Here is a 288,358-nt window from a genome sequence, read left to right on the forward strand (position 1 = left end):
GGTGGATTCCTCCTCCAGTGCTTGCTGGTTTTTGGCAGATAACCGTTCACCTATGCCATATGTTTAGGACCTGGCCGTAGTGTTTTCTTCTCCATAACTTGTGTGTCTGTGTTTTTAGTGTGAGTGTGTGCTCTGCTCAGTAGAGGAGATTTGTAGGGCCACCACTAGGTCTCCTGCTGATTAGCTGGGTGGGCTGATTTGTCCTGGGAGCTGTCCGCTGCTGGTTGGTCCCTCCGCAACATCCTGCAGTTTAAAAAGTCCGGGGTTTCCAGCAGTCCGATGACAACAACTTGACAGCAGTGGCTCGGTTCTGTCCTCGGTTTCTAAACCTGTTGTGCTATTGATTGCTTCGCGTGTTTGCCTTGTGTTTGTTACCCTAGATCTAGTTAGTAAGTATTTGTGTATATATTAAAATTAGTCCCATTCACTGTCCCACAACTTGTAGTTAGCACTGAACATAAAGTGGGGGCTCGTCCTTTCTTTTTTTTCCTATCGTGGTCGTTGGTTGGAAAATGAATTAATTCCTGTCTTTGGTTGGCAATTTTTCTTTGCGTGTGCGGGTATAAAAATGGCATTTGATATTGATAAGTTTGCACAAGATCCCACCCTTGATAAACTAGATAGAGGCACAAAAGCGGATTTGTTATTGATCGCAAATTTCTTTGATATCTCTGTCCCCTTGAATGCACGCAAGGCAGAATGTGTTTGTCAGAGAAGCTGGTGGACAGGGGTATAGTTGGGACAATAAAGTCTTAGATGGGTACTGCACCTGAGGGTTTTATATGGGGAAGTGGGAGCGGCGGCTGCCACAGCCACACAAACCCTAGGGGCTGAGGTTCCTGCTGACACTCAGGCCTCGAGCAGAGACCCGATAGCACTGATACAGGATACGGAGGATCAGGCCCTACGCCTGAGAGTGGTGTAACTCGAATAAAAACCTGCGAGGTTGAGATTATGCATCTCCGCATAAGGGCTTTGGAGATAGATAGACCTGCTCTTTTTTACCCCTGTAAGTATGCGTCTCCCCTCCGCTTTGTCTGAGCAATTTGATGTAAGCAGGCATGTCGCCTTACTGCCACAATTTAGAGAAAGTGAAGTTGATTCCAGTCGAACCTGAAAAAGATGAGGTGGATGAGGGTTATCGACCTTTCATCTTGAAAGGTTCAGTCTCTCTGACAGGAAGGGAGGAAGATTAGATGTCGATCACAGTATTGTGTGATACCGGAGCTAGTCAGTCTCTCATGTTACAAAATGTGTAGCCTGATGCCCTTCTGTGGGGCATGAAAATTACGGTATTAAGAGCACCGATACACACTCTATTCTTGCGTTCTTGTCTCGTCTTTGGAATACGAACTCGTTTTCTGGTGCGGGGTGTTGCCTTGATCCTTTTTTTCGACCCCTGAAGAGATGGAAAACCCTGTTGCTGATTCTCGTGTTTTTGCTCCCGCTGCTGTTAGCTCATCCTCCGTGTTCCCTAGCTGTGCTGTTACACGTGCACAAACGCCTAAATTTGGTGATGTGATTGATTTGTCTGACTCATTCATGTGTCCCGAAGATGGTCCTAAAAAAACAGAAACATTTTTAGGAAAATCTGAAAAATGTGTGATTGATAATGTGTTGACTTCTGAAGCTAACCTGTATTTTGAGGTTGATAGGGCTGAGCATATCCAGGCACAACAGACCCACCCAACTCTGGTTACGTGCATCTCTGTTGCCAACTCTACAGCATCAACAACAGTGTGTTAATGTGCAATCCCTCATCTGGTGATCTAGGTTGGAATTCATTTCAACAAGTAGTGGTTCCTCAGAAATTTCGCCCTCAAGTTCTCAGCCTCGCACATGAAAGTTCTGCTGGCATTTAGCAATAAAAAAGACTTACCACCTTATCTTGCTGTATTTCTTTTGGCCAGGTTTGAAAGCGGATGTGACTAAATATTGTCGTTCTTGCCATATCTGCCAGGTTAGTTGTAATCCGAACCAGGTTATTCCCCCTGCCATGCTGCAACCTATATATTAGGAGAACCTTTCAAACACATCCTCATTGATATTATCGGTCCACTCCAAAACAAAATCTGGACATCAGTACCTTTTGACATTGATGTGCGCCAATTCAATTTTATTTGTATAGCGCCAAATCATTATATACATTATGTCAAGGCACTTTACATTGACCTTAAAATGTTTATAGAGAAACCCAACAGTTCCCACAATGAGCAAGCACTTTGGCGACTGTGGAGAGAAAAAACTCCCTCATTAACTGGAAGAAACCTCTAGTAGAACCAGACTCAATGTGGTCTGCCTCGATCGGTTCGGGTGAGCAGGGAAAAATGGGGAGGAGAGGAGAGATGGGTGTGTAACAGACCTCTCTGTTGCCGTGCGTATCTCGTCATGAACTCTGAGAACCACAGGTATGATTTGAATGCCTCTTTATTCTTTTGGCTATACACATTGTTGAGGTAAAAAGATGAACTTTGTCTAAAAAACTTAAAGTCCCATAATGCACCACCAGCAGGCCAGTGCAGGCTGCTCATTACGACTTGAGTTGGAACACCTGCGAGAGGAAGGGGACTCTCAGCAAACGTCTCAGCAGAGAGAGAGAGAGAGGAGAGAGGAGAGAGGATTCAGCTCATGGTACAACCAAAGAAGCCACTGGTACCGTAGCAAGACTTTTATTTTGATGATTATTTAATATTGGAAGTGCTGCTATCATCATTAATGTTAGGATGTCTTGTTTGACGAATGGTAAAATAATAATCAAGCAGCACACAGCATAAAGGCAGCATGCATATAAGTTTGGCTTTTTGTTTAAGTGTACTTAGTTGTTTGTTCAATTTATATAGGTGTTTGAATACTGTTTACATTCATTCATTTACATACACTGTAAAAAACATATTTACTTTATTTATTGGATTGTAGTTGTTTGAAATATTTGCATATTTGTATAACTTCTTGTTCTTTTTGTGTTTTGAAGGTTTTCAACCTGATGAACCAACCAGCAAACAACTAACAAATAAGGAAAAATAAATAGAGCTGTGTTGGAAAGAGTTGTCCCATGCGTCCTTTGGGGTTCTTGTACCAAGAACCTTGCAAGTTGCAAGTTGGGCAAGAGTTGAAGGAAAAAACCTAGGAACTTGACAGTTGAAAACCACGCGAAGCAGCCTGGACCTGAGGATAAACGGCTTCAGACATCCAGAGACAAGCTGTTGACGCAGAGGGAATCAAAATGGCAGAGGATGCTCTGGGGAAGACGGTCAAGCAGCTCAAAAGAGAGAGGACCACTGCAAAAAGCAGCATCACCAGACAGGCAAACTTCATTACCAGAGGGGTAAGCAGCATGCTTGAAGCAGAGCTAAAGGATGAGTTCACTAAACTCTCAGACTGTTTGAGACAACTGCTTGATGCCAATGATGACTACAGGATGGGACTGCTGGCTGAGATTAAAAAGCCAGAGGAGGAGGAAGAAGAAGCAGTGCTTGAAAAGCAGCAAGAGGGCGACATTGAGAGGACAGAAAATGAAGCTGAAACAAAGTTTGAAGAAGTAAAAGATATTGTCCAGACGAACCTGTGGTCAAGATACGGCAAAAATGAACTCAAAACTGCGATCATAGAAGCTGAAAATGCCTGTGATCAAGCAAATAATGTAGTTGTTGAAAGTACTAATTTAGAGTGCTATGAAGTGCACCTGACCCTCTTGGAGAAGCGGATAAAGGAGCTCACCACAGTGATGTCAGCTTGGGAGCGATGGATCCCTGCGTTATTAAAGGATGAGCTAGATAACAGAGTCAAGGATCTGAGAACAGCTAGCAACAGGCTTGAACATAAAAGAGCTGAATTCGTCACTGCACGGAGGATTGCAGAACAAATGCGAGCCACAGAAGTTTCAGGAGGTTGGAGGGGGAGGGCACTGCCCACATCAGCAACACCAATCGTGAAGATCAAGCCAACCACTCTGCCCATCTTCAATGGCTGCAAAAGAGAATATCACAGATGGAGGAAAGACTGGGAGAGCCTACAACGGCAAGGAGAGCCTACAACGGCAAGGAGAGCCAACTGGATCAGCTGAAGTCAAGAAACTTCAGCTCCTGGATCGTGTGGAGGACAAGATTTCAAAGGACCTCAGACTTTCAACCTACAACACTGCTGAATATATATTCAGAGTCATGGAGAACAGGTATGGCAACAAGTCAACTATCGCCATAGAAATCCTTGAGGAGCTTGTATTGGAAAAATGACTTAGTGTAGTGGAAAATAATTAAGTGTGGTTGAAACCTATTTTATAGTTGAAGAGTAACTTTTTGCATACCTGTCTAAGACTCCATGACCTGAAATGTTTATGACCTGAAACCTGTATGACCTTTCTATATACCTGTTTGACCTTTCCATTACTTATTGACTGTTCAAGAACCCAATGGAAATGTATGCAAATCAGTTTCCTGTGCATTAATTCCTGTCTCAAACTGCGCCTACAGAACCAGTTTGAACTGGCTCAGGCAAACAGCTTTAGTTCTCCTATATAAGATCCTTGCATTTGACTGTTCTCCATCCTCACTCTGAGATCCTTGTGACTCTCTGTGTTGATCCTTTCTGCAGAAAGCCCCTATTAAAATACACGTAGATAACTTTGGTGTTTGTATTTTCAGATTTCCATCACAAGCTGGAGAAGATACCACATGTGAGGGGGAACCAGCCAAGGAGAGTCATTGACCTCATACAGTCTGTGGAGACTCTGGAGCCATAAAGAACCTACTGGTAATTAAATCTATTGAGAGCAAGTTACCTGACTTTATTAAAAGAGACTGGCTAATGTTTATGGTCAACCCTGCAAATGATGTCACTTCAGACAACCACTTAAAATTCCTAAAAAAACAGGAAGAAATCCTTGAGAGGCTTGAACAGCTAAGGATTGTGGAGAAGACGGAGAAATCAGACCGTCCAGAAAAGAAATATGAGAGGAAATATGCTTCAACAAGAACCACAAAGAAAGGAGAGCTGGAAGATGTGTGTGGTGTGTGTGGTGATAGTGGACACAATAACAACATTTTCTTCTGTAGGAAGTTCAAAGGGCTGAAGCTACCGGAAAAGAAATCTGCCTTAAAAAAGCTGGGAGCGTGCAGAAAATGTCTTGGATGCCACGATGACGACGGATATTGCAGAGACACCTTCCTATGCAGGAATAAATACTGTAAAAAGGGAGGAGACACCCCAGACCACCATTACTTTCTCTGCCCAAAAGGAGAACTAAAAAGGGGTGAGGAGGAAAAGAGTGGAAAAGGCAGCAGCGGTAAAAGCAAGCTAACAGAGGAACAAGAGGAGTTCTTGTCTGAACTCTCCCCAGAACTAGCAGAACGGTGCAAAAAAGCTTTCACCAACAAAACCGCAGTTACAAACAATGCTAAAGACCAGTCAGAGCTTTTGGAGAAAAGGGGGCTGTCTGAACCTCCTGTCATCATGATGCTGATGGAGGTCACTGCAAATGCAGGGCAGAAGATTGGGACTCTGGTTGACCTTGCATCTGACACAAACTACATTACCCATAAGGCTGCTGACAGGCTGAAGTTACAAAGTGAGAAGATAACCTTGGTTGTGCACGGGGTTGGTGGAATGACCATGAAGGTGAACACTGAAAGATATGTCCTCAAAGTCAGAGTCAAAACTCCTCAAGGAACAGAGAGGGCACATGAACTTGTCTGCTACGGCTTGTATGAAATTGCCAAAGTGCACAAAATAATTGAACCTGAGAAGTTGCAGAAATTCTTCCCGGAGGTCGAGCTTGAGGAATTGAGAAGGCCAGAAGAAGTTGAACTCCTCATTATCCACCGAGAGGGAAGACTCGCTCCGCAGAGAGTGAGAGTTGTAGGAGATCTTGTATTGTGGGAAAGTCTATTGGGTAAGACAGTGGGCGGAGCACACCCCAACTTGTTTGAGGAAGTAGAAGTGGCAACACACGAGTCCAAAACACACTTTGCTCGCTCCATGAGGACAGCTGCTGAAAAGTGTGAGGAAATCCTCAGGAGTCCAACAACTGAGGCAGCCCAGTTACAACAGGCTCAGGCCAAGTTTACAGCTGCTAGTAACCGTGACTTCCTGGAGTGGTGGCGGTGGGAAAGCATTGGAGCTGCAGGTGAACCAAGATGTGGAGGATGTCGATGCGGAAACTGCCAACCAGGAGGAAAATAATTGACCTTGGCAGAGGAGAGGGAGCTTGAGATCATAAAAGGAGGCCTCACCTACATCACAGAGGATGCTCACGCAACATCTCCACACTGGGATGCAAAATATCCATGGACTGTAGATCCCACCAACAACAAAGCTGCAGTGCCCTCATTCAGTGACAACTCCAGTGAGTATTGTATGGAATAGCAGCCAGAAATTCAAAGGTGTAAGCATGAATGATCTTCTTCTAAAGGGACCAGATGTTCTCAACCCTATCAGAGCTGTTCTGCTGAGGTTCAGAGGGGGTGTGCATGCAGCATTAGGGGACATCAGGAAAATGTACAACTCAGTATGGTTAGAGGAGCGTGAGATGCATCTGCACAGATTTCTTTGGAGGGACAGTCCAGATGAAGAGATAAGTGAATATGCCATCACAAGAGTCAACATCGGGGACAAGCCAGCCGGCTGCATTGCACAGGTAGCTATGCGGTTAACAGCAAGCCTGCCCATGTTTGCTCACTTCGACGATGAACGGCGAGTCCTTGAAGAGGACAGTTATGTGGATGACCTCTTAACCTCCCACAATGACCTGCAGGAGCTGGAAAAAATCACAGCAGGAGTTTAGGAGATTTTGAGAGCTGGAAAAAACCTAGGAACTTGACACTGTTGTGCCATAATGCATCAAACGTGATACCATAAAATGGTGTGCCTTTCGGCATTCAATAAATTTGGTTATCAAGATAAAAATATTAAATATTAATATTTTATTATTAATATTAAATAATAACTTTAATTGATTAAAGTTACCTCGGGGCACCACTCTTCAAAGGAAGGGAAAAGATTTATTGATTAAGTCTCATAAAGGTTCTAACTACAAATTTGGAACTCTGATTAACAATTAAATTAATAACTATAACCAAAATTACCATATAGATAGTTAGCTAAGTTGAAGGATATGGGGTTCTTGACAGTGTAGAGGTTGGCGAAATTCACTTATGCAACATTAATGAAAAAACATTTGTGAAAGAAAAACATTTATTATGAATATAATAAAGTATAAAAACACAAATTACTAACGGTCTAATTGCTAAACAAAGATAGGTATGTGTGTATACATGTGTGTGTGTGTCTGTGTGAGTCAGCATGCTTTCAAGATGGTGGCTGGCCAAAGAGATAACACCCGTCCCCCACCTATTGGAATGTTTACGACCTGTAGAGATAATGAGGTGAAGAGTTATGCATGTGTCTGTGTGTGTGCCAAATTAGAGGAAGTTACTAGATTGGATGCAACGAAAGACTGTGAAGAGCATAACAGACTAACATTACTTTCTCAATAACTTGTACCCAAAATATCACAACACCACAAATCAAACTTATAAACCTCACACAGAATCGAATAAACAGTCTTGCTTAGCCTAGTATAATTATTAAGCCCAGTTGTGTTACCAGTCCGTGGAAAGGGGAAAAAGGAAGTTGCTGTGCAGTTCGCAGTTTTGTGTCGTCTTGCTGGTTTCTGTTGAGTTCAGTTCAGTTGCTGGCTGAAGTTTGCAAGCAGGACATCGAGTCGCTGCTAGGACGTTGGTAGAGCTTGGAGGGCGAGGAGGTTTCCTTGGTGAGATGAGCTGGAAGCTGCACCTTTGTGCTCCTCTCGAAGAGTTGGATGGGAAGAGAACATGTGAGCTGGAGAAGAGGCTCCACAGCCTTCCCTCCTGTGGAAGGATCATAGGAAGAGGCAGGACGAGGCTCGACAGCCTTCTCTCCGTTGAGGGAGTTTAGAAAGAGAATGAAGAGTTGGATAAACCTGGCTTTATATTGGCCCGGTGACCTCACAGGTCATGGGGTCCAGAGTGACCAATGGGAGTTGAAACCTGTGTCCCTGGGGGGGGTTTCACACCTCTGATGCCCCCTGGGAGACTGAGTTCCTTGCTCTGACCTCTGATGGCCCCTGGGAGACTGAGTCTTGGAGGAACATGCGGCTTCAGGCTCTTGACTGAACATGTAGGCCGAAGTGTGGTTTCACAAAGAACCATGGCCCAACAACACACATATATACACTCTGGCAATCTCTCCAGGTGTTGTCTTCCTGCTCTGGGGGCCGACCGTCCCAGCGCGCTACTGCTGATAAAGAGGAGAGAGTCATTAGTTGACCTGGAACACCTGTGCACAATCAGACTCTCTCCCTGGCACCGATCCCAGAACCCCATCCCCACTCCCTCCCTCCTTCAGCCGACGCTGATCACGCCCCACTACCACAGGGTGGAAAAGAGGGGAGAGAAGAGAGAGAGAGATAGGGGGGAGGGGGAGGAGAGGGGGAGAGAGAGGAGAGGGAGACCAGGAACACTTGTGCAGCATCAGGTATCAGCTCTGACTAGTTATAATGAAAACAATAACAGTGTAAAGATGCTATTGATTATTAATGATAGCAGCAACAGTTCATATAGTAATTAAGTAATAATAGGTATTGTTAATAATAGTAATAATAATAATAGTTGTTATCCTGCAGCTCTGGATAACAGCTCTAAGTTGGTGACAAAGTTTTAACTCTGCTTCCAATCCCTGGTTCTAGTTTTGTGGTCCGTATGTTGTGGAAAGTAAGCTAAGTGAAACTGACTATGATGTCGGTACCCCAGACCGTAGAAGAAAGTGTTGTTTGTGCTTATTTGCTTGAAAACTGGTTAGCTGTTCCAAGTTCCAGTGTGTGGAGTTCCCTGTGTCTTCACGTGCCCAAAACTGACAAATGCCACGTTTCCAGAAAATTAATGGAGTTACAAAACCGGAGTCATATCTTCTGCCAATGGAGGATTGTGTAGACAGAGCTGGTTCTGTTAAATTTGTCACGAAGCTTGATCTGACAAAGGACTATTGACAAGTCCCTTTAACTCCCGTGAGTCTGAGATTTCCGCTTTTATCACTCCTGACAACTTTTTACATTTGGCCTCAGGAATGCATCTGCCACCTTCCAGCGTCTCATGCACATCATCCTTGTGTTACGTTCAGTCCTGCGTCCTAGTTAAGTTGGCCTGATATTTATCGTTTATTCTTCTGTTCTGTGTTGTGATTGGTTACTCATCTCTCCTCTCGTTTCAGACTCCTCACTCCCTGCCTTGTGTGTGCTCCACCTTGTTGATTGTCTGCTCCTCCCCGATTGTTTGCACCTGTTCCTCATCACCTAGTGTATTTAGTCTGTGTGTTCCTGTGTCGCGTTGCCAGTTCGTCTTTGTTTCCCCGTGTCTCAAGCGTCCCAGCGATTTCCATGATAATTAAGTCTCTAGTGATTCCGACCCCGGTCTGTGTAATCGACTCCGCTTTTGCTTCTTCCCTGTCGGTACCTCTGCCTGTTCAACATTTGTCTACCCGTGTACCGAACCTGGACTGGATCTCCTTCGACTTCTGCTGCTGCCCGACACTTATTGGAATATTGTGTTTGTTACTGGACTTCCACTCCGTGTACCGTAACCATTCAGTAAAAGTTATTCTTGATCATCTCTGTCTCCGAGTCGAGCATTTGAGTCCAACACATCTCAGTACATTACACCTTGCTGGCGTAAGAATAAAAACCCTAAAAGTAATTTTTGCAAAGTGAAAGCTAGCTTCCATCACTTTGAACCTGGCCAAATGTGACTTTGGCAGAGCCACTGTGATCTATTTAGGAAAAGTTGTGGGTCAGGGTCAGGTGCACCAAAATCCAGGCCATCCTAGATTTCCCTGTGCCTCAGACCAGACGTGAGCTTTGCCGTTTCTTAGGAATGGCTGGCTATTATCGTGGTTTCTGCAGAAACTTAGCGGATGTTGTTGCTCCCCTCACCAATTTGACTAATGTCGCTAAAACATTTGTCTGGTCCCCTGCGTGTCAAAATGTCTTTGTATTTGCCAAAGCTCTTCTTTGCAGCATACCCGTCATGGCGGCTCCGGAGGTGGAGGCCAGTGCCAGCGGTGCTGTGGCGGTGCTGCTGCAGGAGGATGACTGTGGCATTGATCACCCAATTTGCTACTTCTCCAGAAAATTCAGTAAGCATCAAGTAAAGTACAGCACCATCGAAAAAGAAGCGCACTCTCTGCTGCTTGCGCTGCAGCACTTCAAAGTTTATGTGGCCTCAAGTTCGCTTTCCCATTGCTGTGTACACGGATCATAACCCTCTGGTTTTTTGGGCACAGATGCAGAACTCTAACCAGAGACTCATGAGGTGGTCTTTGCTGGTGCAAGATTTTAATATACAGTAGAGATTCGCCATAAGAAAGGGACAGAAAATGTGTTAGCTGATACACTTTTCCATGTGTTTTCCTATTCCTAATTACCAAACATTTTGGGGTATATGTTTGATTTTTATGAAGGGGGGCTAAGTCTAAGCTGGGTTGTTCAGTAATAAACTCCATATCCTTTTTTTACTTTTTAGAAGAGCTAAAGAAAGTTTTTGATCCTCCGGTGTATACTGGGGATGCAGCCAAGCGGCTGCTTAACCTACGTCAGGGAAAGAAAAGCGTGGCAGATTACTCCATGGCGTTCCGGATTCTCGCAACCGAGTCCGGGTGAAATGGCGAAGCTCTAAGAGGGGTATTATTGAATGGTTTGTGTGAACTTATATAACACACTCTACATGACAAGTCTAATTCTCTCGACTCTCTCATCTCCCTGTCCGTAAAGATTGATAATCGCCTGCGGGAGAGACACCGGGAGAGAAAACAAACACCCCAGCTCAGGGGCGGCTCCTGGCATAGGTGACATAGGCGGTTGCCTAGGGCGCAAAATACAGAGAGGGCGCCACAAGAGGCTGATTTATCATGACGTGATACATGTAATGTTAACCCATGCAGTAACGTCAAACCATCATCCTCTAAGCCCGGGGACACACCGGTGGCAGAATGTTAATTGATCTGCGGCCGGCTCGCGATCTGCAGCGATGGTTTCGGGGTCTGTTCTATTTTGTCTGCTAGCCACGAGCGAATCGGGCCAGAAAACACACTGAAAATCGATATTAAACGATATAAGTGATATATTATATAAATGATCAAATATACATCCCATAATTTTAATTTCCCCGTTGTGTTCCTGGAGTTTCAATTTCCCAGATTTTTGCACATCGATGAGAATTGCACATCATTAATGTTTATTTTTGTCGACATGACTAGCTAGCTAGCTGTCAGTATAGCAGATTTCAGACTCTTTTTATATTTTTTATTATATATTTTTATTATTTTTTATAGCCTACATTTTTGTCTGCCTGTGTGTGCATCTGTACACAGTCCAAAAGTTCTTGGGGATGCATGACAATTTGACAGGCTATTGGAGAGCATGTGAAATAAATAATGTATAGCATTTCCTCATGTTTAACATATCCATATGTCAAACCTTGTTCATATTGCATTAAAATGCAGACACCAAATGGATTCTGATGTGCATTTTCTACACATCCAGTATTTCATTTTCAAAATATTTTTTTTGTTAACTTGTTTTATGAACGTGTGTGTGTGTGTGTGTGTGTGTGTGTGTGTGTGTGTGTGTGTGTGTGTGTGTGTGTGTGTGTGTGTGTGTGTGTGTGTGTGTGTGTGTGTGTGTGTGTGTGTGTGTGTGTGTGTGTGTGTGTGTGTGTGGCGCGCCAATCTGAAATCTCGCCTAGGGCTCCAACATTGCCAGGGCCGGCCCTGCCCCAGCTCTCTGTGAATCGCCAATCCTTGCCTCCAACTCTCGCGAGAGCGGATTCTCATTCTTCGCCTGTTCCCAGTGTTTCTTCCGTCTCTGCCCATCAGACAGAGGAACCGATGCAGCTGGGGCTCTGAGGCTGAACTTGCTTTTACTCGTTTGAAGACGTGCTTCACCACAGCTCTGGTCCTCAGGCAACTTGACCCGTCTTCCCAGTGTATCGTGGAGGTCGACGCCTCAGACACTGGGGTAGGGGCGGTTTTGTCTCAACGCTCCGGCGCAGATCTTCTGCAGTTGCCTATCACTTGCTGAGCGGAATTATGATGTGGGCAACAGGGAGTTACTAGCCGTGAAACTAGCCTTGGAAGAATGGAGACACTGGTTGGAAGGTGGAGAGCTCCCTTTTGTCGTGTGGATTGATCACAAGAATCTGGCGTACATTCAGACGACTAAGCGCCTGAACTCCCATCAGGCCCACTGGGCTCTACTCTTTGGGCGCTTTTCTTTCACCCTTCACATACCACCCAGGTTCTAAAAACATTAAACCGATGCTCTTTCCTGCCAGCTAGCGTCTTAGGAGTCTCCTACCTGCTCTGACACCATCCTGCCCCCACCCTGTGTGGTTCGAGAGGCCCAACTGATTGAGCCGGACCCTGCCCGTTCTTCAGTCGTCCAGTGGGGCCATGCCTCGCGGTTCTCCTGCCACCCTGGCATCAGTCGAACGCTCTCCCTCCTTACGCAACATTTCTGGTGGCCCACTATGGAGACCGACACCGAGCTGTTGTCTGTGCCTGTACCGCGTGTGCCAGAAGCAAGGCCTCTCACCACCCTCCTGCAAGGTTGCTCCCCCCTCTTCCCATCCCTGGATGTCCATGGTCACATATTGCACTAGACTTTGTTACTGGACTCTCTCTCTCAGAAGGTAACACAGTCATTCTAACCATTGTGGATCGGTTCTCCAAGGCTGTCCATTTTGTCCCCTTGTCTAAACTTCCCTCTGCTCTGGAAACTGCCGACCTCCTGCTCCATAATGTTTTGCGTCTCCATGGCATCCCTTCCAATATCCTCTCTGATCGGGGCCCTCAGTTCATCTCTCATGTGTGGAGAGCTTTTTGCCAGGCTTTGGGGGACAAGGTCAGTGTATCTTCTGGTTTCCATCCCAGACCAATGGGCAGACTGAGAGGTTGAACCAGGATTTGGAGGCAGCCTTTCGCTGCGTCACCTCCACCAATCCATCCTCCTTGAGCTCCCAGCTGTGGTGGATTGAGTACGCTCACAACTTCCAACCAACACTATTTCCAACTCAGAAGAGAGTTATTGCAGTACCTTCTGTCCAGTCCCATCTCCAAGTTTGGAGGGAGACCCGAGCCGCCCTGCTCAGAACCGCATCCGTAAACAGACGCATCGCATCGCTGAACTAAATCCCAGGTCAGAAAGTTTGGTTATCCTCCAAAGACGTTCCACTTAAGACAGAGTCAAACTTTCACCCTGTTACATTGGCCCGTTTGAGATTAAAAGGATCAATAACCCCAACACTGTCTGACTTGTGATTCCCACCATTATTCTCCATTTCATTAAACTGTTAAACTGCATCCTTGAGTCTGTCCTGCATTCTTGGTGGTAATCTCACAATCTGGCCTCTCAAATTGTGAGATGCCTACGTTTTTGCGAAAACATTGCCGACATTCCTTGTATTTTCAGATAAAAATGTAATTTTATAACATAGTTTGGGCATTAAAATGCATTTTGATAAGATTTCTAGCTTTCACAATCTTCACCCAGTTCATGCCTATGATCTATATTTTATTAGTTATTACGAATATTTTTTCAGATCTTGCCAGAAAATGTCAGGACTGCAACGTTGCTTATCGTTGCTATGGTGATTGCTATGGACTCTGCAATCCCGTAAACCACGTAGTCGCATGTTGTTTATATCATCACCCATGCGTTGTGTCATTTAGTGAGCATGAATGTTATTCCCGTTATTTGATATTACCATTTGATGATAGATTACACGTCTAATTCCATGGATCTAAGCATTCCCCACTTAAAAGAGCACATTCATACCGAGCCGGGCACTTGGACAAACTAAATGGGAATCAAAGATCATCAAGATGTCATCTTTTGTGTTTTATTACAGTATATAGGCCTATTGTGTTTTGGATTAATTTGATATGGACTGATGATGAAGAACATTGATTCTTTTTTCTCTTTTTACATTTTTCTTATGACTTTGTATTTGTATTTCTGCTATGTACAGTTTTGTTTGTACATACTGTTATACTTCATGTGCTCTGTAATAGCAATGAGTTAAAAAAAAACTTAAAGTTCTTATTTTATTTTGTATAACTGTATAACTGTGCAAAACAGTTAATGATAGACATACTGTTTATTGCAAGGGCTAAGGGGTAAATAAATTATATAATAAAAATAAAATTAAAGTTTTTTTTTATTGTACTATACATATATAAAACAAATGTGACTACATTCCAATAAATACTAAGTTGACAGTAAGCTTAAGAAACAGCAAGATATATTCTTTAATCAGATTAAATTATAAATACAATTATTAGTTTATATAATAATAAGTAATATTAAAGGTCCAGTGTGTAAGATTTAGGTGAAAGGGATCTATTGACAGAAATTTAATATAAAATAATCCTAGTGACGTTTTCATGAGTGTGTTTCATCAAAATTATACAAATTGTTGTTTTATTTACCCTAGAATGGGCCCTTTATATTGAAATACTTTAGATTTACATCAGGGGGGGTCCTCTCTATGGAGGCCGCCATGTTTCTTGTTGTAGCCCAGACTGGACAAACTAAACACCCTTTGAGTTTTTATGAAAACTGAAGGTTACCACAGGTTCTCTTTCATGTTTGGTAGGGGAGGATGAGGTGAGGGGTATTCAGCTGCAACATGAAACTTCGCCACTTTATGTCACTACATTCTACACACTGCAACTTTAAGTTATCAACAACTAATCCTAAAGTTTGGTTTACACTTTACACATCATTTAAAATAAAACAATTTATATATAATCTGTAGTTTCACTGTGCTATCTACAAAAAAGATACAAATTCTACATGTATCTTACATCAGGGGTTCCCAAACCTTTCCATGCCAAGGAACCCCATATAGAATAAGCCTCTGGCGGGGACCCCCCCAGTTGCAAACCTTTTTTAAATTACGTGTACAATATGATGGCAAATATCAAAAATCTATCACCTTATTTTTAATTATAACTATTAATCAGTCTTTTTTCTGTTCTAAACATTCCTTGTCATTTCTGTCTCAATATTCAACAGTAATATTAACAGTAAACATTTTTGTCTTTTTTGCATTTGTGTAATGATGATTGGATGAACAGACGTGTATGTAGAGGATTGACCAGATTGTTTAACTTTAACTTTCGGTTTACGATTATTGCTCAGGGACTTTCAATTTATGGCCTCTTGAATCCTGATGTCTATGGTGTCTCTGAGCAAATGGTTTGGATCTCACAAATGATTCACTCTAGGGGTCTGGTCCAGAAATGAAGAGAGGATGTCTCCCACCCTAATAAAACATCAAAGAGGGTAATAAGATACCCAATGTGAGGGGGCAGTGGGTTATAAGAACAAAACTCTCATGCCTATTCTTTGCTCATTGTATATGTCATTCAGGTGATGTGTACTGTGGGTCCATCTGCAGATGTTGGATTACACTTACCGAAAGACAATTGTTTGACTTTGTGCTTGATTCACAGAAATTGCCACCACAGATCCCACCGCTAGAATCGCCAGGGCTGCTGTCTCAGCCCTTCCTTTTTTGAAATATTCATTGACCTTTGGCCCAAGCTATTAGACAAAATAAAGAGCTGAAAGGAGTCAATATAGCAAAAGAGGAACATATTATAGGACTTTTTGTTGATGATATTATTACCTTTCTCCAGAATCCAGATTCAACTCTCCCCAAACTTATGACAAGATGCACTGTATGAATGTGTGTGTGAATGGCTGAATGGTAAAAAACTGTACTGTAAAGCGCTTTGAGTGGTCATCAAGACTAGAAAAGTGATATATAAATACAGACCATACAGACCATTATGGATGTCAGGTTATAAATTGAACATCACAAAAACACAAGTGCTCCCTCTTAACTACATTCCATGCAAGTCAATCAGGCAGAAGTATCATTCAAAGTAGGAGGCAAAATCTAAGAAAATACCTGGGAGTGTTTATCACTCAGGAAATAATCAAAATATATGGAAGAAACTACAATATAATAAATAACAGGTTACAGAAAGATTTAAGAAAATGGATTTTAGCTCAAGAATTGAGGTCGTGAAAATGAACGTCCTGCCGAGGTTGCTGTACCTCTTATCACTACCAGTCAGAATCCCAGAATCTCAGTTTATAGCCGGGAATAAGCAGATATTCATCATGCAGGTTCATCTGGGCAGGAGCAAGGTCAAGGGTAAACATTAAGACTCTCCAAATTGATAAGGAAAACGGAGGCCTGGCACTGCCAAACCTCAGAGAGTACTATTACGCTGCTCAACTGAAATACTTTGTCTATTCTTGCTCCACTGAGTATCAGGCTAGATGGAAACATATTGAGCCAAATATGGGACAAACAGTTCAGTTCGAACAGGAGAAAACTCCATTACTTAGAAAATGGGGACCTGTTCAGATATTTAATAATTAAATAATTAAATTAATTAAAGTACGATGTGTGTGAATCGCCAAAAATTACCACTTAATCCGAAATGGCTGACTTCCTGTTGGGTTTGGAGCATGGGTCAGTTACACTTTTTTTACATCTGGGCATGATAAATATGCATTTTGGTAAAACGTGCAGCAGGGGCTGCTATTTAGGGGATGCCATCAAGTCAGTTAGGCATACCCATGAGTGAAAACCATTTGACACGTAAATATCTCATACATCTGAATTTTAGTTTGATTAAAAGTTAAGGCCACCAAACATGTATTTCATTCGTCAGCGGGAAGACAAATAATAATTCCTTCAATCAAATTTTATTTGTATAGCCCATATTCACAAATCACAATGTGAGAAATCCTTCTCCCAGGACTGAGAGAAGTGCAATAGATGCCGCGTGTAACTGAACGCATCAACAAAATAGCAGTATTTACAACATTGATTAGAAGAAACAGTTAGTAAGATAATGTAATTTGTTCAGCTGGTTGCAGTATAAGCTTCACCACTAGAGGCTATACACACTTAAACTTCACAAGGGTTAAAATATTGAAAATGAATTCATATTTAGACAGTACTTACGTTGTTCATAAATTAAGTCATTAAAAGAGAAAAAAATATAACCATGTTTAGTGTATTATAGCAGTTTTAGGGAGAGGAAAAGTTTTGTCCTCGAAATTGCTGAGAAGGCAGCGTTTTTAAAATGTGACATACACAAAAAATAACAATGCATAAAAGTCAATGTTGTTGCTTATCAGTCACATATACCAGACTGTGTTAAGCCTCCAAAACTAATGTGGAGTAACATTTTTAAAACTGGCATTTAAAGGGTTAAAATAATGCAAATTTATATTCGGTATACAAGTCTATACAAGTCTTTTTTTTTATATATAAAGCGAAAAATAGTATTCATTTATTTAAAATTTATTTTAGGGAATAGACATATTAGTTCACAAAGGTGCAAAAAGGACGTTTTTTTTAAACATAGCCCTATGGGTTAAGTCTTGATTTTATTCATACAAGTGCATCATTATGCAAGTTTATGGGTGCAAATCTTGCCATGGGGTGTCAGGCACAGCTGGTGTTTAGGAAGAGGTGGGGGATGGAGGGATTTCAGGGAGTAACAGGTCTCTACGCAGCCAAGTGATGGATGTCTAACTACTAAGCCCCACACTACAAAGGACCCACTAGGGCAGCTGAAGACACTAATGAGCCTGTAAGTAAAACCTGGCCTGGATCCACTGGACTGCACACTATAAATACAACACAATGCTACCGGCTAATTGGTATACAAGGACATCCAGTGGATTGAGGATTCCAATGATGAATCCAATATGCTTTCAGTTAAATTAGTATGTTTAAATATACTCAAATTTGTCCTTCAAATCTTGCATGTTTTCGGACATCTCTCTGCACTGCTGTGTGCAGAATCTTGAATGTTGAGATCGTCAAGATCTAAAGAACGAAACTGCTTTGTCTCTATGAAGTAATTATTTCTCATTTCATCCATTCACAAAATATAAAATTGATGTCAATGCATCCATTTATTTTCTATGTCATTCTGTTAAAGGTCATGGGAGGGCTGGGGCAAGAGACGTGTGAGGAATACGACACCTGAACAGGGTAAACATATATAGACAGAAACAATTCACAGTTGATTTCTCAAGACCGAACAGGGAAACTGGGTTTTATTCAAGGTAGGGTTGGTAAGTTTTTATCCTTTTTATCATATTTTTATATGCGAGACCAGCAACAGTTTTGGAACTGTTATATTTAAACTCAGTCACACTGGTTGTTATAATGATAATAATAAGAGTGACATATGACAATATATTATTCTTGTTTTAAATTTGATCCTTACATAAAGGGTTTTATTATAATTTATAATACATGCTCCAATTCACAAAAATAGATATATTTGTTTTTCTTTGAAGATGAAGCTATGCAGTCTGGTAAAAGGGTGCTTCTTCTATAGATGGATCTTTTTTTGTTTTTTTTTTGCTGAAAGGACAAAAGGAATTCTGCGCGGGGGCATTCAATTGTTAGATGTGTCACTCCTTTTACACTGAAACCTAAATTATTGTCTTTGATCTCAAAATCCTTAAGTATAATTAAAGAATCTAGAAATACAATGTGAAATACATTTAAGATTTTCTTTAGCTTGTTAGTCAGTGTTTTTCTTTTAATATCTTTAATTTGTACTATGTTTCTTTTAATACTCTGTTTTGTGCAATTTCTCCTTTTACTCCTTCACTGACAATATCTAATTTCCAAATTTGGGATATATATTCCAATATAAAAGGTCTTGGTGAATGAGCATTAGTATTAGCAGGTGTTAGTCCAGCTCATGTTTTGCTGTTGACTCTCTGCTCTCATGGCTGATTACACTGGCTAAGTCAAGAGCAGGGAGGGCTGTCTGTTTGAGCCCAAGCATGGGCAGTATGTAGCATGCCAGCCTCTAACCACAGGGCAACATTAACACATAATTTTGTAGTCTTTCTTATTAAGGATCACTGGTTTTACCATGGAGCTGAATCTGAATCTAAAGACAGTGCTGCTTACGATGATGATGTTCAAATGGGGTGAGTATAATTAATTATAATTAACAGTTCAGCTATTTATGTTTGTGTTCAGGGTAGTTGAAGTTTCAATTTGGATGATCATCTCAACTGAATGAAGCACTGAAGGAAATGTCAGATTCTAATTCCTGATGGTAAACTCGTCAATTGCTTGTTGATTCAAGTTACAGTATAATCCTCATGTACAGGTTACATGCCCAAGAAACATTGTACCTCACACATCCTTACAGTATGCTTATAGATAAAACAAAACAATATGTTTTTTTAAATTTAATGGATTAGGATAAGGAGCTTTTCCAATCTGTTAATTCTAATCTTAAACAGTTAACAGGAGCATGTCTCAGGAACGTCATCAGTGCTCGCAGAGATACTGGTACTCTATGGTACTCTTTTTGCAATGTGCTTTATATGTTATTTCTCTCACTATATTCAGAAAATAGATGAAGGGGTGATTGGTGCATTTTGACACGAAGGAATCATAAGCATGTGCATTGCAGTTATTTTTATTACTGATGCTGTTGGACTTTTGGAATATTCAACAGTTGATGTTTGATTAGATTTGATTTATTATCGTGTATATGGTGTCATTTTAATTTACTTACTTATATTATTGGTTTGCATAAATATATATATGTGTATATTTACACAGGGCGGCTGTGGCTCAGCGAAGGGTTGTTGGTCCGATTGACTCTGCATGCTGCCCAAAGATGTGGCAAAAAAACTGCACTGTAAAGCGCTTTGAGTGGTCATCGAGCCTAGAAAAACACAATATAAATACAGACCATTGACTACTTTAAGTCTAGCATTATCTAACCAGGTTTTATTTTAGAATATAGGACATGATGGTGAATGTCCCTTGTACGTTTGAAGGTCTTCTGCACAATTTAAGTTACCATCTGCCAATAGATGTTCGCAGGAGTTAGCGGCCACCAGCAGATGTTAGGGACATAACCTCAGTTGTGCACCTTAGTGTCATCAAGTGTTTTGGCCTTGTAATCAATGATACAGGCCGAACTTGAGTGTAAGCTGAGGCTGAAGGCAGATCTGACTGGCAACTGGCTTGTATGGCAGTACTATGAAAGCCATGCAGCCCGCTCAGTAGATCAGACATCATTACCTCTATGCCTTTTGTAAAGTAAGCACTGTTCACAAGATGGAGAATATATCCCTTGTATGTTTTACCTCGCTAATTAATGCCTACCACCAGTTGATGATAGTTGATGGTAGTGACCATCAGCAGATGTTAGGGACATATCTTCAGTTGTGTTCCTTAAGGTCATCAGGTGTTTCAGCCTTTTAATCAAAAGACACCATCTTCTAAGGCAGGCCCACCACAGGTTGATCTGACCTGGATGCATGTCCCTAGCATCTTGGGGCCCAGTTGAGATCAACCTCCACAGGGCAAACCATCGCTTTCCAGCCACAATGCTCTACCTCAAATGCAATGTCTAAATACTTTTCCTCTCATTTGCTTCATCAACATTATCCTCCCAGGGTACTGTCAATTATACGAAGTAGATGACGCGCAGGGTGTTGGACCAGAGTATCAGGTCTGGTCTTAGGGGGTAGTGACAATATGTGATGGGACTGTTAACCCCTGACCCACGTCCACCAACATTTCCCAGTCTCTGGCTGGGAAATGTTGGTGGACCAGGAGTGGTCAGTTGGAGGAGGCCCTCTCTGTCCCTGTTCCCCCCCAAATGTTGTTTTTTAACTGCGTTTGATGTTTTGGAGGGCAAGGCATTGGTAGCAGTTCTCTTTGTTTCTATTGTTGCTGCAAGGCATTTGAGTACCTGGTTGTGTCTCCACGTATACCTACCTTGGGAGAGACTTATTTTACAACCAGTGAGGATGTGCCTGAGGGTAGCTGGAGTTGAGCATAGTGGGCAGGATGGACCTTCATTCAGCCACTGCTGTAGGTTTTGGTGTGAGTGAAGGATGTCATAGGTTGCTCTAAGCAGGAAGCTTATCCTGCTTGCTTCAAATCCCTACAGGTTGATTTTATTTAAACTGAGTGAGTGTTGATAAACTTTGGCAAAATGTCAAATGCTAAATACTGTAGGTAGCTGTGCTTGCTAGCTATTTATCTAGTAAAATAAAACAACTACCAGCAACGATACCTATTTAACACAACACTATAACAAACACTACAGCAATTTTTAACAAAACAAGATTTAATAAGAAGAAGAATACTAATAAGAATACTAATAGACTTCCACTGTCACATATGATTAGTCATATGCATATGCATGCAGAATGACAACAAGGAACAGGGTCTTTCGTAGTTATACTGTCCAACTCGGGGTCGGTATCGCCACTGATTTTCCAAATCATTTAGACTCTGATTCACAAGGTTTTGATTCAATTTCCAATTCGATTCAATATCGATTCAGTTAATTTCATTGTACAATAACACTTTTGCTTGGATATGAAAGAAATTCTCAGAGAACTAAAGATGTATATTGTTCAAAACCTCTCACTTTGTGCATTATTGAAAATATTAAGGTAGGCCTGTCAAATTTTGTTGAGAGAGAAATTATTGTGATAAATCATATTATTGTCATCACTTTGAAACCGTTTCATACCACTGATATAATGATAATATTATAGCATAATAATAATCACCCTTACAAAGAGCAAAGAGCATTTAGTTCTAAAGAATATACAGCCTGACATTTGAATTAGAATTAAACATATTATAATATCCTAAATAAATAAAATATAATTAAAACAAACCACAAACAACCAAAACAATACATAAAATGGACTCTGTTAACAAAAATTGTTTCTGAATAAATATTTAACATTTGGCTCAGGTTAGGGTTGGGCTGACAGCCTGCAATGCACAGACTAGTGCCACCGAACTTTTTAAGCCTGCAAAATATTTTTGAATGATACAGGTGTGATTAATTTAAAATATGTAAAAAAAAAAAAATTTAGGAAATGGACAAACTGTGTACACTGGGAGACTTTGGCTTGGTTGCCCTCTGTGTAGTTTTTTGGTTTTTCGCACATGAAAGTAGCACCAAAAATGAAACATACTATTGTGTGTGTATGTGTGTGTGTTTGTGTGTGACCACTCTGCCTCGCTCCAGGAAAGGAGATGAGAGAAGAGCATAGACACGACTAGCTAAAATGTTTTTGTTCGTATTATGTAAACAATGGGGTCACGCATGGGAAAAAGTTTATATTAAAAGATCGATCCACCCTTCTTATGAATCGATATAGGATAATTAAAATAAAGATACATTTTAATCAGAGAATAGTTTTTTTTAAACCCAGCCCTAAGTCCAACCAGCAATTCAGACATCAGGAAATTCCAACAGGGCGAATGAAATAAACATGATTGGCAGATTCAAATAGCACAGTATAAAGTTGACCAATTGGGTGGGCAGGGTAGAAATTTGGGGGGGCCTTGCCAACCCATGCCCACTTCTAGATCCGGGCCCGATGATCAGTGAGTAAAGGTTTAATGAAAGTTTTTTTCAGATCAGTGCGGGAGACAGGCAGGAAACAGAATGATGGGCTTCAGAAAAGGCGTATGTGCCGATGTATGAACCAATCAGACAGGAGACAGGCAGACAGGACAAACCAGCTGAAAGGATTTATGCAGGGCGAACAGGCAAACTAGCTGATTAGCATCTGAGGCAAGTAGAGACAAAGAATGTAAGAACTCACATGAAGAACAGAGAAAACCATAGAATTTGAGCAAAACTACAGACCCATTTCCAACCTGCCTTTCCTTAGTAAAATTCTGGAAAAGGCCATATCAGTTGGATGAGTTCCTACTTATGAATCATATACAGGACAGATTTCAGTCTGGTTTTAGAAAGGGACACAGCACCAAAACACTGCTGAGAATAATAAATTACCTTAGAGTGAGCGCAGATAAGAAAAATGCATCTATCCTGATGCTCCTCAACTTATCTGCCGCATTTGACACAGTAGATCACAAGATCCTTTTACACAGACTCGAAAGTTGGATTGGTATCACAGGACATATTTCATTAGCCTCGGTGAACATGTTTCACAAAAGCATGATAACCTTTTCGGCATTCCGCAGGGTTCCATTCTTGGTCCATTACTATTTTGCTTATATATGTTACCACTGGGAAAAATTATTAGTGACTATGGTGTGAACTATCATTGTTATGCTGATGATACTCAATTATATCTATCCATAGCACCAGATAACTCTGATGCTCCAAACCAAGTTATGAATTGCCTCTTCAGCGTGGGAAAATGGATGAGCAACAACTTTCTAAAATTAAACGAAGATAAAAAATAAATTCTTGTAATTGGTACTGATGATCAGAGACAAAACATTATGAGCAAACTTGGAAGTCTGGTGCATCACAACAAATCAAAAGTAAAGAACCTGGGTGTTACACTTGATTCAGAACTAGATTTTAATTCACACATAAACAATGTCACAAAGATTGCCTTTTATCATTTAAGAAACATTGCAAGAGTACCTCCCTTACCTCACTCTGGAAGATGCAAAAAGTTGACTCATGCTTTCAGGTTGCTCGCCTGGACTACTGTAATGCACTATATTTAGGATTACCGGAAAAAATCCATTGATCGACTCCAGCTTGTACAAAATTCTGCAGCCAGAGTTTTAATGAGAAATAGGAAAGGAGATCACATTACTCGTTTTAGCTTCTTTACACTGGCTTCCAGTATCACTGAGGATTGATTTTAAAATTATTTTACTTGTTTTCAAGTCTCTTAATTGTACAGCATCCTCATACATATCTGATTCTTTATCGGAATATGTTCTTTTTCGGAATATGTTCCAAACCGTTCCCTCAGGTCTCGCTTAATAACCCCAAAACAAACTATAAAACGTTTGGGGAAGCTGCATTCTGTTGCTATGCACCAAAGGTTAGACACAAACTCCCACCAAACATCAGACAAGCTTCTTCTGTTGATAGTTTTAAGAAACAACTCAAGACCCATTTCTAGGATCTTGCCTTTAATTAATCGTATCTGTTTTATTTTATTATATTACATTTTTTCTTAAGTCTTTGCTTTATGGGTTCTTATTGATCTCTTAGTTCATGTCTTTGATTTTATTGTAAAGCACTTTGAGCTGCATTTTATGTGAGAAAGGTGCTGTATGAATAAAATGTATTATAACATTTATAAGCTGGATGATGGTCCAGGAGCTTGGGGGATTTGGAGGGGTGATGTCTGGAGGGCTTTCGTGACATGTTTAATTTGTGATATGGGTAATTTGGGGAAATTTCTTCTTAAAACCAACTCACACAATTTTTACGAAGATTCTGGCCTTCGTCAGTATTTTTTTTAATCTGGGTATTAGGTAAGAATAGAATCTATGCACACTCAAGAGCACTCTTATGCACCCTTGACCACTGACATGCTTGTTCAAAATAATAATTTTATTCTACAATTGTATGATAAGATTTAAATTATCATGATATTTTAGCATTTTTATCTTACGTTGTACACACTGGTTTTTACATATTAAAAGTGTCACATGTTCCATGGTTTTACAGCTAAAGCTTTTAGTTTAAATGTTCCATACAATTGTAGCCAATTGTGCCCTCATGAGCAGTGCACCCAGGGCACCAAATTACTCTACACTGTTGCGTGGCACGCACTGTGCTTAAAGGGAAGGATAAGGGAAGTATAAAACATCATCTGGTCGGTCAAGTCTTTCCCCGCTGCTAACACACCCACTACATCTCTATCTCTCCTTGTTTCCAGATGCACCAGGCGCATTCTGTCACCAATTGGACCGAATGTGCAGAGTCATGGTCTGTGTGCCATGGTGCACGAAAATTGGTCCTTGTGTTTTTATTGATAAGTAATTGCAAACGTTTCCCCCACAGTGTGTACTCAGAGTCAGTGCAGACAGTGTTTGTCAAACTAAAGCCCATTATAGAGACTACATCATGTGATTAAGTGAAACGGACCTGGTGAAGACCTGGTGAACAAGACCTGGTGAACTGAACTGAAGATGAAAATCTTCAGTTCAGTTCACCAGGTCTTGTTAGAAAAGAACAGATTCATATCTCCTTATTTATCTCGGCCCCACGATTAAGTCAGAATATTTTTTCCCCCAAATTAGGGATGAGCGAGTACACCATTATCTGTATCTGTAACTGTATCTGTTCAACCAACTAAATTATCTGTATCCGTATCTGTACTCGGAAGTGGGCAGGGCCTAACCGAAAGTTGGTATTTTAAGCCTGACATGGATATGTGCTGATCAGACGTTGCTATTTTTATTGTTTATTAGAAAACTATTTATAGAACAGCCTTAGAATTGAGCTTCAGATCAATGTTTTTGATCACAACAGTAAGAGAACTATTCAGAACAAGTTTTTTTTATAAAACTTCAGTGAATCAATGAACACAGCACATGCAGTATTAGGAAGTATTAAGTTAAATGCAGGTTTTCATACTCAACATACTCAACTTAACAAGTTTTCATACCCAATTTGAGAGAGGAGAGGGAGACCAGGAACACTTGTGCAGCATCAGTTATCAGCTCTGAGTAGTTACAATGAAAACAATAACAGTGTTGTGTGCTTGTGGCAAATCACCATGCCACTGGGCACTCACCACAGCAGCCAGAGACAAACCATTCGGGTTTCAGGATCTTTATTTCTTTAAGCAAAACAAATAGATCCAAATAACTCAACTTAAAGAGTCCTGAGGCCTGACCTACTGTACCTGAGGTCTAGTCTGGTGAACCATGGAGGGGTTCGAACGTGGAGCTGATGAGGGGCAGTTGGAAATTATTCTTAATAGTTATGGAATTGAGGCCACGGAAATTGATGCGGGGGTGAAGTGGTTTATCACCGTTTGCTTGGGTCAATTGACTCCGACCCAGGTGCATAAGTCTCTCCGGTGTCCGAGCTGGTACTGATGGGGCACAGGGAGATGCCAAGCTGTGTGATTCTGAAGTAGCAGGGGAGATTTTGAGGAGGGAGATTCTTTGTTTTTTCTTCCTCATACTTTATTCAAGGAAGTGTATAGCATGACATACAGAGTTTAAAGATCCAATACTTCCATCTTTTTCCCACATTTTTAGTAAATCACATTGAAAAAGAAAAACAGACATAAAATGAAACAAGTACAAACAAACCACTTCTCCCACCCAGGTAGCCTAGACAATTAGGAGGGAGATTCTTAACCTAATGTCTAATTTAATGGCTAGGGAGTTCAGTTCGTTGAGCGACTTAGTTTCGGATCTGCCTGATTCACTACCTGTAAGAAGCTGTCATTCCATCCGAACTCTGCTCCCAGTGGGCAGGATTCAATGGAATATGAAGCAATGCTTAATGATCCTTGTGTGAGTCATAATAATAAACTGCTTGCTTCACTACCACTAACCATGTGATCAGAAACCCTCTTCCTCTCAGAAATAAGTCAAACCGAATTAGCTGAATATTTCAAATGGCCTCTCCCCAAGTCTCTGTCCTCCCTATGAGTAAGCCAATTATGTAGGCTATTCTAAAACTGTTGGATGATTAAGTGTCTAATACGAGTGAGCATTGGAGGAGAGAGGAGCTACACTCTCCTAAATTACAGTCGTAATGTTCCAGTGCTGAAATGTACAGTTCAAGGGACTAGGGAGAGAGAGAGATGGCTGGTGGTGAAGCATAGAAAGAAGGAGAAGGTGTGGTGGTGGATCTAAGCTGAGTTTTGATTTCCATCACGCTGAGGGCGAGTCCACGTAATGCCTCGTAGACTTCTCAGAAAGCCTGTTCGTGTTAGCCTAGCAGAGGGTTCTGACAACTTACAGGACAATCAGACGGTCCGTTTAGCCCTCAGCAGTCAGGACACTATGCTGGGTTTTCTCAGTGATGTTACAGTGGTTGGTATGTGGAAGTCTTTGGTGTGGTTATTGTGCTTGGCTTAGTAAGCAGGGTAGTGTGGATGAGCGAAGCGGCGTTGTAGGAGTTGAAACCGGTAGGGCTTCCACTGAGTGATCGGCAGGACACAGGCAGGAAACAGGATGAAGGGCATCAGACTCGACGTGCGTGCCGATGGACAAACCAATTAGGCAGGAGACAGGCAGACAGGACGAACCACAGGTAGGATTCAAGCAGTGCAGATAAGCAGGCAAACAAACTGTCTTGCCGATTAGCATCTAAGACAGGCCGAGACAAAGAATGTTAGAACCAAATGTTAGAATAAACCACAGAATGTGAGTCAATACTGTATGATACTTCCATGTTATCTGGCGATGAGTGGAGTGAAGACTAGGGTTCTTATACTTATGCAGATAATTAGTAGGGTTGAGCCGAATACTTGGATGAAACGAGTATCCGGTACGCATAATGTACTTTCACGAGCACGAGTACCATCCGAGTAAAATGTGTCAAAATCTGTACTCGTGATGAATGAAAATCATCATTGGATAGCTGTGTCCACATCATTCCTTGATAAGCCAGCCACACACAGAGCTCTTGCCTTACAGAGAGCCTATAAAAATTCACTGCTGCTACGCCAGCAGTGCCACAAAACACAATCTTGTCATTGTCACAGCCACTCTGTCCACAGGGATACTAACATGTAACATCGTTATCTATGATCATATATTCTCAGCTTCCACTGGCCGAGTCAGAGTGCTCCCAGCCTGGTCTCCACCAGCCGAGTGAGTTAGGGAGAGCCAGACGGCATGCTGGGGCTCCACTGGCTGAGTCAGAGTGCACCCAGCCCAGCTAGACGCACATGGAGCGAGCGCTCCTCTCCACCAGCCGAGTGAGTGAGGGAGAGCCAGGCGGCATGCGGGGGCCCAACTTGCTGAGTTAGAGTGCACCACGCCTGGCTAGACGCACACAGAGCGAGCACTCCTCACACATACCCACACAATTAACATTGTGTTTTACTTTGTGTAGAAATAAAAATTGGTACAGGTACACACACAAACATCTCTGTGTTTAAAGGTAATTTTTAAAAAGTAAAAAAATAAAAAACTATAAAAAAGAAAATGTTGAGTATGAAAACTCGCTGAGTTGAGTATGTTGAGTATGAAAACCTGCATTTTACTTAAAGGGCCCATATTGTGTAAAATACATTTTCTTGGCTTTTACTATCCGTGATTACTTGAGGGGGTCAGTAGGTACCCTCAAAGTATGAAAACAGTCACTCCGCGGACTTTTTCACTCAGTCCCTTCCAAGAAATATGTTATTGAAACGTCTTGCTTCGTACTTCCTCCCCCGTATGAGTCATTCAGGATCGCACTCGTCTCTCAGCCCCACCCAGCCAGTACCAATCCGGCCTCCGAACCCACCACCCCCGCTCCCCACCACCATCACCACCCCTCCACACCGAACGCGACACCAAGCAGACTTGTTGCTGAGCTAGCAGCTTGTTAGCTACCACAGGCTAACCACAACAAATAACATTGAAGAAACACTGCAGCATGGATGGATGCAAGGAAGAGAATGTGTCCGTGCACATTCCTCCCAAGAACGTTACTGTTCAAGACCACCGGTTACGCTTTATTTCTTCTGAAGTGCCGTGTCGGTGTGCTCACTACGGAGTAAAGTCTACGTTACTCCGTATTGAAACTCCATTGTGAAACTCCGTACTGTAACTCGGGACGTTAATCCTACATTGGCCGACTGTCCTGCTAAAGCTTGAACAAACATGAGGACGGTGTAACTTACCGTTCAGAAACATCCTGTTGTAACCGACTGTAAATATGTGGCTGGTCTTCTATAGCTGCAAACATAACGTGACTTTCAGCTGTGTTTACCAGAGTGAATGCGCCAGAATGAGACTGGTGATAGGCCTGGTCGCGTGTCACTCAAAGGACAGTCAGCCAATAAGAGGAGGGGCTCAAGAGGCAGGCCAAAACCTGTGTCTGCAGCTCCAGAGAGAGGCAGAAGAAAGGACACGGTAATACACATTGCAGCAGTTTTTAAGACTTTAAACCACTGATATATCATCTTAGGGGTACCAAAACCTAGAATTAAATCCCAGAAAGATGTAAAATATGGGGCCTTTTATACTTCTTAATACTGCATGTGTTGTTTTCATTGATTCATTGAAGTTTATTTACTTAAGTTTATAAAAAACTTGTTCTGAATAGTTCTCTTACTATTGTGATCAAAAACATTGATCTGAATCTCAATTCTAAGGCTGTTCTGTAAATAGTTGTAAATGTCCAAACTTGCCAAACCAATCACACACACACTCACACATACCAATCAGTGCACATTCATTCTCATTCTCTCTCATACTTACAAACACATAGAGGAGTGAGGGGCGACCACAGTGCAGACCATGACAAAAATAAACTTTTGAGTTGTGGCTCCAAAACCTTTGAACACGACTTAAGATCTGTGGATACTGTGGACACTGTTCCTGGTCTCTCTCCTCTCTCCCAACCCCCCACCACTCTCTCTCTTCTCTCCCCTCTTTGCCACCCACCTCTCCTCTCTACCCCAATTTTCTCCGCTCAATCCAACTGGTCGACTCCGATGGCCACCCACACTGAGTCTAGCTCTGCTAGAGGTTTCTTCCAGTTAATGAGGGAGTTTTTTTCTCTCCACAATCCTTGTATTTTAGAACATAGGACAAGATGGAGAATATCCCTTGTATGTTTGAAGAGATATTCTCCATTCTATTTTCTGAAATACATGTGTCCAGAGTGTAAGATCTGTGAACACATGTAGACCAACTTGTCAAGGCTTTACTTTGCATAATTGTATCCCCTTGGTGAGGCACTTTGTGATATCACTGCTCTTGGAAGGCACTGTAAATTAACCCTAATGTATGTGAGGTATCTAAATCCTGGGAATCCAGAGGGTTAGAGTGTGAAATGTTGAAGTCAAATTGACAGGAGAGTATGCTAAAAAGAGTAAAGTAGATGACAGGGTAGACACATGCTAGAAATCGAAGCTTGAATCTGTAATCTGTGCAGGTATCTGGGCACCAGGAGATTAGAGGAGCAAGGGGATTGCCCTCAAGAGGCCAGAGGGATTACAACATGGAAAGACTCTTGAGGTCAGGGAGGCCATAAAACCTGCCCAACTAAAATAGGGGGAAATAGGATGAATAGTAGAAGTTTTCGTACAGGAGTGCCTAACAATTATTTGGTGTGCCTGCATGTATTTGATCTGAAAGTGTCCTCTTAGTCTGGTAGCAGTGTTTACACTTACATAGGCCCTGTTCCCACTCACTCCAACAGGTAGAAACAGACAGTGAAGAGGAGAGAGGAGAGAGGAGAGTTCAGTAACGTGAACAGAAAAGATATGAAAACCGAAAAAAAGATTTGAAAATGTAAATTGTTTTTATCTGAAAACATAAAATCTGAATCTGAAACTGAGAAATGTATTATTTAATAAAAACATTCCAGAATTGTATTATACAAATTTAACTTTTTCAATTTCAATTTTTTTTCAAATGATCAAAACATTTGGCAAGTGCTTTGTATAGAAACATATAGGTGAATGTGACTTGAGTGGTCAATAAGACTCGAAACTGCATCATTTACACCATGTCGTTAGCCTAAATGTCCGCTGTATCCTCCTCTGGAGCCACGTTTGCGGATGTGGATCACAGCAAACATGTAAGCTAAAAACATTGTGTAAATGACCTAGTTTCGAGTCTAATTTGAATGTCGGGGCTTACAGACACTTGGATAGCACCACAGGAGCAGTATGGAGGCATTTTATGCTTTTTTCTGTTGTTTTTTTAACGTTTGAAGGAGTGGCCACCATTTACTTCAGTTGTATTGGATTTGGTTGCAACGCTGTTTACCCCTGAAACTCCAAAAGGTTTTTGTGCACTCAAATACCCACCCCTCCATCCTCATAGTGGTGAGTAGTTAATGATTGAATTTTCATTTTTAGGGTGAACTATAATAACACTACTATAACCTTTAGTTGCCCTAATCCTATTTTGTTGCTAGATTTATAGTCTGGCTAGTCCTGTTTGGAGTTTACTTGCCAAACAAGCACTGCCGGTTTACCTTCAGATGAGCAGATGAGTGTGGATACCCAACCAGAATGACATGCCAGGCCGGGTTAGGACAAAATGTTTAAATAATAATCAGGTTCTGGTCGGTCACATTGACTGGGCTGATTTTTTACACTGCACATGTCTTTCCCTGACACAAATGATTGTTTCTTGTTTTCCCAGATTAGAGAGTAACACAAACTCAGTTTACATTAACTGCAGTTGCATTTCCTGGGTCATCTACCCTCTAAGAATCAGACAGTCAGCTTGTTTTTCAGTAAACATCAGTTTGTAAAACCTACTGATGAGTATACTAGTAATGACTATTACTATAATATAAAAAATTGATAAATGTTAGAATGTTCATAAAAACTACAAAAGTGGGTTTTAAGAAGACATTTATTTATAAGAATGGTTGATAAATGAGGCCAATCTTACTTTGGCCTTACCTATCACATAATTTGGATGCACAGATCTTCTCCAAAGTCGGAATATTTGTATATTTTATTTAGGTTAATTATGTTGATAGACATGATTAAAATAAAGACAGACAAGCATGTACACAGAACAAATTGTGAACCAGGACAAACAAAACATTCTGGCAAGTAAAACATGATAATTTGATGTTTTTAATGGATATACACCAATAAAATATGGCATATGAACGTCCAGATATACACATGCAAATTCTGAACCTGAGGGGTTGAGTGTAGTGTTGATACCAAGTAGCAGCCTTAGAAGATTATGCAGACTGATTGCACATGCAGGCACAGACAAATAAATTATTTGAAATCATTTAAATCAAATAGCGTATGATTTGAAAGGTGTTGTTTCACCCACTTGCGGCACTTATGTTAGTTATCAAGCAAGCAAAGACTCACCTCCTCACTTAATTAAAATGTTTATCCTGGTCCCCTTTTTAGATCAAGAGGACTTGAACCTAATCTCAAAATCCCAGGCAGCCACCTGGTTCTCTTATAGTGTACAGGTGCCGTACAATCTCCTGCAACCCACCATAATCTGTTGGGTTCAAACAAAGTAAGTGTCTACAGTTCAGACTGAGGGGAGGATGCACCTCATGCACAATTGGTAATGACATCAACCGTCTGCTCCAAAAGGGCAATGCAGGCCCATGGTTATAGGGCTGGCCCTAACTGGCAGGTCTGAGACCTTTTTAAGGTATGAAATGTATATTAAATTAATAACCATTAAAAATGTTAAACTTTGAGGTCTATACTAATTGAAATAAATCCTACATCACACTCTCCTCTCGAAAGGGGATGGTCGGAACTGCTTCTCTTCAGCACAGTGTCTGATGTCAGATAGTGATGATGCTACTCATAGCTAGTTTCAGTCAAAACAACTTGCCCAAAAAATCCTCACCTTTGGTAGTACCATACATAAAATGTCTTTTTGGTCTGTATTTATTACATCTGTTGTTTCTCACAAGCAAGAGAGAAAAACTTGATGTTTCCTGCAGTATTTATACATATCTATAACATGTATCAGATCAGTAATCTGTTCTCTGAATCACCATAAAACTTGCCTGCATAATTGTCTCTGTCTGACTCTGGTCTTGTGAAAGCTGACACCAAACTCCACCAAAGAGTTGTATCTTTTTCCAAGGGCATTTGGGGTGGCTGTGGCTCAGGGGTTTATAGCGGTCGTCCTCTAACCATAAGGTTGGCAGTTTGATCCCAGTCTTCCCTAGTCTGCATGCCGAAGTGTCCTTGGGCAAGATACTGAACCCCAAATTGCCTCCTCTCATAGAGAAAGTGCTGCACATAGATGCACTGTATGAATGTGTGTGTGAATGGGTGTAAAGCAAGTAAACTGTACTGTAAAGTGGTCATCAGGACTAGAAAAGATAGTATATCAAACAATCAAATTTTATTTGTATAGCCCATATTTACAAATCACAATTTGTCTCATAGGGCTACTATATAAAGTATATAAATACAGACCATTTACATTTATCCTTGTAACTCGTTCAGTTTTCAGCTGTTTTCCAGCTGTAATGACACTGAAGCTTAAATATTTTTGATTACTGCAAATTTGACCTCGCAAACTAGACAGTAGCTCATCTTTAAGGTCAGAAGCCAGAAGTGAGTACCCCGGAGGACATGTTAGTTTACTGTTTTATGGTATTATGTTTTATTGCAGAAAAAAATCATTGCTGACATGAGTCTTTTTCGTATTAAAGAATTGTCTTGCTGGAAATATATATCCTGAAGGCCAGATGCTCCTCTCACTAATGGATATTACAAAAACAGTGATGGCAGAGGTTACCTTATACTTATCCAATACAGTAGCAACACCCCTGATCTCTTTTGTTGTTATAATTTTGTCAAAGGTGTCTTCTCAGTATTGCATTTTCTCATGTTGAGATAACTATATCATTATATATAATCATTAAATTGACAACATTATCTTTTTTTCCCCTAGTTATGTCTTTTGAACAGCGGCCATTGTCAAGGGTTACATCAAATTTGTTCTTATGATAAATGAATGATGTGACAAAGGTAGAGAATAAATTTACATTTAAAACACTAGAATTATAAATACAATTAATCACAAAAGATCATAGGTAACAGAGTTTGAGCATAAATAAATCTGCATTACTTAATAATACATTTTATTCATACAGCACCTTCATACATAAAATGCAGCTCAAAGGGCTTTACAATAAACAAGATGGATCAATAATAACACGTTAGCAATAAAACAAAGACTTAAAATAAAATAAAAACCATAAAACTAGCTAAAGGTTTAAAAGAAATACATTTTTAAAAAATGGTGTTAAAAAAGAAGATACAATTTATAGATCCTCCCAACAGGATGTCAGATCCTACCATTGCAATAATTTAGGTCACACAAAACCATCTCTTTTGTGTCCAGCTCCAAGGCCAACAAGGATTGACACAGTAGGCCAGTCCTCAGGAGGCAGTCCGTACAGCACCAGACAAATCAGTGGACAGCGTGAGATTGCTTTACTTGACTCAGCATGTTTTAAGGCCGTAGTTCTGTCCAGTTTGGTCCATAGGGAAAAGTGGAGTGACGATAGGTAAAGGATTAGCTGTATTCTCGGGGATGAGCATGTATACCCCACAGCTGAGGTCTATCTGACGGCAGGAGGCCAAACTTTTCTTCTGCCTGTAGCATTAGCGCCAACATTGCCATATTCTGTCATTCTAGGTAATGACCCCCCTACTCTTTATTACCTTATTTACCAGTCAGTTAGTGTGTCGGACATGAGCAGTGGTGAGGGTCAGAGTTTAGAGACTGATTTCAAGGGGCCAGCAAGTAAAGTTGAGGTGGATTCAGTCACACTGCCCATAAAACCTTTTAATGTCACCACAAGAGCGCATGTCACCAGGTAAGAGGGCCGCTGGACTATTTATATTTATTGTATTTCAATGAGGGGATATCATTTTTGGGTGAATAAACTGCAGTAGTGTATATTTATTGTAAATATGATGTTACAAGTGATTTATAAAATTGTGTCTAATAATCTAGCAGATAGTAAAATCGAATGTTTTGCTTGTATAGCCCATATTCACAAAACACGATTTATCTCATGGGGCTTAACGAAGTGAGACATCCTGTGTCCTTAACCCTCAACAAGAGTGAGGAAAAAATACAAAAAACCCTATTAACAGGGAGAAAAACGTAGAAACCTCGGAGAGAGCCACCTGTGAGGGATCCCTTTTCCAGGACGGACAGAAGTGCAATAGATGCCATGACAAGGGTGCAGCGAATCATCGGATATGCAACAATGGCATTAGGCAGGGGAGAGTACATATTAAAGCATCAAGGGTGCAGCAACTGATGATCTTTGACAATCAATGTTCCTTCTTTTGGAGCCTGACATAGTACGGTAAGCATGGATAATGGAGAGCTGCGATTGTAGCTGTGCCACTTCCTAGGGAGTGAGGGGAATAGCGTTCAGGTGTTAGGCCGCAGCTCTGGCAGAGATTGCAAAGTTTTGAGGAGATCTCGTCATGGGTTTTCAACCATTGTTGGTGAGCAGGGGTGTTGCCAGATAGGTTAGGGAGTGATGCAAATGTTTCATCATAGAGGAGAAAGAACAGAAAGATGTAGTATTCTTAGCAATGATGATTCGAATGTCTTGACAAGATCTATCAGTCTTTGAGTGCTTGGAAATGTTGTGTACATGTGTTCTTCTAAGGTTAGAGAAGGTAAGGTCATGTAGAGGATTAAATGAGAGAATGCCCTTGGCAGGATTTTAAAGACCATTGGGTTTGGTTGGCCAGACATTAATGTAGAATCCCCCAAGACCAAGAAGGGGCTGGATCAGAAAAACTGTTGGAATATTAAGACTCTCTTATAGTGAGAATGGCGGCCACAAACAAATCTGCTCTGATGTGAGACAACTTGTCTGACTATGCTTTACTATCAAGACTTATACTGAGATGTTCCAAATTGTGTAAGGGCATGGAGATTGAGGTACAAGGTTCTGCTGGCGGGGGGGGGGGGGGGTGCAAGACATGGTCATTTACTTGGAAGTCATCCAAAGAATTGAAGAGAAACTAGCTTAACACATCTGAGAGGGTGTTAAAAAAGCAAGGGCTACTTTTGCAACCATATATGAACACTACTACCAAAATATCTTTGTAAGGGGAAAGTAACATACCTTAGAACAGGTGTTCCCAAACTTTTCCATGCCAAGGACCCCCCCCCCCCCCCCCCCCCCCCCCCAATATAGAATAAGCCTCTGGCGGGAACCCCCCAGTTGCAAATTTTAAAATTACATGTACAATATGATAGCAAATATCCAAAATCAAACATGCAGCTTTTTCCCTTATTTTTTATTAATAAGTAATAATCAGTCTTTTTTCTCTTATAAACATTCCTTGTCATTTCTGTCTCAATATTCAACAGTAATATTAAAAGTAAACTTCTTTTTTCATTTTTATCTTTTGTTTTTAATTCATTACATTCAGTGTGTCTTCTGTTATAAACATTCTTAACAATATTCAACAGTAATATTAACCAATACATATATATTCTAGTCTTTCTATTTTGTTATTTATTCATTACATTCAGTGTCTTTCTTCTGTTGTTAATAGTCCTTGTTATTTCAGTATGTGTGTCTCTGTGTGTATACCTGGTCCCTCACTAGTGGGAGGGGTGGGCTTGGTGGCTCCAACACAGTTTATCAATCCTAGGTTTTAGTTTTCTCAGAACCAGTCAAATGTCATTCTCCTCTTGCAGATGTGCTCTGTGCTTTGTTTTCAATACCTCCAATGTAGAAAAGCCAGACTCGCAGAGGTAGGTGGTGGCAAATGGAAGAAGAGATTTCAGAGCCCTCTCAGCCAGTGCAGGATAGTCTTTTTTCACATACAGCCAGTAGTGTGGGAGCAAGAGAGCCTGAAATTTCTCCCTCAACTCCCATTCATTTGCCATGTCTATGAGTCTCTCCTGGGACATAAGAACCAGTCTCTCACCTACTCCTGGAGCAAATGGGTCTCTTATTTAATTTTGATTTGAGTTGTTCTCCAGTTCAGGGAAATAGTCTTTGAAATATCCCCGCAGGAGTTCCAGGTGGGACTGGATCAGTGGTGAAATGGTGCCTGAATCAACACCGGATGACAGAAGCTCTTGGTGAAGCTGTGGGAACATCTCGGTCACTCCGTCCTTGAATTTGGCCGACCAAAAGAAGAAGAAGAGATGTGCAGCAAAGTCCCTTGGCACTGTGGGTCTTCTCGGCATGGAGCACACAGGACACAGAGCTTTTGATCACAAGATCTTTATTATAACCATAAACCACATACCAGAGCACAGTGCCACAGTGCGCCTCACTGCCCAGCTGCTCTAATGCACGGCTCCTTCCCAAGTCTTTCTCTCTGCTACCTTTTATCTTGGGAGTAATCAGCTAAAATCAGCTGCCTCCACGCCCACAAGATGTTATCTAACTGCTGTCCAAGCCTTTCAACAGCAGCTGGTCCACATTGACAATCCTCTCCGCAGATATCATCAACATATTATGAAAAAATAAATATGCAAACCTGTGCTTTTATTTTCATTAAGTATAGATACTCAGTCATATTTGTTTTGTTTTCCACTCAAGATGGGTCACAATTATATGAAAAAAATATATAATTCCTCTCTCTTCCAAGGGAACGCCCCCGTCTAATAGAAAGGTTAAAGACCAGGGGCCTGTTCTACGAAGCAAGCTCAACATACTCCGGATTTCTTTCTGTTATCTGGCTGAACTTAACCTAATAAACGCAGTCAGGCTAAGCAGTCACACGACGCTGGTAATCAACTCGTTAAGTCAACCCAGGGTTTCTGGCAGTAGAGAAACCGCATATTTCACAAACGAGGAGCAAAAGTTATATTAGAAAAATACGAGGAGTGCAAACACATTATCCGGGCTAAAAGAAACACAGCTGCAGCTGCCAAATGCAGGAAGGGCAGCTGGCAAAAAATCTCTGATTGTGTCAACGTTTTTTATAGTAAAACTGTTCTATCATTAGGGCACGAGTCGGTCTAACTATAATTTGCTTTGTGTTTTCATTGTGTCAATGCTTTATTTATATATATTGTCATTGTGTATATGTATGTGTGCAAACCTGGTGGGTTCAAGTGTAACAAAATAAACCTTACCCACAGTGTATCAGTAACTCCCACAATCAAATAAACGTAGGACAATGCCGTGTTACTGTGAGCGCATTGCTCCTTCGTGTCAAGTTATGTTCGGCTCCAGCAGCTGACAAAGATAGACCACTCCCTACGATGAGGCTCCATACGTTTCATAAAGCTTGTCATCGGTGTAGGCAAAAGGATATTGCAGGTCCTCCGCAGAGATCCTCCAACAATCCACACCGAGCTCTACAGGATCCTTTGTTTTGCTCAGTGGTGTTGTGCAATAATGCATTAAACGTGATACCATAAAATGGTGTGCCTTTTGGCATTCAATAAATTTGGTTATCAAAATAAAATATTCAATATTAATATTAAAAATATTAATATGAAATAATAACTTTAATTGGTTAAAGTTACCTCGGGGCACCACCCTTCAAAGGAAGGGAAAAGATAGCCAATTTATTGGTTAAGTCTCATAAAAGTACTAACTACAAATTTGGAACTATGATTAACAATTAAATTAATAACTATAACCAAAATTACCATATAGATAGTTAGCTAAGTTGAAGGACATAGAGTTCTTGACAGTGTAGAGGTTGGCAAAATTCACTTATGCAACATTAATGAAAAAAACATTTGTGAAAGAAAAACATTTATTATGAATATAATAAAGTATAAAAACACAAATTACTAACGGTGTACTTACTAAATAAAGATATGTATGTGAGTATGCGTGTGTGTGTTTCTGTGTGAGTCAGCGTGCTTCCAAAATGGCGGCTGGCCACTCTAAAGACAACAGACATCCCCTTTGGAATGTTTACAACATGTGGTGGGGGTCAGAGAGATAGGTGCTGCGATATGCGTGTGTCTGTGTTGGTGCCAACTTAGAGAAAGAGTGTAGAGTGAAATGCAAAGAAAGACTGTGAAGAGCATAACAAACTAACATTAACTTTCAAATAACTTATAACCAAAATATCCCAACAACACAAATCAAACTTATAACATCACACAGAATCGAAAAAACAGTCTTTGCTTAGCCTAGTATAATTATTAAGCCCAGTTGTGTTACCCGTCCATGGAAAGGGAAAAAAGAGTTGCTGTGCTGTTCGAAGTTCTGTGAAGTCGTCTTGCTGGTTTGTGGCTCCTGCCTTCGTGGTTCTGTTGGGGTGTGCAGCTCAGTTGCTGTTTGAAGTTCTCCCGCAGGACATCGTGTCGCTGCTTGAAGGTTGGTAGAGCTTGGATTGCGAGGAGGTTTCCTTGGTGAGATGAGCTGGAAGCTGCAACTCTCCTCCATGAAGGTGATTTGAGGCTCTGCTTTTCTCCAGAACAAAGGACATGCGGCTTTAGGCTTTTGACTACACATGTAGGCCCGAACTGTGGTTCACAAATACCATGTCCCAACAGTGGTGTATAAAGTACTTGAAAGCCATACTTGAGTAAAAGTACAGATATCTTACCTGAAAGTTACTCCGGTAAAAGAAAAAGTCACCTGTAAGAAAATGACTTGAGTCAAAGTCTTAAAGTAGCTCATATTAAATGTACTTAAGTATCAAAAGTATCTGGTGTTGAAATGTACTTAAGTATCAAAAGTAAAAGTACAAGTACCAAAATTATAAATGCAAAGTGCTTTTTATAGTCTATACAGACACAAAACAACCCAAAATTGTTCTCTTCAGGATTTATTTCAACTGACTGAAAAATTATAACAAAAATATACATATACTGAATAATTTTACAAATTTTGAACCCCAGATGCTGAGGTTCAAATAGTATCGGACTAGTGCATCTGAACTTCTAGGGACAACAAAGAACCAACACAACAGAATAAACAAGTGCCTCTTGTGTCTGCCTAAGAACACTAATAGACCACAGTATAACCACTAAAAATTTCTGTAAATATCACTAAACATGGACCTTTCACTTTCTAATCAGTAGCAGGAATGACACACAATGCCCCTTATGATAACTCAGCAAAAGGAAACAAGTTCTAGGCACACAAAATAGGATAGTTTTCCTCCTTTGTTAACAACCTGCACAGTGCTAGTACAGAGAAGAGAAAATCACTGGACACAGTCTAGTTTTGCTGGAGGCCAAATTTCAGACAGAATAATAAAGACTGAACTGAACCGAGCTCCTGCATGAGCACCTGGATAATTCTAAAGGGAATAAATGGATGGGGAATGTGCTCACGTTGATTAAGTCCCTGCCCTTTGTACACACATCGCTACTACCCATTGGATGGTTTAGTGAGGTCCTCGGATCGGCCCCGCCGGAGTCGGTCACGGCCCTGGCGGAGCGCCGAGAAGACGATCAAACTTGACTATCTAGAGGAAGTAAAAGTCGTAACAAAGTTTCTGAAGGTGAACCTGCGGAAGGATCATTACCGGTACAGCCTGCTTGACCCCGGTCGACCAAGGCAGCCCAACCAACCTCCGGACGCTTAGGGTCTCGCGCTGCCCCCCCCCCGACGGCAAACACGCCGCCGGGCCTGCGCATCTCCCGAGGCAGGGGGCACGCGAGTGAGCGAGAGAGAGGTGCGCCGTGCATGTTGGCGCGTTGCGCCAACCTCCACTGCTCAAGTAACGAGCCAGTTTTGATAATATAAGAAGTAGAAAGTACAGAAATATGTGTTCAAATGTATCGAGTAAAAGTAAAAAGTCGTCAGGAAAATAAATACTCAAGTAAAGTACAGATATGTGAAAAATCTACTTAAGTACAGTAACGAAGTATACTTCGAAGTATTTATACTTCGTTACTTCCCACCACTGGTTTTGCTCCACAGGATCCTCTAAGAACGGTGAAGCCAAATGGAATTGATTGTTCAGTGGGCGATACTTTTTTACGGGTCAGAGCATCGCTATTTGGCTCAAAAATATTTTTTTTAAACTCAAACTCCCTTTTTGTGGTGACAAAATGCTCGATGGAGTGTTTGGCTCCTGTAATTAAGACTTTCACCTTTATAACCTTTTCACTTTTATAACTTTTAACCGTATTATTAGTACTTCCTACTAGGCCTCAATAAAGCTGCTTTCAGACATGCACTGAACTACAGAGAACGTCTGGACAATTGGAGGCTCTGGACTTTGTGCAGAGTTTCTTCAGCCAGCCCCCTGGTGAAAAGTCCATAGAATGTCTGAATGAACTGATGTGAGAAAACAGCAGGAGATCCTCTCCAGGATTCACCATGATACCATTAATACATTATGTCCTGGCTCTGCCTGCTGCACCACCCCTCACCTTAACATTTTGGAGATTTCTGTGTTATTGTAAATGCATCTAAGCCGAAAATCTCCAGCTGTGTTGTTCATGTGTAAAGAGAACCCCCAGAGAACCCAATTCTGAGTACATTCCCCAGAGTACATGTCTGAAAATGACTTAAGACTAAAAAGCTATTACATATACACATGTAATTTTGATCTTAACCCCATAGCTCTAGTACTATCCATTGCAAAAAATATCAAATTTGCCCCCTCGAATCTGGATGGAGGTATTTCTACATTGAGTGGAATAAGCATTCATTGCATTGGAGACTTGCATAAAGAATGTTTCTTTGCTTCTTTCTCACAACTTCATAGGAAATTTAGACTTTTGCCATCTATCTAAGGCAGGGGTTTTCAACGTTTTTCAGGCCAAGGACCCCCAAACTGATGGAGAGATGGAGCAGGGACCCCCTACTATATATATTGTATAAAATTGTGTTTTATATTAAACTGGGCCTAGTGCCATGTATAAACATAGCTACCCTCTTATTGTGCATTCAATACTAAGCTATTCAAATAATACACAGGTTCATATATTCATGTTTTTATTTTAAACATGTGCAAGGTACAGGGTGGCCGTGCCACTGCCATTTATAAACATACATCTTGCATACAACACTGAGCTATTAAAATAATTCACAGATTCATGTTTTTATTTTAAGGCCTGTTGAAGACCTCTGATCTAAGGGATTACACATGAAAATTTATAATAATAATTATATAATAATTTTATCAGTCTTGAGACTGAAAGAAAATCAGCAAAGGTAACTGTCACCAAATTAAACTAAGCTTTTATAACATATTTACAATATTTTATAATCAATAAGGTCCTTCTTGTCTGAAACCTATAAGTCGAGAATTAAATGAAACAATTCCAGATGACCTGTGGGAATGAGTCTCAAACGTACACATAACTTTTCCAAAAATGAAAGACATTGTCTCATAAAATGATGGTAAATGGTAAATGGTCTGTATTTATATAGTGCTTTTCTAGTCTGACCAGTCAAAGCGCTTTACCGTACAGTTTTGCCATTAACCCATTCACACACACATTCTCAGTGCATCTATGGGCAGCACTTTTTCTGTGAGGGATTCAGTATCTTGCACAAGGACGCTTCGGCATGCAGATGGGGAAGACTGGGATCGAACTGCCGACTTATAAAACTATACATTGACTCCATTATTGCAAGGGAGAACTTTGCTTTATCAGCGCTGCACAAATAAGTGCATGACTCATCACACAGGAACTAGATCAATAAAAAGTTTAATCAGTCCAGCAGCTTCGGTACATGGCAGTTCAATCACACAGGCAAAGATATCGAAATCAGAAGGCAAAAACAGAGAAGCAGGTCATACACAAGACTCACACGAGGGGTAGAATGCTGGTACGCAACGCACTGGGGATCAAGACGAACTGGTAACAGACAAGGGGAAAAGTGGAGATTAAGTACACTAATACTTTAAAGCTGTTTTCAGACATGACCTGCAGGTGAAATCGGAAGAATTGGCTATGGAGTTTACCCGCAGTTTGCCTTTCACACATGTACCACGCAGTGATGTGTTCACAACAGCAACAAATCCTCCGCATTATTCACGTGAGAGGTGGAGCAGCCGGCTGCAGCAGACAGAGGCAGGAAGTAATGTATTACCGACACCGGCACCGGCTCTTATCACCACAGGAAGTGAGGATCTGAAAAGAGACAGAGTTTGATTATACAGATTAAAATAGGAAGACATATACTGAATGATAGAAATAAATAAAACATCACCTAAACTTTAGAGCTGGGGCCTGTACTACCAAGCAGGATTTGCGGTTATCAGGGTTACTTCAGGTAACTTCAGGATTTTCACTCCTACGAAGCTTGTTCACATCTTATCGGGATAAATCACCATAACGGCTAACCTGCTCCGGAGCAGGTTAAGTTGGAGATAAGAGATCAAGCAGTATAAAAGCACTGCCCACTGACCAATCAATTCCTTTGAAACATGACATGACCGTTCTTAGAGGATCCCATGGAACAAAAAAAAAAAGGATCCTCTGGACCTCGGTTTGGATTGAGGACAAGGATCTTCAGAGACCGACAAAATCCTTTTTACGTTTATGTGTATCCTTATGAAATATATAGATTGTCTTGAAGGAATGATAAACTAAAGGAATGATAAACCTTTGTCAACTGCTGGAGCCGAACACATGACACGTAGGAGCATTGTGCTCACCACGGACTGTCTGCATCGCTCTACGTTTCCTATGTGGGAGTTACTGAAATCTATGTACTGGGTGTGTTAGCGGTGGGATAACCACACAATGTCTGGTCAGTTAAGTCCACCCCCGCCGCTAACACACCCAGTACATCACAATATCTCCCTGTTTCCAGAAGCGCCAGGCGCATCCGGCCACCATTATTCTAAATGCGCACAGTCATGTTCCGTGCGCTATGGTGCACGGAAATGGGTCCATATGTTTGTATTAATTAGTAATTGCAAATGTTTGCCGCACAGTGTGTCCTCAGAGTCAGTGCAGACAGTGTGTTTCAAACTAAAGCCCATTATAAGGGCTAATGTGATTAAGTGAAAAGTGTCTCATCCAAGAGGATTCTTCATTTCAGTTCGCCAGGTCCCGTTAGTAAAGAACAGACACATACCTCATGTCCCACAGATATTTATTTCGTTCCCATGCGTTTTTTTATTTTGTGGTCACGTAATATATTCTTTCCCAAATGTCTCCAGGGGGCTCCGTAAATAACACATTCACAAAATCAGAGATTTTTAACCAGTTGTCTTTCATGCATTTAGCAGCTGTTTGTAATTCTTGTATTTTTCTCATATAATAGTTTGCTTCTCGTTGTGAAATATACAGTTCTTCTGTCAGTTCACTTGTCCATGTCGGTGATTGGTAATACACAGTAAACACCGCCCCTTTTATGTGCATGTAGCCTGACTGCGTTTGTTACGTTGATTTCAGCCGGATAACTGAAAGATCTCCTGGGTATGTTGAACTCACTTCATAGTACAGGCCCACAGATGTGACAAATTCTTGGCATGTCTGAGACATTCAGAAGCCTAAACACAGCACAGCAGCATTTTATCTGTTATTGCCTTATAACAGCAAAGAAATACATTTTCATGGTATGGAAAAACACAACTGTTTCTTCCTTCCAAGTTAATCAAAATCCACAACAAATGTCACAATATGGCCTGCAGTTGGATGGACAGACAGACCAGCAGCAGTTTTTTTTTTTTTTTTATGTCAAATCACAGAATAGAAGTTAATACTACTTTGGTCCAAGTACTGGCTCACAGTGTAATCACTTAAAAAAAGAACTGATTGTTTTTTGGTGGCTGCTGTGTCACTAATTGCCTTTACTACTGAACTATGAGTTGATAATCTAACTTAATGAATTATTTTCATTATAATAATTATTATTGATGAGGTACATTTACGGTTAAATACATTTAACTTTGTAGTTAAACAAGAGCAAGTGACCTGAAGCTTACTTATCAATCCTTTTTCACATGAATCCTTACTCTTTCTGTCACTTATACGTACTAAAAGCACAGATGTCAGGGGCATTTTGGATTTCAGGGTTATGCCCAGTGAGAATCAAACCACCAACAAACCACTCTAACCTCTTTAAACCTATAAGGATGTTCGTGCTATATCACAGTTTGTTTTCATGTCATATTTGAACTTTATTTATGACTCAGACAGAGTTAACTGAGCCAGTTGACAACCAGCTTCCTAGAATAGGTTATCAGGATGGCCAATGTTAGGTTCAGTGAAGTGAGATAAGGTGTGTTGAACTTGCTTTGTAGTACAGGCCCAGTTCTAACACTGCTTGCCCTGCTTGGCCTCACAGCAATTTTTATTCATTCTGATGTTTGATGTGAACATTAACTGACAAAGCTCATAACCCTTATCTACAGGACTTTATCATTTCCCTGCTACCACTGAAATTAATAAGCACACGCATGAGAAGGTGCACAAGTGTTCTTAATAAAGTTCTCAGCAATATATATATAGATATACACATGTCAACAGTTAGGTACACTAAACTTGTCTGTATGTCAAAATATTGATCTCAAATAGTACCACATATTTCAGTTTGACATGATTTTTATCATGATACTCTTGATACTGCATATTAAGAAAAACAACAATGGGCCATTTATGCACTTCTCACAATGGTTATCATTGTTTTTGGGTAGCTTCCTACTTTCCGAGACCAGTTGTTCCTAAATTTAGAATTTGTATCTTCTTAAAATAAAGTGATCTATCCTTCATCAAAGCATTTTGTCTTAGTGTGCATGGGTGGTGAGCTTTTCAACAAAATATGGGTTTTCTCTAATTGATTTATATACAGGATAAAAGTACTGAGTGAGTCACACAAAAAAAGCAAAATTTTGAAAAAATATCCATTGTTTTCTAAAATTATGCTGCGGCCCATATATTTTCTAAATGCTATTATAATTATGACTTCTTTATAGAAAATGTTCTTAAAATGAATTCATTGACCTTCGCAATACATTTACTTTCTGTTTCAGGAATCCTCTGCACAGCCACGTCAGACAAATGTTTGTCTGCACCCTGCCAGAATGGAGCTACCTGTGTGGACACCATGGATGACTACGCCTGTATCTGTGCCAAAGAAGGGGTCCAATACATGGGCAAAACCTGTGATGAATTCTATGATGCCTGCTCCTTCGCACCATGTGAAGTCTGTTCCAGCACCCCTGGGACCAGAGAGTACCATTGCATCTGCCCAGAAGGACTTACGGGTGATAACTGCACAGAGGAGGTGGACGAGTGTCAGAGCAATCCCTGCTCTGAACCCCGTTCAATGTGTATAGACCAGTTGAACGGTTACTTCTGCAGATGTCCTGCTGGGTTGGGAGGACAGGTCTGCAAAACACGTGTAACTGACTGCATCGATGAACCCTGCAGGAACAATGGGACTTGTGTGTTACAAGCAGAAGGCTTCGAATGCCATTGTGCAACAGGGTTCAAGGGGAAGACTTGCGAGGAAGATGTGAATGAGTGTCTATCAGAGCCTTGTCAGAATGGAGCTATTTGTATAGACGGGGTGGCAGAGTTCCACTGCTTCTGCGTGCCTGGTTTTCAGGGCTACAAGTGTGAAATAGACATCAACGAGTGTGCTTCACGACCCTGTGAGAACAATGCCACCTGTATCAATGAGAAGGACCACTATAAATGTGATTGTCTGGCAGGCTTTGCAGGTACATCATACACACCACCATGCACAACATAAGACACAACACATGCATGATCTTTGATGTGTAAAACCTATTGTGTCATAATGAAACTTTGGCGGGACAATTATTGTGTGTATGCATATACATATGCATACACACATGGTCAATCTAACTTGCTTTTCTTACAGATAGACTGACCATCCCAGTTCTGGAAGAGATCTTAATTGTCAAATAATTGTAAAAAATATATAAAGATTTCTTTGGTTGGTAGGCAGGCAGGTTCGACAATATCGCTGGTAAGAATGAACAAATCACAAAAAGAAAAAAGAAAAATCGCAAACAAAAGGAAATACCTGTGTGTGTGAGTGTATGAGCAAACATTCAACACATATGAAAAATGAGACACAAATTAGAAAGGGTACGAAAGTGTAATAAAGGTACGAAAGTGTTTTTTAACTTTTACTTACACACATGCTTACACCATATGTCAAGGCTATTAAATTATAAATTCAATTGGGCCAGATTTCAAAACCTAATATTTAGCTGGGCCACGTTTTCGGTGGCCAATAAGCCGCAGGTCAAATTTTAAACCAACACAAATGAATGTAATAAAAAAATGCAATGTTAATTAATTGTTTACCTTTTAAATTTTGTCGCATCTGACACAGGCACATAAAAAAGTGCATAAAACAAAAGAGCTGTAATTTAACAGAACTTGAGATAGCAGCAATAGGATTTTTGCTCACATCTGACCCAGTCACCTCACAAAGTGCATTTAACAGAATAAAAAAGAACTATCAATGCTATCAAAGCTATTAGTGCACAAACCCATAACAAGTGCTAACAGTAATTAACACACATGCATATGTCTCCTATTGAAGGAACAGAAATATGTTTGTTTTTAAATCACCACATGTGTGATAAGCCTTTGTTAGCGATCACACATTATGTTCATATATAGGCTACAGTTACAATGCTGACTTTCTAAGTGGGAAAAGTGACATTTTTTGTTCTGAACGAGAGCAGTGACTTTTGGCTCGTAAGATGTCAATGCAATTCGAAGACAGGTAAGGAGTACTGTCGGTCAGGAAGCATCGAGAGTTCATGTGCGAAAAAGCTTCATTCACATGTGTATGTTTATCCAGTTATGACCAGCTCGTTTTAGGTAACAACAATTAAAGTCTATATGGTAATCTTGGGTTAAGCAACATTTTTTTAATGGACTCAAAAGAATAACAACATTTATGAAATGTCCAGTCAGTTGTCAGTGTGTGGTGGAGGTGTGGGATGTGGTGAAAGTCATGTGTGTGTAGCTTTCTCTGGAAGTTTCTTCTACTTTTTGTTCTTTATCATCAGTTATTTCAAAATGTTTTGTTTGTTCCTGATAAACTGAGCATGAGGAGTACTTTACGTGCACAGTAAGATGTTTTTAGTCAGACATCTTGACTGCAGCTAAGATAAAGTGATAAAACAATATTTTGCCTTTTTTACACTGCATTCTTTCTCAATGAGTCTGCTCTTTGTCAGAGGAGCTTTGTGTTTTGTGTCTATGAGTGGTGGGGTTAGAGCAATACTACATTGCCCTGACATTCAAAACTCACTTAGTTTGGATAATGCATATTACTGATATTTATTACTTTTTCATATTGGCAGTTCAATATGGTTGGTTTGTTGATTTTTATTTATTTATAAGTGGTAAGATATTAATTGCTTTTCATCATCATCATCATCATCATCATCATCATCATCATCATTTTGTCTCAGTGCTTTCTTCTCATCTTGACTTTCCTTCCACCAGGAGTCAACTGTGACATTGAAATAGACGAGTGTGAGTCCAGTCCCTGCCGCAATGGAGCCACCTGCCATGACCTGATCGGCATGTACTCATGTGAATGTCTGCCTGGGTTTGACGGCATCGACTGTGAGGTTGATGTGGATGAGTGTGCCAGTGATCCCTGTCAGAATGGAGCTGTCTGTCATGACATGGTGAACAGGTAGGTCAATCCTCAAGCTGAGTTTACTGTCACACTAAACACTATGATTGTGAAAATTGTGATTAGATAGATGCTTAGTAAATTTCAGTTTTGGTAATCCTATATAGCTTAGTGACACAGACCTTCTACCGACTGGGATTCACACAGGGTGCCACCAGATGGAGGGGCACAAAAAATGACAAGGAATATGTTGTAATTGTCCCGGATTCATTTTTTTAAGTCTCTCACTGATATCAAGTGTGCCCCTTACACTGTTAAAGAAAATTACTGGAGTCCTGTGGGACCACCAAGAAAGATGCCTACTAGGAGAGCTCCCTTCATCTATCAAATATTAACATAAATTTAGAAACATACACTTGATGATGACAAGAGTGTGTTTAAGGTATACAGATAATAAGTGCTACTCTGTTTGTGGCGATGGATGTGGTCACAATTAAGCAGAAAATGAAAGAGCTCAGAGTGGAAAAATAAAAACAAGGCTGGTAGAAGTAGAACAATGCATATCTGACATGGGAGAATGTATATGTACAGACTGAGAAAGACATGGAGAAGTGTAAAAAGAGATCGGAAGTATTACGGACACACATTAAAGACTTCAAAAGAAGTTAAGAACGTAATTGATAGCCTCCCCCCAATAAAGGCATCATGCAGGGATTCATAACCAATAGAATTTAACCTATATTCTGGTCACAGATTATATAATTATTTCCAAATGTTATGTATAATCATTCAATCAGTCAAAATATATTTGTATTGCTCACTTTCACTAATCGCAATTTGCTTCATAGGGCCTAACAAGGTGCACAATCCTGCGCCCTTAACCCTCTGCAAGACTAAGAAAAAACTACCAATAAAAACCTTTAAACAAAGAAAGACAATGTAGAAACCACAGATGGAGCCGCACGTGAGGGATCCACCTCCCAGGATGGAGAGAGGTGCAATAGGTGCCGAGTTTAGCAGAGCACCACAACAAAATAATATTTACAACATTTATGAGGAAAGAAAAAGTTGGTGTATCAATGTTCAAAGTATTCAAGCAAAATAAAAGATAATGCATCGAGACACCATATACTTTACAATTGTGATAATCAAATTATAAGCTAGCTCCTAAATAATCATATTGCCAAAATACTGCCAGTATGTGGTATATTGCACTCGTAAAAAAGTAAAGTACTAGCCGGAGAGACGGGCTACCTTGCACGTAACACCACTTGCTTACAGCGCCCTCTGTCTACATTAACCACTTAACGATCCGACGGCTTCGTAGAGCTAGGTACTGATGCGACATATCTTTGGAAAGCTAAGATTCTTGTGATTCGATTGATGCAAACCATTTCAAGATACGATCACCACAGCAGGTACAATCAACGCCTCTGTCAGACCACCAACAAAAAAAAAACAATAACAAAATTGAGGTCACTCACCTAAGAAGCCTCATCGTAATCCACAGATCGATAACATTCCAACAAAAATGGTCTTGATACATTGCCAAAGGTCCAGACGATCCAATCCAGTAACACGTTTAGTCCAAAACACATTATTACATCAATAAATACCCACAGACTGCTGTTGCATCATTTCAAACTAGCCGGCAGCTATGTGTAACATTTGATGTATTTTCCCTCGTAACTCCCGTTAGCATGTAAACATAGCCGATATCTTGATATCAAAATGGAGGCTGCACTCTGAACTTTAGATTGACAGCTCACTTGACCAAATAGGAGCGGGCATGTCCTGTCCACAGCCTACAATAGCCAAGGAGACTTGCCGATTGCAACCGATTGTTCTGATTACTGGCGTTTCGTATAGCCAATGAAATTTCCAACATGCAGATGTGCTGCTTCATGCAGATAAGCCTGTACTTGGAGTAAGTACAGCCCCTAGTCCATAGTCAGAGGCATCAGTAGTCACATAAGTAGGTAACTCAGGGTCATACAGCGCTAAAGCAGGGCTCTCAGCTATCAGTCTCTTAATCTCAGCAAACTTCAGGTCAGTAGATTCTTTGAGTATTGCACATAGCGGTTCAACAACAGTGGCAAAGTTTGGAATGAACATACTGTACCATAATGCAAGTCCCAGAAAGGAATGTAGGGGGGATGTGTCATGTGGGGCAGGTGCATCGGCTACTTCACTAACCCGATCTTGGACAAGGTGAAGTACACTTTTACTTTTTCAGTTTGGCTTAGCATCATGACACTGCTTGTTGTCACCATAGCATATCACATCATCAAGCTAAGCCTGTACTCCTGGTAGACCTGCCAGTATGGTTGACATAATTTTTTGAAAGGCTGATGGAGCTGAAGCGAGGCCAAATGGAACTCTGCAGAAACAGAAAAGTCCTTCATGCTATCTGGGTGTAGCAGCATCTGGTGATAAGCAGAGGCAAGGTCGATGGTAGAAAAGACAGTAGCCCCTCGCAAGTTAGTGAACAGCTCGTCCATGTGTGGAAAAGGATGACAGTAAATGACAATTTACTTGTTTGGCTCCCTGAGGTCGACACACATGCAAGTCTTTCCTCCCTCCTTTGTCTGAGTCACAACAATGGGGGAGAACCATGGGGATGCATCAATGCATTCTATGATGCCTTTTTCTCGTAGGTCTTTGGGCTCATCAGTCACAGCCTACATCACAGAGAATGGAAACCCCCTCAGTTTCTGTTGGACTGGCACAGCATCTGGTTTAAGTTGTATTTTGTGCATAAAGCATTTTGCACATCCAATCTCCAGCACCTGAGTCTCTGATGCAGCCTGTAGTATAGTGCTTGGTACTGTAGGTACACATTGCTGTTATGCAATAATGCATTAAATGTGATACCATTAAATGGTGTGCCTTTCGGCATTCAATAAATTTGGTTATCAAAATAAAATATTGAATATTAATATTAAAAATATTAATATCAAATAATAACTTTAATTGATTACAGTTACCTCGGGGCACCACCCTTCAAAGGAAGGGAAAAGATAGCCAATTTATTGATTAAGTCTCATGAAAGAACTAACTACAAATTTGGAACTCTGATTAACAATTAAATTAATAACTATAACCAAAATTACCATATAGATAGTTAGCTAAGTTGAAGGATATAGAGTTCTTGACAGTGTAGAGGTTGGCAAAATTCACACTTATGCAACATTCATTAATACAACATTTGTGAAAGAAAATCATTTATTATGAAGATAATAAAGTATAAAAACACAAATTACTAAAGATGTACTTATTATATAAATATGTGTATGTGAGTATGCGTGTGTGTATACATATAAACCACCCCCCCTAGTATGTTTACGACATGTGGCGGGGGTCAGAGAGATGGGTGAAGAGATATGCGGGTGTGTGTGTTGGTCCCAAATTAGAGAAAGTTACTAGATGCATGCAAGGAAAGACTGAAGAGCATAACTAACATTAACTTTCAAATAACTTGTAACCAAAATATCACAGCAACACAAATCAAACTTATAAATATCACACGGAATCGAATAAACAGTCTTTGCTTAGCCTAGTATAATTATTAAGCCCAGTTGTGTTACCCGTCCATGGAAAGTGAAAAAAAGGTCGCTGTGCTGTTCGAAGTCCAGTGAAGTCGTCTTGCTGGTTGTGGTTCTGCTGTGCGATGCAGCTCTTGTGCTGAGTTGTTAGGCAGGACCTCGCATCGCTGCCTTTTGGAGAATTAGCAGTCTGCTCCAGTCAGGCCTGCTTGAGGGTTGGTAGAGCTTGGATTTGGAGGAGGTTTCCCTCGCTCGGTGAGTGGAAAGCTGCACCTCTCCTCCATTGAAGTTGAGTAGACAGAGAGGTGGGCTCCTCTCGGAGAGTTGAGTTGAGTTGAAAGAGGAGTCGAGAAAGGGAGCTGGACAGCCGCACTTCTCCTCTCGGAGGGTTGCGTGGAAAGAGACAGGAGGAAGGGAGAACTGGGCTTATATTGGCCTTGTGACCTCATGGGTCATGGGGCCCAGAGTGACCAATAGTGGTTGAAACTTGTGTCCCCGGTCAATTTTCACACCTCTGTGTGAAGTTGACGCGCCCTGGGAGACTGAGTTCTGGAGGATCTGGTTTTCTCCAGAACAAAGGACATGCAGTCCATGCTTTGACTTTACATGTAGGCCGAACTGTAATTCACAAATACCCGGTCCCAACATTGCATTACCGTAGGGTCGGTGGGGCTGGTAGTAACCACTGTGTCACCCTTAAAAGAATACTTCACCCAAAAATGATAATTCACTCATTATCTAGTGTTTGAGTCCACAAAACACTGCTGGAGTTTCAGGGGTAAACAGTGTAGCAGCCAGTTAGCAGCCGTATCCAATACAACGGAAGATATTAGGGGCTTATCTTCAGACGTAAAACAACAACAGAAAAAAACATAACGTGCCTCCATACTGCTCCTGTGGTGTCATCCAAGTATCTGCAAGCCCCGACATTCATATTTGACTTGAAACGAGGTAATTTCTATTGTGTTTTACAGCTAAAAGTCCACCAGAAGTGGCTAAGCTAGCGGACGTTAACATTTCTGATGGTCCCTGAATGCACCTTGTCGGAAGATATCAGCAGACATTTAGGCTTTAAAACACAGTGTAAATGACCTTGTTTTGAGTTGAATATCAATGTCGGGGCTTGTGGACACTTGGATGACACCACAGGAGCAGTATGGCTTGTTCCTCCTCTGCTGCTTGTCTATGGCTCTCACCGATGCAGAAACAACAGTAGTAGCATCAGAGAGAACGTCAGGATTCCGTAGTCCAGCCTCGATCTTTAAAGCCAGTGTAGTAGCTTTAGCCGGTTCTAACAAGAGTCTGTCTCGTATGTGCGTGGTGGCAACACGCTCTATCAGTTTATCCCAAAGCATTTGCACCCCCATGACGCCAAATTCACAGTGCAGCTAGTTCAAGCAAGAAACTGATTAATAGTCTTGTCAGGTCTCTGTGCTCTCTAGCGTTCCGCGATCACATTGACTTTCGGAACAAAGTGTTTTTTTTCAAATCTTCCACGGCAGAAGTGCAGGTTACCTGTGTCTGGCAGTGTGTAAAATAGTCTCTGTCCTTCTGTACCAAGAGCATGGAGAAGAACGGTGCATTTTCTTTCTTCGGGCCAGCTATTACCTGTAGCAGCTATAACTAGCATCTCGTTGTCAAACATTTTCAACCAGTTAGGGAAGGAAATTGCTGGTTCACCAAGGAAAGGCAGGAACGGTGGGATCTAGACTGACTAAATGCTGGAATGCTGTACTCAAGGTCACCTGCTGTACTGGCAGAAACAGGAGGAAAACACAGAGACTAAATACTAAAAAAGAGGGTAGACAATGAAATGCAGGTGTGACAAATTAGGGCAGGTGGACGTAATCATGTGAGTGGGAAACACATGAGCATTAGAAGTAAAGTGGCCTGAAACAAAGTCAGATGTGTTTCAAAATAAAACGTGAAAAAGGACAAAAGTAAACTAAATGCTTCAAAATATTGAACTTCTCCTCCTGAAGACAAAATTTAATTCAGACAAATGAGAATTTCTTTTATTTTTATTGGGAAAAATCAACGTATTGAAATGGTCATTTCTTCACCATTAGATTTTTTTCCCATGATGTTGCCTGTAGGAATACCCCCACACTTGTTCAGGGAATATGATATACTATTCAAAGACTTAGACATGGAACAAAAAGAGACCAAGGATCGGTATTAAGAAAGTGTGAACATAAGAAATAAGATATATATTATATTTACCATCTATCTTTTAAAATGTCAAAACTGTTTTAACAATCGAGACACAAATCTGAGCTGGATAAAAATTAAGCAGTAACTAGTATGTCCTTTTACACCATGGATGTTCTTTTATATTGGTCAACTATTAACAGACATGACTTTTCCTCTAACCCACGAGCATGGGCTCATTCCAAAGCAATCTGGTGACACACCATAGAAGATGTTTGGTGTGATACAAGAAAATGTCTCTTCCTGGAACAACCATACCAAACAGATTGGTAAAATCTTTGGTGGAATCAATAGTTTATAAAAGTTGATGTAAAATAAGTGACCTGTACTTGGCAGCTTTGGCAGAGGGATACATTTTATCTGCCGAGGCAGGGAGTCTGGTGAGTAAATCCACAGAGACATTGGACCAACGCCAGGGTTAAGGGCATTGGATGCAGGAGGCTGGCTGAAGGGCGCCATAAGAACTTATTCTGAGCATATTAACATTCCTGGAGCCTGGGCAATATGAGAGGTAGGAGTTAAAATGGGTCTAAAACAGTGCCCACTTGAGTCTTTTGGAAGTACGTATGTATTCCAGGTTCTTATGGTTAGTCCAGACCAGATACGGCTGCTCCCTGCCTACCAGCCAATGTCGCCACTCCTTCAAAGCCATCTTGATGGCCAGGAGCTCACAGTTCTCAACATCATACTTCCTCTCAGCCGAGGAAAGCTTCCTGGAAAAGAATTCCCATAGGTAAAGCTTACTATCCTTGGAGGTGCGTTGCGAGAGAACTGCCCCCAGAACCACATCAGAAACGTCGACCTTGACAACAAACTGGAGTTTGGAGTCAAAAAAGGTGAGGAGCGGAGCAGAGCAGTAACATTGTTTAATGTCCCTGAACTCCACATAAGCAGTGCTGGTCCAGCTGAAACAGGTCCCTTGAGAAATGAGAGCAAGAAATGGTGCTATAATTTCTTATAAAGTGTCTCTAGAAATTTATGAAGCCCAAGAATCTCTGCAAAGGTTTATGTGAGTTTGGAGTAGGCCACTCAGACGCTGCCCTGATATTTTCAGGCTCATTCTGCATGCTGCCCTCTGCCACATTCAATCCTAGCAAGGAAACTTTAGGGCCACAAAACTTAAATTTTTCCGATTTAACAATATTATTATCCTGAAGTCTTTGGAGCACAGTCCTGCATGGGTCCAGTTTTGCAAACCCGGACCCATCCGCACCCGCACAACTCAGTACCAGAACCGACCTGTTACCGGTAGTTGCCTATAACTCAAATCCGGACCCGCCCAGACTCATCAGTATTAGATCCGTGACTCACCCGTGATTAAACACAGAGGCTAAACAGTCACTCACTTCAAAGCGCTTTATTTTTACTTGCGACATTTAAAAATGTAGAAACAAGAATTTCAGATTATAATTAACAGCAGCTAATGTGGCAGAATCAATAAACAACTTTGCTGCTCTTCACTATTCGCATGCTGACGTGTCATTACTCTTGAGAATGAGGTTGCTGTGCAGAAATAGAATATCGTTAACAGTCCCTGGTTTAAGCTGGGTTCTACGTTCTTGAATCACAAAAAGTCTCTTTCGCTGGCTGCGCTCAAAGCTGGGATGGTGAGCACATTCGATGCGAGCACTGCCAGGTTAGGAAACATTATAGAGTGCTCCTTCCACCAACACAAAACATTGAAAGGATCCTCCTTGGGTGTTTTGAATTCCATGTAGGATGCCACCTCATCCGGCGGCAGCAAACTTTCATCGCTAGAGTCCTCCACGTTGGCTAAGTCCTCACCTGTTGATAGGGGACGGGGTCTCTTCTCCGTTTGTGGTACGCTCGGGCCCGTGGTCTTTGATGATACCAAATTTGTCCCAAACGTCCGACTTGGCTCTCGACGATGTGTTGTCCACATTTGATATTCACCACTGACTATTTTTGTCTTTATGTCATCATTCTGATCTACTAGCTAGCAGCAAGCCCACACCACTGTTGCATCAGTGACGTCAAAATAAAGTCTATGTGTGTGGGTCAAGCTGTGTCACAGGCTTTCACAATAAAACATTTTTCCAGTGGCTTATAAGACTTTTCAGCACCGATATCAATTTAAAAAATAACAGCAACCACATATTTTTGTTCTCACCCGCTATCCGCCTGCATTAGTTTTACCCTTGTACCCATGAATTTACATAAAAAATTGTTTTACCCGTTACACATAGTTATTGCGGATTACCCGGCGGGTACCCTAAGGTACCCGACCCGGTGCCCGGGTCGGGTACCTGCTTTGGAGGACCTTGTTGATATGCTCATTGTACTTCTGCTCAGATTTAAGAAAAAAATCGATAGATCGCCAAGGTACAAAATCATGAAGTTGTTAAAGAGATAGTTCACCCAAAAATGAAAATGCACTCATGCCTATGGAGGGCTGGGTGAAGTGTTTGATTCCATGAAACACTTTTGGAGTTTCAGGGGTAAACAGCGTTGCAACCAAATCCAATACAACTGAAGTAAATGGTGGCCACTAAAAAAAACATAAAATGCCTCCATACTGCTACAGTGGTGTCATCCAAGTTTGTTTAAGTCGCGAGACCCCTGCCAATGAAATTAAAGTCAGCAGCAGAATTAATGAACACAAAGAGTTTGAGATTGTGGGTAGGAATGGTGATCATGGTGTGAGTCAGGAGGTCCACAACTGTTTGGCTCACCAACACCCTCCATTCTACAAGTGAGCACGGCCTTTTACAGGGCCCTGACCTTGGAAGTGGCCAATCTGACCGTAGCAGATGCATCACCCCTCTCTCATCCGTCGCTGACGCTCCTCTGGTTTGTCTCAGCTGCATCAGCTCCTCCTTGGTGCTGGGGACTACCCAGTTGCCGGGGAGACACCAACGGGAGCCTGTGCATACATTCTGTGTACAGGTGGAAACTCCTGAAGACGCAGGGTGACAGACGCACCTCGTTCCCTCCTGTGAGCCAGTCTCTTGTTGAACTTAACGGCCAGAGAGATGAGGTCGGGGTCATCTGGGAGATTAAGTGGAGCCATCCTAGATATACTAAACCATACACCATTATCAACACCTACACAGTATCTTCTTTTGAAAGGATAAACACTTTCTTTTAATTAGAGATGGGTATTGTTAGGATTTCAACGATACTGATACTATACTGTCCTTGCAATGAGTTGCTCATCTTCAAAGCTTGACAGTTAGCTAACAGTGTGAAGTCTTCCAAGGCGTAAATTTTCTTGTTTGTTTAATGAAGAACCTTTTACTGTAAAACTGTAACAAAGCACAATTTCAAACACAAACTAGGGCTGCGAGCAGCACTGTGCGGGACCGAGCACTTGCGAAATCAAGACCTGTTGCGGCCACTGGGGAGGGTGCTCGGGGACCGCCCGAAACGGCTCTGCGTTGCATGCGTTTTGCACACCGCAGGAAGGATAAACACAGGACCTGCCCTGGCAATGTTGGAGCCCTAGGCGAGATTTCAGATTGGCGCCCCCCAGGCCCCCCAACATACACACCTGCAAGCCCCACCCCATCCCTTGTATCTTGTAACACTTTAAAGGGCCCATATTGTGTAAAATAGATTTTCTGGGGTTTTACTATCCGTAATTACTTGAAGGGGGTCAGTATGGACCCATAAAGTATGAAAACAGTCACTCCGCGGACCTTTTCACTCAGTCCATTCTAAGAAATATGTTTTCGAAACATCTCGTTTCGTACTTCCTCCCCGTATGAGTCATATGGGTTTGCACTCGTCTCTCAGCCCCACCCAGCCAGTACCAGTCCCCCGGACCTGATGTGCAGGTGCAGTGTTGTTTCAAACCCCTTCCTGTTTGTTGGCGTTCCGTCGAAGTGCACGCCATCATCATCCAACGTAGAGGCATAATTTTCAAAATATCACTTCACCAATGTGTCAAGGCTTCCCTGACCTATTTTGAAATGAATCAAATGAAAAAGCTAGGCGTAGAATGTCAAAGTATAAAACATTATACTTTTAACCAAATCTGATGCGCCCACGGAATTTGGTTATTTTTCGAGTATGTTAAGGCCCCAAAAAGGCATTTCTTTCATCAGAAGAAGAATAATAATTCTAGCAAAACCAATGGGTCCTTGCACTGTCGTGCTCAGGACCTAACTAGGGCTCCACAAAGCAGCACTGAGCGGGACCTGATGCGGTCGCCTGGGCGGGCGGTCGTGGACCGGGCCAAAAAAGGATGTGTGTTGCGTGCGTTTTGTGCACCGCCGGAAGAATAAACCCTTAACTTCCTGCGTCGTTCACGTGGCACTGGACCACGCCCACTACGCATTAAGGGTTAGGGTTTCCACGTCACATCAAGTGCAGATCACACATATATAAATATAATGTAAATCGATTAAAGTTGTAAAACGAGGCTTACTTCCTGTTGTCAATAGTTGGCACCATCACTATAACTACATACAGACTAATAGATTTGTCTAGGCAGGGGCTCTGATCATCTGACAGAATTGTAGTGCTGATTGGAAAATTCTCAGTGGAGTTACAAAAACGTCCTGTTTAACAGTGAATCAGCAGGTGGCGCTATGACCCTGAGTCAATATTGACATATGGAGATGTTCATGCCGGGACTCTGATCAGGTGACAGAAGTTTTTGCGCTGATTGGACAATGTACAGTGGAGTAAAAAAAAAATCCTGTTTCATGCCAAATCAGTAGGTGGTGTTATGACCCTGAGTTAATATTGACGTATGGAGCTGTTCAGGCTGGGACTCTGATCATGTCACAGTATTTTGGTGCTGATTGGACAATGCAAATGGGTTATAATGACTTTCTTTCCGTTGGCGAAATATCAACCTTCGCCGCACCCCAATGTTTACACAGTTTGAGGAAAGGATTTTACAATCCTGTTCTCCTGACCTGGAATTTTTTTTCATCACCTGCATACCGTTTTACTCTCCCCGTGAATTCACTTCTTTTATCCTGGCCGGAGTTTACATCCCACCGCAAGCTGACGTGCGCGAGGCTCAACGTCAACTCGCTGATCAGATACTAGGAGTGGAGAGAAGGAGAGAGAACACGTATTCCCCTGTTATTGTCATTGGGGACTTTAATAAGGGCAACTTATCTCACAAACTCCCCAAATACAAACAGTTAGTCAAATGCCCGACCAGGGGGGAGAATACTCTGGACCACTGCTACAGTACCATCAGCAGGGCTTATCATGCAGTTTCCCGCGCTGCTCTGGGTCTATCCGACCACGCTCTTATTCATCTGATCCCGGCTTACAGACAGAAACTCAAACTTTCTAAACCTGCTGTGCTGAGATCTAAGAACTGGAGCAGCAGAGAAGCTGTGGAGGAGCTGCGTGACTGCCTGGACAACACAGACTGGGACATTTTTAGAACTGCTTCCAACAGCCTGGACGAATATACAGAGGCTGTGATGTCATACATCAGCTTCTGTGAGGACAGATGTATTCCAACACGCACCAGGGTGAGTTACAACAACGACAAGCCCTGGTTCACAGCAAAATTCAAACAGCTTCGTTTGGAGAAAGAGGTGGCCTTCAAGAGTGGGGACAAGGATAGGTTCAGACTGGCTAAATACTCATTTGGCAAGGAGATTAAGGAGGCCAAACGACAGTATCAAACGACCGGACCATCAGCACTGGAGCCCCACAAGGTTGTGTGCTCTCCCCTCTACTCTTCTCCCTCTACACCAACAACTGCACCTCCAGTGGAGTCTTTCAGATTCCTGGGGACTATAATTGCACAGGACCTGAGGTGGGCGGAGAACATCACCTCCACCATCAAGAAGGCCCAGCAGAGGATCTTCTTCCTGCTGCAACTGAAGAAATTCAACATGCCGCAGAAAGTGATGGTCGAGTTCTACACGGCCATCATTGAGTCCATCCTCACCTCATCAATTACCGTCTGGTTCGCTGCCTCCACTGCCAAGGACAAGGGCAGACTGCAGCGGATCATTCGGTCAGCTGAGAAGGTCATCGGCTGCGACCTGCCGGCTCTCCTACACCTGTTCCACTCCAGGACCAGTAAGAGAGCAGGCAAGATCATTGCTGATCCTTCCCATCCCGGTCACCACCTATTTCAGAGACTCCCATCTGGAAAAAGGTTCCAGGCTATCAAGACCAAAACCTTGCGCCATCTGAACAGTTTTTTCCCCATGGCAGTGGGGCTCACAAACAAGCCCCCTGCATCACACTGACTCTGGCCCCCCCCGCACATAATTTATATATTATTGGCACTATCCCGAAACCAATCACTGCACCTTAGCACCGCACGTGCCCATAACTTATTGTTCTTACTGTATATATTGTTGTTTTATGTCCGATTGTTGTTTTTATGTCCAATGCACCAACCACACCAAGGCAATTTCCTGTATGTGTAAATATACTTGGCAATTAAAATAATTCTGATTCTGATTCTGATTCTGAAATGTCACAATTCTGACCATGGTCTTATGACTTGTCTGAGCTCATTTGAGCTATATATTGTAAACCAGCCAGGAGCAGTGTTTCAAGGTGTAAAACATGTCACTTCCTGTCGCCATTAGGTGGCGCTGTGATGATGGGTCAATATTGACATAGGAAGGACTGTGAACATGTGACAGAATTTTGATACTGATTGGACAATGCACAGAGGAGTTATAATAAATCAATACCCCAGTTGAAAATGTGTAAAGGAAGCCTGAACACAGAAGTGGGTGGTGGAGAGCTTTGAGAGAAGAGGTAAAGTGTCCTTCTTATCCTACCACCAGAGGACAGGGTCTTCTGAGGTCTTCTGCGAAGAGTTCCTCTAGTGTAGAGACTCTTAGTTTCAGAAGCTGAAATATAAAATTGACCATGTTATTGTAGTCAGTCTTATTGCTTGTGATACTCACAAGTATGTCTAACTTACTGCAAACCAGACTCTTTTGATGTGGTGGTGGAGAGGAGGGCACTGGACAAATTGCTATCCATCATTGACAATCACGAGTACCCTCTCCACCACCTAGTGGACAGACAGTAGAGCACTTTCTCCAACAGACTGGTTCAGCTCCGCTGCCGCAAGGACAGATACAGAAATTCTATCCTGCCTACAGCAATAACATTGTATAACTCCTCACCTCTGTCAAAAGGTGAACTCTCACAAACCTAAGCATCTCATATTCATATATTATGTACTGTATGTCCTATTCCTACCTACCTCATTACATTTTCTTGTAAATGCAAACAACTACTGCAACTCTGCACACTTGTCTCTCGTACATAGTTTTTCAACTCTTGTATTTAGTCTCTTGTTTATGGGCATATTATACTACCCATATGTGCTCCATTAAGGCTGCAGGTAGGATTTCAAAAATATTAGAGAGAAAGAGAATGTGAGAACTTCAAGGCCCCTTCTACCCTCTCCACTGAGCGATGGTGGTGGCCACCTGATTCACATGAAATACATTTTTAGGCTGAGGGGAACTTCGTCACCATTGATATTTTTGTACATGCATTGTTTGAATTTTGATGACTGATTTTGATAAAAACCCACTTGTTTGTTACAGCTATGAATGTGACTGCAGTGATACAGGATTCCATGGTGACCACTGTGAAGTGGACATCCTTGAGTGTGCCTCTGATCCCTGCCAGCATGGTGCCACATGTCTAGAGGGAGTCAAAGGATACACATGCCTCTGCTGGTCAGGTACTGAATTACATGCTGCACACCAAACATTTATGTCCCAATACAATAACTAGCAAGGGCTGAGAACACTTGACCTGACTGGACCACTCTCCGTGTGCCTTGAAACCCAAACCACGTCTTGCTTCAGTTTAAAAAAAATAACACAAACATGGAAAAATTCCCACTGAGACACAAACACATGGAATTTAATTAATACATTGCAGTAGAAAACATTTAGTTCTGGGTGGTAGTAATATAGGCAACACATGTAATTCAACTGGCATATTTACCTATGAGTTTAATTACCTCTGGGGAGGGGCACCGCTAGGACTAGTGTGTATAGTTGTATACAAGGAAATACACTAGTCACACCAGAAACCTTACAAAGGCTTTAATCATACGCTATTAAAAGTTAACTTAATTCAGGTGATGGATAGTAGACTCTCTTTCTCTCTCTCTCTCTCTCACACACACACACACACACACACACACACACACACACACACACACACACACACACACAAACACGCAATGCGTGATGCGCAACAGGTAAAAACACTCCCCATTTCGGACCACTCGTCAAGGATTCATGACACAAAACCTATTGTGGAGACTGAAAAACACCAAAAGCTGTATGACCCACGCTGCCAGTGTAAACAACCACACAGGGTGTGACAGGGTGCTTGTTGCGCACCTGCTGGAAAGTAAGCAAGACTGAACCATGCAGTGAACAGAGAGAGGGGTGAAATATAAAGGCTATAATTGTATAACTTTTTAATAGATAAAAATATAATTTTAATTACATTAACTAACTAATAATAATAACAATAATAGTGTTCTATGAGGGCCCCTGTCTGTGCTGGCCCTTGGAATCATCCTACAATCGACAGCAGCACTCAGGTGGAACGTTGGCACCGGAGCAGTTGCACCCCGGACTGTCTCTTTGGGGGTAACTTCCGCCCACATCTCAGATGCAGTCTGGATGATGAACAGAATGCTCCGTGCCTTCATTGCTGCTGCATTAACACTGTATTTTACAGATTTTTCTTTGTTGCTGTGGTACCAATCCTGGGAGTAGCGAAGGTGGGATTCTAATTCAATTAAATTCAATTATATTTGTATCGGGTTAGGGTTAGGGTTAGGGTTAGGGTCATAATAAACATTATCTCAAGGCACTTTACATTAAAGGGTTAGACCTTAAAATGTGGGTGGCCATGTGCCTCGACCGGTTGGGGTGAGCAGGGAAAACTGAGGAGGATAGGAAAGATGGATGGAAAAGAAGGGAGAGAAGAGAGAGAGAGATGGGGGGAGGGGGAGGAGAGGTGGAGAGAGAGGAGAGGGAGACCAGGAACACTTGTGCAGCATCAGGTATCAGCTCTGAGTAGTTGATAACAATAACAGTGTAAAGATGCTATTGATTATTAATGATAGCAGAAACAGTTCATATATACATTCCCGTGACTGGAGGTTAAGATGGCGGCACGCATAGTCGCAGTGGCTCGAAGCTCTCCCTATCGGTGCTCTTTAAGTGTGTTTATGTTATTGTATGTCTGTCGTACACTTTATTTTTTGCAATGTGAATCCCACCTACAACCGCGAAGCTCTTCTGACCATTGGAATATAGCAACACCAGACAGTTACGAGTGAATTCATTCACCCATTACCACATACTGGAGGAGATGGATTGTTGTCGGCAGGCGTCGGAGGTGGCGGAGACAGGGAAAGCAAAATCCTGGATGCCGCTCCGGCCTACCTGCCAAGCTAAGAAAACAGCCACACAAACCACCGCTGCCCAGCATTCTTCTCACGCCAGATCCATCATCAACAAAATAGACAAACTGAACCTTCAGATAGCCGCACACAAACTCTTGCGTGACTGCTGCATTCTGATAATAACAGACACGTGGCTACATCCACTGATCCCAGACTCCGCTTTCGATCTAGCGGGCCGCACAGCCTTTCGCTGGGACAGGAACAAAGACTCCGGTAAGAGCAGAGGGGGGTTATGCATTTATATCCATAACAACTGGTGCGCTAATGCCACAATCAAAGACAAACACTGTTCTAGTGACTTGGAGTGCGTGACAGTTGTATTCAGGCCTATTTACCTCCCACATGAGTTTAGTGCTGTTACAGTCATGGCTGTTTATATCCCACCTGATGCTAACGCTAGCATACAATGCCTATAAAAAGTATTCACCCCCCTTGGATGTTTCACCCTTTTGTTGCTTTTATACATGAAATCATGGTCAATATAATTTGGCTTTTTTGAGAAGAATTTGCAAAAAAAGCTTCTTTCATGTCAAAATGAAAACAGATTTTGTGTCAATTAATTAAAAATATATAGTGTAAAATAAGTGTTTGCATAAATATTCACCCCCTTTAAAGTGACTGACCTAATTCAACAGAGGTCCAGCTAGTTGATGCCAGCAGTGTCACAATTAGTGAAATGGAGATCACCTGAGTGCAGTTGATGTGTGTCAAGTGACTGTAGTATAAAAACACCTGTGTCTGGGAGGTCCAGTCTCTGGTTCATCAGGATTCCTGCTGCAATTGCAACATGAAGACAAAAGAACACTCCAAGCAACTCAGAGAAAAGATCATTGAAAAGTATAAGTCAGGAGATGGCTACAAAAAGATTTCCAACTCACTGGGCATCCCACAGAGTTCAGTTAAATCCATCATTAAGAAATGGAAGGAGTATGGCACTTGTTTAAATCTGCCTAGAGCTGGTCGTCCTCACAAACTGAGTGACCGGGCAAGAAGAAGACTGGTGAGGGAGGCCACCTACGACCACTCTGAAGGAGTTCAAAGCTTCAGTGGCTCTGATGGGAGAGACTGTACATACAACAACTGTTGCCCGGGATCTTCACCAGTCGAAGCTGTATGGGAGAGTGGCAAAGAGAAAGCCACTGTTGAAAAAAGCTCATATGAAATCTCGCCTGGAATTCGCCCAAAGGCATGTGGGAGACTCCAAGGTCAATTGGAAGAAGGTTCTTTGGTCTGATGAGACAAAAATTGAGCTTTTTGGCTCAATTGACTGCACATCACCACAAACACACCATCTCCACCGTGAAGCATGGTGGTGGCAGCATCATGCTCTGGGGATGCTTCTCAGCAGCAGGCCCTGGAAGGCTTGTAAAGGTAGAGGGGAACATGAATGCAGAAAAATATCGCCAAATCCTGGAGGATAATCTGACTCATTCTGCAAGAGAACTACGACTTGGGAGAAGATTTATTTTCCAGCAAGACAACGACCCCAAGCATACAGCAAAAGCTACACAGAAATGGTTCAAAGACAACAAGGTGAATGTTCTGGAGTGGCCAAGTCAAAGCCCAGATCTCAATCCAATCGAGAATTTGTGGCTGGACTTGAAAAGAGCTGTTCAAGCCCGATCCCCGAGCAACCTGACAGAGCTTGAGCTGTTTTGCAAGGAAGAATGGAGACAAATTGCAGTGTCCAGATGTGCCAGCCTGATTGAGACATATCCACACAGACTCAGTGCTGTGATTGCAGCCAAAGGTGCATCTACCAAATACTGATCTGAAGGGGGTGAATATTTATGCAATCATTTACTTTACCTTATATATTTTTAATTAATTGACATTATTTTGTAAAACTCTGTTTTCACTTTGATATTAAAGAGTTTTTTTGTGCAAATTCTTGTCAAAAAAGCTAAATTATATTGACCATGATTTCATGTATAAAAGCAACAAAAGGGTGAAACATCCAAGGGGGTGAATACTTTTTATAGGCATTGTAGCATTAGGTTACATGCTTCGTGCTATTAACTCACAACAGAGCAAACATCCAGACGCAGCCCACATCATAGCCGGTGATTTTAATCATGCTGACTTAAAGTCTGTCCTCCCTAAATTCCATCAACACGTTAAATGTGCTACCAGGGGGGACAACACACTAGCATGGCCGTAGCTACCATTGAGGACACAGAGGTTCGGACCTCGGTATTAAAAAAAAAAAAAAAAAAAAAGGTGATTTAACTTCCTAAAAATAACTTGTACAATGCCAAAATACGATGTGCTCCTCTGTCTGATCATCACCTTCATTGCTTGTGTGTGTATGTGGGTGGTGGGTGATTGAGTAGGCGGGGGAGTGGATCATCTTCTCGTAAACATTCAATCTTTGGTCAACACTGTGTTTTTTGTTTGTTAGTTATTATTATGAGAGAGAGGAAAAAGACACATAGTTAGTGACATGTAAATAGTTGAATGTGGGCGCAGAGAGAAGGGGAGAAGTGCTCAGTGCATGATGGGAGTTTCCCCAGCAGTCTAGACCTATAGCAGCATAACTAAGTTCAGGACTCACCTGATCCAGCACTAACTATAGGCTTTATCAAAAAGGAATGTTTTAACCTCAAATGTAGAGATGCTGTCTGCCTCCTGAACCCAGAGTGGGAACTGGTTCCACAGGAGAGGAGCCTGGTAGCTGGAGGATCTACCTCCCATTTTACTCTTACAGATTCTTGGAACCACAAGGAAGCCTTATGATCTATTTTGTCAAATGCTGTACTAAGATTCAGAAGGACGAGTATAGAGTCCATTTTATGAGGCCATTAAAAGGTCATTAGTAACTTTTAATAGTGCTGTTTCTGTGTGTGATGGATTCTAAATCCTGACTGAAAGTTTTCAACAGACCATTACTATCTAAGTTGTCCCACAGTGGTTAGCAACTGCTTTTTCTAGGATTTTGGAAATGAAGGGCAGGTTTGACATGGGTCCATAATTAGCTAAAATCTCTGGGTCAAGAGTGGTCCTTTTAAGCAGAGGTTTAATTACAGCTACCTTAAAAGCTTGTGGTATGTAGCCGGTTAACAAAGACATATTAATTTGATTTAATATGGAACTGTCAATTAGGGGGAAAACTTCCTTAAAAAGTCTAGTTGGGACAGAGTCTAAAGACAAGTTTTTGGTTTAGATGATGAAACTAGTGACATCAATTCAGGAAGATCAATTAGCATATGAATCGCAGTGAAACCCCTGGCGAGAGCTTATCTCACTTCACCATTGGATGAAACCATAGACCTTTGAAACGAAAGGTCACTCGTGATTGGCTGGTACATCTGTTGCTATTGCTCACCATGGGTAATTATAATACAGACTTGAGTAAACCCCTCTTACACAATAATAATAATAATTATGATTAAAATAATAATACAATTACTATTACAAATTAATTTATTATTATGAATTAATGGTAAGCCTATACTAAAAACACTGCAGTTACCGAAGACTATACATATATTCATGTGAGACTTGATGTTATATCATTGTTATCATATTGGCTACACTATATACGTAAATGACGTCAAGATAAACTTTTTGGGGAAAGAGAGAAACATTTACGGGGCACATGTTGAATCAAAGCTTTATTTACACACAGTGTGTACATGTTGCACAAACACAACTGGCCCAGCCAGTGAAAAGAACATATAGGCCTACAGCCGGACCTGGGGTATCATGTGAGGCTTGAAATGCCTCTTTGCAGCCTCTGGGTAGTAGGTTCTAGGTGGCATTCTGCCTACACAGTGCAAATCCGGACTTGCAGCGAGAGCTTCGACATAACGCTCAGCTCAGGCTGTGAAAACAAAATGATAGATATAGATCAGACAGTTTCCTATAAAATACAACGGAACAAAAAAGTAGCTTTTGTGAACAAACTTAACAAAAACAAACTCAAGTTTAAGCAGTTCAAACACATTTAAACATACACTAGTTCTGCTCAAGCACTCATTGCTCTCTTTTTCTTTTAGCAACTTTCTCGCTTATCCCACAGTTGTTTACACGCTATTTAGATCTGCTAGTTACTTAGCTTAGCAGTTAACAATGGCTTCTCTCTTTAGTTTAGCTATTACTGCAACTTTGGGATTGTGCGCCGGTCTTTTCTGTTTCGACTCCTCCACACTGGGCCCGCAGCTTTAAACATTGTTAATCGCGTTTCTGGAGCTGTCATTGTTTTGGCTGGTATAATTTACATCTTTCAGTCATCTTGTCACACAGCACTTATCTTATGGAAATCCTTTTTGAGTTGCCTCTGCAACATTCGCCTAATTTCTGCCATTGTGGGACGATATTCTCTGACAAATCTCAGTTTCCGACTTTTGTACATTTTCTTTTGGATCACAAACATGACCCATGGCTTCAATTATATCTTGTTCTGACCAGCACTGGGCCTTCAGCACCAGCTACTTCTACCGTAGGGAAAGTACCATTCACTTGTTTACCAATCATCATGCTTCTTGTCTGCATCTTACTGCCTGTGGTGGAATCAGGGTGTAGTCCTCCTACAGCACCTCTCTCATCCGGCTCATCATAGCTTGTGTAGCGAGGTGGGAAAGCGGGGGATAGTGAGAGGTTGCCACAACGCCACCTGGGGAATTTCACCTCCAGGAAATTACTCAAATATTGTAAGTGCAGCAGCACAGGTTTGTTTAAATCACGGGGCAAGAGACGTGTTTAACTAATAAAAAAAGAACTTTAATATAACTCAAATAAATGCATAAATCAACAAGCAAAATGAAAACAAACAGAACACCAATTAACATGCAATAAAACGCTTGACAGGAGCAACACAGGGACAGGGCTGGGACTTACCGCGGCGACGACAACCAAAGAAAAAGGGGAAGGATTAACAAACTCGCCACCCGTGACACAGCAAACCAACAAAACGGGTTGTGAAGAAAACCCCGCCACCAGGAATTGGGTCGCCGCCTCAGGCCCAGAGCACCTGACCAACAATAAAAGAATAATTAAAACATGTCCGCGTGGAAACAACAAAACAAAACAGAACAACAAAACAACGAAATACCAACCAATATAAACGGGATTTAAAGGTTGCTAAAAAAACTAGGCGTCCCTTTGTGGTGATCACTCCACGCGCCGTGAAGGTGTAGCGTGGAGAGCCACAGTGCACGAGACAATACTTTAAGAACACACTTCCTTGGTCCTGAGCCTGGGCAGTCTTCAACTGTGGAGCCGTGCTCTTATCAGTTGCAACAGTTCATTAAAAGTGTGATTTAGGATAGTGCAATTTCCGGTAAAGCCAAAACAGCAGGTCCGTCTGAGACGTGGTGACCAATGACGGCCGACGAAGGAGCAGGGCCTCTAGGAGGGCGAAATAAACAAATTTAATAATTAATATGACAACATAACTGAATTGGGTGAATAATGGGGCCAGTGTAAACTCTCTAATACGCAAGTATCAATCCGTCTTTTCAACCCATGAAGGCGACTTGGGCTGCACCAACCTCCTCTCCCATGACATACCTCTGCTCGATGATGTCCCTGTCCGGCAGAGGTACCGGCGTATCCCTCCCTCAGAGTACGAAGCAGTGAAGGTTCACATTAATCAGCTGCTGGAGTCCCGGGTCATTAGGGAGAGCAGTAGTCCATATGCATCACCCATAGTATTGGTAAGGAAAAAGGATGGGAACCTGCGCTTGTGCGTGGATTATCGCCTCCTTAACAGTAAGACCAGGATGCATTTCCTCTGCCTCGCATCGAGGAGAGCTTGGATGCACTCTCTGGGGCTTGCTGGTTTTCCACCCTCGATCTGGCCAGTGGTTACAACCAGGTCCCTATGGCAGAACAGGACCGACCCAAAACTGCATTCTGTACACCATTTGGCCTTTTTGAGTTCAATCGCATGCCTTTTGGCTTGTGTAATGCCCCAAGCACTTTCCAGCGTCTGATGCAGAGGATGTTTGGTAACGAGCAGGGTCAGTCCTTGCTACTTTATCTGGATGATATTGTCTTTTCCTCCTCTGTTGAACAACATCTGCAGAGGCTGGAAATAGTGCTTGGTCGGCTCCAAAATGAAGGCCTAAAAGCAAAGCTCGAAAAGTGTGCATTCTTTCGACGGGAGGTTGGTTACTTGGGGCATGTCATCACAAGCCAGGGAGTCTCCACAGACCCCAAGAAAATCGAGGCTGTGGCTAATTGGCAGCGCCCCCGTCACCTATCGGAACTGCGCTCCTTTTTGGGTTTCGCCAGCTACTACCGTCGCTTTGTAGAGGGTTTTGCAAAGCTGGCTGGCCCGCTGCATAAACTAGTGGCCGAGCTGGCAGTTACCAAGTCCAAGAAGGGGCCAGGCCAAACTTTGGGTGCTGCATGGACACCTCAGTGTGAGGCGAGCTTTGAGGCCTTGAAATCAAGGTTGGTCTCTTGCCCCGTGATTTAAACGAACCTGTGCTGTTGCACTTACAATATTTGAGTTATTTCCTGGAGGTGAAATTCCCCAGGTGGCGTTGTGGCAACCTTTCACTATCCCCGCTTTCCCACCTCGCTACATTCGCATCAACTTCCACTTGGCGAGATGGTTGTGGAGGTGTGGGGACTGATGGCTATCCTCCTTGATCAGTTGGAGGTTGATGTTGTTATTGCACTGGTACTTCAGCGTAGGGAGGAGGAGGAGGAGCGGAGACCATATCCAAATTCACCTTATGTTTTGCTTTGTTCTTGTTCAAAAAGACAGGGATACAGTGTATTAGTAGACTGTTGTGTTTGTGTTTGTACTTGTTGACTGTCTTGTGTGCTCTGTGTTTGTTGTACTCTCAGTCTCTGTCTTTCCCTTTTCTCTGCCTCCTGTACACACATACTGTAAGCTTTCCAATCTGTTTGAAACGGTTTATATTTATTAAGTTGTCTTTTGGACAGAGTTGCAATCCGCTGTCGTTAATTTGTCCCTCTCTCTTCCTGTTTCTCTTTTAACTGCTCAAGTTGTTTTTTATTACAACTTCCTTTTTCAGGGAATTCCATTTTAACAGTGATTTGACTGAGGCTGCCTGGATAGGTTTTCATTCATTTGCTTTAATAAACATCTTTTCTTTACTCATGCCTTAACCCACCTCGAGCTCTCTGTCCTACTATGTTTCCTTTCTCATGCGACACTACTCCTGATAATGTTGCTGACAACAGTACTAGACAATACGACAAAAACGACTAAGACACGTCTGTCAACAACTCTTCCTGGTCGTGAGATATACAATCTTTATTCCTAGACTCTGCTTTTCTTCAGATTAAATTTAGATTTCTCTCACCGCGTGGTTTCTTTCCTTTTCCTTTGGATCGGCAATCCGAACTCCACTGGATGACAGCTTCTCACACGTTGGGAGGAATCAGATGTTCTATGTGGCGCCTTCTGTCCTTCTCTCGGAGTCCAGATCACGCTTCCAATCCCATCCTCGTCACCAAGTGTTTTTGTTGGAAATTCTTGGTGATGGAAAATAAATACGAATTTTCAGATCAAACTGTCTTTTGTGAATTTTTTGAAGCAGGAAATACAACAGGGAATATAACAAAAATAACTCAAGAATATAATCTGGAATTGATCAGAATCTATCAGAGTCTATATTCTGCTGAATAGGACAGAGTTTTCAATACCATAATGTGGTTCAGAAGTCCTTCGGGTATTTATGATATTCTTGTTATACAACTGTCGTCAGATAGTGGAAACACTTTGAACAAGGATTCTTCCATTAACGCAACCAGTTCTTCGATTTGCGCAATCAGTACTGGATCAAAACCCAGTTCTGTTGTTTGTGGGTTTTTATTTACTGCTATCTTAAAGGACTGTGGTACATATCCTGATGATAACGATAGATTGATTGTATTCAGTAAAGTACTATTAATTAGGGGAAGAATTTCTTTAACTAACTTTGTAGGAATGGGATCTAAGATACAAGTTGTGGGTTTAGACAATGAGATAATTTTGGTCAGCTGATCAAGGGTGATCAGAGAGAAGCTGGCTAAATAATGAATAGGATTCTCAGCTGTTCCTGAGATTTCTGTGCTTGATGATGTAATAGTTTTTCTTTCTTTTTTTTTAATTTTATCGTAAAAGAAGTGCATAAAGACATTGCTATCCAGGGATGGAGGAATACTGGGTTTGATGTAGGTGTGACTCTCTGTCAGCCTGGCTACAGTGCTGAAGAGAAACCTTGGGTTGTTTTTATTTTCTTCTATTAATGTGTGTAATGGGCAGCTCTTGCTTTGTGGAGGGCCTTCTTATATACCTTAAGACTATCTCTCCAGCTTAGGGGATTTTCAACACAATTGTTGGAGCGCCACTTCCTATACCACCTGGTATAATTCTCGTGCGTTGGAATTATACCACGGTGCTAATTTACTATGTTTTACATCCTTCTTTTTTAGAGGCGCTCTGGAGTCTAATGTTACTCATAGTGAGTCTGTGGTGCTATCGACAAGATGGTCAATCTCAGTGGGATAAAGGTTTTTAAAGAATTTGTCAGTTATATTGAGGGATGATACTGAGTTAAATGTAAACAGAACTATTTCGTTAAATGTATTTACAGCTCTATCAGATAGACATCTAGAAAATTAGTTTTTGATTAATGGCATGTAGTCTGGTAGAAATAAATCAAAGGTTATTAAAGTATGGTAGAATAGGATTATGTGCAAGTACAGATTAGATTTGTCAGAAGTGTCTGTGGTCTTGCTGCCTACAACTGGAGACAGGACGTGTTGAATCTCACAGTTCTACTGATACTCACACAGCCGTCCTCCAGAGCTTTATTTGTTGATTTACGATATGGAGACTTGCTTTTTGTCCCCATAAGTCAGACAAGTCCCCATAATGTGTCAGATTTAGGTCCCCACAACTAAGTAATACCTCGACTACACACACAGATACACACACACACACACACACACACACACACACACACACACACACACACACACACACACACACACACACACAGTGACCATGGAAACAGTTGTTGTTTGCCACAGCAGACATTACAATGTTACTGACAGACAGGTATATTTATGGAATTCCAGGACCTACTATTGTGTGTTCTGTTTCAGTAATATCTTGTACTAAATGGTAAACTTAATTTTGTTATAATTGTTACAAGTCTGTTACCTGAACACAATAAACACAGAGTCTCAGTTCATTGTTATACTATATACTGTTAATCTATTCAACTGTGTTTTTTCTCAATGCCTTATCCTTCCTCCTACTTGTTTTACATCATGACACAATGGAATTCTGAATAAACTGAGGAGAGTGGAAAATAAAAATAAACAAAACAAAACGATTTATTTATTATATATTATTCAGTGTGAAGGCCTGTTCAGAAGCATGTTTATGTGTGAGTGATTGGATTGGTAATGGACACATACACACAAACACTTGTTTTTACTAACCTCACTCTCTGATGACCATATCAACACATACACACACACACACACACACATCATTTCAGTTGCAAACATTGGATTTGAGGGAGAGGGCTTATTTTCTTCCAAACGTCCACAAAAATACACATCCTTAACAATTTTTATTCAGTATGCATTAACACAGCAAAAAGAAATCACAAAAACCGAATGAAGAGGACAACAATGTGTTATGGTGAATAAGGGTTAAAGAAACCATATGGATTATTGTTATTTCTGTAAGTAAAACCCCAAAAACCTAAATGCTGTGTTTTGTTTTCTTTAGGTTATGAAGGACCAAACTGTGAGAATGACATAGATGAGTGTACAGAGCAGCCTTGTGAGAACGGTGGAGAGTGTTTTGAGCGTTCAGATCCGTCTCACTGGGAGATGGAGTGGGAGCTCAGTTATGCAGATGCAGCTGGATATATTTGTCAGTGTCAGTCTGGGTTTGCAGGTGAGTAAAACTAAAGAAAACAATATGCTAAACTTCTCACTCTCCTTTTTAAAAATCTGACAATAATTTAGTTTCTTTCACATCACAGGAGAGAACTGCTCTGTGAACATTGATGAGTGTGAGTCTGAACCCTGTCAGAATGGAGGCACTTGTGAGGATAAGATCAATGGCTACATCTGTACGTGCTCAGCTGGATTTCTAGGTAAGTCTTGGAAAATCATCAATTGTTTCTGCCACAATCCAAGAAATTCTCTAATTTCTGAAACTTTTCTATGTCATCTGATGGTTTCTGACGCTCTCCAGACACAAACTGACTATTACAGTTATTTAGTTATTAATTGATGCTGTGTGATCATGAATCTGGATCGTTACTGTCACTTTAACCCCACGTCTTGGTGGTGCGTGTTTCGTTTTGTGTGTAGCAGGTGAACTGCATTTCTTTTTTTTATGTGTTTATGGGAACTGCCTGCCTCATGAATTCCATCAATCAATACAATCAAATTTTATTTGTATAGCCCATATTCACAAATCACAGTTTGTCTCATAGGGCTTTAACAAGGTGTGACATCCTCTGCCCTTAACCCTCAACAAGAGTAAGGAAAAACTAAAGCCACATAGCTTGACCGCAGTGACTAACATGCATCTACCCTAATACCAAATTTCCCCACTCAAATGCAAATAATCAAACCGTCATTTGTGTTTGTGAAGACCAAATTAGGTTTTTACCCATTCTGAATTTACATATTTGTCCAATGATGCTGTGTTTGTGTGTGTGGCCACTTACCCAGTTTAAACACAGTGTTACCAGGTACAGCTATTGACTTGCAACCCCAAAACAGTTAGAAAACCACCCAAAATATTCCATCAATAAGTAGATCACTACTTTAACTGCTATAATTATTAACTGTCCCATACTTAAAAGCAATGCACACTGGCAGTCAAAGCATACTGTACATACAAAATTCCAACATCAACACCGGAAGCCTACCCCACAGCAGAGGCTGAAATAAATTGTGTGAGCTAGCTGTGTCTTTTTTCGGTGCACCAGTCTGTGTGCGTGCGTGTGTGCGCATCTCCCCGTCTCTGTCGCTCTTGACACAAACTGACCATCATATTTATTTATTTATTAATCAATGATGTCAGATCATAAATCCAGATTGCGTGCGTGCGTGTGTGCGCATCTGCCTGTCTCTGTCGCACAAATCCATACACACAGTGCACTTTTACAGGGTATATTTAGATTATTGTAAATAATTAGGATAATTATTATGTTATTATGTATTATTTACATTCACAATGAACAATAAGTAATTATAATCATTATAATCAGCTTCAGGCAAGTGTGTGTGTGAGATCTTACCTGTAAATGTAGAACAGGCAGTCGGTTGCAACTTGAACATGCTGCTGAGGAACACAATTGAGCATCTGAATGAAACTTAGTTGAATTATGCACTTATGTCAAATCCTTCAAGTGGGCCTGTATGTCCGTGTTTTAGAATTTGCAGCGAGCTTTGCCATCATCTGTTTAAGATGGCAATATCCATGGTTTCTGATCTCAATCACTCTTCCACTCTTTAAGTTTAAAAATAAATATTTTGCCCTCTTGGTATCTTGACTTCCAAAAAAAAATGCCAGAAGGGTTCGTCAACAACAGAGACTGGTAGTCACTGATTGCCAATCATTGTTAATCAGTGACTACGTTGCTGTCTAGAGATGATGTAGACTGATTGGATGAAGTGCATGCACTACTCAGTTTTGTTTCAAATTAGGCCATAAAATGGATGTTTGAAAACAAACCGCCAAACTGATCCCAAACCAATTTTGACCCATACAATCAAAATCAAAACCGCTCCATTTGGCAAGAACCTTCCCAATCTGGAAACACTTTTAACGGGTAAGAGCCTCAAGGTCTCATTGGCTGCTGAGTACTAAGGTTTGAAAACTTTTGTAAACCCAGGGGGAGTTAGCACAACTTAACATAGCCAACCACAGGTCCTCTTATTTATTTGTGCTTTCTTTCCTTTAACATAACACATAAAAATGTTGAAAGCACTTTTACACAAAACACATTGACCCAAAGGGAAACATAATGGCAAATAGGGAATTGCAACGGCAAATAGCAAAACACAAGAGCAAAAAGCAAAACACAACGGCAAATAGCAAAACACATCAGCAAAAAGCAAAACACAACGGCAAATAGCAAAACACATCAGCAAAAATCAAAACACAATGGCATATAGCAAAACACAATGGCAAAGGGGAAACACAACAGCAAATAGGAAATCACAACGGCACATGGTAAAACAAAATGGCAAAAAGCTAAACACAATGGCAAATAGGGATATACAAAGGCAAATACTAAAACACAATTACTAATCACAAAACACAATGGTGTGTTTTGTGATTTGCCGTTGAAAATTTTCAATATTGTTGCCTCAAAACAGCTGTTTACCAAAAAGCCATTGTAAATGCACACAAAAACCAATGCATAAACAATACTAATTAAGTGCCACCACCTAATTTTTGGTGTCATTTTTGTGACATTGTGGCCCTCATACAAGAATTAACTGTGTCTCTTTGAGCAATACAAATGATTATAAGGTGACTGAATAAAGAAAAGATATCCAGTTAAGGCACACAAAGAGAGAAGAAGGCATGCTCACTGCCAGCCCAATTGTGTATTGATCCAGTGATGAAAGTAGTAAAACATAGTACCCAAGAAATGATCCTCCTGTCTGAGTAATGTAAACCTAAAGTGATAATCTGTTCTATGAAATAACAGAGCCTTTAAAACTTAATACAAAATTTAATTCTGGAACAGCACATTGTTAGTTTTGTTTGGTCCATGGGATCTTTTGACAGTAAGAAAAATCTCTACATGCATATACAAAAAACAAAGAGAACCATAGCATTATTCTCCTCTTTTCTTCGTTTAAATCTCAAGTGTCCACTAGTAGTCAGCAACATGTATATCTAGCTGTTATCTCTTTCCAGGTGAGCTGTGTGACATGGACATTGATGAATGTGCGAGCCAACCCTGTCAGAATGGTGGCTGGTGTGAAGATAGCAGAGCGTCCTACATCTGCCACTGTCCTGAGGCAGAGCCAGGTGAACTACCTTGGGGAGGATATCACTGCGATGTGAGACTCCACGGCTGTGTGGACCATGAATGCCAGAATGGAGCCACCTGTCATCCATGGCTGGAGAGTGGAGAACACAATCACACGTGCTTGTGTCCTCATGGCTTCTATGATGAGCAGTGCTCCACAAGTACAACATTCTCCTTCTCCACTCCAGGATTCATTCACATTCAGGTTGCTCTAAAAGAAAGGAGCCGAAGGGAAGTTGAGCACCATGTTCATAAGGGTTTCGAGGTACAGCTACGTTTTAGGACCACTATACCCAATATGTTGCTCATCTACAGAGGGGATGTGGACAACCACTTTATCCTAGAGATTGTGAATGGTGGTCTTAGTGTTAAAGCTTTTTCTGAGGAATCTAATCTTGATGTAACATTTCCAGGCTTGGTTAATGATGGGGCCTGGTGGAATGCTCATGTTCTTCTAGATAATCAAGGTCTAATTTTGATTATAAAAGGCCCTGGATGTGACGGTGATGGGTGTAGGGTTATGGATGTTAGCACAAATGAATTACCTTTCCAGCCCTCTGAAGCCTTCACTAACATTTATATAGGTGGAGCACCAAAGGAGCTTTTGGAGGGCTCTGCAAGTGAGGTGGGATTCATTGGATGTATGGAAGACTTAATGATAGACTCGAACCTTATCCTACCCCAAACACTACCAGAGGACCAAGGCCACGAGCTGGGCTGCAGTAAGAATGAATGGTGTAAGCCTGATCCCTGCTATGGGCATGGACGTTGTGTGGACCTGTGGACCAGCTACCAGTGTGAGTGTTACCGTCCCTTCCACAGTGAGAGCTGCTCTAAAGGTAAGCACTGTTACCACCAGCAAATTCTTTAAAACCTTAAAGTTACTTCAAAGTTATATATAACAGCCAAAAACTATTTTCTATGTAAACACATAGTGGCATAATGGCATCCTGAAAAGAGAATGAAGTCCCTGTGTGTGTTTTTTTGTTTTGTTCTGGTCATGTTTGTCCCTCCCTGGGAAACATTAGGTTCTTCCCACATTTATAAAGTGATAGTGCAAAGTCCAGTACAATATTCAGGGGAAAGCAAGCTCCTAGAATTTACTTGAACCTATTAGTTAGTGTGTGGACTCTATTGTACAAAGTCCACTCTAGTTGTTGACATATATTTAATCCAGTTTACCCAGATTATATTGAATTTGTCCAGTTCTAATCTGTAAGAAAAGTAAACGTTTCCATTTTATCTATGCTGTGCATTTTCTCTACTCAATCCCCTATTCCAGTTCTCTGTCTTCAAATTTTTTTTTAAATTATAGCTTTTTTTAGTTATCCATGACCCTAAATGTGTATTTGTCCCCAATGCTTAATATTCGTATGTCTAGTTTAGACAAGTATATTGCCTCAAATGTCAGTATGTCAATTTCCTCAATACTTTCTTTAAACATACATACATCCTTCTTTATACATTTGACTCTCAGAGGTTAATTGAGGAGCAATCCCAGTCCCGCGTAATCTCCAACAATTTATATCTTGCTATTTTTTCTGCAACAATGTTGCTCCATCCATATTCTTTCCAAAATAAAGGGCATTTTGATTTTCCCTGTTGTTAATTAATCTCTTTCCATTCATCTTCTGACAGTTTCATATTTGCCTCTTTCTCCCATTTTTTCAAATATATATATACAATCTGTCATTTCCTTTTAGATCTTCTACATCTGCAAATAATTTTGAAATCAACTGACTACTCAAATCTGATTCATATGCCAAAATAAATATTTGGATAACTCAATCACCTCTAAAGTCTCCCTTCTTAATAGTTGCTCTATATAATGCCTCATTTGCAAGTATCTATACAACTTTTAATTTTCTTCTCTTCAATAACCCCCAGATTATTTTCTTTCCCTTTCCCAAGATTAGAATATTTTTTTATTCATTTTATTCAGTCTGAATTCAGAATAATATGCATTCCATCTCAAGACAATGTGTTTTCAAAGAGTTCTCAGATACAATTTCAAATGTTCTTGATCAATACTTTATGGAAATTAAATCACTCCAGCACTCTATAGAAAGTTCCACCTCCACCAGAATAAAATATTCAGAATTTTTTTTTTAACACTTTATTTATGGACATTTTCCCAGACAAACATTTACATATATGGTAAAAATCAAAGCACAATGCTAAGTGTGGGGGGGGAAAAAGCCTAAAGCACAACAGCGACAACAAGACAGAAAGATGACAGGAAGAAAAAAAGTAAAAATAAATAAAAGTGCATCGCATTATGTATTCAAGCAAGTATTCAAGCACAGATAAGACACATCATTCATAAAGATGCAAGTTCATAGTTCCAGGCCAGGTAAACTATTCACATAGTTTAGAAATGGATCCCAGGTCTTTAAATAATCTCTTAAGTGGGCCATTGAGGGTGCATCTAATTTTTTTAGGCTTTATGATCTGCATCATGTCTCTGATCCATTGATTGTGTGTTGGAGGGGTTGTATCCTTCCATTTAAATAGAATTGAGCGTCTAGTTGATAAAGAAGAAAAGGCAATTACCTTTTGTAAGTGAGTTGGAGACTGAAATCAGCTGAATCATTAGCTGAGAATACACCAAATATAGCAAATAAAGAAGAAGGATGAATGTCATAGTCACATGTCTTGAAAATGAGTTCAAAAAAGTATGACCAAAAGGAAACAAGTTTTGAGCAAGACCATAACATGTGGTAGATGGTTGCCGGGGTCTGTTTGTACCTGTCACATATTGTGTTTAGATTTAGGAATTTTTTTTGCCAGTTAAGCTTAAGAAAAGTGTAGCCGAAGTAGCATTTTAAACCGTATTAAGGCATGCCATGAACATATAGAAGATGAATGAAGCCTCGCAAGGGCCATGTCCCATACCTCATCTGACAGACCCATTGTTCTCTAAAATAACCTATAAAGGTATTTATCCATAATCTCAGCATAAATCAATAACAATCTGCCCTTATTTACCATATTAACCTTTAACAAAGAATCCAGGCAGGATAAAGGAGGGGTTCTTGGAAAACTAGTAAATTTGTTATGTGCAAAATCCCTGATTTGTAAGTAGCGGAAGAAATGACTACTAGTTCAAATTATGGGGATAATTATTCAAAGCTTCAAAGTCCCCAATACTACATATACCCTTGACATGCCAACCCTGGAAGCCTTTGTCTAATAAAGATGGCTGAAAAAGGTGATTATTAATTATAGGTGAGTAAATAGAAATGTTCTGAATGCCCAGGCATTTTTTAAACTGTTTAACAATTTGCATTGACTGGGTTACGATTATATTTCCATCAATATTATTAGCCAGTGATGGCAAAGATGCACAGAGTAACGCCGGAAATTAATCCTTAATCACAGATTAGCAACCCAGTAATATGAATGGAGGTTTGGAAGGGACAGTTCACCTAAGGTTTTTGGTATTTCCATAAATTCTATCTGCTGATTTATAATTACAAACAAAGGAAGAGATCATCTCTATGTATGCCTAAAAAAAGATTGTGGTATGAAAACAGGTATTGCTTGAAATAAATATAGAAATTTGGGTACAATGCTCATCTTTACAGAATTTATTCTCCCAAGAGGCGATAACGGTGAAGTGGACCATCGCTTGATATCCTTTTTGCAATGTTCTAGAAGAGGAATAAAATTACCTTTAAACAATAATAATAATAAAAGTAGGATTCTGTGATTTTTACCACCAGGTGTATAAAGTAATCAACTGAAAGTTTAAATGGCAGAATGGGATTGTCCTTAGCCTTGTTGCTAATGGGAAAGTACTCGCTTTTGTTATAGTTAAGCCTATACATGTATCCTGATATTGTCCAAGTCTTCTGGAACTTTAAGGACAGTTATAGATGTGACGGTGTTGGTGATATATATTAATAAATCATCAGCAAATAGTGAGACAGTATGTGTTACACCACCACGTACAATACCTTGTATATTCTCATTGCTGTCATAGTGGTTCTATAGCCATGGACAAAAAGGAGTGGGCTTAATGGGTCTCCCTGTGAAAAGGAAAATAATCAGAGGAGGTAGAATTTGTAAAAACTGAAGCAGTTGGGTCAGTATAGATACATTTAATCAATTAAATAAAATTAGGGCCAAATCCAAGTTTATTCAGTGTATAGAGGAGATAATCCCACTCAACCCTATCAAATGCCTTCTCGGCATCGTTATATTATTGCTTCTGAGGATGGAGTGTCAGATTTAGTGTAGTTTACGTTAAACAGCCGTCTCAATTTATTCCTGTGTGAGAGTCTGTTCTAATTTTACTTGTGGGAAAAAAAGTGTCAAATGGGCTGTGATCTGGTGTTGGATCTGAGTAATATAGTTTGGAATAGAACTCTTTAATTGATGATTAATAGTTTGATGATCTTCAGTAAAAAAAAACATCAGATAATCTAATCTGTGAGATGATGTGAGACGCTGTTTTTTGGCGAAGTTGAAAGGTTTATCCCCTTCTTCATAAAACCTACTATGGGATTTAAATATTAGCCTCTCTGCTTGGGTGGTGGCTAATAGATCAGCTTCAGTTTGTAGACCTATTCTTTTTTTAATCAAGTCAGGGGTCGGAGAGGCTGATATATATTGGTCTAAATCCCTAATCCCTGAGGACACATTATCAACATTTTTTGATTAATTTTACTGATATATACATTGCAAGCAATGATCTGTCCCCTAAGAAATGCCTTCAGTAAATAGACTAAATAGAAGTCGCCATGTCTGTTTGTCCTCTGAGTTGGGAACTTCATATTCATACCTACTGAGGCGTGATCAGAAATCATAATTGAATTATATTCGCAATCTGTGATTGCACTCAGTAAATAATGATCAACCAGAACAAATATATCCTAGAGAACGGTTTGTGTACATTATAAAAATAAGAATATCCCTTTTAGTGGGATTTTTTTATCTCCATGGGTCTATCAGTTTATGCAAATCCATGAATGCTTGGATTATTCGTGCTGATTGGCACAGAGTTGATCACGAACCGGGTCCATAAACTAGGTTGTAATCCCCAGATAGAATCAGGTGATAGCTGCCCAGATCTTTAAAAAAAGTCTTTATCATCAAAGTTAGGGGCATAGATACTAACTAGTATTACATGAAGTTGGAACAGCTTTCAAACCACCACTACATATCTACCATTTGTACCCCTGCTTTTAAAATCAAATTTTAAATGAAAGAGCTGACCCACCCAATCTTTATGAATCCTAGAATGGTCTTTATTTTTCTAAGGTGAGTTTCCTGTATCAATGCTATGCCTAACCCAAGGTAAATTGGATAGAACTTTCTTTCTTTTGACCACATGGTTAAGACCTTTTACATTCCAACTTATTATATTCACTTCTCCATTACCTGGGATTGAATATGAATTATTAAGTGGCATTAGAACTAATCATTTCAAATATATCAGTGTCCATCCAATTTGAGTTATAAAGAATATTAATGAATGCACAAACAAAACATAAAACATACACAATATATGTACAGCTACATGTAACAAGTAATGGACAAAACATATATCCTATGCATTGAGATGGCAAACCCCCCATTAAACAGGTAAAACGTTTGCAATCTCCCATTTGCACCCTTCCTGCGGTTAAACAAATATTATTTCTAACACTGGGAACCTCTAAAAGAATGTGCTGCCTAACCGGCGTTTACTGTCACTTTTCAAACCAACAGGCTATTGTATACAAGTACTGTACAAACCAGTTGTGAGTCGGGAAAAAAGTGGGAAAAAATCAAATTTCTAGTAACTATAGCCTATTAATGACCATGAGTCACAGACAATGAAAACATACTAACCTAATTCGTAACAATAACATCACCGTCTTTTATTTTTTCACATATGCTCTATTAGCATATCAATATGGATAAACAATAGTCACTTTGCCTGGCCCGTCACCTTAGATGTCTTCTTCTGTAGCGGTAAAAGGGCGTGGAGAGGAGGGCTTCTATAGCCTCAAATTACCTGAGGCCTTTGCTAAAATATCCGTTCTTTTATCATTAGCATCAGTTTCAGAGTTAGCCATGGAGTTTGAGATGGGGTTCCTCGATGACCTACTTTCTCTTGGCTCTTTAGAAGGCTTATGTAACATCCCTAAATGAGTCCAAGTTATTACGAGGTTCACAGTATATGAATTTATTAGGATTATTAGGACTATGGTTGACGCGTCTACTGCCTATGCATACTCAAGGAGGGGAGGGAGAGAAAGAGGGGGAGGGACGCAGTACATATACTGTAGATATTTGATAATATATAAGGCCCATTCTACTGTGACAAAAACACCATTCTTTTATTGAAGGGTCCCAACAAAATTACAGTAGCTTAAATATAAGAATTATATCAAATTTTGCAGAGAGCCTTGGAATTTCTACAATCTGCCCCTTTAAGTATTATCAGAAAAATTAAAAGGTAAAAGAAGTCATTATGCAGGGTGGACCTGGTATGTGTTGTTTTTATATGCTATATATAACGCTAAATCATATTTTGATGTAACGTGACCTGTGTTGCCTAATAAGACATTTCTATTAGCTAGCTATTAACTACAGCTGTGGAATTTAATAGTGTAAAAATGTCATATTTTACCCTGGAATTTAGTGAATTTAAGGAAAGTACAGTATAAAGTAGCATAACATGGAAATAATTGAGCGTAATACTTTGCAACTCTGCTGAAGTACAAGTACTCAGTTATATTCCATAACTACACAAATATAGTGATTAAATAAATAAATTAACAAATAGAAATTAACTTGTATATTAAAGGATTAGCATTGATTTTCTTCATAATTGTTCTACCTTGACAGTTGTTTTTTATTTCAATGACTTGAAAATGTATCAATGGCAAATAAAAAAGTATGGCACTTGAATTCTTAGAGATAACAGCTCTGGTTTCTTCATCAGAGATCCCATAAATACAAACTAGATGAAACTAGAGCTCTGCACTAACAACTGTAACGACTGTCCACTACTTAAAAAAATAATGAAGTCCAATTACTATGTTCTAATTTTGTGTTTTTCATGTGATTAATCCAATCTTCCAATTCTCCCCTGACAGAATTCCCTTCATGGACATATGGCCATGAGGAAACAGTGAGTTTCAGTGCCTACAATGTGAGTAAGAGCCTTGGGAACAACTTCAATGTGTCCTTTTTCCTGAGGTCATTAAAGCCAGATGGACTGCTGTTCCAGCTGAGGAGACCTACAGAGGAAGAGGGGGAAGAGGTCTACTTCTCAATCCATCTAGGGATGGGGAGAGTTCTGGTTAGCTCTCTGCCTAACACTGTCCCACTGACAGCGCCAGTATTTGTGACCACTGGTGAGAGGCAACTTTTGCAGGTGGAAGTCCAACATAGACAAGTAATCTTTGAGCATGCAGGCCTTCGCTATGGAATAGGAGAGATTCCTGAAGTGAATATTAACAGTGGAGATCAGGCCTATGTAGGAGGGCTTCCAGGAGACTTTCACTCGGATATGTGGGGGGGCTATTACAAAGGTTGCCTGCAGGACCTTCGTTTAGCCTCAGTGTATCTCGATGGAGATGCCTGGAACATTTGGGATGAAGAGAAAGTGCTTTTACCAAGTGATGCTGAAAATGTAAAGAAGGGGTGTGTCAGTGATGATACTTGCAAGGTAAGAAATAGTTCCTCGCTCTGCTCCATGATCCATGCAGTTGTGTGGGCGACAACCTGGTTGCCTTAATGTTGTGATTCTGTATCAGAAATACAAAACATTTCTGATGGATCACGTGACTCAAAAAAAAGTCAGCAACAACCGGTGGCAAAAAATCGCTGCAACTGCACCCCGCACCTCCTCTCAAAGAACTTCGACAGGGATTTCATCATAGTGTCAAACATGATTTTTATTCCTGGTCAAATTGATACACAATAAATGGACTTATTTCATCTATGCCGTAATGTTAAACATTCTTAAGCATTTCTTGGCCACATTTTTACAAATATAAAAATAAAATTGAATTGAATTTAGAGGAGCCTTTCGAAAGGGATAACATTGGTAACTTGTCAGAAGACACAATCAAAACATTGGAACCCCGAAATGGCACACATAACCGACCCTTAGATTGACAGTTATGGATAACTATTGTCTCAACATACCAAAGTTAACACTGTAAAGTATACAGTTTAATTTGCTTTTGAGTTCTTTGTGTACAGATGATATATGTGATGTATACCACAATGCTTCACTCTGCAGATGAAGCCTTGTCAAAACGGAGGAGAATGCACCATCACATTCAATGATTTTACATGCTCCTGTCTGGCGGAATACACTGGAAAGACCTGCAAAAAACGTGTTTGGTGTATAAGCGGTCCTTGTGTCAATGGTGGCCATTGTGTGGACCTCCCTGATGGATATGAATGTAAGAACATCTGCATAATTCTAAAACTGTTATTTCTTTGATTAACAGGCCCTATGGCATATTCACTGTGTTCAGGAAGTGTTTGGACCCCTTCACTTTTTGCACACTTAATTGTGTTGTGCATTTAATTGTAAGTGAACAAAACTGAAAATTTTGCTGGTCAATCTAATCAATCAAATCAAAACTGAAAGTCTTCTTGTGACTGATTACCTTGATGAATCCTGAAGACTCAGTGGACAATTGCATTTGTTGTTCACCTCTTAACATACCTGAAATTATACATAAAACATTGCACCTTAACAAGTAATCCTTTACATATGTAGTAACTATGCTAATTAAATAATGCTGCATTCACATAACCATGACATGGGATTGCGAAAAATAGATCCCAAGTTCACAAACACTGAGCTTTACAGAGCAGTAAAGAATAGTAGCCACAGTAGTTCCTAACGCATTAACAGTGTAGGAAACATTTGTGAATGATAATTTAAGTATTTTGAATAAAGTAGAGGCCATGACAAAAAAACAAGATGAGCATAAATATATTTGTAAATTGTATAGAGGTATGCAAACTCTTCTAATCATTCAGAAAACAAAAGACACAAGTTGAAACCCCAACATAGATACATTTGAGGGAGTGTAAATCCATCCCTTCACCAAACAATTAAAATACTCACCACTATGCCGATGGAGGGGTGGGCGAATTGTTTGGGTCCACAAAACACTTTGGGAGTCTCAGGGGTCAAATTTGTTGCAGCAGAATTCAATACAATTGAAGTCATTGTTGTCCTCTTCTTCAGACTAATAAGACAACAGAGAAAAGATAAAATGCCTCCATACTGCTTGTGTGGTGTCGTCCATGTGTCTGCAAGCCCCGATATTCATATTCGACTCAAAACGGCATCATTTACACCATATACCTCCGGTGGGCTTTTAGGCTTAAAACACGGTGTAAATAACCTTGTTTCGAGTCGAATATGAATGTCGAGGCTTGCAGACACTTGGATGACAAGTGGTCCGTAAATATTTTATGGCCTCTTTTCAAGTATGTCTCTGATACTGCAACATGTGTCTTTAGAGAGTGAGAAAAATGACAGATAAAATCACTCTTGTCAGCTGCTCAGGGCCGTTTCAATATGTACCATAGGGGTCTGATTTCGAGCGATATCCATATTTATGGGTGGCTGGTTTGACCACAAAGAAGCATATGACATCTGGCATGACAGCAGTCATGTTATATCACGCTTCTTGGTACTTTTATTTTAATTAGGGCACACCACAGTTTTGCCTTTTACAAACCAGGTCTTCGTCGACTGTTGTGTAACTCGCCCTAGGTAGAATATGTAAAATAGGTGACTGCAGTTGCTCCACTATTGAGTCAGAATGGAGTTGAACACAAACTGCTTAAAGCTGAGTCAGTGTTTTAATTCTCACTCAATGGTTAGGTTAAAGTCAAAGAAACTAGACATCACTGCCCAAAAATGAACATGTGGTTATTTAACAAGGAATGTAAGGATGCCCAGTTTACTCATGGGGGATTTGCCCATCAAACAGGGGCACAGGACATTTATTGCATTAACCAAAACTTTATGCATCCACACACATACAGTTCTGGTAATACACAAACTATACAGAAAACAAGGTAGACTTTTTCCCAGGTAAGCCCATTTTGGCAGGAATTCCTGTTTAGTGTTGGAATCTCATTTAAATCATAGCAATTTTGGACATACAACCCCTGCCCTCAAATGAACTTACAATAAAATGATGCTCAATGAGTTCCAATCAGTGAAGTATAAAGATTCAATATTAGACTAGACAGTGTTTCCACTAAGATTTATTTAGCTGTAGGGGAAGCCCACAGCTAAATAAATCTCTCCTATTTATATATTACTCTCCTGAAATGCATGTAATAATTTGAATCATGTAGAGCTACTCTTTATCTATCTAACTATCTTGATAATAATCTTCTGAATTAATATGTATATGTTCCTGGATAAGCAGGGCATCGCTTGTTCTGTAACAATGAAGTTAGAAGGAACACTACGTTGTGTGATAATCTGCAGGACGGACTTCTCTCCTGTCTGCAGCCTGTGTGTCTGTGTGTGTCTCATCTCTCTCTCTTCAGACACAAACTGACAATCAGATTTATTTATTAATTAATGGAGTTGGATCAAGAATGTGTCAGACTTAATACTGAAGCAGATGCTTCAGTATTGGCATTTTGCATCGGTGGGGCCAGCGCTGCACACCTGCAATGTATGGACAGATAACCTAAATTGAGGCATTATTGGGAAGAAAAAGGTTGGTGAAAGCTAGACAGTATGGTAAAACAATGCATAATAATACAAATATTTCTCCATGTTGAAACCTAGGTCTACACAATGCCACATTTGAGAACAATCCTGTGCAATACAGCGCTGGAGGCTCCCTGGCTGAACCTGTCTCTAATATATACATAGAGCTTCGGACTCGATCAGAGAATGCTTTGCTTCTGAGGGCCTCTTGGGGCTCTGACCTGTTTATAGTGGGTCTTCTGAACTCCTCAGTACGAGTAGAAATCCACATTGGCAACAGTGTTGAGACACTGACCTTTACAGGAGTTCGCAGAGTGGCTGACGGGAGCTGGCATCGTGTTAACGTCTCAATGGCTGAGAAGGAGCGCAAACCCTCTCCCTGGGTCATCACTGTGGATGGAATTATAGACACCAGCAGCTTGCCGGAGCGCACGAAAAGTTTGCAATTTATCAATGAGAAGGGGGCCATGCTGGCGATTGCAGAGAGCTTTGCTGGCTGCTTGGGTACAGTGAGAGTTGGTGGAGTTCACCTTCCTTTTACTGATAACTATAAAGCCCCACAGCAATCCCAGTTCCATTTCATTGGGAAACCAAAGCTTAATTTAGGCTGTACTAGTACCCCTGTTTGTGATTCAGGTCCTTGTCTAAATGGAGCCACATGTGAGGACCTCTTCAATAAATTTAGCTGTGTGTGTGACTCTGGCTGGGAGGGAGATCAGTGTGAGACTGACACTGATGACTGTGCATCTCAGCCCTGTGTTCATGGAACCTGCAAGGACTACTTAACTGGTTTTGAGTGCTATTGCCACCAAGGATATACTGGCAAACTCTGTGATGAGGATCTCAATGAGTGTGAACATCACCCTTGTGAACACGGAGGCACCTGTCAGGACGGACCCAATATGTACACCTGTACATGTCCCAAAGACTACAATGGTCCTCTCTGCCAGTGAGCACGCACTCATTAATCAGTTTATATGTTTTTACAGACAGCAATATCTGCTTTAGTATACAATGCACAAAGTAATACAAAATGAATTTCCAACAGGTGGGACTATCCCCCATTACAGTGTGGTGAAGATGTCCAGTGTGCAAATGATGGGATCTGCAATGATGGGCTTTGGGGAGCTAATTGTACATGCATGCCAGGTTTTACAGGCACCAGGTAAGCTTAGTTTGTATGCTCCTTATGTGAACTTACAAAATATTGGATGATAGAATATCTTGAAAAAGTTTGTTTTTTAGGCTTTACCACCAGAAGAGTAGATACATTTTAATTTTATTTGTGAAATGTTGAGAAATATTGGTGATACTTTTGTGAGTGAGTGAGTGTGTGTGTGTGTGTGTGTGTGTGTGTGTGTGTGTAATTCTATGGATTTAGTATTCTAATTCCATTGTCTTTCTTTTCTTCAATGTTAAAATATCATGTTCTCAAACTACAATATTGAAAAACAAAACATTGACAATGTAAGAATCATAGCATGATGGAGGCATATCATGCAGCTGCAAACACATTCATCATTGTACTTATGTAATATTTAAATCATTTGAGACACACAAATAACATTCCATTTAGGGTAGAACCTTTCTAAAATTTGGAAAATAAACAGTCAAAGACTTTTTAGTTGAAAACTACTAATGGTACAGGTTCGATGTAACTGTATGTCAGCACTTTCCAAGTATGTATATGTTCTGCTAATATGTGATGTGCATTTGACATGTATTTTGTGTCTTGCAGTTGTGAAACAGAGCTCGATGAATGTGAGTCAAATCCTTGTCGAAACGGTGGATCCTGTTTGAATCGGTTCAACATGTTTGTGTGCGAGTGCCCCCCTGGCTACAGTGGTCCAGTGTGCGACACTAACGTATGTTTACAATGTTTTTTACAACATATTATTACAGTCTTATTAATCATTAATTGGTCAAGAGATTTAACTTTTTTATGTGTTGCCTAGCAATATTATCTTTTCTTTTTAATAATCAAATTTTTAAATGTCTAAGAAATTGTGAACAAGACTGTTGTCTTTTACGTCCATGTGTTTTAAGATTAAGGGCCTGTCCCAATTCCTCTCCCTCAGCCCTACCCCTAAATATAAAGTGCTCATTGCTGGGGAGTGTCCACAACAAACAAAGCTACAGGGGGTAGAGCTATAAAATCTTCCCCCTAGGAATTGGGACACTACTTGCTACGTCAGCAGCCAACCAGTGACAAACAATATCAACTAACGTTATTATATTAACAATCATTATCAACCGACATTATAATAGTGACACATCTGACCACTTTGCAGGACAGATTGATGTATTGATCAGTTAGCAATTTACATCTGCTATTTAAATGTAACGTTAGTCCTGCCCACAGAAAGTTCTGCCTGGCAGAGAAAACGGTTTAACGTGAACGAGAAGTTTGCAAAATTTGCGACTTGGCAATTTTTCAAAATTCATATACGTTACTCATTACACTCACTCAGACTGTGTACATGCTTGTTTTGAATAGCGATTTTCCTGAAACGCTTGTCAGAGTGATTCAATTACATTTTCATTTGCTACTAAATTAAAATAACATATTCCGGGGGATTGAAAACTATTTTCATGGTTATTTGGCTCAATTTCATGCTTACATTTATGAGCATTTTACTGGCAGTGGTCGCCATGTTGATTTTCTTCGTCCGTTAGTTAAGCATTGGGGAATTTTCCTCTACCCCTTTGTTTTTTTAGGGTGATCCTGAGTATACTATGGTAGAAGGGGTGTTAAAAAGACTAGAAGGCCTCTACTCCTAGATCACATTGAAATATGGGACAACACTAGGGCTATTTTGAGGGAGTTGAGACATGCCCTTAGGATGCATGAAAAGTCAAACCAAAAACGCAGCCCTCATCCCCCTCTACGTATGGGGTACAGGCTGGACACAGGTTTACACTGTGGCTTGCTGTCACTACTATTGAACATTGCACAAATGAGTTAGAGCATGCCCCAAACATGCACTTTGTTGCCATGTAAAACTTGCAGACCAGAAACGGAATGATCATTGTGACGATAATGAGTATAAAAACATGTTATTTCCTGTTGGGTGGGCTATAACTTACACAGAATATTGGCATGTAGATGTCTTCATGCCAGCACTATTATCAAGCATGCATCATTTCGAGAAGATGGGACAATTTATATGTGAGTTACAACCATTCATTGTTAATGTCGAAGCCTCGAAATCCACCATGCCACTACGAACAAATGTTTTTGATGAAAAATCCCAATTTTCACTAGAGGAAATCAACAATAGAGTAAGGATTCGAGGTGGATGTGGTCAATTTGCTTTGAGATATAAAAAATATGAGAACATATAATCCTGTTGCTAGTAGATGGCACTAAAACTGAATATTACCATTTGGATGTCTTCAAGCTAGGACAATTTATATGTGAGTTAGAGCAAAATACCTTTTTAATGGGGAAACAAAGAAATTCTCCATGCTGCCTTAATCAAGCAGTTTAATAAATGTCATTTCCTGTTGCCAGTAGATAGTGCTATGACTATTGAATATTGGTTGTCACATATCTTTGGGCGAGGACTCTTATCAAATGTTAAATTCGTGGAAGATTCGACAATTTATATGAGAATTAGAACAACTTCAACTATCATGTCCAGACATTGAAATCCACCACACTGCCACAGACACTAGAGTGTGCCTTTGAGTCATTTGTTCACACCCATGCTCAACCACATTTAATAAAATTAAGTTGAACCAATCTTGATGAATGTGCAAATTTGAGTTGTAGAATACGCTTTGCCATTGATAAATGCTAAAAGTAATAAGGGGGCACTTTGGAGTGTCTGTGCCATGCCCATGGCCAACTGTCATATTAAATCGAATAATTTATTATTTAAAACATCTATGCAAAGTTTCGTGAGTTTTCATGCAGGCTAAAGGCCTCAAAAGCATTATTGTTAAATGAAAAGTGTCCCAGGTAACTCAAAAGGCCAGACTTCCGGTCTGTCAAAAAATTCAAAATAAATATGTTTTTAAAATTTCAATGTGAGTTGAAGAATCTCACCCAATTTTATTTATATCTAGACATCTTATACTCTGCCATTTAGCTGTTTCAGGGGTGTTCTGGAGCCCCCTGACCATGCCCAAGCCTAATCACCCCACTACTTTGCAATTTTCACGTAGCCCGGTGCTCTGGCCCTAATAATAATCCCTACCAAAACTATACGTCTCTTGCACATTTGCTTGATCGGCCCGAAGCATATTAATAATATTTAATGTAAAAACAATAGGTCTCTTGCACCTTCACTGCTAGGGACTGTTTTGGATCTAGCACCATCAGTGGTTGGGCTCTAATGATGACATTAAGTCAATCTCTATCCTCTGTTTCTCTGCAGAAACAAGCTCACAAAGAAGGCATCTCCTGGCTGGTGGTAGCTATCCCGCTGCTCTGTTTCTCTGTTCTAACACTGACCATCAGCTTGACCTTCATGATGCTCACGGCCAGAAAGAAACGCCAGTCGGAGGGTGTATACAGCCCCAGTGCTCAGGAGCTGGCAGGTGCCCGGCTGGAGATGGACAGTATGCTCAAAGTGCCGCCAGAGGAAAGACTCATCTGACAAAAAGGCTGAGAAACCAAGGGTGTTAGAGGTGATACTAGCACTATGAGTTGGTGTGCAGGATACCTGGGCTGGTGTGAAGGACAGATATTGTCGGATAATGTCCCCTTTGTATGAAGAAACATTGGTAAAGATCAAGTACTGACAAGTGTTGCTCCTCTGTCATTTACTTGAAACAGACTGGCTCCAAAAAAATGTCAGACTTGACTGGACTGGTTGGAAAAATCAAACTTTTTAACATTTTGACAAATACTGTTCTACTTAGAAGACATTGGGCCTCTTTCATTCACTTAAGAGGACATTTCTTCTTTAAACCCACCTTTGCAGATTTTACAAAGATCCTGACACTCACTGTGTGTAAGTATAAGTACGATTTTAAACACATGGACGTGTTGAAGAGGAGAACATGTAAGTGCATCCCTATATATGTATCATTTTATAGCCACTGCTGACATGACTTAATATAACAGCTTTTTATGGTTTAAGACCGGTGCTCCACCGTCTTTAAATATTTGTGAATGCATTGCTGACTCTTTAAACTTTCTTTTCAGTTTGTTTGATTTTTGTGTGTGCACACAGCAGTGCAGCCTCATGCCCTTTTATGGCCATTAGCAGGGTGTTGACCTATTCTAATTGGAATTACAGGCATACGCCTTCAACTTACAAAGACAACGGCTTTCATCAATATAAGATCACAGGTGTGAAAAATTCAGCAGTTTATGAACACGTCATGAATCTGATGTAGAATTTTCTTTGAAACATTCTTAAGAACAAATGTAAGAAAAAAAAAAAACAATATCGGTAAATGAGGCCCATTGTGTCTTAAAGAGAGTTAAGAATACTTATGAGTGTACTCTAATGCAAAGCGTAGTAGACACAAACATGTACTTGAATACATAACTTTAATGCCACGTCACAAATTAGAAAATCAGATCAGAACTGGAACATTAGATGTCACATTTATATCATGGGTTTCTCATGGGGTTTTTGAACTTGCAGCTTTGACTGGAGCTCTTTTAAACACCTCATCTTGTAATGGCCTCTTCCTCTGCAGTGGATTAACAACACCAACTGGGGAACTGGCTCCGTCAAATGATTACTTTCATTAAACCAACTCCTTGTATCCACATAACAGTAATGGATGGAAAAGTGCATTAATTTGGATTTTGGTTTTCAGATTTTCTGGAAACTGGGTTAAAATTTGGAAACTTGACTATTTACCAGTGGGGTGCTGTCAAGGCACTCAAGGTAAGCAGCGCTTAACTGCTAGACATCAGTTGGAAAATTCCAAAGTGTAAGCAATACTTTATTTAATCAATAACTTATCAACAGCAATTTTTCCCATACAGAATTTCTTTTTAAATTAATGCATATTTTAAATGTAAAACAAACAACAAAAAAAATAATTTAAGAAGTAGTTGTGTTACTAGCATCAAAATCTTGAACAGCTGTTTCTCTTTGGCTCTACAGTTTGTATATTTATGTTTTTTCTGAGTTTTAACTGTTGTTGGGTTTTGAGAATTATTCTTAACAGCTCACATGCACAAAGTGAGTATCTACTAATATTTATCTCAGCCTCTTCAGTAGCAACTTCAAATTTGTTTGCAATCAATAACAAACATGTGAAACCCAGGCAAACTCAAGTTTGTTTTCTGGGTGATGAAAACACTATTTTTGTAGAAATTAAGCTTTCAGTATGATCAACATGAAGAAAAGATTTTTGAATATATGGTTGAAATATTCCAGCATAAATAATTAATGAAAGGAAATATAGAGTAATCCTCAGGTTTTGGAGGACAAAACATTTAACACAGTTTAATGTAAAAAAGTACAGTATTAGTATCAGTTGTGTTTTAGACAAACATGTTCTTATTCTAAAGAATTAAGGTCTTGGCTACACATTATGTCACTGTTTTCTGCTTTCCTTTCTCTTTGTTTTCTTTATTTGATGTACAAAATGCAGATATTTTATTCAAGTGAAATGTTCTGATTCGTCATTTCAATTTTCAAGGATTATTAAACATACAGCTTAAGGCTTGGAACTGTTGATTGGGGACTGTTAAAGTACAAGTAGCTTGATATTCAAGCAAGCTAAAAGGTTAATGGAAACGATAAAAGGGCTTAGGAAATCAAATAAGAATGCAAAAAAGTTACAATCTGATATGGGTGAATGAATCAAGTACTGTGGTGAAGCAAAATCAAAACATGAGTCATTGGTGAATTTAAAACTGCCTGAAAATGACACTGAAACACAAAATCAATGTTTTCATAATGTTTAAAGTAAATGATAAAGGTGAGATTATCTGAACTTGAAAGACAAGATCCACACGAGCAAAGTTGTTTGACATGTGATGTGTGCAATAAATCCCTGAAATCCCTTCATCCTGAAATGGCTCTCAACTTCAAGTGTTAATTAAATTAAATATTTCAGTATTTCATGGAATCACAATGCACAATATCTGAAGGCACTTTACATAATAAGGTTAAGATAATATTATAGAGAAAACAAACAGTTCACACATCAAGCAAGTATAACTGAGTGTGGAGAGAAAAAACCCTTTGACAGGAAGAGACCTCTACCAGAACCAGAATCAATGTGGGCAGCCATCTGACTCGACCGGTTAGGGTGAGTGGAGAAGAAAAAAGGGGAGAGAAGAGAGGTGGGTGGAAAGAGAGCCAGAAAGAGAGAGAGAGAAACTATTTGGATTATATAGTACAGACCAGTTACCATTTTATATGGTGAATTTGGGTAAGCTGGGACACTTAAACTCCAATCTGGGACAGTCACTTAAATTCTCTAAATGGGGAAATATACATTCAGACTTCCTGAAGTAAAAAAAAAAGATAAACTAAAGAGATGTAGCATATGGTCTGCAGCTGTCAGACACGGGTTAATGGTACATGCAGTCTCTCCCTGTCTGTTTAAACTAATTGTCTGGTTAGCTAACTAACACATAATCACTTAGCTTTCTAGGGATGATCCAAAGAAGAGCCTGCCCTGTCGTCTGCAGCCATTGGTTTCACCAAACATGTGGAGAAGACAATGGGCTGATCGATGATGATGGTCTCTCATCTGCAAAGTTTGTTTGTTCCCTGGGTAGCCCCAATAGAGTGATGAATTAGTTATGAATCATCTGTTATTTTTAATCGCTGTTGATTGAATTTTAAAAATCTATCTTTAATAGAATGTTTTTAATTAATTTTATAATTTTTTATTTAGGCTAGGGTTCTTCATGAAAAAAAAAGGACTTAACATGTTAATATGAATATATAATATCTTTGAATAATGTACATTTTCTATTTCAGCTTTCTGTAATTTTTTCACAATGCTTAAAACGTGGTAATATTGAGCTTGGCATGCATAAAGCAAAGTGAATTAGTCTTTTTTTTTCAAAGCCTGATCCAGGTGTCCCAGATTACATATTGAGCTGTCCCAGGTTATCTAATTCAGGCAGAATTTTATACACAAAGAACACTAAAAGCTGTGCCATGGCTCCTCTGGGTATGATATCTCCATTCTTTCTTCGTGTGTGGTTAGAAAACATTTAGAGGATAACAGAAAGGTATAATATGTTGATCCAATATGCAAAACAGATAGAGTAAATCACAGAAGTCAAAATTGCAAAAAATGTCACTGTCAGGGACCAAGCAGGAAGACCAGAGAGCCACAGATAGGTTCTTTGAACAACCGGTCTTTTAATCTGGGTTCCATTAACAAAACTGCCAAAAAGATAAATTTCACAACCAGTAAAAAGGTCAATTAATCAAAACTAGCCTCCAGTAACAGATGGCGACCAGTTAACAGCCTAAAGGAAACTGCCCCTCAACTGATACAGGGGAACATATATGGTGGCTGGTCAAGCCACTCAAAACAACAAAGGGGGATAGACTTAGACATCCTAACATTGAAAACAAACTACAGCCACCACATAACACTCCAGTATAAGACCATATAATATTAACTAAGGGAAATTAATTAAATATAAATAGCAAACAATAATCAAAGATTAACAACTAACAATCGAAATAAGGAAATAATGTGATTACACGAGACATGGTGCAGTCCAATTAGTGCTCAACGCCATTTAAGGTTGTCTGCTGCAGCTGGGCCTCCTTTGGATGAATGGCCAGATGACTCCAGCAGCAACCCCCAGGAACTGGTAACTCAAAGAAAACTTTTTTAATTATCAGAGAAGAAAAGATTTAATAAATAAAAGTATGTTGTATGAAACCAAAATGTGTCCAGTTATTTAATAAATGAAGTGGATGCGTGTGCAAAAAGAAACAAACTCAGCAAATTAGGAATCAAGAGAGGTTACCACCATGTTACCAAGTTTCAGTGTGTGGTTGCTGGTGCGGCCATCACAGTCACCCAAAGTCACCGTATATGATGTGACTTTATTTTTAAGGGCTTTGTATGTGAGGAGCAAGATTTTGAATTTGATTCTGAATTTTACAGGGAGCCAATGCAGGGAAGCTAAGACACGAGTAATATAATCTCTTCTTCTTGGGTTAGGGTTAGGTCTGGGGGTACATGCAGGGCCCTCTTAGTTAGCTAGTTGGATCTCAAGCCATGTAAAAAAAAAAAAACAATACTCACTAACTGCTGTTCAAAAACATTGTAAGAAATTATTGATGTGATAACACTTCAGGTATTTAGAAAAATATAAAGCTAAAAAATAGCTTTAAAACAATATGAGAAACATTTCTTTATGACCTATATTAAGAGAGATATTGCCAGTCAAAATCAAAGAGCCAAAAGAGTTGAAATGTCGTAAGCCTCCCTTAATTGCAATCCAAAACACGTGCAATTTATATTCAATGGATATCTTATATTATATTGATATCTTATATTAATGTCTGTGATTTGCAACCTAAAAGTGTGATGATTTGACACAGAATTAACCAGTTCTCATTTTGAAGATCCACTATCCACTGGAAATCAAATGCAAATGAAAATACAACTGACATTCAGTAAATTCTGACTTCTAAAATTAATCTAGTGGACAAGCTTAGCTGTCAGTTTAATACTCTAAAATGTCTGTTTCTGTAATAATATTGCTAATGTCACAGCTCAGGCCATTCCTCTAGTGTTTCCCCTTTTCTCTCTGCTCCCCTCCTATTCACCTCCTCCCCTGTGTGTGCATGTGAGTATGTGTGTGTGCATGTGAGTATGTGTGTGCGCTCGCGACAGTCCTGGCACCTGGCACGAGACCCACACCTGGTCGCAATCAACTCATCAAGAACCCAGGTCTTCTCTCCACTCATCGCCACATTGTTCCCCCACCTCAATGGTACACACTCTCTGCCGATCTCAAGTTGTCTTCTATTGGAAACTATTTCTTATGTACGTTCTGTATCCTCCTAATGCTTTTTCTCTTTTTTCCTCAGGATCGCCAGAGCCAACCTGCCTTACTTATATCCAGCTCACTGGATCACAGGCTCAGTCTCAGCCAGCACCAATCTTGTTACCTGCCTGTCTCTGCGCTTTATCCAAATACTTTTTCGCTCCAAAAAAGATTCAAAAATTGAATGGAAAGCTTCCGTTTTACCTTTAAGGATGCAAGTCATTTTCTCCAGTGAGATAGGAAGACGTCTCCTTAAGCCACTTGTCTTATTCTACGCTAGAGATATAAGGCGCTTAGCATGAAGGAAACATATATTAACTAAAGATTTCCCTTTTTCTTTAATAGTAGGGTTAGTTGGATATATTCCTAATATAAATAACTGAGGGTAAATATATGCAAATCATCCGACCTATTGCATGCAATATCTCACACCAGAACTCTCTTACATTCCCGCATTCCCACAGGCAGTGAAACAATGTCCCTTTCTCTTGTTCACTTATTACATGTATCTGGCTTATTACTGTTGAATTAATGTAATTTGACTGGGGTTATATATATATGTGCATCAGCCACTAGTTAAATTTATAATAGCTGTAATCTTGAGTTGACTGGTTTGAGTCTGGGCTTTCAGACATGCATTGCTCCACTCTTCCAAGGAGATATCTTCCTGTATGTCCTCCTTCAAAGCATTCAATCGGCCCATGGAAGATTCAGTAGATCCAGATACCAGTGAATTGTACAATAAAGAGATTTGTCCTACCATGGCAATGACTGGAGATCGCTGTCTCCAAGGTCGACGGAGGAGGGACAGTTAGTTTTTGCATTTGGCTGTTGCTATAAAACTCCTCATTTGCATACATTTTAAGAAGTGTTTATCGGGGATATTACATTTAGCTTCAAGGCTTTCAAAAGTCATCAAAGTATCACCATGACATAAATCCCCAATCTTACTCAACCCGTTAATAGCTCTGTTGTGCCATAATGCATTAAACGTGATACCATAAAATGGTGTGCCTTTCGGCATTCAATAAATTTGGTTATCAAAATAAAATATTAAATATTAATGTTTTATTATTAATATTAAATAACGAATTGATTAAAGTTACCTCGTGGCACCACCCTTCAAAGGAAGGGAAAAGATAGCCAATTTATTGATTAAGTCTCAAAGGTTCTAACTACAAATTTGGAACTCTGATTAACAATTAAATTAATAACTATAACCAAAATTACCATATAGATAGTTAGCTAAGTTGAAGGATATGGAGTTCTTGACAGTGTAGAGGTTGGCAAAATTCACTTATGCAACATTAATGAAAAAACATTTGTGAAAGAAAAACATTTATTATGAATATAATAAAGTATAAAAACACAAATTACTAACAGTCTAATTGCTAAACAAAGATAGGTGTGTGTGTGCATCTGTGTGAGTCAGCGTGCTTTCAAAATGGTGGCTGGCCAATTGAATATAACACCCTCCCCCCCTATTGGAATGTTTACGACCTGTAGAGATAATGAGGTGAAGAGTTATGCGTGTGTCTGTGTGTGTGCCAAATTAGAGAAGGTTGCTAGATGTATGCAAGGAAGGACTGAAGAGCATAACTAGCATTAACTTTCTCAACAACTTGTAACCACAATATCACAACACAAATCAAACTTATAAACATCATACAGAATCGAATAAACAGTCTTGCTTAGCCTAGTATAATTATTAAGCCCAGTTGTGTTACCCGTCCGTGGAAAGGGGAAAAAGGAAGTTGCTGTGAAGTCTTCTGGCTGGTTGTGGCTCCCGCCTTAGTGATTCTGTTGAGCTGTGCAGCTCAGTTGCTGGCTGAAGTTTGCAAGCAGGACATCGAGTCGCTGCTTGAAGGGTTGGTAGAGCTTGGAGTGCGAAGAGGTTTCCTTGGTGAGATGAGCTGGAAGCTGCACCTTGGTGCTCCTCTCGAAGAGTTGGATGGGAAGAGAAGATGTGAGCTGGAGAAGAGGCTCGACAGCCTTCCCTCCTGTAGAAGGATTGTAGGAAGAGAGAGAAGAGGGGGAGACCTGGCCTTATATTGGCCCGGTGACCTCACAGGTCATGGGGTCCAGAGTGACCAATGGGAGTTGAAACCTGTGTCCCTGGGGGGGTTTTCACACCTCTGTGTGAAGTTGATGCCCCCTGGGAGACTGAGTTCCCTGCTCTGGTTTTTGATGAGTCCTGGAGGAACATGCGGCTTCAGGCTTTTGACTGAACATGTGATACCGAAGTGTTGTCTCACAAAAACCAGGTCCCAACAGCCCATAAGGGTTACTGGATCAGCTCTCCCTGCTCTGAAATAATAATTCCCTCAGATGGGACTGAATCAGGAAAGGGAGTGTTTTTCTTGTATTACTTCACTTACCTTATACCAAACATTAATCATAAAGAGACTTTGTTGTTTGTGTCCTGTTTGAGGAGTAGATATATAAATTGATTGGTAGTTTAGATGTAGTTGATATTGCTTCAATGTCTACCCATGTGGGGGATGGAGCTGAGGAGAAATAGAACAGTAAGGTATGCAGCTGAGTGGCCCAATAGAACCATTGGAAATTTGGATACCCCCCTGTCGTAAGGCAGAGTCTATGATGTTGGTTATCCCAGACGAAGTTTGTGCAAATTTTGTTTAGATTTTTAAATATTGTTGGAGATGGGGGGCATGGGTTAATTTTGAAAATGGTCAAGTAATTTCAGAAGTACATTATTTTCAGTATACAGATTTGACCAGTAGTGGAAATAGGTAGATTGGACCATCAGTCTAGTGGTAATTGAATCTAGAATAGGATCATAATTGGTTGCTACATTTTTATCAGTCTCAGGTTAGGTACAATACGGATGGCGAGGTAGGTGAAGCAGTCTGATACATTAAAGGAAGACAAGTGCCGTAGGACTAATCCTTTTATTTTTATTTAATAGCATTATTGTGGATTTGGACTGATTTATTTTATATCCTGAGAAATTCCCTAAGATTTTGATAAGGTCCAAAAGAGCTGGGACTGTTCTTGTTAAGTCTGTTAGGAAAAGAAGTACATCATCGGCGTATAGAGCTATTCATTTGTAAATATCAATCCAAATTGTATTTGTATAGCCCATATTCACAAATCACAATTTGTCTCATAGGGCTTTAACAAGGTGTGACATCCTCTGCCCTTAACTCTCAACAAGAATAAGGAAAAACCAAACAAAAAAAACCTTTAACAGGGTAAAAAGAACGTAGAAACCTCAGAGAGAGCCACATGTGAGGGATCCCTCTCCCAGGACGGACAGAAGTGCAATAGATGTCAAGTGTAATGAGAACATCAGAAAGATAAGGGTATTTACAGCATTGATTAGAATAAACAGTTTGTAGCATAATGGAAAGTAAATGAATTGATGGATTATTGTCAGTAATGGTCGAGTATCTGAGTAGAAATATTGTATATCAAGCAGTTTTGTTGTAATCATAGTCCATGGTCAGCAGCCACCACGATCATGATCCACCATCAAGATCGGATGCCACTATAGTCCACAGTCATTGTCCACTGCCGCCATCAGGATCCACCATCAGCTGCCACCTCGATCGTGGTCCACCACCACTATCAGATGCCAACACGATACAGGATCCACCATTACGATCACGATCTCTGGATCTGCGAACGATAAGGCAAAGGGACTCCGGGGAAGAAGTCAAGTCAGTAACATGTATTGATGAGATATTAATTTCTTTGATGTGATAAGGATGGAGAAGAGGAAAGAGAAGCTGGGAAGAGAAGCTCCGTGTGTCATGTGTCCCCCGATATTCTAGACCTATAGCAGCATAACTAAGAGCAGGTCCAAGACAAGATGATTCCACAGGAGAGGAGCTTGATAGCTGAAAGCTCTGCTCCAACTCTGCTTTTAGAGACTTTAGGGACGACAAGTAAGCCTGAATTCTAGGAGCCCAGTGCTCTAGTGGGGTGATATGGTACTATGAGCTCTTTAAGGTAGGATAGTGCCATATTTTTAAGGTATAATAGCTATATCATTAGATAATGTATCTCTAAGGTGTTTAGGGTCATTCAGTTCTTTATGTCCTTGAAACATGCTTGAAGTTTAGTTAGTTGATTACACTGTTCTAGTTTTATTGATAGGTATAATTGGGTGTTGTCCGCATAGCAGTGGAAATTTACAGAGTGTGTCCTGATAATGTTGCCTAGTGGAAGCATATATAATTACATATTGATTTAATTCTGTCATTTGGCAGACGCTTTTATCAAAAGCGACTTACAATTAGTGCATTCAACCTCTATGGTGGGGAAGACTGAGGATCGAACTGCTGGCCTTTTGGTTGGAGGACGACCGCTCTACTCCTCAGCCACAGCCACGAGAATAAAACTGGGCCGAACACAGCACTGTGTGGAACACCGTGGTTAAGTTTGGTGCGCACATGACATCATTAATTTGCACAAATTGGAATCGATCTGAAAAATAGGATTTAAACCAGTTTAGGGCGGTTCCTTTAATGCCAATTAACTGTTCTAGTCTCTGTAATAAAATTTGATGATCGATAGTGTCGAATGCTGCACTAACAGGATGAGGACAGACACAAGCCCTTGGTCTGAAACTATTAGAAGGTCATTAGTTACTTTTTCCAGGGCTGTCTCCGTGCTATGATGAGCTCTAAACCCCGACTGAAAGTCTTCGTATAGATTATTTTACTGGAGAAACTCACACAGCTGATTGGCTACAACATTCTCGAAGATTTGAACCCTTTGTATATTTTCGATTCTCTTTTCTTTCTCTACAATATAAAGGTAGTGGGGCAGGGTCGTAATGGGCAGGGGGGTAGAGTGTTTGACTAACAGTGGTTAACAGAGGAGGTTAGAGGTGTAGAGGTATGAAATGAGGATGGTAAGGGCAGACAGTAGGAGGGGATGGAAGTATGCTAGAAGGGAAAATATTAGGGGAGAATATAGTTAAGACAGATTGTTTTATTTTGAATTCTACTTGTATGGTTGAAACATGGCTCTTTTGTCAGTTAGATATTGAAATTCTCAGTTAAGCCCATAGGTTATCACCCTCCCAATCAAGGAATACCTATATTATTTATAAGGGAAGGTATTCTAAGGAAAATAGTGAATAAATTAAATTAAACTCGTCCTTTTAATTTTTTTTACTCCCTACCTTTCTCTTCCCTCGTTTTCCTCTTAACTCGGGCAAAGCAGGCTCAGACTGAGAATCCCCACCTTTTATCAGGGTACTTAAGGGGTCCTAATATAATCCTTCTAACCAGTTACCTTTTACTTATGGTCCCTTGGCATACTGGCTCCTTTTTTGTTTTGTCTTGTCTTTGTGTAAATTGCTCATTTGCACGTGTTCGTATATTGTAACTCATATTGCAGGGACTTTATTTGATGTTTCATGTTTTATCTTAGTGTCTTCTTATTAGTGTACATTGCCTTTAGTACTAATGATCTATTGGCAAGTTCTCTTACCCATAATAAATTCTGGTCAGTAGATTCCAGAACAATAGGGTGGCAGCCTTCTTCTCTGCCCCAAAAAAGACCAAGCGGATGTTGATATTGGTTAGAAAGAAGTTAAATCTAACATTAAAAGCTTCTGGTAAAGATAATGAAGGCAGATTCTGTAATTGTAATTGCCGTGTTAAACGGTTCCAAAATCTGTATGGCTTCTATATATGCCCCTAATACTCTTAATAGCAACTCCTTTGATTCAATTAAGTCAACTTTGCTGGACTTTTCAGACACCACTTTTTTCTCCACACGTGATTGCTCATTCTCTTGCATTGATTAGACATTAAACACAAGAAAGAAACACAGCCACATAAACAGACAAAACAGTTCATCTCATTAAATCATTCAAGTACATATAGAAGAGAAACAAAATTATTATTATTTTTACAGATATTAGGCAAAACACAAGATATTAGATCATTTAAAATTATTTAAAAATTCATTACATACTTTCCCCTTTACCTTCACACAGTTAAGTAATAATTCTTGAAAAAAATTGATATCTCAGTTCTATGTTTAGTTTTTTACCCATTCTGCACAATTCCCACCTTAAAATTAAATTCCAAGGAAACAAGGTCAATATACAATCCATATATTATCTTTTACCAGTTTACACAAAGACACCAGTCAATTACTGTTCCAGAGTTATTTGGAGATGCTCTTTTACCAAACATTTGAACCACTTAACAATATGTAATCCCCTGTAAAACCCTTCCACCTTACCATGGCTCTATACATGACAGTTTTCTGCATCATACTTGTTTCAGCATTAGGTAGCACAAACCTTCTGTAGCATATCGTGTTGGATGAGAGAGTAACCTTTTATGTAATATGTTTAGTGATCGTGTCACAGGTGCATTTCTAACTAAATTCAACAAGGCATAGGTTAATCTCTGACTAACATTTAGCCAACTCAAATTGTCATGCATACCCATTAAATTAGTTCTATAAAAGCAATGTAGAGCAGAATGCCGCTTTATTTTGTGCTACTTGTAATTTTTGAATCTCTTTCATTGAGGCACTGGACCAAATCATGGAACAGTAATCATGCTGTGACAGAACTAAAGCATTTAGAACTTGTCTATAATGTTTTGTGGCATACCTTTTCAGACTCTTCTTACAAGACCTTTCCCCATTATGCTCAACATAAGACATTTTGGGGGGCAGGGGCTCAAATGAGAAAAAAGGGCACTTCTCATAATTATTTATAAAAAAAAAAATTGTACACAAAAAGTTAAATATACTAGCACATCTCTGACTTACTTACCAATTTATTTTAATACCCTTACACAATTGTTAAATACTCAACAGTTCACACAGAGACAATGGTCTTTAGTATTCACTAGTTTTAGCACAAGAGCAGGCAACAACAAAGGAAACTATGCCACAATATGCAGGTCTTCTATGCTTCTAGTTTCTAGTATATATTTAGAATAACTGACACCAGGGAGAGGAACAAAGTGAAGTAATAATTTGTTAATTTTTTTCACATGACAATAAATCCTTTGAATTCTTTTGGTGGGATTGAAACAAATAAATCAACAAAAAATTTCACACAAAACTGAAAAAGATAGTTCTCTACATAAATAAGCAAACCAAACTACCCTCCAAACTACTGTTTAGTTGCAGAAATTAGTGAATTCTGCTCTCCTCTCTAACTCATTTAGTTAATTTACTGGGAAAAAATACTGCAAAAAAGGTAATGACAAAATGCAAAATAAAGCAAATTTATGGAAATCATTAAAAAAAAAATTGAAATTTGAAATATATATTATAAATAAAAATATTTTGTGTTTCACAAGTAAGATAACCTTCAGATACTATAACCAAGCAACATAATACTGAATTGCCTGAATACATTAATGATCCAATACATTATTATTATTTTTGCCATTATTACTATTATTATTACACTTACTACACACACACAGTAACTGATGATTACTTAGTTCCAGTGTACCTACAATTCCATCCTTTCACATTTTAGATATATGTAAGATATATCAACAAACTAGTAGAATGAATAGTTATTAGATGAAGAGCCTACAATTCAAATTATGCAGTAACTGTTTAAAGCAGGACACTACAGGCAAAAACATAGTTTTTTCATGTACTGGTCCATTTTGAGATTTTGGTCTATTTTGCTTCCATGTCTTCTTTCACTCTAACGGAAAGAAAACTTCCAAAAATAAAAATTTAGATGGTGTTTGTTTTAACCTGGGTTAGGGTTAGGGGTCTGTCTGCATCAGTAGATTTCTCCTAAATTCACCAAACAAACTACTCTGCATATTTGAACATAACATTTCATATGTCAATACTGTCTGGATGTAAGTCATGAACTGGGGAAGTTCTAAGGTGATATGTTTTCGTTAATTTGTAATTTAAAATTTTTCTAGCTAACACCTAAATTGCATATTAATGTGGCGATTGTGATGACATTATTAGACACAAATTTGACTGTATTCACCTGTAGCGTCTACCCTTAAGTACAGTACATTAGCCTGTGTGCCCTAACGTATTATATAAGCTAGTAGCTCGTGTGTACATTGGCAAGACACAAGTTAACTATATTTGTTTTTGTGTTTTAGCTAATTAGCTCTAAACTGGAGGCACTAGTAGCTTAGACTTTGGTTAATCACCACTCAGCTCCACACAAGAGAAAAAAAAACACCACAGCCGGGACAGGAACTGGGATGTGGGAGGTCCTGCCTGTCTATGACTGGGAATATGTATGCTAATCACTGTGCAGGAGACATGGAGGGATGGTTGAGAGTAAGTCTAATCTCCCGACCTGATATTTTGATATTTTATTCAATCAATATATTTGTTTGACAGGGAAGCTGTGCACAGAACACAATTGCTCTCAAGGAAGAAAAATGGCAGAGGCTCAAGCCTCATTTGATGTGTATGTGTGCATATGCCAGTTGAGCACCAATTTATCATGGTCACCCATTCTACCACTAACTTTAAATCCTTAAGTAAAATATTATTCAAGATTCCTATTGATGATGCAGCGGCATATATTGTGGAGTCACCCGCATACATGGCAGTTTGAGCCCTTTTTAAAGCTAACGGAATATAATTTAAAAAGACAGAAAATGATAGCGGCCCTAAACAGCTCCCTTGTTGAACGCCACTCGTGACATTTCTGATCTTTATCTGCCATTGAAGAAAACTGTCTCCCACCGATTTCTTGGATAGCTCTCCATACACTTTAATGCAGTAAAGTGAAGCCATACTGTTTCATCTTATCAAACAACATAGAGTGATCAATAACATCACACACCAAAACTGAAATCAAGTAAAACTGCACCCACTAACTTGCCTCTATCTCGTTCACTTTGCCAATCATCTTTCATTTGTGTCAAGCTGTGCATGTAGAATGACTAGGCCTATAAGCGTGTTGAGTATCTGTGTAAGTTATTGAATTTTAAAATAGGTTTGTATTTAAAATAATCCTCTCCATCCTTTCCTAAAACTGGTAACAAACTTATAGGGCGGAATTTGTCCCATAAAATGGTTCGGCTGGATTCTTTGAGAGCGGAATAACTTTTGCTACCTTCCAAGCCTGTGAACAAGTACATTTCTCAATACTCAAAAAAATAATATGACATACTGGAACCCCAATTTAATTGGCTGCAATTCTAAAAAAATTTGATTCTAAATTATCTACACCATGGTGGCCTATCTGGTAGCCCCTCACATAATAACATAACAATGACTATTCGTATTGAATTCAGGTTACATTTTACAAAGCCAGATCAATTTAATCAGGGTTTATCCATATAGACAAAAATTGCAGTAATCGGATAGGAACACTGGATGGATGAATAAGAAATAAATATCTGTCAGATATCAGTGAATACTTCCATTGACGCAGGACTGATTGTTGTTTCATAATACGTCTCCGCTTCACTGCAGTCTGCCTCTGTATATGCTTCAGTGAATTCTTAACAAGAAATCTTCTACAACACTTCTTGCAAGCTTTAAGATTTTCTCTTTCGCCTGATATCTCTATTCTTACAAGCATAGGTATGGGTCTCAGCCTCTCTACAGCTGGCTCACAGGTGAGCTCCTCATTGAACACCTCCTTGAAAAGGTTTGTCATAAATGCAGTGGTCTCACTCTTTTCAATATACAGGTAGATTTAACCTTCCGCTGTGCATTTCCATCGGCTCTATTTTTTCTAGTCCTACCTTTAATTCTTCAAACTGTAGCTGAAGTTTTCTGCTATCTATTCTCTAATTATCGAGCGTATTAGAGCGGACAACTCAGCGTGGCTCACCTGCATGGATTCACTTTCCATGGCACTCTCTTTCGCTGCTTTTCTTCTTTGTGTCTCTCCATCCTCCGATAGACCACCGCCTTGGTTTAATAACTTCTCAGTCTTTTTCCTTGATTTCTTTGGCGGCATTACATTCCCGTTACTGTTATGGATGTTTTGTGGAAGCTGGTGAAAGGAGATCTCAGGCAGCAGCTGATGTCTTATGCAGAATGATGTCTTAATGTAGACTTGATGCATCAAGGAGACCAGAAGGTGGAACAATATACAAACGCTAACAGAGGAACATGAGCAATTGTCACCCCCAAGTCTGAAGATGTCTCCCACAGCATCCCCATATATCTCCCTCTACTTGCGTCACCCATTCTAATAGCACATCCATGAATGGCTAGAAGTGCTGTCACTCTCTATGTCACATGTAGGTGTTCGCATCCTATTGGATAGTTAAGCCTAAAGTATGCATTCCTAAATCACATTGTGTCCTTACGTCTTGCCACTGGTGAAATACACAAAAGAGCTGAAGTTGGTGTCTCTCTGTCTGAAGCATCTGAGTTAGATATGAAAGTCCCTAAGCATAGACACTACAATGTACTGTTGGTTGGGCCTTTATCTATAACCTGACCTTGGTACTGCTTAGAGAGAGAAGGGAGTATCTGTGGAATTCGACCGGCTCTATTCTCCTGTACAGATATAATGTGATATACAATATACATAATATATAGTGGCATATACAGTAATGTGTGAGGATGGTCCAAAATTCCTCAACACTTACTATATTATCTCCTGGTCAGTGACTGAATCATTTAATCATCTAGTTATAGCAGCCTGATTTCTTTGTTAACTTTTAGACAAGGGAGCTACACCCTCCCAACTTCACTTTTCACTTCTGTGCATGTGTGCTTTTTTCTATGATAAGAGGCCTTTCTCTTTGGAAAATTTCTTTGGTTCACCCAAAATCAATAGATGGCGATTTAATAGTACTCTCTTGCAAAGTAGGGATTTTCTAACTAACCTGACTCAAAGGGTATAAGTGAGTTCATCCACCACGATGTTCAATCAGGTGTCAACCCACACGTACTGAGGGAAGTAACTAAGTGTCACATAAGAGGAGCTTGTATTTCCTTTTCCTTGATTTGAACAGAACTCAGATTAAACTGAGGATAGGTACAAATTATTATCCAATGCAAGGTCAGCTGTTTTTTACATATAATTCCTCCATTGTGAATCCCTGGGCAATCCTATTGTAAGATGCAGAAAAGGCGCTTGATCTATTGGAATGGACCTATTTTTGCGATGCTTTGGTTTTAGGCCTTTCTTTATAAAAATGGTCTCTACACTTTATGCCTCTCCCATTGCACATGTTCAAACTGGTCACCCTGGCTCACTTTGTTCTATCAAGAGGAACTAGGCAGGCATGCCCGCCTTCCGCAGGTCTCTTTGCTTTCCCATTGGAACCAGTAGCCCAGGCCGTTAGAGAACCATGCCATATCTCCCATCATAAGTAATGGTACATCACATTATATATCTCCCTTTATGCTGGTTTAACGTTTTATCATATCTCTCAGGAGTAAATAGCTCATTGCCTCACGTTTTGAATATTTTTCACAAATTCGGCTCCTTATCCGGTTATAAAATAAACTGGTAAAATCAATACTCATGCCACTACATAAGACAAATATGAACCTAGATCATCCTCCTCTTTCTCTACAATACCATGGCTTTACTTACTTAGGTATTCAAATTAGAACTACACTCACTCAAATAGTTAAAGATAACTTTGTTTCTGCTCTAACTAAAGCAGTGGTTGCCAACCCGTCGATCGCGATCTACCGGTCGATCTCGCAGTCTTCACTGTCGATCTCCGAACTCTCTGGACTCACTGGCTGCGGCCGCGCCGCAGATCAGCTGTGTGTCGGTTGTCTGTTTTTCACACGCGCTGTGTGTCCGCTACTGGCGGCGGAGCAGCTGGTTTATCTCCTGCATTTCCTTCAAACAAGTCGGTTTATGTACTAAACTAAATGTCAGGATACAGTATGAAGACGTGCATCTTCCGGTCTGTCGATAACAATCAAAGCCCCGTTAGAACAAATTAATAAGAAAGTGAAACGCTGGAGTGCTTTTACTTTGAAATGGGTTCCGGAAGTGTTGTAAATATGTTTGTGTCATAGACATATAAACATTGTGTTTCACAGAAGAATAAACAGAAGAAATGATCTTTCACCTGAGTTTTAATGTTTATTTGTTGGAATTATGTCACAAACATGGATTTTAAAATGTTAAAACCACTTTCTGTATGTGTTTCAAAATAAAAGCACTCCAGCGTTTCTGTTGACGGAATCCATTCTTTTGTTTAAAAAGTTATTTTTATTGTGAAATATGTGCAGGAGCGGAAGACGCACGGCTTCATACTGTATAGTACTTGTATTTATTTGAGTACAAGGGACTACTTTCATACAAGGAACAGTCAATTTTATGGACATATTCAAGGCAACGCCTATGTAAAACATTGTGCTGCAGTAGCAGCTCGTCTGCCGAACATATTGTTGAACTGAAGCTAAATATTGTGCACTGAACAGATGCTGTAGATATTAATGTGAATATTGTGCATTGAATAGATAAAGTTGCACAACTGCCTTTCTTTGTGTATATTTATGCTCGTACATTCAGCCTTTAACAGAAGTTGTGTTTTTTTTGGAAGATATCAGGGTGCTAGATCTCGGCTTACGTTTGGAATTAAAAAGTGATCTTCGGCTCGAAAAGGTTGGTGATCACAGAATTCAAGATCTGCCTTTTTCCAACATAAAAAAAGAAAATGGCGGAATCATGTATGGGACCTATCATTTCTAATACACTATCCATATGGCGCAGTATAGGAAAGAATATTTATTTTGATTGTAAATATAATAAATCATTACCCATTTGGCATAATAATGCACTTTTGTCTGGGTGTAATAATAATAATAAACTGTATTTATATAGCACCTTTCCAAAACAAGGTTTACAAGGTGCTTAACATGATAAAAACAGGAATCATAAAAGTGTAATCACAATAAGAGTATCAATAGAGGAGTATAACAAGTTAAACATTTTAAGAAAGCAAAATAAATAAATACATAAATAAAATATTAAGAGAGGATCATATGAAGGCTAGTCTATAAAAGTGCATTTTAAGAAGATACTTAAACAAGGTGATACCATTCGCCATCTTGATCTCCTCAAGCAGGTTGTTCCAAAGAATGGGGGCATGGATGGCAAATGTATAAGCCTTGACTTTGGAACAGCCAGGAGGGCAGCATACGAGGATCTCAGGGCTCGTGATGGTATACATGTTGTTAAAAGGTCAGTTATGTAGCTTGGAGCAAAACCATTCAGGGCTTTAAAAGTGATAAGTAACTAATTAAAATCAACTTTAAATCTAACGGGGAGCCAGTGCAAAGATGCAAGAATGGGTGTGATGTGTTCAGGTTTTCGGGTATCTGTTAAAATCCTGGTGGCTGCATTTTGGATGAGCTGAAGTGAGGAGAGAGATTTTGTGCTGCAGACGGAGAAAAGGAAGTCGCAATAATATAACCGTGTTGATATAAATGCATGAATGACTGTTTCTAGGTTTTTGGCAGAGAGAAAGGGCTTAATTTTAGAAATCTTCAGGAGTTGAAAGAAACATGACTGTGTGATTGATTTGATGTGGCTGTTCAAAGTGAGGTTGTTGTCAAATATAACACCAATGTTTCTACACTGGGGAGTATTGAGATGTGAGTAAGGACCTAGCATGTTTGTGAGTTCGGTGTGTGCAGAGTTGGTAGCAATCAGAAGTATTTCTGTCTTTTTTGGGTTCATCTGAAGGAAATTATGTGCCACCCAATTTTGAATATCTGTGAGACAGTTTAATCGCGTTTGTATTTTGTTCAACCTTCTGGTCTCCTTGATGCATCAAGTCTACATTCAAATCTTCTGAATAAGACATTTATGTTCAACTGCTGTTCCAGTAAAGTGTTTACCACTTACAAAGCTTCTGTTGTTAGCTATCCAGACGGCAGCTGTGAGTTACGTGGATTAGTAACAATAATATAATTTCTCTTTTGTAAATTGTAATTCATCACTCTACTCGTTTAAATATTAAAATATTATACACAATACACAACAATACTGAGTAATGTTTTGTGCATAATACTGCTGAATAGTCATTTTGTGTCATTTTGTATATTAATGCATTTACATTGGGCCTCTGTTTTCCTCTGTTTTAATCATATTGTGTCTGGATTCTGGTCTATTACCCCCAACATTTTTCTTTTTCTGATTTCTAAATACATATTTTCTTTATTCCACCTTTTCCCCCCTATTTTCTTGCTTGTTTTCTCTTTCGCTCTCTCTAATTCAGCTACTTATTGTTTTCATCCCTGCTATTTAGCTCTTGTTCACAGAAGGGATTTTATTTGTATTTATTCGTGCTTTGTGATTGGTGAAAACTTAGTTTTTGCATTTTTCAATAAATTATTGATCACGAAAAAAAAAAAAGAATTGACAGTGATTAAAAAGTTATAATATTCAAGAAATATTCTGCAGGGACCATGAATATTCATATAAAATATCTTTGGAATATTAACATTTGGTAAGATACCAGTGCATCCCTACATTTTTCAGACCCTTTTAAGTTTTCCACATTTTGTTATGTTTCAGACTCATCTTAAAATAATTCAATTCATTCTTATTCTCATTATTTTTCACACAATACTCCACAATGACAAAGCCATTTTCAGGTCTCTCCAGATATGCTCTATTGGGTTCAGGTCTAGACTCTGGCTGGGCCATTCCAGGACTTTCACAGAGTTTTCCAGAAGCCACTCCTGTGTTTTCTTGGCGATACGCTTCGGGTCATTGTCTTGTTTAAATGTACAACCTCCGGCCCAGCCTGAGATCTAAAGCATTCTGGAAAAGGTTTTCACTCAGGATTGCTCTATATTTTTCTGCATCCATCTTTCCCTTTATCCTGACTAGTCTCCCAGTCCCTGTCACAGAAAAGCATCCCCACAGCATGATGCTGCCACCACTTTTGACTGTAGGTATGGTATTAATGTGGCGATGCTCAGTGTCTGGTTTCCTCCACACACGCCTTTGGGACTTGTGGTCAAGTAGTTACATTTTCATTTCCTCAGACAAGAGGATTCTGCTTCTTGTGGTCTGAGAGTCATTTAGGTGCTTTTTGGCAAACTCCCAGCGGCCATGTGCCTTTTAGTGAGGAATGGCTTCAGTCTGGCCACTCTACTATAAAGGCCTGATTGATGGAGGGCTGCACTGATGGTTGTCCTTCTGTAATGTTCTCCCATCTGCACAAAGGAACTCTGGATCTCATTCATAGTGACTATTGGGTTCTTGGTTACCCATCTGACCAAGGCCCTTCGTCCCCAATTACTCTGTTTGGCTGGGCAGCCAGATCTAGGAAGACTGTTGGTGATTCCAAATCTCTTCCATTTGAGAATGAAGGGCGGCTACCGTGCTCTTGGGCACTTTCAATGCTGCCGAAATTTCCCTGTAATTTTCCAAAGATGTGTCTTGACACAATTCTGTCTTGCAGGTCTACAGACAATTCTCTTGACCTCATGGCTTGGCTTTCACTCTGACATATACCATCAACTGTGAGACTTTATATAGACAGTTGTGTTCCTTTCCTAATTATGTCCAATGAATTAAATTACGGACAGGAGGACTCCAATCAAGATGTAGAAGCATCTCAAGAACCATTGATAGAAGTAGGATGCACCGGAGCTCAGTTGCAAGTGCAATAACAAAGGGTCTGAATACTTATGTAAATAGAATATTTCACTCTTTTATTTTTAATAAATTTACAAAACACTCCAAAAAACAGTTTTTGCGTTGTCATTGTGGAATCACAGTTGTAGATTGATGAGACAAAAAATTAAGTGAATCCATTTGAAGACGAGATTTGTGTAAGGGTTTGAAAACTTTCCGGATGCACTTCCATCTCAGGACTCAAACTTATGGGCATTGTCATTACAAGAATTAAGTATAGCAGGGAAATGATAGGCACTGTGTCAAGTCGGTTGTAAAATTTAAGCTGATATATTATGATAAAGATTTCTATTTTAAGCAACTTAGGTCTAATAGGATAGTAGTCATCACTCTTTAATCAGTCTTAGAATAGATGTCATCTGTACACTGATACAACAGCAAGTATACCTGTACAGAACCTTATAAGTGATTAAGACTTTTTGGCATTCACCACACATAGACGTCCCAAGATCATCTGGAAACCAGTAAAGGTTGACAAGGTGTGACAGCTACATGATTTCTCTTGTTAAAGTCAAAATGAGCTGAACTAGAAACTGGTGGCAAAATTGTGAGAACCGCTATTTCTACTCTATGTACAATGGACATCACAATGTGTAAGAAGTCTGTAACTCATTAACCATCATTATCAGCAAACAGAGTAAGAATTGACTAAGGCAGATATGTGCATATATTAGCAGCAACATAGGTGAAAGCATCCTTAAAGATAACACAATATACATACAAGTGTTTTGAAGTCCCCATGTATTTAATTAGAAGTAAATATTTTATAATTTGGCGGACATTACAGTCAATTGTAGGTTTGAAGATCTTCTTAAAATGTTTCTTTGTAAAAATGTAGGGAGGCCAAAAAACAACAGAATTGTGCATAAACTTACCAAAACATCAAAAGGTGATTAAATGCATAAGATGAGATGTACCACATTTTGAACCGGTATCCTAATGCCATTAAGAAGTAAAATGACTACAGCAGATTACTAAGACATGGTAATTGTACAACATCAATAAGACAAATGTTGTTGTGAGTGTATCTCAGTAGGTAATGTGTGCTATTTTGATTCACAAATCTATACTGATACTATATTAAGCACTATGCGAAAGTGGTTGCATTAAAGACAGAAGACATGGGAGGGTGCTGTGCAATGAATTGTGTTGGCATCTGAACATCTTAAAGCAAGGTTATCTTTGTGTGCAAGTTCCTTGGTAGGATGCCTGGAAAGTGAAACTACACAAAATGTCCAAATTCAGCAGTGTTCAGCAGACACACATTTCTTTTTTTTCTGTTAATGTTAGTGGAGCGGAAAGCTGTGTGTGTGTGTTGTGTTTTATCTAAGATTTTATCTATTTTAAGATTTTGGAAGAGTTTGTCAAGAATCTGATTCTGTGAATTTTCTAGATGTAAAGGTTGATTTAATGGCAAGATGTTTTAATAGTGGGGCGTATTAATCAGGGGGCAGCTGTGGCTCAGGGGGTAGAACAAGTTATCCACTAACCAGAAGGTCAGCAGTTTGATCCCTGTCTCCCCCATTCCAAATGTCCTTGGGTAAAATATTCTACCCCAAAATGCCACTGACAGCTGTGCCAGCAGTGTACAAGTGATGGGTGATAAAGAGAGCTGCACATAGATGCATTGTGTAAATTTGTGTGTGAAAAGGTGGGAAAACTGTACTGTAAATTGCTTTGAGTTCAGCAAAACTAGAAAAGAACTAAATAAATACAGACCACTTACCATAATATAGGACAAAGAGGTCTGTATGAGATTATGCCTTTATTATTCATTGGGGGCAAATTAATGTACATTATGCAACGACGGTGCTAAGACATTTCATTTTGGTATGCTATATTTAGTCATTTAACAAAGTCATTTTACACGGTAAAACTGCACTAATGAGCAACTGTTGTCATTTGCATCATGTCCAGTGGATCTATAGTTTCCCTTGAATCCCTTTTTTGTTGGTACAATATTAATTTCACATAGGTAAAGGCAGACTTCCCAATAATAAGTAAAACTTCTACATTAAGAGATAATTAAAGAATCCAAATTCAAAGGCTGTTGCTTAAATATTGCTGATATACTTCAGATGGATTGCACCAAGGTGTTGCTCTGACACAGCATCTACTGACTGACTGCAAACAGAGATCGCATTTAGACCTGGAATTAACATCTGTCCTGAGTGATCTGATCACAATGGAGAGCTCTAAGTACAGGCAAACATACCCAAGATGTACTGAGGACAAGTATATGCTCACATACACAACGGAAACAAGATCCTATCATTCAGACCATTTTGAGGTGGACTGGGACATAAGTGTCCACATTTCTTTAGCAGTGTCAACGTGAACGTGTCTTGGACGACATTGAATGACCATGTATTGACCGTGTTTGACCCGCTACAGTTTCATTATGAACCCTGAGAATTTTTACACTTCTTCAGTAACTCAGATATTAAAATTAACATAGTTTTCCTGTGTTGCTTCTCTGGTTGCCATGGCCAAATGGACAGCATCAGAAGAAAGATGTTCAGGCACCATCAACTCAGATTGCACTGGAAAAAAAACATACATGTTCATAAGAGCCATATACACCCTGTCTCCCCTTGCCACAGCAGTCTAATAAAGTTGGCAACAGCAACTACTTACTACCTGAATTTCCCTTCAATGTTACAGTTACCTTAATTAATCCTGACTAGTTTCATATAGCTTTTGATGCCTATAAGTATTGTATTTACCATCTCTGGTAGACACTACTTTACAATTCATAAACAATGTTTTCTGACTTGCTGAAGTACATAAATTGTGAATTAACCTGAAGTTAAACTGGCATAACGCACATATGATGTCATCTACTCTTTTTTTCTTTACCCAGCATGAGTTCACATTGAATACAAAACAAACATTTAAGAATTGAGGATTAGGACAATTCTTACAGAACTTTAAAGTTGCATTCCACAGCAAGTGTTACATGCCAGGTAAAGCTATAACTCTTCTATGATAGTGAGTTGCGTAAGCAGAACAGAGTGTATTATGGCTAATGTGTCAGTAAATGCAATAGAAGGTCTGGATCCAATAGTGAGGGAAGTTTGTGTAGTGACAGAGAGGGCACCTTAAACATTAGTCAAACGTTTCCCACCTCCTCCGAAGGTCCTCCACCTTCTTTTTTGGGGGTGTAGCTGGCTTGACCATAGTCATCAGGTCTCCAAAAGGATCCTGAGTCTTCTGGCTGTCTGCCTCTGCAGAAAGAGGCTTTACCACCAAGTTCCTAGCTGTACTGGGGACAGACATTGAGTCTGCCAGGCTGGAAAGGGCATGATTGCTGGCAGAGGAGTGAAGCAGTGAGGTTTCTGAGGAGGAGAAGGTTGACTGGAGCGGTCCATAGCTGTGTGGCAGAGTTGAACTGCCTGGTGAATGCTGTCTGTAAAGCCCTGATAGTGAGGAAATGGACTGTGGCTGGGTTGGAGAGTGTAAGTAAGAGCCTACTGGAGGCCCACACACTGTACTGAAGGGATTCCTTCTTGCAGTCAGTGAATAATGCATTTGAGGGGAGGTAGGTTGCAGAGACTGGACAAAAGGGTTAAGTGACATGTGAGGATGCATTGGGAAAATAGGTAAGCCCTGTGGGTAAGTGTACCTTGGTGGAAGTGTTGGTTTGCAGGAAGATGGCGAAATGCCAATGCATCCCCCATCATTTAGTGAAGTGGAGTCAATATTTGCTGAGCTATTAAGGGGGTCGAGCAGGCTTATCAGATCTATACTGCCCTCAGCTATGTTGGTGGATTTCAGCAGTTCTCCATCTGTGGTCATGCTCAGAGCTTGCCTAAACTCTTTCCCCCCAAATGCAGTCCTTCCTTCACCAGTTTCTGCTGCTTTAGAGCGTGACTGGGCCATGGGGGGTGCAAGGACAGTACCAAGCTCCGGTGTCTTTCTTCCATGGGGACGTGGGATGGTAATGTTGCCAGGGGTGGAAGGCGTGAAAGGGTCAGAACCCAGGGCAGAGCTTTCATGGCTTGGGGAGTGGGCTTCTGTCTGCACAGGAAGTTGTATAAATGCACCTGCATCACAGGTAGGAGGTGCACAAATGGGCAAGGCCGATTCATACGGCCCTATACTCCATAGCTTATTATAAGGCTTAGAGAGCTTGAGGCCTGGAAATGTTTGAGAGTTTTCATCGACACACAGGTCCATCCGCTGCAAACAGACAACGTAATTCAGACAATAATTGCTAATGAAGGAAAAGTAAAACTTGCAGAAATAAAGTGGCAAAGCGCACTACTAATGCTGATTGATGAAAACAGAATTTCAGAATTCATTCAGATTTCAAGATCATACTTGGTTATAAATTTACATTGCAGTGATGTTGGATGAACGCTTTTTGGTCAACAACAAACATAAGGAATCATCCTCTCTGGGCCATGAAACATCCAACACAAATTGTATAGACATCCAGGAGGAGGTGGAATAGATGACAAGGTTCATGGTTTGATTCTAGCCATGGACCTTTGTTATCATACCCCTTCTCTATACTCCTATCTCTCCACGTTTCCTGTCTGCCTTATCACTGTTGAGAAAAATGCCCCAAGAATTGACATGTGGACATTAGTTGGTATTTTGCTCTTGGCAATAAGAAAGATGTTTTATCTGAAAGCTCTCATTGTTCTTTTAGGAAATAACATAACAAAATTATGTTAAGCCATTCTTCGCTGCAGAACACACTGGCCACTGACCTGGTAAGTAAATGTAGCTTGTAGCTCCCCAGGGTCTTTGGGAGTCCTCAGGTCCTCAAGACTTTTAGCCAAGGTAATTGGTTGGATGTCAGGCTCATCTTGGCAGCTGAAAATATCCCCAAGCAAGTTGACATTGGAGAACTTCTCATTGACTGGGCTGGGAGGAGCAGTGTGACTCTCTGCCCCAATACTAGGATCACCACCTTCTCTCAACTCTACGTCCTTCAGGGAGTGGTATGGCTGTGGCCTGCAGGGACAGTGTTTGAATTATGGTTACACACACTAGAGGCTTCATGGGTCGAAAAACTCAAGCCAAAAAAGATCAGAGAACCATTGATCGTTTTCTAGGAATAACCAGGCCCTAATTTTGGCAAAATATACTACACTACACACACTGCACAAAAGCTCTTGCCCAAGGGTATGTTCATGGTGCGAGGTAGCATCGTTAATTTAGCTAGCATTGCTACTTCGGGTAGCAGACATTTGGGCTAAAAACATGGTGTAAATGATGTTGCTTCTAGTCAAATTTGAATGTAAGGGCTTACGGACACTTGGATGACACCAAAGGAGCAGTATGAAGGCATTACATTTTTTTTTTCTGTTTGTTTTTTTCTATCTATATACCTTTAAAGGCATAGCTAGACAAAACAATTTATGTCTTTATCAATCTCTAGTGTTTAACAGAGCTAAATAATCTCATGGTATATGTGTTTCCTCATTCACACAACTCTACTGTCAGTTCCATACAAAAGACACTGGCTTTCATGCACAATTGAGAGATCGACTGAGATATCAACTACACAAGGCGAAAAATGTGCTTTGTGAGGTCACCTTGACCTTGACCTTTGACCACCACAATTCGAATCAGTTCATCCTAGAGTACAAGTGAATATTTGTGTGAGACCCTAAGCGTCCGGAGGTTAGCCGGGTTTCCGTGGTCGACCGAGGTCGAGCGGCTGTACCGGTAATGATCCTTCCGCAGGTTCACCTACGGAAACCTTGTCACGATTTTTACTTCCTATAGAATAAGTTTGATCGTCTTCTCGGCGCTCCGCCAGGGCCGTTACCGACTCCAGTGGAGCCGATCCGAGGACCTCATTAAACCATCCAATCGGTAGTAGCTAGCGGCGGTGTATAAAAAGGGCAGGGACTTAATCAAAGCGAGGACATTCCCCATCCATTTATTCCCTTCAAAAATTATCCAGGTGCTCATGCAGGACCTCGGTACAGTTCCGCCTATATTATTCTGTCTGAAATTTGACTTGCAGCCAAACTAGACTTTTTCTCTGTACCATCACTGTGCAGGTTGTTAAAATGTTTTTGTTTTGCCAAGTTATCAAATGAGGCATCGTGTATCATTGAAGTTGAAAATATTTTTTTACTTTTGAGTTGAATCAGTATTTCTACTTTTACCAGTCTTTTTTTTAGACAAGGATCTGTGCTTCTACTTAAGTAAATAATGTGAGTACTTCTGCCACCTCTGGCCTTCATACACAATTGAGAGATTGACTGTCAGGTTGGGTTTTTGACCTTATTAAGACCTTTATCATAATCACACAAATTAACAAAAAATAACAGATATGAATGAGTTCTACTCTTAACCCTATAATCAAAACCTGATGCAAGGTTTTCCCAAAACCATGACCATAATACCTCCTTGTGAAGCTTTTAAACACATACATACATGCACATATCAATAGAAAAGAGAGATTATTTGAGAAAAGCTTATTCATCAGATAACAGTGCAAAGCCAAACAGAAAGATGCGTACAGAGGTGACCACTCAAAAGGGACAGAGAAGAGAAAGCTGTCAGGAAACCCAGAGATGGAGTCATTGTCGTACTGGAGCTCATCTCCAGATGAATCTTCAGAGAGAAACACTGTGTAGTGACGAGTAGGACGGATAGAGCTATGGTGAGAAGAGGAAAGAAAACAGGAAAGTCATATTTCATTAAATGTATATTAATTAAATACATAAAAAAAGAACACTTAAGAAGAGGAAAATTAGGACTAGAAATACCACACTGTGGTAGGATGCCTCCACCAACCAGTTCAGTTTTTTTTTTCCAGATTCATATAAGGTCACTGTAATCTTTGACCACAGAAATCTAATCAATTTCTCTTTGAGTCTAAGCGACACCTGATCAAAAGTTGAAGAAACTCCCTCGAGGCGGTCTTGAGATATCACATTTAAGAGGCTAAAAACGTATTTTGTGACGCCAAATTTCAAGACGTTCCTTCAACCTCAGCTTAAGATATCATGTTAAAGAAAAACATAAACAAACTTTGTAAGGCCACTGTGACCTTGATGTGTGAAATGTGAAAAGATTCCGTCGAGGTATTTTCAAGCTATCGTGTTCATGATAATGGGACGAACGGACAACCCCAAAACATAACGTTTCTGACCACTGGCTGTAGCCAAGCTAGAATTGTGGTTGTACGCCTCAGTAAATCTTTGAGTCTAAGTTTGTGCCACATTTAAAATGATTCTCTTGAGGCATTCTTAAAATAACAATGTTCATAAGGCAAAAAGGGTTTTTGACCTTTGGCCACCCAAATTCTAATGAAGTTATCCTTGAGTTGCACTGAATGTTTGTGCCAAATGTAATGAAATTCCCTATGGATGTTTCTAATATATTGCGCTCACAAAAACAGTGTGAGTGTAACTGATGTGTTAGACCAGGGGTCGGCAACCCCCGGCTCTGGAGCCGCATGCGGCTCTTCAGCCCCTCTGCAGTGGCTCTGTACAGTGTTGTGCATGTTGCGCATATTTTTCGCGAACGGTGAACTTAACAAATCAGTTTTCATATGATGAACGTGAATGTGAGTGAACGTCACGATAAACGTGAGTGAACGTCATGTTCACTCACGTTTATTTTTTAAATTATCATCCTATCAGGCCATCATGAAATACCAGGAGCGGGTGAATGTGTGTGTGCGCTCCCAGACAGCGGACACACACACACAGGCCCCGGAGCTCCGCCCTCCACCCCCGCTCACTCACTCACTCAGAGAGACACACAGTGAGATTAGAGCTCGTTCACGTGAAGCATCCGGTCAGCGACTTACCGGCTGCTTCTTAACAGTGGAAACCGTGAAAACACAGAGTTTCTCTGGTCACAGCTGCTCAGAGATCAGTGCTTCTTGATCAGAGCAGAAGCTGCAGTTGGTTTGTACCGAGCTTCAGTTTCTGTGTCCACTTCCAGTCTGACCTGCTCTCACTTTTTGTTTTAATATTTCATCAACTAAAATATGCGTCACATCCTATTACCCGACGGTTGATTGCTGTACGTGGGAAAAAACAGAAGAGGATGACAGCACACTGAAACGGACTTTAGTCATAATTGAATACAAACTGGCCTATTTTTTATGTTTACTCTTTTTAAGCTATTAGGCTGCAGCTATATATTGCGGCTCCAAAAATATTATTTGGGGGAAAGAGGGGACAAAATGGCTCTTTTGATAGTAAAGGTTGCCTACCCCTGTGTTAGACTAATGGTTTTATATTTCACCAAAAGTCAGTTTTTGTTCACATTTAGTTATTTTTCTGTTATGTGAATGTTTGTTTGGGGAGCTATGATTTTTTTAATGGATTCTTGTTTGACATTTTGGTGATGTCACTACCTTTGACTTCAAGGAGTTTTCCTCAGGTGGCTTGGCTATAATGAGGAGAGGTACGAATATACAGATGCTCTTGGTAAAGTGTTGTCTACTGGTAAAAAAAGTGGTCAAACCGTTAGATGGAACCACAAATGTTACACTGTACAGGTGACAAATACTGTTTCTTGTTGCTATGATGATAATTTCAGTCGGTATATATGATTTTTTTTTCTGTACAGCACTGTATTATAGTGACGCTAACAGAGCACAGAGATGGTTCCTCATGCAGTGCCCTGTTCTCTCTCTGGCTTCAGAGGTGTGCATGTGGGAATCCTGGTTTTGAGATTTTGCGGTACTGATATTATTCTGTTATAGGTGGGTATTAGGTTATGTCAAATGTTTTGTTTTGAAAATTAATAATTTATACACAGTAAATATGTTTAAAATTTTAAAGTTACATCAAATTTTCTGCCAGCGGTTGGGAAAATTGGTCTTAAATTGTCACAATTGTAACTAAGTGATCAAAAAGAGATGTATCATATTGAATGTGATACATGTAAATGGTCTGTATTTAAATAGCACTTTTCTAGTCTTGATGACCACTCAGAGGCTTTACAGTACAGTTGGGATTCGTTTGCCGGTCGTTGAAGTTTGTATTGTACAGTTGACTTTCATCCCCAGGAAGTTTCACTACAAATGGGTCCAGACTCGCAGGTAACCTCAAAGACTTCTAACAACCCTACAGGTTAAATACCTTGGACTCCCAGCAGTCAGTTAGAACTGAAGAAACCTCTTGGATGAGAGGTGAAACGTCTTCAAGAAACTCAACCATGTCCAGTTGACCTGTTTTTTAGCACTTGGATATACCATGACCTGGATGACTGAGAATCTCCACAGACACAATCGGCAGCATGTTTCCTATGAGGCAATTTGGGGTTTAGTATCTTGCCCACTTGAAATGAAGATTAAGTCAGCCTGGCTATATGAGCTACAAAAGTATTTTTTGAGCATTTCAAGGTTACATTTATCAATGGCATGTTTTACACTGAATATTTTAAACAGTAAAAAATAGTTTAATCCAAGCATAAAAAAAGAAACAGGCAAAGGCAGCACTCCAGCATTTTAAAATTGTGGGCCACATTCAACAAGGAGGAGGGGGCTAGGCGTAGGTCAGAGCCGAACTTTGTGGAACAAGGCAACCCTATCATAACAGTAGAAATTTGGTAGTCCTGGAAGTCTGGTGTCAGGAGGAGGCAGCAAGATGTTCTAAAGCTGTCACTTGGGCAAAACAGGGGCAGTAGATGAAATGAGAGAGCATAGAGAAAAGGAAGTTTAACAGGAAGGTCCTGTGGAAAATGGAAGCAAGCAGAATTAGCTACCTGATTAGAGCAGACTCAGAGACAGTTTCATCCCCCAGGCCATAAGACTTTTAAACTCCTCCAATCTGTCATAACTCTGCACCTTAGCATATTTGCACTATTGCACACACTTGCACTATTGTTTTTCTTTTTCTTTAGGTGTATATATATATTTTAGATATGTATATTTTATTTTAAATTTTAAATTTTGATTGAGCATTGTTATAAGAGAGCCTGTGACCCAAGCATTTCATTGCAAGCGACTGCTTAATGTTATCGTTGTGCATATGACAATAAACTCTTGAATCTTGAATCAACCTACTACATCCTTCCTTCACCCAAAACCTCCAGCTGTGGCTGAATGACGATCCATACTGTCCACTATGCTCAACTCCAGCTACCCTCAGACACATCCTTACTGGTTGTAAAGTAAGTCTCTCCCAAGGTAGGTCATGTGGAGACACAACCAAGTACTAAAATGCTTGGCAGCAACAATTGAAACAAAGAGAACCACTATCAATGCCTTGCCATCCAAAACAGGGGAGCAGGGACAGAGAGGGCCTTCTTCACTGACCAGGAGTGGTCACTCGGTGCAAGCCCAAGACTTGGAAATGCTGCCAGGGGCTTATAGTCCTATCACACATTGTCACCACCACCCTAAGACCAGCCCTGGTACTCTGTTTTAACACCCTGCGCAAGTTTACTGCATAGAATCAACAGTGCCCTAGGAGGATGCTGTTTATGAAGTAAATGAGAGGAAGAGGAGAGTATGCAGAGATGGCACCTGAAGCAGAACAATGTTGCTGGAAAATAATAGTTTGCCCTGTGGAAGTTGGCTGCAAGGGTTTGATTGCAACATCCACCATCAGGTTGCTCAGAGTTCAAGGAATCCACGGGCAAGCCCTGCACCAGACCTAAAAAAACATCATGGACTGCAGAATGGAGGAAAGATCCCAACTGGGCCCCAAGATTTTAGGGACATACACCTAATCTAATCAGCCTCTGCTGGGCCTGCCTTAGAGGAGAGTGTCCAGTAGGTACACACGGAAGACATGTCGCTAACATCCGCTGCTGGTCGCTTATATCTGCTAACATCTACTAGCAGTTGGGAACTTAAATAGTGCGGAAGACCTTCAACATACAAGGGATATCCATCATCTTGTCCTATGTACAAAAGATCTTATAAGGAACAAGTATAAAAAAAACTTAAATTGAAAATAAAAAGACCACAAAAGTGTGAATATTGAATCAGCATTCAAAAAAGTTATTGATCCTCAGTAAACCAAGCTTAAATTAAGCAACTACAGATATTCTATAAAAATGTGAACATCCGTGGTGAATTTTCATACGAGGCTTACTTACCTCTGGTTACCAGAACGTGATGCAATGACTATGACTTTCTTGGGGCTGATATGCCATGCCACGCCACTGACGTTCAACGAAAACTCTGTTTTCACAAGACTTCATCATCAATGTCTTGAGGACCTTCTCACAAAAATCTGACTTGGTTATGGTCAACTGAATAGGAGGACTAAATCAAAGTGTAAGACATGTAAAAAACAAGACTTTTCCTGTTGCCGCTAGGGGGGACTGTGATTGTAAGTCAAGATTTATGTGTAGTCAGGCGGGGAATCTTGTCACGTGAATTTTGAAGTAGATTGGACCTTGTATGTATGAGATACAAAAACTTCCTGTTTTCATGGAAAGTCATTAAACTTTGATGCATACAGGTTTTTAAAGTTCAAGAGCTAGCGAATCCCAAAAATTTGCCAGGTTGCGAAATTAACAATGTAAACCAAACACTGGATAGAGATCATTTTCATAAAATCAAAGAATCTTAAAATCTACGTCTAGGTGCAATGAAGCTGTTCTGGTGGCACATGGCTGCTCAACACCTTCTACTTTGTCACATTTCTGTATTTCTTCACGGTCTTTGGGACTATAGATTTACTGGCATTTAGGTAAACATATTTGCTTGATAACACATTTCTCTCTCATTAAACTGAAGACAACCTTTTACATTTTTTTTCTTGGTATGTGTTTGTATAAAAGCTCAATATAATATACCATCATATATTTATATTTTGCATAATAAAAGTAGTTTTTTTTTCAAAATCTATGCACTGGCTTTCCAAATATGTAAATGTGATTTCTTAGCTACATCATGATCAGGGGGACAAAATGGATGTAGGCTTACTGTTCAAGGCTGGTTTCCAGACTCAGATTGCTTTTTGGTCTTTTCAACAACACAGGTGGTCGAGCCTGTGGAGGCAAATAAATGATGTAAAAAACAGGGAGCAAAGAACAGTACACATACTAACTCATCAGAGAGACCCATTTATATATTAATACTGTAACAATGTGAAAGTGTTTATGCATTATTTCAACATCTGACAAATCAGGAAAGATCCTCATTCATACAAAAACCTCTTTTCAATATTGAAATTTTGGTGGGAGAGACATGAGGTCAAAGATTCAGGTGCATGCTGGTTTTACAGAACAACAAGTTTTTAGTTTATTTTTTCTAATTTTAGTTTGGCTGTTTATTCTGCCAACATATCTACACTACCGTTCAAAAGTTTGGGGTCACCCAGACAATTTCGTGTTTTCCATGAAAACTCAAACTTTTATTTATCAAATGAGTTGCAAAATGAATAAAAAATATAGTCAAGACATTGACAAGGTTAGAAATAATGATTTTTATTAGAAATGTTAATTTTGTTCTTCAAACTTTGCTTTCGTCAAAGAATGCTCCATTTGCAGCAATTACAGCATTGCAGACCTTTGGCATTCTAGCTGTTAATTTGTTGAGGTAATCTGTAGAAATTTCACCCCACGCTTCCTGAAGCACCTCCCACAAGTTGGATTGGCTTGATGGGCACTTCTTGCGTACCATACGGTCAAGCTGCTCCCACAACAGCTCAATGGGGTTGAGATCTGGTGACTGCGCTGGCCACTCCATTACAGACAGCGTACCAGCTGCCTGCTTCTTCCCTAAATAGTTCTTGCATAATTTGGAGGTGTGCTTTGGGTCATTGTCCTGTTGTAGGAGGAAATTGGCTCCAATCAAGCGCTGTCCACAGGGTATGGCATGGCGTTGCAAAATGGAGTGATAGCCTTCCTTATTTAAAATCCCTTTTACCTTGTACAAATCTCCCACTTTACCAGCACCAAAGCAGCCCCAGACCATCACATTACCTCCACCATGCTTGACAGATGGCGTCAGGCACTCTTCCAGCATCTTTTCACCTGTTCTGCGTCTCACAAATGTTCTTCTGTGTGATCCAAACACCTCAAACTTTGATTCGTCTGTCCATAACACTTTTTTCCAATCTTCCTCTGTCCAATGTCTGTGTTCTTTTGCCCATATCAATCTTTTCTTTTTATTGGCCAGTCTCAGATATGGCTTTTTCTTTGCCACTCTGCCTAGAAGGCCAGCATCCCGGAGTCGCCTCTTCACTGTAGACGTTGACACTGGCGTTTTGCGGGTACCATTTAAAGAAGCTGCCAGTTGAGGACCTGTGAGGCGTCTATTTCTCAAACTAGAAACTCTAATATACTTGTCTTCTTGCTGAGTTGTGCACCGGGGCCTCCCACTTCTCTTTCTACTCTGGTTAGAGCCCGTTTGTGCTGTTCTCTGAAGGGAGTAGTACACACCGTTGTAGGAAATTTTCAGTTTCTTCGCAATTTCTCGCATGGAATAGCCTTCATTTCTAAGAACAAGAATAGACTGGCGAGTTTCACATGAAAGTTCTCTTTTTCTGGCCATTTTGAGAGTATAATCGAACCCACAAATGTGATGCTCCAGATACTCAACTAGCTCAAAGGAAGGCCAGTTTTATAGCTTCTCTCACCAGCAAAACAGTTTTCAGCTGTGCTAACATAATTGCACAAGGGTTTTCAAGGGTTTTCTAATCATCCATTAGTCTTCTAAGGCGATTAGCAAACACAATGTACCATTAGAACACTGGAGTGATAGTTGCTGGAAATGGGCCTCTATACACCTATGTAGATATTTCATTAAAAACCAGACATTTCCACCTAGAATAGTCATTTACCACATTAACAATGTATAGAGTGTATTTCTGATTAATTTAATGTTATCTTCATTGAAAAAAACTGTGCTTTTCTTTGAAAAATAAGGAAATTTCTAAGTGACCCCAAACTTTTGAACGGTAGTGTACATAGTCAGCATTTAGAGCAGTGGCTCTAAGATCATGGAGGTATAGATTATTTATTTGTGTAATGTAGTTATATTTTAGGAAAAAAGAGAAACTCAAACTAAAATCAAACTTTAAGATGCCTTTTTCAAAAGCTCTTTAATTTGTTTTTAAATGCAAACCTTATTTTACTTGAAACGAGAAAGAACATTTATTTAATTATTATTTTATTATTAGAGTACCCTCCAGTTCAGTTTGAAAATGAATAATAAACATTGTTGAAATACTATAGAATTTTACTTACTTCATTTTATTTGACAGTCAGTTTTTGACTTCATACAGACATTGATACAACTGCTAGGCTACTTCAAGAATTTTTTTTTGATAGACTGCTAAACATAAATTTACACAGTGTTTTGATATTCCACCAGAAAGTTACTTGAATTTTAGTTTGGTTTTCATTTACTTTGTTGTTGGACAGCTTAATGTAGATTTATATATTCATTTTACTTTAATGTAACAAGCTCTTGCACTAGTTGTATTTTGGAGAGATTGTGTATGGGACTTTAAAAGGCTGATTAGCAGTTCAGACTGGGCTATTTTTTGTTGTGGAATAATGCCTTACAGTGCATAGTTTGTTTGTTGTCAGATTTGTTTGTTTTTAAGAGAAGATGATTAAATCAATTTAAATGCAAATTCATTATTAGATTTAACAAGTACTAAAAAATAATCGTTAGATTAATCAATAAAAAATTAATCAATAAATGCAGCCCTATTGTAATACATTGACAGGTCAATCCCTGTCAGATTTTGAATACTCCTGGTCTATAATACCACTATAGTTGTTAAAGGGTGTTTTAATGGTACAGATAAACTGGAGAAAACTTGGTATTAGGTATTATAGGTATCATGGTATTATACTGATTATATTCCCAAACTTTGTTCAAACAACTGATTCATATATTGCAGCTCTTTGAAATTCTTTCTCTCCAGATTTTCACTTTACCACATTCCTCCTAAATTCTGCCAACCTGTCCAAAGTGCACAGTGATTTCTCTCTGGTCATCCCAGGTTCGCTGTGCACCCTCCGTCCTGACTCCACTCGGGGAGGAGACAATGCTTGTTGAGCTTTCATCATTGATGACTGATGGCACTCCTGTAGAGAACCCATTTTCTGCCTGCTCCTAAAGAGGGGGAACACAGGGAGGTGGAAGTTGAAATGGGTGAAAGTAGTGATGGCAATGCAAGAGATGGAGGAGGGAGGCGGCACGCTGTGGCTTGGGTGATGAGATTCAGTTAAGGTAGTTAAGGTGAGTTAGGGTGGTGATAAAAGTTATTTTTTGTGAGGCAAAGATCAAGCACTGTCACCACCTTTGCTGCTGTCAAACCAATGTTACAGTGTATACAAAAACAAAACGTGATCTAGAGTAGTGCAAAGCTACTTACTTTCTGCTTTAGCCGGCTCTTGACTTCTTTAATACGCATTTTTGCATGGTCTTTGGCCTGTCAAACAAACATAAATAAAGCCAGATCACTGCCATTTGTATTTCTACCAAACAACACATTTTTAGGCTTTAAACAGAATCCAGGGATATGCTTACAAACTTGTAAACAGTCCTCATGGCTGGGTTTGCCTTTGTCTTCACTGTATTGAAGATAGCACCACCCCCTCTCTGTAAGAAAAACATTCACCAAAAATTGAATGACTAAGACATAATAAATGATATGCCTGATATGTATTACATTGTGATTGAGTATGATGAAAAGTCTGTTTTCAAATGGCAAATAGACATACTGTATGAGCAATAGTAAAGGTCTTAAGATCAACAAGCAGCAGCTAGAGTCTGTGGTATTCCTTATAGACAAAACAACACTTGAATGGAATGAACTACATCTACAATAGGTTGCCAGAGTATTTAGGTACATCTAGCTAAAACTAAAGAAGTCTAATACAACAGTTATCTGAACTTCATGAGGTTTTAATGTTAAATTTTATGTTAACTGTTGTTGGAGAGAAGTTTAAAATGTATAATCATTCTGAACGATGTAGTTTGTTTTGCTGTTGAATTCTATTCCATTTTACAGCTTTTACTATTATTTGAACTACCTTCATTGAGATCTGGTGGACAAAATAATAGAAACATCTGCCTGTATACATTCAATTAACTTCTTTGTTTAAAGACTGGAGTGCTGTTCAGCAGTGGTACACTCTTAAAAAAGGAGAATATTACATGTATTAGTAGTATTACAACAAGAATACTCTAATGACCTATTTCATAGGTACAACTGTAAAATGTGATTGACAATCCCAGAGAGGTATTCATTTATTATTATGGTTCATAATGGCGGATCCTGTATCGTGTTGGCATCTGATAGTGGTGATGGACCACGATTGAGGTGGCAGCTGATGGTGGATCCTAATGGCGGCAGTGGACCATGACTGTGGACTATAGTGGCATCCGATCTTGATGGTGGATCATGATCGTGGTGGCTGCTGACCATAGACTATGATAACAACAAAACTGCTTGATATACAATATTTCTACTCAGATACTCGACCATTACTGACAATAATCCATCAATTATTTTACCTTCCATTATGCTACAAAGTGTTTATTCTAATCAATGCTGCAAATACCCTTATCTTTCTAATGTTCTCCATTACACGTGGCATTTATTGCACTTCTGTCCGTCCTGGGAGAGGGATCCCTCACATGTGGCTCTCTCTGAGGTTTCTACGTTCTTTTTACCCTGTTAAAAGGTTTTTTTTTGTCGTTTTTCCTTCCTCTTGTTGAGGGTTAAGGGCAGAGGATGTCACACCTTGTTAAAGCCCTATGAGACAAATTGTGATTTGTGAATACATATAAAATTTGATTTATTGATTGATTCGAGGCCCAAAGGGCCACAACCCTATTGTTTTTACTACAGTTTGTTGTTTTTTTCCTATTACTCTGTGTTAAGGCCTGAAGGGCCAGAACCATAGTATTTTTACTCCAGTTTGTTATTATTAGAGTTTGAGGCCTGAAGGGCCAGAACCCTATTGTTTTTATTCCGATTTGTTAAGGTTTGGAATTGATGTGCATCAACTTTCTGTAAAACATGAGCTCAATCAACCCCATGGTGGCACTGTAATTAGGCCTCAAAAAGACAAATTTTGACAAGCCACGCCCTCACACCCTTAGTCTGATTAACTTAAAGGGGACATAGCATGCAAATTCCACTTTGTTAGTGCTTCTACAGGTTAATGTGGGTATCTGGCATGTCTACCAACCCAAAAACTCTGGGGAAAAAACACTTGCGCGTTTTGTTATGGTTCCTCTAAGTCAGAAACGTCATGCTTGAGCGACTCGATTGAGCTTCCTGGGTTTTGTGTCGTAACAAGGCACTGGAAGTTTCCCTACATGGCCTTGGCCCACCCCCCCCCCCCCCCGTCCCCCCACACTCGTTACGCCGGGTTTACACCGGAGGCAGCGAGGTGGCAAGGCAGCGCAGCGCCGTTCCCAAGCACGCAGCCGCCTGGCTGTTCACACAGGACGAGCATTTCTCCGCGCTGGTCAGCCCGCGATTCACTCACATGTGGCATTTGTCTGGATCGTTGGGACTGGGAGGCTGCAGCAGCTGCTCGGGAGCGACCGCTCGCTCTCCCATGCGTGAGCTGGAATTTGTGTCAATGCCACACAGCCAGCAGTGTGGAAGACTTCCGCAGTGTTCAGCACTACTGTAACACCGGCACACACACAGAGCCCCCCCACTCGTTACGCCGGGTTTACCCCGGACGCGGAAGCGCCGCTGCGAGGCTGCGAGGCAGCGCAGCGCCAATTATCCGCATTGGTGGCGCTATTACATTTGACAGGTCACGCCCCTCACACAATTTGTCCGATTGACTTAAAATTTCACACACAAGTCCAGCTCAATGTGTTTTAGAAAAAAAGCCTCTTGGAACATAACTGTCCGCTATGATGGATTTTTGCTAATCTATTAGCATAAATTTTAAACAGTAATGTCTCATCTACTTTTTGATTTTTTTTATCCAATCAACACCAAATTCCGTATAAAGCATTGTGAGACTGAGATACACATTTCTATTGTAAATCATCAGGATTGGTCAGAAACACGGCCGTTATTAACCATAAACTTTTGTCAAGGGCGGAGGCTTAGAGGGAAATTGGCCATAACTCTTAAAATATTTGTCAAATCATCATGAAACTTTTCAAATATGTTTATATCGTATTGTAAAATAGGGCTGCTAAAGCATTTTGCATTTCACATAAAGGGTGCACCAAAAATACCCAAAACATTCCTTTTGAACTGCTTCCTCTTATTGAGCGAATTAAGGCTGGAACCCGCTCATTGCCGCTTGCGGCTATATTTGAATTTGTCATTTGCAGAGTGCGTTAAACTGCACTGCATTATAGCGTGAGGTGTATCTTATGTTTTGCCCAATCCAATTACAAACATGAAAGGGGGATTATTTGAAACACAGATCAATCAATCAAACAATCAAATTTTATTGGTATAGCCCATATTCACAAATCAAAATTTGCCTCATAGGGCTTTAACAAGATGTGACATCCTCTGCCCTTAACCCTCAACAAGAGTAAGGAAAAACTACTTTAAAAATCCTTTTAACAGGGTAAAAAGAACGTAGAAACCTCAGAGAGAGCCACTTGTGAGGGATCCCTCTCCCAGGACGGACAGAAGTGCAATAGATGCCACGTGTAATGGAGAACATCAGAAAGATAAGGGTATTTGCAGCATTGATTTGAGTAAACACTGGAAGGTCAATGAATTGATGGATTATTGTCAGTAATGGTCGAGTATCTGAGGAGAAATATTGTAATGCAGTCTCCAACAAACCTATTTTAATTAACATTTCTCACAAAATTTTAACAAAAACTGGACATTACAAGCTTTGTCAAAGTAGAGTAAGAGGCAGAGTTATTATATTGGAATTCATTAGATTAAATGGGTGTACGCAATTAAGTAGACAGAGAGTGAAGGTTCCAGGCCACTGTTCTTACTGTATATGTTGATTTTTTTTTTTATACTTAACACTCCCATGACTTTGTGTTTGCCTGTAAAGTCACAAAGACCATCTACTTTCAAACAATTTGTATTTCTAACATTAAACCTGCAACAAAATTATGAAACGCCAGAGTGAAGGTTGCATTGTAGTACAGTTTTGACCCAATAATTATATTTAGTGTGCTTTTCTGAAACCTATGATCATGATATAATCAATTAAGGTAATCCTTTTCATTTTTTTTTTTTTTATAAATGACAAATCCTGCAAATTGGGTTGACAGGTTTGGAATTAGAAAGCGAAAAAAGAGAATCAGTTTGGTAACAACACCATTATTATTCTAGGAGAGGAAAGTAAGTTTTTCTTTCTTTTGACTATTTTTGGGTTCAATACATTGTAAGTGATTAAACTGAGAAAGGATCTCGTGATTATTTCTTTTAAATATATGAGTCCCCAACGACCTTTATAATATGCAACTAAAGAGATGGAAAAAAAGTCAAGATGCCACTATAACAGACTCATAGTAGTAATAATATCATGTGGATGAAAACGGAGTTAAAATTCCACTTAGTGATAGTGGTCAAGGTCAGTAAGTCAACAAAATCATTAGGAATAATTTCCTGAGGAGCAAACAAATATGTCCATTGTGAAATTTGTGGGAATCTGACCAGTAGATGTTGGCATTGTTTTTCTGGAAATAAGTGTTGGGTAGATAGATGACTGACATACAGTATGCCCTCACATCCTTATTCCTTGCTTTCACAAAGGGCAAACTAAATGGCAGAAATGGGTGTAATGATGTGCTGTCTGTGTGGGTAAAAGCTATCAGACTAGCTCACCTTTACAGTGAACAGCCACTGGTGGTAGGTCTTGTCACTTCCTGTAGGAGAAAGAAGAAATAACTTAACATTGACTAGTGAGCATGCTGGGCACAAACTGAGAAGGTCTAGCAATCAAAACAGGAATCTGTTGGAAAGCCACTGCCATACTAGCAGTCAGCCACTGAGTTGGTTGCAGTTTTGTTCTTTTGATCTTACTAGTGCAGTGCCTGTTCTAAACCTGCCTATTTGGAATGTGTTGTTTTCTTGGCCATTCCTGCTTTCTGGGAAATTCTCATAGCCCTTGTTTGAAGTGTGGGTCTGAAAAATCTCTGTTTCGAGGGCTGCACAGCCCTAACACATGGCCTTCCCCCTCCATCCCAACAAGGATCAGGACAGCCTTTCCCTACACACGACGGGGAAGGGCTAAGGGGTAGGGAGAAGGGGTGAAATGGGATTGGGCCATGGTCTGCAGAACCCTGAAGCTGCGCAACCACTGCTGCACAAAAAGCTGTTCAACTGTTTATTCAAAGTTGAGTGAAGCTCAACACAGTGCACAGAACCCCAAACTGAAGAATAAGTTGTTGTTGCTGCTGTTGTGAACGCACCTGAGATTTCTGAGATGATTTCTAATCTCCAATTTATCTCCTTTTTCCATATTGTGAATAATATGTGTGTATTATAATTTTAAGAATGACTGTTTCCTTGATATGCTACATAACCTTCTTCAGAATTATTTCGTCATTAGTGAGCGAAACAGGCCAACAATATACTGTCACTTTTTTATTGTTTGTGTGGTGGAAGTTGACATATCTGGTGTTTTTTTTTTCCTCCATTGCAAATTTTATTAATATTAAACATATTGCATGTTCAAACTGCCCCAAATTCCACACTGCATTTCCTTGGGTCCTTTACAATGTGTATTCTATAAATATGCGTTCCACAGAACGTCGTACTGTAAACTAGGTATAGCAGATCACTGCTACTGATCAGTAGATATATTGTATTCTATTTTAATGTTGTTATTACTGTTTTCAGACTTAAGTGGTTAAAGTTGCAGTGTGTAGAATTTAGTGACATAAAGTGGTGAAGTTGCATGTTGCAGCTGAATACCCCTCACCTCACCCTCCCCTTCCAAACATGAAAGAGAATCTGTGGTAACCTTCAGTTTTCATAAAAACTCAAAGGGTGTTTAGTTTGTCCAGTCTGGGCTACTACAAGAAACATGGCGGTCTATAAAAGGGCCCATTGTAGGGTTAATAAAACAACAATTTCTATAATTTAGATGAAACACACTAGTGAAAACATCACTAGGATTATTTTATATAAAATTTCTGTCAATAGATCCCTTTCACCTAAATCTTACACACTGAACCTTTAAGTCATATTTTCAACATGGGAATGCATCAATGATAATATACTTTGAAGTGTTAATTACACAAGATTGCATACACACAGGCTAGGCAACATAAAACAAACTGAATGCAGACGTAGTTCTATTTTCCCAAATTTCAGGGTTCTTGAATAGAAAACGTACCAACAACACTAACTACCTAATACACTAAGACAGAAGAAGTCAAAAGTAACTTGTATGAGCTACTACATTTTAAACGAATGCAGCTGGTGAGGGGGCGGACTTCTCTGCATATGTACAGAATGAGCAGTAAATGCTACTGTGAGTTTACTGCAGATTACAATTCATAATCGGCTTTTCACATTTGTACTGGAATTGTTTAAATTTAAGGAATAAAATGTGATATATTTTAACACACAGCTTCAAGTTATTTATGAGCTACAATTTTTACATAACTTATGAACATAACTTATGAACATGAACATGAAAAGTAGCTATATTCATAACCTATTTTACCTACAGAACCTGCTCAGATGTTACCTTTCAGACTCAGATTTCGAATACCTTAACTTCATGTTCACTCATGAATGAATCCTGATTGGCAGAGCAGATAGAGTTGACAGTGAATGTACACTGCTCAAAAATGAAGGGAACACTTAATCGTCACAGTATAACACCAAATCAGTTAAACTATCAATCTGTTCATTTAGGAAGCACAAGTGATTGTGAATCAATTTCACCTGCTTTGGTGCAAATGAAAGTGACAACAGGTGCAATAGAGAGGCAAATGCAAGACCACCCCCAAAAAGGGAATGTTATTTCAAGAGGTGGCAACAGACAATTGCTCTCTCCTTATCCTTCCTGACTGATTCTTCTCTAATTTTGTGTTCTGATAGTGTCCTGGTAGCATGAGGCGGTACCTGCAGCCTTATCAAGTTGCACAGGTAGTCCAGGTCCTCCAGGAAGGCACATCCATACATACAGTCGCAAAAAGGTTTGCTGTGTGTCCTAGCACAGTTTTAAGAGCATGGAGGAGACACCAGGAGACCGGCTGTTACACAAGGAGAGCTGGACAGGGCCGTAGAAGGGCATCAACCCAGCAGCAGGACATCTGCTCCTTTGTGTGAGGAGGAACAGGAGGAGCACTGCCAGAGCACTACATAATGACCTCCAGCATGCTACTGGTGTGCATGTTTCTGACCAAACCGTCAGAAACAGATTCCAGCACCGTTCAGCTCGATTGGCATTTGCCAGAGAACACCAGAATTGGCAGGGCCGCCACCAGCACCCCATTCTCTTCACAGATGAGAGCAGGTCCACACTGAGCACATATGACATGTGTGAAAGAGTCTGGAGATGACGTGGTAAACGTTATGCTGCCTGTAACATTATCCAGCATGACCGGTTTGGAGGTGGGTCATTGATGGTCTGGGGAGGCATATCCTTGGAGGATCGCATAGACCTTAATGTCATAGCTAAGGGTACCCTGACTGCTGATTTTACTTAGATTTTTGGTGTGGTCATTGGATGTAATTTTGTTCTCAACAAATTATACAATGTACATCAGTAAAGACTTTCAACTTGAATAATTTGTTCATCAAGACCTGATGTGTCATTTAAGTTTCCCTTAATTATTTTTGAGCAGTCCAATTCCTCTCCCTTGGCCATACCCCTACATATGAAGTGCCCTTCAATGGGAGTGTCCCCCTCCAAAAGGGGCTAGAATGTTTACTTAGGTGGAAAGGTGGTATCCCCTCTTTCATTTGTTAAAATGGTAAATTGTTTGTATTTATATAGTGCTTTTCTAGTCATGATGACCCCTCAACGCGCTTTGCAGTACAGTTTGCCATTCACCCATTCACACACACATTCATACAGTGCATCTATTAACGCCACCTTTTTTCTATGAGGGGCAATTTGGGGTTCAGCATCTTGCCCAAGGACACTTCGGCATGCAGATGGGGGAGACTGGGATCGAACTGCTGACCTTCTGATTGAAGGACGACCGATCCATCCCTCAGCCACAGACATTTTTCTCTCCCACCTATCGACCACTGTGAATTCTATTATTCTAGCCAACAATCTGAAAATGTCCATGTGGATGCAGTTTCTTCTTTTGTCACATGTGAGCAGTGTTTTCAGATGTCTCTCATTATTTAACCCCTTTCCACCTAAGTGAACTGAGTGCTAGTGTAGGGCTGCTGCTAGTGCTTTTTTCGGTGCTGGTTCAAATTGCAAATCTTTTAGGAACCAGTTTGCTTTTCCATGGGCTAGAGCTGTCTTAGAGCCACGTCATTATGTCACCATATACGTCACTGTATATGTCTCTATGCCTCAGATCTAAGCGATATCCTTGAAAAGATAAAGGGCACAGTTGAGATGAAGATTGAGAGGATGGGTAACATGTACAACTACGGAGCGTAACATTTTGGAGTGACGCAGAAAGAAGGGATAACACCCACAATGCAAACCAAGTCCAGAAGGCAGCTGGAAATAGAATGCTTGGGAAAAGAGAAAAAGCAGGGGAATCTTTGATTACAAAGCCAAACCAGTTGTTGACGCTAGGACGCATAACCGAGGTTATGTCCCTAAGATCCACTGGTGGCCGCTAACACCTGCTAACATCTATGGTAGTTGGTAACATAAATTGTGCAGAAGACCCTCAAACGTAGAAGGGACATTCACCATCTTGTCCTATATTCTCAAATATATTGGTCAATTATTATCCATTTTTCATAACAGAAACATCGACTTAAACATATATTAAGCTGGCTGAGCTAGTTAACGATGTACATAATTTTGCTTCAAACAAGGTATTTTTAATCTGATAGTAGATAGTGGTTGTGGTGGTATCAGGTCACATTAGCTCATAAACTTTGAGTGTACAGACTTTGTGAATTGATCAGGATAGATATTTTACTTATATTTACTCTTGCCAATAAGAATTACCAGTGGTTAAAAGATGACCCGAAAATGGATGGATTTGCATGGTCTGTTAGTTTTAATGCCAAAAATCTCATTAACAAATAACAAGTATTAATCATGTCTCTGTCATTTAAGTGCTCCTTCCTTAAATTAATAAACACAAATTATGGGTGCACTCAGTGCTCTATTGTCAGTAGGCCTGTTTGAGACGTTTCACACAAACACTTCATAACTGGCTCACCTGCATATTCGCCCAAGTTGATCTCCTCCTCAAAGATGTCACTGAAACCCTCTCCTGAGTTCAACAAGTCTAGACGCCCATCAATGAACTGCAGAGGAACAATAACATTGAAGGGTGTAAAACAAATGGTGAAATAAAAGTGTTTGTGTGTGTGTCTTTATGATGATTGATTTTAGGTTTAACTCAGTTTTATATAGTGAGAATATTTCTTTACTTTAAGGAGATTTTGCCTGGACCTGAATTCATCTAAGACTTTGTTTTAGGGTTTAGGTTAGGGTAAGATTTGGATTGGGCAAGTTGTGCACATCTTCAAAGATAAAAAATGCAAGATAATAACTGAAACCAGAGAACCTGGTACAGAATACATGCTAAGTAAACCAACAAGTATGTGAACAATGATGCTGGTATTGCACCCATTGTATATGCATAGATATTGGTATCAATTCAATTTCACTAGTGACCTTAGAGAATGGGGAATGTATTACATCAATGAAGGCCCTCATGAGTATAAAAGATGACAGGTGTGTGTATACCTGTTTGAAGAGCTGCAGCTGAATAGCGTTCTGAAGGAACTGTCTCATGGCACTGGTACGATGATTCACAAATGTTTCTTCATTGAAAGTTATTGGCTCTCCCTAAAAATAAACAAAGTCACATCTCTGGAGAGGAGGACAATGAACAAACATATCATGGATGAACCCAACCACCCTCTTTACCAAATACTGGACAGACAGTGGAGCACCTTCTCCAAGAGACTCCTCAGCTTTACTGTCACAAAGACAGTTACAGGAAATCTTTCTTGCCATAAACCATTGGATTGTACAACACTTCTCCTCTGTCTGTCACAGAACATTCTGAAATCTACGTTCAACTTTAATTCTTTCTCCCAATACCAGCACTTTGACATCATCACTCAAAATATTTCATCACAGATAATGAAACAGCACTAGGATGGTTTAAGTCATACTTATCAGACAATTGTTAATGTTAACAGAGACTCTTCCATGCACATAAGCCAGTCATGGAGGTTGTCAAGGTTCTGTACTTGGACAGATACTTTTCATTATAATGTATATATGCTTATAAGCAATGTTATCAGAATACAGATACAGATAAAACTCTTTAGGACTTCAGGAATGTTTTCCTAAGTCGCTTTATACCTTCACATTACATCTTCAAAATCACTTTGATGGTAAATAAACTTATAATAGGTAAAAAGGCATGTCTGTCATTGCTGCATTGCTCCCTGGAACTGCACTTTGTGAATTTAAGAAGCATACATCACATACCAAAAATCAGAGCAGGAATTGCATTACCTTGGCCTCTAGTTCCACTGTAACAAACATTGGGGTTTTTCATTTTTGACCAGGACACATTGCTCCTGTGTTAGCTTCTTCACAACGCTCAATCCAGAATATAATTGAAAACAATTATCCTTATATAAAAAGCTCAATGGTATATTCAAGAACTCAGAGAATAGAATATTAGGAATAGCCATCAGCTACCAGGCCCCTCTCCTGTGGAATCAAATCCCAGTTTGGATTGAGAAAGCCTCTCTTCATTTAGGTTTTGATCTAAATGTTTCCTCTTTGATAAAACTTTTAGTTAGTGGTGGCTCTGGTGAGCCTTAAACCATCCCTTTGTTATGCTGCTACAAATCTAGACTGCTCTCTGATGATCTGCTGAATGATCTAGATCAGAATAATCAACTATTATTATTATTATCATTTGCCTATAATCAGCATTGTTATTGTGCCTGTAATACATTAGATAATGTATATTATGATTTTATATTATACAAATAAAGCTGAATTGAATTAGGCATGTCAATTTGGCATAAAGTTTCCCGTTATACCCAAACCCACATGAAAGAACCAATGTCATCATGACTATGAACATGCATCACTCATGTTACTTGTTTACACCATGTACCGACCAACTCAATGTGCAGAGCGTTTCTGTAGCTGCCAAACAGAGCTGCCTGACTCTTGAGGAAGGCTAGAGCCACTCCATCCCCTGTTGTTGTTGAAACCTTCTTCAAACGACTTTTTAAAGACACAACCTGTGGGGCAATAACTCACAGACATTAGAATACAGTATTATATGAGAAAGTTTATATCCCCATTGAAAAACCTTGTTTCTTATTTTTGAAATAAGTTGTGTACTTTGCAGCAGTTCCTCACCACATCATTGGGCAGGCTTTCCAGGTCATTATAGGGAGTTTCCAATGTGTTTGTGTCTACATTTAGGATCACCACATCATCCAGAGCCAACCCTCGAACTCTCTATAAGAAGGCAGGACATATTTCGTATTGACAGATTCAACTGAAGATTTGTCATTTTCCTTGTAATACAGATGGATAGATGCAGTTACCTCCATCATGCTGGAATGCACTCCAATGAGGTATGGCATTGGGGCACTAAAAAAAGAGCCAGAGACATTGTTACAACATGAATGACAAATATAACAAATGGAAGTCCTACAAAGTGTGTCATGATTTGCCTGGTTGATATTAAATCAAGCATTGATGTTCATTCCCTTTCAATGCTCCCTGAAATCTCCCAGATCTGTCTGATCACCTCCCATGCCTAAACTGAAAGCCCGAAATCCATAATGTAAAATAGTTTTTTCATTATTGTTTATTGGCAATGGACCAACTAATTATTCTTGAGTCATAGCCAAACATGTGTTTTTGAGTTCATAGTGACTGTGACGAGCAAATGCTAATCTTCATCAGTTCATCCTTGAGTCCAAGTGAACATTGGTGCCAAATTTGAATAAATAGCTCAAGGATGAACTAATTTAACAGTCAGAGTTTTAAAGACCTTTTGTCAGGTCACAGAAAAATATAGAAAAAGGAATATAAATGAATAAACAGAATAGGAACTTCTCTGTCATACCATTCTCAGAGCAATCAAATTCACCACCCATCGGGGGCCAGGCGGCCCCAGAAGTAAATGGTCTACAGGTGCATCTCAATAAATTAGAATATCATGGAAACGTTAGTTTATTTGCGATAATTAAATTCAAAAAGTGAAACTCATATATTATATAGATTCATTACACACAGAGTGAAATATTTCAAGCATTTACTTATTTTAATTTTGATGATTATGGCTTACAGCTTATGAAAACCCCAAATTCAGTATCTCAGAAAATTTGAATATTGTGAAAAAGTTCAATATTGTAGACTCACGATGTCCCACTCCAATCAGATAATTAACTCAAAACACCTGCAAAGGTTTCCTGAGCCTTTAAATGGTCTCTAAGGCTGGTTCAGTAGGCTACACAATCATGGGGAAGACTGCTGACTTGACAGTTGTCCAGAAGACAGTCATTGACACCCTCCACAAGGAGGGTAAGCCACAAAAGGTCATTGCTAAAGACACTGGCTGTTCACAGAGTGCTGTATCCAAGCATATTCATAGAAAGTTGAGTGGAAGGAAAAAGTGTGGTAGAAAAAGGTGCACAAGCAACAGGGATAACCGCAGCCTTGAGAGGATTGTGAAGCAACGGCCATTCAAGAATTTGGGGGAGATTCACAAGGAGTGGACTGAGGCTGGAGTCAGTGCATCAAGAGCCACCACGCACAGACGTATCCAGAACATGGGCTACAACTGTCGCATTCCTCGTGTCAAGCCACTCCTGAACCAGAGACAACGTCGGAAGCGTTTGTTACCTGGGCTAAGGAGAAAAAGGACTGGACTGTTGCTCAGTAGTCCAAAGTCGTCTTTCCCGATAAAAGTAAATTTTGCATTTCATTTGGAAATCAAGGTCCCAGAGTCTGGAGGAAGAGTGGAGAGGCACAGAATCCAAGTTGCTCCAAGTTGCCAAGTCCAGTGTGAAGTTTCCACAGTCAGTGATGATTTGGGGAGCCATGTCATCTGCTGGTGTTGGTCCACTGTGTGGTCCAACAGTGTGAGCACTTGATGCTTCCTTCCGCTGACGAGGTTTATGGAGATGCTGATTTCATTTTCCAGCAGGACTTGGCACTTGCCCACACTACCAAAAGTACCAATACCTGGTTTAATGGCCATGGTATCACTGTGCTTGATTGGCCAGCAAACTCGCCTGACCTGAACCCCATAGAGAATCTATGGGGTATTGTTAAGAGGAAGATGAGAGACACCAGACCCAACAATGCAGACAAGCTGAAGGCCGCTATCAAAGCAACCTGGGATTCCATAACACCTCAGCAGTGCCACAGGCTGATCGCCTCCATGCCACGCTGCATTGATGCAGTAGTTCATGCAAAAGGAGCCCCGACCAAGTATTGAGTGCATATATATATGAACATACTTTTCATTAGGCTGACATTTCTGTATTAAAAATCCTTTGTTTTATTGGTCTTTTGTAATATTCTAATTTTCGAAGATACTGAATTTGGGGTTTTCATTAGCTGTAAGTCATAATCATCAAAATTAAAAGAAATAAACACTTGAAATATTTCACTCTGTGTGTAATGAATCTATATAATATATGAGTTTCACTTTTTTAATTGAATTATCGAAATAAATGGACTTTTCCATGATATTCTAATTCATTGAGATGCACCTGTATATACAGTATATAAAGCGCTTACCACTCAAAGTGCTTTACAGTACAGGTTATTGCCATTCACCCACTCACACATTCATACAGTGCATCTATGGGCAGCACTTTTTTCTATAAGGGGCAATTCAGGGTTCAGTATCTTGCCCAAGGACACTTTGGCATGCAGATGGAGCAGACTGGAATTGAACCGCTGACCTTCTCGAGGACAACCGCTCTACCCCCTCAGCCACAGCCAGAAGTTAACAAACTTGCTGACAGGCAAACAACACTAGTCAGAGAAGTCGTGTAAAGTTGACAAAACGATCATCTTTGGAGAGGCAGCCGTGAAGATCATGACATGAAATGACCCCGGACATTTTCCTCGGTTTGCAGCTCACTAAAGATAGTGTTAATGCTGGGGGATCAACTGGGTTATGCCACAAGGTCTGGATGCCTGTTTACATTTAGCTAGTCGTTTTTGTTTGTTTTTTAGGTCTCAAATATGACCATGCCTATCTAAAAGCGTATGAATGGTGTTGAACTGTTAGTTGGTTAGTTATTGTTGCATGTGGTTCAGTGTAATATATAGCGCAGTAACCACTGAACCAAATTTCTCTGGGGCAACTAAAAACTAACATCTAAAGTGCATATTTTGCGGGATTTCTTCGACATATTTTAAGCTAGAAACATAAAAATTTGTATATTCATTGGGAATGATGTAAAGTAATGCCCAAGAAACTTGAACCCAATCTGTCACATGATGGCGCATTTGACAAGCCATGCCCCTCACATAGTGAAATTTCACACACAAGTCCAGCTCAATGTAAAGCCTCTTGGACCATAACTGTCCGCCATGATGGATTTTTGCTAATTTTCATAAATTAAAAAAACAGTAATATCACATCTACTTTTTGATTTTGATTACTAACACTAACCCAAATAGTGCCCCCTAAAGTGCAGCCCCGGCACCCCGATTGACCGAAATGTACAAAAATCGGTAGGGACATGTGTCTTTTTATAACAAATAAAACACCCTCAAGGATCAATATGCTAGACCTAACAGGAAGTTGGCCATTTTGAATTAAGTGGCCATTTTTGACCATTTGCCCATGTTGTATTCGAACAAACTCCTCCTAGAGCTTTCATCTGATCAACTTTAAATACAGTGAGTGTCATCTCAACAACATGGAGATTAAAACTACTTCTATTTTTTAGTGTAAGTCACACGGTGTGACCGTGGCGTGGCGTAGAATTTTGATGAATCACCAAAAAAGAGGGATTTATTATAACTCATCTCTTCATTGTCAGTCAGCCTCAAAACTGTATCACACGATCACAGTCCCGGGCCGCTCAAGCTAGACGCAAGGCTAGTCAAAGGTTTTAGGTGGCACCCCAACCCAGGCCACTGACAACTGGGCCACCAGATCTGTTGGGGGACCATAGACAATACCTACCACTGAGAGGCATGCAAAAAACAATTTCTCATAGGGAGAGGGTGCAACCACATTCGGTTGGTAGAACCAGCTGAATGTAGATGAAGTTGACCAAGTCACAGCTGTGCAGATCTCTGCAAGAGAGGCCTCAGTATGATCGCACTACCAGTGACACTGATACCTCTTTGCTGTCGTATATCTGCAGGATCACCTCTGTCTACCTAGACACTCCAGTTTGTAGCATATGTGAAGTTGGTTGTTTATCTTGTGGGCTTGTGTTGCTCTGATGTACAACTGCAGAGCCTGACGGTGCAAAGTGGGGACCGACTGTCTCTCCTCTGCTTGTCTGGAAAAGAGGGTATAAAGCTTGATCACCTGACCAAGTTGTGACTCTAGGAGAACTTTGGGGAGGAAAGCCGGGTTGGGATGCAGCACAACTCTCCCATCATGCGGCCTAAAGTTGCCGAGCTTGCATGTCTCCAACTCTCCTAGCAGATGTCACTGCCAACAGAAATGGCTGTCTTGAGGGACAGCCATTTCAGGCTTGAGGGGGTCAAGAAGGTTCTGCTGCAGAGTCTGCAGGATCAATGCCAGATTGCAGGGTGGACCTGCTGGGGTTCTAACCCAAGCTCTTGAGTTACTGGGCGCACCTCAGAAATTCTGCACCACTCCACACAGGCTGGTTCGATCAGAGCCACAATGCCTTTAAGGGTCAGTAAAGCCTTCCCCATGTTCAGCTACACCTGCAGGAACATAAGGATCTACTGAGACCCACATGTGAGCAGATCTGCCTGGTTTTTAACCACACCACCGCTCAAAACATACTCCAATAGTAGGAGTATGCTGCCCTAGTGGATGGAGCCTGTTCTTCCTGGAAGGTCTGCACCACAGCCTGTGGCAGATCCATTCCGATGAGACTGGTTGTTTCAGTGGCCAAGCACAAAACCGAAGCCCCTGAGGAAACGAGTGCAACAGAGCCCCCTGGGACTGTGAAAGTAGATCTCTCCATAATCAGAGCTCCCATGGCACCATGCATCAATGGGGGGATATCTGAGAACCAGACCATCTCAGCCCAGTTTGGGGCTATCAGGACTAGCGGCTGTCCCTCTACCCAAACCCTCTTCAGGAGGAGAGGGAGGAGACCGAAGGGGGAAAACACATACTGATGGGCCATGGCGTCTGCAGGATCGTCTTTCCTCAGGATGAAGAATAGAGCACAGTGAGTCAACTCCCTGGAGGCGAAAAGATCTACAACTGCTGTGGTTGCAGATGCCGGACCTCTGCCACCACTTCTGGGTGGGGCCATTCTCCGAGCTTGGGCCTCATCTGGAGAAGCGATCCGATGCCTGATTTTGGATGCCAGGCACTTGTAGAGCTTGGGGGATAGGAAGCATGGTGATGCCCATACCCCCAGCTTGTGCGCCAGTCTGCCAAGGCGAGGGAATCCTAACCATAAGAAAGAAAAGGGGGGGTTCCAACAAACTGTAGTCGGCAGCCCCTGGTCATGGTTGAAATCACCCATGGGTTCGCGCCCAGCTCTGCTCAGGCCAAGCAATGGGCTTCATGTCAGCAAATGCCCCGCCTAGATGTCTCCCAGGACGACCTCTGGTCCTCAGGGTGTTGATAGGTGCATTCCGCCTGGGTGGCCTCCCTTGAGGGAGCTCCAAGCTCGGTGGCGGCCAAAGCTACCGGACACTACCAAAGTGCAACGATGGGCCTCCTGCGCACACTGTAGTAAGGCCCCAGCCTCCTGGCCAAACATTGCGGATGGCTCTATAGGTAGCTTCATTAGACAGGCTTGGTCCTCCTGCTGCAGACTGGACTGGCACAACCACAAATAGCGTCTCACCAGCCACAGTACAGCCATAGCCTTGCCAGCCGGTTTTGCCTGCTTCTGTATCAGCCTAGGGAGCAGGTAAGCAATTTGCCTCAGCTCCTCGCTACGCTGGGGGCTGTAGCCTTCACCCATGTCCTGCATCAGCTAACACTGATACAGTGAGAGGATCTTGCCTGTGTTTTCTAGCAGCACCTGGACAGCCAAGACCCTGTGCATTTTGGCTGGCAGGGAAGTCATCATCCTGCATTCATCTTTCTTTTATTTATTTGGTTTTAAATTACAGGGACACGGTTCATTAATAAACAATTGTGTGAGCCAGTTTAGCAATCTTGGCATATTTTCAACTGTAGTCCCTGGGCAGTTGTGAAAAAATTAACAGAGGACAAAGTCAGTGCTGCTTTTGCCTGATCCACCTGAGGCAGCTGACCACAGCAGATGGTCTACCGATTTCTAGTGTCGGAAAGCATCCTGCCATCTTGCGTGAGGCGAGTGGCCTGGGAGGGATTTTGTAGCCGTCCCTGGACCACCTTCTCAAAATCAGGGAGGAGGGGCACGGAAAGGGGGGCTGGTCCAAGCTCCCCAGCCTCATAAAAAATGGGCGAATGTGCAGACACAGCACGCCCCGCTGCATCACACCGACCACGCTGGTTTCCACAACGGAGATACAGTGCGTAAGCGGGCAGAGCCACGCGATACAACTGTATGATGCGCTTGCTGTACTTTTCTACTTTTCTACTTTTTCCCGCCAATGACCCACACCCGAGAGGTGACAGCAGCCCTGAGAGGAGCCGAAGTCCAGCTCTCATCCGCACCAGGCAGCGGATTTAGATGCTTCTCTGTCTTGTGATTGGTCTCTAAATTGTATCTTCAATCTCTGCTGAAACCCAAGTCTGAACTGCTCAGTGGAGATTGGGAAATTAGATTGATCACACACACACCTGGGGCTTATATACTGGTGCTTTCCAGTACTACTGGTGTGTCTTGAATAATTAACCAGGTCATCTGGGGTCATTAACCATACATATGGAATATGTATCTGGGTGGAGAGATATGATAGAGAACTGATGGGGCTCACTGACAATGAAACCAAAGACCTGAACAGCCTCCTACAGAGCTATCCGCTACCACAACCATTAAAATTGTATTTTATAGGTGTATAATGTCACCTTACAGGCTACCATAAAATGTTATATTTTTCATAAAGCCATTGATGGAGGAAGTGTCTGATTGGTAGTAGATGGTGGATATAGAATGAGGTACACAAAAATCACGGTTCGCTACTCGGTTTTGAGGGTTCGTTTTGGGTACGGTACAGAAAATGAACTGTACTTAAACTGCACCCATTATTGTATTGTATGATTATCATTATTAAATATATGTATTTCCATTTTTATGGATTTAAAGATCCACACTGTTTGGAGAGAGGGTTCTATGCCCTGCTGGCACTAACAGTGTCTCCCGCTGAGAACACTCACTCTTGGGACAGAGAAGCTGGGTTTGCACTAAACTCGTTTTTTTCCTTGTCCCACTAATGTAGGTGTTATTCCCAATGTTAGTGGGACATCACTCTGGTGATGCCGTTTCAAACAAGTCGGCATGTGTCTTGTTACATTACATGTTACATTACAGTACATGTCATTTGGCTTTTATCCAAAGCGACTTACAATTAGTGCACTCAACATCTATGAGGGGCCATTTAGGGGTTCAGTATCTTGCCCAAGGACACTTCGGCATGCAGTTGGGGATTGAACCGCCAACCTTCTTGTTGGAGGACGACCACTCTACCCCTAAGCCACAGCTGCCCATTTTTGCCCATCTTGTCTTTGTCTGTCGTCATTAAAGTGACTGTGAGGGTGAAGTGTTTCCACACAGCGGAATAAGATGATGAGGGAGGGTCTTCACTCTCCTGTATGTCTGAGCCTACAGCCTACAGCACATCCGGTCCTTTGCTTAAGTTGTCCCTGGGAATTTGAGACCCGCACACACACACACACATAAGTTCCCAGGTGCGTACCAAACCGAGAGGCCTGTACCTTTTCAGTTTTGATACATGTACCGTTACACCCCTAATTTACACAGAAGAAGAGTTGACTTCACATTAACAGCAAAAAAATAAACAAATCATAAAACAAGAAGATGTCTTACCATCTGTGTAAGAAAGAGGCTTTATTGGTGTGTGTGCTGATGAGTACGGTCTTGTTTTTGTTGACAATGTGAGTTCATCTTTGAAAGTACACTACGGTAAACACACTCCAACAGTTTTGGAGAGATGATAAGCAGTATACTCACCAGCAGTAGTCTAAGAGATGTTGAGGCAGGACAGGAATGTAAACATGTTGCCAGTGCATGGGATATAGCATGGCTGCAGACCCATGGACACAAGCTGTTAACTGTAGCCAAGAACAGATTCAATTTATGATAGGTTACGTTAAATTGCTGCTCTATATATACAGTTATTTTACAGTGAACTGTTTAAATAAAATGGTCAAAATAATAAAAACTAAATTAAAATTGATTATATCAGCCTTAATGTAATGTAGTGTCAACACTACTTGCCAGCTTTTTCTGCTATTAAGTGCACATGGACCAACATGCAGACATAGCGTGAAAATCCAACATTCACTTATGTTTCTATGTCTGAGTAGGATCTGAATAAATTATTATGAGAGCAGGGACATTGAACCACAACAGTAGGGTTGCGGTAGGGACAGATGCCCAATGAGCTCAGCATCAGTACGATCATACTGTTGTTTTAATCACTGCGATATAAAAATATAAAGTATAGCTACTGTACTTGTCTTAAATCAATAGCACTGGGATAAATCCCACCACATCACTGGGCCAGTGGATTGTAAAGACATCAGCCCATCTCCTATTTCTTTACTCATTATTTCCTATGAACTGTCAGAATGGTAAAATACTATCCTATTTTGTACTGAGCATGACCATTGGTTGTGGTGATAGAGAAATTGTAATGTCATATCACATAATCACAATTTGTCTTTGTTGTTTGTTGCAGAATTACGCAAAAACTATGTTAGATTTCCACAGAGCTTGTTGGAAGGATGGGACATTGGCCAAGAAAACTAAGGGGCAGTTTGAGGATGTCTTTGTTAAAATTTCTTTTACACTGCAAGCATTCTTTTTTACATTTTCGCCAATTTCCCAGGAAATAATGCATGGATCCTGATAGAAAAAGCACATTTAGGGGACTGATATCTAAGACAAGAGACAGAAACATGAATTTTACATCACTTTCCCTAACATTGTGAGGTAGGTTACTAGTTAGTAATGAAACCTTAAAATCTGCACTAATTTTGGGGAATATTTGTCTTAGGTATCAACTGATGTACTGTATGGAAAGGCTTGATTTCAACAGCTAACCAAAGTGGTTGCTGCCAACTTGCTTTGAATAAGGATCACATTTCCAACCCCATACCCTGACCTAACAGTCTCAAAATCCCAGTTCAAGTAAATCTTGAAGCCCTTTCAGAAAGGTAACAATGTAAATGCAATCTATAGATTCTAATAGACCTTAGAAATAGAAATAGTCAAAGTTGTAAAAGAGAGAGGAAACAGGAAGTTGACTCTACTTACAGTGCTTAGTTTGCTACAGCAGATGAGGATTCGACGTTCATAAAGCATACTAGCGTACAGATGAAGCATGTTATTGACATCTACTGCTACAAAGTACTCAGTTAGGTTTCTCTGCAAGGAGAGAAAAACAAACATATTGATAGTTAGTTATGAAGGTAAAGACCAACAAATTGATGATTCAGTATGTACAGTATGAACTGTGTTCAAGTCCTAAAACTCAACATTGCACAAAAAGTATCCAGTAACTATTTTAATTGATGCAGTGATGACTAATTTGTTATAACTAATTATGGCTTAAAGTTAAGAAAAGTGAAATTATAGTTGTTTTTCCAAATAACTATAGCAAAAGTGTCAAATGTTATAAGTCTTATCATCTCATTATTAACATTAAACAGTTCCACAATGAAAACTTTATGGATCAGATGTATCATTGTAAAAAGTCACTGTTGTTTGAATTAATTTAAAGGGATAGTTCATCCAAAAACAAAAATTCACTCATCTACTCAACACTATGCTGACAAAACACTTTTGGAGTTTCAGGGGTAAACAGCGTTCTAGCCAAATCCAATACAATTGAAGTAAATGGTGGCATTTAAATTCGACTTGAAACGGTGTCATTTACACCATGTTTTTAGCCTGAATGTCCACTGTGATCCACGCACGAATGCAGCTCCAGACGATATCAGAAGACATTTAGGCTAAAAACATGGTGTAAATGACACAGTTTCGATTGAATTTGAATGTCGGGGCTTACGGACACTTGGATGACACCAAAGGAGCAGTATGGAAGCATTTTAAGTATTTTTTACGTTTGGTCACGTGTATTGTTTTACTGTTCTTTATCTGACTCTCCACTGACTTTTGCAAGGTTGTAAGCTGTCGTGGTCATACTAACCATCGATCAGATTATCCGGTGTGTGCGTTTGGGCTGCCATTACCTGTTGCGTGTCGGCTCCCACTCCAAACCTGGCTGCTTCCGCCGCCCAGGGCCCCCCTCCGGTCTATCTCCAGCAATAATGAGGATTAATAAAATGTTTGTATGGTTTTTGCTCGCCTGGACTGCCCTGTCTCATACTCATCCATCGACAGTAGTACTCCAATTAGGGCTGGGCGATAAAACGATAGCAATAATTATCGCGATATAACTTTTCCTCGATAAATATAAGACATGTTCGATATAACATCGATAGAACTCATTCCATCCATGTTTGACAGACAACAGGAACAGCGCCGCGAATAGCTTACCTTTTTTAATTTATTTGCTGCTTCTAACCCATTTATGCTGACTCTCCCCCAACATAATATTGCTGGGAGATTTTAATATACATATGGACAATATCAACAAAGCTCTAACTAGGGACTTTACATTTTGCCTTGACAGCTTTGGATTACAGCAACATGTTTTTTCCCCACTCAGTCCAAAGGACATATTCTGGACTTGATTTGCTGTTCAGATCTCCCCATCTCTGATCATATGTTGATATATTTTAATGTCAACCAATTAATATCCAAAACAAATCTCTTGTGTGATTCACAATTATTAAGGAAATAAATTCAAATTCTTTCTCCAGTGGAATTGATAGCCTCCCCAGCACAAACTGTTGATCCACCACTGATGAATTTGTCTCTCACTACAATGGTGGTTTTCATAGTCTTTTAAATACCCTGGCTCCTTTAAAAACCCTGTCTGTCTCCTTCTCCCATTCTGCCCCATGGTTTACACCTGTACTACGCCAACTCAACACGAAAGGCTGTCGCTTGGAATGCCTCTACAAGAAAACTGGAGTTGTTCTGCACAAAGAAATGTACAATGATCATATTCTTCACAACAAGGATGCTCTATCTACAGCAAAATCCACTTATTACTCAGGTTAAATCAGCTCAAGTGGAGGGTACACAAGGGCCCTGTTATCCTTGGTTATATACTTCGACCACCACTCTCTTGCTCCTCAAATGTACTGGGTTCTCCTGCAACTTCCTCAACAGTGATAAAATCGAGGTTCTCCTCATCGGCACCAAATCCACCTTATCAAAACCAGACAATTTTTCCTTCACCATTGATAATTCCTTAGTTTCTCCCTCCCCTCAGGTTAAGAGTCTGGGTGTCATCCTTGACAGCACACTATCTTTCCAAGCTCACATCAATAATGTTACTTGATCCACATACTTCCATCTACGTAAGAATAAATGCCTCCGCCCGTCCCTTACACCCAACAGCGCCGCCATTCTTGTTCACACCCTGGTTACATCCCACATTAATTACTGTAACTCCCTTCTTTTTGGTCTCCCTCACAAATTCGTTCATGACCTTCAACTAGTTCAGAACTCTGCCGCATTGTTTTTAAGATTCTGCTCCATACCTTTCAGGCCATCCATAATCTCACTCCCCTTTATCTTTCCTAACTCCTGCAAATCGACACACACTCCCGCACTCTCAGCTCTTCTTCTTCCATCCACCTCACTGTACCACCTGTCCGCTTGACCACCATTGGATGTAGAGCCTTTAGCCACTCTTCTCCCCGTGTCTGGAGCTCCCTCCCACGAGACATCGGTAACATTGACTCTCTCTCCATTTTCAAATCCCGTATCAAAAAACATCTTTTAAAACTGGCATATTCAGTCTGATTGTTTTCCATTTGGCCAACCTACATAATGTTTCATTCACTGTTTATTTCATTGATCTTTTTAATACATTGTTTTTTTTTTGTTCTGTTTTTATCTCTGACCTTTAAAAAGACCCTGAGTGCTATGAAAGGCGTCTATAAATAAAATAAATTATTGTTATTATTACTTCAATTGTATTGGATTCGGCTGCAACACTGTTTACCCCTTAAACTCAAAAAGGTTTTTGTGGACTCAAACACTTCACCCACCACTCCATTGGCATAGTGGTGAGTAGATAATGGGTAAATTAAAAATTTTGGGTGAACTATCCCTTTAATGTAATATTGTCATGGATTTTCACAGTGGGAATGGGCTTCCAAAAATGTATGTGTCAGTTTTATTAATATTCATTTTAATAATTAATATTGTAGGTGTTCATCATACAGGTTTATTGACAATCTACACTATATCATGGTATACTACCATTCCAACAGGATGAAGACCAACACTGTGCCATTTGACATTTGTCACATCCATTCCTCTTCCTCCAACATGTCCTAGAATGTGGGTTTTATGTAGAAAATATTTAGTTGTATTTGATCTTAAAAGGACAGTGGTATTTGATGTAGCACAGCACTAATTACTCTTTAAAATATCTAAAATATAAAAAATGAATTAAAAAAAAATTGTTTTATCTTGTCTGTGTGTAACCACCACATAGGCATGTGAAAGCATCACAACCATGGATGGTAAAGCCATGAAACTTTACAGGTGTGTAATTTATATAGAAATGATGGGTGTGTGCCAACCTGCAAATAAGATTCATCCCATGGTCAGATAGTGTCAGGCTATATTATCCGGCACAATAACATTTTCTAGGAATGATTCAACAAGCAGAGATCTGGACATCGTAAATGGCTACCACTTATCTTCAGAAGTTGTACAAGTGTACAAAGGCAACTGGACTCTAACTGACTAATGGAAGGTTTCAGGCATTTAGGTCTGTGCCTGTGTTGAGTCGTTATGTTAAACAGGCAGGTCATCTGTGCAATCCTAGTTGTATTGGACTGCATGAACCACATTGTTCTGTTAGTGCCTGGGTGTTTTGTCCTTAGGGTGAACATGCGTTTGTTGCTGGGCTTGAAATGTACACGTTAGTGGTGATGTTCTACTAATGTACTCCTCTTCCAATTGTTTTGTTGTTGTAATTATAAAAATACTTATTTTGAAATGGTAATTTATGTTGACATGAGATTTTAATTTTGAGCTATTATTCATTTGCAATAAATAAGTGTGTGAGTAATTCATGAGCCTTTGTTTGACTAGTTTTAAGTGAACTCGCACATCACACACTGCACTACACGATCCCCCACCACAAGTAAAATCTCAACCTGTTGGAAACACTGCACAGAAACAAATCAATGAGTTTATCTTTTATCAAATGTAAGGCAGCTTATAGGTTTGATTGTGATGTCCCTAAGGATCTAATGAATGACCTGAAATTAGTTAGGCTAAATCCATACTACTATGCATTATTTTGAAAACTAAAATATTATCTGTCCACCAAAGCGTTTGGCTCCATATTAGTTTTAATGCCCGTCCATACACGCCTGAAAATACATATTATGTGACGATTCACGTACACTGGGCATGCACATGCCGGTGTTAAGAGAGAAGCATTTAGTTGTTGGTTGTAGATTGCTAAATGATAGCTCATCTCCAAGTTTTGTAAGCAGTCGTGTCATTATAAAATGCAGAATTTAACTGCACAACAATTCTGGCAATTGATTATCCAAAACTGGTAGCCAAGGCTTTAGCCGGTTGTTTTCTTCCAGAAATGGATCATGTGATAGGAACCTGAATCAGCAAAGGATACGCAGTGACTGAAAAGACCCAATCTGTAGGAAGTTGTAAGTGTATACGTTATCGTTTCCAAACATCTCTGTTTCTGTCCGTCTAGACAAACTTAGCCCAGGAGTTTTCGGGGCCAGCAGCACTTCCAAACTTGTCAGTTTTAGCAGCTCTAAAACTCCACAGGAGTGTGGATGCCAGGGTTATCCACAGCAGCATTGATGTTTTTTCAAATGAAAATGTAATAGTATGGATTTAGCCTCACAAAGAAACAAAATTCAAACAAAAAGAAAACAACAACACTTACATTCTCAGGTATGCTGGGGAGTTCCCTCGTGTCAGGCACAGTAAAGAAGGAATGCTGGAGAAAAATTAATACAAGTGTAAACAGTATTAATACCTTCCAGTAGAAACTGTCTGGAAATATGCAGGTATACACTCCACCTTAAAATCTGGCCATCTATCTACTTATTGTCTGTCTGTGGAAGTCATATCTCAAGAATCGCTCATCTTTTCTGCTTCACACTTGACATGTGTATTGCTAAGGGTCCAAGGAAGTGCAGTGTTAAATTTGGTGATTTGGACACATGATACGTTCATGATTCATAAACTTTGAATAAACAGGCAAATAGGACACTGGCAGCTGCTGTGGTTCTGCTTCTGTCAGCGCTATGTTTTTCATAGGGTTTGCATTGAAAATGGCTATTAAGTACCAAAGGCTGTAGTTATTTTAAAAGTTAAGTTAAAAACTTTATGTGATGGGCAGTATGCAGGCAGGCAGGCAGTCGCTCTCTGCTAGATTTGAAGTCAAGTCCAACATCTTCTTTAGTGTTGTTCTCTTTACTGCTCCAAATGTTGGTGATTTAATAAAACCCCAGAATTTGATGTTTTTAGAGATGTAAACAGGAAGCATAATATAGAAATATTATGTGCAGACCCACCTATGCACAGCTGGCGAGGAGTAAATGGTCTGTATTTATATAGCACTTTTCTAGTCTCAAAGCGCTTTATAGTACAGTTTTTATAGCCCTTTCTCTATCATACATCAGGCACATGCTGCTAGCATAGCTGCGGAGACGGGGATCGAACAGCCAACCTTCAGGTTACCGCTGAGTTTTACCTAACAGTTAATTAAAACTCTTCTATGTAAAGTGTCAACTAGGGGGTGCGCAATATCCAATATACTCGATGTATCGCGGCTTTTACCACTTGCTATGTATAAAATGACTATATCGTGACCATCAAGTATAAATTGTCACGTGAATGTTTTAAGTAGCAAAAAATTATCTTTGAGTTTGAGCTTAATGTCCGCTGATATCTTCCGACGAGGTGCATTCAGGGACCATCGAAAATTCTAACGTCCGCTAGCTTAGCCACTTTTTGTGGACTTTTAATGAATTTCAAAATATCGAGATATATCGTGTATCGCGATATTTGTTTTAGGCCATCCCTGAAGGTTCTTAAGCCGAAGTATTAGTAGAATTGTTTTTCTTTGGGAAAATTAAGAGAAATACCTGCAGTGTTTGTAGTTTTAAATGAGCCAGACTCACCACACCGAGATGAACAGGGACCCCTGGCTCAGGAATGGGTAGCACATGAAGTGATACCAGGAGCTCTTGCCATTGGCTTTCCTGAAACATATTGTAGATCCACAATCCATGCATGGTCACATTCTCATTCAAGACACAATAACCCAACTTCAACATCAAGTAAATAACTAAGAACACAAGTTACAAAGTATGCACAGATCCACATTATAATTCATACCAAATCTCTTGGTCATGCTATCATCAGACAAAAGTGTGATTGATTATAATGCTGGGTCACTTTATTATGTTAACTTCCATAGATACATTCAAAGACTGATAGGAGTTAGTGTTGTTTGTTCAATGTTATACAAAATTAGAAAATCTATTATCAAGTTTTCCATATCTTAAGCCAACATGACAAATCAGGGCAAATACTGGAGCTAATCAGAATAACGAAACAGACTAGAAAAACAGTTCAGAACTGACCTGTTCACAATCACATGTTCTGAAATGAGTCACCTGTCACAATTTACCTGGCCTTTGATTGTGTAATCTGCAAGGATATTCAGTAGCTTGTAGAACACTTCAAACCAGGGCAGGTAGCTGAGAGAACAAAAAATGTTTTGTACATGTTACAAAGCTGATTATTACACTTCTACACTTGACTAATCACAAATCTTACAGTTTTTTAATTTGTCAATCTTAAAACTTTAAGACTCACAATCTATTTTCAAGATTAACTCAGTGAGGCAACTTCAGTTGGTTTTAATAGAGAAGGGTTTCACTGGGTTATATTTAACAACTTAAATGTAGTTACTATTTTACTTTTTAAGATCCCTGAGCTGTAATGGCTACATTTGCTAAATATAATCAAGACTATGCTTGAGATGAGTTATAGCAAATCATTAACTCTGACACAATATAATGTTGATACAGTCAGTTTTCTGCATCATTCTTAATTGTAGTTTTTTTTTTTTTACTTCATTTTATGTATTATAAGCAAACCAGTGCAGTTCCCATTTAAAACAACTTTGTGATCTCATGAATGTTATGTCCCAAAACTTGTTCTTTGCCATGTTTTCCAGCCAACCTGGAGCTCCTCCTTCCCTTGTCTGCCCTTGTTACCTGCTGACTGGCCTTTAAAAAGCCTGACAAGCTTCCAGCTCTCTCTCGCTCTCTCTCTCGCTCTCGCTCGCTCTCTCTCTGTGTAGCCAGGATCAGCAGCATTGCTATCAGCCACTACTCTATGCTTGTTGTTAACTTTAAATTACAATAAATTAGTTTTTGCATAACTTGGTTGTTGTTTGACTCCTGTATGTTGCTTCCCTTGAGCCGGGTCATAACAATGAATAAATCAGTGTTTTCAAAATGTCCATCGTCTCCATGTCACTGCTTATGATATACATTATAATATTAACAATAATAGACCATATTTGTAAGATACCTGATCAGAAAATCCTGGACCGCAAATTCAAAAGGATTGCAGTGACACATATACTAACATGCCTTCTTTCTTAGGCACACCTACATAAAACTAATGCAGTCTTACCATAATTACTCCTTCATTTGGATTCAAATGTTAGTTTTTATTGTGGCTGTTTTAATGGTAATTTGTTGTTGAACTGTTGAACTTCACATACTGAGTGACGTTTTAAATATTTTGTCAACCAAAAATACTACAATCCAGTTCAGTTCAACAGCTCCACAATTTATATCCTCCAAAATAACCACCGAATTGAAATAACATCCTCTTAAAGAGTTTTATTGCGTGTCTGTTGTATTACACTGCTGTTCAAGAATCTCAAGCCCAAATGTCTATTCTATGAGACTTGGAATGGGCGGAGAAAATTACCTGTCAGAGGGGAGGAGACTAGAGAAGGGGAGGCTATATAAGGGCTGGGTTTGTCCTCTTCAAATCCCTTTGTTTGAGACCATGCTGCCACACCAGTATTTTTGTCTGTTTGTCTTATATGATTTGAGAATGTTTAAACACATAGAACAATAAAGTACTGCTAATAGATGCACTGTATGCATGTGTGTGTGAATGGGTGAATGAATGGCAAACTGTACTGTAAAGCACTTTGAGTGGTCGTCAAGACTAGAAACATGCTATATAAACACACAATACACAAACCATTTACACTGACAAATGGACACACAGACACGCACTCACCTGAGAATGCAGTAGCAGGTGTGTGCACCTGAGGACAGTCGACAGAAGCCAAATCTCTGTTTGCTCTCAATGTCAGTCAACACAAATGTGAAGTTCTGGCCAACCTGGGTGACTGTTGGGCTGTAGAGTGACAGAGATTCAGTCGGCGGACAGAGGGAGAAAGAGAGTAAAAAAACATTTAATTAAATCAATGTAGTTGGGAGATAGTTGTGCTGTAAAACTGAATTCTTCACTCATAGATTTCATGTTTTTATAAAGGAGAACTTGCTGTTCAGTTCGATCATTGTGGTGGTCCTGGCCTCTCCCTCCAAGATATATAGGTGAAGTCTAACTATTAGAAATAAAATCAACCATCTCCTGCCCTCAATTGGCACTAATACCCCATCAGGAATAGAAATCTCAGAAACTGCTGAGAATCTTACCAATTATTTAGATAGCTTCTCTCTGATCACCCTTGATCAGCTGACCAAAATAATCTCATGTTCTAAACCAACAACTTCTATCTTAGATCCCATCCCTAAAAAATTACTTAAAGAAATTCTGCCCCTAATTGATAGTACGTTACTGTACACAATCAATCTCTGATTATCATCAGGATATGTACCACAGTCCTTTAAACTAGCTGTAATCAAACCCCTTCTCAAAAAATCCACCCTAGACCCGGAGGTTTTAGCCAACTACAGACCAATATCCAACCTCCCCTTCCTGTCTAAAATCCTTGAAAAAGTTGTAGCCAATCAGCTGTGTGAGTTTCTCCAGGAAAGTAATGTATATGAAGACTTTCAGTCGGGGTTTAGAGCCAATCACAGCACAGAGACAGCCTTGGCAAAAGTCACTAATGACCTTCTAATAGCTTCAGATCAGGGGTTTGTGTCTGTCCTCGTTCTGTTAGATCTTAGTGCAGCATTCAACACTATTGACCATCAAATTTTCTTACAGAGACTAGAACAGTTAATTAGCACAGAAGGAACCGCCCTAAACTGTTTTAAATCATATTTTTCAGATCGATTCCAATTCGTGCAAATTAATGATGAATCATGTGTGCGCACCAATGTTAACCACGGTGTTCCACAGGGCTCTGTGCTCGGCCCAATTTTATTCTCATTATATATGCTTCCACTAGGAAACATTATCAGGACATACTCCACTGCTATGCGGATGACACCCAGTTATACTTGTCAATAAAACCTGAACAATGTAATCAATTAACTAAACTCCAAGCATGTCTCAAGGACATAAAAACCTGGATGACCTGCAATTTTCTCTTATTAAACTCAGATAAAACAGAGGTTCTAATACTTGGCCCTAAACACCTTAGAGATACATTATCTAATGATATAGCTGCGCTAGACGACATTGCCCTTGCTTCCAATGAAACAGTCAGGAACTTGGGAGTGATCTTCGATCCTGATTTGTCCTTTAATTCACACTTAAAACTAATTTCTAGGACCGCCTTCTTCCACTCAGACAAAATCAGACATGTCCTTTCTCAAAAAAGATGCAGAAAAACTAGTCCACGCCTTTGTTACATCCAGACTTGATTATTGTAATTCCTTATTATCAGGCTCCAGCAGTAAGTCGTTAAAGACTCTGCAGCTTGTCCAAAATGCTGCAGCATGTGTCCTGACAAGAACCAAGAGAAGAGGCCACATTTCTCCTGTATTAGCTTCGCTACACTGGCTTCCGGTTAAATCTAGAATAGAATTTAAAATTCTCCTCCTCACCTTCAAGGCCCTTAATAATATGGCACCATTATACCTTAAAGAGCTGATAGTACCTTATCAACCCACTAGAGCACTGCGCTCCCAGAATTCAGGCTGACTTGTCGTCCTTAAAGTCTCTAAAAGTAGAGTAGGAGCCAGAGCTTTCAGCTATCAAGCTCCTCTCCTATGGAATCATCTCCCACTTTCAGTTCGGGAGGCAGACACCATCTGTACGTTTAAGAGTAGGCTTAAAACCTTCCTTTACGATAAAGCTTATAGTTAGAGCCGGTCCAGGCTTGTCTTAGATGCTGCTATAGGTCTAGAACAGGGCTATTCAACTTCAGTAGCAAGTGGGCCAAATAAGAAAATCACGGGGGGTGTGAGGGCCGCACAGAATATTGATCAATTAATGGCTAAAAATGAAAAACCGTAACGTATATTTCCACAGGTAAACAGTCACACACGCATCTCTTTTCTTTCACTATAATCAGTTACAGACTATCATTCCATTCCAAAACACAGAAAGGCTATCAAGCTTTGATACAGAAGTGCAAAAGTTACATAAAAAACATAAACAAAAAATGAGACAGTGTTTTTCTGACATGTCCATATCCACAAATGTAGAAAACAATTTGAAAATAGTATAATAGTATTCAGATATCAGATTGACAATAAATGAGCCTGTTCAGGAAACTATCAAAAACAAGAAACAAGAAACAAGAAATTAGGTAGTTACAGCAGGTCCATATCCCAAAATGCATAATGTAAACTGAACATCTTGAAACAGTATCCATCACAATAATAGTAAATAAGCCTTCAACAACATTTCCAAGCAGAAATAAGGTGCTTTGCAGGTTCATATCCATAAACACAAACAGCCAGATGAATCTGGTAAAACAGCATCCACCAGATTAACAAAAAATGGGCCGACTCTTTATATTATCATAAACAAGTCCAGACAAACCAAAAGGGAGCCTGCTGAACCTTAAAACAGATTTGTAGTCTGTGCATTTTCAGTTTGATAGCATCACATGCCTCAGTCAGGGTATTTTACTACTACACAACTACCTTACTTATCAGACCTCTGTTGTTTTGAGCCTGTTTAACTCAGTGAGAGAAATTACATTGCCTTGATTTGGCAATTTCAACATAGTTTGGCTCATAAGTAGTAAGGGCAACCCTGAGACACTCGTGTAGCTTTTCATTGGTCATGGAGCAACGTGCCCTTGTTTTAATTGCATTCATGTGAGAAAAGCTAGACTCACACGTGTAGGTGGATCCAAACATTGTTAGTATTAGCAGCACCACTTTCCTGATTGTGGGGTACTGGTATTGGCTAACATGGTTACACCAAAAGTTCACTGCACCCTCAGACAGCAAGTGCTGCTTTAAAGCAAATGAGGACTGGACATCAACCATTTCCATCTGAAGGATGCTCTCATCAATGCAAGACATTACCTCTTTTGCTTTTACACAGAAGTCTGCCTCAGGTTTGATGGAGAATGGGTCACGAGCAAACTGCAGTATCTCAATAGGAATACTGAAGCCTTGCAATCTCTCAGTGAAGTTATCAGTCAGTTTTCTCATAAAGTTTGTCATGACTGGCGTTATGTGTGCCCCAGGTGCTGCACTCATGAATGCACGGAGTTGTGAGAAGTGCAGCAACCTTTCTGCCATTAGGTCAGACGTGAAAATCGTTAACTTTGTTTTGAAGGCGCACAGCCTCTCAACCAAATCAGCGATAGACTTTTCCCGCCCCTGAACTTCCAGATTCAAAGTGTCCAAAAATGTCACACAGAAAGGGGACTTCTGCCATAAACTGTTCATCCAACATGCGCTCCAAGAAGTGTGCTGCCCATTTGTGTTTACACGTGCGAAGGAAAGACAAAATCTCCTGGCGGAGTTCACAGAAACAGTCCAAAACCTTTCCTTTGCTGAGCCACCTGACATCACTATGAACCAGCAAGTCAGTGTGCTCTGCAGATGCGTCAGCAAGCAACATACGGAAGAGGCGATGTTGAAGGCTGGAGGTTGAGCAGATGAAATTCACAATGTTCATAACAGTGTCCATGGTGTTTTTCAGATCGTCGCTGAGCTTTGCGCACAGTACAGCCTGATGAATGATGCAGTGTAAAAACTGCATATGCGGGGCTACGGCTGCCAACCTGGCCACCAGCCCTTTCACTCTACCGGTCATAGCCGGAGCTCCATCCGTAACCAACAAGCAGACTTTTTGTAAATCATCTATCATCCACAGCGATAGACATAAACTCTGCTTTTTGAAGGTTTTCCAAAAGCTTCCCTGCGACATCCGTTGCCAGTAGCTCCACTCTGCGGAGAGTTGATGTGTCCGAGAGAGGCACTTTTTTAATGGATGAAGTGACGCTTTCCTTAACTTTTTCGTCAACAATCATTTCATCAATAACTGCAAGCATGCAGTCTTTAACAGTCTCCGACTCGGTAAAGGGCCTCTTCTGTCTGGTTAATGTCCAGGCTACGCGTAGAGATGCTATCATGCCTCTCTCTTGTTCCGTGCAAAAGCGACTAAGGGCACACTGACCTCGTTGAAAAGATGCTACCAGTCCGTTTACTTTCCTCCTCCGTTCATCCGAGCCCTCGGGAAAACTGTTCGAAAATGAGCCATGATTCGACTTGTAGTGCCTCTTCACATTGTATTCTTTCATCACAGCAATGGATTCGCTGCACAATAAACACATTGGTTTATTGCTTATTACGGCTGGCAAAGTAAATAAATACTTTTCAGTCCATTCACTTTGGAATTGGCGGTTTTCACAGTCAACTTTACGACGCTTCGGCTTTGAGAGACATTTCGCAGCTTATTGGTAGCGTCAGCTAGCGCAGGTGTTTCAGTGAGCAGCCAGACCAAAGCGCAAGTGAGGAGTGGGTTGCGGCAACCAACACAGGTGCGTAACATAAAGACGTAACCATACAGGTTTGGTTGAGGCAACAGTGAAACTCAATGGCTCTGGGTTAGATGTCTCAAAGTATATAAGAGGCATGTCCGTTAGTTTTATTTTTTCTTACCAAGCTATACTGATTTGCAGGCAGTCTTGCGGGCCATAGTTAAATTTAAACGGGCCGCTAGTTGAATAGGCCTGGTCTAGAAGGTCGGGGGACACATGACACACGGAGCTTCTCTTCCCAGCTTCTCCTTCCTCTTCTCCATCCTTATCACATCAAAGAAATTAATATCTCATCAATACATGTTACTGACTTCACTTCTTCCCCGGAGTCCCTTTGCCTTATCGTCCGCAGATCCAGGGCCGCGGCTGCGGCCACATCGTGGATTATAATGGTGGATCGCGTATCAGAGATCGTGATCGTAATGGTGGTTCCTGTATGGCGGATTCTGTATCGTGCTGGCTGATCGTGATAATGATGGCAGATCCTGTATCGTGTTGGCATCTGATAATGGTGGTGGATCATGATCGTGCTGGCTGCTGACCATGGTAACAACAAGACTGCTTGATATATAATATTTCTCCTCAGATACTCGACCATTACTGACAATAATCCATCAATTCATTGACCTTCAGTTATGCTTCAAAATATTTATTCTAATCAATGCTGCAAATACTCTTATCTTGCTGATGTTCTCCTTTACACTTGACATCTATTGCACTTCTGTCCGTCCTGGGAGAGGGATCCCTCACATGTGGCTCTCTCTGAGGTTTCTACGTTCTTTTTACCCTTTTAAAAGGTTTTTTTAGTAGTTTGTCCTTACTCTTGTTGAGGGTTAAGGGCAGAGGATGTCACACCTTGTTAAAGCCCTATGAGGCAAATTGTGATTTGTGAATATGGGCTATACAAATAAAATTTGATTGATTGATTGAAATCTCTGTTATATTTTCATGATCTTGTTCTACTTTTTCCTTCCTTGTGCTAAATTAAAGTATTTGGATCTACTCCTCCCAATATTTTGCGCACTCGGGTAGAAACGCCCATTATTGTATATTCATTAAGGCAAACGTACTAAATGAACAGCGCGTCTTATTCTGCACGCAATCCTCAGTGCACACCATTAGTAGATCAGGCCCTTAGAGTTTTCTCCCTTTAAGAGCCAACATTGTGTGAAATGTTTCCTTGGTAATTCACTTTCTGTACTGCACCTTGATCTGGTCAATTTGCATTGATTTTGAGTTCCACCTCGAGGTCGAGGCAGATGGCCCCCCACATTGAGTCTGGTTCTGCTAGACGTTTCTTCCAGTTAATGAGGGAGTTTTTTTTCTCTCCACAGTCGCCAAAGTGCTTACTCATTGTGGGAACTGTTGGGTTTCTCTATAAAACATTTTAAGGTCTTGACTTTCAATGTAAAGTGCCTTGAGATAATGTATATTATGATTGGGCGCTATACAAATAAAATTGAATTGAACAGGGGGGTTCCAATTTTGACACAGTAGCGTGGGTTTTTAACTGTTCAACTGTGTTGGCTCCCTCTGTTGGCTATGATAATCACGCACGTTAAATAAGAACAAAATAAATTCAGCTTTCTCATAGCCTTGCTAAATAAGCGAAGAAAAACATAGTTAAGCACACAGGTCTCATACAGTTGTCCACAGAACAACTTAAGAGTCAGACAGAAATAATAAATGCTTTCACATTAAAATTCTTGTTTGCTATTTTCTTTGAAAGAAAGTTGAAAAACTCTCAGTATAAATCTAACAAAAACGGAGGTAAGTATAAAACATCTGGCTTTACCCCAAAATTCCTCGAACCTATAAGGTGCCTCATTAAAGAGATGACTGAACCCGATAACAACAAAGCAGATTTTCTGCCAATGACCTCAAGAGCACCTGAAGTCTTCAATAAGGGAAGCTGAAAAGTCATGCATATTCAAGGTCATTCCATATAAGAGCCTGACTTTAGCTGGGTGAACCAATGACATGTGAAACAAATCACAATAAGGGGGTAAGAAATCAGTTCCTCCGAATGAAGTCTTAATGGTGAAACTAAACTAAAATGACAGGTCACCCAGCAAGGACGCTACCATCACTCAGATTACACCACCCAACCAACAATTCCTATGTCACCTTAAGGAAAAGGGTGCTTCACATAAATTCTATATTCCCCTGATGATTGAGGGTGCACTTACATATGATGCACTCCTTGACACGGCCTTTGACATCACCTTGATGTCATCAGCACTTTTCAATAAGTTGCAAGCGACATTACATCAGAAAAACAAAGACTTGAATCTCAAATCCTCTTCTCTTTAGATCCAAACATATGCTCCTTCAGGTCACACTTTGAGTACAATGTTCCTGATGCAGTTGATGATTAGACCCATGACAGTGATCCACCTAGTGAATGTGTCCTTTCGATTGTAATTCTCATTGACAAAGACTTCCTTAATTGATTTGAACCCCTGAAAAATATTTTGTCAACAGTAGCAAGCCTGACATCCTGATTCCCAGTTCTCCAACCAGACATAACGAGGGTTGGCGACAGCCCTGAGTTGACATCTCTATAAGACAGCTGTTGTCGCCAAAAGAACTCACTGAGATGACTAATGCATTAGCAAAACTCCAGCCGGACTTTGAGTCTTTTCCCACAAAGCTCACCCACGCTTTCCATGCTATCACTCCATGTCAAGCTGCGACTATGACCCCAGAGTACCAGGCAGAATCGCCTGGCCCATCAGTCGTGCCTGCTTTCTCAGATTTTGTAACTTTTGTCCCTTCGACCACCTGATACAGCCAGTCAAAATATGATAATTTCTCTGGCAGACCCTTCAGTGAATACCGTATCTGACTCTGACTTTGGTTTGGTCTCTGGCTTAAACCACTGTTGTGTCAGTCAAATTTAATGCTTTTTAAGACCTTTTATAGGCCTCAATAAATGTAATTCAAGAACCCCAAAATTTCGAAGATAATTCATTTAAACCTATAAATTAGCTTAATAAGGTATCAGAATAATAACATTGAGTGAGGGTTACAGCTATTTGTTTTCTTAAGTGTCTAATAGTTAACATTTGTTCTTTTAGTTTTTAGTTTTGTTTAACATAACTTGTTAGATTATGTATTTAGAAAAATAATAATACACCAAAAACAATATTGTGTCATATTGTTTTAGTTATTTTCAGTTAGGCACCGGGGAGAGTTCACGATTTTTTACCACGGCAAGAGAGACAGCAGAGATTCAAGATTCAAGAGTTTATTGTCATGTGCACACCAATTACATTTAGCAGTCGCTGCCAATGAAATGCTTGGGTCACAGGCTCTCTTCTAGCAATGCTCAAAATATTACACAAGCAAAAAAATGAGAATAAAAATAAATCTATCTATATATATATATATATATTAAAAAAATATACACCTAAAAAATGTAGTGCAATATGGTAAGGCAAATATGGTAAGGTGCAGAGTTTAGAGAACTTTATGGCAAATTGGAAGAGTTTAAAAGTCTTATGTCCTTGGGGATGAAACTGTCTCTGAGCCTGGTGGTGCGGGCCCGGATGCCGCGGTAGCGTCAGCCAGATGGCAGCAGGCTGAACAGTGTATGGCTGATGGACATGATATGGGTCTTTAATGATCAGGTTGTTCTTTTTACACCGCTGGGTGTAGAGGTCCTCCATGGATGGCAACTCCGTCCTCGTGATGTGCTGAGCAGACTTCACCACCCTCTGTAAAGCCTTACGGTTCAGGGCGGTGCAGCTGCTATACCAGGCTGTGATGCAGCCAGTCAGGATACTCTCTATGGTGCACCTGTAGAAGTTGCAGAGAATCCTGGCATCCATATTGAGCCTTCTCAGCCTGCGGAGGAAGAAGAGCCGCTGTCTTGCCGTCTTCGTGATGGAGTCTGTGTGGTGATCAGGTCATCACTGATGTGAACCCAGAGGAACCTGAAGCTGCTGACTCTCTCCACCGTAGTCCCATTGATGGAGAGGGGGGCGTGTTCTACTCCTTGTCTCTTCCTGTAGTCCACGATCAGCTCCTTCGTTTTGCTGATGTTGAGATGGACGTTGTTGTCCTGACACCAAGATGTCAGGGCTCTGACCTCCTCTCTGTAGGCCATCTCATCGTCGCCAGTGATCAGGCCTATGACGATGGTGTTGGAGCTGGGGGTGGCCACGCAGTCATGCTTGAACAGGGAGTACAGGAGAGGACTGAGCACGCAGCCCTGGGGGGCACCGGTGTTTAGAGTCAGGGTGGAGGATGTGGTGTTGCCTAACGGCACAGCCTGGGGTCTGCCTGTCAGGAAGTTCAGGATCCAATCACAGAGGGCGATGTTGAGACCAAAGTCTCTGAGCTTGGTAACGAGCTTCAGGGGCACGATGGTATTGAACGCTGAACTGTAGTCAATGAACAGCATTCTCACATATGTGTCCATCTGGTCCAGGTGGGAGAGGGCAGTGTGTAGGGTGAGGGAGATGGCATCTGCAGTCAACCTATTTGGCCTGTAGGCAAACTGAAGTGGGTCCAGTGAGTCAGGGAGGGAGGAGGTGATGAAGGATTTGACTAACCGCTCAAAACACTTCATGATGGTGGAGGTGAGTGTTACTGGGCGGTAGTCGTTCAGGCAGAGGGTTTTCGTTTTCTTAGGAACAGGGACAATGATGGTCTCCTTGAAGCATGCAGGGACTACACACTGGAGCAGTGACAGGTTGAAAATGTCTGTGAACAAATCTGTCAGCTGATCTGCACACACCTTGAGAGCTTGGCTAGGGATGCCATCAGGTCCAGGTGCCTTGCGTGTGTTAATCCACTTAAGTGATCTCCACACATCTGCCCTGGATATTACAGGGGGGCAGCGGTCCTCCTGGGCCTCTTGTATCTCCACAGCCGGGGAGTTGCTCTCAAAGCGAGCATAAAAGGTGTTCAGTTCATCTGGGAAAAATGCAGACACCACCTCAGCACTGCTGGTCTTTCTTTTGCAGTCTGTGATGGTTTTTAGTCCAGCCCACATGTTCCTCATGTTGGAGCCCTGGTAGTGAGACTCCACTTTGTCCCTGCACTGCTAATAGCACTCGGGAGCGCGTACCTGGACTTCCTGTACTCTTCCAGATCACCTGAGTTGTAGGCATTGGTCCGTGCTTGAAGTTTGGCATGGACGTTACCATTATTCCAGGGCTTCTGGTTTGGGAATGTTCGTACAGTATCCTCGGTACGACGTCATCGATGCATTTGCTGATGTAGCAGATGACCATGTCTGTGTATATGTTGATGTTGTTGTCCTGGAACACACACCACTCTGTAGTGCTGAAGCAGTCCCGTAGAGCCAGGTCTGATTGGTCAGACCCACGCTGAATGGTCCGAGTCACCGGTCTGTCACGTTTGAGTTTCTGCCTATAGGAAGGCAACAGCAGAACTGAGACATGATCTGATTTGCCGAATGGGGGGCGAGGGAGGGCCTTATATGCATCCCGGAAGGGAGTGTAAACATGTTCGAGTGTGTTGTCACCACGCGTAGGACAGCTGATGTGTTGAAGGTATCTTGGCAGGACTTTCCTAATCTTGGCGTTGTTAAAATCCCCGGCCACAATGAACGCAGCCTCCGGCCATGAGGTCTCTGTCCTGTCGATAACCGCATGCAGCTCATCCAGGGCCTGATTTTTGTCGGCATGTGACGGAATTTACACCGCTGTTAAAACGACCGATGTAAACTCCCTCGGGATGTAATAAGGTCGGCATCTGATCATGAGGTGCTCCAGGCTCGGAGAACAGCCCGAAGAAATAATCTCAACATCTGAGCACCACAGATTGTTCACCATGCAGCAGACACCTCCTCCCTTGCTCTTCCCTAAGTTTATTGTCCGGTCCTGGCGGTGAATAGAGACCCCTCGAGAACAATGGTGGAGTCCGGGATCGAGGGGTCGAGCCAAGTCTCCATGAAAACCATAACGTTACAAAACTCATTGTCCCGTTGAAAAACCATCCTGCTCCGAAGTTGGTCCAGCTTATTACCCAGAGACTGAACATTAGCCAGAAGAATAGTCGGTAGTGGAGGCCGGTTCTCACGTTTCCTCAGCCGGACTAGGACGCCGGCCAGTGACCCTCATTTCCTTCGCCGCCTCCGTGCTCCAGGTGCAACAGGTAAACAGCGCCATGGGTATTCCCCTTTGTTTGCTGGTGGCGGTGAAAAAGTGTTTTCCACCGTCGACCTGATGTGAAGAAGTTGTCATTGTGCACAATGCAGAATAAATAACAAAAAAACTGAAAAAAGAGCAGAGCTGTGGGGGAGCTTGAGACACGGCAGCTGTCGTCGGCGCCATCATATGCCATTGCCTTCTGTTTGTTTACAAACATTTTAAAAAGAACGTGACGTCTGCCTGGACAATGGATTTATTCCCTGCGTAAGATTTAATTCTCTTTCATTGTGTTAAGATAAGATAAGAGTGTGGGCATGGAGGTGGCTCAGAGAGAACTTCCACCTATCAGAAGATTAATCAGCGCAGCTGAGGGCTGTTAGCTAATCCAGGTGGCATCATCGATTGCCACAATAAGATAATCCTTTAATAGTCCCACAATGGGGAAATTTGCAACTACGCTGTTTAATGGTACACACTTTCCGACATTACAGGCCTCATTACAGTTCCAAAGCTGACCACTGATTTGCAAGACTGGGAATTGTGTGGCGCTGTCTCGTGCTCTTCCCACAGGAATACTTAACATTCAGCTTAGAAGAAATCAACACCCATCGATGCTATGCTATTAAAAACATAAAACTGGCAGTGTCTCAGTACTATAGTTTTAAAGACATGTATCAGCATGTCAGCTGCTCAGAAACCGAAAGTAAACAAGGATTTCTCCTATCGCGGTGATGTTCTCCAGTGGAGTTTTTTGGCCAGCATTGGTGGAAATAGAGGCAGGACACCATAGTAAGATATTGTAGTTTTAACAATTCTTACAGTTATGAAAACGTGATGTTATGAAATTGCAGTTATGGTAAAATTGGTTAACACCCAACTGTCTTACAAAATTTGGCTTACAATATTGGACAGTATAATCCTGAATGTTTTGCTGTATGGTCATGGGGTGTGTGTTTGTATGTGTGTGCATACCTGTCCATGCTGAAGGGGAAGCAGAACTTGGGCAAGGTCTGAAGAGTTTCCTGTGACATACAGATGAAAGAAGTTAAATGTATTTATTACTAATGTAAGATTTTTTTCAAAATTCATATAAGGTCACTGTGACCTTTTCTTTTTACCACTGACATGTAATCATTTCATCTTTGAGTCCAAGTGACAACTGATGTAAAGTTGAAGAAATTCCCACAAGTCGGTGTTTCAAGAACGTGTTTTTGAGGCCACCATGACATTGACCTTTGACCACCGAAATCTAATCTGCATGAGTCCAAGTGAATTGTGTCAGATTTAATGAAATCCCTTATGGGCAGTCTTGATATATCAATTTCACAGAAACAAACGTGAGGTCAGTGTGAGCTTGATCCTTGACCCCCAGGCACCTAAATCCAATCCAGGTTCAAGTGAATGTTTGTGACAAATGTGAAAGGTATATATATCAGGTGAGATATCAGCTTCAGTAGGCAAAAATGTGCTATGTGAGCCTAATTTGTGAGGCTACCATGACCTTGAGTTCATCCTTGAGTCCAAGTGAATATTTGTACAAAATTTGAAGAAATTCCCTGGTGGCATTCTTGAGATATCGCATTCACGACAATGGGACAGAAACAATCCAAAAACATAATGGCTCTGGCCACTGGCTGTCCCCGGTGTGGAGGCATACACTTACAGGGTGAAAGGTAAATGGTGTGTGTGAGGCTTTACAGTAAAGCTTTTGCCATTCACCTATTCACACACACATTCATTCGGTCATCCTCCAACCAGAAGGTCACCGTTTGATCCCAGTCTTCCCCATCTGCATGAGGAAGGGTCCTTGGGCAAGATGCTTAACCCCTCATAGAAAAAGAAAAGTGCTGCCCATAGATGCACTGTATGAGTGTGTGTGATGAGATAATGGAAACTGTATTGTAAAGTGCTTTGAGTGGTCATCAAGACTAGAAAAGCGATATATATTTACAGACCATTTACCATTTACTTATGAGAAGGGGCAATTTTGGAGTTCAGTATCCTGCAAAGGACATTCGGCATGCGGAATGGGGTAGACTGGGACCCTCTGGTTAGAGGACAACCACTCTTCCCCCTCAGCCACAGCTGCCCCAGGTATCAGCTATTGTAATAACTGTTGTGATGTAGATTGAAGTTATGGATAAGACAAACAAAGAAAAAATTATATATATAATTTAATGGAATCACATCCAGGTTGCTTAGGTTTTCCATATGTGTAAATCAAACACTGCAAACAACAGTGCTTTGGTGTACATAGAAATAACTACAGTAGGGAAAGATAGTTGTGAAGAGGGCAAGAAAAATAACTTCTTTCAAACCTGGTCTGTGTAGACCTCAGGGAACTGCCTTCGCACTTTTGGCCCTGTTGTAAAAACATGAAAAGGTTATGTAGCAGTGATCAGCACAGAATGGAGCACATTTATTTAAACTTTGACAAATAGATACAAAATTCATATCTAGACAAGCAGGTTGGAAGTTCTAACCATTAATAAACGAGCCTGATATAGCCTCAATTCACTATCAGGCTGTAATGCTCTGGGAAACATCTGTGGACAAATCAGGACTACCTGGCAATTTAAATGAAATATAATATGCCCCTTTTCCACATTTTGACATTGTTTCTTGAGGTCCTAATAAAACATCTGTGACATACAAGATACCAAAAAGATGAAGTACTACAACATCTTACTACAACTTCACATATGTCACTTCTCGCGTGTTTTTCATGATAAAATGTTGTTTGTAGACCAGACATACTAGTCAGGGGTTTATCCTGCTGAAAAGGTGTGTAGTGTGGGACCCTGTAACGACGGGATCGCCGTTACTAAATACTTGTTTACCTATATTAAAACATTTCTCTTGATATGCATACTTAGATAAATTGGTGAACAGTAAATTAACACACACACAGTAATTAGGAAAGGAATATATATTTATTGTTTGTTTAATCATTTACTGCAGGTCGCGGACTTTTGAAGAGTTCCTTTTGTATGATATGTAATAGTATTTAATCGGGATGGTTTGGTGGATAGATATTTATTAATTGTATATGTATATTTTGGTAATGGTTTTATGTAAATATTTATTATACATTTAAACTGGGGGTTATGTGCGGGGTTCTTGGAGATGGTATGTGCTGGCTGAATTAATTGACAGCCATCTGTATATAAGGCAGTCAGTCTGAGGATGTGTGTCGATGCTGTATCACCTGTGCACCAGGGTGAATAAAATAGCTTCAAGCCTGAAATGAACCTGTATCGTGTGTTTTTCCTCTCTGGACCCCCCGACCGCTTGGGCATTCTAACAGACCCCATTTGCCTGTCAGTCATGTTGTATGAACTCTACCTATGGCACAAAATAAGGCATTCACGCATGTTGGGGTTTTTCACTTATGATTAGTAAAACCATGTGACAGATAATCCTGAAAAATAAGACAAAGTGAATACATACATACAGTGCAACGAATAAAAAAGCATAATAGATAATGTTGATGTTTTTTGTTTTTCCTTTTCCCTCCTTCCCTTTTTTGTGGAGTAGTTATAAGTTTTGTGAAGGTCTTGCTATGTTGGAGGGTTCTGTCTGCTGAGGTCATTCTTTCCTTATATATTAGGGCTGGGTATTGCCACTGATTTCCCAAATCGATTCGATTCCGATTCGAAAGGTTTTGATTCTATTGTAGATTCTTAAAGGGGACATAGCATGCCCATTTTACCACAAGTTGATATGGTTCCTTGGGGTCTTAATGAAATGTCTGTAACATACTTTGGTCAAAATACCACAAGGATCATTTAAAACAGCACCCTTTTTACCCTGTATAAAACAGCCCTCCACAGAGTGACCTGTTTTGAGTGCCTGTTCCTTTAAATGCTAATGCGCCAGCCCCCCCCTCCCCCCTCATGATTTTAAATGATATAAATTACATATTTTATATGATATAAATTATCAAATATGCATCCCATACTTTGTATTCCCCTTCTGTTGTCCTGGAGTTTTAATTTTCCCAATCACATAATGAAATGTCCCCCTCTGCCCATCCACTACCAGCACACAAGCAGACAGACAGAGAGAGAAAGAGAGGGGTGGGGGGGGGGGGGGGCTATGAAGACCATCATTTACCCCCGAACCCCGACATTCAACGGGTACAACAAGAAGCGGAGAAAGCAGAATCGCGGGCTGACCTTATATATACAGTCTATGGGGCTGACCAGCGGAGAAATGCTCGTCCCGTGTGAACAGCCAGGCGGCTGCGCGCTTGAGAACGGCGCTGCGCTGCCTCGCAGCGGCGCTTCCGCGTCCGGTGTTAACCCGGCGTAACTACTGTAACCCGGCGTACAGTAGTGCTGAACACTGCGGAAGTGTTACAGTAGTGCTGAACACTGCGGAAGTCCTCCACACTGCTGGCTGTGTGGCGCTGACACAAATTCCAGCTCACGCATGGGAGAGCGAGCGGTCGCGCCCGAGCAACTGCTGCAGCCTCCCAGTCCCAACGATCCAGACAAATGCCACATGTGAGTGAATCGCGGGCTGACCAGCGGAGAAATGCTCGTCCTGTGTGAACAGCCAGGCGGCTGCGTGCTTGGGAACGGCGCTGCGCTGCCTCGCAGCCTCCGGTGTAAACCCGGCGTGACGGGGGGGGGGCCAAGACCATGTAGGGAGACTTCCAGTACCTTGTTACGACACAAAACCCAGGAAGCTCAATCGAGTCGCTCAAGCATGACGTTTCTGACTTAGAGGAACCATAACAAAACGCGCGAGTGTTTTTTTCCCAGAGTTTTTGGGTTGGTAGACATGCCAGATACCCACATTAACCTGTAGAAGCACTAACAAAGTGGAATTTGCATGCTATGTCCCCTTTAAGCATATTTTGTAGTCTAACCAGGAGGACACCATTTATGTGTGTATTGGTTTTGGTGACCTAGTTATTAATTATTATTAATATATATTTTTTTTAAATCCTCAAAATTATGCATGAATATATTTTTCTAAAACGAGGGTTGTAGTCTGCCCATTATCAATCAATCAATCAAATTTTATTTATCAAGCAGTCTTGTTGTAATCATAGTCCATGGTCAGCAGCCACCACGATCATGATCCACCATCAAGATCGGATGCCACTATAGTCCACAGTCATTGTCCACTGCCGCTATCAGGATCCACCATCAGCTGCCACCTCGATCGTGGTCCACCACCACTATCAGATGCCAACACGATACAGGATCCGCCGTTATTATCACGATCAGCCAGCACGATACAAAATCTGCATAAAGACCATTTATATGTGAAGGGATTTTGGTGACTCTACATCAGTGGTCACCACCCTTTTCAAACCAAAGATCACTTTTACATTCTAATATAAATGACTATTTCCTTGTATAAAAGTAGTCTGTGTACTATAAACACAAGTACTATACAGTATGAAGCTGTGCATCTTCCGCTCCTGCAAATATTTCACAATTAAACACCTTTTTGTTACCACATTACTTTTAAACAGGGAGTGTTGCAACCATTTATGTTTGTGACATAAATTCAACAGATATACATTAAAACTGAGGTGAAAGATCACTTTCTTTGTTTATTCTGCGGTGACCCACAATTGTATCTGTCTATGTCACAAACATACGTATTTCCAACACTTCCTGAACCCGTTTCAAAGTAAAAGCACACAAGTGTTTCACTTTCTGAATCCATTCATCTGTTCTAACGGGGCTTTGATTGTTTTCGCAAGACCGGAAGATGCAGGTCTTCATACTGTCGAGTGCTGGGGCCTCATTTATAAAACACTGCATGGGATTCATACTAAAAGTGTACGTGCGCACAAAAGCCGCAATGTTCAGTTTATAAATCACAGTCCACCTGGAAAACTTTGTACTTGGATCTGCCTCATATTTTGCCCTTTACACACCTACATTCAACCATAAATGGTCAGTGCAAAGCACCTCATGAATATTAAATTATGCTGCTGACCAATGTGTTTCCACGGTGAGTCATGACAGAGTCAAGGCATCAAGCGATGAGAAGCAGAAGCGAAACTTTCTGACACTGACATCGAGGTGATGTTACTGAGGTGGAGGTGAAAAGCGATTTTATGGGACAGCAGTGATGTCATTAATAAAGAAAATAAAGAGGCGCTGCTGTTAATACAGTGAGTGAAAGTAAGTGCGATAGAGAGAATGGAGCCTGAAATAAAAAAAAATCCAATTGAAAGGTGGAGGCTTCACACTGTATAATCCCTTCACACTGTCTGAATGTGAGGTAACTTGTTCTATCACTTGTTCGTATTTTAATCCTCCAAACTGCAGGATTATTAAATTCAGAGCAGCTGTAATGTCCCCAATCTATAAAATTTAACAGAATTAAATTGAAATGCTTGTGTTTGTACTGGGATTGTTCAGTTCCGTCGGTCAATCTGTGTGATACTGGACTCAGAATCTATATCAGCTGGTCATCGTCATAGGTCAAAAAATCTTTGTGATCGCTGAATCCTCCTTTCCTCCTCATCCTTCCATTGGCGTGCATCCATCACACAGCATTATGCACGAGTGTCACGGCAGAATTTAGCGATAGGACAGATTACTTCACACGTCGGGGGATCTTAACCTCCACCCACAGTGCGAAGGCCCTATTGCTTTTCGTTTGATTATTTCGGAAAACTAATCGAGTCAGGCCTGGTGAAAATTTGCGTATTCTTAAAAGATTTGAAATGGGCGTGGTAAAATGGCTTAACAGCGCCTTTTAAAACGCAATTCCATCTGGTTTAACCGATCTTCACGAAATTTGGTACACACGTGTATTATGACCGGACAATACTGTTTACGATAGAACAAGAGTCCCGGCGTGATGACATCTACACAGAAATCATGACCTAAAATCACACCGCCCCCTGGTGGCAACAGTAAATGTCTTGTTTTTTTTCACGTCTTACACTTTTGAGGTACTCCTCCTCGTCCATTGACCACCACCATGTCAAACTTTGCCAGAAGGGCCTCAAGACATTGATGATGAAGTCTTATCGAAACTGTGTTTTCATCGAACACCATGTTAGTGGTGTAGCATAAATTTTCAACGTGTCGCCATTACACACAAAATTGCTGTAACTTCAGTGTATTTTGTTCAATGTCCCTCAAACAATATGTTTGTAACATTGAGTGTCATCTGTACTCCATGGAGATTAAAACTAACTCAAAGTTTTAATGTACGTCAGCTGGTATGACCGTGGCGTGGCATCTAAGTTTGATGATTTGCCTAAAAAGAGGGATTTATTATCACTCTTCTGTGCATTGTCCAATCAGCCTCAAAACTCTTTCACACGATCACATTCCTGCCCTGAACAGATCCATATGTAAATATTGACTCATTACAGCGCCACCTGCTGGCGAAAGGAAGTTACATGTTTTATACTTTGATGCTCTGCTCCTGGCTGCTTTACAATATACAACTCAAATGAGCTCAGACAAGTCATATGACCATGGTCAGAATTGTGACCTTTCCTCAGACCATGTAAACATTGAGGTGCAGCGAAGGTTGATCCGTCGCCAAAGGAGACAAGGTTGTCATAACTCCATAACAGCTCCATTTGTCAATATTGAGTCAGGGTCATAGCGCCATCTACTGATTCAATGTGAAAAGGAGTTTTTTTTTAACGCCACTGTGCATTGTCCACTGACATACTGAAGACAATCTGCACCCAGAAGCAAGCAGAGGAAAATAAAGGAAACAGCAAAAAGTACAAATGGGTTGAGCTTGAAGTTGAGGAATTGCACAAAGTCTAGAGATGCACGATATGGATTTTTCCGGCAGGTAACGATAACCGATAATTACATGCTTCACATAGCCGATACCAATAATAATTTCACGTTTCTTAAAAACAAGTTCATAGCCTCTAGTTTATGCACAGCTCAGGGTAAAATTGCTAAATATAGTAAGCAAATATGGATGAATTAATATTCCATTGTCAATGTATTAAAACAGTTATTCAGATAAAATAATGTGCATTCAAAAATAAAGGCTATATATGTGAAAGCCTGATAAAAACTGGTGTTTGAGGTCCATATGTCCGTGGATAAGCTTACGTCGGCATCGATCAGACTATGAATGTGTGCGGCGATCATATAGGGCAGCCAGGGACAGATCTGAAAAGTAGTAGCGACTTGGCAGAGTGTAGCAGGGCTCGAAATGTGCCATTAGCCGGCGAAATCCTTGTCTTCTATCACAGAAAACGGCTGGTCATCAAGAGCGATGAATTCCGTGATTCTGCTATTAATTGCTTTAGCCTGTGGACTGTATCTATCAAACTTCCTGCACTTCTCAGATGCCTACTGATAGGCACTGCTGCACCAGCACTCGCTAATATTTAATTGCACTCCTCAGATTTTAGTCGCACTGTGCGACTCTGGAGCCTTGGAATGGATTGGGGTGGCTGTGGCTGAGGGGTAGAGTGGTCATCCTCCAAACAGAAGGTCGGCAGTCTTCCCATCTGCATGCCCAAGTGTCCTTGGGCAAGATTGTGAAAAAGTGCTGCCCATAGATGCACTGAATGAATGTGTGTGTCAATGGTTGAATTGCAAACTAAACCACTGGAGTGCCTATATTTTCAAACGGGTAGATTACAGGAAGTGTTGAAACCATTTATGCTTATGACATATTCGACAGTTAAACATTGAAACTGTGCTGAAAGAACATTTTCTCGGTCTGTTCTCGCAGAAAACAATGGCGAGATCTCAAATCTCTACAAAAGCAGCACCACTTCTGCAGCCAGTGGGCCAGCTCTAATCTGTTAACATGGGCGCGAAAATCAAAAGTAAGCTGTTCCACACTCGGTTTGCCCCGAGCTTAACGTCGTGCATATGGTGAGCTTGAGGCATATTATAGGTTTGGGGTACTGATAATTACCACATAATATATTTTATCATATTAATGGGGTTTGCTATATGTTCGATTATGCACTCACTCCACTCCGGTGTAAGCCCCGCCCACTTCAAAGTACAGATACAGATAATTTAGTTGTTTGAACAGATACAGATAATGGTGTACTCACTCATCCCTACTGGAAACACAACCACATCTTTTCTTTGCAGTTTCCAGCCACAGTCATTTCAAGTAGGGCTGCTCAATTATGGCAAAAATCATAATGACAGCTATTTTAGTCAATATTGTTATCACAATTGTTTAACATGATTACTCATTGACTTTGGAAACATTACGCATTTATTGATACACTGATGTCTTGGCTGTGCGTGTCACGTTACGTCTCGTGTTGTCTGTAGTAGGTGAACTGCGTGCGTGCAAACTGTTGGACTTTTTTTCAATGTGATTAAAGAGGTGCCTTATAAACTCTTATAAATCAAACAAACACAAAGTAAACTTCAGTACTGTTCAGATCCTAATAACTTAGTATTAGTTTTGGTGTTTTTATGGTTCAAAGTGTAAATTGAGCACAGGTCAGCAAGGAAGTGAGGAGGGAGGACATGCGGAAGTGTAATACAGCATGGTACATTGATACCATGCATATAATGTGCGTCTGCTGCAATCCTGAATCAGCAGGGGCGCCAATAATTTTGCAATGACTTTGAGGTGGATCAGTGCGGGTCCTCTGGTCTTTGTGAAGTGGATGGACATGCAGGAGGTGTCAATGTGCTCCACAATCCATCCAGCAATTTGTGCGGAGGCAGTGAAAAGGAGAATGAAGGATGTGAATGGAAACTGGGTAATGAAAAACATCCCCTGTCCCCCCGACCTCCAACATTGCCTTCAACAAACAAATGGGTGGGGTCGACCCATCAGACCAACAAATTGGATACCATTCAACCCACCGCAGTACAGCTCACTTGTACCGCTGTTCCTTCATTTTGTGGACATTGCCACAACAAATATCTACATACTGCAGTCTGAAATCTGCAAAACACAAAAGGTACAGCACATGACAAACAAGGACTTCTCAGATAAGCTTGTGTGCTAACTGTGTAGAGTGAATGAGACAGGTGTCCCCACCAACAGGAGCACTGGCCATCTCCCTGTTGCTACCGCCACAGTTAGAAGTGTGAGAGGCCACAAAAGACTAGAAGATGTGCCAATACTGCCATCAAGTGGAAAAAAAGAGAAACCTCACACCATAAAAATGTAAATCCTGTGATTTTCAGCCCTCTGCCTCACTGTAGTCGGAAACTGTTTTGAGAAGTGGCATTGCTAAAAAGAAAAAAAACAAAAAAACAAAACACGGCCATTTTAGATTTGATCATAAATAGTTGTAGTTTGAATTTGTGTCAGTTTGAACTTTGTTATGTTTGCACTTGTTTGGGTATATAAAGCCAGAAATATAGCACTTTGGGCATTATCTACAAAGATCCCAAATAAAGAGTGCTAAATTGCATGTGCATTATAAGAGATTTCACTTTTGGTTGATGGGCGTTTTGCGGGTGATCTAGTAAAAATAATTGCATAAATGATAACAGGTGCAAACATGGTAGAGGCAGTAGTATTTAAATGAGTGTTTTGCAAGAGTTACTGGTTTCCGCCATAGAGCATTACGGAGAGCAGAGTGACCGCAAGCACAAAGCGGAATTTAATGTTATAGAATTGGAGGTGTTAGTGGTAGAGGCAAACAAACATGTTGTTGAGCTACAGCAAAGAAGTATTAATATAACTCAAAGAAACGCGATATGAGAGAGTATCCGCGAGAAACAAAATGCTGTGGGTAAAACAAAAAGAACAACCGATGAAATTAAGAGGAGATGGCAGTACATAAGAAAAACAAATGAAAAAATTGATCATAATAAAACTGGGGGGGCCGGTGGAAGAGATGTCTCTGACCAATATTGAGCAGCAGGTGCAGTTCACTTTCTGAAAAAAAACATTCTCTCCGTCTTCTTCCATACCCTCTCTTCCTAATCACAATAACTGCAGCCATCTGTGTGCAACGCTGTGCTGATTAGCACCTAGCTTTCAAACGTATTAAATATATAGACGCAGTCACAACCACCGCAATTATGTTCAGGCTTTGTAAATCACATTGCGTGTGCGACATTAAAGTATTTGCATCTACGCCTCCTAATATTTTTTGCACTCGGGAAACGCCCGATATTGCATATTCATTAAGGCAAACATACTAAATAGACAGTGCATGTTATTCTGCACACAATCCTCAGTGCGCACTGTTAGTAGATCAGCTTGCATGTTTTGTTGCGGGTGAAATCAAGTTTACAAACGTTTTTACAGGCATAAACCTTTAGTAGATCAGGCCCTGAGAGTAATAAACTTTTATGAAGTACTTTGAAACGTTTGTGGCCTGAAAATGCCTGTGGCCATACTTTTTTCTATTGTCAATTCAGTAGTTTTACATAGTTTTACTAGGTCTCAGTGTGACCTTTTTATGTTGCATTTGCACTATTTGGGAGTTCACATGAGCTTTTCTGAATAGTTTCACGGCTGCAAATTAAAAAAACACCCCTGATAACAGCTACATTTAATTTCTTTACAATTGAGTCTTCCCATTTGCAACCTGTATTTTTATTTTGACCTTTGAAAAAAATGCTATGTTAAGCATGTTTGTGTTTTTTAAATAAAAAATACTACTTTCTATTTAATGATCTCGTGTTTTTTGTGTAGTTTTGGGTCCAATATGCTGATATACTATGTCAAAGTGAAAAATGTATTGTGAATGTAGGCAATAGGCAATGTTGTACAGGAATTAATATTTTTTAAGGAAAAATCTAAAACATAAAAAAATTGCTAAATTGCCCAGGACTTCTAAAAGGTTTAAGATAATATAGGCAAGAGAAAACGATTTGAAACTAACCAAATTTAGTTAAATTATACCTTTGTGGTATGTTTTTTGCATGTACATAAACAAACACGTCATGTAAATATGTTTGTATATTAACTGATGGACAGACTAAATGCCAGTCATTAATATACAAGCTGAACAAGAGAGAGCCCAGTTTTGACCCTTGAGGGACATCACTATTGGAGTTAAGACTTGTTGAGTATTGCTAAACTTACTTTCCTGTTTGTAAGATGGCGTTCAACTACTTGGTGGAGTGGCTTGGCCATTGGTTGGAAGTTGTATGCTGACTCCATTTAGGAGTATTTAAGAGTGGTAGATTATTTAAAATCTTCATTGTTGGTTTGATTTGTATAAGAGCATTGCACAGTGAGTCAGGGTAATGCAAACACATGGTAATGTGCTCCAGCAGCACCTGCGTGACTGGAGGTGACTAAGGGGTTAATTTATACATATGCTTATAGTAGCATAAAATATAGAATATGAGGTTTCACACGTCATCATAGCTGCTGTGAACAAAATAAAATCGGCCTACATAGTCTCAGTTGTCCCACCAGTTTAATATTTTACACATCTTTTTGTGTTTTATGCAAATGCCTAATTATAGAACTGTGTGCAGCACATAGGATTTTACTTAATTACTAATAATCTGTATCAGCCCTGAAAAAAAAAACTAAGATTGGATTTCTTCAAGAGTCTGGATGTGTGTGTGTGTGCGTGCGTGCGTGCGTGTGTGTGAGAGAGAAGTGTATATTTGATGGTGCTTGCTCATTGTGGGAACTGTGGGGTTTCTCTATAAATTTTAGGTCTTGTCTTTAATTTGTAACTTTTTTTTTTGCCATGTATTTTGTGAAGCACTTTGTAACCTTGTCTAGATAAGTGCTATACAAATAAAGTTATTATAATGGTCGGCCTAACCCTAACCCCCCTAACCCTCACAGACAAGGTTTTTAATGGCAAACACTGATCATCAGGTACACAAACCTACTGTCAACTTACATCATTGTTCAATTGTTTTTTATGGTACATAAAGACTGAAAGTTGAAATGTGGCATGATACATAAGCTAATCCTTGACTGTATTTTGAGACTTGTTTAAAATATGCATATGTTTCAGGATTAGCTGAGGCTCAAGCCTTAATAAAACTTACCTGAGCTGTGTGAGCCTGGATGGGCTACCTCTAGATACACCTCAAAGGTGGACTCTGGGCTCTCCCTGGAATAGAGGAACACATTTCATCAATATGTTGTTTGCAAATTATAGACAAATTTATTGTTTAGTAAAGTCTTCCATTTAAAAAAAAATGTTTGTGATTTTATTTAGCCGATTTCTCTAATGGGCAACAGGAACTCTACACAACCAGTTCGTTGTCAGGTGTCCTAATATATGGCAGCCAGATTTCAACCCGATGCTGCCTTCTGCCAATCAATGACCAGTTTTGGGTGCATGCCGAAGTGTCCTTGGGCAAGATACTGAACCCCAAAGTTACCCCTTCTCATAGAGAAAGTGATGTACTTAATGTGTGAATGGCAAAAACTGTACTGTAAAGCTTTGAGTGGTCATCAAGACTTGAAAAGCGCTATATTAATACAGACCATTTACCATTAGCATCAGTTTTACAAACATCTGTTATTAAAGTGATTTTATGTTCCCAGTTCTTGAGTCACTTAGTCTGCAAAGAACCTTCAACATCTGTTGAATTAAATCTGACTCAATTAATTTCCAAACAGAATGAAGGCTCACATCAGGCCAGGTGAATATTTGACACAGTTCAAAGCTTGTTTTACTCCACACTTGCTGATTTAGACTTAGATTTTCTTACTTGTGCACACTATAGCCTTACATTGCTTTGATCTGTCATAAATTATAGAAATATACCTAAACTTCTGGCACTTAATGATATTTCTCTATTCTCTTCTTATTCTCTTACTCCGACAATGATTCACTGACGAAAAAACCTGTCAATGATCTGAGGATCTTTAGTTTATTATCTAGGGCTGCAGGGCTCATCCAGAGCATTAATGTGTGGTGCATGGAACACCATTTATAGCAGTTAAACAATCAAACATAAACATAACCTTACAGCATTTCCAACAGAATGAATCCAATCTATGATGGTAGCCGAGGTACATGCACACGCCCTCACACAACAGTTTCCAAGTGACAGGTACACACAGATTGAAGAATGAGGGCACGGTCACACATATGCAAATACAAAGAGAATATCAAAGTTAATTTAAGTTGAACCTTGACAGTCTGCGTGCACGGTAACAACTTAATATATTAAAATATATTATGTGGTAATTATCAGTACCCCAAACCTATAATATGCCTCCAGCTCACCTTTTGCACCACGTTACGCTCGGGGCAAACAGAGTGCGCTTTTTAAGAGGTCTCCTTCAATGCGGGAAAGCTGAAGAATAGGTCCTAATTTCATCCTGGAATATGCTAATTGACAAGTTTGTTAACAGCATTGGGGACAGGTTTAAGGATGCGAGTACTGGTGCTCTGCTGGCTGCAAAGTTAGCCTGCTTCAAAAATTGACAACAATCAGCACAGGAGCGAGCAGGTCAGTACAGATTCAGAAGAAGCTCAATGTGTATGACACAGATGGGCATAGATGAGTCAGAGCAACGTTCATGAAAAGATTGTGTTATATTCCATAAGGATATAACAAGTGCTGAGACATGTCCAATGCAGTAGGCTGTACAGTAAATAAATGAATAAATATGCTGTTAAATTGAAATGTCTAGCTGGATGACATGCATTGGTAATATAATGGGCAACAAATGTGAAACAACATCATCCATGATGTCCTGTGCTGCTCGATTCCCATCTGAATTAATAAATCTGAGGAAATTTTCAGAAAACTCTAAACTGCGAAATAAACAAAAATCACGGTTCGGTACGTAACTCGGTTTTTAAGTTCACGGTTTGGTACGTTTTTGCTACAGTAGACACAAGGAACTAGAGCTTTCATGCTGACGGCTTAAAACATTCATGCTGACAATTTATACTTGATGGTCGCGTCATTTTATAGATTGCACGTGGTAAAAGCCGTGATACATCAAGTGTATTTGATATAACGCCCACTAGGGATGAGCGAGTACACTATTATCAGTATCTCTTCAACCAACTAAATTATCTGTATCCGTACTCAGAAGTGGGCGGGGCCTAACCAAATTGGATATGGGTTGATCAAAAGTTGCTATATTTATTGTTTATTAGAAAACTATTTACAGAACAGCCTTTGAATTGAGCTTCAGGTCAATGTTTTTGATCACAAGAGTAACAAGTTTTTTTACTTCAATGAATAAACTTCACTGAATCTATGAATACAACACATGCAGTATTAAGAAGTATAAAGTAAAATGCAGGTTTTCATACTAAACATTTTCTTTTTTTATTGATTTTTTATTTTTTTTTACTTATTAAAAATTACATTTAAACAGTGTGATGTTTGTATTTGTGACTGATCACAGGGCTTTTTTACTACCTGATTTTTGTTTTTGAGGGGGGTGCTGTATTTTATATTTCTAGGACAATGTAAAACACAGTGTTAATTATGTTGTGTAGGTGTTTGTGAGTGAGGGAGAGAGACGAGCGTTCGCACGTCGGCGTCTAGCCGGGCATGGCGCACTCTGACTCGGCCAGTGGAACTCGTGCGAGCCGCCTGGCTGTCACTCACTCACTCACTCACTCGGCTGGTGGAGAGGAGTGCTCGCTCCGTGTGCGTCTAGCCGGGCTGGGTGCACTCGGCCAGTGGCCGCTGAGAATATATCATCATAGATAACAATGTTACACCTTAGTATCCCTGTGGACAGAGTGGCTGATTGTGTTTCGTGGCACTGCTGGCCCAGCAGCAATGAACTTTTTATAGGCTCTGTGTAGGGGAAGAGCTCTGTGTGTGGCTGGCCTATCAAGGAATGATGTGGAAACAGCTATCCAATGAGGATTTTCATTCATCACGAATACAGATATTGACACATTTTACGTGGATGGTACTTGTGCTCGTAAAAGTACATTATCCGTACCGGATGCTCATTTCATCCGAGTATTCGGCTCAACCCTATCGCCCACCCCTACAAGGAAGAGAAAACATTAAACAGATTTTTTTTTTTTTATTCAACCATGGTTAATTATGGCTGTGTCATTTACCAAAGTAAATTTCACATAAGAAAAATAACAAAATAAACATTCTCTCTAATAACTAAATAAATAGAAATAGTCAAATAAATATCCCGGTGAAGCAATTCAATTAAACTGTACTTAAACTACACCATTATTGTATTGTATGCTTATCATTATTAAATATATGTATTTTCAATTTTTCTTTTCTTAAAAAAAAATATTTACTTGTCCACATTGTTTGCCAAGAGGGTTTGATGCCCTGCTGGTACTAACATGTCTCTGCTGTGGAGAACACTCTCACTCGAGGGACAGAGGTTTCTAAAGGGCTGGTGTGACTTAAAGGCTGAAATGCAGATGAGAGTAAACTTTGTAACGGGGTTTGATTACTTTCAGTGTGTGTTTGAACCCTGTGTTCTCAACAACAGAAAGCGGTCGCATGTCTGCTGTTATAAAAACACCTATATCGCTCGTTATTGCTTTGGCACAGTCAGAATTATTTGCAAGTGGCAGCTTTAATGTCGCGTGGAGCTGGGTTTGCAGGGAACTCATTTTTTCCTTGTCCAACTAATGTTATTGTTATTCCCAATGTTAGTGGACATCACTCTGGTGATGCTGTTTCAAACGAGTCGGGATGTTTGATATGCTACCAGCTACATATCCGATAGAAGTTGCGCAATGTCGTCTTTTGTACGATTCGCTTGTCTTTGTCCGTCGTCATTACAGTGGCTGTGAAACTGAAGTGGTCCCACACAGTGGACGTTAATGATGAGGGAGGGTCTTCACACTCCTGTTTGTCTGCGGCCTCCATAACCAAGAGCCTTCAGCACATCCGGTCCTTTCGTAAAGTTATCCCTCGGAATTAGAGACACACACAAATAAATTCCGCACGTGGACTCGCTGCATTCGTTAAACGTGTGTAACGAACCGAAAGGCCCGTACCTGAAATCTGCGGTTCAGTTACACCCCTACAAGGCCCTGATACATTACAAACAATTTCCTGCTCCATTCTTGATATGTCTATTGGTCCATCAAAGCCCACACCCCAAAATTCAGTTGCCTCTAGTTTTTCACTAAATTCTGAGCTGATTGTGCGATGATATGTGGCCCTGACATTAACTCTTTAATAGCATAATATTGTGGCGGCTTTGGCTGGGGGTAGAGCTGTCATCCTCTTTTTCCTTTACATGACCCTGGCTGCACTTGTTATCACTTTGCACTATGGTCATGTGGTGTTTACTCTTGTACTTTACAAAAGCTGAATGACGGTCTTCGTATAAAATGCGCTGCTTTTATCCATGAGATTTTCACGACATATTTTGCACCACATCTGTCCAGTCATCTGGAGCCATGTTATCTACTGCAGCCACTTTTCTGCAAATGCACAACTTTCACTTAGGGGTTCAGTCTGGTATTTCTTTGTAAGTGGTTAAAACCAAATTAATGAACCTGGACCTGATGGTGCTGCGGCCAGGCTGTGCGCCTTCTCCCAGCTGTGGAGCTGTCCGTGGTCTCTGCGTATCGAATGATACAGGGATTAGTCAGTAGCTTCCGGGACAAACAAATCATACAAATTAAATATCAAAATCAAATTCGGCCCGCAATACATGTATCATTCGCTCTTTTCATATTCAATTAGAAAACCAAAATCGGAAACTTAAGTCATTATTTCGTTATTCATTTTGAATCTGATACCAAAAAAAGAATAATGACTTTGAGTGTTCAGTGATCACAAAGATTTCCTGTCCCATGATGATGACTTATAGATTCTATAGATCTGTGATCTTGGATCTTTTTGCTGAACAGAGTCCAGTATTAAACAGATTGACCCGACGGAACCTTATCATCGCATAGACGTTCTGTGTGTGGTATGATTAACACTGTATAATACTTACCTTTCTATGTAAAGTCTCTTTTAATCATTTTAAAAATATTCTGTAAAATGTTATAGATTTCAGGCACAGTTCTATCGTACTCACTCTCACTCACTGTAGCAGCAGGAGTAGTGTACACTGTAAACACAGGCGTGCTGTGTTTATCGGACGTTGTATTGGATATAATTTCCGATTCCGATAAATAGAAAAAATAAAAAATTCCCATTATTGAGCCGATAATATATCTGACTGATATATCATGCATCCCTAGCTGCTACTATGGCAAACACTGCTTGCAATGGATAAGGTTTAGACTTGACATGTCATCATTTTGTCTGAATCCAAATAACATCCATTAATAGTTCAAAGTTGCTGACGTGTTACTGTGAGCGTGTTGCATCATTTCCTGTTTTCCTGCCACTTCTGGTGGTTATTGTCTCTGTAATTGCTCTTTTAGCATTTTCTGCTCATTCTGATAAACTTTGAATTTAAGACAGATAAAGTTACTATTGAAGGCGATATTTTTGTGGACATTGATAATGATAGCCTTTGCGCTGCATGCATTTCAATATTAGACTCAATTGATTGCAGTCAGCATTTATCAACCCACTCCTTATGTTAATCACACCCTTGACTTTAACCTAACATATGGCGTCAAAATTTTACATTTAATCGTGCTTCCACATAATCCTCTCCTATCAGACCATAATTAAATAACATATGATGTCCTATTTTCAGACTACATGCTGACCTGTGCTCACTTTAGTAGGTAACAAAAAACACCATCACTGATCAGAAGTTATTAGCACACGTACAGTACTGACGTTTACTTTGTGTTTGTTTGATCTAAATACATGTGATTATCAGTTCGTGTGTGAATAGGGACAGAGATGAGCGCGCGCGCACACACACACACACACAGAGACTGATATTAAAAGATAAGATACGATTTTTTCCATATCGCCCACCCTACTTTGTATGTTAAATTTATAACTCAAGGACCTTGGTTTTTACTTAACCCGTTCTTTACCCTGATCTTGGAAGCAATCATAGGTCTCAGCAGTGGATACAAATGGTTTCTTACAGAAAAAGATCTCTGTATTTGGTAACTGTTAATAATTAACCTACTATTGATTGTGAACATTGAAATTCCTTTGTTTGACCATCAACAAATGTGGTTTGATGAAACACATTTTTAATGATCAAAATGTCTCACACAAATTTGGGACTCTTACAGCAGGCACTCCAATATAACTGGGAAAACGTGCTGACTCTGAAAACATGTCATTGTCTTAAGTGTGTGTACATTCTTTAACTCAGTTCAGTCAGTTCTTGTGCAGTGCTTCTATCCCTCAGCAGTGAAATGAAGGAGCCAAATTCACAGCCTCATAAAGACAGAATAATCTTTTCTGTATTATATTACTGTGGTGGTACACAGGTGACATTGAAGCGGCGTAGGGGTGGCTGTGGTTGAGTGGGTAGAGCGGTCATCATCTAACCAAAAGGTTGGCAGTTTGCTTTCCGAAGTGTCCTTGGACAAGATATTGAACCCCAAATTGTCCCTCATTCTTTCATACAGTGCTTCCCATAGATGCACTGTATGAATGTGTGTGAATGGCAAAAAACTGTACTGTAAAGCACTTTGAGTGGTCATCAAGACTAGAAAAGCGCTATAGAAATATAAACCATTCACCATTTAATTTAATTTGAAAAACTCATAACGCATCGCCCATGAACAGGTACTGACTGTTAAGCCAGGGCCCTTTCATATCAACAGTCAATCAGTGGACTGACATTCGGCTACAGGCAAGCACAGATACATATAGATACATCTGTTCTGCACTTCAGCCCTGAGAAATATTAGGAGGTTCAGTATTAAAACGTGACTGTTTCCATGTTTACCCGAGCTGAATGGTCCTAACTCACGACTATCTTAACGCGTTTCTCCCTGACACGGTTCCGTTATAAACGACTAGCGGAGCTCAAACCAACGGGGACATTTCACATGCATTGTTTTTCTGATCTAGACAGGATAGGATAGTGGCACCAGCGTTTTTAGAGGGTGTCGCAACAAGTCAAGGCCTTGCATTGGACTGCATCTTCCCCACTGACGTACGACAACAAAGCTAACATAGCAGAAGGATGCTGACAACCTCGTGGAGAGTAACGGATGAACGTTCTTACTTTATTCGGGACCCCATCTTTCTGAGTCGCCCTGCAGTCGCTAGCAGCAGATATCAGTGCGCAGACGCGTCTGTCCGGAGATATTTTCTGATGCTAGCCTGTCACAGAACTGTACTACACTGTGGTTTGCCTACACGCGTAGATCACGCTCTGCTTCGCGCGGAACTCTGGGATTTGTAGTTCTATTGTAGAGTACATATGAATTTGCAATACAGTGTAAAACAATGCGAGAAACTACATATTCCACAATACATGTGACAGATGACGATCGGGTCACTTGATGGTGCGTTCGACTTGGTCTGGTGTCTGACTTTATCCGCCGACGTGATCTGCCGGCGGTTGCAGGGGTGGAAACTGGTCACATCGAGATAAATAGTGAGAACTTTTTTCTTTTCTCTTAATCGCCACAGTAGAAATACAAAATAAGGTACACATGAAATAACATAACAGAAACAAAGAGAAACCAACTGTTATGAACTTCAGTGGTTATATATTAAGTGCCTATTATATATTCACACAAACATATATGTGTATATAAAATTACATATAAAATATATAGTTTTAAAAGATAGTTATAAAAATATAGTTATATAAAGAGGCTTTGGTTTTTAACACCTTACATTTATGGATAAATATCCATCTGACCAGGTCACGTGACCTTAAACCACTGAGGGAGCATATAGATCTATGATTGTGTAATATATAACCACTAGCAGTTATCTGTTGGTGTCTTTTATGTTATTTCATATGTGCCTTATTTTTTATTTATAATGTGGTGATTACAGTGTTTACCCATTGCTTACACATGTGTTGCAGAATTTGGCTCATTTTGTTCGAAACTACACACATGCCAAATAAGTCACTTGAAGCTAAACCTCTCACGTTTATGTCAAAATTAAAGTCTGCAATCAAAACCTAACAATCCTTTTTCAAAATGGTATTTGTGCAACAAAATCATACACACATGCACCATTTGAATTAATCATTACTCATACAGGCTTCTGTGACAGATTATTCCAGTGCAATAAATCTACTCAAATAGAAAGGCTTCAGACAAAAATATATGCAGCTTTATTTTTGCCATTACAGTTTTTACACAAACATTAACATTATATTGTAGAGATGGGTGGTGGTTGAGGGATCCCACCATGTGTTTGTGTCTGGCCACATCACCTTATCCACGTCACAAGCAATAACTTACCTTGCCAGGCAATGGGAAATATCACCTTGTATCCAACCCTGGAAAGTAAAGGCAAGCTCAAATCGTGGCAGTGGCAGCTCGTAGAGGCACTTCCAGTGGCCACAGAAACTGACACTGATTTGTTAAGGCAGCTGCCGCGATCTGTTGCCACACTGTTTGGAGGCAGCTGCCCCTGTTGCCACACTGTTTGGAGACAAATGCCTCTATTACCACACTGTTTGGAGGCAACTGCCTCTGTTGCCACTCATTTATATCATATATAATATATCATTTATATCATTTAAAATCAGTTTTCAGTGTGTTTTCTGGCGCGATACGCTCGCGGCGAGTGGACAAAATAGACCAGACGCCGAAACCATCGTGACCGTCACCATGGTCTTTACCTTTAATGATGCCCTCAAGGTCGCGAGGAACAGAGGAGTCCACCGCCTCACATCCTCGCCCATCAGCTGAGAGCAGCACCGCGGAACCCAATGGTGTGGGGGATGCCACGTTGATCCTGTAGAACCTAGAGAACATACAGGGAGCACTCCATGTTGCTGCTGCACAGATTTCTGAAAGAGGAACCCCCCTGAAAGCAGCCCAGGAAGTGTCCACACTCCTGGTCGAATGAGCTACCAAGGTATCTGGGACTGGTAGGTTCTGTCCAGAATAGGTCTCAGCTATAGTGTTAACAATCCAATGGGACAAACACTGTTTAGACACAGGATGGCCGACTTTTTTACCACCAAAACAGACAAATAACTGAGAGTGTGAGCCCCTCAGAGACTATGTGCATGCAATATAAGCCCTCAGTGCCCTTACTTGGCAAAAAGTAGGCAGGCCGTCTTCCTCCTGCAGCAGAGCTGGATCAGGTTGAAAAGTGCTGATCTCAACCACCTGATTTACCGTCTGAGGGTTTATGACTTTAGGCAAAAACAAGGGGTTTGGCCAGAGAGACACGCCTGAGTCACCTGCCCTCCATCTTAAACAATCGTCACTTACAGACACAGCATGCAACTCACTCACCCTCTTGGCAGAGCATATAGCCAGGAGGTAAGCTGCTTTCCTGAATAGTTTCACGTCTAGAATCCTCCTCACCCTCTAAGAGGTGAGGGATGCAGACATCATGAGGGAATTCAAACAAAGTCCCACAAAAGTCACCTACTGCCTTGGCTCGAGGTTGCTTTTCATCACATTCACCTTGAAACCCAAGGCCTGTACATGCGAGATCACCCTCTGGGTATCCTCTACAACTTGGCCAAGAGATGGAGCACAAATCAGCCAGTCGTCCAGGTAGGGAAGGATTTTTATTCCTGACATCTGGAGAGGAGACAAGGCAGCCCCAACCACTCTAGTGAACACCCGTGGTGAGAGGGAAAGGCCAAATGGCAGGACCTTGAACTGATAGGCTTGCCCCTGGAATGAAAACCGAAGAAAGGGTCTGTGGTTTGGACAGATGGGCACATGGAAGTACGCATCTTCCAGATCTATCGAGGTGAACCACTCCCCTTTTTCGATAGATTCTAAGATCTGACCCGTGGTCAGCATCTTGAAAGGAAGTACCTTTATGTAGGCGTTTAATCGCCTTAGGTCCAAGATGGGACGTATTCCACCATCTTTTTTCAGCACGAGGAAATACGTGGAGTAGAAGCCAGCGAGCTGTTCGTCTGGATCTACTTTCATAATCGCATCCTTCTGCAGAAGGGTTAACATTTTGTGTGTCAGGATTTGTGCCTGGACTGGGTCCCTGACCATCGTCATGCGGAGCCCAGAGTAAGGGGGGAGCCACCACCGAAACTGAATTCTGTACCCCTTTGATACTGTAGCAAGTGTAGCCAGATGCGCGCTCCCTCCCTGCCGCTGCAGGGCGCTTTACCTGTCGTGATGGCGCACTGGTCGTTGGGTGACGTCATTCGCCCCGTATTTAAGGAGGCGGCCATGCTTGGCTCGCCCTCCTTCCGTTTCCGCTCCTCTCCGGTGGGTCTTTGGGTTAAGCGTGGAAGAGGTACTTTTGTTGCCGCGGCGGAGTTTGGCATTGTGTTGCAACAGCCAGCGCCTCCCTCAAATATCCCCCTCATACGCAGTGCGACTGACCTCTGGCGTGGGATCGCTCCGCCGGGGACCTTCGGGGTGCAGTTGCGGGTCTGCTGGGTAAGTAACGTAAGTAAGTAATTTTGTCCTTTGAATTACTAAATTTGTTTATTTGCCTTCCTAGAGGCCCTGCTCCTTCGTCGGCCGTCATTGGCCACCACGCCTCAGATGGACCTGCTGTTTTGGCTTTCCTGAAACTGTGTTTTGGCTTTCTGAAACTGTGTTTTGGCTTTCTGAAACTGTGTTTTGGCTTTCTGAAACTGTGTTTTGGCTTTCTGAAACTGTGTTTTGGCTTTACTGGAAATTGCACTGGCTTAAACGACACTTTTATGAACTTTTGCGGCTGATAAAGGAAGTGTGTCATTATTAAAAGTATTGTCTCGTTCACTGTGGCTCTCCACGCTACACCTTCACGGTGCATGGAGTGACCACCTCGGAGGGACGCCCTGATTTTAGTAACATTTAATCCCATTTACATTGTGTTTATATTTGTTTGTATTTGGTTTATTTTGTTGCTTTGTTTTGTTGTTTTGTTTTGTTGTTTTGTTTTGTTGTTTTCAACCCTGACATGTTTTAATTATCTTTTTATTGTTGGTCAGGTGCTGTGGGCCTGAGGCGGCGACCCAATTCCTGGTGGTGGTGTTTTCTTCACAACCCGTTTTGTTGGTTTGCAGTGTCACGGGTGGTTAGTTTATTAATCCTTCCCCTTTTTCTTTGGTTCTCGTCGCTGTGGTAAGTCCCAGCCCTGTCCCTGTGTGATCTTGTCAGAAGTGTTTTATTTCATATGTTAAGTGGTATTCTGTTTGTTTGTTTCATTGTGCTTTTGTTTGCATTTATTCTGTTATATTAAAGTTATTTTCCATTAGTACTATACGTCTCTTGCCCCGTGATTCAAACAAACCTGTGCTGTTGCACTTACAATATTTTAGTTATTTCCTGGAGGTGAAACTCCCCAGGTGGCGTTGTGGCAACTTTTCACTATCCCCGCTTTCCCTCACGCTACACAAGCACCCATGGGTCTGACACGGTTTCTTCCCAGCTGCCCAGGCATAGCTTGGAATGAAATTTGTCCCCCCACCCCTAGGCAGCACAGCCCTGAGGTCCTGAACCTCTGGGGGGGGGGGGGGGGGGGGGGGGGGGGGGGGGGGGGGGGGGGCGCTTCCTCTGGGGTGCATCAAACTCTGTTCGGAGTCACCAGAGGCTGTGAATCCTGTACCCTGTTGCCTGCCATACACCCATGGCTCCTTACGAGCCCAGGATGATGATTGGTGGGGAGGCTGGGAGCCCCTAGGTTTATACCTGGTAGTCACAGCCCATCTGAACGTGCGCTGTACACACTCTCTGGTACGCCGAGACTGTTCAGCCTTATCTAACACACCCTGGGAGTCAGGATGAAACACGTGTGCTGGCACGATTGGCATATTGGTCAGTTCTTTCCTGATATTCTCGGGCAGAGTTGTCTGTGCCAACCAAATCTACCTCCGTGACATCATGGCAAATGACATAGCTGCACCAATGTCCATTGTAAGTTGGGAATGAGTGACAAGGGCAGAGTCTATCAGACTGATGGTGTCCTGGTCCTCTGGGTTGGCTGTTCACCTAAGAGCTGCCAATAAAATGGTGAGTGCATTGCCCGAACGGGCTGCTTGTGTGGCTGCATTATAAGTCCGACACACCAGTCGGTCCGACTTATCACTCTTTCAGTGGACAGCGTGGATTGGCGGTTACCCGCCCAGAGATGTTAAGGCTGCCATCTCCCGCTCAACTGGAGGCATATCCCCCATTCCTGTTTCGGGAGCATACTGGATCTTAGCCAGTCTCCGGCAACCTGCATTAAACTGAGGTGCGCCACTAGGGATGTTCCATGCCTTCCTGAGCATGTGCAAATAGTCACCAGCCACAGGTACAGTAACTGATTGCTGTTACTGAGTGATGCCGGCCCAAATCCCATCCACTGGAGCAGGAGCCTCAGTTGGAACATTGAGCCCCACAATGTTTGCCGCACTTGAAACCTTTGAGATAACGTCCGTGGGTGAAGGCTCACTGTCAACCATGTTGCTGAGGTTGGACGCCCCCTCAAATTGTGTGGATTTTGGCTGCTCTAGCCCAGATGCCATCAGACTGCTCATGACTTTCAAAAAGGGAATTTTGAGCATAGAGAGAGAGAATGTCAGGCTGAACCACATTCTCCTCCTGATAGGAGGGTAACCTGTCCGAGGAGGATTCTTTTGAGTGCCCATGCCCCGATGCCTTAGCTGTTGTGGCCGGGTACTGGGCCTCAACTCTACCCAACCTCTCAGACCACGTATGGCATCTAGGATTTGCAGCGGATTGTCATCCTGCTGACCAGCTGGGTTCTGTGAAGATTGGGGAGCCTGTTTCTTGCCTGAGCTCCACCTGCGAACAGGGGTGTGCTCATGCCTACGTTTTCGGGGGCCTTTCCTTGAGGTGTGTCCCCTTTCACTTAGTTGGGCTGGTAGAGGCTGCACTGCCCCATCATGAACAGACTGCTCAACCCATCTGGCTCTTTGAACATGCTCCTCCACAGGCAGTTCCACAGCTGCCACACAGGGGTTCTCAATATCATCCATCAAATATGCCATGCCCAAACAAGTAGGGCATTCACGGGGGCCATCACAGGGGTCCCTGATACCCCGGCAATAACGGCACAAATGTGATGACATTTCTGTGTCACTTTTGTGATTTAAGAATAAATAAATAAATAGATAAACAACGAAAGTCCGGCTACTGCGAACAGGGTGCTAACAGGGTGTTTGTTAGGTGCTAAATAAAATTAGCACCTAACAAAAGGTGATAACTAAGAACCAACTGTTTTATATACAGGGAAAACAAGTAAACAATCCCACCTGCTGCACACAGAGGTGAAAAGGGGAAACTACCTGGCCTCCAATACTGTTTATTTATTTATTTTTAAAAGGCAAATTTAAGTGAAAGGTTAACTTAAAACTCACCTCCACTCCTCACTGTGCGCGAACGCACGACAGGGGGGGTTAAAGAAACCCCACTCACTGCGAACAGCGAGTTACGGGGTGGGGGTGGGGGGCAACCCCCGATCGAAATCAACTTGCCTTTAGGAAGAGATAATTTAGTGATCATGTTTCCAAACTCTCTTTCTACTCACTCCTGTAAGAGAAAAACTGTATGGAAACAAACAGCATGAGATAAACAACACTTACCCAAAGCTGCAAGCAAGAGTAGTTAGTACCAGGTGCAGCAAATTAAGCTGCCTGAAACAAAGAGCAGAGTTTAACACATGCAGTGTAACCCTCTGCCTCGCTATTAGAAAAGGGGGAAACCACATACAATCCTCAGGGACACAAGGCGCCTGCACAAAAGTGGCGGATTGATAAAAGTGGAGTCCCAAAATATACAACACTTACCTGCCGGCCTCGGATGAGGCGAGTGAAGCAAGGAGGAGGCGGCATGCTCACCGGGGAGCTATATGGCGGGCGAGCCCAGCCCCCTAAGGTCAGTCACATGACTTTGTTGATATATGGTCTCGGGGATAGAGAGATGAGGGCATCATTCAAGGTAAAGACCGTGGTGACGGTCTGAGTGAGGTCGAAATAGATCCAATCACTGTACGCCTGTGCACTGAACCCAGCTGAGATCTCAGCGCGAGCCGCATTCTGAAAGTGACGTCAGTCAAAATGGACCGCAGTCAGCAGTTTCGGACATGTTCGCCAGTAAGGGACCAGCAGGTCAGTCAAAAACACTTAATAAAACAGCCACACATAACATACTCAGTATGGCTAGCTAGCTATCATTAAATAAGTTCCACTTTGTGGAAGCTAGTGGGGATCCAAAAATTATTTTAAAAATAACGTTTGAAGTTTAAAAAAAGCAAAATCTTAGAATATGAGAATTTAAATAATTTAAGAAAAAAATCCTGTGCTTTTATTTTGAAGGGGATTTTTTATGCAGCGGAGTGCCGTCTATTCACACTCCTTAACAGTATTTGTTAAGGAGTGTGAATAAGATCAGTTTTGTTGGTTGTCATAGATTCAGTGAGTGAGTTTTCTCAGCTAAAGCTACATAATTTTAGTCTTTTTGAAACTACTTCTCAGTAGTTGGCCTTTTTTATTTCATGTTTGTGCATGAAATCACTGTTGAGTCTGTTAAAAAAGGCTGAAGTTACTGAATTGTTATGTATGTTGTATTACCTTGTGTCCTTAAGATGCACTTTTTGGTTTTTAATTCAAATGCAGCTAATTGAGTGTAAAAGGGAATATTTCCCTCTCTAGCATCGCCACCTGCTGGTCATTTTGGTTTATCATTAAACTTGTTTTTTTTTGTGTTGGCATACTGTGATATTCTGTACTATCTCAGGTTCAAACTGCACCATCTTTTTATTAAATAAATTTGAGAAGTTGAAAATTTTCCTCGATTTGGGTCACGGCTTGTCATTAAGGGGTGATGGTGTGTCCCGAAGCCAGACCAGTTGAGAACCACTGATCTAGTGTTTGTAGTCTTGATGATTTGACTGAACATAAGTAAAAGGCCATGGAAAGCAGTACACCTTGTACTTCATAGAACACATTGTGCTATATATTGAAAGGGTGGTCTATGTAGTTTTTTTCTGTTCTAGTAAAAGACTACTGATTATTAAGAGAGTAAAATACATAGCGCAGGCTATCACATCATCATTTCTGATTAGTAAAGGCTCATAGGAGTGAGGTAAAGACAATAGAAATAACATTGTCAGTCCAAATCAGGGGTTAAAAATGGTTTAGATTGTAAAGAAACTAAATAATAAAAAAAAAAATCTAACTGGATTTGTGCTTATGAGTGTAATGCCACCAATAAGCATTGTGGCAGAATTTTAAACAAGTCATGGGTAGTGTAATCTTTTCTACAGGCTAAAATGTCTGAATCCTTAAATGGGGAAATATGGACACGGCACGATTATTATTGTTGTAGTCTACGACTAAAGACACTTGCTAGCAAATACATTGTTTATCGGTTTGCTTAAACCACCTGCCTTAACTTTTTGTGAATAAGCTTAGAGAAGAGTCATAAGGAAAAAGAGATGATAATACTATTTTTAAATAATATATTAAGTATTTTTAACTGATATGAGAGACTGGCGGCCAAATGTTTTATGTAGTTCATTCATGTTTTATTCAATTTTCCCATTTATATTTTAAATAAATGGGAAGCCCCACACACTTTGTTAATGTCTAGTTGCACTGCTGTCAAACCCACCAACATAAATGCGCACTTGTTACTCTGTAAAACTGTTGTGTGACTACATGTCACGTACATGTCATGCTGTATAGTAAGAAGACAGTATATACCAACATAATTCATTACCATTACAATTTGCCTTTTAAAAAAGCAAAATTATATGTATCAAACTTAAATAGTGACATATTGATAACAAATTCAATGATTTTGCCATCTCAAAAGTGTGTTTTTGACTTGGGTTACGTTCACAAGTCAACTCTGATGCTATTAGCCATCTGAAATAACTAATGTGGATAATTTATCCATTTGTCTGCATTTACTGTATATGGTCTTGTTTTGAAGGCACATTGTATATTAACAAATTGTAAACCATTATAACACTTAATACACATAAATAGTTCTGGTAATAGGCCCGGAAGATTTGTTTAAAAACGTTGAAAAATCCGTTGTGCCATTGAATGCACCCCTTTCAGTTGACAAAACAGCGCAGTAGCAATAAAGTGTGAAAAAGCATTGATAAACATAAATGTGTTTGTGTTTTAATAATATATGTTTTCTCAAGATTTTAACATCTATGCTATGGTTAAGCTTATTTGGTTACATAAACGCAAATATGTTTTCTAAACCCTATTTTTACATCCCTAATCTCAACCCGAAGAACGATACAAAGAACTACAAATTGAACGGGGTTCCCGTACATAAGTGCATGGTGCTCTAATTTTTTGTAGTTCCAATGTGTTTTCACTATTATGTGAAATTGCAAACGGAAACCTTGCATGCTTCTTTCGGGTTTTTAGGTGTGAGAAAACCCCCTGTTTGGTCAGATTTAGTCTTTCTTATTGATTAAAGGGTAAAATCAAGTTTTTTCAAGGTTTTGGCCCTACTCAGTGGCGCCACCCATTGTTTTGCATTGGGTTATGATAGTGGCGATCAAGACATTTCCAAAACACTTCATCCCATGTCTGTTGCACATTTTGTTTCCATCCTGTAAGCTGTCAAAACTGACTCAGGTTCAAGGTTCAAAGGTCATCCCTGAGGAGCAGGAGCTATTCACAATTCTCACACTGATATATGTTACTCCCAAGGTCAAGACCTTTACGATGATGTCTTCGCTTTTGTCCGACGACAAAGTTAAAATTTCATCTTGCTCCAAGCACAGGTATACTTTCTGAGACCCATTTTAGGTCCAAGCTGGATCAAATCTGTCAAAAATGTTTTAAGTGATAATTAATGGCCAGACATGGTCAAAATATGTTTGCTTTATACAGAATCATATGTTTCCAAGTTACAGCCAATTTTTGACCTGTACTTGATATGACTGTTTATAGCCACTGTTTCACCTTCCCCAGGCTGACAGGGTGGTCATGTATGACCAAGATTAAAGTGTGTAATGTTCCATTAAATATCTGAGGAAAAAGTTTATTTTGCACACATATCCTTAGAAATGACCATAGCATGGCCTTTATTAAAAAAGCTTGGTAGACTTTTGCCATACAAAAAATGCTGTGCCTGGAGGTAATCTCATGACAAAGCTTTTGCACAACAGGAAATGGGGGAAACACCTGTACCTCACAGTAAGCAATTGAGATTACTGATTTGCACAATGCATATTTTGTTACGTCCAGTCCTGCTTACTAGTTAAGTTGGCCTGATATTTATCGTTTATTCTTCTGTTCTGTGTTGTGATTGTTTACTCATCTCTCCTCTCGTTTCAGACTCCTCACTCCCTGCCTTGTGTGTGCTCCACCTTGTTGATTGTCTGCTCCTCCCCGATTGTTTGCACCTGTTCCTCATCACCTAGTGTATTTAGTCTGTGTGTTCCTGTGTCGCGTTGCCAGTTCGTCTTTGTTTCCCCGTGTCTCAAGCGTCCCAGCGATTTCAATGATAATTAAGTTTCTAGTGATTCCGACCCGGCCTGTGTAATCGACTCTGCTTTTGCTTCTTCCCTGTCGGTACCTCTGTCTGTTCAACAATTGTCTACCCGTGTACCGAACCTGGACTGGATCTCCTTCGACTTCTGCTGCTGCCCGACACTTATTGGAATATTGTGTTTGTTACTGGACTGCCACTCCGTGTACCGAAACCATTCAGTAAAAGTTATTCTTTATCATCTCTGTCTCCGAGTCGAGCATTTGAGTCCAACACATCTCAGTACATTACAGTACGAACTGGCCATAAAGATGGATTCAGCCGACTCCGATTCCGTGCGCGCTGCCCTGCAGGCACAAGGCAGACGACTTCATCAGACGGAGGAACAATTTAACGCGGTTCGCCTCGAGATGCAAGGGATGTCGGAACGCCAGGAGAATGTTCACGGTCAGGTTAGTTTTCTGACTAATCGGTTCCAACAGCTCATGGATCGTCTTGACACCTTCACCGCCCCGAGTGCTGTTCTAGAGCCAGCTCCAGCTTCAGCCACAGCTCCACCTCCAGTTTCCCTTCCCACTATTGCTCCGCCTGCTATCCCACCACGTCTCTCCCGTCCCGAGAGATTTTCTGGGGATTCTGGAGACTGTCGGGCCTTTCTGGTCCAGTGTGGTCTCCACTTTGAATTAAATGCACCATCTTTCCAGACAGAACGCTCCAAAGTGGCTTACGTAATATCATATCTCTCTGGCAGGGCAGAGAAATGGGCGACTGCCGAGTGGGCAAGAAACTTGCACGTCTGCTCCTCGGTTCAGCTGTTTACGAATACACTGAGCAAGATCTTCAACACCACTAACCTAGGTCGAGAGGCAGCGAGAGCACTGATGGGATTTCGCCAGGGCAATCGGCGTGTCTCTGATTATGCCATTGGATTTCGCACATTGGCGACCGATAGTGGCTGGAATGAGGAATCCTTGTTTGACGCGTTCCTGTATGGGTTAGCGGAGCCCATAAAGGATCAGTTAATCAATCGCGAATTGCCAGAAGATGTTGACTCTTTCATAGCACTGGTCGTCAAGATTGATAAACATCTCCAGGATCGTGGGAAATCCAGGCCTCTGCACCTTTCCAGAGGGGACAGTCGACTACCACTCAACAGTCCTGGCGAGCTCCGGCTCGGTTCACACCCGCGGCCGTCGCACCAGCGCCCTCTGCGGGTACGGAGGAGCCAATGCAGCTGGGTCGAACCAAGCTCAGTCCAGAGGAGCGTCAACGTCGAGTCCGTGAGGGAAGATGCATCTATTGTGGGCAGATGGGCCACTACCTCTCAGGCTGTCCAGTGAAGGACCAGGCAACTGCAAGATATACACTGGTGAGCCACACTACTGTTTCTTCGGTTCGACCTCTCATGCAAGCAGTGCTTATCACACCATCTCAGACTGTCATTTATCCTTTCTTAGTTGACTCCGGGGCTGACGAGAGCTTTATGGACTGGAGGTTAGCTAAGAAATTAAATTTAAAATGAATTCCTCTTCCCAAGCCATTAGAGGCTCACGCTCTAGATGGACGCTTACTGTGTAAAATAACTCACCGGACTGATCCGATTCAAATGACTATCTCCAAAGAACATACTGAATCTCTGAGCTTTCACCTTTTCAACTCTCCATCACACCCTCTCATTCTGGGTTTTCCATGGCTCTCCAAACATAACCCCCACATGAACTGGGTCACAGGGGAAGTAACAGGTTGGGACAGGAGATGTTCTGTCACCTGCATTCGCGCCGTTTCTATCTCCAAAGTATCCCACTCCGCTGATGTTTCATCTCCCAGTTGTCTTGAACTTCCTGTTTCTCGTTCTGCTGTCACCTCGCCTCGCACAGCTTCTTTGGACTCCGATTTCCCAGACCTCTCCAGAGTGCCTCCATGGTACCTAGACCTCAAGGAAGTCTTCAACAAGACTCGGGCTACCTCTCTACCGCCTCATCGACCTTATGACTGTGCCATTGACCTGCTACCAGGTAGTTCACCCCCTAGGGGGCGCCTCTATTCTTTGTCTTCCCCGGAGGTAAAGACTATGACCGAATATATTGACTCTTCCCTGGCGGCGGGACTTATTCGGCCGTCCTCCTCTCCTGCCGGAGCTGGGTTCTTCTTTGTTGCCAAGAAAGATTAGACGCTCCGCCCCTGTATTGATTATCGGGGATTAAATGAGATAACCATCAAGAATCGGTATCCTCTTCCCCTCATCTCCTCTGCGTTTGAGCTACTAAAGAACACTAAGGTCTTCACCAAGCTGGACCTGAGGAACGCCTATCACTTGGTGAGGATAAGAGAAGGGGATGAATGGAAGACGGCCTTTAATACCCCCAGTGGTCACTATGAGTACCTCGTGATGCCATTCGGTTTATCTAATGCGCCAGTGGTATTTCAGGCGTTGGTTAACGACGTACTCCGCGACATGTTGAATAAATATGTCTTTGTTTATTTGGATGATATCCTCATCTTCTCCCCAGATGAGGACACTCATGTCCAGCATGTTCACCAGGTTCTCCAGCGTCTTCTCACCCACCAACTCTTTGTGAAGGCAGAGAAGTGTGAATTTCATGTGTCCTCCATCGCTTTCCTAGGGTTCATCGTCTCTCAAGACAACATCCAGATGGATCCGGCAAAGGTTAGCGCTGTGACTGAGTGGTCTACTCCTACTTCTCGCAAACATCTCCAACGCTTTCTGGGTTTTGCTAATTTTTACAGACGTTTCATTAGAAACTTCAGCACTATTGCTTCCCCATTGCATAACCTGACCTCCTCCAACATGAAGTTTCAGTGGTCACTACCGGCTGAGAGAGCTTTTCAAAGATTGAAGGAGACATTTACTACTGCCCCGGTCCTCACACTCCCGGACCCTAGTCTTCAGTTCATGGTTGAGGTTGATGCCTCTGACGTAGGAGTTGGGGCGATCCTCTCTCAAAGATCACAAGTGGACAAGAAACTCCATCCCTGCGCCTTTCTCTCTCGGAAACTCTCTTCCGCTGAACGAAATTACGATGTGGGGAATAGGGAGTTGCTGGCTATTAAAGTGGCCCTGGAGGAATGGCGTCATTGGTTGGAGGGAGCAGAGCAGCCGTTCTTGGTTTGGACTGATCACAAAAACCTTGAGTACATCCGGTCCGCCAAACGACTCAATTCCAGACAGGCCAGGTGGGCTTTGTTTTTTAATCGATTTAATTTCTCCTTGTCATATCGCCCTGGTTCCAAGAATGCTAAAGCAGATGCACTATCTCGTCTGTTTGACTAAATCTTGCCTCCATCCTGTGTGGTAGGGGCCGTTACCTGGGGAATTGAACAAAAGGTCAGACAGGCAAATATTAAATGTCAGGTGCCGGACGGCTGTCCCCCGAACCGGTTGTTTGTGTTCGTTCCACTTCGTTCCCAGGTCATCCATTGGGCTCATACCTCCCGGGTTTCTTGTCACCCTGGGATACGGCGGACTCTCTTTGTGGTCAGACAACGCTTCTGGTGGCCATCCATGGAGGGAGAGGTCAGGGAATACGTGACTGCCTGTGCCGTGTGTGCTCAGAACAAGAGCTCGCGACGTTCACCCTCTGGGCTTCTGCAGCCACTTCCTGTGCCCCATCGCCCCTGGTCTGACATCTCTTTGGACTTTGTTACCGGGTTGCCTCCCTCGAAAGGTAACACCACTATTTTAACAGTTGTTGAACGATTCTCTAAGATGGTTCATTTCATTCCCATGCCCAAGCTGCCTTCTGCCAAAGGAACTGCGGAGGCTGTCCTGTTGCATGTTTTTCACATCCATGGGTTCCCGAAGGATGTGGTGTCAGACCGGGGTCCACAGTTTGTTTCCCAGTTCTGGAAGGCGTTCTGTTCCCTCCTCTGCGCCACAGTCAGTCTCTCCTCCGGATACCATCCCCAGTCCAACGGCCAGGCGGAGCGGATGAACCAGGAACTGGAGACCGGACTGCGATGCCTTGTCTCCCAAAACCCGGCTACCTGGAGTAATCATCTCATCTGGGTAGAGTATGCACACAATACTTTACCCAGTTCATCTACCGGCCTTTCTCCATTTCAGTGTGCCTATGGCTACCAACCACCACTGTTCCCCGACCTAGAAAAGGAAGTCAACGTCCCCTCTGCCCAGAGGTTCATCCATCAGTGCCGTCGGGTCTGGAGTGGGGTCCGTGAAGTCCTCCTAAGAAGCTCAGTCCGTGCAAGAAAGATGGCGGACCGACGACGGACTCCTGCACCCACGTACCAACCTGGCAATAGAGTTTGGCTGTCCACCCGTGACATTCCCCTACGTGTGGAGTCCCGCAAGTTGGCCCCCCAGTTTATTGGTCCATTCCCCATCTCCAGGATCATCAACCCCGCTGCAGTGCGACTCAAGCTTCCCAGGTCAATGAGGGTGCATCCCACCTTCCACGTGTCCTGGATCAAGCCTGCATTGGAGAGCCCATTGGTCCCTCCCACCAAGCCCCCTCCTCCTCCCAGGATCGTCGATGGAGGTCCGGTGTACACGGTCAAACGCCTCTTGGCAGTTCGCCACCGTGGTCGCGGTCGCCAATACTTGGTAGACTGGGAGGGGTACGGTCCTGAGGAGAGGGCGTGGATGTCAACGAAGAACATTGTTGACCCGGCCCTCATTCAAGACTCTAACCGCCTTCATCCTGACCAGCCTGGGACGTCCAGTGCCGTCCCTGGGGGGGGGGGGGGGGGTACTGTTACGTCCAGTCCTGCTTACTAGTTAAGTTGGCCTGATATTAATCGTTTATTCTTCTGTTCTGTGTTGTGATTGTTTACTCATCTCTCCTCTCGTTTCAGACTCCTCACTCCCTGCCTTGTGTGTGCTCCACCTTGTTGATTGCTCCTCCCCGATTGTTTGCACCTGTTCCTCATCACCTAGTGTATTTAGTCTGTGTGTTCCTGTGTCGCGTTGCCAGTTCGTCTTTGTTTCCCCGTGTCTCAAGCGTCCCAGCGATTTCAATGATAATTAAGGTTCTAGTGATTCCGACCCCGGCCTGTGTAATCGACTCCGCTTTTGCTTCTTCCCTGTCGGTACCTCTGTCTGTTCAACAATTGTCTACCCGTGTACCGAACCTGGACTGGATCTTCACCGAACCCTGCTACTGCCTGACACTCATTGGAATTGTGTGTTTGTTATTGGACTGCCTCACCTGTGTACCGAACCTGGACTGGATCTCCTTCGACTTCTGCTGCTGCCCGACACTTATTGGAAAATTGTGTTTGTTACTGGACTGCCACTCCGTGTACCGAAACCATTCAGTAAAAGTTATTCTTTATCATCTCTGTCTCCGAGTCGAGCATTTGAGTCCAACACATCTCAGTACATTACATATTTTTGTTAGGGTTGAATAACATGGAATTCTTTAATGGATGAAAAACACTTTTCCTCCAGGCTGGGACTGAATGTTGTTTTGAGCAACAAATATCTGTCTCGTTAGGCCATATATGATCATCTCTGACCTATGTCTGACAAGGGAAAAGTCAATCATACCACTGTATATTATAGTAAGTTAAAACCTTCCTTCTCCTTCCCCTCAACCGCTGATCAAGACAGGCTTAGATGCAACTGCTTAAATATGACAGTCTAAGACAGGGGTGTCAAACTCATTTTAGTTAAGGGGCCACATACTGCCCACTTTGATCTCAAGTGGGCCAGACCAGTAAAATCATAGCATAATAACGCATACATAACGACAATATTTCTCTATATTTAAATCATTGGTGAAGGTTTTTGGATGATAAACCCTATTTTAAGGTCTTTCTACGATAAACTAGAAACATAAAGACCAAAAACTCAGACGTCAGCCCACTGTAGCAGACATCGCATTTACGCTGTTTTTGAAGCAATTACTGGATCGAAAAATTACAAAACGTTTGTACTCATAAACCTCCATATTCTTAAGAGACATGCTGATTCACTGCTGTTTAGTTCTGGTTCTCAGTGTAAATCGCTACTCTTACTCTTTACTTGTTTTACAGTCTATGGCATGCTCTTACTGATACAGTGCGACCCCCAGTGGACTGATTAGGAATAGCAGCTACTTTTATAGAAATGCAATTTATGTCTTTCTGTAATTTTCACACTTAGCAAAGTCATCCGGCGGGCCGAGCTGGACCCCCTGGCGGGCCGGATCCGGCCCGCGGGCCATATGTTTGACACCCCTGGTCTAAGACAACGATTTTTTTATATGCAGGTTAATTTATATTACCAAGTTGGTTCATTTCAGTAACATAGCCATAATAATAGTATATAATAATAGTTTCATAAGAATAATCTTAAACACATTTTATTTCACCATATTCATTTCCTTAATTGAAGTATGGAGTATTTTTTTATAGAAAACTGGTAAATCACATCCTGCCCAGTCCCAACTGTGCCTGTAACACTGCATTTAATCATGCTGCCATGTTTTGTCCTTGAACAGGACAGATGTCAGCTTGATGCCAGCTGGATGTCAAGGTCAGGTAGGAAATGGGCTCCAGTGAGGTGGACAAGATCAGATAGGGCACCTCCACCACATGATGGGTGCATTATGTTGATTAAGCCTTTTACTAAAGCAGAGAGGGCAAAAAGGGTGATTGAAGGTGTAATCGTTGGGATCTCAGTGACTGATAACAAAGGTTTAATGTGCTCTGACTTTAACCTGCTGGAAGTGGGCCTGCTTTCCCATCATCCACTGTCTTCATGCTCCATTTTAGACTGTGGAGGATGTGCAGGATGAGTCACCAAATAGTTAAAACCATTGAGCAGGAAGAAAAAAAATAACGATTTTTATGTAAATATACTGTAACATTGTTTTTATAATAAGACATAAATGAACATGTCACAGGATTGAACCTGGGAATCACAAAAATATCCAGAGGAGAGATGCAAAATTTATCCCAAAGGCACAGGCTGCAATACCACAACTGTGTATGTCAGCAGCTTCCACCCCCTTCACCTTATTAAAATCATTATTTTTCGAAAATTCAAGCACCTTCAACAAAGATGCAGAAATTAAGCTGACGTTTGTGAAATAAGGGAATAATTATAGGGATTTGAAGATATCACAACTAGGACCTAGAGTATTATAGCACCACTTAAATAAAAAAATGTATAATAAAGTCATTATTTTACAAGAATAAAGTCATAGTATATAGAGCATAAAACCTTACTTTTAGGCTGTGTCATTTTAGAAGAGCATGCCTTTCCTGCATCAAAATGGAGATGTGGAGCATCTTTTTAACTTATACTTAAGAATAGGTTTAATAAATAAGTAAATACTTATATTCATAGAAATACTTTGGCACATCTGCATCACATTATCAGAAGTATCAGAAAGAGCCACACAGACCACAAGGGCCCAACAAAAAAGTCATAGTACATATACATTTTTTTTTTACCAATGATGTCTTGTCACCTTAGGTAGTTCTTATCACACTGATGTTAATTTTGCTTGGTTTTAATAAAGTCGTTTTCAGACATGACCTGCGAGTAAAGTCCGGAGAGTCGTGTCCAGATTTAACACACAGTTTGCGGTTCACACGAGCACAACGCAGCAGGAGGTTCTCTGAACAAACGTGTTCACTACAACAACAAATGGTGGTTAAGCCAGGTGCAGCAGGCATAGGCAGGATCTGACATCTTAATTCCACTGTGAAGATCACATGATTTATTTTACAAAACACAGACAGCGGCGTCGGATCTTCAATCAATCAATCAAATTTTATTTGTATAGCCCATATTCACAAATCACAATTTGTCTCATAGGGCTTTAACAAGGTGTGACATCCTCTACCCTTAACCCTCAACAAGAGGAAGGAAAAACTACTTAAAAACCTTTTAACAGGGTAAAAAGAACGTAGAAACCTCAGAGAGAGCCACATGTGAGGGATCCCTCTCCCAGGACGGACAGAAGTGCAATAGATGTCAAGTGTAAAGGAGAACATCAGCAAGATAAGAGTATTTGCAGCATTGATAAGAATAAACATTTTGAAGCATAACTGAATGTCAATGAATTGATGGATTATTGTCAGTAATGGTCGAGTATCTGAGGAGAAATACTATATATCAAGCAGTCCTGCTGCAATCATAGTCTATGGTCAGCAGCCAGCAAGATCATGATCCACCATCAAGATCGGATGCCACTATAGTCCACAGTCATTGTCCACTGCCGCCATCAGGATCCATCATCAGCTGCTACCTCCATCGTGGTCCACCACCACTATCAGATGCCAACACGATACAGGATCCGCCATTATTATCACGATCAGCCAACACAATACAGGATCCACCATACTGGATCCACCATTACGATCTCTGATACGCGATCCACCATCATAATCCACGATGTGGCCGCAGCCACGGCCCTGGATCTGCGGACAATAAGGCAAAGGGACTCCGGGGAAGAAGTCAAGTCAGTAACATGTATTGATGAGATATTAATTTCTTTGAGGTGATAAGGATGGAGAAGAGGAAGGAGAAGCTGGAAAGAGAAGCTCTGTGTGTCATGTGTCCCCCGACATTCTAGACCTATAGCAGCCTAACTAAGAGCAGGTCTAAGACCACTAACTCTCTTGACATCTTCGTCTGTGTCTTCTACGTGTGTAGGTCAGCTTTACACCAGGAGATACTTATTTTCTTTTAGTTTTTTACATTTTGCGTCTGTTGTGTGATAGCGTCAAGCGTCATCAACCCCCCCACTCACTCGTGGTGAATCGAGCGGGGGATCGCCTGCTGTATTTACAAAGCAGAGAAAGTCTGTAGAAACTGCGGAGGCTCTCACTCTGACATTTGCATTCACACATGCACCTTCTCCAAAGACAATACTGAGGATCTACAGCATTTGGTTAATCTTTTTTTTAAAGTGCCCTTTTCTCTTTCTACAGCCTTTCTAGGTGATAGGCACAGTGGTTTTTTAGATGGGTGGGCTGCTTGATGTATAAGTTGCCCTCGACCTGTACTGTACAAGCATATGATGTGCTACAGGTTTACCTGTTGATGTTATAAACGTTATGTTTCCATACAGTGCCAAAATCGTGCCCAACTCCAAACGCATACCTACTGTAAGTATAGATGTTAAAAAATGTGGCTTTAGTTAATTTGCATGCTTCAGTTAATGCTACTTATGTAAGTTATGACTATAACTATGGATTTATGAGACCGTCACCACGGTCTTTACCTTCAATAATGCCCTCATCTCCTTATCCTCGAGACCATATATCAACAAAGTCATGCTGACTGAACTTAGGAGGCGTGCTTGCTGCCCATAAAGTTCCCGGTGAACACGCCTTCTCTTCTTGCCTGAATGCCTCAGCCTGTTCTAAGGGACAAGAGATGGTGACGGTCATCATTTGGTCTCATAGATCCATAGTTATAGTCATAAATTAAGATCTATTTCGACCTCCCTCCACTGCCTTACATCCTTGCCCAGCAGCTGAGAGTAGTACCGGGGAACCCAATGGTGTGGGGGATGCCATTTTGACTCTGTAGAACCTGGAGAATGTACAGGGAGCTATCCAAGTGGGTGCTCCACAGATTTCTGTAAGAGGAACCCCCCTTAACCTGGCTCAGGAAGTGGTCACACTTCCAAGGTATCTGGGACTGGAAGGTTCTGTCCGGAATAGGCCTCAGTGATAGTGTTAACAATCTAATGGGACAAACATTGTATAGACACAGGGAGGCCGACTTTTTCACAACCAAAACAGACACATAACTGAGAGTGTGAGCACCTTAGAGACTGTGTGTGTGCAATAGTAGCCCTCAGTGCCCTTACTGGGCACAAAGTAGGCAGGCCTGCTTTCAAAACACTTCAAAATCAACAAAAATCTTCACACTGAAAAAGGCTATTCTCTACATAAATAAGCAAACCAACCTACCTTCCAAAATACAAAGTAGGCCTGTGTTTAGTTGCAACAATTGCTTAGTAAATTCTGCTCTCCTCTGCCCTTAACCCTCAACAAGAGTAAGGAAAAACTACAAAAAAAACCTTTAACAGGGTAAAAAGAACGTAGAAACCTCAGAGAGAGCCACATGTGAGGGATCTCTCTCGCAGGACGGACAAAAGTGCAATAGATGCCACGTGTAATGGAGAACATCAGAAAGATGTTGTAATCATAGTCCATGGTCAGCAACCACCATGATCAGGATCCACCATCACGATCGGATGCCACTATAGTCCACAATCATGATCCACTGCCGCCAACAGGATCCACCATCAGCTGCCACCTCGATCGTGGTCCACCACCACTATCAGATGCCAACACGATACAGGATCCACGATTATTATCACGATCAACCAGCAAAATACAGGATCCGCCATTACGATCACGATCTCTGATTCGCGATCCACCATCATAATCCACGATGTGGCCGCAGCCGCTGCCCTGGATCTGCGGACGATAAGGCATAGGGACTCCGGGGAAGAAGTCAAGTCAGTAACACGTACTCTACTTTTAGAGACTTTAGGGACGACAAGTAAGCCTGAATTCTGGGAGCGCAGTGCTCTAGTGGGTTGATAAGGTACTATCAGCTCTTTAAGGTATAATGGTGCCATATTATTAAGGGCCTTGAAGGTGAGGAGGAGAATTTTTAATTCTATTCTTGATGTAACCGGAAGCCAGTGTAGCGAAGCTAATACTGGAGAAATGTGGTCTCTTTTCTTTGTTCTTGTCAGGACTCGTGCTGCAGCATGTTGGACAAGCTGCAGAGTCTTTAACGACTTACTGCTGGAGCCTGATAATAAGGAATTACAATAAACAAGTCTGGATGTAACAAAGGCATGGACTAGTTTTTCTGCATCTTTTTGAGAGAGGACATCATTTTTGAGATATTACGCAAGTGGAGGAAGGCGGTCCTAGAAATTTGTTTTAAGTGTGAATTAAAGGACAAATCAGGATCGAAGATCACTCCCAAGTTCCTGACTGTTTCATTGGAAGCAAGGGCAATGTCGTCTAGCGCAGCTATATCATTAGATAAAGAATCTCTAAGGTGTTTAGGGCCAAGTATTAGAACCTCTGTTTTATCTGAGTTTAATAAGAGAAAATTGCGGGTCATCCAGGTTTTTATGTCCTTGAGACATGCTTGGAGATTAGTTAATTGATTACACTGTTCTGGTTTTATTGACAAGTATAACTGGGTGTCATCCGCATAGCAGTGGAAATTTACCGGGTGTGTCCTGATAATGTTTCCTAGTGGAAGCATATATAATGAGAATAAAATTGGGCTGAGCACAGAGCCCTGTGGAACACTGTGGTTAACTTTGGTGCGCACAGGTGACTCATCAGTAATTTGCACAAATTGGAATTGATCTAAAAAATTGTATTTAAACCAGTTTAGGGCGGTTCCTTTAATGCTAATTAACTGTTCTAGTCTCTGTAATAAAATTTGATGGTCAATTGTGTTGAATGCTGCACTAAGATCTAACAGAACGAGGACAGACACAAATCCCTGATCTGAAGCTATTAGAAGGTCATTAGTGACTTTTGCCAAGGCTGTCTCCGTGCTGTGATTGGCTCTAAACCCCGACTGAAAGTCTTCATATACATTACTTTCCTGGAGAAACTTGCACAGCTGATTGGCTACAACTTTTTCAAGGATTTTAGACAGGAAGGGGAGGTTGGGTATCGGTCTGTAGTTGGCTAAAACCTCTGAAAAGTAATAACCTTTTTGCAAGAGCCACCATGCAGCCTGCGTGTGTGTAGTTAAATATTAATGTTGGTTTGATATTTTCTTATATTATCCAGGTTTGTAGTTTTAGTTTTATACAGTTAAAATATATTTTGTATAGTGTGTCTGCTATATTCAATTATATTCAGTCTATAAAATGACAACCCAGAGTTGGGACCAGGAAGCAGAGCTGCAGTGCTAAACACTTCTCTGTACTCCCTCTGGATCAGTCACGCAACCACAGACCCATAGAGATTGTCTCTGTCCACCGTCCCATTAAATTATGTAAATCAAAAGATAACAGAGGGAGAATCCTACACAAAAAACTAATACAAATTAACACAACCTCTGCAACAACTCAAGTAACAAAACTTTTAAATGTGGACTTTTAAACATAAGATCATTATCATCAAAGGCTGTTTAAGTCAATGAACTAGTCTCAGATCAAAAAATGTATTTATTGTCCCTCACTGAGACCTGGCTACATCCCGATGAATATGTCAGCCTAAATGAATCGACTCCCCCCATACATGTAAATTCAAACGTTCCCCGAGAATTTGGCTGAGGAGGTGCAGTTTATCAATTAATCCTAAACCTAAACTAAGCTACAACTCATTTGAAAGTCTTGTTCTTAGTCTTCCACACCCATCCAAGAAATACCAACAGCCAATAATATTTGCTGTAGTTTACCTAGTCCTAAAAAACGATACAATTATTATTGTCGGTGACCTTAATATTCATGTTGACAATAATAATGATAGCCTTAGCATATCATTTATTTCAGTATTAGAATCATTACATTTAAACCCGTATTATCCGTCGATATAACCAACAAATTCTTTAAAAACCCTACCTCCTCTGAGATTGACCATCTTGTCGATAGCTCTGTAAAGTCATTATGATTAACATTAGACTCAATAGCGCCTCTAAAAAAGAAACGTGTAAAACATAGTAAATTAGCTCCGTGGTATAATTCAAAGACACATGAATTAAAACAAGCGTCAAGAAAACTAGAAAGGAAGTGGCGCTCCAGCAACTGTGTTGAAAATCTCCTAGCCTGGAAGAATAGTGTTAAAGCATATAAGAAGGCCTGTTCCTGGAGGCCACTACGCCGACCCCTGTAATTGGATCCATTGGCATCTCTGGCAAAGCTTCAGAAAGATCCCGAACCTCAGGCATCTTTGTAGATTTCTGCATCAAAAGGTGTCAGAGGAAATAGCACGGTTTCACTGGTTTTACATTACGGATACTATAGAAGGAAAAAGACACACAACACGCAAAATATAGCAAATATAATACCCTAATGAACAAAAATAAAATAATTAAAACAAGTGTCAAGAAAACCAGAAAGGAAGTGGCGCTCCAACAACTGTGCTGAAAATCACTTAGCCTGGAAAGATAGTGTTAAAGCATATAAGAAGGTCCTCCACAAAGCAAGAGCTGCCTACTACTCCACATTAATAGAAGAAAATAAAAACAACCCCAGGTTTCTCTTCAGCACTGTAGCCAGGCTGACAGAGAGTCACACCTCCACCGAACCCAGTATTCCTCGATCCCTAAATAGCAATATCTTTATGAACTTCTTTAATGATAAAATTCTAACTATTAGAAATAAAATCAACCATCTCCTGCCCTCAATTGGCACTAATACCCCATCAAGAACAAAAATCTCAGAAACTGCTGAGAATCTTATCAATTATTTAGACAGCTTCTCTCTGATCACCCTTGATCAGCTGACCAAAATAATCTCATGTTCTCAACCAACAACTTGTATCTTAGATCCCATTCCTACAAAATTACTTAAAGAAATTCTGCCCCTAATTAATAGTACGTTACTGAGCACAATGAATCTCTGATTATCATCAGGATATGTACCACAGTCCTTTAAACTAGCTGTAATCAAACCCCTTCTGAAAAAATCTACCCTGGACCCGGAGGTTTTAGCCAACTACAGACCGATACCCAACCTCCCCTTCCTGTCTAAAATCCTTGAAAAAGTTGTAGCCAATCAGCTGTGTGAGTTTCTCCAGGAAAGTAATATATATGAAGACTTTCAGTCGGGGTTTAGAGCCAATCACAGCACAGAGACAGCCTTGGCAAAAGTCACTAATGACCTTCTAATAGCTTCAGATCAGGGGTTTGTGTCTGTCCTCGTTCTGTTAGATCTTAGTGCAGCATTCGACACTAATGACCATCAAATTTTCTTACAGAGACTAGAACAGTTAATTAGCATTAAAGGAACCGCCCTGAACTGGTTTAAATCATATTTTTCAGATCGCTTCCAATTTGTGCAAATTAATAATGAGTCGTCTATGTGCACCAAAGTTAACCACGGTGTTCCACAGGGCTCTGTGCTCGGCCCAATTTTATTCTTATTATATATGCTTCCACTAGGAAACATTATCAGGACACACTCGGTAAATTTCCACTGCTATGGGGATGACACCCAGTTATACTTGTCAATAAAACCTGAACAATGTAATCAATTAACTAAACTCCAAGCATGTCTCAAGGACATAAAAACCTGGATGACCCACAATTTTCTCTTATTAAACTCAGATAAAATAGAGGTTCTAATACTTGGCCCTAAACACCTTAGAGATACATTATCTAATGATATAGCTGCGCTAGACGACATTGCCCTTGCTTCCAATGAAACACCCCACTAGAGCACTGCGCTCCCAGAATTCAGGCTTACTTGTTGTCCCTAAAGTCTCTAAAAGTAGAGTAGGAGCCAGAGCTTGCAGCTATCAAGCTCCTCTCCTGTGGAATCATCTCCCACTTTCAGTTCAGGAGGCAGACACCATCTGTACGTTTAAGAGTAGGCTTAAAACCTTCCTTTACGATCAAGCTTATAGTTAGAGCCGGTCCAGGCTTGTCTTAGACCTGCTCTTAGTTATGCTGCTATAGGTCTAGAATGTCGGGGGACACATGACACACGGAGCTTCTCTTCCCAGCTTCTCCTTCCTCGTCTCACTCCTTATCACATCAAAGAAATCCCTCACATGTGGCTCTCTCTGAGGTTTCTACGTTCTTTTTACCCTGTTAAAAGATTTTTTAGTAGGTTTTCCTTCCTCTTGTTGAAGTTTAAGGGCAGAGGATGTCACACCTTGTTAAAGCCCTATGAGACAAATTGTGATTTGTGAATATGGGCTATACAAATAAAATTTGATTGATTGATTGATTGATAACTGGGGAAGTTCTGAAATCCTATTCACCTGCAGTGAGATGTAGTTAACGATCAATTTGCATTATTTTAATGTTTTTATTCAATTAATATATTTGTTTGACAGGGAAGCTGTGCACAAACAGGAATATAATATTCATTCATGTTAAAAAAGCACCTTAGAAAAAGGACACTTTCTCTCGAGGAAGAAAAGGGGCAGGGGCTCCAGTCCCTTTGGATTTGTCTAAAATTTTGAGTGGTTAGACAATCAAGGCCTATATCTGTCTTTTAGTGTAAAGAACAACAACAAAGACTCTAGGTTTCTTAGTGTTCATAAATGGTTCTAGTCTAATAAGTGATTAACTGATCATTTTGGTATTTCGCTAATATCAGTGGATAAGGTAATTTGTAACAAGAATTTTAGAATTTGACAACTTTACAAAGAAAATGTATCACACCTGAAGCATGGCAGGCTATAATATGGTAACCAGTTTTGTGTGTGAGCATAGACTGGTGGGAATTCATGAGAAGTGAAATAACTTAGAGTGGTGAGAAAAACTTGTCTTTGTAAGTTTTATTTAAAGTAACATTAAGAGTTGCAGAGGAAATCTTAATTCAGCTGAAGGACAGAGCTCATACACATAGGTGTATTCAGGAGATCTGACAAAGGACATCACAAGATGATACATATTTATACCCAGATGCAGCTGTTTGTGTCTTGTGTCCCTAAAAGGTCCCTTGAAATTAGCAACTACAGCTTTCTTAAATGGAAACAGGAAATGAAATCAGACATAGGGGATAAACACGTCTTGCACCTTAAGTAACTGAAACCACACAAAGTAGAATGTTAATGGTTTAATATTATAAGTCACATTTTCCCCTTTATAACCAATTTATGGTCCTTTATTGGTCCATATATGGTCCTCTATTTATGTCCTTTATATTATTTTTTATTGTATTGTTTATATCATTGCTAACATTCTGTCATAAGCACTGACGAATATGAAGGATAACTCATTGTACAAGACATTCATCACAACTTAATAGTAACATGTGCAGACAGTCTTCATGCCAAGCTGTGCCTCACACGGAGCATCTCAGTGAGCAGGTTGTTGCAGGGCACTTCACCAATAAGATGTCTGCAGTACAGGTAGTCTTCGGCAAGAATGCTGAGAGCGCGTAACTCAGAGAGACACAGTAGCAGATTAGTAAAGCGTCCAAGGTGCTGAGAAGAGGTGCATAGGGTATATTCCAGGAGGGCTCCTTCAGCCTGCTCCTGCACACTCTCGATGAGCTGATGTTCTTCAAGTTCTTTCACATCTGGTTAATGAGGAAAAAGGAAAAAAAGAACCAATGAATATACTGTAAACATCAACCCTTGTGTGATCAACTGGAGAATTGTAGAAGCACATCTTTTTTACATTCTTTATATTACATTTACCATTTTATAACAATATATTTGAGCTCTCTAGTAAGCTCCTTTTTGGCTACATAATTCCAGGAATTAAAGAGCTGCTAAATTTATCTCTGACCTTAGGAACTCTACATATTAGAAAAATTTGATAGAAAAGAAAACAACGGCAATGTTTCAGATGTGTATGAATGTAATGATTTTATGTGTCCTTTTGTTGAATGTTTTATTTACATAACCAGGATGAAACAAATGGTATGTTCTCTTTTTAAGTTATGTCTCTCTAACACTAGGTGCCACCACTCATGGTAAATGAGCTGTACACAATAACTACACATTCCACCTTGACAATTCCTGGGCCACTGAAATTTACTACCCAAAGAGCATGATTTTTTTAGCCTATTAACAATGATTGATAACCTATAACTAGACTTTGATTGCTTTGGACCAGATTCAGGTACAGTCCCTGAAATAGTTCCTGTGGACCTGGAAAAGTAAATTTGGAAAGTGGCTTTAATTGTGGAGATGTCTGCATTATTAGACATTAAAAGGCATTTTGGTTAAAAGTACAATTTACCAATTCAAGTGATCAAATTTGTGTGGAACACAAAAAGTCCAATCTGTCACTAACCTGGGTTAAAGAGGATGAGGAACTTAATACAGGCAAACTCTTGGCGGTCCACCTTTAGGGTATGGAGCTTCTCAATCAGCTCTTGTCCACTCTGGAGCAGGTTGGCTAAGGTAGGAGACGCTATGTCTGACAGCTGCACCTGAAACGAAGAATACACATTTTGACTTCCTTATTGAAGTGTAATCCTTCGAGTTAAAGATGAAATTAATGTTTGGACTTGCTTGGTTAGGCTTTAGACACAAGCTTGGACTCCATCTCTTCGCATGTTTTATTTATTTATTATTTTATATACTAAAGACAGGTTTCTCTGGTTTCATCACCTGTCATATCGAAAGATGCTCGGTTTCTGTCAGCTGCTGGCTGAACTTTCAAAATCTGTGTCAAGATCCATCCATTCGGTCTCAGATCTTAAGATGTATAGACTTTCTGCTGTCCTGATGTCGTTGGGGAGCTCATTCCACCATTTAGGAGCCAGGACAGCAAACAGTCATGATTTTGTTGAGTGTTTAGCTCGTAGTGAGGGAGCAACAAGCCGATTGGCAGATGCAGAGCGGAGTGAACGGGCTGGGGTGTAACATTTGACCATGTCCTGGATGTAGACTGGACCCGATCCGTTTGCAGCACGGTACGCAAGTACTAAGCGATGATGTTGGATCATGACTTCGGATCGTTGCGGTCACTTTAACCCTGATGTCCTGACTGTGGGCGTCACGTTACGACACACCACGAAGCTTCAATTCCTGTGCGAGCAGCCGCCTGGCTGTTCACACCTGAAGCACATTTATCCGTGCCAGTCAGCCCGCGATTCTGATTGGTTGTTTTATGCTAAATGATGATGGTCTTCACAAGTGACTGACCTATGCAAGCCTATAGAAAATACAGAGTTTCTTTCTGGTCCACATCTGCTCAATGATCAGCGCTGCTGCTTCATGATCAGAGCAGAAGCTGCAGTTGGTTTGTACCGAGCTGGAGTTTCTGTTTCCTCTTCTGCTCTCCTGCTGACCTGCTCGCACTTTAACTAAACTAAACACTCATCAGTTATTATCAGGGCTACTGGGCGATAGTCATTTAGACAGGCGGCAGGTGTGGTTTTCTTTGGTAAAGGAACAATAATAGGCCTTTTGAAGCATGTGGGGATTACTGCCTGTGAGAGGGAGAGGTTTAATATCTCTGTGAACACTGGCGCTAACTGGTCGGCAAAGGCTTTGAGGACCCGTCCTGGAATGCCATCTGGTCCCACTGCCACTGTGTTTACTCTCCCGAAAGCCTTCCTTACGTTGTGCTCTGTGATGATGAAGGTGCTGTGCTGTGGTCTTCTCCGCATGCATGCTGCTATTGACACTGTTAGCGCTGAGGGCCCCGATAGCACTCAAGTGCTCTGTAAGAAATTTCCACCTCGAAATCTCAGCTCAAAATCCAGTGTTCTCTTCTCTTTATCATCCTTAATGTGGCAGGTATATCATTTGTATATAAAATTTGTATAAAATGTTATGTTAAAAAATGTATTGATTAATTAAATAAATAAATTCCTTCAAGCTTTTCTTTGTTCTATGCCTCTGCTGGCATTGCCATGAGTTGTTGGGAAAGGCACAACAGTCTTGGTCTTGGGTGATTCTACATTAATGTCTGGCCAACTAAACCCAATGGCCTTAATCATCAGTGGTTCTCAACCTTTTTTCAGTGATGTACCCCCTGTGAAATATTTGGTTAAGTACCCCCTAACCAGCGCAAAGCATTTTTGGTTGAAAAAAAGATGTAATACACAGCGCTGTGCCATCAGTGTCTGATTTATTAAACTTTATAACTAGACACTTTCAAATTTCAAACATTTGAAAAAACATCAACAAAACATTAAAAATTCCATCAATGTGCATAACATTGCTCATTTGTAGTGGTCTAACTTGAAATATTTGTTTGGCTAATCTCTCCCCACAGAAAAAACACAAAGCCTTGGGTGGGTTGCAACTCGTGGACGTAAATCCCATTAAAACATATTCTTCTGAATACTGACGGAATTTTGCCGGCTCTGGTTTCGCCTTCTTTGGCACTTCTCCCTCCGTGTTTTCAGCAGCATTGCTGCTACACTTCAACCATGACTCCATTGTTTGAGTTTTCAAGGCGGCAGTGATTGACAGGTGATGACAGGTGGCGTGTGCCAGGTTGGGTCAAACCATCCTGGTATGGGGGAGACTCAGGGTTTTTAGGATAATGAAATTGAATAGCCTACTGAGTATAAAATTCAGTTTATGAACTTACACTTATATTTTATTGAATATTTATTAAATAACAATTTTTAAAGGATTTGTGAATGGATGCTAATTTTAAATATATTTAAAAAAAATCTCACGTACCCCCTGGAGTGCCCCCAGGGGTACACGTACCCCCATTTGAGAACCACTGCTCTACATGACCTTACCTTCTCTAACCTTAGAAGAACACATGTACACAACATTCTAAGCACTCAAAGACTGATAGATCTTGTCAAGACATTCAAATTATCATTGCTAAGAATAATACTTCTTTCTGTTCTTTCTCCTCTATGATGAAACACCTGCATTGCGCCCCAACCCATCTGTTGGCAACCCCGCTCACCAAGAATGGTTGAAAGCCCATGACGAGATCTCCTCAAAATTTGCAATCTATACCAGAGCTGCGGTCTAACACCTGAACGCTATTCCCCTCACTCTTGTTGAGGTTTAAGGACAGAGAATGTCGCACCTCATTAAGCCTTATGAGACGAAACGTGTTTTGTAAATATGGGCTATACAAGCGGGGGCTCACAGCGGCTAGTGCCAGGCCAACACAAAGCAGTCTCACTAGGTACTAAGTTCCCCTTTGACCGTGGAGCTATGTGAAAAGGCTCACTAGGTAGTATATTCTCCTGCAGGCAAATGCGCCTCAGAAGAATGGCCACACCGCGGCGGTGAATGGCGCAAACATAGCATTCTCAATAGGTGGTATATTATCCTGCAGGCCAATGAGCCTAAGTAGAATGGCCACACAAACATAGAAGATACTGATCCGCATCATCAGGCTCCAAATTTATGCGGTTTTGAGATGTTATAAGTATCACTACCATCCAGAGGGAGTGATTAAGTCGGAGCCTAGACGCCAAACACTAACCTGTTCTACTGTTGCAATAAACATTTGAACGTGAGTTGTCTGACTGAAATGGAGCGACGCCTGCAAGCTAGTTTAAGCAGCCAACTCGAGCTGCCCTGATCCAATCATGTGACATACATCATGTGACATACCTCACTCTCCACAATCATCTATAATACACACCCAACTTATTAGGCGGTCAGTATTGCTGTCAGTTGCTTCAGCCCCTCCATCACCCCAGAATCCACCTGTGGGCTCCGATGGGGTTTAAAGTATTTGCTCATCACTCCCATCATATCATATAGGGGGGAGTGATTAAGTCAGAGCCTAGATGCCAAACAGTTACATGTTCTACTGTTGCAATAAACTTGGTATAATCTATAATCTTTAAAAAAAATCATTGCAGATGCTGAGTTTGTTAAAGGATGTTGCATGAAGATGAAAGCCTGAGGAATCCCACTTTGCCCCTTTCCTTTTTTGTTATTTGTAATCTCTTGTTTTGATGCTGTTACAGATAAGATGTGACAAAAATGACAAATCTAACCTCCAGCCCAGTGACCAGAAGCAAGCTTCCCTCCCTGTTGTAAAGGACATGTCCGGAAATGATGTCCAGGATCAACAGTTCACTCCAGCAGTTGTGCAGTAACTTCATCTGATCACACACCTTGGATCAGAAAAAGAACAAATATTGTTTGAATACAGTTTGTATCAGTGTCATCACATATTTGAGCAGAACAGGAACACATTCTAATAAGATAATTATTCCAAGGAGTAATCCTTTAAGTTAAAAATAAAATTAATATTTGGACTTGCTATTAGTCGGTAAGGCTGTAGACACAAGCTTAGACTCGGTTTCTGTTAGCTGCTGGTATTCTGTCTCTCAAAATGCATCCAGGATCGGCCACATTGCAAATCATAGGTGTTGCTTTACCCTTTAATTGTTTAATACACATACTTTCCCTATATAGTATTCATATGATTAATCAGTGGTGTCACTGACGTTTTACAGGCGACGACTGAAGTGTATATACAAATTACACTGGCGCGTTAAGTCTGGTGAAAATTAACGTATTTTTAATGTGCTCGGCAACGTGCATCTAAAAATGCCTCAATAGCGCCCCCTACAAATTTTCAATGAATGTCTTCCTATTCATTATCTTTCGCCAAGCGTAATGAAAATTGGCACACATGACTCCATACTACTTGTGTGGTGTCATCCAAGTGTCTGCAACCCACGACATTCATATTCGACTAGAAACAAGGTCATTCACACCCTGTTTTAAACCTAGAAAAGTCCACTACTGGAAGTGACGATGCTAGCGAATGTAGCAACACGATGGTGTCCCCGAAGGTACGTGAACACACCACCAAGGAGAATAACAGTGGACATTTAGGCTAAAAACTTGATGTAAATGACCTCATTTCCAGTCGAATTTAAATGTCGGGGCTTCCGGACAATTAGATGACAAGGAGTATGGAGGCATGGAGGTATGGAGGTTTTTTCTGTTGTTTTATTAAGTCTTGTTACGACCCAGCTCGCTATGAAAAAGGTGGCAACATAAAACCAGATGTTTTTGGTATGTGAAAGTTGTTTAGTTTATTTTTAAACCTGGTTTTAAGATTGAAGGAAAATGCATGTAATATAAATTAACCAAAAAACAAGCAACAAGGTGCTATTTCAAATATGAAAACAAATATAACAAAAAGAGGACTCTTAAAAAGAGCTATCTTAAGTAAACCAAAACAAAAAACAATACTCATTAACAACACAACGGTTTTAAATCAAAAGTCATAAATTCTCTAGTAACACTGCTAGTCTGACTCTCGGACAACATCAATTCTTAATTCAAACACGATCTTAGGAGCTAGTTTGGTGAGCTGTTCACACAGGACATACAGCTGCCCCGACTGACACAGCTGGGCATAATTTATACTGTCAGCCCAAAGTGCTTCATGCTGATTGGATGCTTGGGGAGGATGCTGCTCCAATCAGGATCTCCGTCTTTGTCTCCACCACCGGCCAGGAAGAAGGAGGAGCATCTGGGGACTCCAAAGACAGGCTACAGCCATAACAGTCTGAAGAAGTGGTCGCAATTGACTTGAATTGTATTGGATTTGGTTGAAACGCTGTTTACCCCTGAAACTCCAGAAGTGTTTTGTTGACTTAAACACTTCACCCACCCCTCCATCGGCATAGTGGTGAGTGTATTTTTATTTTTCGGTGAACTATCCCTTTAAAGTAGCAGTTATTAAACATCTGCTTAAAAAGCCTTCTCTTGATCAAGATGTTTTAGCTAATAGTAGACCGATATCAAACCTTCAATTCCAAAATAGCTGAAAAAGCTGTGATTACTTAGATAGTAATGGTTTGTTAAGACTTTCAGTCAAGATTTAGAATCCATCACAGCACAGAAACAGCACTGTTAAAAGTTACTAATGACCTTTTCATGGCCTCAGATAATAGACTTGTCTCTATACTTGTCCTGCTGGATCTTAGTGCTACATTTGATACCATAGATCATAAGATTCTGTTACAGAGACTGGAACAACATGATGGGATTAAAGGAACGGCATTAGGCTGGTTTAAGTCGTATTTATCAGATAGATTCATTTGTAATTTGAATTCAGACAAAACTGAGGTCATCGTAATGGCCCTAAACATCTCAGAGAAACACTGTCTGACCAGATAGTCACCTTGGATGGTATTAGTTTGGCCCCTAGCTCCACTGTGAGGAACCTTGGAGTTATGTTTGACCAGGACATGTCATTTGACCCACACATAAACAAGTCTCTAGGACAGCTTTCTTCCACCTGCGCAATAATATGAAAATGAGGAACATCCTGTCTCAGAAGGAAGCTGAGAAACTAGTCCATGCAATTGTATTGTCAGGATGTCCCAGTAAGTCTGTGAAAAGCCTCCAGCTGGTACAAAATGCTGCTGCACAAGTGCTGACAGGAACTAGAGGAAGAGATCATATTACTCCTATCTTCTCTGCATTGGCTCCCTGTAAAATTCAATGTTAATAATAATAATATTTCAAGATCCTACTCCTCACATATAAAGCCCTTAACAATCAAGCCCCTTCATATATCAAAGAGCTCATAACCCCATATTATCCAAATAGATCACTTCGCTCCCAAAACACAGGCTCCTTTCCTGTGGTTCCTAGAATCTGTAAGAGTAGGATGGGAGGTAGAGCCTTCAGCTACCAGGCTCCTTTCCTGTGGTTCCTAGAATCTGTAAGAGTAGGATGGGAGGTAGAGCCTTCAGCTACCAGGCTCCTCTCCTGTGGAACCAGCTCCCACTCTGGGTTCTGGAGGCAGACACCATCTCTACATTTAAGGTGAGACTGAAGATGTTCCTTTTTGAGAAAGCCTATAGTTAGGGCTGGATCAGGTGAGCTTTCTGTCTCTCTACCCCCATATTTATTTGTCACTAACTTTGTGTTTTTTCCATTCCATCGTCTCTCTCTCTTCCTCTCTCTCTCTCTTTCTTTCTCTCTCTCTTTCGCTTTGTCTCTCTCCCGCTCTCTCTCTCTCTGCATGTGTCTCTGACTCGATGAATCCGGTTCTGCCAGTGGTTTCATCCAGTTAATGAGGGAGTTTTTTCTCTCCAAAGTGCTTGCTCGTTGTGGAGAACTGTTGGGTTTCTCTATAATGTTTAAGGATCCAGTCATATCACAATCTCCTTGCCAGAGAGTCGGCTTAACTTGTGGAACATCTTCATCGGTCTGATCCCCTGGATTTCCCTCACCGGACACTCAATGAGATCCCCTGGACACACCCCATTGACTCTTATATATAACGTAAAGTAAAAATATCCGTAAATTCATACCGCAATTCAGTTAATGCACTTTTCACCATTGGTAAATTAGAAAAATGTGGCATTACTGTAAAACAAAGAAAATCAAAGTAATACCAAAGTTAGTCTATTGTGGGGCAACAAAAATACATGGACATAAACAAACATATAATATCCATACATATGAATCTATTAGCTTGAAAGGAAAATTAAAGCAGGATGATATGGACTGAGCAAAAAGTTTTTTTAAATTAGCTTTGTGTGTATGTATATAACTGCAGAGACATAAGGTCGGACCTTACCTTGAGATGTTTAAAGAAGATGGATGTGCGAGCCCACTCCACAATACAGACCACCATCTGGTCAGCCATGAGGCACATCAGGGTAAAAGTAGTGGGGTTCCTGTGTTTCCTCCAGCTAGCCATCTCCTGCTGAAGAGAAGTAGTGACCTTTTTCTGGAGTTGTAGCTGATCGAGATCACAGAGCAAAAACTCTATCACGAGCTGAGGCATCCTGGGACCTTGTGGAGAGCTTGAGTATAGATTGTCTGAGTCCGTGTGGATTCCTGCAGCAGAGCCCTGTGAACTTGTACAGTTCTCTGTGTGCTCTGGTGTGATTGTCGAGTTCGAAAAGGTGAAGCACTGATACTTTGTGGCACAAGGTGAGCTGGAGGGCAGAAGTGGTGGAGACAGGTAGCTGATACAGTCATTCTGTGCTTTGGTCACCAGGGTGCTGTGAAGGACTGATTCTGGTTGGAGGCCACCAGTAAAGTTAGAGACACGCTGGGATTTTGAGAAGATCAGAGGTGCTCTGCTCTCACTTCTGAATCCACAAGCTTGGATCAAAGCCTTTCTCTGCTTGAGGGCACGATCTTGCTTGTATATAGGGCCAAACTTGTTTCTGCCACCTCGCATACGATCTGCACGAACAGCTGTTGAGAAAAGTTGATTTGTTTAGTGTAAATGTATGTATTACATTTTATTTGTAAAGCTCATATTAATAAATCTGTCACAATTCTGTCCTCTGAACTCTTGTGAACATTGAAGGACTATTAAAAGGCGTATCTGTTGTCTCTGCTGTATGGACTTTTTACATTTTGGACATTTACCTTGTTTTCCTTTTGTATGGATTAGAGGTCTGTATTTGGTTGTTTGCACTCTTAGTTCTCTGTTTCATGTTTTATTTTAAAATTAGTTTTTTGTTTGTCTCTTCTGCTTAACTTCTTGTCTCTCTCCTGTTTTCCACTTTTGTTATTGACTGCACCTGTTTTAATGTGTTTCACCTGTGTTAAAATTATCCCTGCCTACCATGTTGTGTATTTCACACCTCTAGAGGCCTTCACTGCTATCCTCCCGCAATTAAACCATACTGAATGTAACCACCCCATATTCACAGTGACAGTAACCTTTATCGAGTGGAATAAAGTGATTTAACACGAGGCTCCCCATCTTTGAGATGCTGCATCACAGATAGACATCTCATAACCCAAATCAATGTCATTACCAAAGAAACAAGAACAAACTCACAACAACTAGTCACATCTACTCATAAGACCACCCTTTCTGTGCTATGGTTCTGAAACTAAGCGATAGTCACATGGATCTCGGCCAATCATTTCATTGCTTTTGCTATTTTTCTATAGATACACAAAGCTTAAAAAGAGCGGGCAAAACATACAACCAAATACAAAAATACAAGACCCCTTGTGGCGCTGGGCCCTCTTAGTAAAGATACATCAAAATCCATCTTACCAAAGCTGCTCATCATTTGAAGACAAAGTCCATTCACCTTTCTTACTTTTTAAAGAGTTCAATGACACAATTGTACAGTAAATCGGTGCGATTCAGTTTCAAAAGTCGAGCATGCCCAGTTTTATTTCTTGAATATGTTTTAATGCGCTTTAGAGCTGAAAATGTCAACTTGACAGAGGCAGTAGATACTGGGATGTCATTCAAATTCTCCTGCATCGATCTTTCTGCTGAAGGAAAGTGAGAAGGTCAGCAGGGCTTTTTCCTTCAAAATCAGTCACGGTCATCACTTCTTTTTTAAGCCTGGGTCAAAGAGAGTTCCGTGGCTCTGAGTTAAGCTGGAGAAGGCCGCATCTGGGATTTCTTTTCCAGTACGTCTGAAACTGCTGAGGGACTTGAGAAGTAAGGAGGGATCACGAAAAATGTTGACAGGTAGGCCAGCTAGAAGGCCCCGGCGTGTCAAAAAATACACCCAACATGGCAAACTCGAAATCTGATTGGTCAAAGAACAATCTAATCCTGACAATCGCTAGGCCAAGCAGAGAAGGCCTTGCTGGCCCTGACAGCGCGCCTCTGCTGCCTCCCTTGTGACAAGCTTCCATGCTTGCATTTGGGTCCTCTCAGCCAAAACCCTGACTCCATCTACACCAGTCAATAGCCGAGCCAATATCTGCAACTGCACGTGTCCCCGGTGTCCAGTCAGCGGCCTGGCCAACACTTGTACCTGCACTTTCTGGACTCCAGCTGCCTCCTGTCCCCCACCTCAGCCCCCCCAAGAGGCCCAGCCATGCTCCCTGGCTTCACCAGTGTCTTCCGCCTCAGCCCTCTGTGTGGACTCGTCTTCACCACCATTGTCCTGCTCGACCATTGCAGAAACCCAGCTTTCACTTGTCCGCCGGGTCCCCTGTCCTCCTGAGGGCTCAGCTTATCTGCCTGGCCACTAAACCACCTTCTTGATCAACTCCAGACAGATGGGTGGAGCCATGTCCTATTTCCCACCCTTGTAATCCTATGCACCTGTCCAAATGTGTTTCATTCCTGTTCATTATTCCCGCCTCCATTGTGTAATATCTTTGTGTTGCCCTTTGTCTATGTCAGTTTTTGCATGTTTACCTAATGTTTCAGTTTCATTTGTTAGTGTGCTGATTGCCTGCCACCATAATACCATAAGACTGTTTTGTTTTTTCACAATAATTTCATGTTCACCAGCCAAGGTTCTGTGCCTGCATTTGGGTCCTTTCAGCCAAACCGTTGACAGAATCACAATTTGCCTCAAAGGGCTTAACAATCTATAAGTCTGTCCTCAACCCTCGACTAGGGGAGAAAAACATCAACAAAACACAATTTTAACAGGGGCTAAACATGCAGAAACTGCTGGTAGAACCACAAGTGAGGGATCCTTCTCGTAGGATGGACAGAAGTGCAATAGGTGTCATGTGTAATGCCCAGGTTACACCGGCTGCCGAAACGGCTGCAAAACGGCTTGCTTTTAATTTCCTAACATAACCAACCTGCCAAGTAGAAGCAATGTGCTCACAGTGACACAAACTGTCTGCATCATCCTACGTTTCTTTGCTTGTGTTACTTATATTGATGTAGTGGGTGTGTTAGCAGCAGGATAACCAGACATAGTTTTATACTTTTGTCCTTCCCTTAAAATAAAATGAAGTATTTATTTGGAATGAGGGATAGTTTACAGATTTATCTTGTGACAGCTCCCATCCCTACCTCGCCTCTCTCTCTCTGAAACTAGTGCACTGAGCCCTCATCAAAATACACATTAAAGGGAAGGATAAGTATAAAAAAATGTCTGGTTGGCTAAGTTGATCCCCACCACTAACACACCCGGGACACCCATGGCGCATGAAAAATAGGTCTAATAGGTTTTTACTGACGAGTAAATTCAAAGGTTTTCACCACAGTGTGGCCTCAGAGTCAGTGCAGACACTGTGTGTCAAACTAAAGCTCATTATATAGACTACATCAAGTGATTAAGTTAAACGTTTCATTTCTTATCTAAGAGGCTTTTTCAGAACAGCTCGACAGGTCTTGTTAGTAACAGATGACAGATGAACTGATTCATATCTTGTGGCCTCGAGTTATTTATCTCGTTCCGACCAGTCTTTACGTCCCAAATGTTACCAGGGGGGCTCCGAATTTTTACCAGCTGTTCTTCCTGCATTTAGTTTTTTAGGGGAGGCAACTTTGTCTTCAGCACTTACTATCACACATGGGCCCAAAAAGATACACAACTCCACCATGTTTTTCCACAACAATCAATTCATAGACTTCAAAGACCTTACACAAAATTATTCACAGAACACATATCACTAACTAAGAATTACTTTTTCTCATCTTCATATACTGTAATTATAATGATCACATCAGATGATAGCGGTTGGGTGTGTTGGCACGCTAGGCTGGCAGGGTGGGTGGGCGGTGGCTCCCTGCCTGTCCCTTCTGGTGGTATGGCACAGGGCTCTAGTGGTGGCATGGCGAGGATTGTGATTGGTGGGTTCTACCTCCCTGTGTTTTATATTCAGAGAAAAAACACAACCAAAAAATGCACAAAACCTAAATTGTCTGAGTATGTCCCTCCTCAATGATGATACTCCCTCCCAAGGAGTCTGGGAGTGGTATATATAGCACTCTTGGTTGCCCAAGATCCAGGATGGATCCTGTTTGGGGAGTAAAATCACACTGCACCTCTTTCTTGTCTTTCATGTCCAAAAGGGGAGGTAAGTTTTGTCCACAGCACCTATGCATGTTGTGAGTTGGTCAAAATTTTGATAGTGGCCAACATTGTTCCAGAAGGACATTACAAGAAAAACAAACAAAAGCCATGGGACATGATGAACACCACCCATGGGTCCACCTACAAAGCTGGCCAGAATGCCTGGCAACAGGGGAGGCAACTTTGCCATGCCTGTTGCAACCACTTAATCTAGGCCAAGGGTCCAATGGCAATGGCAGTAAACAGTCCTGGGGCCTCATTGCGTACGTACAAAACAGGGCCTGAAACTTGCGTAACTCACTTCTCATGCTAAATTGGGATTTATAAGAACAAACTTGTCGGGAGAATGTGCGCACTTCCACGCTAACTCTGACCCATGTGTACAAACATTTTGGAGTCGGCGAAGGCGAGGCAGACGTGAGGTGGTGAACTGAAGCAGATTATTGATCCACTACATCATTAACATTAAAACCAACAGCGCTATCTGTGCTTGCACGACATGTTCTATAGGAACCTTCATTTGAAAAAGAGATAAAACTAGACTTTGGACCAGTTGTTAAGACTTTGAGTTCATTAATTCATGTTTTACTTTGAAATTATTGTTTTTGTTTCACTTGTACCCTATAATTCCTTTGTGTATTTATTCTCTGTGCTCCCCAGACTCCTTTGTCAGTTTGTCTGTTCACATCCCTGGTTTTGTTAGCACTGTTTCCGTTCTTCTGTTCTACTCTCTGTTATTGCCTTTGTTTGTTTATTTGGAGATTCGGTCTTTATATTTGCCCACTGACCTGCTAATCTGCCTTCTGAAAAGTGTAAGACTACCTTTTTATTAAACTCTTCTTACATATAATCTGTTTTCTGCAATGTGGTGTCAAGACCCAATATTTTTAACACCTGAGGATGAGGCACATATATGTTTGTGCCTTCATCTGGAGCCTATTACATGAGAATCATTTTCTCGTAAATGTGAAATGTTTTAATAGGGTTTTTTGGGGTAGTTTTTCCTTACTCTTGTTGAGAGTAAAAGACAGAGGATGTCACACATTGTAAAGCCCTATGAGACAAATTGTGATTTGTGAATATGAGCTATACAAATAAGATTTGATTTATTGATTTAAGCCACAGTCAGATATTTGGAATATTAATGTGACTTTAAGAAACCCTATGTGTTACACGAGCAGTATGGAGGCATGTTATGTTTTTTCTGTTGTTTTATTACGTGTGAAGATAGGTCACTAATTACTTCCATTGTATTGGATTTGGCTGCAACACTGTTTACCCCTTAAACTCCAGAAGGGTTTTGTGGACTCAAACACTTCACCCACCCCTCCATCGGCACAGTGGTGAGTAGATGATGAGTGAATATTCACTTCTGGGTGAACTATCCCTTTAATGCACGATTTTCCAGATAACTGGAGTTCTGTTTCACCAAGCCTAACTGGAATAATAACATCTATGAAAAATGTCCTCCTTACCTTCCAGTCGCATGCCAACTTGAAGACACTTTTGAAATCTGCAGAATGGACACCGTTTCCTCTGAGTTTTATCAATGCTGCACGCCTGGTTTTCTGCACAGATGTACGTCTTGTTGTTTTGGACCGTTCTTTTGAAAAAACCCTGCAAGTATTTATGAAAAAGAAGGATCTCTTTCAACATTTTATAACCTTGACTTTTTTTTCATAGAAACAATTTTCTTACTTTTGTCACATTCTATTTTTGTGTTAATATCTTTCATAAATTACGTTGAACTTAAATCAGTTTTTTGTTCACAGCAATATTTAAACTCATACATACAAAACATGAAACCAGGTTTTTATTTATTTTTCTAGTCATAGCACATCCTATACTAGGCTACTTTAAAAGTAAATATAGGTTCTTCTTGTTTTTCATACTGAGATGTGGGTACTGGTGTGGATCCAGCCCCCAACTAATTCCAATACAGCAAAAATTTGAGCCAAAAGGAAACAAATACTTTTTTGTAGCATGTTAGTTATTCATGTTTAAGATTAAATATATTAAAAGACTGATGCAAATACAGTCAGACTTTGAAAAGCCAGAACCAAGCGGAAAAATCCTTGTAATAACAACTTGACAGGATAGAAAAAATATTAAATAAAAAAATAAAAAATTGGACTGGAGCTTCTTAACTGAAATTCAGCGTGAAAGCAGATCTGTCTGAACTGCATAATGTCAGGTAGGATCGTTAGGTCTGGACTGATCCTCACTCTGTGTCGGCGATCATTTATGGTTACAAATAATGAATGAATTATCGGCTATTGAGCCTCGTGCGTAAATGCGCACAGAAACTCTCTTTGAAGACGTTGACACAGCTGCTTATGAAAGCAAAAGATATTTAATAAATGTTTTACTACCAACAATAATTAAGTCAGTTCGGCCGAATCTATCATCCACTTAACGGCAAAAAGAGCAAACAATGCTCTCAATTAATTTTCTGAAATGATATATATTTAGGTTTTAAACGTAGAACTCAGCATATCCAGTTATTTTAACTTAAAACATTAACTTATAAACAACTTCTCCTAATTCAACATCCAATTGCGTCATGAAAAATATAAACTACCTTGCAGCTTTCGCAGGTCAGCAGACCGTAGTGGTATCCAGAAACTTTATCTCCACAGATTGGACAATGCTCCTCTAAATGGACAAAATGTCTAAATTCCATTCTGGAAAACTCTGAAAAGAATGCAACATTAGATTAGTGACAAAAATCTAAATAAACTTTACAAGCATCCAGCAGATGAAATTAACTGTGAAAAGCAATAAGCATATTACCGCACCACCACACCGAAGAGATTGGGCTATCAACCACCTTAACTGAAGCGCTGAGTGTTGAGTGTGATCTGAGCAACAACATCAACCTTTGTAGGAGGGGCGCTCTCCATGGTGCTGGGGTCTGCCCTAAGGGTTGTACCACGAAGCAAGCTTCAGGGGTAACTTTGTGTTGTCAGGTGTAACTTCATGATTAACGATTGACCAGATAAGCTGCCATGGCCATTTACGTTGTCAACTTGAAACTGCTTCAGGCAGGATATGTTCATGGTTAACTTGATATAACTCTATATAAGCACCGCCCTATTTGCACACCATGGGAACATTTTTGGTCTTGTTTTTTTAAATTTGGGATGTTTTAAGGCATAAACCTCGCAAAAGGTGTGTATTTTTGTGAAATTTTAAAATGTCATCCTCTGTTCCTATAATGTGGCTATTTTAAACAGTGTAAACACAAATGTCCCCATTGAAACCCATGAAACAGATTTTTTGGATCCCACTGTCCTTAGAACAGGAAATGCAATGTAACCCATAAACCTTATATTTGCATCTGAAATAATGTGTTGTGTCGATAGACATCCGAGAATTAGGTAGATAAAACTGTGTGTGTGTGTGTGTCTGTTTGTTACAATTTCTCTCTCTCTCTCTCTCTCTCTCTCTCTCTCTCTCTCTCTCTCTCTCTCTCTCATTCACTCTTAAGGGCTACTATGAAGTAAAAACTTTGAAAGGTAATAGGAATGCAACTATATTGAGTGCATACTAACACATAATAATAAATTTGTATTTAAACCATGCTTTTCCATAAGATACGATGTTACCATCATGTGAACAAACTGACATTTAAAGGGCTGAAAAACTGAAAATTATTGAAGATTTGGTATTTCAGAAAGAAATTAATATTTTAATTAATTAATTAATATATATCATTTTCATAGCAGTTTTAAGGGGGGCATTTCTTTGACACTATACAAAAACAAATGATTCAAAAACATGATCATTAATTTTTGTATTCTTTTTATACAAAAACTGGGTTCCTAAAGGTGCTAAGAGGGAAGTATTTTTAAATGTGACACTACACAATAATATGAAGGCATAAAGCTCTTATTAATGCTGCTATAGGTCTAGAATGTCTAGGGACACATGACACATGTAGCTTTTCTTTTCTCTTCTCCCTCATGATTTATGACATTAATATCTCATCAATTCATGTTCTTCCCAGCAGTCCTTGTTCTTTATCGTTTGCATATCCAGTACCGTCGCTTCTGCCACACCATGGACCACGATGGTAGATCGCGAATCAGAGATCAGTGACCTCCAGAGAGTGTTAAATTTAGTCAATTTACTGTCTTAGGTACGATATGGGGGCAGCTGTGACTCATGATCCAAGGCTTCTCCAGTCTGCAGTTTGCCCCCTGACGGCTGTGTGTGATAGAAAAAGTGAGGCATATAGGTTCGCTGTATGAAGGTGTATGTGAATGAGTGAATGTAGCTTGTACTGAAAAGCGGTTTAAGTGGTTAATAAGATTAGAAAAATGCTATATAAATGCAGTTTATTTACCATTTATCAATAATATTGTAGTGTTAAAAGATGTCAGTTATAATTTCAATTAGACTATAGCAAAGAGCTCAAGTTGCTTGATTTTCAAGGTGAAATTACAGTCTGAATTATTTTAATACAATCTGAATTTTTTTGTATTGGTTCACTTCACAATAAATAAATAAATAAATAAATAAATAAAACGATTGTTTTTGCGTTCACTTCCTACCTGAAGTCTGGAAGCCATTTCACCAAATGTGGAGTTTTCTCTCTTGAGGAAAATACTTTATCTGTGCTCATTGAATACACCAGCCATGATCGTTCTTCTCACCATCTTAAGTGCCAAATCACAACATACATTATCTCAAGGAACCTTACATAGTAAGGTCTCAGTCTTGTAAAATTATAGAGAAACCCAACAGCACAGGCATCAGTGGAGAGAACAAAAGATGAAACCTCAAGCAAAACCAGACTCAATATGGGCAGCCATCTGCCTTGACTGGTTGGGGTAAGCAGGAGAGAGAGCGCACAAACTATGAGAGGGAAAAAACTAAGTTAGTGGTATGTACTAAAATAAATGGGGCGACACAGAGAGAGGGAGACTCAGTGTATGAGGGGAGTTCCTCCAGCAGTGTAGGCTTGGAGCAACTATGCCTAGACTAAGGGATGATTCAAAACACACTTGAGCCAGCTCTAACTATATGTTTTATCGAAAAGGGAGTGGTAGCTGGTCCCATTCTACTCTTACAGACTCTAGGAACAACAAGTGAGCTTGTATTAAGGGATAAGTGATATTGGGATAATACAGTGCTATGAGCACTTAAATATATAATGGGGCATGATTATTATTAGCAATAAAAATATATTGCGGAAAGTAAACCAAATACACATTTGGCATCTTATATATTATTTTCCAAAATGGTTGCGTGCATGAAAAGGAAAAAAAGGAATATTGGGCAGAAGAAGCAAGTTTGCAACAGTTAAGAGAAGGACAAAGGGAGAAGGGAAGGGGAGTAAAACATTTAGTTTTTTCTGTAAAAGACCAAAAGTTCAGTTATGGGGTAGGAGGTTGTAAGTGTAAGATGTGTAACCTTCTTGATGGGTCTAAAAGTGTACAAACAAGTTTGATTTTGGCTTATAGTGCCATTTGCTAACAGATGTGTCCAGATGCCATATATGAGTGAAAGATTCTAGCATTCAAAAACTGAAGGATCAGATTAACATTTTTACAAGGATTTTATCAACATGTCAACAATGTTCAAATTTAAGTGTTTTCTAAGACAGATGCAGTTATTTTTTGATTTCTATGAATTCCAAGGGAATATTTAACCAGTGATAGATTTTTATGGTTTGTTTTGTGAGTTTTTGTGGTGTAGTTATAAGTTTATAGGTTTGTGAAGGTCTTGTTGTCGGCTGCCAGCCATGAGGTAGGTGTTGACTCACTGCTGGTAACAGGTACAGGAGGACATATGCTTATATGCTTCAGTTACAAGAGTGCTGTTGTTTTAAATGTGCTATATAAATAAATTGACTTGACTTGACTTGCAATGGTGTAATTTGTCCACCAGAGAGCACTGTGACAACACGCTTAAACCCTGTAAGATCAAAACACAAATGCTTAAAATAAATGTTGAATACTTCCTGTATCTTTTGTTGTTTGAGTCAAAATAAAAGAGTATTGGTAAGTGGATAAATCAGATGAATGAATAACTTCACTGAAATCAGTCAATGTGGCAGACTTGTTGACAGGTTATTTTAACTCTAAAAAATGTAAGTTTAATCCAATACCTACTATACTATTGTTTTCATGTAAAAAGGAAAACTATTTATCAGCTAAATAATAAACAAAAACGTATATATTTTGTTTTGTTCCACACAACTTAAATACATTTGTCTTCATGTCATGATGGAGTGAAAGCCTGGAGAATGCCATTGAGATCATTTTTAGGTCAGCAATGACTAACTAACTATAGTAACTAGATGGAAAACATGTTTATAAGTGACCTCTTTGAGAAGAAATCTTAGTGTTGCAGAAAATATATGTCAAGAAAACTAGAAAGGAAGTGGCGCTCCAACAACCGTGTTGAAAATCTCCTAGCCTGGAAGAATAGTGTTAAAGCATACAAGAAGGCCCTCCACAAAGCAAGAGCTGCCTACTACTCCACATTAATAGAAGAAAATAAAAACAACCCCAGGTTTCTCTTCAGCACTGTAGCCAGGCTGACAGAGAGTCACACCTCCACCGAACCCAGTATTCCTCGATCCCTAAATAGCAATATCTATATGACCTTCGTTAATGATAAAATTCTAACTATTAGAAATAAAATCAACCATCTCCTGCCCTCAGTTGACACTAATACACCATCAAGAACAGAAATCTCAGAAACTGCTGAGAATCTTATTGATTATTTAGACAGCTTCTCTCTGATCACCCTTGATCAGCTGAACAAAATAATCTCATGTTCTAAACCAACAACTTGTATCTTAGATCCCATCCCTACCAAATTACTTAAAGAAATTCTGCCCCTCATTAATAGTACGTTACTGAGCACAATCAATCTCTCATTATCATCAGGATATGTACCACAGTCCTTTAAACTAGCTGTAATCAAACCCCTTCTGAAAAAATCCACCTGGACCCGGAGGTTTTAGCCAACTACAGACCGATATCCAACCTCCCCTGTCTGTCTAAAATCCTTGAAAAAGTTGTAGCCAATCAGCTGTGTGAGTTTCTCCAGGAAAGTAATGTATATGAAGACTTTCAGTCGGGGTTTAGAGCCAATCACAGCACAGAGACAGCCTTGGCAAAAGTCACTAATGACCTTCTAATAGCTTCAGATCAGGGATTTGTGTCTGTCCTCGTTCTGTTAGATCTTAGTGCAGCATTCAACACTATTGACCATCACATTTTATTACAGAGACTAGAACAATTAGCATTAAAGGAACCGCCCTAAACTGGTTTAAATCCTATTTTTCAGATCGATTCCAATTCGTGCAAATTAATGATGAGTCATCTGTGCGCACCAAAGTTAACCACGGTGTTCCACAGGGCTCTGTGCTCGGCCCAATTTTATTCTCATTATCAGAATCAGAATCAGAATCAGAAAGTATTTATTGCCAAGTAGGTTTACACCTACCTGGAATTTGCCTTGGTATATAGGTGCATACAATGAACATAAAACATAAAAACACAATAAGTACTACACATAAGAAAAAAACAATATATAAAATAAAAATATATAAAAGATATAAAAAGTAAAGTAAAAAGTAAAATGCAAAATGCAAAAGAGGAGTGCAATGTGAATGTGCAATATGCAATGTGCAATGTGCAATGTAATGTAATGTGTGTTAATGTAAAACAGACTTGAGGCGTGGGGGCGGGATAAGAGTCCAAGTCAGGTGGGGGTCCCGGGCCTTGTTGATAAGGCCAACTGCAGCCGGGAAGAAGCTGGTCTTGTGGCGTGAGGTTTTGGTCCTGATGGACCGCAGCCTCCTGCCAGAGGGAAGTACCTCGAAGAGTTTGTGACCTGGGTGGGAAGGATTCAAGTGGGAGCTGATGTTCAGCTCCCACTTGAGGTCCTGGGAGATGATGGTGCCCAGGAAGCGGAAGGACTCCACAGTGTCGACTGGGGAGTCTCTCAGGGTGATGGGGGTGGGTGGGGCTGGGTTCCTTCTAAAGTCTACAACCACCGTTGTTCTGACCACACCAGGTCACCAGATGGTCAATCTCCCACCTGTAGGCGGACTCATCCCCACCAGAGATGAGCACAATGAGGGTGGTGTCGTCCGCGAACTTAAGGAGTTTCACGGACTGGTGACTGGAGGTGCAGCTGTTGGTATACAGGGAGAAGAGTAGAGGGGAAAGAACACAGCCTTGAGGGGAACCGGTGCTTATGGTCCTGGAATCAGAGACATGCTTCCCCAGCCTCACGTGTTGCCTCCTGTCAGACAGGAAGTCTGTGATCCACCTGCAGGTGGAGTCAGGCACACTCAGCTGGGAGAGCTTGTCCTGAAGCAGAGCCGGAATGATGGTGTTGAAGGCAGAGCTGAAGTCCACAAACAGGATCCTGGCGTAGGTTCCTGAGGAGTCCAGGTGCTGGAGGATGAAGTGAAGGGCCATGTTTACTGCATCGTCTACAGACCTGTTGGCTCTGTAGGCAAACTGCAGGGGGTCCAGGAGAGGGTCAGTGATGGCTTTGAGGTGGAACAGCACAAGGCGCTCAAATGCCTTCATCACCACAGAGGTCAGGGCGACGGGTCTGTAATCATTGAGTTCAGTGAGGCCTTCTGTCTCCTGAAGAGTCTGTTGACGTCCCTCTCCAGGATGGAGAGAGTCGTCACTGTGGTAGGGGAGGAGGGAGGGGGCTCTGAGGTGGGCAGTTGTGGAAAGGCGCAGGCCTTTGCTATGGTGGGGGAGGTGCAGTTGATGGGCTGGAGGGTGGTGTCACGGGGATGGTGTCAGGACTGTCCCATTGTCTTTCAAAGCCACAGTAAAACTCATTCAAGTCGTTGGCCAGGCGTGGGTCGTTAGTGGAGTGGGGGGCTCTAGGCTTACAATTTGTAATCTGCCTAAGCCCTTTCCAGACAGAGGCAGAGTCGTTGGCTGAGAACTGGTGTTGGAGTTTCTCAGAGTACAGACGTTTAGCTTCTCTCACCTCCTTGCTAAACCTGTATTTCGACTCTATAAACCTGTCTCTGTCCCCACTCCTGAACGCCTCTTCCTTCTCCAACCTTCTCACACCCTGGTGCGTGATGGAACACAGCTGTCCTCACAGAAGCTGATATGAGAAGTCACAGCTTCTGTGTACTCGTCCAGACTGTTTGTAGCAGTCCTGAACACCTCCCAATCTGTACAGTCCAAGCACGCCTGAAGATCCTCCACAGCTTCACTGGTCCACTGCTTTGAAGTCCTCACAACAGGTTTGCAGAGTTTTAGTTTCTGCCTGTATGCAGGAATCAAATGGACCATGACGTGGTCCGAGAGTCCCAGTGCAGCCCGGGGGACGGCGTGATAGGCATTGCCGGAGAGTTCCGTGTGGCGGTCCACTCTGAAATGTTGGAAGCCAGCCAACTGCAGCGCAGAGTCCGGTATCGAACCACACAGCCACGTCTCCGTGAAGCACAGAACGGAAGATGAGGAGAAGTCTCTGTTCTTACCAACTAGTAGCTGGAGTTCGTCCAGCTTGTTGCACAGTGAATGCACGTTGGAGAGGAATATACCTGGTAGCGGTGTGCGAAGTCCCCGCCGGCGGAGACGCACAAGCGAACCGGCACGTTTACCTCTCCTCCGTCGCTTCACTGTATGTACGAATGTGAGGGCACCTTTGACCAGAATATCCAAAATTTCGACAGATGAGGCAATGAAAGTCGGAAATAAATTCTCAGGAGTTGTGACCCTGATGTTCATGAGCATTTCTCTGGTGAAAGAGCTCCCGGTTCTTAGGCAAAACACTGAATTAACTAACAAAACAAGACAAAACATCGCGCACCAACACACCGAGGCAGCCGTCCGCGGCACCATCTTTGTGTGATCCATTATATATGCTTCCACTAGGAAACATTATCAGGACACACTCTGTAAATTTCCACTGCTATGCGGATGACACCCAGTTATACTTGTCAATAAAACCTGAACAATGTAATCAATTAACTAAACTCCAAGCATGTCTCAAGGACATAAAAACCTGGATGACCCGCAATTGTGTCTGTCCTGGGAGAGGGATCCCTCACATGTGGCTCTCTCTGAGGTTTCTACGTTCTTTTTACCCTGTTAAAAGGGTTTTTAGTAGTTTTTCCTTCCTCTTGTTGAGGGTTAAGGGCAGAGGATGTCACACCTTGTTAAAGTCCTATGAGACAAATTGTGATTTGTGAATATGGGCATTACAAATAAAATTTGATTGATTGATGTCTGTGGCTTTCAAGTTTTTTTTTTGTTTTGGGTTAGCTTTCCCATCATACTAGTACTATGCAGCTTCTACTGATTTTGAGGATTCTGCTGTGGCATAATCAATCCTTGTTGCTGAGCCTAAAAAAATCTACTGCATGGATTTAAGCACCAGATGTCAAATATAGTCTTCTTTCTCATCAGAACTATCTGTTTTTGGTCCTGTGAAGTTGTCTTAATCTTTTTAGTATTGTCTTTTCTTCTACAGGGAGTTATTTTTCAACAGGTATCTTATTTATTGTAGCAGCAGGCTTCTGTGAAGTATCATTGATCGTCATCAATGTACAACCTTCTGTTATGATTTATTTTTGATGTGGTCCCAGAAGCAGACAAAGAAACATGCAATAATAAAAGGTATAAGGGACGATGAGGAGGCAACCAGATAAATAGAGTGGCGGGGAACATGGAGGATTTGGTGTGGAATTGATGAGTGGGCTGAGGGGGATCGAGGGTGGCCTGTTGAGGCACTACTTGGCATGCCGTGGCACATGGCAATGGTGGAGGCTCAGTGGGCAGAGGACAAGTTTTACCAGGCAGGCAGGGTATAGCAAGCAAGCAAGTAGGTAGGCAGGCAGGCAGAGGTTCCGAGGCACCTGAAAGCAGGTGTTAGTATCGTCAAAACACACAAAGGATTTATCAAAAGAGTTAAAAATAGCTGGAGCCAAAAATCACGAAAACTGAGCTGGTACTTACGACATGAGCTGACTGAAAAACTGGCAATGAGTGGGAGAAGAACCAGGGTATATAGAGCTGCAGCTGAGGAGGTTGATTAGAAGCAGATGTACAAAAAAAATGTAAAAAAACTCACAACCACACAGACCATGAAGCTCTGCTGAACAAAACAAAGAATTGAGACTATGCCCATTGCATTGTGCCTTGTGTAGTTATAGGAATGCAATTATATGCAGCATTTCATCTTTCAACTTGTACTTTAGATGATAAGGAGCAGTTTATAAATGAGCAATTCCTGCCAGTCGTTTTAGTCTTTAGAGCATTCAATTCTTCAACTCACAACCTTGACTGTGATGAGGCTCGAGGTATTCGGGTATCTTTTTAGCTCTTGTCTTGCCTGATTCTTTCCTCATTTGGTATATCTGCATGAAGCATGTGAAATAGAGGAAAGTTCTTGAACTTTGAAATGTGGTATTTTGTATAAAAGTGATCCACAGTTGAGTTCACGTTGCTTTGTACTGACTGTGATAGGAATTTAGAGAAAACTGAACTCAATATTGAGCAATATGTTTAGCAATTGCAAAAAACTGTAATGGTTTGCATACTTCTCCAAACTATTTACATGAACCGGAGCATCTGGAGAGAACAGTTTTTAATTATGTGAGTAAAACCCCACAAACTCGATGGCGGGCACAGCAAAGATGCACTTATCTCCGTTCAGTGTGAGGTTGTGCAAGGACATTGAGCACCCTAGTGAGGTGCTCATCATGGATGGCCGGTGTCGCACCATGTACCACTATGTCATCCAGGTAGATGACTACTCCTGGAATGCCAGCGAAGATGGTGGCCATGATTTTCTGAAAGCAGCTGGGGGCGGAGCTGAGGCCAAAAGGCATGCGGGTGTAACGAAAAACCCCAACGTGGGACAAAAAAGCTGTAAGGTAGCGGATGCTAGGATGAAGTGGCACCTGCAGGTAGCCCTGGCGAAGGTGGAGGAGCCGTAGAACTTGGCTCCTCCACGTTCTTCCTCCACTGTTGGTAGTGGATACTTGTCCGTGATCACAGCCTTGTTCACTGACCTGAGGTCAATGCATGGGCACAGTCCTCCTGACTTTTTTCTCACCACCACCAAGATGGAAATCCAGGAGGACGCGTCCACCTGCTCGATTATACCCGCCTCCAGCAGCTTTTGTAGTTCAGCAGTCACGTCGTCGCGCGGGGCAAGGGGTAGGCGGCGCAGGGGCTGAATGACAGGACGCACCTCAGGGTTGAGAAGGGGCTGGTGATCAAAAGCAGTGAGGCAGCCCAGACCGTTGAACAGTGAAGGCCAGCGCTGCACCCAAGATTGGGTGGATGTGGCGTTGAGCTGGCAGCAGCGGGGACAGAGCGACAGGCAAAATGGTTCTGTTTGCCGCAGCGTTGACACCTCTGCCCCTTGGTAGGGCAGGTCGGAGCTCGTGTGGGGTGCCAAGAAGAGCCGCATTACCACAGATCTGGCGTGCTGCTGCCCCCCAGTGTCCGGCAAAGTTAACCTCTGAGATGTCCTGGGGAGACTTATGACTAGGATACCCAGTGGGTGTGTTAAGTGTTGAATGCTATTTCCACAGCCTTTGTCAGAGTTAATCGTCAGGGGACATCAGCAGTTTCTCCCTGAGTTTCGGGTTGTTAGTGTGTTCAGCTAACTGGTCCCTTTTCAGTTCATCCTCCAGTGCCCCAAATTTATAGAGGCTGGCCAAGCCCCTCAGATTGGCTACGTAATGGTGGCTCACCTGACTCACCTGCCTGTTGCCGGCGCTGGCGGAAAACGATCCGCTGGAGCATAATGTTCTGTGGGGCAGCGAAATGTCCAGGCCGTATGACATATTTGGCGTATGTAGTAGCGGGTCCGAGAGTCCAATAAATACACTGTCCCTCGCTGCTCAGGTTGTGGATCAGCATGGCTCTTAGCCGGACATCACTAGCATCCGTTAATCCAATAGTGGGGTGAAAGAGGAAATAGAAGGGGATGAAGATGAAGATTTGGTTGATGGAAAAGTAATTTCAGAAGGTGGGTTTGAGAATGAGTTATCTATCTTTTTTGTAAAATAGTTGACAAAGCGGCTTGGTTGAAGGGCAGAATGAGGAGGGGGACTGGAGGGGGGGGAGGAGGGGGGGTCAAGGAGGTTGGAAAAAATGAGCAATGTATTTTTGTTTGACAAAAAGAGCTTTTGGCTACAGAAATCGAGGCATAAAAGGAGGAGAGAATTTATCTGAATTATGAATTGCCTTGTGGGTTATATGGCCTGGAAGCCGGACATTCCCCACCCCTTGTTAAAATGTTTCAAACAGTGCAGAATAAAAATGTCTTTGCTAGATATAAGCAAAAGCAGTCCATTGATTGTGTATTTGTGAGCACTTCTGATTCAGTTTCATTAAGTTTTATCAAAAAAACTTACTGTAGTCACAAATGCCCCCAAGTGAAATTGAACAACACTATTCCTATTTTGAGATGAACAAAAGCTCATGTAAAAAACTGAACTGTTTTGTCAATAGTCCAAAAACAATTTGTTTTTGGACTATTCAATTCAGACATTAAGTTATAGAATGTCCCCACCTTTTCATAAGGACTTAGGAGTCAAGGTTTTTATGTATTTGTCATTATGTTATTGTCATGTTGTTGTCGTTATATATATATATATATATATATATGACTTATTTCATTTATTGTTCTAGTAACAGAGCTGCTCATCATATTATTTTTAATCAGCTAAGTGTGAAATTCCACTGCAAAAATAGATGGAGTCAAAAATGTAGCTGATCTGATGGATGGAAACATTGGAACCAATAAGAAAACAGTTTTAACCTGTGTATGTTTTCATTGTGGCAAACAGGCACCATCACATGAATTTAACAGTAGCTCAACAATGATATTTTCAGTGAATATCATTGACATTGTGAAAATTTAATTCCACACCCACTGTAAAATGTAAGAGATTAGCTATCACATTTCAGCAGATGCAGGTGGAAATTATAGTCTTTAACACTGCACAGTGAAGCTCAAATACATACGTGTTTCAAATTTAATTCAAAACCTCAAGTTTAGTCTTGCTCCGGCTTGAAGCAGTGACCTCACCAATCTGACCAAAAATAAAATTCAACACGTTTGTCACAGTTTAATAAAACTTCCTTATAATACAAAGGCATCTGATGCGGTTTTGTTCATTCTATAGTGAATAAAATCTATTTGAGGCAAAAATCTAACTTAAAACTTTTACAAAAATAACTGTCACTGAAACTTCATGCATGCAAACTAACAGACATAATCAAAAGAGAATTGTGATTTGCTGTCATTGCAGACATCATATTAGTTTGATATTAAATGTTTCTGCAGAATTGACTGGAAGTTAACACCACAGCTGACAAATGACATGTGTAGCTTATCACAGAGCAGCCAGCTCATATACAGAGAATGTTACGTAGGTATGAACTGTGTGTTTTTTTCCTCCAAACATGTCAGAACTGCCTATCGCATTGGTTACAATTCTGAAAACATTGTCACGACACTGAAATGACTAATACATTAATCAAACAAAAATATAAAGGACCTAATCCATGTTTTTATGAATGGATAATATTGCAGAGACACTTGTGGCAAAAAAGGAAAATGGTATGTTCTTGTAAACATGTCTTATGTAACAAATGGAGTGAACAAAGAAAAAATAAAACACCAGTCATTGGTGCTGCTTTGTACAATACTGTATAACCATAAAGAAAAAGTGCCACTAAAAACACAGACATGAAGTGAACTTAAGATTAATACCTGAATAAATACATGACTAGATTTTGAGATTTTTTATCAATAGTACTTAAGGTCAAGATGGACTTTTATGCGGATATGTAACAGTCAGCTTTAGCTCATCACAGATTGTGTTTTTGAACAAATTAAAAGCCTGCCAAATAATGATTCAGCAACTGACAGGTCTTACATTGAAACATCTAGAGTGTTAAAGTGATGTTTAGATTCACTGACTATAGCTTAAAAGCTATTTAAAACAACTGGGGGTTAAATTCAAGAATACGTTTGAGAAACAATGTCTTGTGCAACGTCTTAATAGAAATAGTCTATATTCTCAGTCACCAGAAGCACCAGGAGAAGCAGAGAGGACAGATGTGAAAATAGACTCCTTAAACTAAAATGATGAACTTATAAAAAAGCTGCAGGTTGAAGAGACTTATAAATGAAGCTTGTGATCCACCAATACTATTATACAGTGCTTGTGTTGTGGGATAACACTGACTGTGAACAAGTGAGAATGAAGTCTGGGTCAGTGTTCACTCAGAGCTAGCACTTGTCCCGTCAGTCTCATTTGAAATAAATTCTGGTGGTCCTGAGTGGGTAGTGGTCTTCACATGTCAAATGGGTTAAAAAAATGTACATTTCTAAAATAATTCTTGCTTATTCAGATCACAAGGAAGTTTACAAAGGTTTCGAACAAACTGAATCAAAGATCTACCACATTTTTCTTATCTAACCAGTTCAATCGAATAAGAACAGCACTTTTGCTTGATCACGTATGATGTGATGAGTCGACTACCAGTTGTAAAATCCACACTGCAAAATGTTGCCTTTTAACATTGTTCTTAAAAAGTAATGAAAAACGGGGAGGAATGTATATATATGGTTAACAGAACTTTCGGACCTTAATACTTTGTTACTGACTGAATTGTGTCCAAGGCACAGTCCATCAGTAACTGTCAAGAACCAAATGTGATCACGTTGTTTGGTAAAGAAAAGGATGGCAATTAAAAGAAAATCGTATTCACGGCTGTGAAGGATTGTCCTCTGACCAGAAGGTTGGCCGTTCGATCCCCTTCTCCCCCATTCCACATGTCAAAGTGTCCTTGGGCAAGATACTGAAACCCAAAAGTGCCCCTGATGGCTGTGCCAGCAGTCAGTTAATGATGTGTGATAGAGAAAGTGCTGCACATAGAAGCACTGTATGAATGCTTGTGAATGGGTGGATGGCAAAACTGTAATCACTTTGAGTGGTCATCAAGACTAGTAAAGCACTATATAAATACAGACCATTTATCCAATGTGGGATTTACTATTAGTTCAAGGTGATTATAGTGGGATTTTTGTATGTCCGCAAATCATTCAATCATTCAACACTGCTTTGAACATGACGGTTTCTACTTCTGATATCAAGGTATGTTGTAGACACTCAAGATTAACAGTAAACCCTTGGGACATATTTCAATCTTTGAGAGGGCGATGACAGAAACCTTTCATGATACTTATGGTTGAATAAGCTATTGAAACATCAATTAGACTGATTAATCCAGAATTCAAAGAACCCTACTTAGTTTGAAAAGAGATTAAGAGAGTGACCAACTGTAGCTGGGTCACAGTCCTTCTGCTGGTATACAAATTGTCCATAGATGACTGTGGGAAGGACATTGTGTGAACATTTTAAGGAGGGTGTTAAAGCTAAAACAGAATGTTCAAATGTTAAAACAATCATATGAATTCAAAGTAAGGTATTGGGTAAAAAGTATTGTTTTGTCACCTGCAAAAATCTTAGGTATTGAATTATCACTGATATGGAAACATTTTCAGCAACAACAGTAGACAATACATTAAATATGGTTCACAGAATCCTACTAACAGTGCAGTGTAACCTGTGTCCTGGTTTCTAACTTTTAAACACTAACAGTGGTTCTATATCCAGCCAACGTTGCCGGCTCATGTAGAGACTGAAAAGGAGTGGTTTACATAGTATCTGTGGAAACAGGAAGCACACTGAAATTTCCAAACACAAAGTGCACTCACAGTTACACAAGTATATCACAGAAACATCTATAGAACAAGGAGATCATTACCTACAAAGAAGATCAGTACAAGCATGAAAAAATCCCACAAAGATTCCTTTTATATTTCCAACAGATGAGCTGGGATGAGTCACCCTCCTGAATGCAGCAGGTCACTCTTGACTAAGGAAGGCTAACATGCCATCTGCTTTGAGAATCAGTCCATTTGGGACAGTAAAGGCCAGACAGGTGCCATCCATCATGGCAAAGTATCCTTGGATCTTCAAGAGGGCTGTGGTTATTTGTATTACATGGGACCCACAATTCACCATTCTTTTTAGAAAAAATGTATTTTAAAATCATTTAAGATTCTCAATTTCAATATCCTTCTGCAAAAACGTCCAATGGGCCATTTTAAAATCCATCTCATCAATGTTGTATATAGTTGTCTCAGGCACACCTCCAGAGCCCCTCAATGTTCTCCTCGTCTCTTTGTGTTTTCAGTTTCCTTTTCATTTCCAAGCACAACTAATACAGAAAAAACACGTCCCAGAAATCATCTTTTTTTTTCTTCTTTCTGTCTTCTCAGTACAGTTGTTTTGGACAGGTGGGATGTCACGGTTTCCTGTAGGTAGGTCAGTAGTTGTGTACAGGTCTCACTTGCTGTCATCGGGAGGGGAGAGTGTTAGTGGGGTCTCAGGCCTCAGAGCTCAGAGAGGTCCTTGTTGGACTGGGAGGGAGGCGAGCTGCTGCGCTGTGCTCTGTGCGGAAACTGTAATCATACTGACAGAGGGAGAGATGTACATTATTTTTAACATTAAACAACAAAAATCTGGCTTTTCTACTCTGGCTATGATTCACAAAAATACAGTGAATCAAACTAAAAAACCCACTGACCTCTGGTGGACACATTGTGGAACCACATTCTTCAACACAAACCAGTGGAGCATCTTATTTTCATAAACAAAAATACCTCTTACACAAGTTGGAGGATAATTCCTGTTTATTACAACTTGTGTCTTTATAGAAATACTAAAATTAAGTCCCGCTACTGCTACAACAAAGTCCAAGGAGCAATGCTGGATTATTTGACTTTCTAAATTACTGATCTGATCGTCCGACTGCTCGTGTACTTGGCATATTCCCACATCTCAGGAATCCCATTGGTGACAACAGGGTTATCATGACAAATAGAAATGATTGACAAGCTTGAATTCTGCTTAAACATTATGAGAATTGTAACCTGTACCTGACTACATCTTTCTACTCACCTCTTTCTCGATCTCAGTCAGGGACTTAATCGTGATGTTCATCAGATCCACCTGCTGCAGCTGGACATAAACAGGGTTGGTTTATTAGTTATAATCACTTATCAATCAACCACTGACTGATTATTTCCTTTCCTCGTATTCCTCTGTTACATTAAACAACATTCAGCAGTGTTAAACCTAAGACTCAACTCAGATAAGTTAAGGTAACTTACATCAGACGAGGCACAGGCAAACTTCTCAGATATCATGAAAGGCACTCCATCCATTGCTTAAAAAAGACAGTTCAAATAGAAACTGTTACATACATGTATCTTCTGCAGCAAAACCACAGAAATAACAGTAAAAACATACATTCATTCAAGTGAAAAACAAAAACAACTCAAAAATGAAATAATGCAATTGTGGATCTGGATGGATATAGAGTGGCACTATAGCAACTCAAATTCAGACTTTCACACTAACAAATTCACTCACTATCTACTCACCACTAAGCCGATGGAGGGGTGGGTGAAGTGTTTTAGTTCACAAAACACTTCAGGAGTTTCAGGGGTAAACAGCACTGCAGCCAAATCCACTACAATTAAAGTAAATGGTGAGCTATTCTTCATTCGTAAAAAAACATAAAAAAACATAAAATGCCTCCATACGGCTCCTGTGGCGTCATCCTAGTGTCTACAAGCCCCGACATTCAAATTTAACTCGAAACAGCGTCATTAACACCCTGTTTCTAGCCTAAATGTCTACTGGGATCCTCCAGTAGACACGCTGCATTTGTGTGCGAATCATACAAACATGAGGTAAATGACAGAGTTTCGAGTGGAATTTGAATGTCTGGGCTTATGGATACTTGGATGACATCACAGGAGCAGTATGGAGGCATTTTATTTATTTGTTTCTGTTCTTTCTTTACGTTTAAAAGGAAGTGGTGACCATTTATTTCAATTGTATTGAATTTGCCTGCAATCCTGTTTACCCCTCAAACTCCAGAAGTGTTTTGTGGACTCACACACTTTCCCCCACCCCTCCATCGGCATAGTGGTGAGTAGATGAATGAATTTTTATTTTTGGTTGAACTATCCCTTTAAGTAACACTAGGCAATGCCAATATTTTTCCTAATAAATTGAAATGGATGTTGGACCTCGCACCCTTCAACCCTTTGATGTAAACTGCAAATTGTGAATATGGGCTATACAAATAAAATCTGATTAGATTTTTACACAGTAACAACACTGTGTGTATTAAGTGTGATTGGAAGATTAAAACTTTGATTTTGGGAAGAGAATGTTGAGAAGAAGACAGAAGTAATTCCTGCTGACCTGAGATAGCATACAGGCTAGAGTTCTGGTGCTCATAATCTGGTCTGGTCGTGTTCTTCCCTCTGAAGCTAGCCGGTAGGGTCATGGAAATATGCCTTGGGACAAAAAAAAATAAAATTTGAGTATTAAACATATGGTTACTTCAATGGATAACTAGAAATACAGATACTGCCAAACAGTGCAGTTTCTGTCAATATAAAATATTTTCAGATGTATATAAGGTCACTGTGACATTTACCTTTCACCACTGAGATGTAATTAGTTCAGCTTTGAGACCAAGTGACAAATGATCAAAAGTTTAAGAGATTCCATGAAGGTGCTCTTGAAATATCAAATTCAAGAGGCCAAAAAACATGATTTGTGAGGCCACTGTGACCTTGGCCTAGGACCATTGATCACAAAGATCTAATCAGTTAATTTGTGAGTCCAAGTGAACATGTGTGCCAAATTTGAAAGAATTCCATTGAGGTGTTCCTGAGAGATCACATTCACAAGGCAAAACATGTGTGTGTGAGAGGTCACAGTAACCTTTATCCAAAATCTAATCAGGTCATCCATGAGTCCAAATGAATTGTGCCACACGTAATGGAATTCCCTACGGGCAGTTCTGATTAACAGGGATGCAAGGTCACCGTGACCTTGATATTTGACCTTCAGGCACCAAATTCTAATCAGTTCATCTTTGCGTGACCTTGACTTTTGACCGTTACCTACCAAAATCAAATCCATGAACAAGTAAATGTTTGTGGCAATTGAAAAGTTTCCCTCAAGGCGTTCTGGAGATATTGCATTCATAGAGCAAAATGTTGCTTTTTGAAGAGGCAGTGACCTTGAACAATGACCACAAAATTTGAATCAGGTCATCCTTGAGACAACAACATTACGCATTACAACATAAGTGCCGCAAAGCACCGCGCAGCACCAATTCTCGTGCGTGCAGCCGCCTAGCTGTTCACACCGGACGCGCATTTCCCCGCGATTCCGCCTATTCTGCTACTTTGTAATCTCATAGCTGAGATGTTGTTGTATGCTCCGTTCAATGTAGGGGTTCGGGGGTAAATGATGATGTCTTCACAAGCGACTGACCTACACAAGCCTAAAGTTGGTTACCTTTTTTTTTCTTTTTCTCAGAAATATCTTTATTAAGTTTTCACATATTAAACACATTTAACCCATATCCCTTCCCAACTTTAAACCCAAGTGCCATGCCTGAGGGAATATCACATTCTTGGAGTGGTATGTCTGGAATGTCTGGTTCAGTGTCATTACAAACATATACAAGAAAAAAATTGAAAAGACATTGAATTAGAGAATAATTATTTCATACAAAGTGTAATACTAGCAGAGGTCAACTGAGGGATAGATGATAAACAAAACAAAACCCCAAACAAACAGGCTTTAAAGTAAGAAACATTTAATAATTATTAACAATAGTAATAGCAGTAATACTTTTATAATAATACCAAAGGAACATGACAAGGGAGTGCATTGTTATCTTAACTTAAGGCTCTGAAAGTATTTCAGGAAAGGTCCCCACACCCTTTGGAACTTATTATCGGAGCTATAAACTGAGTAGAGGATCTTTTCAAGTTGAAGACATGCCATGATGTCCCTCCGTGTGGGACATCATGGCAGTGTCCCTCCACCTAAGAAGTATCGCCTGGCTGGCCAGCAGGGAGGCAAAGGACAATGTGCGAGCCTTGGTTGGAGTCAGAGGTGTCGACCTCTCCGGTGGTGCCGCAAAGTGCGACCAGAGGGTTAGGGTCCACATTGAGCTCAAGGATTAGGGACAGAGTTTGAAAAATATCCCTCCAATATTTTCCTAGACTAGGACAAGTCCAGAACATGTTTATAAGGGAGGCCTCACCTTTTTTTTTTACATCTTTCACAGTAGGGGTTCACATCAGGGTAGAAACGAGACAATTTGGCTTTGCACCACCTTAAACTGTAGTAGATAGTGGCGGGCACAGAGGGATGTTGAATTAACCAGTTTGATGATTGTGTCCCATACGTCTTTTGATATTGAGGAATTAAGGTCCTGCTCCCAGGCGGTTTCAATTTTGTTTAGAAGAGCACAGAAATTCCTAAATGTGTCATTAATTTCAGTGTGGTCAGAGGAGATTCTTCCATCCTCCAATAACAAAACGACCATTTATATCCGATATCACACTGTGATGTTCAAAGGGAACATTTTGGTTTATGAGGATTGAGACCCCCCTAGCCTTGGCCTGAAAGGTGGAGTGAAAGTGCTGCCGCGCCCAGTGCAACATGAGACGGGAGTTGTCCGAGGCACGAATAGGAGTTCCTTGTAAAAAGGCAATTGAAACTTTGAATTGCTTGATGTGCGATAGCACTTTCCTTCTCTTAATGGGGTGGTTTAAACCCTTGGTGTTCCAGCTTAAAAAATTTAGGAGGCTAACCATTCTCCTTAAATGAAAATTTAGAATGGACAAAATCAATAACAAAACTCCAGGCATAAGTCATAGAATGAAAACATAAGGCAAGTATTAAATCAGGAGCAAACCATAGAAGACCAAGGCTTGTAAAGACCCCCAGGACGGTGCAACCCTGAGAACTCTGAGTCTAAGGTGACTTATGAGATTGGTAGAGTTAAAATTTGCAAATGTTTTTATCCCTTTGCAAATTTGTTGCAAATTTCTGTCCTACAGTCACTCTCAGAAAGTGTGAAAAACTCCTACAACCGCAACGCAGTTTTTTGTGTTCTGACACGTCATGCTGGTATGGACAGGCACGGATGAATTGTCTTTATCGGACGTTTAAAATCGGCTATAATTTCCGATTCAGATAAATAAATAATAATATAAAATTCCCATTATCGGGCCAATAATATATCGGGCTGATATATATCGTGCATCCCTAGTAAGTACACAAACACAATAAGTGTGAACATACTTGGGCATAGGAGCTGCTGGGACTGGGGCTGAGCTGGAGGAGGAATTCACATTCTGGATATTGTTGGTGGTTGGTGTATGCGTTGAATCCTGGGTCCGAGGTACGTTCCCCATGCGATACCAGATTCCCATGTTGTTGAGCTCTCTGTCAAACAAGTAAATTCGCATTATTAAGCAGGAAGAACTGAAAATAACATCATAAAATAGAAGAAATCACTGGTAGAACCACACTCAATGTGGGCAGCCATCTTCCTCGACAGATTGGGTGTGATGAGAACAATAGGCCCAGTTGAATCTTCCTCTAAGTCTTTTGTAGGGATGTCACGATACCAAAAATTTACAATATACAAAAAACAACAGTGGCTATCACCATAAATAATAAGAAAAGACTATTAAAATTATAAACAGTGGAATGAAGAGAATTATGAGATTTCAGTTATCAGGTATAGCTTAATGTAAGAGCAAACGGCAGAGGCTGCACACTCAATGTACTAACACACACACTTATACACTTCAGTGCTGGTCAGCGTGTGTGTGTGTGTGTGTGTGTGTGTGTGTGTGTGTGTGTGTGTGTGTGTGTGTGTGTGTGTGTGTGTGTGTGTGTGTGTGTGTGTGTGTGTGTGTGTGTGTGTGTGTGTGTTTTATTTTTATTAGGAGTTTGTGAGAGACGTATTTAAACAAACACAATGCAAACAGACAAATCCAGTCACGGGTGTAGGGCGTGCTGAGCTCCAAAAAACAGGGATGGTAAACAGTTTTCTAACTTTACTCTGCACCATAGACTGTTTTTATAAAAACTCTGTACACAACGTCCAGCACACAAACAATAAAAAGTGCCAGTATATTGTACAGCTGTTTGAAGAGGACTCACTAATCACCAGGAATAATTCTGAAGTAGACTCCAGAGCATTAACACAGGCCAAACAAACAGCCCATTCCGAACAGGCAGGTTCATTAACGGGCACTGCATTAGGACAAATTAAATTGAATAGAGTCCAGTGTTGTTGCTGCAAAATGAGTATGTTTGACCGCTCACAATTGTGTTGAGTGCATTTATTTCCTCATAAAACATTTGCAAAGCATAGGTGCAGCCTATTGGCAGCAATTTCATAGCGCTATCAGAGATCTAAAACTCCACAGGGAGATGTACATCTACTGACTCTGTTGCCTGTGTCTGGACTGAACACAACATATTCTGTAATATCAAAGATACTCCAGCTTCTTCACGCCCTATTTGAAACATGCCTCAGTTACTGGACACCTGAAAAATAACTCTTACAAGTCTTGTGCTTTAACTTAGTGATCCATGTGATTAGTTGTCTCGAGAAAGCTATAAATACATGATCAATTATTTGCCACATCTATATATATATATAACCAAAATTAAAATGTAATCCCAAGCTACTCACCCTATAAAGGTATACTGAGGGGGGGCCTGTTTGGAGCGTCCCAGGATTCGGATGTCACAAATGGCTGCCTCTGTGGAGTCCCGCGGAATAAACTTGATGCAGAGACGCCTCTTCCTGAAAGCCTGTTCCTCTAAGGGACATACGAAAGACAGGAAGACTGAGTGTCACTTTACCCAGCTCATTTGCTACACACGATTGGAGTGCCTGTTCTAAACATGTCTGTTTGGAATGGGCAGTTTGCTTGGCCTGTGGTATTACTGGTTGCAGCTTTCTTCAGTCATTTTTAGACATGAAAATGTCCACAACAACACAGAAACCCCCAAAGCATTAAGGTGAGGAGGTGTGCTGCATGCAGGAGGCAGGATGTACTGTATTCAAAAGCTCTCAAATCTCGTCGTCTTTCTAATAGAGGTGTGGAAATGTATCGGTTTTTCGATGCATACTGATGCGGACATAGACGACTCTGCATCGACTGAGTGACCGAACATAATCGATTCAAGTTGTCTGCAATGTTTGTCGTTTTAGCAATGTCCCACAGCTGCATAATTATAACCACCGCTGCTTCAGGATCAGGACAGACCCACATTAAAAGTCTGTTGGTGTTTTTTCGTGTCAAAGTCTCTTGTCTGAGTGTCCTCCCTCCACTCTGACCAGCGCTCACTTTATACTTTAACAATAAACACCTACACTAATCCCAAGTTAATAGGACCTGGGGCCTCACTTATAAAACAGTGCGTAGGATTCATACTAAAAATGTATGTGCGCACAAAAGCCGAAATGGCATTCGCAAAAAAATGTATCTGATTTATCTGATTTGTTTATTCAAAGTTCGATGAAGCTCGACTCAGATCCCAGAACACCAAACAGAGAATCAGTTGTGGTTGCTGCTGTTGTCAATGCGCCTGTTGTCGTGAATGCACTGTTGTCGTGATAGACAAAGTCACTTATGTTGATCAGTCCCATCTGCCACTGCTAATGAGTCGCAGCAGCCACTGCTACAAAGCATTGAATACGTGTGCATTAAAATTGTATTAATATTGAGCGTTTTGTGTCCAAATCAAACGTACATACATACATACATACATACATGTGCCTACAAAGATTTCTGGAATTATTAAACAGAATAAAGTAAGTCATTAATATTATTTTCAGACATATTCTACAACACAGTCATGCTATCAGTGCTTTTATCATGACTTGATAACTTACGAGTGTCAACTGTCTCCTGGATCGGGATGAAACCCACAGGCAGAGTGTCCTTTATATCTATAAGCTTCATGTCCACAAGAACGTTGCCTAAATGGCTCTGTAGAGGATATCGGGAAGAGGGGGGCATTTGATTAAGAGAGATTATCAGGGGGAAAAGGCCCAAGTTGTACAAAGAAAATAAGAAATTGGAATAGAATAGTGAGTGAATTCAAATTCTCCACCAAATGGTTAATTCAAATGTTATATAAATGTTCAAATAGTATCACACGCATGGCTGGTGGGTGATGTGAGTTTACTTACATTTTCTTTAGAGAAGACCCTGGTAAAACAGAGGTAGCGGGTCACCTTGGATTTAAACAGGCCATCTTTCCATAGGTCAGCATCCAGGCCATCTGTTGTTGTTGAGACCTGTGAACAGTCAGGGGACAAGATGACATCGTTACATACAACATTACATCATTACATCATTAAAGTATCTCTCTCAGAGTTTTTTCCATCAACTAGAAAAATAACATCTTCAATAGACTAAAATCTTGAGAAATGTCACTGATACTTAAAAGGTAGTTTTTAATTAAGCTTAGTTTAAACCATGACAATTTTCCAATAATGGTGTTTCAACTCCTTACCTTTGGGCTGGTTTTGTCACATCTACAGGAGATTTTTATCCTGAGACATTTTTATTCTCACAACTTAATTCAGTGTTTCCCATTATTATCTAAACTCTTGCTGGCCAGCATTTTTATTTTGTCCTGCGTTGTGTGATAATCTGCGGTAGGGCTGCAGTAATCGATAATTATCGATATAACTTTTCCTCAATAGAAATGTAAGACGTGTCGATATATAAAGTCGATAGAACTCATTTCATCCATGTTTTGACGGACAACACGAACAGCCAATGATAATAAGCATAGTGCTGCACTGAACGAATCATGTGGCTGGAATAGAGTTACACCCACATCAAGTTAGGTTGATGCACACAGCACAGAGCGAGGAAGAGCAGCACACGTGTTAATGTTTGGGCTCTGTTGAGTAAAGTAAAATCTGTTTTGTTCATATGAAAAAATGTTTGTATATAAGAAGAACATTGTACATAAACACAAAGGTGCAAAAAATTAATTTTGTGGTTGTTTGATTTATATTGCGATATATATCGACTGATATGAAATAAATAAGGTGATACGATTTATTTCCATATCGCCCAGCTCTAATCTGTGTGTGTGTGTGTGTGTGTGTGTGTGTGTGTGTGTGTGTGTGTGTGTGTGTGTGTGTGTGTGTGTGTGTGTGTGTTAGGGCTGTGACGGTGACCGCATTACCGCAATACAGTGGTCATGTGATGCCTACCGCTGCACCGCGCTCATTAAAGTCATCACCGCATGTCGTACTGAGCCATCAGACGGGGGATAATGTGTATCAACCCAATTGTACCAAGTGTACCAAGGGGCAGACACCCAGGGAGCCATGCATTACACCACGGCACTATGTCGCTTAATTACCGCGATGAGAAAAAACCTATACGGTCACAACCCTAGTGTATGTCTGCTTGTCGTAATGGTGGATCCAGTATGGCAGATTCTGTATCGTGCTGGCTGATCTTGATAATAATGGCGGATCCTATATCGTGTTGGCATCTGATAAATGGTGGTGGACCACGATGGAGGTGGCAGCTGATGTTGGATCCTAATGGCGGAAGTGGACAATGACTGTGGACTATAATGGCATCTGATCTTGATGGTGGATCATGATCTTGCTGGCTGCTGACCATAGACTATGATTGCAGCAGGACTGCTTGATATATAGTATTTCTCCTCAGATACTCGACCATTACTGACAATAATCCATCAATTCATTGACCTTCAGTTATGCTACAAAGTGTTTATTCTAATCAATGCTGCTAAAACCCTTATCTTGATGATGTTCTCCTTTACACGTGACATCTATTGCACTTCTGTCCGTCCTGGGAGAGGGATCCCTCACATGTGGCTCTCTCTGAGGTTTCTACGTTCTTTTTACCCTGTTAAAAGGTTTTTAGTAGTTTTTCCTTCCTCTTGTTGAGGGTTAAGGGCAGAGGATGTCACACCTTGTTAAAGCCCTATGAGGCAAATTGTGATTTCTGAATATGGGCCCTACAAATAAAATTTGATTGATTGATTGATTGATGATTGTCTCTGTTTGTCTTCACACACAAACTGTCAATTACATTTTATACTAAGGGCCCAGATGAAAAAAGTCTGCAGAAACTCCAGAGGCTCTCACTCCTACATTTGCATTCACACATACAGACCCTGCAGAGAAAGTCAAGAGGATCTCCGGAGATCATTGCATGTCCTAAAGCTTTTAAGTGCATCAAAATGTGCAAGTGGGCATTATCATAGAATCAAGAATTATTTTGCATGGTTATTTGGTATTTAGGTGTCCAACTGTGCTGAGTTGCATTCCGTGACTTACCACATCATATCCAGTGGGTGCCCTGTTCCTGGAGGCCACTACGCCGACCCCTGTAATTGGATCCATTGGCATCTCTGGCAAAGCTTCAGAAAGATCCCGAACCTCAGGCATCTTTGTAGATTTCTGCATCAAAAGGTGTCAGAGGAAATAGCACGGTTTCACTGGTTTTACATTATGGATACTATAGAAGGAAAAAGACACACAACACGCAAAATATAGCAAATATAATACCCTAATGAACAAAAATAAAATAATTAAAACAAGTGTCAAGAAAACCAGAAAGGAAGTGGCGCTCCAACAACTGTGCTGAAAATCACTTAGCCTGGAAAGATAGTGTTAAAGCATATAAGAAGGTCCTCCACAAAGCAAGAGCTGCCTACTACTCCACATTAATAGAAGAAAATAAAAACAACAGCACTCTAGGCAAGCTAATAGAGATTTACACCTCCACCGAACCCAGTATTCCTCGATCCCTGAATAGCAATATCTTCATGAACTTCTTTAATGATAAAATTCTAACTATTAGAAATAAAATCAACCATCTCCTGCCCTCAGTTGACACTAATACACCATCAAGAACAGAAATCTCAGAATTAGCTGAAAATCCTACCAATTATTTAGACAGCTTCTCTCTGATCACCCTTGATCAGCTGACTAAAGTAATCTAATCTTCTAAAACCCACAACTTGTATCTTAGATCCCATTCCTACAACGTTGCTTCTATTAAATTCTACCCGTCCTTAAAAGTTATTCACTGAATACAATCAATCTGTCATTATCATCAGGATATGTACCACAGTCCTTTAAACTAGCTGTAATCAAACCCCTTCTCAAAAAACCCACCCTGGACCCGGAGGTTTTAGCCAACTACAGACCGATATCCAACCTCCCCTTCATGTCTAAAATCCTTGAAAAGGTTGTAGCCAATCAGCTGTGTGAGTTTCTCCAGGAAAGTAATGTATATGAAGACTTGGCAAAAGTCACTAATGACCATCAAATTTTATTACAGAGACTAGAACAGTTAATTGGCATTAAAGGAACCGCCCTAAACTGGTTTAAATCCTATTTTTCTGATCGATTCCAATTTGTTCAAATTAATAATGAGTCGTCTATGCGCACCAAAGTTAACCACGGTGTTCCACAGGGCTCTGTGCTCAGCCCATTTTTATTCTCAATATATATGCTTCCACTAGGAAAAATCATCCGGGCACACTCTGTAAATTTCCACTGCTATGCGGATGACACCCAGTTATACTCGTAAATAAAACCAGAACAGTGTAATCAATTAACTAAATTCAAAGCATGTCTCAAGGACATAAAAACCTGGATGACCCGCAATTTTCTCTGATTAAACTCAGATAAAACAGAGGTTCTAATACTTGGCCCTAAACACCTTAGAGATACATTATCTAATGATATAGCTGCGCTAGACGACATTGCCCTTGCTTCCAATGAAACAGTCAGGAACTTGGGAGTGATCTTCGATCCTGATTTGTCCTTTAATTCTCACTTAAAACAAATTTCAAGGACTGCCTTCTTTCACTTGTGAAACAGCTCAAAAATCAGACATGTAAAAAGAGGCAGACATGATTGTGGACTACGGTGGCATCCGATCATGATGGTGGATCCTGATTGCGGTGGCTGCTGACCTTGGGCTATGATTACAACAAGACTGCTTGATAATGTCTACTCAGATACTCGACCATTACTGACAATAATCCATCAATTCAAATACCTTCCATTATGCTACAAACTGTTTATTCTAATCAATGCTGCAAATACCCTTATCTTTCTGATGTTCTCCTTTACACTTGACATCTATTGCACTTCTGTCCGTCCTGGGAGAGGGATCCCTCACATGTGGCTCTCTCTGAGGTTTCTATGTTCTGGAGGATGTCACACCTTGTTCAAGCCCAATGAGACAAATTGTGATTTGGGAATATGGGCTATACAAATAAAATTTGATTGATTGATAAATTTGTGTTTCCTGTCATCATAAGCAGTGTATGTGTTTGGGACTTTTATTGTGGAAGGGTCACTTATGGGAGCGACGTGTTGACTAGTTGTAAAAACATAAACGGGCATACTGTCCTGGTTCAAGCACACATGCTTCATGTCCTTATAATACTATTACCTCTCAGTAGGGCTGCACCTATCGATTGTCTTTTTATCGATTAATCTAATGATTATTTTTTAGAATAATCGATTAATCTAACGGAAAAATTTCAAATAATCTAACGATTAATTTTTATTACTCGATTCATAAAAAAATGAATTTATCACAAATAAAATTAAAAGGAAATCTAATAAAAAAACAAAGTAAATGGCCCATGTTGTGTAAAATACATTTTCTGGGCTTTTATTATCCGTAATTACTTGAAGGGGGTCAGTAGGTACCCTCAAAGTAAGAAAACAGTCACTCCGTGGACTTTTTCACTCAGTCCATTCTAAGAAATATGTTATCGAAACGGCTCGTTTCGTACTTCTTCCCCCGTATGAGTCATTCGGGATCGCACTCGTCTCTAAGCCGCAACCAGCCGGTACCAGTCGAGCCTCCGAACCCACCACCCCCTCTCCCCGTCACCACCACCACCCCTCCACATCAAACGCGACACCAAGCAGACATGTTGCTGAGGTAGCAGCTTGTTAGCTACCACAGGCTAACCACAACGAACAACACTGAAGAAACACTGCAGCGTGGAGGGATGGATGCAAGGAAGAGAATGTGTCCGTGCACGTTTCTCCTAAGAACGTTAGTATTGAAACTCCGTACTGTAACTCGGGACGATACTCCTACATTGGCCAACTGTCCTTCTAAAACTTGAACAAACATGAGGACGGTGTAATTTACTGTTCAGAAACATCCTGTTGTAACCGACTGTGAATATTTGGCTGGTCTAATATAGCTGTATCCAAACATAACAACGTGACTTTCAGCTGTGTTTACCAGAGAAATCGTCAATGCGCCAGAATGAGACCGGTGATAGGCCTGGTCGCATGCCACTCAAAGTGCAGTCAGCCAATCAGAGGAGGGGCTCAAGAGGCAGGCGAAAACAGCCTGTTCTGTCTGCAGCTCCAGAGAGAGGCAGAAGAGAGGACATGGAAATACACATTGCAGCAGTTTTGACTTTAAACCACTGATATATCATCTTAGGGGGACCAATAGCTCAAATTAAGTCCTAGAAAGGTGTAAAATATGGGCCCTTTAAATAGTAAGTCACAAACAAATGTTATTCTTTCAGAGTAATCACCTGAACAACTGAACTCAACAGTGCAGAAAATCGAGGAAAAGACCATAATGGCACACTTTACGCCATGCCACACCGTGTGACAAAAACTCACAAACTTGATAAGATGATACTGAATTTGAAGTTGATCTGATGAAAGATCTAGGAGGAGTTTGTTAAAATGCACGGCCAAAATGGCCACAAAATCCCAAATGGCTTAATTCCTGTTGCATTAATCAAATTGGTGCCAGAGACTTTTTTTTTTGGTCCGGTCATGATACACATTTTGCAACGCCCATTTCGAATTACTCCAGAATACCTACATTTTTATTAGGCGTGCCCGCGAAGTTTAGTGAGTTTTCGAGTATGTTCAAGCCGTCAAAAATGTGATTAATTTTCCTGAATAATCAAATGAAAAGCAATAGGGCCTTCGCACTGTCGGTGCTCGGGCCCTAATAAAATAAATGTTCTTTTCTCGTTTCAAGCAAAATAAGGTTTGCATTTAAAAACAAAACAAAGAGCTTTTAAAAAAGGCTTCTTAAAATAAAGTGCTTAATTTTAGAAAATAAAAAAAAGATGTAGTTTGAGTTTCTCCTTTTCTTTTCTTAATACAGTATATAACTACACAACAATATCAACAAATATTAACAACTATACAGCTTTAACACCTTTTCTCTTTGTTCCCACGTTCTCTTGTTCATTGAAAGAACTAAACTCTACCGTGTGCTACCAGGATTTACTACTGTAAAGACAAAAAAAAGCTGCACTGGTAAAAATAAGACTACCGTAAATTGGAGAAAAGTTGCGCATGTTAAAATAGAAACACTGTCAGAATCAGGTCTGGGTCTGTACAGAAACGAGTCTGGGTCCAGTCCAGAGCAAGGTCCGCCTATTGGTGACCTATGCTAGATGATCGTGGGCGATTTATTTAGCTCCAGGTGGCTCTTCAGGTGAGTCCATGCTGCGACTGTGCGAAGCCACCTTCCTTACGACGCGCCGACACACGTTTCGCAAGCAGACATATTTATGTAATCGATGACATAATTTACATAAATGTAAACAAATTGCACCATTTAAGAAAAAATATGCACTTATCTCAGCCCTGGCTAATTGATAACATGCAAAGCAGAGCATCAGTGGAAGGCCTCTAGGCTCCATGGCCACCTTGAGAACCTAAAAAACTCTAGGCATGCCTATTCTACTAATCTAATTGAATCAAATGCTTTGGACCCGAAGGTGCTTATTAACATTGTTAGCCAGGCCAATGATGCTCCCTCTATCCCCTCTGTAGAGGCTACTCCTCAAGCCTGCAATGACTTTTTAAACTTCTTTAACCAAAAAAATCTCCATCAACCGTATTATTGCACCCGTAGATCATTCGTCAGTTACCTACACTGCTCAATACAGTCAAAAAAATTAACCCCTCATCAAGCCCCCTTGACACTCTTCCCCCTCGATTTTTTTCAATTAGTTTTTAATACAATCTGTCCTTTTATACTGAACATTTTAAATAGCTCCCTCTCCTCTGGGACTGTGCCAAATTGTTTAAAAAATGCTATTATCCAGTCCCTTTTAAAGAAACCCCAACTTAACTACAATGACTTTAACAACTTTAGACCCATCTCTAAACTATTTAGCAAACGTCCTGGAGAAGATCGATGCAAATCAACTTTTAGCTTTTATATCACAAAACTCATTGTTTGAATCCCTTCAGTCTGGTTTTAGAGCCCACCACAGCACCGAAACTGCACTCCTGAAAGTAATGAATGACTTGCTTTTAGCTGCTGATGCTGGACGCCCCTCCATTTTAATACACCTGGATCTTAGTGCGGCATTCGATACTTTCGATCACACCATCCTCTTGTCCCGTTTAGAGGAGTGGGTGGGCATCAGTGGTATGGCCCTCAAATGGCTCAAATCTTAAAGGGGACATAGCATGCCCATTTTACCACAAGTTGATATGGTTCCTTGGGGTCTTAATGAAATGTCTGTAACATACTTTGGTCAAAATACCACAAGGATCATTTAAAACAGCACCCTTTTTACCCTGTATAAAACAGCCCTCCACAGAGTGACCTGTTTTGAGTGCCTGTTCCTTTAAATGCTAATGAGCCAGCTCCACCCTCTCCCCCCATGATTTAAAACAATATAAATTACATATTTTATATGATATAAATTATCAAATATGCATCCCATACTTTGTATTCCCCTTCTGTTGTCCTGGAGTTTTAATTTTCCCAATCACATAATTAAATGTCCCCCTCTGCCCATCCACTACAAGCACACAAGCAGACAGACAGAGAGAGAACGGCGCTGCCCTGCCTCGCAGCCTCGCTGCCTCCGGTGTAAACCTGGCGTAACGAGTGTGGGGGGACGGGGGGACGGGGGGATGAGGTGGGGGGTGGACAAAAAAGACAGAAATACTTCTGATTGCTACCAACTCCGCACACACCAAACTCACAAACATGCTAGGTCCTTACTCATATCTCATTACTTCTCAGTGTAGAAACCTTGGTGTTATATTTGACAACAACCTCAATTTGAACAGCCACATCAAATTGATCACAGTCATGCTTCTTTCAACTCCGGAAGATTTGTAAAATTAAGCCCTTTCTCTCTGCCAAAAACCTAGAAACAGTCATTCATGCATTTATATCAACACGGTTATATTATTGCAACTTCCTTTTCTCCGTCTGCAGCACAAAATCTCTCTCCTCACTTCAGCTCATCCAAAATGCCGAAAGTAAACGAGCATTTTTCCTCTCGCTGTTAACTCTTTTAGTAATTTGGTTGTACGTTGGTGGAAATAGGGCTGTTATGTTAGTTCCCTCTTCTCAATTAACAGACAGACAGATAGATAGCTCTTACTGTAGTGAAGTATATTCAAATGGAGATATTGACAATATTTGATGTGAGAGAAGTAGAGTCTAAGTACTGAAACCAAATATAAACACAGATCTAAAGATAAATAAATGAAACAATTCAAAAGACTAACATAGCCTGTAAATTGTGGTACAGAAGATGTTAAGTGTATTTAATAAAAAGGGAAAACAGTTATATTGCTATCAATGACAATTATATGACATTAATTATTGATATAGTTTTATCGCCCACCCTATATTAGATTATGATACGGCCACATACTTGGTAATTAATGGGGAGCAGTAATATTAATAGGATAAGAAAATATATAACATTATATAGCTACACCTTGATGAAAGAAACCCTGCTGCCTCAACCAGTGAAACCTCACCCTTCAATTAATTTCCCTATTAACATTTTCTTTCACTTTTTAAACTGTGCAATGTTCATTTATGTCTGTGAAATTCAATGGCTTATGTGCAATCCATTTCACTGTACATATGTTGTCACTGTACATATTTTGTTTACACTGTACATATGTTGTCACTGTACATATTCTGTTTACACTGTACATATTAGTTGTTCTTGCATATATCCCAAGTATTGCATGCTACTTATTACTTTACCAATGTCTATTTTTAACTGATGGATCACACAAGCCACTTGATCACACAAAATTGTAGTCATTCAAAGTAATCTAATCTGGCAAGCAGCAAGAAAAAAAGAAAAAAGAAAGAAAACAAATATGGGCTTTCAGAGCATTCTAACACCTGAGCTTTTGTATTAGTTTTTCGATTTTTCTCATTTTGAAATGTTGGCCATTTTTATTATGGACAAACTGTGCAAAATTCTTTATACTGGTCATATTTGTAGTTAAAGTCAAAACTGAATTCAATAAAATTGTCAAATCCTTTTTAAGTTGCTTATAATGAGTTTATATTCGTTGAACAGATTTTGTAATATCTACATATAATATTGTTTCATCGATCCCAGGCAGATTTGTGATATTGACAAATATTGTATCATTGTCCAAATAGTAGATATCATATCATAATGACAATGCAGATTTACAACCTTAGCAGCAGGTTATGGTAAGGTTTGGTTTGAGAGAGAGAGAGAGAGAGAGAGAGAGAGAGAGAGAGAGAGAGAGAGAGAGAGCAATCACATCTCAAATGCATCCTCAATGTTTTTTGGGTGTTCACCTCTGTTAGACCTTGTGATCTGATCACTCAGGATGGGTGTTAATACCAGATCTAAATGGGGTTTAGGAGTCAGGACCCCTTCGAAGGATTAGTGGATGTTTTCCGGAAATCAAATAGAAATTTTAACCACGAGTGTATTTCAGCCACAATTCTTGAGATATTTATTACACTATTTAAAATAAAACCATGTAAATAAATATATGTCGACAGCCCTCTGATTTTGTATATCCTCACATGACTCATAAAGTGATTATGACAGATTAGTGACAGCATCAGTTTCAGCAGGTCACTTTGCAGCACCACAGGAAACGACTTGTGCATGAGGATGATGTTTTCGTGAAGTGCCTCATATCAATATCCTCTGACTGCTTAAACTTCCTCCAGGAAAATGGTAGTCGCAATTCTCTGTCACCTATATTTTGAGGGTTGGAGGCTGGTTTATTACAGTCCTGGTTTATTACAGCTCAGGTCTTGGCGTGCGCAATACATGATCGTTATTCACCTCATCTAGAAGTAGTCCGATGTTGAGGCTCCTTGCTGACTTTAACATGATGATTGAAAACCTTTCAAAACCAGTTTGAGCGAACACTTAACACCACACACACACAACAACACAGGGGTAAGAGCACCCACACATTACACCCCAGTACACCCCAGTACACCCCAGTAACATTGAGTTGTTATTGTTAACTAGCAATACACCAAAATCATAGCAACAATTAATATAAATGTCACATCAGCATTGACCGACAAAGCCTAATACCCTTATTACACAGAACATTGTAGCTGTCAATAAGCAGGAGCTAACTATTGCGGAGACAACAATTCTATGCGACACAGCCAACAAGCTAGTCAGCTAGCATGCTAGTAGTAGCTACACACCAGCTGTGATCGAGGCTGTCAGACCTGCCCAGGGTGCTGCAGGCCAGGCCGATGCGCAAACGTTATCCACCGTGCGATTAAAACATGTATCCTTAATATCAGAGTCATTATGCTACCATAGTGTCCAAGACAAAAACTGCCTTTTGTAACGTAGTGTTGCTTGAACACATCGAATCTGCAGTAGCTGCTAATGCTAGCTAACTTGCTAACTAGTTGAGCAGTCCACTTACCCAGCGGTGATAACAGTTGGATCCAAACGGTCTTCGTCTGTTTGTTTCTGATGTGTTAACCTCTCTAACTCCTGTTCACAGCGTCAGGGAGGTTCGCATTTCTACGAAATAACAGTAATCATCAAAGCACTCCACAGCACAAGATGATGTTTGCATAGTGGTCCTTCAGCTAGTGCTTTCAGAGGGTTCAGGAACGGGAGTGGGGGTGTGATCAGCGAACCGACAGTGGGGGCTACCACAAATTGCAGTAAGGGCAAGCCTAAATCGTGGCAGCAGCGGCTCGGAGAGGCACTTCCGGTGGCAACAGAAACTGCCACTGATATGTAAAGGCAGCTGCCGCGAACTGAAACTTGAAATCACACTGCTGCCAGGCTGCATCAGGGCACCTGCTTTTGTCTCTGTTGCCACGCTGTCTCAGAGCAACTACATCTGATTGTGATTTATTCAGGGCGATTTGGACTATTTTGTGAACGTTTACTTCCTTGTTATTGATCCGGGGCATGGATGGTTGAGACACTGCATACAGTTATGGTGTTCTCCCTTCACATCTGTTTTATTCTTTTCTACTTCTGTGCTCGTAGACTCTACGACGTAGAACATTATTTAAAAATGTCCGAATTCCCAAATACATATTTTCTCGACTAAATATCCAGATATATTGTTTTTTCTCTGAAAATAACTGTTCTAGGGGTTTGGTTAAACTTTAATGACCAAATTTATAAACCATTTTATGGGTCCATGCCATGTTCATTCTTTTATTTTTGTTTACTGATCATTTATAAGATGTGCCTGTGCCACACTTCAGACTCCTAACAGCGACACAGAACAAATAACATAATAATGTTTTCAAAGCCAAAGAAATCCAGTCTCCATTGAAAAATAAGTTGACTAGTCGGCACATCATGTAGATGAGCGCTTGGGCTACCCACACTAGGTTTCCCTAAAGATCAAGAGAACAAGGTAATTTCTCTTAAGTATTGTGTCCTCATATTGCTTCGTAATTGTGTTTTATAAACTGCAATTAAAAATAAAGTGATATTACTGTTGGATACGTGTATGCTATATTACATGTTCTGCTGTCAAAACACTTTTGAGGATACGCTATAAGGGATTGTAGCGTAGTTAAGATGATCGCTCTCTTTCCTCTTCTCCCTCTTCATCACATTAATGTCTCAAAAATACATGTTACTGACTTGACTTCTCCCATGGAGTCCTTGTGCTTTATCATTGCAAATCCAGGGTCGCAGCTACGGCCACATTGTGGATCAAGATTCTGATTGTGGATTAAATACCTGGTCTTTTTCTGCAGATATGCAAATCAGAGGATGTCACAACTTGTTAAAGCCCTATGAGACAAATTGTGATTTGTGAATATGGGCTATACAAATAAAATTTGATTGATTAATCGATTGATAAAGATAACAAAAACCTCCAGTTTCTACTGAGTGACTTCTGTGACCTTTGTAACCTACATAACTGATGTAACTGACTTAACTAACATAACTGATGTCACTGTTGTATATGCTTCCTTTACATCATCAGAAAGCACCACTTACATAGTTACTCAGATCACACCCAGCTGTACATATCTATAAAGCCTGATAAATCTAATCAGTGTGCGTTGGACGTCTGGGGGTTCCATACTACTGGACTGCTTGGATTTAGGCTGACTATATTCTTTAAATAAGCCATTACCACATGGTGCCTGATTGACTCATTAGCAGGGGGTGTGGTCAGCACAGCTGTAGCTAATCTTCGATGACTCTGGTGTAAAAAAAACAGGAATTGTTTGAAGTGTCAGCTTCAGCGTCAGTGAAGATTCGTCAGATGAAGACAAAGTTGGAGTCTTTCGGGGGAGGCTGAGTATAACGCTGCTCTGTCTCCTTTTATTTATTTGAATATGTGTATACTTTCCGACCCTGTTCTCATATCTATTCGTATATACTATAGGCCTCGCACTCGTTTACAACCTTACTGTAACCTTTCATCTATTATCTATCCCACCCGTTCCACACATACCCAACACCTTGTCACAACTGTCCAGTCAGCTACCCGCAAAAGGGACTTTATCTCTGGCTTTTCTACCCAGCAATCGCTAAACTTCCTTGCTCTCACTGAGACTTGGATGACACCGGCCAACACATCCACCCCTGCTACTATCTCCTCTGCCTTCTCTTTCATCCACACACCCAGACCCACTGGTAGGGTGGTGGTACAGGTTTACTCATCACCCCAAAATGGAGTTTTTCTCTCCACCCGCCGCCACATTTTACCCCACTGTCTTTTGAATTTCATGCTGTGACAGTTACTCATCCGGTAGATTCAACAATTGTTGTTCTCTACCGTCCACCAGATCCTTTGGGAGATTTCTTGGAAGAATTAGACATCCTCCTATCGAACATCCCAGAAAATGGCCCTCCACTTGTCCTTCTGGGTGACTTCAACATCCAGACAGAGAAGTCATCTGACCTACTACTTTTACTTTCTTCCTTTGCTCTCTCTTGCTCTCAGTCCTTCCCCTCCTACTAACAAAGCTGGTAACCACCTTGACTATATTTTCACCAGAAACTGCTCTACATCTAACCTCAATGTAACCCCACTTCATGTCTCTGACCACTTCTTTATCTCCTACTCTCTCCCAGTCTCTCAAACTGACAACCCTACCACATCCATAGACTCTGCACCTGTCCGTCGCAACTTTCGCTCCCTCTCTCCCTCCTCTCTGGCCTCCTCTGTTTTATTTATCAGCCCTCCCTTCAACTGTCTCTTTCTCACTCATGCATCCTAACTCTGCCACGGACACTCTCCTTTCTACTCTGTCCTCCTCTCTTGATTCTCTCTGTCCTCTTACTTCACGACAGGACTCCGTGGTTGTCTGACTTGGTGCGTGCCGAGAGAGACACTATGCGAGCATCAGAAAGGAAATGGCGAAAATCGAACCACCTTGATGACCTGCTCACTTATCAATCTCTTCTCTCCTCTTCCGTTGCCTCTATTTCTGCAGCCAAAAGCTCTTTTTACCAAACTAAAATTCAATCCTCTTTACAAAAAAGATAGATGACATATGCTCCTCATTTTCAAACCCACCTTCTGTAATTACATTTCCATTAACTTCATCTTCATCTCCATCCCCTTCGCTTTCCTCTTTCACTCCCGTCTCCCAATCAAGTTCTTACCTTGGTAACCCCCACCCGCCCGACCACATGCCCCCTTGACCCCATCCCTTCTCACATTCTCCAATCTATTGCTCCTGACCTTCTTCCTTTTCACACCCATCTTATCGACACTTCCCTGTCAACTGGCTGTTTCCCTAACTCTCTGAAGGAGGGAAGAGTAAAACCTCTCCTGAAGAAACCCACCCTCAACAACTACAGACCTGTCTCTCTTCTTCCCTTTCTTTCCAAAGCTCTCGAGCGAGCTGTCTTTAATCAACTCTCCTCCTATCTTCACCATAACAACCTTCTTGATCCTCAACAGTCTGGTTTCAAGGCAGGCCACTCAACTGCGACTGCCCTCCTTGCTGTCTCTGAGCAACTTCACACTGCTAGAGCAGCCTCTCTCTCCTCTGTCCTTATCCTTCTAGACCTTTCTGCTGCATTTGACACAGTGAACCACCAGATCCTTATTTCCTCCCTTCAGGACCTGGGTGTCTCAGGCTCTGCTCTCTCCCTGCTCTCATCCTACCTCAACGACCGTACTTACTGAGTAACTTGGAGATGATCTGGGTCCGAACCTTGTCCTCTCACTACTGGGGTCCCTCAATGTCCGTCCTGGGTCCCCTCCTCTTCTCTCTGTACACCAACTCTCTCGGCTCTGTCATTCTCTCACATGGCTTTTCGAACCACAGCTACGCTGATGACACCCAACTAATCCTCTCTTTTCCCCAATCTGAAACACAGGTAGCAGCACGAATCTCTGCCTGTCTGACTGACATCTCTCAGTGGATGTCTGCTCACCACCTGAAAATCAACCTTGACAAGACCGAACTACTTTTCCTTCCAGGGAAAGACTCTCCCACCCATGACCTGACTATTACCTTTGACAACTCCGTGGTAGCCCCCACCCAGACTGCTAGGATCCTGGTTGTGTCACACCGACAGTCAACTCTCCCTTACTGCCAACATTACTGCAACAACACGTTCCTGTAGATACATGCTGCACAACATCAGGAGAATACGCCCCCTTCTCACTCAGAAGGCGGCGCAGGTTCTGGTCCAGGCTCTGGTCATCTCACGCCTAGACTATTGCAAGTCTACATCCAGGACATGGTCAAACCTTACACCCCAGTCCGTTCACTCTGTTCTGCATCTGCCAATCGGCTTGTTGCACCCTCACTGCAAGCTAACCACTCAACAAAATCACGACTATTTGCTGTCCTACACATCTTCCGCCGCAGACTAAAGACACATCTCTTCCGACTTTACCTTGGATAAAAAATTATAATACATTTTTTTTAAAGTAGCACTTTAGTAGCACTTATATGGCACATACATATAGCACTTTGTAGTTTGGCTTTCTTGAAGAAAATTGTACATGCTTGACTCTTGTTGTTCTGGGTTTGTACCCTCATGGTTGAATGCACTCATTGTAAGTCGCTTTGGATAAAAGCGTCAGCTAAATGAAATGCAATGTAATGTAATCACTTCAGGAATGTCTCAAGAACATCAAAGCCTGGATGACCCAGAACTTTTTACTTCTTAATTCAGACAAAACTGAGGTCATTGTAATTGGCCCCAAACATCTCAGAGAAACACTGTCTGACCAGAGAGTCACAATGGATGGTATTAGTTTGGCCCCTAGTGAGGAACCTTGGAGTTATGTTTGACCAGGACATGTTTTGACCCACACATAAACAAGTCTCTAGGACAGCTTTCTTCCACCTGCGCAATATTCAGAAAATTAGGAACATCCTGTCTCAGAGGGTTGCTGAGAAACTAGTCTATGCATGTGTTACCTCTAGACCGGTATCTCTGACTGCAGAGCTGCAGGATTCAGACAACAAGTATTATTAATTTTACTGTTGAATTAATGTTGCTATAATTAATAACATCTTTACACTCTTATTGTTTTCATTATAACTTTTCAGAGCTGAAACCTGATGGTGCACAACGGTTCCTGAGTTCTCTCCCCTCTCTCTCCCTATATATATATATATACACTACCGTTCAAAAGTTTGGGGTCACTTAGAAATTTCCTTATTTTTCAAAGAAAAGCACTGTTTTTTTCAATGAAGATAACATTAAATTAATCAGAAATACACTCTATACATTGTTAATGTGGTAAATGACTATTCTAGGTGGAAACGTCTGGTTTTTAATGAAATATCTACATAGGTGTATAGAGGCCCATTTCCAGCAACTATCACTCCAGTGTTCTAATGGTACATTGTGTTTGCTAATCGCCTTAGAAGACTAATGGATGATTAGAAAACCCTTGAAAACCCTTGTGCAATTATGTTAGCACAGCTGAAAACTGTTTTGCTGGTGAGAGAAGCTATAAAACTGGCCTTCCTTTGAGCTAGTTGAGTATCTGGAGCATCACATTTGTGGGTTCGATTATACTCTCAAAATGGCCAGAAAAAGAGAACTTTCATGTGAAACTCGCCAGTCTATTCTTGTTCTTAGAAATGAAGGCTATTCCATGCGAGAAATTGCGAAGAAACTGAAAATTTCCTACAACGGTGTGTACTACTCCCTTCAGAGAACAGCACAAACGGGCTCTAACCAGAGTAGAAAGAGAAGTGGGAGGCCCCGGTGCACAACTCAGCAAGAAGACAAGTATATTAGAGTCTCTAGTTTGAGAAATAGACGCCTCACAGGTCCTCAACTGGCAGCTTCTTTAAATGGTACCCGCAAAACGCCAGTGTCAACGTCTACAGTGAAGAGGCGACTCCGGGATGCTGGCCTTCTAGGCAGAGTGGCAAAGAAAAAGCCATATCTGAGACTGGCCAATAAAAAGAAAAGATTGATATGGGCAAAAGAACACAGACATTGGACAGAGGAAGATTGGAAAAAAGTGTTATGGGCAGACGAATCAAAGTTTGAGGTGTTTGGATCACACAGAAGAACATTTGTGAGACGCAGAACAGGTGAAAAGATGCTGGAAGAGTGCCTGACGCCATCTGTCAAGCATGGTGGAGGTAATGTGATGGTCTGGGGCTGCTTTGGTGCTGGTAAAGTGGGAGATTTGTACAAGGTAAAAGGGATTTTAAATAAGGAAGGCTATCACTCCATTTTGCAACGCCATGCCATACCCTGTGGACAGCGCTTGATTGGAGCCAATTTCCTCCTACAACAGGACAATGACCCAAAGCACACCTCCAAATTATGCAAGAACTATTTAGGGAAGAAGCAGGCAGCTGGTATGCTGTCTGTAATGGAGCAGCCAGCGCAGTCACCAGATCTCAACCCCATTGAGCTGTTGTGGGAGCAGCTTGACCGTATGGTACGCAAGAAGTGCCCATCAAGCCAATCCAACTTGTGGGAGGGGCTTCAGGAAGCGTGGGGTGAAATTTCTACAGATTACCTCAACAAATTAACAGCTAGAATGCCAAAGGTCTGCAATGCTGTAACTGCTGCAAATGGAGCATTCTTTGACGAAAGCAAAGTTTGAAGAACAAAATTAATATTTCAAATAAAAATCATTATTTCTAACCTTGTCAATGTCTTGACTATATTTTCTATTCATTTTGCAACTCATTTGATAAATAAAAGTGTGCGTTTTCATGGAAAACACGAAATTGTCTGGGTGACCCCAAACTTTTGAACGGTAGTGTGTATATATATATATATATATATATATATATATATATATATATATATATATATTACAAGGTGAAAGGTAGATATTGTTCTGTTTTTTAGTTCACAACAGGGTTCAGCTTTTATCACCTTACATTCATGGATATACGGAGCAGAAAAATCCATCTGGATTCTTTGAACAATAACATACGTGAATTAAGAGAATTATATATTAAGATACCACAAGAAAGAATACTATGTTAAACTTCTGGAGGCATATAGAAAGACCACACAAAGGACATGGAGATTACTTAACAGGTCATAGAAAAATATCCAACTATCCAAATTATTTTGTAAAAGACAATACACTCATAAACAAAGTTTATGAAATTGCCAATGAATTAAATTACTACTTTGTAAATGTCGGATAACTTAACTTAGCAAAACAGATTGTTGACCCACAAAATAAGATTGGGATGGAAGAAAAAATTGTGCCAAGAAACATCTACTCTATTTTTATTAGAGGGGTTGAGAAACATGAGATATGACATTGTAAAATAATCGGAGAATTAAAAGTCAACAGACTGGAACGAAATTTACATGTCATTAGTAAAAGATATTAGTAAAAGATCATGTGTAGTGAAACCTCTGACTCTTATCTGCAACCAGTCCTTACAAACCGATATATTTCCCAATAAAATGAATATAGATCCCATTTAAAAAAGTGAAGATAGACATTTATTTTCCAATTAAAGACCAATTTTACTGCTTACGCAATTCTCAAAAATTCTAGAAAAAATCTTTGAGCAAAGACTTGACATTCATAGAAAAACATAACTTACTTTGTGATCATCATTATGGCTTTAGAGCAAACAGATCCACCTCAATGGCAGTGATGGAAATGGCAGAGCAGGTATCTACTGCAATGGACATTAAGGAATATACTGTGGGGGTGTTTGTATATTTAAAAAGGCTTTCGACACCATTGACCATAGCTTACTATTGAAGAAATTGGAACGATATGGCATTAGAGGAATAGCATGGTAGTCATGGTTGAACAGTTATCTTGAAGACAGATATCAATATGTACACTTAAACAGTGTTGACTCTAATTTACTGAAGGTCTCTTGTGGGGGGCCAAAGGGTTCTATCTTGGAACCCAAACTGTTTATACTGTATTAATCAGATTTGATTGAAGTTTCAATTGTTAAAATTTGTTCTGTTTGCGGATTATACTAATATAAAGTGTAAAGAGAGCTAAAAGTTATAAATTAATGGTTTGACACTAACAAGTTATCACTGAATTTAAGTAAAACTAAGATTATAATATTTGGTTTTAGGCTAATCAAAAATCAAGTCAAAATTAGGATCAATGATGTTAAAATAGAAAGCCAGAATAAATTCCAGGGTGTGATTAATAATCTTTTTATAAATTGAAAATCACACGTAAATAATTTCAAAAGAAAACTGTCTAAAAGCATTGCAATACATAAAATACTGTCTACAAAGATTTGAATTGCGACAGACCCAATATTACATAAATATACATATACAATGCCTATAAAAAGTATTCACCCCCTTGGATGTTTCACCCTTTTGTTGCTTTTATACATGAAATCATGGTCAATATAATTTGGCTTTTTTGACAAGAATTTGCACAAAAAAAACTCTTTAATATCAAAGTGAAAACAGATTTTTACAAAATGTCAATTAATTAAAAATATATAAGGTAAAGTAAATGATTGCATAAATATTCACCCCCTTCAGGTGAGTATTTGGTAGATGCACCTTTGGCTGCAATCACAGCATTTCTGTGTAGCTTTTGCTGTATGCTTGGGGTCGTTGTCTTGCTGGAAAATAAATCTTCTCCCAAGTCGTAGTTCTCTTGCAGACTGAGTCAGATTATCCTCCAGGATTTGGCGATATTTTTCTGCATTCATGTTCCCCTCTACCTTTACAAGCCTTCCAGGGCCTGCTGCTGAGAAGCATCCCCAGAGCATGATGCTGGCATCACCATGCTTCACGGTGGAGATGGTGTGTTTGTGGTGATGTGCAGTCAATTGAGCCAAAAAGCTCAATTTTTGTCTCATCAGACCAAAGAACCTTCTTCCAATTGACCTTGGAGTCTCCCACATGCCTTTGGGCGAATTCCAGGCGAGACTTCATATGAGCTTTTTTCAACAGTGGCTTTCTCTTTGCCACTCTCCCATACAGCTTCGACTGGTGAAGATCCCGGGCAACAGTTGTTGTATGTACAGTCTCTCCCATCAGAGCCACTGAAGCTTTGAACTCCTTCAGAGTGGTCGGAGGTGTCTTGGTGGCCTCCCTCACCAGTCTTCTTCTTGCCCGGTCACTCAGTTTGTGAGGACGACCAGCTCTAGGCAGACTTAAACAAGTGCCATACTCCTTCCATTTCTTAATGATGGATTTAACTGAACTCTGTGGGATGCCCAGTGAGTTGGAAATCTTTTTGTAGCCATCTCCTGACTTATACTTTTCAATGATCTTTTCTCTGAGTTGCTTGGAGTGTTCTTTTGTCTTCATGTTGCTATTGTAGCAGGAATCCTGATGAACCAGAGACTGGACCTCCCAGACACAGGTGTTTTTATACTCCAGTCACTTGACACACATCAACTGCACTCAGGTGATCTCCATTTCACTAATTGTGACACTGCTGGCATCAACTAGCTGGACCTCTGTTGAATTAGGTCAGTCACTTTAAAGGGGGTGAATATTTATGCAAACACTTATTTTACACTATATATTTTTAATTAATTGACATTAGTTTGTAAATATCTGTTTTCACTTTGACATGAAAGAAGCTTTTTTTGCAAATTCTTGTCAAAAAAGCCAAATTATATTGACCATGATTTCATGTATAAAAGCAACAAAAGGGTGAAACATCCAAGGGGGATGAATACTTTTTATAGGCATTGTATGCTATGACAGATACCGAAATAAACTAAACTGAACTGAACCACAGAGAAATGAATGACGGCTATTTTGGCCATAGTGCTCTATAGAGGGCTTATGTGTCCCTGCATACATGTAAGCAAATATCAGCTTTTGTCTGATTAACATAGAGATTTTATATAGAACATTCATCTGCATAAAAATGCAAATAATGACTTATTGAATTTTGCTAATGTAATTTTGTTAATTTCATGCTTTTTGTGCAAAAACGTAAATTGTCTCTATTACTCCTTAAAATAAATGGAAACAGAAGTGAAACCAAGCTAAATGGGAATGAAAGGGATGATAGATGAAACAACTTTTAACCTTTTTAACAGAGGGTAATATCAGTAAGTTTCGTTCCTAATGAGTTATAGCTCCAGTTATGTTGTGGAAAGTTGTATTCCGCAAGGGAGTAGTATCAGTCCAGTTCAGTCCTAATAAATAACTTTTAAAGTAGTGTATATAGGTCTATTAGTGTGACTTTATTTGCTGATGATGGAGTCATGTGAAGAAAGGGGATGGAATAGTGTTGAATACAAAATAAAAGAAGCAATATGCCAAGGAAAAACCTGGGCAATTAAGTGGGGATTTAGATTTTCTGTGTTGATTTTAAAGAGTTTGTTTTATAAAAAGGAGAATTTGGGATCAGAATTAACATTAAACTTTATGGAGAGAGCTCAGAGAAGGTGCAATGTTTTTGGGCATCTGGTTCGAGAACAATTTTGCTTTGATGATTCAAATTGAAAAAATGGTTAAAAAATGTAAAGTGTTGAATATTGAAAGATGTTTGAGAGGCAGTGTGTGGAGAGCAAGCCGACCGGCTTTAAAAACGACATATATTGGATTACTCAGGGCAGTTCTATTGTCAGCGTTTAGGGTTAAAAGTAATTCTTTAATGTCTGTTTTACAGTGACTGTTAAGATCTCAGTTGCGGACGAAGTAGTAGGCGTGGCGTGGCCCATGGTGTGGCAGAGCTCATCGGCATGGCTGTTGTTGAAGCCAGGTGGATTCCACAGAACGTTTGACGGGAAAACAGGCAGTCAGGATTCAGGCAGGATTTAGGTAGGATTCAGGCAGGATTCAAGCAGGATTCAGGTAGGGTTTCAGGTAGGATTCAGGTAGGGAGCGGACAGGCAGGCAAACCACCGGCTGACTGGTTAGTTACTTGACTCAGGCAGGGACACAGGTTAATGGATAACAAAGACAGACGCAAAACTTGAGCCAATACTTGTTGATACTAGCCAAGGCCGTAGTCATGAAGTGAACATTGATTAATTTGTATGTATTTTGTTATTTAAAACATGTTTAATACTGTATTGTAAGTCTAATTTGTGCTTCGTAATATAAACATGTTTATGTGTACTTTTAATAACTTTATATATGAATTTGTGAAATTTACTTTTATATTTATTTATATTACAATTACATAAGTATATCAAATTATATAAAATATACATAAATATCTTTAAATTAGCATGTATACATTAGACTAAAGACATAAGACAGCAAACACATTAGGGCCCACAATGTTTAATATTTTTTTGTATTCTTTTTTTATATATTTTTAACTGGTCCACCAAAAATATGCTGGACCTGTTGTGGTTGGATGTCTGTGTATTCTCGAAAACAGAACAAAATCAAAGCCCTAAGGATTTTAGTTTTAAACTCAGTTGTGAAGAAACTGATGGACTATCTACACAGTATTGGACAATATAAACACATATGAATAACGGTCAAAAGGAGCACGGATAACAAACAGTAGATGGCAGCAATACGCCCTTGCACCTTTCCGTCAAATCCAAGAAGAAGAAGAAGAAGAAGAAGAAGAAAAAAATAGAAAGAGTATAAAATTGGGTGTTTGGGGAAAATGTTTCTTCGGATGGAGCTTTTGAAGGTGGGACGCCGTCATGTACTAAGTACTCTGTCTGGTTTGGTAGTAGTTAACTACTACAGCACAGCTAACTAGAGACAGCGTCAGTGATTTTAGCCTAAACAAGCTTACAAGCTAACGAGAACAATCGATGCAGTTTTCATCGCATTTTGCGGATTAATGCTTTTGCAGTGTGAATAGTTACCACTTGTATATCTATGTTGCCACATTAACCGTGTGAAGGGCGACTTGGTTTAGGTACAGGACCTTTTTCGACTGCAAGTTTGTTAGTTTCAGTAAAGCTAGGAAACACAATAGCTTCCACAGCTTACGTCAAACTAGCTACTGGGAACAATCACTACGTATCTAGGGTATCGAGATCAAAGACTCCCCAGGTAAATACAAACCACTTCTTCCTTTTGTAACGCTGATCAGGACACTGTCAATATGCAATGGTTTGTCTCATGTGACTGCACAAACTTGTCATCACACCGCAGCTTAGCATTAGTGTAGCATTAGCTGCATATGGAGAAGCCTTTTGGTAAAGATCACCTTTTTAAATATTTAATAACGCCACGCACACATTACAAATACTGATTGCAACAATACAGTGTTGGCCATCTGGTGTTTGTTTGCTAACGTCAGAAGAAGTCCTTGCGTTAACGTGTGCTATCGTCCTGCATTTTAAACGCTAACGGTGGAACCTCAGACACCACGTACTGGTCTCGATTTGTCATTGCTCACGCTTCTCACACCTTGTTGCAACGATAAACAACCTTTTGTTCACAGTGTAAATATTCAGGACAGTAAAACAACTGCATTTTGAAATAAGGTCCTTTTTTGTTTAGTTTTTAACCCAAGCAGTCTTTGACAAAATATCAATGTTGTGTCAAAACAAACATCATTTGTTCAGAGACGCTTGTCCACATTAACCCGTATATGGCCCTTGCTAGTGACATTATCTACTATGTTGACGCAAATTGTTAAATGGCAGATGATGTATAATGCAGTCAAATGCTCTCACTAAAACACGTTATAATACATAATGGACCTGTACTATATATTCAGACTGTAGGACTGGGTCATCAGGCTCTACTTTACTTCTGTTGTTTACTACCTTAACTAACTAAGTTTTAGAACCATAGAGCAGGAAATGTAAATGCACTTACTTTGCAAACCAATTTGGTTCTGTTTCTCAAGCTTCAGCCGTGGAATAACCTTTAACTTGCTCCAAACAGGCACTGGAACCTTTCTTCCTTTTAGAGCACAGAGAATAATCAGGAGAAGGAGATGGAAAAGATGACACCCCTCCACTTGTCATCAGCCACTGCTATAACACTCTCCAAGAGACACTGAGAGGAAGTTAAAGTGATCTTCTGGGGTATCAGACAAGACAGGCAGACAAAGAGAAAACACCCAAAGCTATTAGCCACACTAAAAGCAAAGGAAATGGCTTTCTTGGACAATCCAGCCATTATTCTGGCCCACATCAGACAGTCCCATGTTACCAGTGATGATACAGGAATGTGTGAGATGGTACTAATAGACCAGGATGTGGATCTGGAGAAGTGCCAGCTGGCTCTGGTACCTGGCAGCAGCTGTGGGTCAGGCTCCCTGAGTGAAGAGGGCAGCAGTGTGACGGATAATCATGCTTGTGACCTTTCCCAGTCCATGGACATCACCTCCAGCTGGGACTTTGGTATCCGTCGGCGTTCTAACACAGGTAAGCCCATCTCCTGGCTCTTGCTGTGCAGGCGTTCGGTCAAGCACAGTTCCCTTCTGTCTTTATGAAAGGAGCAGCCTCAGAGCCTGTTTTGTTGTTTGAAGAGGGTTTGTGTGTCTAATCGGGGCTAGTGGTTTACTGAGGCTCGTGTCAAATTGTGTGTGCAATTCAAATTTCTTGTTGTGCAGGTAAAAGGCATGGGGTTACATTGCAGGTCATTGTGGGAATTCTCATTGTCGTTCATATTGATTTCAGGTCTTTATGTATGCCAGTATACTTCGTAAATCAACAGTCAATGTCAGATCGTTATTTTATGGTTGTGTCATTGAGTGAAAAAGTGAAGATCACAAGTGACCTGCAGTAACTGAAAAGTGGCAGGTAAAGACCAGCTGCGGGACTCGGGCTGCACAACCCTGAAACTGAACTATCGCTGCTGCACATAGAGCGGTTCACCTGTTTATTCAATATTCAATAAGCTGGACTCAGTATGCACAACCCTGAACTGGAGAATCAGTTGTCTTTGCCGGTTGTTTTGAATGCCCTGAATTTTTGCGTTTGTCGCATGTTAGAAGCGTCATTGCCCCCACCCCACCCCAATTGCTCATGGTGAATCCCCCGGGGGGATCCCCTGCTGTGTCTCACATCGACTTCCTCTGGATTTCTATGGACATTATACTAGGGGACCAGGCGGAGAAAGTCTGCAGACATGTCTCACTTGGACATTTGCATTCACACACGCACTTCCCCTGGAGAAAATACAGAGGAACTGTTGTATTCAGTGCATATCTGGAAGAAGCTATAGTAAGGTGGGGACACAAACCCAAACCCAGACACATCTACAGTGTATATACTCAGATTTGGTAAAACTAACAACATAATGATATTTCCAAACAAATAAGAGGAAGTGAGATCCAATCAGTGGTCACAGGAGACAAATTTAGGATGCATTTTAATGCCAGGTGTGAACAGACGAACTCAGCTGCACTTGCGATCAGATCTCTCAGGATGGATTTTAATACCAGGTCAGAGGTGGGTGTTCGACTGGGTTTACGTCTGGTGACTGGGCTTAGCCACTGAAGTTCACTGAACTTGTTTGCCCTGTTAAGACCTGGTATCAACTTCCATCTCAGGTGAATTGAAAGACTAAGGCCGGACATATACTTTTTAAACACGCATTTGCGTAGACAACCGACTGCACCGTGAACGTAGTTGTTCACATACTTGCCGATGTACTACGCGTGTTACCGGAGGATACCTCGAGAGGGCCCACCGGAGAAATCAGACCGTATAGAACTTCCGGATTTGCATGATGTAAACAATAAACATGGCAACACATGAGGAGGTTACTATTTTGTTCATTCTGAGATCACTGCAGAAAAAGAGACAGCGGTGCCATCGTAGATGGTCTGTAAGGCCCTTAAATCAATCACGGTGTGACAATGGCGAGTATGTTTCTCTCGTTCTGCCAATGCGTGAAATCGACGATGAAAAACACCACCAGTATTTTCGAATGTTCGTCAGGACCTTTGATAATTTGCTCTGACAGATTAGCCCACGGATGATACACCACACATTCCATAATACGACCGCTACACTGCCCCTAACGGTCAAGTGCATATTGCATCTGGTGTATGCATAGTGTTAATTTCTGAGGACGTGCACAAATGGATGTAGGATACGCGAGGCAGCCATCATGCGCACACGTATGCGTAGTTAACAGCAAGTATATATCCGGCCTAAGACTGTATGCAGCACAGTTGTAGCATATTTCCGAGTGCCTTTCTAGTTTGATCTGTCCTTCCCATTTTATTTGTGTTTCCCTCTAAACTTTATGATTTGGGTTTGGCTGTGACAGTTTTGGCACTTTTTTTATTGGTTATTGTCTTGTGGTGATCAGTTTTTACCACTCCTTCATCTACTTTCAGTTTAGTGGTTTTTGATGTGGCAGCAGCAGTCCTAATCATGTAGGCAGACAATTTTACACCAGAATACCAAAGGGGGTTGCCAAAAAGGCACCACATAAACAATATATAAATATTCACTACCATTCAAGTCCTGGGACATATTTACTTGTCACTTTTCTCCAGTACAAAAACACATGTTTTTATAAAGGCAACATATCTAATTACTTCAGTTCTGATTTGTCTATAACTGTTGAGCCACAGTTGTAAGTCAGCAGTAGCCACTTTATGACAGTATTGAGTTCTTTTGATTTTCAGTAACAAAGGTTTGGTGTCCTAATCAGCATTAAATCATTAAAGCAGTCATCAAATACATATAATATACTGTGTTTCTGTTGGGAAATGGGTATGTTATCTGTTGTGTTGTAAAATCTGAGTATAGTGAGTTTCAATCAACTAAAGAGTGTGAAGCTACATTCAGCTGTTTATCTGGAAAGTAAAATGTGGGTTGGGTGATAGAGGGAGTCCAAAGGTAGACACAATCTCTCCTTTTGGCTCTCTTGACTTTTCTATTCAGTTTGGTGGAGTGCTGGTAGTGGTAATGTGTTGTGGTTAGAAAGCGACAATACTTGAGACTTTCAGACTGACCTGTGGTGGCTGTCTCATCAGGACCTCAACAAGACAGCCGTGACAAACCGGGGGCTGCTGGTAAGATAAAAGGGATGAACAAAACTATAGCAAAGTATATAAGTTTTATATGCTGTTCCTCTTTATGTGTCACACAGTATTTGTGTGAGACTGTTTTTATAGCATGGGTCATGTCAGTGAGAGTATCACACTTCACACGGCAGGTGTTTAGAAATCTACCTTTTCCTCTGGTATTGCTCTCAAAATCCCAGTATAAGAAAAAACATTAAACCAAGATGTACAGATCGCTGATATTTTTATTGTGTGCTTGATCTCTATTTTTTTTATAGGTTTGTAGCAACATTGACTTGTTTGCATATAACAGGAAGGTTAAAGTTGTTCTTTCTTTTCAGCCCAAAGACTTGAAAGGCTAAGGAAAGAACGGCAGAACCAAATCAAATGTAAAAACATTCAGTGGAAAGAGAGGGCATCATCCCAGTCAGGTATGATTTTGTAAAATGTTTAAGTCCATATTAAGATTATAAAATGTCAAAGCACTCGTGGCAATTTTGTAGTAAAACACAACCTGTTACTTTGCACTTACTGATGTTTCTTTGTGGAGTGAGTTTGTAAGTGGCATACACTAAATATAAATAAAAGAAAAGTGTCCCGCCCCTGATTTCTTCTATTTTAGATTTTTTTGTAAAATTTCAATGTTTCAGATCATCCAACTCATTTTAATAAAAGATAAAGACAGTATAAGTAAACACAAAATGCAGGTTTTAAATTATCATTCAATCAATCTAACCTAAATCTAAAAATAGAAGAAAGCAGGCATGGGTCAAATACTTTTTCACAGCACTGTAATTATGTGAAATACTTTGAAACCAAATTAAACTTCTTGATCAGTACCAAATGTCAGTGGTTCCGAACCTGGGGATTGGAACCTGCTAAAGGGACCAAAAGGAGAAAAAAAAGTGATCTGCGATGATGAACTGGATTAATATGCATGCTTGTAGCAAAAGGAAAACAACTGGAAAAAAATTGGCCAAAGCCAATTGTTTTCATAAGCTAATAATAAATTTGGTTTACAGAGAAGATCAGATAATTTTACCTGTTTAAAAAAAAAAAAGAACTACAGTAGTCACAACTGCTTAACACTTGCTTGTGAAATGAAATATGCTGCACTTTCTCCAATATTCTATCCCTGGTTTTGATCAAATCAAGGTTTTACAACATTATGTTTTTTTTTTCCTTTAATGACTTGTGTCCAGTGGAAGATCTGGGGTCTGTGTTTGAAAAACGTGACTTCAAAGACAGGCCGCGGTTAACAGGTACTAAATCCACCCTTTCACTGCGATTGGAGCAGTGTCCCCAGCAGCTCAACAACCCCTTCAACGAGTACTCCAAATTTGATGGCAAGGTGAATTATTCTACATTTATACAACACTGTGCCTCAAGAATGACGTGAGGGAATTTCTTCAAATTTGGTACAAAGGTCAAGGTCACTATGACCTCACAAAGCTCTCTTTTGCCTCGGGAACACCATATCTTTAGAATGCCTCAAGAGAATACTTTCAAATTGGCAGAAACTTTCCCCTAGACCCTGTTCAGACCTGCTATTAACATGAAAACAACAAGTGGTCAATGCTAAGTCCAAGTCTGAAACGCAGCCGAATGCACCCTGAGATCAATCCCAAAAAACACATTCTGAGCTGGTCTGAGATGTGTGTCGTCACATTTTATTCACTGTGTGAACTCAAATCCATCCTGGGCCAAATATGAATGACCGCCTATTCAGTTGATGGCCTCTGACCCACCACAATTGTTTGCGTTTCTCTGAGACCATATGTTGACCATTGACCAACACATAATTATTTTAATATTCTTTGTCAAATGGCTAAAATCTTTCATCATTGTAGATCTATGCAAAGCATCAATTCAATCAGCCCCTCCTGACTCGCTTGCTCTACTTCTCTCCTGCATCACAAACACTCAAAAACACACATGCATGGCACGCACACACACACACACACACACAAACGTTGTTGGACACGTCTCTAAACTCACATTGTGTGAAAACAACTTAATTTGGTCTTTGTGAACAAAAGTGACAGTCGTGATTATTTGTATAGAGAGGAAAAGTGAGATGTGGTCACAGGAGACATATTGGGGATGTATTTTAATGCCAGGTATGAACTTAAAAAGGGAAAGTAACGCTGTCCACATGAAATTGGATATCTCAGGATGGATGTTATTCCGGGTCTGAACAGGGCCTTAGACTCAAAATGTGTTTTTGGCCGTTTGAACATGACATCTCAAGTCTGCCTTTTGGAAATTAAGTATGACTAGTTGTCACTTGGAGTCAAAGATAAATTATTGGAATTATTTTTAGAAAATTGCAGGGTCATAGCAGGTAAAGGTCTAGGTGACCTCATATAAGTCTTGGGGAAACAAATTCTGTAGACTGAAACTACACTGGTTGGCAAAGGCATTTCTAAGTATTTCCTCTTCATGATTTTCTTTCATCACTTCATGTTTTAGGGCCATATTGGCACAACAGCTACAAAAAAGATCGACGTCTACCTTTCAATGCAGATGGCTCAAGAGAAAGTACATCCAATGACCGTGGTGACCATCGCAAATGCCCGTGTCCATGACCTCATCGGGCTCATCTGTTGGCAGTACACAAGCGAGGGACGAGAACCCAAACTCAAGTGAGGGAAAACATGTTAACAGCAGTTTCATTAAATATTGCTTTCTATGTAACACTTCAGTCACTCTCTGCACTTGTTTGTCACATCTCTCCACAGTGAGAATGTGAACGCCTACTGTCTCCACATTGCAGAGGATGATGGTGAGGTGGACACTGACTTCCCTCCACTTGACTCCAATGAGCCAATCCACAAGTTTGGTTTCAGCACGTTGGCCTTGGTGGAAAAATACTCCTCTCCTGGTCTCATATCCAGACAGTCGCTGTTTGTCAGAATGTAAGGAGTACATATGTGCCATGGCTGGTTTAGAGGAGAGAGAAGAGTCCAGAACAGTTGTGTAACTGTTGTATTTAAGGGTTATTTAATGTTTAATCATCACACTCATTTGGTGAAATAGGAAGCCCATGGAACCAAAAACTCTGGTTTCTCCGATAGCAGTTAAGGGAGATTTTGGCTAACAAAGTTTAAGCTTTTTTTTTGGTTTTGGGGTTCTGTGATTTTGACTAGCCATATCTCCCTTAATTCAGGTCACAGATAAATTGTTGTCGTGTCGTATTAAAGCTATTTTCCTGCTCTATATTCAACCTATATTTTAAACACTATGCTTTCCCCGATATAAAAATAAAGAATTATGGGTGATAATAACAACTAAGGTTGAATTGCAAAAAAAAAATGTACACATTCAGAAAGTTTCCTCTTTGGTTTTTGAGTCATTGCTGAGATATCATAACTGGCATCACATCATTTGAACTGCATGATCAGGCACATGTTAAAGGCACAGTTCAACCAAAAATGAAAATTCACTATCTACGCACCACTATGCTGATGGAGGGGAGGTTGAAGTGTTTAAGTCCCTTAAAGTCCCACAGTTTCAGGGGTGGACAGCGTTGCCTCCATACTGCTCCTGTGGTGTCATCCAAGTGTCTGTAAGCCCCGGAATTCAAATTCAACTCGAAACAGTGTCATTTACACCATAGATTTAGCCTAAATGTACACTGTGATCCATGCGTGAATGTGGAGTTTTTAAACATTTTCGTCGCTTTCTCAAAAAATAATGCCTGGATGTTGAGGGGAAAAATGGCTAATTTAGGGGACTGATATTTATTGGTTTGTGCAAATCTAGTGATTTTAAATGTGGTTTCATAAGGGGACTGTTGGGCCATTCTGGTTATCATATGCAACCACGATGTAACCTTTTGATGCTGGCAAATTTGCATTTATTTCAGATAATGATATCTCAGCAACAACTTAAAGACCAAACTCTGGACGTTTTGATGACAAGTTTTATTAATGTTTGTGACAGAACAGTCAAAGTGTGATGTTTTGACAAGGAATGATTCTTCAGTGTGTTTTGTATTTGTTGAATGTATAATGGTTGAATAGTTTACATATATTTTATACATTAATCTATTATTGTTTTTAGGCTGAAATGCCCATCCACAACAAAAACACCCTTAACCTTTTCTACTATTTCCATTTTAGAAATGCTGCTCATGGTTTTTCTCTGATCCCTGTGGACAGTTTGAAGGTAACTATGAAGGAAATTCTCCAGAAAGCACTCAAGAAGAGGAAAGGCTCACAGAAAGGCTCAGGTAAATATGCATAAGATGTCCTGCCCTCTTCCTTGAATGTGACCATAATGCTAAAGCCAGAACAGTAGGGTTAAATGTTGGTTCTTCTTTTTCATTGAGTAAGTACATTGAGTAAGTCAATATATGTATTTAGTTAGTTTGGTCCTGTCTCATTTTGCACACTGGTACTTTGCATTTAGGCACAAGCATGTACACTGTGGAGCACAAATAATAATAAAAAAAGAAGTTTATCTTGGAATTAACACCTTTTTCTGTGAGATACCAAACTGAAGTTGCATTTGCTGCCATAAACCACCCAACCATCACCCTTTGCAGATATGGGGGCTTATGTCTTTGAAAATAAAGTACATGATGGCTGGCAGGGGTTAGAGGGTCCTACACCAGAAAAACTGTTATTCAAACAGCTACCTAACATTACTAAAAAAAAAAGCCCTATCACAAAGCAGAAACAACGTTTCCTCATGTAAATTATCAACTACACTAAATAGACAAATAACATTCCTAAATATATCCATCGAAACCTCTACCTCATCTTTTGAGAGAAGACTGCTCAATGTAGTCGTTGACATTTGAAGCAGGAAGGCCACCGTAGTTCTCCTTCACACTTTGAAAAGGGAGGGGATGAAGTGAGGGGTAGTAAGTTTGTTACAATATGAAACTTCAATATTAGATGTGCTACACCTTCAAACCGGCTAAGGGTGGTTCCTTCAATGCCAATTAAATGTTCCAGGATCTGTGGTAAGATGTGTCAAATGATGCACTGAAATCTAATAAGACTAGGAAAAAAGTCAAACCCTTTTATCTGTAGCAAAAAGAAGGACATTTATGATTTACAAAGCTGTCTTTGCTGTGATGAGCTCTAAAGCTTGAGTGTATATGACTGTTTCCATATACACAATTGTTTAAAAAAAAAAAAAAAAAACAAGGCCAAGGACTTAATTCCATTTTGGTTCTCTGGAACCAAATTAGTAGAGTTGTGAATTTGTGTTTAACCTGTCTACAAAGTTTTAAAGGTTTGTCTGTCAATCTGTTAAAAAAGAGCTTGACTGGTCAACAGTCAGTCAGACAGGTTGGAAACTAACTAACCATTTCGCCTAAGTACAAGAGTGCAACCTTATTATTACTGATAGCGCTGGAAAAAAGTTCAATTTTAAAAAAAGCTGAGTTCTGTTGCTGTTTTCTGACTCCATCATTGTCCAACAGGGCCCATGTATCGCCTAGAGAAGCAGACAGAGCCGAACGTCGCAGTAGACCTGGACTTGACACTGGAGAGTCAAAGCACCCTGGAGTTTTGCCTTGTCAGAGAAAACAGTACGTAATCCCAGTAGGCCAGCTGGGTTCCTCTAACACAGGGGTCGGCAACCTTTACGATCAAAAGAGCCATTTTGCCCCCTCTTCCACCCAATAAAATTTGTCTGGAGCCACAAAACATATTTGATAACAGTTTATAAAGTGTTATATATATATATATATATTAATACTCAGTGCTGTGCCAGTTCACACTTAATAAGGACGAGTTCAAAGTTCAGTTCATGCAGATGAAAAATAACTAGTTCACGTTCATAGTTCATTTTTTACAATTTTCAACTAAGTTCACGATTTCAAAATTGAACTAGTTTACGTTCATTTGTTCTATTTTTTTATTGGGATGATTTAGGTGACAAACTTACGATCATATGTTTGGTTCTGAATCGATGGTGTCGGATCATGTCTGCGTGTCGCTCCTCATTTTAACACCGAGTCCTGACTGAGCGTCACGTCTCGTATTGTACTGAGCACAAAATGTTGAAGGACTCATTTTTAATGATGTTTAAATGCAGTCTCATAAACTCCGGATCAAACATTAGCTGCAGGTTAGCTGCAGGTTGCCGACCCATGCACTAACACATCTGTCTTTTCTTCTCAGTGATGAGCTACAACTGGTTACACTTCATCAGCTTTACTTCAGCAAACAGTGGTTGTAGATGTAACTGTTTAAACAGTGGTTTTACCTCTTAGGAGAGTTTGAAGATGTGAAAGACAAAGAAAACACCCGCAGGCATGCTGTTATATGCAAAAATGGTGAAGAGGTAATGTGTTTGTGTGAAAAGCAGATGGGTGTGTGTGTGTGTCTTAAGAGGAGATAATACACAGAACAAGGGCCTCTTTCAACAGGGGCCTCTTTAAAGGTCCTTGTGGAGGAGGCTAGCACGGTTTTGTGGCTCTTTTACAGAGACTGATACCTAGTGCATCTGCTGTGAGGCAGGTCATCAAAGGTCAAGAATTGTGGCTGCAGCCACAATTCTTGATCTGCAATGATAAAGCACAAGGACTCCTGGGAAGAAGTCAAGTCAGGAAAATGTAATGAGACATTCATGTGATAAAGAGGGAGAAGAAGAAAAATAATCTCCCATGTGTCATGTGTCTTCTGACAATCTAAGACTATAGCAGCATAACTAAAAGCTGGTCCAAGGCAGACCTGCAAGAGCTCTTACTGTAAGCTTTATCAAAAAGGAAGGTTCCCCTCATTAACTGAAAGTGGGAGATGATTCCACAGGAGAGGAGCATGATAACTGAAAGCTCTGGCTCCTACTCTACTTTTTTAATTCTGGGAGTGCTGTGCTCTAGTGGGGTGATATGGTAGTATGAGCTCTTAAAGGTATGATGGTGTCATCATTAAGGGCTTTGGAGGTGAGGAGGAGAATTATAAATTCTCTTCTAAATTTAACAGCAAGCCAGTGTAGTGAAGTTAATACAATATAATTGACCATGGGTTGGCGGTTTGATCCCGGTTTGATTCCTGTCAAATGAACACCATTGATCCCCTTAAACCAGAGGTCTCAAACTCAAATAAGCTTGGGGCCACTAATGGTAGTGTCATCTCAAGGGAGGGCCACTTCAATGTTCAAGGAGTACAAGAAAGTGCAATATTTCTAAAACTGAACATTTTAATTTCCATTAAACAGAAAATTATGCAAAATTAGAACATCTGTCTTAAATAGTAAGTACAGTTCTTTTTTTCCTTACCCTTAGTAAGTGATAGAAAGTAACTTAAACTGAAACCTTGCACTTACCGAATTATTGAAATGAAATCCCTGAATAGATTTGTATTTTTTGTCTTCCAAGACACCTGACATTGCTTCTACTCATATTTTGTTCATACTTAATAAATAAAATGCAGTAAAAAACAGTTAGTGCAAATGTTTTTTTCATAAAAATGACACAAAGCCTTGCACTGTGCTAACAGATGAAATCCCAAAATGCATTTATGTCTTGCCAGACACCAGCAGCACTTCTGCTCCCACAGCTGAGCCACATTTGCCCTGATGGAGGTCAGAGATGATTCCCTGAGTACAGCTTCAAGGTGGGCATCAGTAAGCCTGGACCTGTACTTGCATTTATTAAAGTACATTGTTGAAAACAGTTTCTCACACAGATATGTGCTTCCAAACAGACTAAATTTAGTTTTTAGCTCACTGTTGCAATGCAAGTCTATAAGTTCCATTTGCAACACACTTGGAACACTCTCCACATCAGCTGAAAAGGGGTCTGCAAACATCTGGAAAGTGTCACGGTGTGCCTTGAAGTCAGCGGACGCTCGTCAAACTCCTGCTGTAGGTTTTCAATAGCAGAAACGTATCCATCACCAGAGAATGCTGTGCCCTCTTCCACAAGAGGATCTGCACACTGAAATGACTGAGGTTTTTGCAGACAGCTGGGTTTTCCACACTTTTGTGGAGAAGGCTTTTACACTTTCATAAGCTGCTGTGATGAGCTGACCAGGATCCTGCAGCTTTAGTTTAAAGATGTTCAGCTCCTGTGTTATGTCCACTCAAAATGCAAGATCCATGACCCATTGTGGATCGTCAAGTTCAGGAACATAAATATAGTACATCACCATATTCTGACTCAATTTCTTCTAAAAAGACACGGACCTGGCAGTGACAACTGCTGGATCCACATTTTCCTCCTCTAATTTTTTCTGAACCAGGGCTATCTCTCAGTTTTTTTTTTCCTGTCATGGATGGGGCTTCATCAGTGGTTATGCCCACCAGTTTGTTCCACTGCAAACCAGCCCAGTCAATCGTGCCACACAACTGCTGAAATATATCCCTGGCTGTGGTACAGCCGTGCATTGGACACAAACTCAGCAACTCCTCTGTCATCTCGAATTCCTCATTAATACCTCTGATGAAAATGGCCAGATGAGTGTTGTAGGTTTGGTCTGTACTTTCGTCAAGCACCACAGAAAATGCGTTGAAGCATCGGGCTTTGTCGCATAACTGTTCATATATGTTACTTGATAACTCGTTAATCCGCTCCGCCACTGTATTTGCTGATGGAAAGATATTATTGAACAAGCTCTTCTTTTCTGGACATAGAATATCAGCAACTTGCAACATGCAGTCCTTAAGAAACTGCCCTTCGATGAATGGCTTCCACGCTTTGGCGATTAATTCACTCACCACGTAACTTGCTTCAACCGCAGCATCAGCATCCTTCATTGCTTTGCAGAAAAAACCTTGCTGAGACGTTAGTCCTCTCTCTAGTTGTGAGGCTCCTTTTTTCCTCATCTCCCTGGTACTTCTTGTAATGTTCGCCGTGTTTAGTAAAGTAGTGACGCTTGAGATTATATTCCTTCAGAACAGCGACTTTTTCCTTGGATATCAGGCAGGTAGCATTCCCACTAAACTCGAGGAGTTTGAGGAGTTTGATACCCCTGCCTTAAACTGAAGTTATAGGGTCATTTGTGATTTGTGTCAAAGTTGTCTCTGTGCTGTAATGAGCTCTCAAACCTGCTGATTAGCGACAACTCAAGGATTTTAGAAAGAATGGGGAGGTTAGATATTGGTCTGTAGTTGGCTAAAACCTCTGGGTCCAGATTGTTCATTTTCTTTTTTTTAGACGAGGTATAAGTATGGCTAGCTTAAAGGATTGTGGTTCATGCCTGATAATAGTGATAGATTGATTGTATTCAGTAAAGTACAATTTATTAAGGACAGAATTGCTTTGAGTAGCTTTTTTGTTTCAGAATAAAAGACAAGATTGTGAATGTCCCTTGTGCGTTTGAAGGTCTTCTGCACAATTTAAGTTTCCAACAATTATACCAAGGAGCTAATTTTCTAGGGTCACTTTGGGTAATCTGGGACATTAGGTTATGTGGGAAAAAATCTAGTCAACAAGACTTTAGGTTTAGCATTAGACGTCATGTGACTGAATCACATGACTTCATGCGGTTGATATCACAGAAAGGGACAGGGAACGTGTCAATTAGAAGCTCCCCCTTGGAATTGCATGATAGGGTCAATGAAATAGGATTCTGACACGGTTAATGTTAAGGTTATAAATCATTAATAAGACATGTTCATAATTGTTGATGTCTTCAAGCAACAAAATATGCATTGAGTAGTTTAAAATGTGTTTTAGTTTATTTAGCTGTCCCACTTTATCAAATATGATTGATAATGTGGGACAGCATTCTCTGGGTAATCTGGGACAGTCATTTAAGTTCTCTATATAGGGGAAATATGCATTAAGGGACTTCCTGAAATTAAAAAGTAAAAATAAAAAGATAAACCAAAGATATTTTTCGTAGGATCTGCAGTTGTCAGACAGGAGTTACTGGTAAATACAGTCTGTCCCTGTCTGTTAAAACTGATTGTCTGGTTAGGTAACTAGCACATCAGTTAGCTCTCTAGGTCAGAGAGGATCCGAAAACCACAGAAGAGTCTGTCCTGTCGTCTGCAGCCATTGGTGTCACCAAACATGTGGAGAAGACAATGGGCTGATCCATGATGATGGTCTCTCATCTGCAAGGACTGTTTGTTCCCTTAGTAGCCCCAATGGAATGGCAAATTATGGAATTCATAATCTGTTATTGTTATTGTTGCTTAGTCTTGATTGAATTTCAATTGATAAAAATAAGTGATTTACCTTTAATAGAATGTTTTTAATTAATTTTATAGTTTCTTTCTTTAGGCTAGGGTTTTTTCAGAAAAAATATGACTTTTACATGTTAATATGAATTAATAAAAATAATTTGTAGTTGACGCTATGGAGTCTAGTGTTAGTTGAATGAGTCTGCAGTGCTATCAACAATATTTTCTTTGTCTGATTTGTGCTTTGTCAGCATCTATATTTTGGAAAGAGTATTTTTTTTGTGTCTGATTTGGGCTTCATCCCAGAATTTCTGTTTGTAGCAATATTTTAGTTTGCTTTTCTTTTGTCTCTAGGCTCTAGGGGAGAGGAGAGTTCAGAGGAAGACCCTCCTGTTGACATCACCACAGTCCAAGACATGTTGAGCAGTCACCACTACAAGTCCTTCAAGATCAGTATGATCCACAAGCTACGCTTCACCACAGATGTCCAGCTAGGTACACACTGCTGCAAGCTGTATAATTTGTGTAATCATTTTTCTCCAGTTTCTTGAAGTTACACAAAATAATGTTTATTGGAAAAACTCTTGGTAATTCTTGAAACAATTAGTCCTTGATTCCAGATGGTCGTAATGACCATGTTCTAGCTGCAGCTTGTTAGTGAATTAACTAAGAGGTTTGACACAAACTGTCTTTAGTTGAATGCTAGTTAGCCTTAATTTGATAATAAGCCAGGTCTGAGTTTTTATCCATAACAGTCATGCTCAGCTGGTTACTGCTTAGAAAGCATTGAGCAATTGAACCAATTGATGAGTTTGACAAATATATTTTAGGTAAAAATAAAAAAGTTTGAGTTTAAAATTGTAGCTTAATACAAAGTTGGTAACTAGGCATGCTACCAACGCTGAAGCAGACAAACCAGTTTTCACAGTCAAATGTTTTTATCATTTTCCAGAGAAGGAAATGGAAGATGAACAGCCCATACAGACGCTACCTTTTGACACCTGTTTTTTATCCGTTTACCAGCAGCTCTATGTGTTTGTGTTCATCTCGAAAGGATATATTTCATGCTCATCCCTATTTGTCAGTAGATGGACTGACTGAAATTGTCATCCCTAGAGTTGCATCATAAAAATATTGA

The 288,358-nt window shown here is 40.7% G+C and overlaps 5 protein-coding genes and 1 long non-coding RNA gene across 12 annotated transcripts in view; 3 read left to right on the plus strand and 3 right to left on the minus strand.

The window, feature by feature from the left end:
• The first annotated feature begins 18,863 nt into the window (after positions 1-18,863).
• On the plus strand, positions 18,864-109,729 carry crb2a (crumbs cell polarity complex component 2a). Its single transcript, XM_034602715.1, has 14 exons — positions 18,864-19,072; positions 45,431-46,123; positions 47,898-48,093; positions 61,313-61,452; positions 72,914-73,084; positions 73,173-73,286; positions 76,079-77,032; positions 83,285-83,859; positions 84,439-84,604; positions 86,977-87,847; positions 87,947-88,063; positions 88,637-88,763; positions 91,281-91,698; positions 109,717-109,729. Exons 1-13 carry the CDS (start codon positions 19,015-19,017, stop codon positions 91,500-91,502), a joined length of 4,404 nt encoding a protein of 1,467 aa, XP_034458606.1. The 5' UTR covers positions 18,864-19,014; the 3' UTR covers positions 91,503-91,698; positions 109,717-109,729.
• On the plus strand, positions 39,365-40,397 carry LOC117771970. Its single transcript, XR_004615679.1, has 2 exons — positions 39,365-40,175; positions 40,235-40,397. It is a non-coding gene; the product is annotated as an uncharacterized LOC117771970 (long non-coding RNA).
• Positions 109,730-114,815: 5,086 nt separating the features above from the next.
• On the minus strand, positions 114,816-187,076 carry dennd1a (DENN/MADD domain containing 1A). 5 transcript variants are annotated; one of them, XM_034602740.1, is made up of 24 exons: positions 186,914-187,071; positions 179,878-179,942; positions 169,270-169,313; positions 167,924-167,973; positions 156,200-156,319; positions 154,560-154,629; positions 154,048-154,128; positions 152,805-152,858; positions 148,043-148,153; positions 146,735-146,835; positions 139,016-139,061; positions 138,825-138,926; positions 138,578-138,703; positions 137,175-137,276; positions 136,642-136,729; positions 132,143-132,183; positions 127,882-127,953; positions 127,727-127,783; positions 127,312-127,464; positions 124,318-124,382; positions 118,934-119,071; positions 117,164-117,410; positions 115,573-116,627; positions 114,816-114,988 (listed from the first exon to the last, which is right to left on the minus strand). In XM_034602740.1, exons 1-24 carry the CDS (start codon positions 186,928-186,930, stop codon positions 114,979-114,981), a joined length of 3,015 nt encoding a protein of 1,004 aa, XP_034458631.1. In that variant the 5' UTR covers positions 186,931-187,071; the 3' UTR covers positions 114,816-114,978. The 5 variants fall into 5 exon arrangements, with proteins under 5 accessions (XP_034458631.1, XP_034458634.1, XP_034458630.1 ...); XM_034602743.1 differs by lacking the exon at positions 118,934-119,071 and having other exon boundaries at positions 186,914-187,076; XM_034602739.1 differs by lacking the exon at positions 114,816-114,988 and having other exon boundaries at positions 115,304-116,627.
• A 25,967-nt stretch (positions 187,077-213,043) lies between these two features.
• On the minus strand, positions 213,044-228,669 carry nr5a1b (nuclear receptor subfamily 5, group A, member 1b). Of its 2 annotated transcripts, XM_034602826.1 has the most exons (8): positions 228,377-228,669; positions 228,123-228,280; positions 227,017-227,158; positions 221,880-221,990; positions 221,362-221,531; positions 217,802-217,921; positions 214,156-214,294; positions 213,044-213,433 (listed from the first exon to the last, which is right to left on the minus strand). In XM_034602826.1, exons 2-8 carry the CDS (start codon positions 228,222-228,224, stop codon positions 213,180-213,182), a joined length of 1,038 nt encoding a protein of 345 aa, XP_034458717.1. In that variant the 5' UTR covers positions 228,225-228,280; positions 228,377-228,669; the 3' UTR covers positions 213,044-213,179. The 2 variants fall into 2 exon arrangements, with proteins under 2 accessions (XP_034458717.1, XP_034458715.1); XM_034602824.1 differs by having other exon boundaries at positions 221,362-221,990; positions 228,377-228,667.
• Positions 228,670-241,963: 13,294 nt separating this feature from the next.
• Positions 241,964-261,511, minus strand: LOC117771935 (multivesicular body subunit 12B-like). 2 transcript variants are annotated; one of them, XM_034602855.1, is made up of 10 exons: positions 261,241-261,511; positions 252,838-252,960; positions 250,693-250,800; positions 250,393-250,489; positions 249,184-249,313; positions 247,776-247,919; positions 244,863-244,957; positions 243,758-243,813; positions 243,546-243,605; positions 241,964-243,057 (listed from the first exon to the last, which is right to left on the minus strand). In XM_034602855.1, the coding sequence occupies exons 2-10, from the start codon at positions 252,946-252,948 to the stop codon at positions 242,971-242,973; spliced, it is 888 nt and encodes a 295-aa protein (XP_034458746.1). In that variant the 5' UTR covers positions 252,949-252,960; positions 261,241-261,511; the 3' UTR covers positions 241,964-242,970. The 2 variants fall into 2 exon arrangements, with proteins under 2 accessions (XP_034458746.1, XP_034458747.1); XM_034602856.1 differs by lacking the exon at positions 261,241-261,511 and adding an exon at positions 261,011-261,149.
• An 11,174-nt stretch (positions 261,512-272,685) lies between these two features.
• The window catches only part of mapkap1 (MAPK associated protein 1), a 19,007-nt gene continuing 3,334 nt past the window's right edge, over positions 272,686-288,358 (plus strand). The window contains exons 1-9 of the mRNA XM_034602813.1: positions 272,686-272,829; positions 274,044-274,528; positions 277,470-277,559; positions 278,331-278,479; positions 279,601-279,773; positions 279,870-280,046; positions 281,253-281,362; positions 282,566-282,673; positions 287,575-287,715. Of these exons, the coding sequence (XP_034458704.1) occupies positions 274,255-274,528; positions 277,470-277,559; positions 278,331-278,479; positions 279,601-279,773; positions 279,870-280,046; positions 281,253-281,362; positions 282,566-282,673; positions 287,575-287,715 (1,222 nt within the window). The 5' untranslated portion in view covers positions 272,686-272,829; positions 274,044-274,254. The remainder of the gene's footprint in view (positions 272,830-274,043; positions 274,529-277,469; positions 277,560-278,330; positions 278,480-279,600; positions 279,774-279,869; positions 280,047-281,252; positions 281,363-282,565; positions 282,674-287,574; positions 287,716-288,358) is intronic.

Source organism: Hippoglossus hippoglossus, chromosome 12 (genome assembly GCF_009819705.1).
Source record: "Hippoglossus hippoglossus isolate fHipHip1 chromosome 12, fHipHip1.pri, whole genome shotgun sequence".
In the NCBI taxonomy this organism is placed as follows: domain Eukaryota; kingdom Metazoa; phylum Chordata; class Actinopteri; order Pleuronectiformes; family Pleuronectidae; genus Hippoglossus; species Hippoglossus hippoglossus.

Coding starts and splice junctions, on each gene's coding strand:
- LOC117771935 (XM_034602855.1), bottom strand. CDS start 252,948: ATGCCTGAGGTTCGGGATCTTTCTGAAGCTTTGCCAGAGATGCCAATG. Junction 243,606..243,757: donor TTGCCTGTGCCTCGTCTGAT/GTAAGTTACCTT, acceptor GTTTATGTCCAG/CTGCAGCAGGTGGATCTGAT. Junction 243,058..243,545: donor TGACTGAGATCGAGAAAGAG/GTGAGTAGAAAG, acceptor TCCCTCTGTCAG/TATGATTACAGTTTCCGCAC.
- dennd1a (XM_034602739.1), bottom strand. Junction 169,314..179,877: donor TCCAGGCTCACACAGCTCAG/GTAAGTTTTATT, acceptor TTTTTACAACAG/GGCCAAAAGTGCGAAGGCAG. Junction 167,974..169,269: donor CTGAGGTCTACACAGACCAG/GTTTGAAAGAAG, acceptor TGTATGTCACAG/GAAACTCTTCAGACCTTGCC.
- nr5a1b (XM_034602824.1), bottom strand. CDS start 228,224: ATGGAATTTAGACATTTTGTCCATTTAGAGGAGCATTGTCCAATCTGT. Junction 227,159..228,122: donor TGACCTGCGAAAGCTGCAAG/GTAGTTTATATT, acceptor AAATACTTGCAG/GGTTTTTTCAAAAGAACGGT. Junction 221,991..227,016: donor AGTTGGCATGCGACTGGAAG/GTAAGGAGGACA, acceptor TTTTCTCAACAG/CTGTTCGTGCAGATCGTATG.
- crb2a (XM_034602715.1), top strand. CDS start 19,015: ATGGAGCTGAATCTGAATCTAAAGACAGTGCTGCTTACGATGATGATG. Junction 48,094..61,312: donor TGTCATGACATGGTGAACAG/GTAGGTCAATCC, acceptor TGTTTGTTACAG/CTATGAATGTGACTGCAGTG. Junction 61,453..72,913: donor CACATGCCTCTGCTGGTCAG/GTACTGAATTAC, acceptor TGTTTTCTTTAG/GTTATGAAGGACCAAACTGT.